This window comes from Globicephala melas, chromosome 11, assembly GCF_963455315.2.
Source record: "Globicephala melas chromosome 11, mGloMel1.2, whole genome shotgun sequence".
Classification (NCBI taxonomy): Eukaryota; Metazoa; Chordata; class Mammalia; order Artiodactyla; family Delphinidae; genus Globicephala; species Globicephala melas.
The window spans coordinates 48,599,567-48,876,335 of record NC_083324.2 but is presented as its reverse complement, the minus strand read 5'-3'; the positions used below and the strand labels follow the sequence as shown (position 1 = coordinate 48,876,335).

General features: G+C 41.0%; 3 protein-coding genes and 2 non-coding genes across 19 annotated transcripts; 4 read left to right on the top strand and 1 right to left on the bottom strand.

Moving 5' to 3' along the window:
- The first annotated feature begins 96,743 nt into the window (after positions 1-96,743).
- Positions 96,744-216,042, top strand: LRRFIP2 (LRR binding FLII interacting protein 2). Of its 15 annotated transcripts, XM_060308538.2 has the most exons (18): positions 96,745-97,017; positions 99,521-99,677; positions 117,512-117,654; positions 135,640-135,726; positions 150,960-151,025; positions 166,042-166,086; positions 167,497-167,613; positions 170,396-170,467; positions 175,332-175,502; positions 188,705-188,797; positions 191,604-191,696; positions 202,687-202,788; positions 203,067-203,199; positions 205,388-205,437; positions 210,371-210,491; positions 213,055-213,134; positions 213,701-213,805; positions 214,229-216,040. In XM_060308538.2, the coding sequence occupies exons 3-18, from the start codon at positions 117,565-117,567 to the stop codon at positions 214,337-214,339; spliced, it is 1,536 nt and encodes a 511-aa protein (XP_060164521.1). In that variant the 5' UTR covers positions 96,745-97,017; positions 99,521-99,677; positions 117,512-117,564; the 3' UTR covers positions 214,340-216,040. The 15 variants fall into 15 exon arrangements, with proteins under 15 accessions (XP_060164523.1, XP_060164521.1, XP_060164520.1 ...); XM_060308537.2 differs by lacking the exon at positions 99,521-99,677; XM_060308540.2 differs by lacking the exons at positions 99,521-99,677; positions 170,396-170,467 and having other exon boundaries at positions 96,744-97,017; positions 214,229-216,042.
- Positions 212,304-268,329, bottom strand: MLH1 (mutL homolog 1). Its single transcript, XM_030830114.3, has 19 exons — positions 268,048-268,329; positions 266,143-266,233; positions 263,891-263,989; positions 259,767-259,840; positions 258,077-258,149; positions 256,867-256,958; positions 255,385-255,427; positions 255,156-255,244; positions 253,085-253,197; positions 250,245-250,338; positions 249,166-249,319; positions 243,167-243,543; positions 240,942-241,090; positions 224,295-224,403; positions 223,370-223,433; positions 219,786-219,950; positions 219,129-219,221; positions 218,720-218,833; positions 212,304-217,142 (listed from the first exon to the last, which is right to left on the bottom strand). Exons 1-19 carry the CDS (start codon positions 268,161-268,163, stop codon positions 216,975-216,977), a joined length of 2,277 nt encoding a protein of 758 aa, XP_030685974.1. The 5' UTR covers positions 268,164-268,329; the 3' UTR covers positions 212,304-216,974.
- On the top strand, positions 232,793-232,865 carry TRNAG-UCC (transfer RNA glycine (anticodon UCC)). The gene has a single exon. It is a non-coding gene; the product is annotated as a tRNA-Gly (tRNA).
- Positions 251,954-252,026, top strand: TRNAG-CCC (transfer RNA glycine (anticodon CCC)). Its single transcript has one exon. It is a non-coding gene; the product is annotated as a tRNA-Gly (tRNA).
- Positions 268,330-268,514: 185 nt separating the features above from the next.
- On the top strand, positions 268,515-276,396 carry EPM2AIP1 (EPM2A interacting protein 1). Its single transcript, XM_060307776.1, has one exon. It carries the CDS (start codon positions 268,648-268,650, stop codon positions 270,472-270,474), a length of 1,827 nt encoding a protein of 608 aa, XP_060163759.1. The 5' UTR covers positions 268,515-268,647; the 3' UTR covers positions 270,475-276,396.
- The last annotated feature ends 373 nt before the right edge of the window (positions 276,397-276,769 follow it).

Here is a 276,769-nt window from a genome sequence, read left to right as displayed (position 1 = left end):
GATCTACATTTCTGTTTTTGTGCCAGTACCATATTGTCTTGATTACTATAGCTTTGTAGTGTAGTCTGAAGTCAGGGAGTCTGATTCCTCCAGCCCTGTTTCCCTCAAGATTGCTTTGGCTATTCAGGGTCTTTTCTGTCTCCATACAAATTTTAAGATTTCTTTGTTCTAGTTCTGTAAAAAATGCCATTGGTAATTTGATAGGGATTGCATTGAACCTGTAGATTGCTTTGGGTAGTATAGTCATTTTCACAACATTGATTCTTCCAATGTAAGAACATGGTATATCTCTCCATCTGTTTGTGCCATCTTCAATTTCTTTCATCAGTGTCTTATAGTTTTCTGCATACAGGTCTTTTACCTCCTTAGGTAGGTTTATTCCTAGGTTCTCTTTGTTGCAGTGGTGAATGGGATTGTTTCATTAATTTCTCTTTCTGATCTTTCATTGTTAGTGTATAGGAAAGCAAGAAATTTCTGTGCATTAATTTTGTATCCTGCTACTTTACCAAATTCATTGATTAGCGCTAGTAGTTTTCTGGTGGCATCTTTAGGACTCTCTATGTATAGTATCATGTCATTTGCAAACAGTGACAGTTTTACTTCTTTTTCCAATTTGTATTCCTTTTATTTCTTTTTCTTCTCTGATTGCCATGGTTAGGAATTCCAAAGCTATGTTGAATAATAGTGGCAAGAGTGGACATCCTTGTCTTCTTCCTGATCTTAGAGGAAATGCTTTCAGTTTTTTTCTTGATGAGTCTAGCTAATGGTTTATCAATTTTGTTTATCTTCTCAAAGAACCAGCTTTTAGTTTTATTGATCTTTGCTCTTGTTTTCTTTGTTTCTTTTTCATTTATTTCTGCTCTGATCTTTATGATTTCTTTCCTTCTGCTAACTTTGGGTTTTGTTTGTTCTTCTTTCTCTAGTTCCTTTAGGTGCAAGCTTAGATGGTTTACTTTAGATTGTTCTTGTTTCTTGAGGTAGGATTGTATTGCTATAAACTTCCTTCTTAGAATTGCTTTTGCTGAATCCCATAGGTTTTGGGTCATCGTATTTTCGCTATCATTTGTCTCTAGGTATTTTTTTTATCTCCTCTTTGATTTCTTCAGTGATGTCTTGGTTATTTAGTAATGTATTGTTTAGCCTCCATGTGTTTGTGGGTTTTATGGTTTTTTCCCTGTAATTTATTTCTAATCTCATAGTGTTGTGGTCAGAAAAGATGATTGATGTGATTTCAGTTTTCTTTGATTTACTGAGGCTTGATGTGTGCCCCAAGATGTGATCTATCCTGGAGAATGTTCCGTGTGCACTTGAGAAGAAAGTGTAATCTGCTGTTTTCAGAAGGAATGTCCTATAAATATCAATTAAATCTATCTGGTCTATTGTGTCATTTAAAGCTTGTGTTTCCTTATTTACTTTCATTTTGGATGATCTGTCCATTGGTGTAAGTGAGGTGTTAAAGTCCCCCACTATTATTGTGTTACTGTCGATTTCCTTTTTTATAGCTGTTAGCATTTGCCTTATATATTGAGGTGCTCCTATGTTGGGTGCATATATATGTATAATTGTTATATCTTCTTCTTGGATTGATCCCTTGATCATTATGTAGTGTCCTTCCTTGTCTCTTGTAAAATTCTTTATTTTAAAGTTCATTTTATCTGATATGAGAATTGCTACTCCAGCTTTCTTTTGATTTCCATTTGCATGGAATATCTTTTTCCATCCCCTCACTTTCAGTCTGTATGTGTCCCTAGGTCTGAAGTGGGTTTCTTGTAGACAGCATATATACGGGTCTTGTTTTTGTATCCATTAAGCAAGCCTGTGTCTTTCGGTTGGAGCATTTAATCCATTCACATTTAAGGTTGTTATCAATATGTATGTTCCTATTACCATTTTCTTAATTGTTTTGGGTTTATTTCTGTAGGTCCTTTTCTTCTCTAGTGTTTCCTACTTAAAGAAGTTCCTTTAGCATTTGTTGTAGAGCTGGTTTTGTGGTGCTGAATTCTCTTAGCTTTTGCTTGTCTGTAAGGCTTTTGATTTCTCTGTTGAATCTGAATGAGATCCTTACCGGGTACAGTAATCTTGGATGTAGTTTCTTTCCTTTCATCACTTTAAATATATCGTGCCTCTCCCTTCTGGCTTGTAGAGTTTCTGCTAAGAAATCAGCTCTTAACCTTATGGGAGTTCCCTTTTATGTTATTTGTCATTTTTCCCTTGTTTTAATAATTTTTCTTTGTCTTTAATTTTTGTCAGTTTGATTACTATGTGTCTTGGGGTGTTTCTCCTAGGGTTCATCCTGCCTGGGACTCTCTGCACTTCCTGGACTTGGGTGGCTATTTCCTCTCCCATGTTAGGGAAGTTTTCGACTATAATCTCTTCAAATATTTTCTCGGGTCCTTCCTCTCTCTCTTCTCCTTCTGGGACCCCTATAATGCGAATGTTGTTGCATTTAATGTCGTCCCAGAGGTGTCTTAGGCTGTCTTCATTTCTTTTCATTCTTTTTTCTTTATTGTGTCTCGCAGCAGTGAATTCCACCATTCTGTCTTCCAGGTCACTTATCCGTTCTTCTGCCTCAGTTATTCTGCTATTGATTCCTTCTAGTGTAGTTTTCATTTCAGTTATTGTATTGTTCATCTCTGTTTATTTGTTCTTTAATTCTTCTAGGTCTTTGTTAAACATTTCTTCCATCTTCTCGATCTTTGCCTCCATTCCTTTTCCAAGGTCCTGGATCATGTTCACTATCATTATTCTGAATTCTTTTTCTGGAAGATTGCCACTTCATTTAATTGATTTTCTGGGGTTTTATCTTGTTCCTTCATCTGGTACAGAGTCCTCTGCCTTTTCATTTTGTCTGTCTTCTTGTGAATGTGGTTTTTGTTCCCAGGCTGCAGGATTGTAGTTCTTCTTGCGTCTGCTGTCTGCCTTCTGTTGGGTGAGGGTATCTAAGAGGCTTGTGCAAGCTTCCTAATGGGAAGGGACTGGTGATGGATAGAGCTGGGTGTGCTCTGGTGGACAGAGCTCAGTAAAGCTTTAATCTGCTTGTCTGCTGATGGTTGGGGCTGAGTTCCCTCCCTGTTGGTTGTTTGGCCTGAGGCAACCCAGCACTGGAACCTACATGCTCTTCGGTGGGGCTAATGGCAGACTCTAGGAGGGATCACACCAAGGAGTACTTCCCAGAACATCTGCTGCCAGTGTCCTTGTCCCTATGGTGAGCCACAGCTGCCCTCTACCTCTGCAGGAGACCCTCCAACACTAGCAGGTAGGTCTGGTTCAGTCTTCTATGGGGGTCACTGCTCCTTCCCCTGGGTCCTGATGTGCACACTACTTTGTGTGTGCCCTCTAAGAATGGGGTCTCTGTTTCCCCCAGTCCTGTCAAAGTCCTGCAGTCAAATCCTGCTAGCCTTCAAAGTCTGATTCTCTGAGAATTCCTCCTTCTGTTGCCAGACCCCCAGGTTGGGAAGCCTGATGTGGGGCTCAGAACCTTCACTCCAGTGGGTGGACTTCTGTGGTATAAGTGTTCTCCAGTCTGTGAGTCACCCATCCAGTGGTTATGGGATTTGATTTTATTGTGATTGTGCCCTTCCTACCATCTGATTGCAGCTTCTCCTTTGTCTTTGGATGTGGGGTATCTTTTTTGGTGAGTTCCAGTGTCTTCCTGTCAATGATTGTTCAGCAGTTAGTTGTGATTCTGGTGCTGTCACAAGAGGGAGTAAGCACATGTCCTTCTACTCCACCATCCTGAACCAATCTCAACCTACCAAAGTCTTGAAGGTTTCCACAACTCAAGAAATGGCTGGAAGAATGACCACAGTTTTGGAATAGGGATGAGATGAAGACCTCAGGAGACAGACCCAGGTGAGGGGACAGGAAAGGAGGGGAAAGTGCTAATATGAAGAAGAAAAAGGGGGCCTGGAGATATTCACAGTGTGAGGGAAAAGCCTTGCATCCCCTTACCTCCCCCTGCCTCCAGCTAAGGGATGGCACACATCTAGGTAAACCACAGGCGCTGTGCCCAGCACTTCACCACCAGTGCTGTAGGATTGGATTCCATCGTGGTGAATTTGAAATGAAGAACTGATTGAACCTTCCTCAGGGCTCCAGGGGGTGAAGAATAGAACTTCTTTCACCCTCCCATCACTAGCAGACATCTGAGGCACCTCTAACGTGGGCAGTGGGGCTGCAAAGAAAGCCCATATGTAGATGTCCAGCTGGCTACCAGCAGGATTGATTTCACAGACTGCTCCCCCCCCACAGCTCTATACCACACACACACACACACACACACACACACACACACACACACACGCACTCCCATCAGGATGAAGAGTCCAGCATCTGTATTACATATTGAAAGCAACTAGTGAGATGGTAGAAACTTATTAGAGTTTGTCCTCTTTGCTATTAAAGAAAGAAAAATAAAATCAATGGGAAGATCACAACACATGTAAATAGCCTGCTGCCGAGTATTGCTTAAAGGCAAAAAAAGAAAAGAAGCACCATGGAAGTCCAAAAGCTGGTCCAGATCACTGGCTGCTCCAAGGACAAAAGAGCCAGGAAGGAAACCTGTCAGCCCCAGCCTACAGACAGACCCAGGTAGCTATGAAAAAGTGTTGTGTGCTCAAATAGAACTTAGGTTTAAATAAAGTGATCTAGAACTATGGAATACCTATTAGCATCAAGTAGAACATTCCAAGGAATATCGTTTGGAAAGTTCTTCAGTAGAGAATTCTTGTATAATATCGGGTCCACCTAATAGCCCCTTTCTTCCTACAATATCACTAAGATACCTATGAAGTATTGCAAAGGACAAAAGTGGGCAATCATAGTAAAAAATGAAGGCTGAAAGATAGTCTACTCTGGAATCTAAGTCAGCAGGGAGTAGAAGAAAGTGGGATCTGTGTACCCAAGGGATGAAAAACTCACAAGGAAGAGTGGCTTTTTCATGTTCCGATAACTTTAGCAAATACTGACCAGCAGGGCGTAGGCTGGTGGTATAAATCTGAGAATAAAAGAAAGTTCAGCATCACCCAAAATAGCATCCCCAGGAAACTGAATGAGCAGTTGCATTCCACAGATTTATCACAGAACAAAAACCCTTACAAACAACTCGGACAAAAAATGACATCCTGTAACGACAGTTTGATGACATCCTGTAACGATCTCTCAGATTTTTCTCAGTTGCCATTCTGTTGTGTGCTTTGTATAACACCTGGTGTTTTTGACCCTTGGAATATATTTTTTCCTTAGCTTCCAATAAGGAGTTTTAAATAGTCCTCAGTCTTCCTGTGGGTAATAGAAACTGTTAGTGGTACCTTGAAATTTTAACAAGTTAATAGCAATTTATTTTATAGTTCCTTTTTAAAAATGAGAAAGTGGCAGATCTTTTTTTATCATCTCATCATCAAGATTAAACAGCTATTAAACATCTTCCATGTCTTCATGGAAGTCAGGATATACTGAAGTACTGAACATACACCCTGGAAAAGGAAAATACCTATGTCCAAGAAAAATGGTCGGTCATCTTTAGATTTCCTACACTGGCCTCATTTACTCAGGTTCTCAGGTTACCCACCTGACCCCATGTTTTCTATGCATGGCAGTATTTTTGTTTGTCTACTACTCCTTTTTTTTTTTTTTTTTTGCGGTACACGGGCCCCTCACTGTTGTGGCCTCTCCCGTAGCGGAGCACAGGCTCGGGACGCGCAGGCTCAGCAGCCATGGCTCACGGGCCCAGCCGCTCTGCGGCATGTGGGATCTTCCCGCACCAGGGCACGAACCCATCTCCCCTGCATCAGCAGGCGGACTCTCAACCACTGCGCCACCAGGGAAGCCCTACTACTCCATTTAAACCAGCTCTTTGAAAATGTGCTTATTCATTTATTTTCATTCTTTATTAAGGTAAAAACTAATCCAGGGCAACAACTTTTCCTGAGTTCAGCTTTGACCATATTTTCATTCATTTTAAAATGCTCTGTAATTACAGTTTTGATTTTTCTCTCAAATTTTTTAGTGTGTGTGTGTGTGTGTGTGTGTGTGTGTGTGTGTATGTGTATGTGATTAAAACCATTTTCAGAAAATATGGTCCATCTGGTTCCTGCTTTGAGGAATTAATTGGATTTTTTTGTTGTTCTAATATGTGAATAATCTTACTAATGTTCAATGGATGCTGGCAAAAATGAAAAGCTATGTCTGCAGTCTGTAAATCTCAATATGTGTCTACTAAATAAATGCTTAAAGCATTCAGATCATCTATGTTCTCATTTATTTTTGCTAATGTGCTTTCTCAAAGACAAGGAAGTCAAGAGCAAGCAGCCGTGGGACTGAAATGAGAGACACTTTGCAAGGACCTCCAATCACTTCTTTAGTGCCGACCCTTGGAGGAAGGAAATGCCAACCAGGGCTCTCCACCACAGCTTCCCCCTCTACATTTAGGATGAATCACCAAAGTCATTTCCTAAGTAAATGTTCTCTTTAGCTCCCTGGAGAAAACTGTAAAGAAGCTAGTTTTTTGTTTGTTTGTTTGTTTTTTTCTTTAGTTTTTTGGCTGCGTCGGGTCTTAGCCGGGGCACACAGGCTTCTCTCTAGTTGTGGCATGTGGGCTCCAAGGCGTGTGGGCTCTGTAGTTTGCGGCACACAGGCTCTCTCGTTGAGGCACGCGAGCTCAGTAGTTGTGGCACGTGGGCTTAGTTGCCCCGCAGCATGTAGGATCTTAGTTCCCCAACCAGGGATGGAACCCGCATCCCCTGCATTGGAAGGTGGATTCTTTACCACTGGACCACCAGGGAAGTCCCAAGGAACCAGTTTTAAGAGAAGAGATTCTAAAAATATTCTTGGAAATTTTCAATATTGGTTCAGGGAGTTTTAAAAGAAAGAAAAATTACAGCAATCACTGTTGGATGAGAATCACATCACAGCTCCAGTTTGTGCCACCTACAAGACTAGTGGGTTTTTTTCAGAGTCAGCCCCAAAGCCAGAATCATCTTCCTACAGCATTGTTTTGATCCTGTTGCCTCCATGCTCAAAACCCTCTAGTGGCTTCCCAGGCTCTACAGAAGCAAGCCCAGCAAGTCCAGTTGCCCCAGACCAAGCTCAGCACCTCTGAAGTGGCATAACCCTGACCAGAACCACTTAGCTGGCATCTGTCACTTCTTGCTTGACTGGTGGTAATTTTTTTACATTTATTTCAGTGAATATACCCTAAACTCCTTGAGGGTAGAATGCCAGGCTGGATTGCCTTGGAGAAGGAAATCACTATCTTTGTGGTAAGTTCGGAGTACCATGAGTATTGACATCATCAGGAAAATCCCCAGCCCGATCTGTCATGACCAGCACACCATCTATTAGCACATCCGTGTCATGGCAATAGACGACCATGACGTCTGCCGGTAGCATGTTAAATCAGTCAGCAAAGCCCACCAGGTTAGAGATCAAATTCAGGACCTGGACTAGAGATTGGATTTTGTTCTGTCCTTGGCAGGGAATGCAGTTCCAGTCCCTGTCACAAAGTGAGGCAGATTCATCACCACCTCCAGAAAAACAACTTACAAAGCACTTGCTGACATGGCTCCACAAGGCCCTTTGTACACCTACCCCTTTCCATCTGTATTGCTTTTAGACACACCTCAGGTTGGGTGGGGGAATGGGGAAAAAGACTGGGAATTGTTTGCATTTTATTATTTTTAAATCTCAAGTTATGAGTGATGTTAAAAGTAAAATGTATTGAGTAAGCTCAGCTGACTGTTGATGTGAGTGAAATGCATGCTCATTTGCTTACCAATGTCTTCTTTCCATGCTGAACACAAAAGGATTTTTATTGTGTTTCTAATTTGAAATTTGGATAATTACAGCAAATAGACTACTTTTGCAAACTGACCTTTCCAACATACCGCAGACAAGAAGCAATGAGGGATTCTTGGTGATGATTTACTCTTGGAGAAATAGACATTACACTCCTGACCAAACAGCAGAAATGGAATGACCTGAAGTACCATGATTTTACCGCACAAGTAAGCTTTTTAAAATCATGCTTCTGGTTTCTCTTTAACATTTGTATTCTTCAGTTCCTTGGAGCTTCCTTCCCAGAACTGGATGTATTTGGCCTCCCCTTCACAAGGATTCAGCTGTTACTAGTTTTCCACTTAAACAAATCTTTTTTTTTTTTTCTTTTTGGCTGCGCTGCAAGGCTTACAGGATCTTAGTTCCCTAACCCGGGATTGAACCCTCACCCTCGGCGGTGAAAGCACGGAGTCCTAACCACTGGACTGCCAGGGAATCCCCACACAATCTTTCTTTCAAGGAGTATAATCTGTTTGACAAACACACAAGGATAGTGACATTATTTGCTTTTTTATAAGTCTAGGTATACTAATTTAATTATATTATACTAATATGGTTAATTAATATATTATGCCAATAAGAACTCATAATAATTGTGCACTCTAAAATATGATAGCTATAGTCCTTAAAAGATTGTTTTATCTTTACTTTACCTATATTACCATTTCACCACAAAAAGAGCATAGCAAGTGCTTAATAATATAGCTGTTCACCCAGAAGGCAACTATTGGTGTTTGATAATACAGTGAGAAGAGCATGGACTTTTTTAATACAACTTAGGTTAGAACCCTGATTTAGTTCCTTCCTAGCTTGTGGCCTTGGACAAATTACTAGACCTTTCTGAGCCTCAAAGATAATAATACCCACCTGGAAGAATTATTGAGAGAATTAAAGGAGATATTTATATGAGTGTATAGTGTAGTGGCCGGCACACAGAAGGCTCAACAATATTTACTGTTGTCCCCCAAGAGTGGTATTATCCTATTAAGAGGCTGTTGCCCAGTTGTAACCTGTTGACTCGAAGGATTCTATTCTACGGTAAATATTTTCGGACTATCTTTGTTCCGTATGTGAACAGTTAATAGTTAATAAACCGGCCTAGTATACACTGATCTTCTCTGATTCTCCACTTGTCTGGACACAGCTATAAACAGAACATGCCAAGGATTGGCCCACGCCCCTGTTGACTGACTGCAGCCTTCTTCAAGAGCTATGGGCAAAATTCTTTATGCTTATATGGTCCCTATGACTGAAACACAAAGCATTTTTCTGGAGATTAAATCAGGGCTTTCATATGACCCTGGTTAATAAATGTCAAGTCTCCAGTGTGAAACCTCAGAATATCCTTTTGAGGAAGGTGGTTGACAACCTTATCTTCCATACAAATAAACTGAGGCATGGAGGGGATACATCAGAGGGCTTTTTACAGATTCTTCACTCTTGTTTACTTTCAGTTCATACGTGAAGACCAGTCAGTGCTTCACGGGAGCGCTCGGAGTGTCAACAGGGCTCCACAGAGAGCATGGTTGGGGTCTCTTGGAGAAAGCCCACCATTCTCCTAACATTGTTAGGAGTCTTATGGGACAGCATGGGGAGGGGTGGGTGTTATTGAGGCAGATGGTGCTCTGATTGGGTAAACAGTCTGAGTTACTGACGTCACACAAGCAAGTAAGCCAAAACTCCAGAGGCTGAGGCACCAGTCGTGCAAAACACAGAGTTCCCCCTTCGAGCTGAGTTCCTCTGGCTACAGTCAGCCTCTTCTCAGAAGAAAAGGTGCTCAAGAAGGGCTAAGAAGGAAGGCCTTTGTGCATCAGGAGGGGGAGAGTGCTCTGATATGCCGCAAGATGATGGAGGTCCAACTTGCCAGCTGGGGACAGTGTCGGCAACTATGACATCAGGAAGCAGAAAGATTTCCACCTCGCAGAGTAACACCCTCCACCTCAAACGTGCACCTCCAGTGGATCCTTGGGGACCAACACCCTTCTTCCTGGTTTTCTCAGACCAGAAACCCTCTGCCTGTTTCTCCTCATAATTCAGCCACACCGATAATTAACATTTATTATCATACTACATGCCCAGTCTTTAACGCGCTGTGCGGGCTTTGTAGGCTTTGCACTGTGACCACATAGCTGAGCTGGAGCTACATCTCCCAGAATGCCCTTCTCTGAGTGGTTCCAGGTCAGTGTAGTCACAAGAGAAATTCTGCATGAGACTTGAAATGTGGAAGTGAAGCAGCCACCATATTTTTTACGCTTCAAAGGTCAGGATGAGGCACCAGGCACTATGGCAGCTGGCTCGTGTGGTCATGGTCACTTCCTCCAACTCTTGCTCTGTTTCCTCCTGCAGCTTCTCCACAGGCATCCATGATGTCTTGGTGAAGGGCACCAGCTTCTCCTGCATGTCAGCCATGGCACTGAGTTTTGCAGGTGGGGAGAGACAGACATGGGTCCCAGTTCACTCTCATGGGCTCCAGTTTGTCTTTGTTCTCAATCACACCCACTTTTCCTAGCTTACTGCTGACCTGCTTAACCTAAAGTTACTTTATAAACGAATACAACGTTACATGTCAATTGAATCTCAATAAAACTTGGGGAAAAAAATAAAGCTACTTAAAGCTTAACATTAGATGAAGAGACAACAGCCTGGCATAGATTCCTCCACCAGTTTCTACAATTGCAAAGTCCAATCCTTATAATAATTTTGTTTTCTATGTAACTTACAGCAGTTCTGCTTCTCTGATCGAACTCTGAGTGATACACATGTATTGTCACATTTAATCCTCACTAAAATCCTAGGAGATAGGCACTATTATTATTCCTATTTCACAGGTGAAGAACTTGAGAAACAAAGAGAACAGGAAGAGGCTCAGGTGTAGTTAGTCTGGCCTTATCCTGATCTACAGAGGGGCTACTTGTTTTTTTGTGTGTGTTTTTCTTTTCAACATCTTTATTGGAGTATAATTGCTTTACAATGGTGTGTTAGTTTCTGCTTTATAACAAAGTGAATCAGTTATACATATACACATGTGCCCATATCTCTTCTCTCTTGCGTCTCCCTCCCTCCCACCCTCCCTATCCCACCCCGCTAGGTGGTCACAAACCACCGACCTGATCTCCCTGTGCTATGCGGCTGCTTCCCACTAGCTATCCATTTTACATTTGGTAGTGTATATATGTCCATGCCACTCTCTCACTTTGTCATGTTAGTCACTTCCGTAGCTCTTCAGGCCAGGTATCTTCCCTCAGCCCAGGACAATTTTCCAGCTGTGAAACATTAGCAGCCAACATTCAGGGAAGCTGGGAAGCTGGTACACCAGCTCAATATAGGGGATCTAGGAGGGGCACCATGGTCCCTTTGCAGGGTACTATCTTGTTTGGCCTCATTTCTGTCCACCAAAACTCTGTAAGCAGCAATGCTGGCAAACCTTATTCCAGCATCTTCAGACTTCTGTAAGGCCCTTTGGGAAAAGTTAGCTCTTCTTCATGAAACTAGTCTCCAAAACCCCATTTCTGAAATGCATTCCAAAATAGAACATCAGTAATGCAGTAGTATAAATTATTGCTATCAGATCAATCTTCAGTGTACTAGAGGATCACACTAGGACTTGTCACTGAGCACTGGGGATTAGGAAAAGGGAATCCAAGGGAAAAAGGGACTGGAGGACAGACCCTGGCAATTCCAAAATGAGTCTGACTATTATCAGAAAAATCACGTCTTCTGGATTCAGACATATCCAGTTATATTCCAAAGCATGGAGAGTGTCTGATGCTCTCTGACTGACAGTCTCCCCATTGGTTAAAATGCAATAATAATATGTGCTTTGCATATCTGTTGGAGGGGAAAATGTTTCAAAAGGCCCTTAATGCAGTGCTCATTGTGCATATAGCTCAATAAATGGTATTTTATTGCAAAGACATATATCTATGCTCCCCACTCTTACTCACTGAACTTCTTCATTCCCCAATTCCAAACAGATGGATTGGATTTATCCCCTGCAGAACCCAAACAAAAACCACAAACAGGGAATTCCCTGGTGGTCCAGTGGTTAGGACTCAGTGCTTTCACTGTCAGGGGCCTGGGCTCGATCCCTGGTGGGGGAACTAAGATCCCACAAGCCTCGTGGCGTGGCCAAAAACAAACAAACAAACAAACAGAACTCAAATACTAACCAAAAAAGCCATGGTCTAGAGCACAGCTAAGAAAAGTAGAGTTGCATTTTTATTGAGCAATTTTCTCTGTCTGAAACATTACAAGACACCAAGCACTGGGGGAAGGGGCAGGAAGACAACCCATATCCTTTGAGCTGTTTTGTAGAGACTGAAACCCTCACCAGATGGAAGAAGTTAACCATTCAGTACGTGATGATGACCAGACTGTAGCCATGACTTAAGCTGCCACAGTTCTGAGAACTGGCCTCAAATAAATGGGAACAAACTAAGCCTCGAACTGAAAACTAACTGTAATTAAAACAATCAAGATGATGCTGATCAGACCACCGCATGATCAATTTCAAGATGCCTGTCAGAGCTGACTCTGCTGTTTCTGCATGTAGCCCTCTCCCTTCACCTATAAAAGCCCTTGCCCTATGCCTCTCCACTGCTGGGTTGCTAGCCTCTAACATAAAACAAACTTCCCTTTCCACCCACCTTGCCTCTTTATTGGCTTTTTTTTTTTTTTTTTTTTTTTGGTATGCGGGCCTCTCACTGTTGTGGCCTCTCCCGTTGCGGAGCACAGGCTCCAGACGCGCTGGCTCAGCGGCCATGGCTCACGGGCCCAGCCGCTCCGCGGCATGTGGGATCTTTCCGGACCGGGGCACAAACCCGTGTCCCCTGCATCAGCAGGGGGACTCTCAACCACTGCGCCACCAGGGAAGCCCTCTTTATTGGCTTTTGAGCAGTAAGCTACTGGACCCACTTTCGCTAACAGCTTTTCGGCTCCCAGCACGAGACTGGGCTCTCGCGATATCTGGCTCACAGTGGGTTGGGGGCGGTTCCTTCCCCACCGGCAGAGCCGCCGTCATGACGTCGCACCAGTATGGTTGCGAGGAGCTCGCTACTTCTGCGTCACTGGTCCCGGGAGGGGATTTGGGGGGACATTCCTAGCAGCTGCCCAAACCATTCGTTTTGGGAACCCGCCCTGTTTCTCCCCTGTTCGACACTGGCTGCCAACAAACGCTTTTCCTTGGTGCCACGGAAAGATGCCTCAGGACGAGCTGACGAGCTCCAAGACCGAGTAAGTCCACCGGTGCGCACATGGCAAACTTTTCTTTTGAGCATGAGGTGCTATCTGGGCATTTTGACCGTTGGTTCTGACGTGTGTCTGATGTTGAGGAGCATTTGTGTTGGGAAGTGTTTGGGACTCCATAACCGTCCTCCTCTCATTGCATTTGTGACAGTTCTGTCTTCTCGTGTGTGAGTATGTAGTCCATTTGTGTGATTGGTATTCTTGTTGCCTTTTGTAAAATGGTAAATTCAGGTTCAATTCATTAAGAAAAATTTTGGCTATGAAGCTATGGCTAAGAAGGGTTTTTTTTTTTAACATTGTGTGGTCAACAGTATTCTTCAGACTTCAGAGAAAACTGGTTATGATGTGTATCACTGCTGGCTTTAAGTTTTCTGCTTGAAGCACATGTACAATGTTTGTGTGACAACTGGGTATAATTGATAAAATATGTAGCCTATAAAATATTTCCCTGTCAGCATACCTCTGCACTTATTTGTTATGTCTGATTAGTTTTCCCCCAGTGTGAATGACTAAGCAAATATATAAACAAAAAGTAGGCCTAGCCCCGAGGGACATGAATGGACCCAGAGCAGGCAGGAATCAGCTCAGCTTTGTAGCCTGAGTACTGAAGAGTTTTGAGTAAAACAAGATGGTGCTAAGTTGTTGTCCTTTCCATTGTCTTCTGATAAGGATCACCAACTGCCAGCGGCCAACCCATTTACTCCTTGTCATCTAGTGTGAAGTAATCCTGGAGAATCTCTCCATCCCCCATCCAGACAGTCCACACGGGCAACCACCATCTGATGAGTAGGGTCCCTCATGAGTCTTGTTCAACCCCATCCCCAGCATGGACAGGGAGGGATGGCTACTGGAGACTATGAAGGCATGAATAGAAAATATGAAACACACTTCTCCCACATCTTCTGTCTTGCCTATTGTTGGCCCTTTTGAATTTTACATTTATCCAACAAGACTCTAAGAAGCATCAGATGGCTGTTTAAGGCTGCACAAGTCCACCACCCAGCAGGAACTTGGCCAAGGAGCCAATTCTATTCTGCCTCCAGAGTTGTTTGGGAGAAAAGCAGTGGATGTAATAATTTACATTTGGATTTTTCTTTTATTTGTTTAGAATTTGGTGTCCCTTCCATTTCTCCTCCCTCTCTTTTCATCCCAGCTCCAATTAGAAAATTCCATTGTACAAAATTCCACTCCACAGGAACCTATATCAAATTTAGGAAGCCATTGGTTTTTAAAGAACCCTCATTTCAGGAGGGTAGGACAGAGCGTGCCATGTAATCAAAGGCAATTAGAGACATTCACGCCATTGTGAATATACATTCTTTGCATACACAATTATGAAGAATTGTTCAGAGAGCTTACACACTGTGGTGCTGGATGGTTTCCAGAAACACTTAAGGCATAAGAAGCACTTATTTGGGGCTTGCAAACATGAGTTTTGTTTGTGCTCTTATGCGTGTTTGGCAAATACAATGCAGGCTCTGCTTTCAGAACATTTGGCCCTAAATAAAAAGAAATGTGTCAGCAAATCCACCAAGAAGTACACTAAACCCAAAACTTCTGTTGGATCCAGAAGGAGGCTGAGGTAGAGTTTGTTTTCCAGCTAAAGGCAACATCTGGATGCAATCACCAAGAGTTCCGGCCGCTTTGGCCACATCTACCAGAGATACAGAAAGCCTTACCAAAAGCCCAATGCATTCTTTGTGAAGCTTCCCAACACTTTTAGCACACCTGGGGTCAGATAGGAAGGCAGGATGTCCATGTGAGCAGGATGAGCTCACCTCGTGCCTTTCAATGATCTCAGACATTTGCCATCTACCCCAGGACATGCAAAGTACACCTACATGCGTATTGGATTTCTTGGATGCGGCGGGAGAAGGGGAGGAGAAGAACATGTTTCTGCCATCCTTATATAGAAAATAAGTAATAAATAAAGACTACAGTCCATCTACTAGGGTGAAGTACAACTCCACTTACTGTGTGACTAAGCAAGTTATATAATATCGGCCTCACTCTCCTTGTTGGTAAAACAAAAATAATAATAGTACCTGCCTCGTGAAGCTGTTGAAGACTGATAAGATGACAGATGTAAAATGGCCACACCAAGTAACTTCTCAAAGAATGTAGGCTAAAAGAATTAAATTATTTCATCATATTCTCTCTGTGTCTTCTCCAACTTCTTTTTTTTTTTTTCTAGTAAGTCTGTGTCTTTATTCCTGTTTCACCCCTAGGTTTTTCATGACATTTTTTTCCCTTAAATTCCATATATATGTGTTAGCATACGGTATTTGTCTCTCTCTTTCTGACTTACTTCACTCTGTGTGACAGACTCTAGGTCTATCCACCTCATTACAAATAGCTCAATTTCGTTTCTTTTTATGGCTGAGTAATATTCCATTGTATATATGTGCCACATCTTCTTTATCCATTCATCCGATGATGGACACTTAGGTTGTTTCCATAGAGCTGCAATGAACATTTTGGTACATGACTCTTTTTGAATTATGGTTTTCTCAGGGTATATGCCCAGTAGTGGGATTGCTGGGTCATATGGTAGTTCTATTTGTAGTTTTTTAAGGAACCTCCATACTGTTCTCCACAGTGGCTGTATCAATTTACATTCTCACCAACAGTGTAAGAGGGTTCCCTTTTCTCCACACCCTCTCCAGCATTTATTGTGTGTAGATTTTTTGATGATGGCCATTCTGACCAGTGTGAGATGATATCTCATTGTAGTTTTGATTTGCATTTCTCTAATGATTAGTGATGTTGAGCATTCTTTCATGTGTTTGTTGGCACTCTGTATATCTTCTTTGGAGAAATGTCTATTTATGTCTTCTGCCCATTTTTGGATTGGGTTGTTTGTTTTTTTGTTATTAAGCTGCATGAGCTGCATATAAATTTTGGAGATTAATCCTTTGTCAGTTGCTTCATTTGCAAATATTTTCTCCCATTCTGAGGGTTGTCTTCTGGTCTTCTTTATGGTTTCCTTTGCTGCGCAAAAGCTTTTAAGTTTCATTAGGTCCCATTTGTTTACTTTTGTTTTTATTTCCATTTCTCTAGGAGGTGGGTCAAAAAGGACCTTGCTGTGATTTATGTCATAGAGTGTCCTGCCTATGTTTTCCTCTAAGAGTTTGATAGTTTCTGGCCTTACATTTAGGTCTTTAATCCATTTTGAGCTTATTTTTGTGTATGGTGTTAGGAAGTGATCTAATCTCATACTTGTAAATGTAGCTGTCCAGTTTTCCCAGCACCACTTATTGAAGAGGCTGTCCTTTCTCCACTGTACATTCCTGCCTCCTTTGTCAAAGATAAGGTGACCATATGTGCGTGGGTTTCTCTCTGGGCTTTCTATCCCGTTCCATTGATCTATCTTTCTGTTTTTGTGCCAGTACCATACTATCTTGATTACTGTAGCTTTGTAGTATAGTCTGAAGTCAGGAAGCCTGATTCCTCCAGCTCCGTTTTTCGTTCTCAAGATTGCTTTGGCTATTCGGGGTCTTTTGTGTTTCCATACAAATTGTGTAATTTTTTGTTCTAGTTCTGTGAAAATGCCAGTGGTAGTTTGATAGGGATTGCATTGAATCTGTAGATTGCTTTGGGTAGTAGAGTCATTTTCACAATGTTGATTCTTCCAATCCAAGAACATGGTATATCTCTCCATCTATTTGTATCATCTTTAATTTCTTTCATCAGTGTCTTATAATTTTCTGCATACAGGTCTTTTGTCTCCTTAGGTAGGTTTATTCCTAGATATTTTATTCTTTTTGTTGCAGTGGTAAATGGGGGTGTTTTCTTGATTTCACTTTCAGATTTTTCATCCTTAGTGTATAGGAATGCCAGAGATTTCTGTGCATTAATTTTGTATCCTGCTACTTTACCAAATTCATTGATTAGCTCTAGTAGTTTTCTGGTAACATCTTTAGGATTCTCTATGTATAGTATCATGTCATCTGCAAAGGTGACAGCTTTACTTCTTCTTTTCCGATTTGGATTCCTTTTATTTCATTTTCTTCTCTGATTGCTGTGGCTAAAACTTCCAAAACTATGTTGAATAAGAGTGGTGAGAGTGGGCAACCTTGTCTTGTTCCTGATCATAGTGGAAATGCTTTCAGTTTTTCACCATTGAGGACGATGTTGGCTGTGGGTTTGTCATATATGGCCTTTATTATGTTGAGGAAAGTTCCCTCTATGCCTACTTTCTGCAGGGTTTTTATCATAAATGGGTGTTGAATTTTGCCAAAAGCTTTCTCTGCATCTATTGAGATGATCATATGGTTTTTCTCCTTCAATTTGTTAATATGGTGTATCACGTTGATTGATTTGCGTATATTGAAGAATCCTTGCATTCCTGGAATAAACCCCACTTGATCATGGTGTATGATCCGTTTAATGTGCTGTTGGATTCTGTTTGCTAATAGTTTGTTGAGGATTTTTGCATCTATGTTCATCAGTGATATTGGCCTGTAGCTTTCTTTCTTTGTGACATCCTTGTCTGGTTTTGGTATCAGGGTGATGGTGGCCTCGTAGAATGAGTTGGGGAGTGTTCCTCCCTCTGCTATATTTTGGAAGAGTTTGAGAAGGATAGGTGATAGCTCTTCTCTAAATGTTTGTTAGAATTCGCCTGTGAAGCCATTTGGTCCTGGGCTTTTGCTTGTTGGAAGATTTTTATTCACAGTTTCAATTTCAGTGATTGTGATTGGTCTGTTCATATTTTCTGTTTCTTCCTGATTCAGTCTTGGCAGGTTTTGCCTTTCTAAGAATTTGTCCATTTCTTCCAGGTTGTCCATTTTATTGGCATAGAGTTGCTTGTAGTAATTTCTCATGATCTTTTGTATTTCTGCAGTGTCAGTTGTTACTTCTCCTTTTTCATTTCTAATTCTATTGATTTGAGTCTTCTCCCTTTTTTTCTTGATGAGTCTGGCTAATGGTTTATCAATTTTGTTTATCCTTTCAAAGAACCAGCTTTTAGTTTTATTGCTCTTTGCTATCGTTTCCTTCATTTCTTTTTCATTTATTTCTGATCTGATTTTTATGATTTCTTTCCTTCTGCTAACTTTGGGGTTTTTTTGTTCTTCTTTCTCTAATTGCTTTAGGTGCAAGGTTAGGTTGTTTATTCGAGATGTTTCCTGTTTCTTAAGGTAGGATTGTATTGCTATAAAATTCCCTCTTAGAACTGCTTTTGCTGCATCCCATAGATTTTGAGTCGTCGTGTCTCCATTGTCATTTGTTTCTAGGTATTTTTTGATTTCCTCTTTGATTTCTTCAGTGATCACTTCGTTATTAAGTAGTGTATTGTTTAGCCTCCATGTGTTTGTATTTTTTACAGATCTTTTCCTGTAATTGATGTCTCATAGCATTGTGGTCGGAAAAGATACTTGATACAATTTCAATTTTCTTAAATTTACCAAGGCTTGATTTGTGACCCAAGATATGATCTATCCTGGAGAATGTTCCATGAGCACTTGAGAAAAATGTGTATTCTGTTGTTTTTGGATGGAATGTCCTATAAATATCAATTAAGTCCATCTCGTTTAATGTATCATTTAAAGCTTGTGTTTCCTTATTTATTTTCATTTTGGATGATCTGTCCATTGGTGAAAGTGGGATGTTAAAGTCCCCTACTATGAATGTGTTACTGTCGATTTCCCCTTTTATGGCTGTCAGTATTTGCCTTATGTATTGAGGTGCTCCTATGTTGGGTGCATAAATATTTACAATTGTTATATCTTCTTCTTGGATTGATCCCTTGATCATTATGTAGTGTCCTTCTTTGTCTCTTCTAATAGTCTTTGTTTTAAAGTCTATTTTGTCTGATATGAGAATTGCTACTCCAGCTTTCTTTTGGTTTCCATTTGCATGAAATACCTTTTTCCATCCCCTTACTTTCAGTCTGTATGTGTCTCTAGGTCTGAAGTGGGTCTCTTGTAGACGGCAAATATATGTGTCTTGTTTTTGCATCCATTCAGCCAATCTGTGTCTTTTGGTGGGAGCATTTAGTCCATTTACATTTAAGGTAATTATCGATATGTGTGTTCCCATTCCCATTTTCTTAATTGTTTTGGGTTTGTTATTGTAGGTCTTTTCCTTCTTTTGTGTTTCTTGCCTAGAGAAGTTCCTTTAGCAGTTGTTGTAGAGCTGGTTTGGTGGTGCTGAACTCTCTCAGCTTTTGCTTGTCTGTAAAGGTTTTAATTTCTCCATCAAATCTGAATGAGATCCTTGCTGGGTAGAGTAATCTTGGTTGTAGGTTTTTCTCCTTCAACACTTTCAATATGTCCCGCCACTCCCTTCTGTCTTGCAGAGTTTCTGGTGAAAGATCAGCTGTTACCCTTATGGGGATTCCCTTGTGTGTTATTTGTTGTTTTTCCCTTGCTGCTTTTAATATGTTTTCTTTGTATTTAAGTTTTGACCGTTTGATTAATATGTGTCTTGGCGTATTTCTCCTTGGATTTATCCTGTATGGGACTCTCTGTGCTTCCTGGACTTGATTAACTATTTCCTTTCCCATATTAGGGAAGTTTTCAACTCTAATCTCTTCAAATATTTTCTCAGTCCCTTTCTTTTTCTCTTCTTCTTCTGGAACCCCTATAATTCGAATGTTGGTGCGTTTAATGTTGTCCCAGAGGTGTCTGAGACTGTCCTCAGTTCTCTTCATTCTTTTTTTTTATTCTGCTCTGCAGTAGTTATTTCCACTATTTTATCTTCCAGGTCACTTATCCATTCTTCTGCCTCAATTATTCTGCTATTGATCCCATCTAGAGTATTTTTCATTTCATTTATTGTGTTGTTCATCATTGTTTGTTTCATCTTTAGTTCTTCTAGGTCCTTGTTAACTGATTCTTGCATTTTGTCTATTCTATTTCCAAGATTTTGGATCATCTTTACTATCATTATTCTGAATTCTTTCTCAGGTAGACTGCCTATTTCCTCTTCATTTGTTAGGTCTGGTGGGTTTTTATCTTGCTCCTTCATCTGCTGTGTGTTTTTCTGTCTTTTCATTTTGCTTATCTTACTGTGTTTGGGGTCTCCTTTTTGCAGGCTGAAGGTTCGTAGTTCCCATTGTTTTTTGTGTCTGTCCCCAGTGGCTAAGGTTGGTTCAGTGGGTTGTGTAGGCTTCCTGGTGGAGGGTACTAGTGCCTGTGTTCTGGTGGATGAGGCTGGATCTTGTCTTTCTGGTGGGCAGATCCACGTCTGGTGGTGTGTTTTAGGGTGTCTGTAGACTTATTATGATTTTGGGCAGCCTCTCTGCTAATGGTTGGGGTTGTGTTCCTGTCTTGCTAGTTGTTTGGCATAGGATGTCCAGCACTGTAGCTTGCTGGTCGTTGAGTGAAGCTGGGTGCTGGCGTTGAGATGGAGATCTCTGGGAGATTTTTGCCGTTTGATATTATGTGCAGCTGGGAGGCCTCTTGTGGACCAGTGTCCTGAAGTTGGCTCTCCCACCTCAGAGGCACAGCACTAACTCCTGGCTGCAGCACCAAGAGCCTTTCATCCACACCGCTCCTTAATTTGGGATGATTCGTTGTCTATTCATGTATTCCACAGATGCAGGGTACATCAAGTTGATTGTGGAGCTTTAATCGGCTGCTTCTGAGGCTGCTGGGAGAGATTTCCCTTTCTCTTCTTTGTTCTCACAGCTCCCAGGGGCTCAGCTTTGGATTGGCCCCGCCTGTGCGTGTAGATTGCCGGAGGGCGTCTGTTCTTTGCTCAGACAGGACAGGGGTTAAGGAGCCGCTGATTCGGAGGCTCTGGCTCACTCAGGCTGGGAGTAGGGAGGGTCACGGAGTGCGTGGCGGGCCTGCGGCGGCAGAGGCACGCCGTGTTCTCCCGGGGGAGTTGTCCCTGGATCCCGGGACCCTGGCAGTGGCGGGCTGCACAGGCTCCCCGGAAGGGCGTGTGGATAGTGACCTGTGTTCGCACACAGGCTTCTTGGTGGCGGCAGCAGCGGCCTTAGTGTCTCATGTCTGTCTCTGGGCTCCGCACTTTTAGCCGCGGCTCGCGCCCGTCTCTGGAGCTCCTTTAAGCAGCGTTCTCAATCCCCTCTCCTCGTGCACCAGGAAACAAAGAGGGAAGAAAAAGTCTCTTGCCTCTTCGGCAGGTCCAGACTTTTCCCCGGACTCCCTCCTGGCTAGCCGCGGTGCACTAACGCCCTGCAGGCTGTGTTCACGCTGCCAACCTCAGTCCTCTCCGGGCGCTCCGACAGAAGCCGGAGCCTCAGCTCCCAGCCCCGCCCGCCCCGTCAGGCGAGCAGACAAGCCTCTCGGCTGGTGAGTGCCGGTCGGCCCCGATCCTCTGCGCTGGAATCTCTCCGCTTTGTCCTCCGCACCCCTGTTGCTGTGCTCTCCTCCGCTGCTCCGAAGCTCCCCCACTCCGCCACCCACAGTCTCCGCCCGCGAAGGGGCTTCCTAGTGTGTGGACACTTTTCCTCCTTCACAGCTCCCTCCCGCTGGTGCAGGACCCGTCCCTATCCTTTTGTCTCTGTTTATTTTTTTTTTTGCCCTAACCAGGTACGTGGGGGGTTCCTTGCCTTTTGGGAGGTCTGAGGTCTTCTGCCAGCGTTCAGTAGGTGCTCCGTAGGAGTTGTTCCACGTGTAGATGTATTTCTGGTGTATCTGTGGGGAGGAACGTGATCTCCGAGTCTTACTCTTCCGCCATCTATCTTCTCCAACTTCTTTGCAGAAAAGTCTTCTCCATTAAAAAACTTAAAACTTGATCTACGATTCACCCTCACAACTGACCACATCTCCACTTCTTTATTTCTTTCTTTATTTATTTGATGTGGACCATTTTTAAAGTCTTTATTGAATGTGTTACAATATTGCTTCTGTTTTATGTTTTGATTTGTTTGGCCGTGAGGCACATGGGATCTTATCTCCCCAGCCAGGGATTGAACCCGCACCCCACTGCATTGGAAGGCGAAGTCTTAACCACTGGACTCCTGGGGAAGTCCCACCATCTCCACTTCTTTAAATGTCCAGTTCCTTGAAAGAGGAGTCTGCACGTGTGGTCCTGCCCTAAGTCCCATTCACGCTCTCCACCTGCTCCCTCCCACACAATAAGTGATGAAGATCATTCATCAACAGCCCTTGACACCTGACTTGGAGTGTTTCCCAGGCTCCCCCACTGACATGCTAGACACAGGACTGGAGTGGATCACTAGAATGTGGACAAACATGATATTTGCCACTTATGAGCAGAAATTTTGAATGTGCTCGTTTCCTTTACTTTGGCCTCTTGCATTCTTCTTCCATGAGAACAGCATGGAAAAGAAAGGCTACTGCTTTAGCCTGAGTCCTAGAATGAGAAGATGCCTTGAGCCCAGGAAAGCCCTCCAGAATCGCAGCCAATTCGCAGGCTTCATTTCATTTCAGAAGGCAATAAACGTTCTATTCTGTTGAGACCTGGGTTCTTTGTTACTACAGCAAAAGCTGACGAATGCCTAGTATCTGCTCTCCTGCCGGCCTAAGCATCCCTACTGTAATGATCAGTAAGGGATAATCTGCCCCTTCTTCATCAAACTCCCCCACTTCCTCCACCCACCACTCTGTATACATGAGCCTCCTGGGTTTGTCATGTTTGTAACTGCTGGCTCCCCTGGCCACCAATTATTGTCTCCTAGGTGGGTACCTGATCCAGTCTGCAGTGAGAGAAAAGCATGAAACGACCATACACACAGAAGCAGAATGAGAGGGAACCTCCAAGGGGACTTGAGCCAACGGTTAAAGTTGTTGTTTCTATGGCTAAATGTCCACATCCAGGAAAGACTTCCTGGCTTAAAGGGGTGAGGCCAAGAGGACTACACACACGGACAGGAAGCTGGAAAGGTCCTCTGTTCAGACAAGAGGGATTTACCATGAGCCTTGTGGAGGCAGGTGTACAGCAGGCTCAAGAGTCAGACAGAACAGGTTAGTGTTGAAGTGGTTTCGAGCCAAGACTTTCCATTCAGACATGGTATTGATCAAAAACTTGAGGGGCCATCCAGATTCCTTCGTACGATGAAGCTAAATCTAAAGGAAGAATTCAAGGGCCTGAGTAAAGCAGATGGGGAGGAGGATCAGCATGGGGGGACAGTGGTCAGGCAGATCTGGGACTTTGGAGGGGAGATCAGAACACCAGGTTTCTGACAAGTCATCCCAAGAGTGTGAATAAGAGACTTTTCCACCCCCAACGGCAGCTTCTTAGAGCCAGCCTGTGGCTCAGCCTTCAATTTTTTTCCAGCATAGCAAGTCTAATCACAATCGGATGTGCTGTGACCTCCCAGATGCCACTCTGGGAGCTCACAGGAAGAGATTCCACAACAAACAGGAGTGTTCTGGGCTTTAAGGGTAAAACAGCCCTTTACCCCACACCCCAACTGTGTATTATTGTTTTGGTTTTTTGTTTGTTTTTGTTTTAAGCATTTAAAATTTTTTTTCTTTTTTTTAAATTTATTTATTTTTTGGCTGTGTTGGGTCTTGTTGCTGTGCACGGGCTTCCTCTAGTTGCGGCGAGCAGGGGCTACTCTTCGTTGTGGTGTGTGGGCTTCTTATCGCGGTGGCTTCTCTTGTTGCAGAGCGTGGGCTCTAGGCACACGGGCTTCACTAGTTGTGGCGCACAGGCTTAGTTGCTCCATGGCATGTGGGATCTTCCCAGACCAGGGCTTGAACCCGTATCCCCTGCATTGGCAGGTGGATTCTTAACCACTGCGCCACCAGGGAAGTCCCCCAACTGTGTTTTAATTGTGGCAAGAAAGATCAGTCTGCACCAATGAAGAAAAGGTCTCCACAAACACACCATCTTTCTCCTTTTACAAAGAGAGAGAGGTTAAAGCCAGCAGAGTACCCACCAATGCATACCCTTCCCAGTATATCACATCCAGAAACCTGTGGGGTTTGGGGGTTGAGGACTGGGGTGTTCTCTTGTTGGCTCGGTCCCTGCAGACTTATATGAGGCTGTGGGGCACTCATGATGGTTACAACCCCCAGATCACCTCCTTAGGCTCCTAGAGACCTGGGCTTACTGGGACTTGCACAGGGCAGGCTATGTTTGTCATGTAGGGATGACCTGGTGGGAGGGTGGGGAACCCTGACCAGCATCTGAGGAGCCAGCGAATAAAGGCAACGGTGAGTACAGCTGGTTAGGTTACAAATTATAAAGTATGGCAATAAAATAATAATAGCCAACACCGCTTGGGTGCTAAGTGCTAGGCAGTGATCTGAACATGCACACAGAAGATTTATTTTATCCTCCTGGAGAATCAGGATGGCAGAGGAGTAGGACATGGAACTCAACTCCTCCCACAAATACATCAAAAATACATCTACAGGGAATTCCCTGGCAGTCCAGTGGTTAGGACTCAGCGTTTTCACTGCCAGGGCCCAGGTTCAGTTTCTGGTCGGGGACTAAGATCCTGCAAGGACGTGATGAGACCAAAAAAAAAAAAAATCTACAAGTGAAACAATTTTCACAAAACACCTGCTGAACACCAGCAAAAGACCTCAGGCATCTGAAAGGACAATCAAGATCTCCAATGTAACCCAGTAGGATGAAAGAAAAAAAAAAAAAAAAGAAGCAGGATGGGACCTGCACCCCTGGGAGGGAGCTGAAAAAGAGGAAACGTCCCTGCACCCTGGGAGGCCCCCTCACTGGCAGGGAGATAAGCCAGGACAGAAAGGGAGCTTCAGAGGAGAGTAAAACAACTGGTCTGTGGCATGCAGAGAGAGACCCGCACAGACAGCCATGCCACCACCCTGTGTGCCCTAGCCTGAGACGCCCATCCACTGGTGGGGGCGGGCGCCTGGGTGCTCGTGCCTTGGAGGCCCTGGGAGCAGATGCCAGTGGGTTGCCCACGTGCAGAGGTAGGGCTGAAAACACAGCTGAGCCTGGGGCCTCGCGACTTAGGAAGCAGGGCCGAAATCTCTCCCCGCAGCTGCGCAAGCTGCAGACTTATACCTCTGCTGCCTTTGGCTTTCCAAAGGGACAACGAGTGCTCCCACAGCTGGGACGGGTCTGGCCTTAGCAGCTGTGGGGTTTTGTGAGCACGTGCACATGGGGACCGGGCCGGGCCAGGGTCTGAGCTGCTTCCATAGCCCCCACAGTGGGTCCAGGGGCAGGAGGACCACGGTCCTGGGACCTGACTTTAGTGGATCTGTGCTGGTGGCCTTGTGAAAACAATGCCTCAGGGACACCAGGGCCGATTTCCGGCCTCCCCACGGTTGAGGCAGGGCTGAGGGCAGTGCCAACGACAGTGTGCTTTGTGAGCCCACACAACGGGTGACAGGTGACACCACAGAGCACACTCACCAGTGAACAGCTCTAGCAGAGGAATACTCAGTGGCTCCTCTCCCAGTGGGAGCAATCCTACCTAGCTCACGCCACAGCTCAGAAATGGATCTGGGGGCTTCCACTCCAACAACTAGGGAGCAGACCCAGCCCCTGACAGGGCTGTGACAACCACAGAGCAAGGAGGAGGCCCCGCTCAACATCCAGGGCAGGCTTTGGTCACCACAACACCAGTCACACCACCTAGCAAGCGGATAACGGCCAGCACACACTGAGGAAAGAGGCGGCAGGCATCCATAGTAAAAACGGGCCTCACACCAAAAATCTGAAACCCATGCAGGCTATGCAGGAACACTCCCACATATAAATATTCCTCCAAGACCACAGTAGATAATTGTTTCTCCTCAACTCATAGAGCAAAAGAAATATAAGTAAAAATGAAGAAGCAGAGGAACCACTTCCAATTAAAAGATCAAGAGAATTCCCCTGAAAGAACAAGCAATGAAACAGACCTCTTCAGTCTAATTGACTCCAAGTTCAAAAAGGAGATAATGAGAACACTGAAGAAATTAAGGACTATTGTTAGAAATGCAGATTACTATGAAAAGGAACTAGAAACTATAAAAAGGAACCAAGAAAAATTAGGAAGTTCATTTGCAGAGACAAGAGCTGAGCTAAAAGCAATGAATAGCAGAGTAAATAATGCAGAAGAACAAATAAGTGGACTGGAAGATAGAATAATGGAAATTACCCAATCAGAACAGCAGACAGAAAGCCAAATAAAAAAAAAAAAATGAAAGCAACATAAGAGACCTATGCGATAATATAGAGCATGCCAACCTACACATAATAGGGATTCCAGAAGGGGAAGAAAGAGAAAAGGGGATTGAAAATCTGTTTGAAGAAATTATGGCTGAAAATTTCCCAAACCTAAAGAAGGAAACAGATATCCAGATACAGGAAGCACAGAGGGTCCCAAACAAGATAAACCCAAACAGACCTACACCAAGATATATTATAATAAAAATGGAAAAGTTAAAGAGAGAATTATATAGGCAGCAAGAGAAAAACAAAGAGTTAATTACAAGGGAACCCCCATAATGCTATTAGCTGATTTCTCTACAAAAATGTTGCAGGCCAGAAGGGAGTGGCAAGATATTTTTAAAGTCCTGAAAGGGAAAAATCTGCAACCTAGGATACTCTACCCAGCAAGATTATCATTTAGAATAGGAGGAGAGATAAAGAATTTCTCAGACAAGCAAAAACTAAAAGAATACAGAAATGCTAAACCTATCCTAAAAGAAATATTAAAAGGTCTTCTCTAAATAGAAAAGAAGTAAGAATCCATAGGAAAGAGAAAATCACAATTGGAAAGTAAATCATTTAAATAAGCCAGTACAGATTTTAAAAAATAAAATAAAAAAATTTCTGTGAAAGAACGATAATCACAATGACAGGAAAAGGATGAACACGAAACATGATGTAAAAGAGGGCATCAGAATCATAAAATGTGGGGGATGAGGATAAGAAGATGTAGATTTTTTTCCCCTAGAGCCTATATGACTACCAGTCTAAGAGAAGTAAATGTAGAAAGGGGTTAATATACTTGAAAAACAGGGTAAGCACAAATCAAAAACATACAATAGATTCACAAAAAACAAAAAGGAGAACATAAATAATACAAAAGAAAATCATCAAACCACAAAAGGAAAAACAAAAAGAAAAAAAAAGGGACAGAAGAAATACAAAATCAATGGGAAAACAAGGTTTTAAATGGCAGTAAATACATATAATCAGTAATTACCTTAAAAATCAATGGACTAAATGCTCCAGTCAAAAGACATAGAGTGGCAGATTGGATTAAAAAAAAACAAGAGCCTACAATATGTTGCCTACAAGAGACCCGCTTTAGGGCAAAGGACACACATAGACTGAAAGTGAGGGGATGGAAAAAGATTTCATGAAATGGAAATGAAAAGAAAGCAGGGGTTGCAATACTCAGACAAAATAGACTTTAAAACAATGGCTATAAAGAAAGATAAAAAAGGACACTATATTTTATCCTCATAACATCCCCAAGAGATAGATGTTATTAAAAGTCCCATTTTACAGATGAGAAAACTGAAGCATGAGGCAGTTAAATTAACTTCTCTAAGATTAAGGGAGATTTGTTAAGGGAGATTTAAATTAAGGGAGACTTGTTAAGGGAGTATGTAAAGATTTAGACACAGGAATGTTCTTACAGCACTATTTTTAATAAGGGAAATGTTTGCATAGTAACACTGTAGGCAGATTTAAATGTCGATCATTAAGGAATGGATTGGGACTTCCCTGGTTATCCAGTGGTTGAGACTGCACGCTCCCAGTGCAGGGGGCCCGGGTTCGATCCCTGGTCAGAAAACTAGATCCCGCATGCCGCAACTAAGAACCCACATGCTGTAACTAAAAAGAGCCTGCATGCCGTAATGAAGATCTCACACGTGGCAATGAAGATCCCATGTGCCGCAACTAAGACTCGGTGCAGCCACCGAGCTAGCTAAATAAATAAATAAGGAATGGATTAAATAAATTACAATATACCTATACTACATTAAAAATGATCCTCTAAGTGTATGGTTTGGAAATGAAAATCTGTTTATTGTGTATTGTTCATTGAAAAATCAGGGCACAAAATAAATTAAGGCACAATCCCATATTTAGTAACTATAAATATATATGCATTTTTTTAAGTTTTGAAAGAATATGCATCCAGGTCTTATCAGTGATCTGCAGATTGTAAGGTTGTGGGTGCTTTTGGTCACTCCTTCATTTATGTAAATCTTCTAATAACAATACATTGCTTTTTTCATAAGAGAAGAGTTATATTAATTTTTTAAATAGTAAAGAAGAATGGAGGATTGTCTGAACATCAAGGTCAGGTCTGTGGAGGACAGCTAATTCCATGTACATCGACTGTAAATCCCCTGGCGCTAGTGGAATTAGTGTAATCCAGCATTTCCCAAAAGTGTGTTGCTTAAAAAAAAGAAAGGAGCCTCATGGTAAAATGAATTAGAAAACTCTGTCTACTTCTCTCAAAGATTCACAATGCATAAATTCTGTTAACAAAGAAAAGAAAGAAAGGAAAACCTATTTTACTTCGTGTAATCCAGCATTTTCCAGTCTTACTTCATCACAGAGCTCTTTTACACGTGATTCTTATTTTTGGTTCAGGAAATCCAAAAAAGAGGGGATATATGTATACGTATAGCTGATTCACTTTGCTGCACAGCAGAAACTAACACAACATTGTAAAGCAACTATACTCCAATAAAAATTAATTAAAAAAAAAAAGAAATGCTCTCACATCTTGGAGGTGGTGCTATTATTTCTCCCTCTGCCCAGTGCTAATACTCTCCCATCTTTACAGGTGTTGTACCCAAGAAAATCCCCCAGAAAACCTCCTACATTGAAATGACCACTTCAGAGTCTGTTTCAGACAATGACATTTGAAAGGATTAAATAAAAAGAAGAAAAGATAGGTATAGGCAAGTTAGAAAAAATAAGAATCATGCTCATTTATTATTTTCATGTGCTTTAAAAGTCAAAATTTTTAGCGAGATAACTAACTTTTAAAATGCTATGAGAATAAACAACATAGACTGATTACAAAAATAGATCAGGACTATTTTCTCAGTTTTCCCATAACCGAGGCTTTAGGTGATCTTACTGGGATTCATTGTATTTCCTGTATTTATCTTATTTGTAGCTTTCCAGCATCTTTTGAACACCCTTCCTATACTTTGTTGATTTTCCACATTGTGAGACCCACCAATGCAAGATGGAAACCAGGGAACTTGCTTTCCTGGCCTTCCTTGCAGTTAGGACACAGGAAGTAAAACAGACAGCCCTGCAGATTTCCATGAGGAAAACAAGACATGGAAGGATGCAGCACAGAGTCCATTTTATTGGAAAGGGAGAGGGAGCTTGGGAGAGAAATATCAATCTTTTAGAAACTGTAACATCAGAGGATTTCACAGCAGTGTCTCAGGTCACTGTCCTTTTTTTTTTTTTTTAAGGCTAATTTCAATTATTATTATTTTTTAATTTTATTGAAGTATAGTTGATTTACAATGTTGGGTTAATTTCTGCTGTACAGCAAAGTGACTCAGTTATACATATATACATTCTTTTCCATTCTGGTTTATCACAGGATATTGAATATAGTTCCCTGTGCTATGCCATAGGACCTTCTTGTTTATCCTATATATAGTAGTTTGCATCTGCTAATCCCAAACTCCCAATTCTTAGGGAGTCTTCCTCACCCTCGTCACCCTTGGCAACCACAAGTGCGTTCTCTTTGTCTTTGAGTCACTTTCTGTTTCATAGAGATGTTCATTTGCATCATATTTTAGATTTCACATATAGGTGATATGGTAGTTGTCTTTCTCTTTCTGACTTACTTCACTTAGTATGATAATCTCTAGTTGCATCCATGTTGCTGCAAATGGCATTATTTTGTTCCTTTTTATGGCTGAGTAGTATTCCATTGTATATATGCACCACATCTTCTTCATCCATTCATCTGTTGATGGACATTTAGGTTGCTTCCATGTCTTGGCTATTGTGAATAGTTCTGCTGTGAACATAGGGGTGCATGTATCTTTTCGAATTATAGTTTTCTCTGGGTATATGCCCAGGAGTGGGATTGCTGGATCATATGGCAACTCTATTTTCAGTTTTTTAAGGAACCTCCATACTATTTTCCATAGTGGCTGCACTAATTTACATTCCCACCAACAGGCAGGTCACTGTCCTTGATGAGAAGTGTGAGGTGGGTGTCCAGTCATCATGGGACTGTACATGTGAGGAGTCCTAGAGAATATAAGTTTGGTTTTCTTCCTGACTTCAGAGCCTCCACGCCTGATTCCGTGAGTATTCAATAACTTCTTTTTCTATTTAAGCTAGCTAGAATGGGTGAGCAATGCATGGTTCCAGAACCAGACATTCAGACACACTTTAAGTCTCTAAAACCATTATGCTACCCATCCTCACAGGAGGAATGAAGGATGCTAGAGAGTAGGCAGGTTATTTTTTTCTGATATTCCAAATGTTAACTAGATGGTTATTCACTTTATTCCATCCACTTCGTGTTCAACTTTATATTTGGCTGGCCGAAGTTTATTTTGACTGGCAAGTCTAGATTGTCTAAGTGGCTAATTTCATGCTACACCAAAACCAACAAGTGGCCTTAAGCACTTTCCTTTCTTGGATTCTGTAACATATCATGTCTTAGTTTTCCTCCTACATAATCGGTTTCTTCTTTGCTTCTTTTTGACTCTTCCTCCTCTATCCAAAATCTAAATGTTGGCATTCCTCAGGACTGGGTCTTTTCTTCTCTCCTTTTATCCTCATTTGATAAACTCGAGAGTCCTATAGTTTTAAATAAGACCCTTACATAGGTGACAACTACCTTTACCTCCACTGAGTTTTAAACCTAATATACCACCAGAGGATGATCTAGGAGATATCTCAGACTTCACCTGTCCAAAATGGAATATCCAAATGGCATGTCTTCTGCCTGGTTGCTCACACCAAACACCTGGGACCCACCTTTTATTCACCTCCCCTGCCCGCTACTTCGTACATGATTCAGCAAACATTGAAAGAAACTGCTATAAGATACAAAAGAAATTTTTATAACGAATCTAATTTATGATCTCACTAAAGTACAACGTATCAACTCTATTTTTTAAATGTACAGTAAACGAGAAAAGCAACAGGCTAAAGTGTGGACTCAGGATAACAACTCACTGGAAAAAATGAAGAAGTCATTGAGAAATCATGGCAAGGAATTAAAAACACAGGAATCAGAATTGAATTCTGTTTTGATGCTCATAAAAAAAAAAACCCAGAATCAAAGCTACAGATATGTAACATAAGGAAAAGTATTCAACAGTAATAATAGTCCAGATTTATAATCCCAAATTAGAGTATCAAAGATCAGGAAATGGTATGGCGAGGGGGGAAATATAATCAAATCTTAATCCCAAGAATGACATAAGGACCTTGAATTTAAAAATTGGAGAAAGAGATTAATGTTTCAGAAAAGTTGAACAATAAGAGCAAAACAAAGCTTGACATACACTTAGCAAGTGACTAAGAAAATAAAAAGGAAATAGGTAGACAAGCAAGCAGAAAAGTAAGTTGTCAAAGGCTAAATATTTCTATTAGAAAACAAATGACCTGAGGTAAATTCCCCTATCAAAAGGGGAGAATTCTCAGATTTGGTCAAAATGTAAACCCAGCTGCATCCTGCATAGACAGACTCCTAACTTAAAATGGTACAGAGATTTTAAAAGTGAAACTATGGGCCAGAAAAAAGAATTTAATAAAGAAAAAAAACCCATGGCAGTAATATAAATATCAAATTAAACAGAATTAAAGGCATGAAAAGACTCCTTTTATAGGGTACAGTCTGTAATGAAATTTTTTTAAATTGCGAAACGTTATTTGTTAATAGCCTCAAGATTTACAAAATAAAAACTTGTTTTGTTTTGTAAATTGCCATGCCGCCATTCTGGTGGCATGGCAATCGGGGTGCTGTACCAGCCACCCACATAACTCTCACCTTCCTCGGGATCTTTCTTTGTCATCTGATTGCATCCTGCAACCCCAAGAAAACAATCCTGGAAGAATAGAGGGGCACCAATAATCTGTTAGTCCCCAAAAAGGAAATCCCTGCATGCTGTAACAGCAGTAGATAATGGGCACTAGAGATTGTCACGAACTCCATTTATTTAAGAAAGAAAAAGGCAGTGGAGGGAATTCCGTGGTGGTCCAGTGGTTAGGACTCTGCACTTTCACTGCCAAAACCATGGGTTCAGTCCCTGGTTGGGGAACTAAGATCCCACAAGCCACGCTGCGTGGCCAAAAAAAAAAAAAAAAAAAAAAGACAGTGGATATTAAAAAAAAAAAAAATTCCATTTCCCCTGCCAAGAGACCCAGAATGAACTGGGCTAGGAATTATTCACCTCCACCTCCAAAGGGAATTCAGGCAGAAACTGCATGGATTTAGAGCAGGACCCAGGGCATCAAGTCCCACCCCTGACTAGTGGTAAAGACCAAATCAGAGACCCCCCCCCCTCTTATTCCAACAGCAAAAAGAAAAGGGGCAGTTTTTAAAAACTGGCATAAGTGAATGCTTACCAAAAACAAAAACAAAATCCCATGATGTCTCCTGAAAAGGAAAAAGAAAGAAAAGCATGTGTCTCTGTGTGTGTTTATTTATCCTGAAAAAAATTAGGTCCCAGACTCATTCTGCCAACACTGAAGCTTATCATCTTGGTATTCTTAAGATTCTGTGGATGGAACTAAATTAAAAAGACAGCCCTGGGAACTGAAACTCAGCTGTCTTTACTCTGATGAGCAAAAGGCAGTGGGTCAGATGATTTAAACACCATGATGTGATCCCTCCAATTTTCCCCTGGAGTGGGTGTCTCTTGGGAGCAGGACACAGGATATGAAATGAGAGATGAAAGAGACAATAAATGAATTAATAAAAGAGAGACTGTGCAGGGAATCAAGATAATCACGTGCTATAAACTGAGGAGTAGGTTTGTTCCGTCCAAGTCTCTATACCGAGGAGGAAAAAAATGCTTCATGGAAAGCCAGGATAACATCTCTTGTCATCCTTACGACACTCTGAGATACACACACGTTATCCTTATTTTACAAGGGAGCAAGACAAGTAATCTTAAGCCAGGCACCCAGTAGAGGTCAAGTTCACTCCGTGGACAAGAGGGATTGAAACCCACCCGTGTTTAAGTCCACAGCCATATCTCAACCACGACACACTTTCTATCTCTGACGTTTATGCTGGAATGTGTTCTGTTGATATTTCCTTGCTTTAGTTGTGCGAGACCATGGTTATGCTATAGTAAAGGGCTTTCTCACAGGCTGAATACATTCCTGTATCTTAGTTAAATTCCCTTCATTCTAGAAGCAGACTGCATAATATGTGTCTTTGGGAGCTAGAAGGTGCCTTTCTGGTTGAGACATTTTTGGTGGAGTCTGTGTAAAACTACAGAAAAAAATATAACTAAGACTCATCTCTCAAAAAAAAATCTAGATAATTTAAGAGACTGTGTTAAAACTTTTACATTCTGGGCTTCCCTGGTGGCACAGTGGTTGAGAGTCCACCTGCCGATGCAGGGGACACGGGTTCGTGCCCCGGTCCGAGAAGATCCCACATGCGGCAGAGCGGCTGGGCCCGTGAGCCATGGCCGCTGAGCCTGCGCGTCCGGAGCCTGTGCTCCGCAATGGGAGAGGCCACAACAGTGAGAGGCCCGCCTACTGCAAAAAAAAAAAAAAGGGAAAAAAAAACTTTTACATTCTACTTCATCTTGGTGTATAGAAACAGCTGCAGAAATCCTACATATAAAGCCTTTGTCAAAAATCTTTACTATGTCTTCTTTCAACTTACCGTGATTCTTCCAAGACATTTGAAAAGTCTTTGGGAGAGCCACAATGAGCAAATCCCACGTCTCTCATAAATCACGCTATTGTTTAGTGATGCACCATCAAGACGGGCCCCATTTATCTCCCCAGAGCAAGCCTGGCAAGAATATGTTCAGAAAATATTGGTCATATTATCTTTCCAAAAGATTAAGAGAAGGATTTGCTTACCTATAATGATTTATGGAACTGACAAGCAGGTGCACAAGTGTGGCCAGGGAATGCAGAAGAATAGACAGAACGGCTTAGAACAAAATTATGGCGTCAGGGCCGGAAGCTGATAGCTCCATTCTCTAATGGGACAAAAGAACTGGGATTCATAAATCACATTTGTCAAGAATAAATAAGAAGAGAACCAGACGAGGCCAGTGCCTCCTTGCTGTTTCTATCTTCATCATAATTTGTTGGCCTGCCCTGCCCTGCCTCTATCAGAGATAAGGGCTTCTATTGCTTTCTTGCTATTTCCAGATTAGGTCTAAACACCAGTAAATAAGACACACTGGCTTCTGTTAGTGTGTCCTGCTCCTATCTGACTTGCCTGGTGACTGTTAAATGATTTTCCGTGACTTGATGCTTTCAGCAGTGAACGAGAGTATCTGAGCAAGACCCCATGTCAACCCCATCCAGTGAACAAGCCTGAATTCCAGCTCCAACTCTGCCAGTACCTACCTGGGTGACTTCGGACAAGTTTTCTGTTTTCACTTCATTCATTTGCAACATAATTAAAAAATACATTACCCATTGGACTTCCCTGCTGGCGCAGTGGTTAAAAATCCACCTGCCAATGCAGGGGACATGGGTTCGAGCCCTGGTTCGGGAAGATCCCACATGCCGTGGAGCAAATAAGCCCATGTGCCACAACTGCTGAGCCCGCGTGCCACAACTACTGAAGCCCGTGTGCCTAGAGCCCATGCTCCGCAACAAGAGAAGCCACCACAGTAAGAAGCCCGCGCACGACAACGAAGAGTAGCCCCCCACTCGCCGTAACTAGAGCAAGCCTGTGCACAGCAACGAAGACCCAACGCAGCCAAAAAAAAAATAAGGATCACCCATCGGTTTGAAAAGCTGAGATAATAATCCAGTCGAACCAAAAGAAACCATATGAATTTATCCCAGTGCCCCAGATCCCACAACTGGTTCATTGCCAAGCACATAGGGGGCTTGGGGGGCAGAAGGCAAATGTTTATAAAATTGACTGAAAGATGTCTCATATCTCTAAATGAAGAAATGCAATAGAAGTCTACAGGATTTGTCAGTCTTCTTAATTCTCAAGTCGTATCTTTGAACTTGTAAAAAAGAATAGCTAACCATCTGCTGATTTAATTGACATTTTAGCACCAACTGAAACGTTCTGAAATAAAAATACTTTTTAACTTCCTAGTTTTTGCAGAACATTCCCTCCTTGTGTTTTATTGTGGCCCTAACTATAATTCAAAGACAAACAAACTTCGATACAATCCCCCTCCTACCCCCAGCAGTTCCTTGTGCTATTTCAAGCTCTAACTGCACCATGGGTAGCAGTTAGCATAAGCACCTCACCAGAAAACCTTTATTTTCATTCCCTAGAGAAGACAGCTAACCTCCAGGTGTTCTGTTCAATGGATAATGGGCATGCTGGGATTCGTATGCGCTTGTTTTTATCCATTTTGAAGCCTGAGCTTGGAACAACTACATTCTTAGACTGTTTGCAAGATTAAAATATGGGAGGTATAACTAGACCAGGTTCTTATCCCCGGCTTCCTCTCCCCAGCTCTTCTCCATTCATCGCCCACACCCCAATAAGGAGGCAGTACAGGGTGCCCCACTCCTCACCCTCAAACTTCACTGCCCCCAGCTCCACCCCTGCCCAGACCTGTCCTGGCTCCTGACTCGCTGGCTTCCTCTCTCATGTCCAGATCTGTGCTCACCTCCTAGGCATTTGCCATCTGCAATTGGATTGACAGCACTATTCACAGGAAATAAGGTATATCTAAGTGATTTCTGTGTTTTGTCTTAATAAGACTCACAGACTCATAGTAGAAAAATGAATCCCCCAGAAGTATGTTGACAGAAATGGAAGAAGAGGGTTTAAAGCAGTTTCCGCAAGCTCAGGATACTCATCTCCAATTTTTCATGTGGCCCTACCGGGCATGACAACTCTGTGGCTCACACCACATGCAACTCATCACGAAGTTCACCACCAGACTGGTCTACATTCCATTCAAAGACAAAGCCACTGGTCAGCACTTAGACGCAGCAGCAATGCCAAACTGCTGTCAGAACTCTAAACGTGTGCTAACTATTTCCATACTCAGTGTCCTCATGGACCAGGCACAAAGCGTTGTCTGACTGTCACAGTCCTCAGGCCATGTGTTGAGCAGCACTGGGTGCAGGACTGAAAACCCTGCCTCTTGGTACTCCATTCTGCAAAAACTCAAAGGAAACCTTTTTTATAAACATCAGAGTTTCACTCCAGGGCCTGCGAGATGTTGGTATGTTGGGGGCAATTCATTTAACCACCTAATGCCTCCAAAACCATGCAGATGGCAAAAACACTGACAGATGTCTGTGTCTTCAGTTTTAAAATTATGCCATTTCTATACAACATTAACTTTACATTCATTTATAAGGAGTATGTTTTTGTTTGGAATTCTTGTAAATAATAATAGTCATTTTACATTCATAATGAAAGCAGCTTCAGTCAGACAAATCCAATTAACATGAACACGCTGTGCTTTCAACAACAAAGAAAAGAGAAAGAAACCACAAGGACAAACTCCTGTGGCTCAGAGGAGGAACATGCCCCAGAGGAGGAACAGAGTGAATTCTAAGGACTCGTCTCAATTTACGCCCGAACTCCTGAAGCCAGACCCACGGCTGGAAAGCTCCAGCATTGTTGTGACGACCCAGCTGATCCGTGTGTGTGTGGACTCAGTCCACACATGCAACACAGCCTCCCACCCATAAGGCATCAGAGAAGCAAGAAGTGGAGGCCTTAACTTGGCCTGGGAATTGTTTGCAACCACTGACTCCTGTGAAAAAGGCTTTCATGGAAATATTTCACTCTTGCACCTCACTGAATGGTGCCCCACATGTCTCTAGTTCGACTCCCACGTTAGGGCTCTGCACATCTCTCTCCCTCCACATCTGTCTATGTGTCTATGTCCAAGGCTCTCAACCCCAGAGCCCCAGAAAATAGTTGCTGCACAAATAGACCCCCAACTGTTGGTCGTGCTTAAGATCTGCTCTTCCTTCAACAGGGGTACATTCCAAGCCAGTGTCAGCTGACACTCTGCACTGCAGAGCAAGGTAGAGGGGAGCGCAACTTGCTGGGAATAAGGTGAGGGCTCAGCAAGAAGTCAAACAGGACCCCAAGGAAGAACGTGACAATTGTGCCCCCCAGGTACATTGAGGAGTGTGGTCAGAACAGTAACTGTTTTGCTCAAACAGAAGCATCATTCTAAGGGGCAGACCAGTTGCCACTGAGGTGATGGACACTTTCGAAGGCAGCGTGAGACATTGTTATACAGTCATGGGATCATGCTGGAGAGGCTGCTGGCTTGCTAATGGCAGATCAATTCCTATGATCCCTCATACAGTGCTGCCCCAAATTCAAAGGGCTGCTTCACACACAAAAAGCTGAGACCCCTGCTCGCTACATTTCTCTTCCCACCTTCCAGAACAGTGTTTCTGAGGGTGGGAACCAGAGGTGATGGGAGGTCATGGAGAGGCTTTAAAATGTAAATTCTCAACTCGCACCCCAATCCAAAAGGTCAGAGTCTCCAAGAGTGACTCCCCCTCAAAAATGGGTGGTCTGGCTGGAATATGGAGGAAATCTCAGGCCCGAGTGAGACAGGCCACCCCTGCTGGCCTGGATCCCGAAGCCCAGCCTCGTAGAGCTGCTCTGCTGAGCCCCACCCCCAGCAACACAGGGAATGCATTTCAATAAAACACAGAGCTGTTGTAAGGGATCAGGACCACAGCTCATCCTCCCAGCACCTCTGTAATGGTGGTTTATTATCACCTGCCTTGTCAGTTGGAAGACACAGAGAGTCTGAAAGGTTAAGTGACTTGTCCAAGGTCATGCAGCTAGACCAAGGGCAGTGCAGATACAAACCCAACTCTATCCAATCGCAGTCCCTGAGCCAGTCCCTCTACACCACTCTAGCCTTCCCCTGATTATCACCCACGGCATGATCTGCACATCGCTGGCTGTTTTGGCTCATTTCAACACTTATTACTTGGTTGTTTTGCCATAATATAGAAGTTACGGAGTGCGTTCGTAACTGCTCCTACCAGCTTCCCCTCCCATGCCCCCGAGGAGCTCAGGCCAAGTTATAGACAGGGGAGCCTCACCCACATTAGAGGGAAAGCATGCAAATCAGCATCACGCAGAAGAAAGAAAAAGAAATTATTTATACTTTTTGCACAAGAAATTGTCAGTCATTACTTGGCAAATGAATGAACTCTGTGTAGCCTTTTAAACCTAAAACAAAATCACGTATTTCAAACTGCCATGCAAGAAATCTGCACACACACAAAATTATTTAAACTCTGAAATTTGACCCTTTTTATTGTTACAAATCAGGGAGTTGGCAAACTGAGATGTGAGTCAACTCTAGCCCACAGCTAGATTGTTTTTGTACAGCCAGCAAGCTAGGAATCATTTTTATATTTTTAAAGAGTCGTTCAGAAGGAAAGAGTATGTGAGAGACCAGAGACTGTATATGGCCTGCAAAGCCTAATATATGTACTCTCTAGCTCTTTATAGGAAAAAATTGCTGAGCCCCACTCTAGATGATATAAATAATTATTCTAAGACCATGCATTCTCAACACGAGTGATATCACAATAAATTTGATTTTTAGGAGGGTGAAAAAACATTTACTCATTTATGTGTAAACAAAGATATACAAATAGTACATAAACAGAGACACAGCATATCTGTGGTTCGAAATTTCATGGAGTAGAAGCAGTTAGGAAGAGATGCCTAAACAGGTTCCTTAAGGGACAATGATGAAGAGGAGTCTGGGAAACATCGGGCTAAACAATAGCTAAGAGTATAGAGGGCGTGGCTTCGTGTGTGAGATGCACAGTGTTCTCAGCCTTCATCTTCATGGCCCAGTGGAGAGGCTTTCCTCCAAGATCAGACAACCATTAGCACATGTACCTATTCAGAACTCCAACATCACTGCCCCAATCCTGCCAGGCAAGCCCATGTGTCTCACACATGGGCCATTTCTATTATTAAAAATAAAGTCAAGGGGACTTCCCTGGTGGTGCAGTAGTTAAGAATCGACCTGCCAATGCAGGGGACATGGGTTCGAGCCCTGCTCCAGGAAGATCCCATATGCCCCGGAGCAACTAAGCCCGTGTGCCACAACTACTGAGCCTGCGCTCTAGAGCCTGCAAGCCACAGCTACTGAGCCCGCATGCCACAACTACTGAAGCCCACGTGCCTAGAGCCCGTGCTCCACAACAAGAGAAGCCACTGCAATGAGAAGCCCTTGCATGCACCGCAACGAAGAGCAGCCCCCACTCGCTGAAACTAGAGAAAGCCCGCGTGCAGCAATGAAGACCCAACACAGCCAAAAATAAATAATTTTTTTAAAAATAAAAAAATAGGGCTTCCCTGGTGGCGCCATGGTTGAGAGTCCACCTGCCAGTGCAGGGGACACGGGTTCGTGCCCCGGTCCGGGAAGATCCCACATGCCGCGGAGCGGCTGGGCCCGTGAGCCATGGCCGCTGAGCCTGCGCGTCCGGAGCCTGTGCTCCACAGCGGGAGAGGCCACAGCAGTGAGAGGCTCATATACCGCAAAAATAAAATAAAATAATAAAAAAATAATGAAAAAATAAAGTCAAGAAATTCATTTCTTGAACTGAGAAGGTCACATGCATCACCCCCCCTCTGCCCCCACCACTTATAGGGTTAGAAGCATCTCACACCAAAGGCAAGCATCCTCAGGTCCTGTTATAACAAGTCCAAGGAGATCTAATGCCAAGCCAGAGAAGTAACTCGCAGCCAGGGAAGTAAAGCCTCAGAGTCCCTGTGTAGGTGACATTCACAAAAGGTGTTTTTGTTTTCTTTCACCTCACTCCAATCCACGCCCCTCCCAGAAAGCCGCTCTTGCTGTGGCCTTGGGAGAGCTCTATGCTGACAAATCTGGTGGATTTTTTCTTCTCATATTAATCACTCTGTATCTTGTAATCCTTTGAAATAGCCTCGCATTCTCAATTAACTCCTCTCTTCTTTCAGCAACTCCAAATTTGTTGATTTTCCTCTTACCTCTCTGGACGAGTCTTTCATATTTTCTTCCTTTTTATTTATTTATTTTATTTTATTGTTTATTTTTTTACTGTTTTGCCGCATTGCATGTGGGAATCTTAGTTCCACAACCAGGGATCAAACCCGTGTCCCCTGCATTGGAAGCGTGGAGTCATAACCACTGGACTGCCAGGGAAGTCCCAAGTCTTTCATATTTTCTTTCACAGATTCCTCCTCTTCCATTTGAATTTTGAGTGTCAAAATTCCCCAGGGCAGTCCTAGACCCTTTCTCTTCTTTCTTGTGTTTTCTCCCTCGGTTACATAATCCAGCCCTAGTTTTAACTGTCATCTATATGCTGAAGAGCCTCAAATTGGCATCTCTTCACCTCTCCCCTGAATTCTGGGTTCATGTCCAATCTCCTTCTCGACATACCCACTTTTTTGGGTGTGTGGAGGTTAGCTGCATTACATTTCTATAGTGTCAAGCTATAAACATGAACATATGGTTTGGCGGGGTTTTTTGCTATATTTCTAACTGATATAGTCAGTAAGTAGTAAAACAGGAAATGAATCTGTTTGTCTGGTTCCAAGACTCATGTTGACCCTTGTATGTCCTGATTTTCCTTGACAATTCTGAGTAGAACTGCTCAATATTATAATATGGCATATAATATGCTCAGTATTATAATTCTCCCATCAAGCAGTCACTTCTTGACATCTCCACTTTGATATCTAAAAGACTTCTCAAATTTCAGGAAACTATTTTCACCTCTCCTTCCAACCAGTGCTGTTCTAACCCAGGTGTATTAGTTAGAGTTCAATCAGGAAAACAGAGTCTCTCTAGGTCTTTCCAACAGAGAGGATTTAATACCAGGAGTTGACAACACAAGTGATGGAGACAGGAGATGGTGGAGCAGCCACAGATTAGCCACAGCAGGAAGTCACCATCATCTGATGAAGGGCTGGAAGGAAGGAGAGGTGGAGGTGTCATCAGAATCCGGAAGCCAGTGCTGTCCAGGGAGAGATGGGACCATGAAGACTGACAGAAGCTGGAGTCACAGAAGAGACAAAACCTCGGCTAGAGATACCTGATGCAGACAGAGAGGGAAGACACCTGGCTTCTCCCTTCCTCTTGCTAATCAGTCTTCTGCCATTGCCTCCATTGGCCGAACCAAAATCCATCTGACAATGAAGCCTGGGCAATAAGGAGTCTTATGGCATAGAGCATAACATGGGTATGATGGGGAAAGGATGTGAGGACAAACAGGAAGTGACCAATCTCTCCCTTCTCGGTTAATGGCACAATCTCCACTGAGTTACTAAAGCCAAATTATAGAAGCAAACTACCCGATAAAGAGTTCAAGGTAACGATCATAAAGATGCTCAATGTACTTGGAAGAAGAATGGATGAACACAGTAAGAATTTGAAGCATTGGGTTAGAAAATAGAGCTGAAGGGACTTCCCTGGTGGTCCAGTGGTTAAAAATTCACCTTCCAATGCAGGGGACACGGGTTTGATCCCTGATCAGGGAACTAAGATCCCACATGCCGCAGGGCAACTAAACCCATGCGCCACAACTGCTGAGCCCACGTGCTCCAGAGCCCACGCACCACAACTAGAGAGAAGTCCGTGTGCCTCAGCAAAGATCCCACATGCCACAACTAAGACCCAACACAGCCAAATTAATTAATTTTAAAACAAAGCAAATAGAGCTGAAGAATACAATAACTGAAATTTAAAATACACTAAAATCAACAAGAGATCAACATATGTTATCAAATTAAAACACCTATTGTGGTCAAGATGTCAATCCTCCCCAAATTATATATAAACTTAATACAATCAAATTAAAATTGCAACAAAATATTTTGGAAAAATTAACCAAACAATTCCCAGTTAGTCTGGAGAATATTCAAGAACTTTTTAAAAAGTAGAATAATGAAGGATGTTAAAATATCTATAAAACTACAAGAGTAGATAGACATAAATCACAACTCACATTTAAATACAGTTTGATGGTTTTCCAAATGCATTTACATCTATTATCTCATTTGATCCATCTCATCTGTAGAGATGGCTATAATCATTAATCAGCTATACTTTTGAAATCAGTCACAATTTTATATATAACAGAGCAGGTAAAATGGAGGTTGAAATGTGAGAAATGTCCTTGGTTTATTAAAAGATTGCTTTTCTTTGAATATAGAAATAGCAAGATGTTGACATGATGACAGTACAAGCAACAGTCTCACACAGAGTTCTCCCTTGGGTTTCTAAAATCTAATATTAATCAACTACTTAGCACAAGCTTTAAGAGTTGGTTTTTTCCCCATAATGCTGTAATCTTTCCTACTTGTCTTACAATCCCTGATTTTTGGTACATCTGTTGCTACTATGATTTTTGTTTGTTTGTTTATAGTGTCAGCATATGTTTAGAAAGCATTTGAGCTGGCTCAAGGCTTGTACCTTGTACCAGTCATGTTCTGCTTGGTGTACTTGCAGACTTGCCTGACTTTCATCTTCCCTGCAGTGATGGCAGCTACTTAAAGCTGACTTGGCGGCTGTGCAATACCTAACACAGTACTACATCCATATATAAACATATAAGAATGAATATATTTATATTTGTGAATCTGTCAAGTCTTTAAAATTATGATGATTGATGATGATGATGATGATGGTGCTGATGAAGCCTCTATCCACAGCATCAGAGTATAGCAAATTATTTTACCAGCTTCCTGTAGAAAGCATACATGGGAAACTCTACAATATGGACTTTCCTGGACAGTTCAGGAAGTATGCTTCCTATTCTCCAAACTTAAGCCATCCCTGAAGAGCTGGGATGAGATGTCTGTATAGCCAGTAGACATCTCTTGCAGAGGCTAGAGGGCTAGCTGTGCTTCAGGACCATCAAATATTTCCACTCAGTAGGTCCTATAAAGGTTCCAGTGTTCATCCTGGAATTAGCTGTTAGATTTCCAATGACTGGAAAATGAGAAATAAGAAGAGAATTATTCATTTAGACATTCTCAGTGAGCATTAAGAAACCTAGTTACATACAAATATTTTTCTCATGCTTGTCTCAAAAATATCCCATTTTTAACTAAATGAATCCTTTAAAAGATGTCTCGGTGAGGAATATAGTCCTTTTTATATAGTATTATACATATTTCTTGAATATGTATTTTATACCCCCTAAAAGTTACTTGTATGGTCAGTTTTATTATGTAAAATTGACAGATGCAGTTATGTGACTTCAAAGGAGTTTCATAAAGTCATAAATTCCTCAGCCTATGCCCACCTATCTCATGCAACCCATTTTAGTTGTCTAACTATGTTTCATTTTTATTTTATTTATTTTTTTAAGGAACATTTATTTATTTTCTGGCTGTGTTGGGTCTTCACTGCGGTGTGCGGGCTTTCTCTAGTTGCGGTGAGCAGGAGCTACTCTTTGTTGCAGTGCGTGGGATTCTCATTGCGGTGGCTTTTCTTGTTGCAGATCATGGGCCCTAGGCATGCGGGCTTCAGTAGTTGTGGCGCGTGGGCTCAGTAGTTGTGACTCGCAGGCTCTAGAGCTCAGGCTCAGTAGTTGTGGTGCACAGGCTTAGTTGCTCCGTGGCATGTGGGATCTTCCTGGGCCAGGGATCGAACCCTTGTCCCCTGCATTGGCAGGCGGGTTCTTAACCACTGCGCCACCAGGGACGTCCCTATGTTTCATTTTTCAAAATAATGACAGTGAGAGAAGGGAACCAGGCCTCCTGTACAAAAACAAATCCATATTTCTCTTCTCATAAAAAAAAAATGAGGAATTGTCTATCTCCTTGGGAGACCAAGACATTGTAGTGAATTATGAAGCTCTAAAAAAAATCCTGGACCTGTTTTCAACCTCAAGCTGATCGTCTGTGTGTGACTCATTCACAGTAAATCTATGCCCGAACATTTTTAGCCTTAACCAAATGTTGTCTCATTATCCCCAAGCTGAAACTACACAGAAAGCTCAGCCAACCTCTCGCTTTCCTTCGACAATTCATACTGCCAGGAATACAGTCAATTCTGAGTAATCCTTTTTTTACTCCTTGGCTAGTGATTATGCTCAAACCCCTCTGCCTTTGAGATTGTGTTCTTTTTTTAATATTTGTTCTCCTGTGCTCTTCTCCCCTTCTGCTGGTCCTCATTGGCCCTTGCACCCAGCAGCAGTCCGTGGTCTCAGTCCTAGTGTCATCCTTGATGCCTCCTCCTAAAACCAGTCAGGTCCAGGGGCTGCCAATGGAGGTGGGAGCCCATCTTCTCCAGTCTTCATTGTAAAGCAGGAAGCCCCTGATTTTAGGCAGAGCTGAACGGAATCCCCTCTCCCCTCAAAAGCCAGCCTACTCATCTGTCCCCCTCCCTCCCCCGCAAGGGTCTCTAAGTGCCTGTGTTTTTTTATCTTATGTAAGTGTCAGAAACCAAGAGAGAAATTCTCCTCTGGCCCCAAGTGCCTGACAGACTGAGCCCTGCTTTCCCACCTCCTCTAAGACAGCCCAGTATCTAGACTGGGTCCTCCTCCTCCTCATTCCAGCTGTGACTACAGCCAGAACAATGAGCTGATCCTCACGTTTTATCTGTGGTACACCTGCCTCATTGCCCGGAATCAGACGCTCTTCCTATGTGCATGCCTAGCTCTAAGGAGAGTGGCCGTGTTCCTGCTGAGACAAAGCTGCATAGGCTGATCATCTCCAGGACCAAGGTCATCTCCATGTCCAGGTTGTTGCCGTGCTTCTCCTGAGGGCTCCCCGCCACCTGCCCTCTTCATCTGCTCTTGGGTTCTCCCCTTTGCCCCCGACATGCTCCATAGCCAGCATTACTACCTCACTAAGAGTTACAACTGGCCCAGGGGCCATCAGTGCAGATATTTCTGAGATAGAGTGTCAGAGACTGTTTCTAATAAAGGCGACATTATACTCAGCTTCAGGCTTGAAACTGGGGTAACTGACCCTTGGCTTCTCAGAGCCCAGGATAAACATAGCACAGCTTCTTGGGGCATCAATGTTACTTAATAGCAATAGTGTCCAACTTCCTAACTATTAATATAAAGTATGGGTTATTGTAGAATAAAAAACAATGTATGTTAACTTTTAAAGATGAAGCCCAAGACTTCTAGGGCAATTTGAAATTCAGGTGGAAATATCAACATGATTCCCAACCCCTCACACCACCCCATCGCCTCCCAGGTGTGGCGGTTCCCTCTTGTCACTTGTTACCAAGAACATTGGAGAGACAGGGCGGTGTGATCGTTTCCCATTGTTTAAAGTGTTTCTGACAGGAGTAAATGTTTTAAATTTTTTATTGAAGTGTAGTTGAAAAAATGTTTTGCTTTTTTTTTTTTGGCCTTGCCATGCAGCTTGCGGGATCTTAGTTCCCTGACCAGGGATCGAACCCAGGTCCTCAGCAGTGAAAGCACAGAGTCCTAAGCACTGGACCGCCAGGGAATTCCCAGGAGTAAATTTTATGTTTTATAAATATGGCCCTTTCCCCTCTGGCCCTGCCACTGACCATTTTCCTGAGGCATTTCTAGATGTGCTCGAGAAGAGTTTAAAGGACTGAAGTGGCTTTAGAGGGTTTTCTTCTCGACTGACATTTGAAGTGGAATTATTTTTTGTGAAGGTTACAAACAAACTGATGTCTCAATAATTATGGATAATTAAAATGTTCTTTTTTTCTGCTGTTATAAACAGCTGCAATGAACATTCTTATAGACATATTTCTGCACATATCATAAATTATTTTTCTGAAGATACGGAGGTAGCGCTTTCTAAAAATATAAGTTGGCCTAATATTTCTATTTTTATAAACCCCAGGACTAGGTCGTGAGTATGAGACAATTCTCTCGTGCCCAAAGGAGGTGTATCTGTGAATACTGAGGTCATACTAAGGTTTGTAAAGTGTTATCTTCAGGTCACCTGGCCACATCTGATCACAGCCTAAATCACTCAAGCATCCCAAATATATGAGAAAAAAAATGTGGGTACGAGACAGACGTAGTGGAAATCTAGAACTGCATTCCAGTGCCAAGCCACTCCCCCTATGGATTCTGGCTACTCACAGAAAGCATTTTTAGCACATATACCTTAGCTCTAATACTAAAATCAAGCAGAATTGTATAGATAAAATGTGACTGCAGAGAGCAGTGCACTTGAGAGCCTTAACAGTAGCTGAAATTTAACAGGCAGAATTGTACCTTGCTTCTTCAAAATGTGGGGGTTTTTTTTAACATCTTTATTGGAGTATAATTGACTTACAGTGTTGTGTTCAAAATGTGGGTTTTAAAGAATATGGAATAACAAGGGGAAAAAAATGTGTATATAACCCCTGCAACAATGATGTGCAGCCAATACTTAGGTTCTCTTGAGGTTCACCTACAAGCTGACACTCATGGTTTGATCAGCTCTGGGCATCGCGCCACCCCCATTAAAGCTAAGAAAGCATGTATTTACACCCCAGCACTCTTTCCCTGCCCTGGGAGAACCCTGCCGAATATTTAATACTAGTGGGAGCAAGGCACTCAAACTGACATTGAGCATCATTGTGCTGGTGCTTCATACCTGGGACCATTTCATCCTCATGACCTGCGTAAACGTTAACAGTACTATCATCACCTTCCAGATGAAGACACCAAAGGTCATGGTAGGCCTGGATTTGCTAAATGTATATTAAATTTGACCTGCAGTCCCAAACCCAACACAGATACACGATTGAGGAGGTTGACATATGGGGCCTTTCTGAGGTGGTTATAAAGGAATAAATAGCTGTGAGCACAGTTAATGACCCATTGAAATATTGATCAGTGCAGCCAGAGTACAGAGAGGGGTTGCACTGCACTATGGAAAATGATGAGAAACCCAAAGTCCACAGAAATCTCACAGATGCTCTGTCTGCAGCCTTATTTAGGGCCAAATTATGGCTCTCGATTTATCTGATGAACTCAAGTAATTTTTCAAGGTCCATACCAGCAGCACACTCAATGTCACAGCTCTGTTGTCTCTTGAATTGCAACAGAAAAGAATCGCACCACATCCATAGCATCTTTGGAAAATAAAAAATTTATGATCAGCAAAACTGAGAAGAATGTTACCCCCTCTGCTCCCCAAATCCCTCAGAAAATGCTAAGGATCAGAGGAACACAGCACTGCACAGAACAGTAAAATAACTCAAAAGCATGATTTTTATATTCAGGTTGATTAAAGACATCACCTTTCTTCAACAAGCTTCAGGAACTGCCCAGATGGATCCTTTTTTTCTCATGACTCATAAATTACACAGTTTGCTGAATCCGTAATTCACAGAAACATATCATGGTGTCGGCCTTGTAAATGCCAATGCCAAGCCACCAGCCCCTTTCATTATATGCCATGATTATGGATTAAATGATTTCATAAACATATTGGTTGTTTCACATTTGGCATGAGGCTCTCTTAGAGCTCCTACAATCTGTCATCACTGTTAATGAGATCTTGACCTCCTTGTAACCCAAACAAAGAAAAGTTCCCCTTTGAATGTTAGCCAAGAAGAAAATCCAGTAGAACTTCTGCAAACTCTGCCAACCCCTCTCAAACACCATATCTGGGATGGCCTCAGGGGCAGGGCCAGCAGCGTGACCAGATGACAAGGGCCACATCTGTACAATGTGAAGCATAGGCATTAATGATGCCTGGGGTCCTTTCTCTCCCATGGCAACAAGGACCGCCAGAAACAGGGGAAACCCTAGAGCAGGTTTCTCAGACATTCACTGAACACTCCCTAATAGCAGAAAATGCTGAACTCAACGCCCAGTGGGTCCTGGAGGCACAGCTGCCGGCTCCTACCACAATTTCAAACCTTCCTGGAAGTCTTGTGTGATAGCTTTAAACTTTTATTGTATATCTTGCATCCTATTTCACAGTAGGTTCAGGCTTAGTTTATTTTATTTATTTTTTTTAAAACATCTTTATTGGAGTATAATTGCTTTACAATGGTATGTTAGTTTCAGCTTCACAACAAAATGAATCAGTTATATATATACATATGTTCCCATATCTCTTCCCGCTTGCGTCTCCCTCCCTCCCACCCTCCCTATCCCACCCCTCCAGGCGGTCACAAAGCACCGAGCTGATCTCCCTGTGCCATGCGGCTGCTTCCCACTAGCTATCTACCTTACGTTTGGTAGTGTATATATGTCCATGCCTCTTAATCGCTTTGTCACCGTTGGACTTGAGGCTATGGGGAGGGGGAAGGGTAAACGGTGACAAAGCGATTAAGAGGCATGGACAGGCTTAGTTTATTTATTTATTTTTTTGAACTTTATTTTTTTATACAGCAGGTTCTTATTAGTTATCCATTTTATACATATTAGTGTATATATGTCAATCCATTTTTTAAGTGAAACTGATATTTCAGGAAGTAGAGCCATGTCTCTCCTGGGCATTGAGTAGGCTGTGACCTTTACCCACACAAAAGCCCCAAGGATCCACATGCCCCACTTAATCCTCAGTCTTAGGGAGCTTTCTTTCCTCCCTCCCTCCCTCCCTCCCTCCCTCCCTTCCTCCTTCCTTCCTTCCTCCCTCCCTCCCTCCCTCCCTCCCTCCCTCCCTCCCTTCCTTCCTCCCTCCCTCCCTCCCTCCCTTCCTCCCTCCCTCCCTTCCTCCCTCCCTCCCTCCCTCCCTCCCTCCCTTCCTCCTTCCTTCCTCCCTCCCTCCCTTCCTTCCTTCCTCCCTTCCTCCCTCCCTCCCTCCCTCCCTCCCTTCCTTCCTTCCTTCCTTTCTTTTTTGGCTGCCTTGGGTCTTTGTTTGCTGCATGTGGGCTTTCTCTAGTTGCGGCGAGCAGGGGCTACCCTTCGTTACAGTTCGCGGGCTTCTCATTGCGGTGGCTTCTCTTTTTGTGGAGCATGGGCTCTAGGTACGCAGGCTTCAGTAGTTGTGGCACGTGGGCTCAGTAGTTGTGGCACACGGGAGCAGTAGTTGTTTCTCCGCAGCATGTGGGATCTTTCTAGACCAGGGCTCAAACTCGTGTCCCCTGCATTGACAGGCGGATTCTTAACCACTGAGCCACCAGGGAAGTCCCAGTCTTAGGGAGTTTTCTAAATGAGCTAGTCTCAGTTGAATATGGGGAAATTGATAAGATGGAACATAGTTTGCAGTTACAGAATATTCTAAGTGTTTCCTTTCTTAGGTGAATCAAGCCCATTCCCTTCTATTCGTGCCAGATTTCATAAGAAATGTTGCCTTTATGTTACTGTTAGTAGATCATGAGGCAAAGATATAGATAATTGGAAGATACATATACAAGTTGAGTGGACATCATGAAAGAAGCCCAGAAAGCAGATCAGATGCACTGACCCTCACATGTAGAACAATGCTTGGACTTCAGACTTCAGGGTCTTTAAGGGTCTGTACTAAAGGGTCTTTAAGATATCCTCCTGTTCTATCTATCTACGGTACAGTCTTCAGCCTTCTTATTCACATATACCCTAAGAGAAATTTGGAAAACAATGTACATAATCACACACTTTTCTTCATAAATTTAAAGAATTGCAAAGGATATAGTATTCAGCATGTAATAAGTATTGATATTTTTGAAATCAGACCATTATATCACTCATTTAAATAGTTCTAGAGGGCTTCCCTGGTGGCGCAGTGATTGAGAGTCTGCCTGCAGATGCAGGGGACACGGGTTCATGCCCCGGTCCGGGAAGGTCCCACTTTAAATAGTTCTAGACCTAGAGGCAGGACGGAAATAAAGACGCAGACCTACTAGAGAATGGACTTGAGGACACAGCGAGGGGGAAGGGTAAGCTGGGACGAAGCGAGAGAGTGGCATGGACATATATACACTACCAAATGTAAAATAGATAGCTAGTGGGAAGCAGCTGCATAGCACAGGGAGATCAGCTCGGTGCTTTGTGACCACCTAGAGGGGTGGGATAGGGAGGGTGGGAGGAAGGGTGACGCAAGAGGGAGGGGATATGGGGATATATGTATACGTACAGCTGATTCACTTCATTATAAAGCAGAAACTAACCCACCATTGTAAAGCAATTATACTCCAATAAAGATGTTAAAAAAATTTTTTTAATAAAAAAATAAATAGTTCTAGAGGAAATTATGTATCACGTGATTTGATAGCAACTATCATTTCATCTTTTAAAAAAATACATGAACAAGCTCTTGTATTTTGATGCCTTTTTTTATATAAATTTTTTTGTCGATTTACAGTGTTGTGTTAGTTTCAGGTGTACAGCAAAGTGATTCAATTATACATACACGTATATATCTATTCTTTCTCAGATTCTTTTCCCTTATAGGTTATTAAAAAATGTTGAGTATAGTTTCCTGTGCTATACAGTTGGTCCGTGTTGGTTATCTAATTTATATATAGTGTTGTGTATAGGTTAATCCCATACTCCTAATTTATCCCTCCCCCTTTCCCCTTTGGTAACCATAGGTTTCTTTTCTATGTCTGTGGATTGATTTCTGTTTTGTGAATAAGTTCACTTGTATCATATTTTTAGATTCCACATCTGAGAAATATCATATATTTGTCTTTCTCTATATGGCTTACTTCATTTAGTATGATAATCTCTAGGTCCATCCATGTTGCTGCAAATAGCATTATTTCATTCTTTTTTATGGCTGAGTAATATTTCATTGTGTGTGTGTGTGTGTGTGTGTGTATGTGTATATATATGTATATATATACCACTTCTGCTTTATCCATTTCTCTGTGGATGGACATTTAGGTTGCTTCCATGTCTTGGCTACTGTAAATAGTGCTGCTGTGAACATTGAGGTTCATGTATCTTTTTGAATTAGAGCTTTCTTTGGATATATGCCCAGGAGTGGGATTGCAGGATCATATAGCAACTCTATTTCTAATTTTTTGAGGAACTTCCATACTGTTTTCCATAGTGGCTGCACCAATTTACATTCCACCAACAATGTGGGAGGGTTCCCTTTTCTCGACACCCTCTCCAGCATTTGTTATTTGTAGACTTTTTAACGATGGGCATTCTGACTGATGTGAGGTAGTACCTCATTGTAGTTTTGATTTGCAGTTCTCTAATAACTAGCAATGTTGAGCATCTTTTCATGTGCCTGTTGCCAACCTGTATGTCTTCTTTGGAGAAATGACTGTTTAGGTCTTCTGCCCATTTTTCGATTGGGTCGTTTGTTTTTTGTTATTGAGTTGTATGAGCTGTGTATATTTTAGAAATTAAGGGGCAAAGGGACATGAATCAGAAATACTTAGAAAAGTTTAGCTCTATTCATTCAACGTGTCATGGTATGTTTTTGCTCTTTATATGAACCAAATTCAAACATGAAACATTGTGTTATACAGACACAGATCTCTGCTGGTAGTTTATAACTGGGTAGCTCTAGTAGAAGAGAGTTAAGACCAATGAAGATTAGAATGAAGATTTTGGAAGATTCTTCAATTTCACTGATAAATATCCTCTCCTCCACCTCTTAGGCACAGCTGTGGTTGCCTACATTGCGAGCCAGCAAACTCCGTATTGTTCTGTCGTTTCTGGATCTGGGAAGCTGGCACAGGGCTCCTTCCTTTTTTTTAAAATTTATTTTATTGAAGTATGGTTGATTTACAGTGTTGTGTTCATTTCTGGTGTACAGCAAAGTGATTCAGTTATACATATATATATATATTCTTTTTCATATTCTTGTTCATTATGGATTGTCACAGGATGGTGAATACCGTTTCCTATACTATACAGTAGAACCATGTTGTTTATCCATTTTATATGTAGTAGTTTGCATCTACTAACCCCATTACAAGTAAGTACAGTAGTAAATGTAAGACAGAGAAATTTAATTGGATTAGACATTTAACACAGATTTTAATAATGTGACATTGCTAACCTTATCTTCAAGCGAACAGAGACACTTACCACATCTTAACAGACACTCATTTAAACTGCCTTTTGAGAACTGCTTACTGGCAGAGTTTTGGCATGAGGTCTGATTTCGTAAAGTAGCAAAAAAAAAAAACCTCTTAAACTGCCCCATTTGTCCTAGACCCATCCTTAAGAGAATAGTCATTCTTTGCATTAGAATTGTGGCAAGATAACATACACATATGTTAACTTGTGTTTGCTTTAGCTACTGTTGGACACCTGATACATCCAGAATGGGGGGGATCAGGAAGCTGGAATACCACAAAGGAAGTGGCTACAAATGCATCACGGACTTAACTGTGCTGGAAAGTGTGAGGTCATCCCTCCCTCTCCCCCTCACTCCAGACAAGAAAGAGTCCCATGTCCACTGGCTTCAGCTACTAATTTTAGCTTCTAGAATCGATCGATAATGTGCCTTTGCTCTCATCATTCAAAATCAGTAAGAAACTTACTGATGACATCACTTCAAATTATGACTACTTTTAGGGAAATGTGTCCTGTTTAAATGAGTCACGTTAATGCAAACACCGTGTAGAAGGGGTCAACATACAATAATAACTCTTACTAACCAAGTTCATTTGAATGTTAGCCCATTTGAGTTTTAGCCTCTCTCTTTTCACCTCCCAGTCCCCTGAAGGATGTGATAATTAAAAGTAAAGTGGTATCAAACTGCATGGATAATCAAAAAACTAAATCATCACTTTCCAGTAAAAATATTTTTTGTAAATATATTTTGTATCTATTTCCAATAAATACAAAGATTTGGACACAAGAAATATGGTCATCTGCTACAATCTTGGGTTCTGACACAGTGAGAGGTGAGATGGGCAGCCCTATATTTCCTTGTAAATAAAAGGAAGCATTGGACTGGTGGTCTCTCTCCTGAGGAACCATGCAGATATAAGGTAAATGTGTCGGGCTTCCCTGGTGGCACAGTGGTTGAGAGTCCGCCTGCCGGTGCAGGGGACACGGGTTTGTGCCCCGGTACGGGAAGATCCCATGTGCCGCGGAGCGGCTGGGCCCATGAGCCATGGCCGCTGAGCCTGAGTGTCCGGAGCCTGTGCTCCGCAACGGGAGAGGCCACAACAGTGAGAGGCCCGCGTACTGCAAAAAATAAATAAATAAAGTAAATGTGTCTATCTTATAACAAGTATGGGGAGGAGAGGGACATAACCTCAGATCAGGAGAGAGAGAAGAAAATGGAAAGGACTGTCACGGTGGTGAGCCCTGCTCTAGCTGCCTCCAGTACCGTGCAGTCAATACAGGAGACTCCAAGGGGACATTTGCTGTCAGTGCTCCACCCAGATGCCCTGGTTGGTTATGCAGGCCCTGCTCCAGCCTCTGCACCCTCACTCCTAGTGGTTTACACATGCAGATCTCTTCAGAGAGCTTCTCTTAGGCTACTGGAGCTGCACTGCCACACATAAGTAGACAATCAGAGGCTCCCAGGAGTTTACATCCCCCATGTCGCCCATGGCCGTCACTGACAGGTGTAGGCGTATAAGAGCCTAGTTCCCTGCCTTGGAGGCTGGACGAGCTCTGCCATGGGGTTAACACTCCAGAGCCCCCCTCACAATTAAGCTTATTAGGCAGCGACTTGCCCTGAACTCACACCTTTGCTTGGCTTCCCACACTCCCTCTCCAGCTTCTCCTCGGAGAGTTTCCCTCACAAATCATTTGCACATGAATCCTTGTCTTGAAGTGTCTGTTTCTGGACATCCAAGACTCCATTCTAAACTTTTTTGGAGAAAGAAATCTAAAGGTAAATGTTGTAAACCTCAGTGGCATTTCTGATGAAAAGCTGAACTGATTGAATTTTGTGTGCAAAATTTGGGGCCTGAGAACACAGACATGGCCAATAAGCCAGTGTAAATTGTTGAGGGTACATTTACACTATGTTTTTTTTAAAACCACAATAAAAGAATTATTATTTCAGTGGAAATAGGCATGCAGTGGTGAAGAGGCAGAACTTCAAGAATTTTAGATTCATGAATTATTTTTCTGTAGATATTTTAAATGAGGTTTTCTTTATAGTTGCCATTGACTTTTTTTTTTAATTGAAGTATAGTTGATTTACACTGTTGTGTTAATTTCTGCTGTACAGCAAAGTGACTCAGTTATACACATATATACATTCTCTTTTTATATTCTTTTCCATTATGGTTTATCCCAGGACATTGAATATAGTTCCCTGGGCTATACAGTAGGACCTTGTTGTTTATCCCTTCTATATATAATTGCATCTGCTAATCCCAAACTCCCTGTCTGTCCCCCCTACATCTCCTCCCCCTTGGTAGCCACAAGTCTGTTCTCTATGCCTGTGAGTCTGTTTCTGTTTTGTAAATAGGTTTGTGTCGTATTTTATATTCCACATAGAGGTGATATTGTGTGGTATTTGTCTTTCTCTTTCTGAGTATGATCATCTCCAGTTGCATCCTTGTTGCTGCAAATGGCATTATTTAGTTCTTTTTTATGGCTGACTAGAATTCCACTGTATATATGTACCACATCTTCTTTATCCATTCATCTGTCAATGGACATTTCGGTGATTTCCGTGTCTTGGCTATTGTAAATAGTGTTGCTATGAACACAGGGGTGCGTGTATCTTTTTGAATTAGAGTTTTGTCTGGGTATATGCCCAGGAGGGGGATTGCTGGATCATGTGGCAATTCTATTTTTAGTTTTCTGAGGAACCTCCATACTGTTTTAGTGGCCTTTCACTCTTGAACAACACTGGTTTGAACTGCATGGGTCCACTTGTACGCAATTCTTTTCAGTGAATACGTGCTACAGTACTACACTATCCATGGCTGAGTGAGGTTGAGGGTGCAGGAACTGCAGATACGGAGGGCTGACTGTAAAATTATCCTTGGATTTCTGACTGCATGTGTGTTGGCACCCCTACCTCCCACTTTGCTCAAGGGTCAACTCTCTACCCAGTAGTTGCAAAATCAGACATCATTGAGCACATATAGGATTTTATTTCATGTGCAACTAATGCCAGTGTTTCCCTTTCACCAGCAGCACCTTCGTTAGCCCTGATATCCTCACACATTCTTATCACCTTTATCCTGCTTATAACCCGAGTGTGCTGGGTACTCCTCACCTTCTGCTCCCCTGCTCTTATCCATACTCCCCCACCCTGCCCAGGACCCCAGAAGACTGACCTTGGTGGAATGCATCATCTGGGCTCTTTTGCCTTCTAGCTTCTGGTTGGATTTGGCAGTGGAGGTACCATCGTGCAAGGGGAGGGGAGAGAAGTTAGGTGTCCCTGGTTCCCTCCCTGCTAGACGGCACGTTGACAGTGTCTGCATTATTCCACCTAACGTCACAGCTCCTTTCAGACAGTCCCTCTCTGACACCTATAGCTGCTACCAAGTCCCCACCTCTTGCCCATCACGGGAGGCGATGGCTTCTCACTGATTCTGGTCCTGCGGTGCCTTCCCATTCCTTGTTGGTGCTCTTCACCCTGTCCACACCTTTGCAAACACCTCACTAAACTCTCCTCAGCTGCATTTGCATGTGCCATCGGTTTCCTGCACGGCCCTGATCAATTCACTACCGATAAGCTAAACCAAGCACAGAGTCATTCCAACAACGTTTTGAATTGTGAGCAACAAATTTTTCCTATGTGCGTGGAGCAAGCACCGTGTCAGAATCAATATCTCTCTCCTCACTGTAAATCAGGCTTCCTAATTAAACTGCGTCATTTCCAACCCGCATTATGAAAGTTTGTGCTAAACAGAAATGTCTGTGTTGTGAAATTCTGCCACAGAGGGCTGAATCTTCATCAAGGAAGAAGTATCCCCACGTCAGAGGAGAACTGGGGGGCAGGGGTAGGGGGGCTTGCTGGAGGGAGCCAGCCTTTCAGCACCTGGTGTCAGGGTGGGTCAGAACCAATCGCAAAGGGTCAGTTCGGGTTGTTCTGAATGGCCATCCCAAGAAGACAGTTCAGGACAGGTGATGCCCACAAGCAGTGGAGCCACAGAGGGTCCTCATGGTGATTAATGAAAGTCTTGGCCTCTGACTTCCTTAAACTCACAGAGAAATGAAATTTCCCACTAGATCTCTTCCCCGCCTGGGGCCAGAGAAGCCTGATGTTCATCCCCCTCAGGATGCAGGAAGGGAAAAGACTTCTCTCAAGGAAATACAATTACCTGGATTTCCAGGGCGGCCTCATGCTTCTCTCCAACTGCCAAGGCTCAGCTAACCCACACCAGAGGCAAAGGGGGAGGGGGCCAACCTATGTGCAACCCCAGCCATGTGCTGGGCGCTCTGCACCCTCTGCCTCACTTACAGTGACTCTCCATCTAACCCTGCAGGATGACTGTAGAAGAGGAGCCCTCTGGCCTTCCTGATGACACAGAACTCAAGAGCCAAAGCCACTCTAATATTCCAGGGTCGTGGAATAGTATCTTGCCTTTCCTAATCCATTTATCAAAACAGAACAAGGGAGTTTGGAGGAGAGAGTGGGAGGCATAAACAGGTGAAGCAAAGGAGATGTTTAGGCTGGTGAAGTCTTTCTGTATGAAACCGTGATGGCAAATGTCTTTATGCATTTGTCACCCCATAGAACTGTATAGCACAAAGAGGGAACCTTATTGTAAACTACGGTTGTAGGGTAAAGGTATTCCAGGGGAGGGAGCAACAGGGAAAAAATCCTCCTGAGATGAGACCCATGGGATGGAACGACACTATGAGAAGACGGTTTTTCAACTCATAATGTACATTTCACTACCCATCACCTAATCAGCCCTGAGTGAACCAACAAAGGGAGCTCAGTGAGGCTGAGACTCAGGCACTGAATCAGAAGATGGATGGATCTGAGGTACCCAGGGTGGTGCGAGGACTTGAAATGAGCCCGTGACTTGCCCTGTCTCAGCCTCATCTTAACTACAGTGTGAGAACCGAGGGGACAGGGAGCCCTGATGGCTGCCTGAGGGGGAAGCCCTGGCCCTCCCCCACCCCCTAGCGTTTGGAAGACTGACTTTTCTTTGCTTTTTCATTCCCAGCTCCTGGCCAAAAACAATATATTTACTGAGCACACCTGCTGCATGCTGGGCACCATGCAGGCTGGATGATGGAGCTTCAGAGGTGCAGTTGATCTGTGCAACCCTCCAAGATCTCCAAACCCAGATCAGCAGCCAAGAAAGGCGAGTGATAATGTAAGTTCGGAGAGGCAGTCAGCCAGGGGTGGAGCTGCGTGGAAGAGGCAGACCCTGAATTCCACTGTGAAACTGGCTAGGGCTTAGAGGCAAACAAAAACTAGAGAGGGTTCCCCAGGCAACAGTGGACATGTTTTTTTGTTTGTTTGCTTGCTTTCAATTTTATTTATTTATTTATTTTTGGCTGCATTGGGTCTTCGTTGCTGTGTGCGGGCTTTCTCCAGTTGTGGCGAGCGGGGGCTACTCTTCGTTGCAGTGCGCGGGCTTCTCATTGCGGTGGCTTCTCGTTGTGGAGCACGGACTCTGGGCACGCAGGCTTCAGTAGTTGTGGCACACAGGCTCAGTAGTTGTGGCTCGCGGGCCCTAGAGCGCAGGCTCGGTAGTTGTGGCACACGGGCCTAGTTGCTCCGCGGCATGTGGGATCTTCCCAGAGCAGGGCTCGAACCCTGCATTGGCAGGTGGATTCTTAACCACTCTGCCACCAGGGAAGTCCCTGTGGACATGTTTAAGATGTGTTATCTGGGAGGCAGTAGGGGAGGGCTGTAAGAAGTTAGAGAGGATGGTGAAGGAAAGAGTCCCTTTAGACTTGAGTGCCAGGCTAAAGGTAACACAGAGCGTCCATGTTTTCTGAGCATTTCAGAGAAGTGTTTCATACACTGTGGTAGATTACATCAGGGCGCCAACTTTTTACCCCTCACTATTATCCATTTCCCTTCCCAAGTGACTTTGCAGGTCAACCATGTAAGCGTGAATAAGAGTACTTCCCCTGTCCCTTGACTTCAGGATCATCTATAAAACGTGCTTTGGCCAACAGGATCTTAGCAGATGTGACACAAAGTTGGCGTTTGCAGTGGGACCTTCCCTCTTGTACTTCTGCCACTGCCATAATAAAGACACGCCCTGGGCGGGTCGCTGGATGAGACACACTACCCAAGAAACCCTCAGCCTTGCAGGGAGAAGTGGAGCTTCCCCAAACACTGCAGTCAAAGCAGAAGGGCTCAGCCACACCCCACTTAGATCAGTCAGCCCCCAGCCAACTCAGGATGCATGAACTAGTTTAGCTGAGATCGAGAGGCGTATAGCTAGCCTGCACATGCAGGAACTAAATAACTGCTTTTTGTTGTATGCCATGGAGATTTTTTTGTGTGCTTGCTTGTTACACAGTAACAGCTGACCGATACACTCAGCACGTTTCTCTTCCCCCCCAAAAAATTCAGGGAATTTCATCAAGGAGACTGGTCAATTCGTGGACAGTCATGGACACTGAAGAAACTAAAGTTGGAGAATGTTTCTCTCTTCTCATGGAAGGAAGGGCAGGACAGTGCTGGGAACAACTGTGGAAAAGGCAGAGCTCTGGGTAAGATAATATGCACACATTCCTCCTATGTATTTGACCTGGCCTAACTCTCCCTAACCTTCTAGAAGAAGCAATACATTTTCCTGGAAGTTAGCAGCATTCTAGAGGTTCTAAGAGGCTTTCAGCTAATCCTGGCAAGCACACTGCTCTAGAAAACTACACATTGAAAGAAGTCCCAAAAATTTAGACTCTCTTATACAAACACAGATACACACACACACACACACACACACACACACACACATATACCCATATACCCCCATATACCTTCCAAACCTAAAGACTTCTCAGGCTTTGCAATATGCAGGGCTAAAAACACGTTTTCATTATATAAAGAGAATTTCTTTTATAACAAATTGACCGTCTTCAATATATGAAAACTCAAATTTGTGAAGCTATAACCAACAGTGTGTCTTGGGCACATTGAACACAATTTAACTCTTTGATTTTAAAATGTTGGCTGACCTTAACTATTTTAGTAGGGTAAAATGGTGTAGGCCTCACAACTGTCAGCAGCTCTGTTATTAGAAAAAAAAGTACGATTTGAACATTTCAGTCTGAGACCTTATCTCTTCTTCCTGACAGCTGGTTCAGGGCAAGCTTGGGCAAAGCAGCTCGAAGCATTTATTGCTTCTCTGAGTCAGGAATTTGGTCTGTTAGCTGTTGAGAAAGAGAGTTAGTTGTCCCCAGGACTGACATTCAAACCCTAACAAACTTTCTTTTTCTCACAGACTGAGATTTGGGCAGAAATGAACCCAGACTGCTTTGCACCCTCAAGTGTGCCCACAGGCCCCCAGCTGGCTCCAGGCCCCACCCACCATCCGTCAGAGATTCCATTCCTGCAGATGCCACTCAGCTCGCGTCCTGGTTCATCCTGGGAGAGATGTTCCCATAGGCAGAAGCCGCCCATCGGAGGAATCAGGACGTCTCAAAGCAGCAATCTGACAAGGTTCTTCTAATCATTAGGACATTTGTATCCAGTCTTTTATGGCATCTATAGCAACATGCACCTGTCAAAGTGTCAAAACACCTTTTCACAATTTGCAAAGTGTGCGCATAAGCCCCTCCCACAGCCTCGCCCCATCCTTCAACCCTGTCCTCTGACCACCCAACAGCCTCAGCTCGTCCCTCTCCTCAGCCCCTGTCTAAGCTCCAGCCCGTCCCTGGGCCTGGTCCATCCACTCTCCCTCCACCCTGACCTCTGGGATGGGACGAAGCCGAGTCAAGGAAGCTAGATGAGGGTCAGGGGCAGGGCTGCGCACTTTAGAGCTTATCCGTGAAGCTTTTCGTGGCCGTGAGCAAGAACATCTTGTTACAGTGACATAATTTTTGTCTTGTCTGACAGAAATATCCCATTTTGAGAGACTAAACCTAGCAGGGCAGAAAATGAGAAAGATACCAAACGCAGATTGTGGAGGAAAGCATTTATCGGAAGTCAATACAACTCTAATCCCTCGGGTACGGGGGTCAGGAAGCAGGCGCCAGACCCAGGCATTGCTGCATCTTGTGAAACTCAGGTCACTCCCTGATCAGAGCCAAGCTGGCTCCCCGGCCGGACCGCAGTGCCCTGGAGACAAGAACCGATTTCCCAGTAATCCTGCCTCACCGGGGGAGTCTCAAACGTGAGGTTGCTGGCAGCGCCACCTGGTGGCTCCTTTGTGATGTGCCGGGCTGTGGAGCCTGAAGACACAAGCAAAATCTCGCCCAAAAAGGTTCAAAAGAGTCAAAGCTTCACTCGGCCTTTAATTCTTTCTCCCACCTGCTAACTCTTGTTTAACTGTTAAGACTTTTCTCTTCCTGGTAATGAGCATGATGAGGAAAAACTCCACCAAACCTCAGTTCAATTTGAAGTAGAGCAATTTATTCCTTTCCATTGCCAGGGTGCATAAGACATCAAACCAGCCAGAACCAGTGCCGGAATGTGCCAGCTCATCATGGAAGGCAGCACTGTATGTGATCGCCCCCATCTTTCCTCTCTCCGATGACTTTGCAAGGACAGGAAATGAGGACGGGGAATGAGAGCCTTACCTGGATACCCCTGGGACTACAACATTGCCTCACCCTTCGAATGTGATCTCTCAGGGCCGTCCTCAGCCCAGAACAAATATCTACAACTGCCAGATTATTCCAGAGGCCCCTTCTTGCCTTTTCCAATCCTCTTTCCAGTACATCAGAGCAAACCTCTCCGTATAATTAATGCTCATCTCAGTGTTTAAACACCATAGGGAGGCCTTCCCTGGTGGCGCAGTGGTTAAGAATCCACCTGCCAATGCAGGGGACACGGGTTCGAGCCCTGGTCCGGGAAGATCCCACATGCCGCGGAGCAAGTAAGTGCATGCGCCACAACTACTGAGCCTGGGCTGTAGACCCCGCGAGCCACAGCTACTGAGCCTGCATGCCACAACTACTGAAGCCTGCACACCTAGAGCCCCTGCTTTGCAACAAGAGAAGGCACGGCAATGAGAAGCCCACGCACTGTAACGAAGAGTAGCCCCCGCTCGCCGCAACTAGAGATAGCCCGTGCGCAGCAATGAAGACCCACCACAGCCAAAAATAAATTAATTAATTAAAAAAAAAAAAAAACGTAGGGAGACAATATTCCAGCTCTCCCCAAAAATCTTACTGCTAGCATGAGAATAAGGGTGGGTAACTAAGCAACAATGCCTCTGAGGACAGCTGCCCCAGATACTATGGATGGTGTTGTGAGGTTGTGGTCTTCTGCTCAAACTAGTCCAGAAAGTGACTATTTCCAGGTAAAAATACTAACGAAGTCCCCGCTGTGATCATCCTGATCATGCCAGAGAAATCACAGCATACAAGAGGGACACAGAATGTTCTGGAAAGTGAGTGACAGAGAACTCTGAAACATCATAAGCAAAACAGGCCATTAGGGTATTGTAAACATTGGGCAGAATACTTTCTTTTTTTTGGAGATATTAACCCGTGTTTTACTAGATGCTGTTTGTATTCATCTTGGGTTTCATGCAAGTAGCCTTTGTAATTCTTTGCCTCAGGGTATTTTTTTTGCAAAGCAGATGCAGAAGCGACTTGAAGTCTGAAGCTTGGCCTTCTCCTGTTCCCTGCGATGGCTCACTGATGAGGAAATAGTAGGTGTCCCAGAGGCGGAGTCGAGAGAGGAGTGGCTATGCTGGCAAGGACAGAGTGCAGGACAGAGTTGGGAAGATCGGTGAGTCCATGAGTCTTGGGGACAGCTCTCCAGGGGGTCACAAGACCTCAAGGGGACACTGTGGTTGGGGGGCTAGACAAATGACCCAAAGCCCCCGGCCTCACCAAAGATTTTGGTGCTCCAAGCTGAACTTGAATAGGCCTGATGGGCTGGGACAATGGGTGGTCTCAGCATCAACCAATGTACAATAGACCCATGGCTCATGACTGGAGAGGCCTCCCCTTTGCTTTATCTCTATAAATGACCCCAGGACCTTTGCACGACCTCAGGGTAGAAAGGTGCCCACAGTAACACCCAAGGTAAAATTTCCTGTCAATCCAGCAGAGTGGGACTCCAGCATCAGGAAGTAAAGAAAGGTGATCCTCCCTGCCCACCCTCAATGACAGATTCAGATTCACACCACCCTAAACATATTGGCAGAAACAGACTTTGTAGAAACCTGCCACTAGAATAAGCGGGACACAGGAGGAAACATAAGATGGAGACTGATGACAAAGACTCAGAAATGAGGAACTAAAATTCAAGCATTTAAAGCCCGGAGCCACACAGAGTCCCCACAGTGGACCTAGACAGGCCTGGTGTTTGCTACGTTAGTGAAAGGTGACTCCCAGATCCTTAGTGAGGGCCCTGGGAGTACAAATCAGAGCCTGTGATTCACACACAGCTACAGCTCTTGCGTGTGGTCACCTTGTCTTTTGAGATCTCAATAAAATTGGCTTACGCATCTTCTCCCACAAGCTGTGGGAGGTCTGGGAGAAGCCCAGGAGAACTGACAGGGGCTCTGGGATGTCAGTGTTTCTCCCTTCCCAGACAGGCCTGAAGAGAGCAATTTGCTCTCCCTCAGATACAAATTGTGCTACTCCACCCCCCTTTAGACTTCATTTGTGTTCTCAGAAAGCAATTACTCGATTGTCAAAACTCATCACACTAAACACTTAAGATCAGTGCGTTTTGTTGTATGTTAAATAGCCCTTGACATTAAAAAAAAAAAAAACAATACTTGCTATGAGTGTCCCTAAAATCTGGAAGCATAGATAAATATATATGTCATCAAAGACATCTGCAAATTATAAAATGTAATATCCTATTGGCTATACTTCCACACTTTAGGACACCCCAGATTTGGGTTAGGTTAATGAAGACTGAATATATATAATATTCTCTTTCTAGAGTGTGGTCTCAATTGTTCTCAACACTAGAAATTACCTGGGCAGGACAGACCCAGGTGAGAAGCCCCGACACAGTGCTGGCCCAGCAGCGTGCGTAGCGTTGCAGCAGCAATGGGGGAAAATATCCATTACAGATTTTTTTAAACACTGCATTGGGAGAGAAAAGACCTGAGCACTCTACCTACCCATTGTGCTCCCTTGAGCAATTTTCTTTCTCCTCCCTGGGCATTAAACGTTCAGCTGAACAAGGTGATTGCTTAAATTTTACTATAGATTCTGTATTTTATCCGTCCTGAAGAACTCAGGGTGATTTTCCTTATATAAGTGAGGCATCCTGTAAGTGGCCATTCTTTACGAACATGCTGCTATTGCAAGTTACCGAACGGAAAACCAAGGCTTAGAGTGGTTGAGGCCACATACAAGTTGAAGATAAAATATCTTGTGATCTACACACGATTGAAGGTAATGCATGTTGCTAAGGGTAAAATTGCCACAGATGCCCTTTTAGATGCCCCTTAGACTGATGGAAGAGCAGAGCAGAAAGGACTGACACCCCTGCAGGTGCAGGGCTCTGGAGGAGACCAGCTTGGAGAAGCCGCCTGCCTGTGTCTAAGGAGGGTAGGAAGCCCGCGTTGCTAGGAAAAAAAAAATAGAACGTAGCCCAAGGACCAAACAGCAGCCCAGTCACCAGCCTGTGCTACATTGGGCTAAATTTGGCTGACTCAGTCCAGATAAGGTCGTGCAGAGGGGGTGTTTTAAAAAGATTTTAAAACGACAAACTCACTGCAATGCAACACCAGCAAACGGTATCCGAAACAGACCGATGCACTCAGTACTGAGGCCCCCCGTGTGGTTCTAAAGGTCATGAGCGCCACCTGCTGCCCAGACTGTGAAAAGTCTGGTTTGTCTCTTTGTCTTGAGCGACATCAACAGAAAGCTTTAATGCGGCGGGGCCCAAACTGGATGAGTAGGCTGAGGATTTGACATTCTCGTCAGGATTTCTGAACTCTTTGCACGTGTTTTTGTTTCTATGATAACCTTAAAAAGTTAATACATACATATGCCGGATCATCAGCCTGATAAATGAAGGGAAAATCATCAAACCACATTCCAGGCCTTTGTTTCACATTTGTTAGGATATTGCTTGGTTGTGTCCAGTACTACTGTTTTAATTGTTGCCTGTTAGTGAAACAGAACAGAGGTGGACTGACTTCCTAAGGAAGCAGTTATACTAAGAAGTAAAAGCCAAAGGACTCAGCTGCGAGCACCGTAGCGACTGTAGAGAAGGGCTGTGGGAATTCCATCATCGCAAGGCTCTGACACACCTGACCCAGAAGAATCTGAGACAGAACAGCAAGGAGCATAGGTGCAGTGCAAAGACAATTTAGTGGAAGCATTGTCCCTCCCACTGAGTTGATGAAGGTTATTGATGTAGCTTTATTTGAAGTTAACTTGTAATTTTGTTTTGCTTTTATGGTCGTGTATGAATTATACGAATAAGAAATGTATGCCTAGTATTGTTTGAAATATTTAAGTTTCGTTATATAAAATGATTTACTTCTTCTAACTGGTCTTCCTGTTACTATCCCTCTCCCCAGTATACACATATATACAGTATTATTTGTTGAAGGACTTACGTAAAGCATACAGAGGGTATGCTAGAAATTTCTTTCTCTAAAACGGATCCATATATGACTCAGTATTAGTCAGGTTTTGGCTGCAATAGTACTGTGCTGTGTACCAAACAACCCCCAATTTCCAGTGGCTTACAATGATCATTTGTTTTTCTCATCCACCGGTCTGCAGGTCAGTTGGAGCCACTCTGCTGTGGACTGCAGGCCGGGTTCCGGTCTGCTCCTGGTGTCTCTCGTCTTTGAGCCAGCTCATGCTCTTTTTGTGGCAGATGGCAGAAGCACAAGAGGCCAAGCTAAACAGGTAAGCACATTTAAAGCCTCTGCTCACATCATATTTGCTCACATCCTATTGGCCAAAGCAAGTCACATGGCCAATATCAACAGGGCCGGGATAGATATACCTCCCACGGAGGGTGAGGGAAGCCAGGACAAGGGCCAGGAGGGAAAGTAGAGTTGTGGACAAATCATACAACCTATCACAGACCCACATTTTAGAAATACTGCCTTTAAGGAAAGGGATCATTTATATTCCCATTATTCCCTTTAAAAAAGTATAGCATCTCCCATCCACGGGGTAATCAAGTCTGTGCATTTAATTCTCTTCTCCCATTTCTGAAGTCTCCATCAAAGTAACTAAATGAACTTAGGGTCAAAAATTCTAAATTGCAACAGGAAACCAGAAGGGGAGCAAACACATGCTTAAAACTTAAAAACTGGAAAATTACAGACAAAGGGGACCCTAGAAGTAGTGTCAGCCTTTTCACTGTCTGCTAAACAGGCTTCTAAGAAGGGTCCAACTGGAAGTTAAGTAACGTGATCCCAGGAACCTTGCTTTCACCCATCTTTTCACCTGTCTTTCAACTCTGAGCCAACGTGGCTAGAGATGGGGAAGGGGTACAGTCCTAGCAAAAGCAAGTCCTAGAAGAATGGCACCTTACCCTGCTGTCAGGGCCAGATGGAATGTGGTCCTTGGCAGGGTGACCTCACTCTCCCACAGCTCACCCGTGCACTGAACCTGTGGGGAGCAAGCTCAGGTGCTCGGGCCCTGCTGAGAATGGCTCCCGCATGGGCAGCTGGGCTGGTTGATGAGGGGACCGTGAGCCTGGCAGCTCTGGTCAGCTGAAGTGGGCATGGAGGGGAAACGCCCAACACAAAGCAGGCACTCCCATGGCAAAGGGCCTCACTCTGTGGAGAGGGGAACCTGCCCCAGGGTCCAGTCTCCTCTATGAGGATGAGCAATCAGAATAACCGTGGGATGTACAAAACAACTCCACGGTGTAAAAGAAGCAGCCTGTAGTCATTAAAGCATGGTGACTCTGGCACATGGGTTAACAGGTTAATGAAACAGAATACAGATGGTGCCTGGCTTACAATGCTTCAACATGATTTTTCGACTTTATGGTGGGGCATAGACATATGCATTCAGTAGAAACTTATTTTTTTACTTCACATTTTGAATTGTGATCTTTATCCGGGCTAGTGATGTGTGTGATGTGTGATAGATCCTCTCTCGTGATGCTGAGCAGAGGTAGCTCCCGGTCACCCACCTGATCATGAAGGTAGATACACTTATAGACATTCTGTACCCAGACAAGCATCCCACGTTTCACTTTCAGTACAGTACACTTTCCATAAATTCCATGAGATATTTGACACTTTATCATAAAATGGGCTTTGTTTTAGGTGAGTTTGCCCAACTGTAGGCTAATGTAAGTGTTCTGAGCACATATAAGCTAGGCTTGGTTAAGCTATGATGTTCAGTAGGGTAGGGGTATTAAATGCATTTTCAACTTATAATGGGTTTATTGGGACACAACCCCATCATAAGTTGAAGAAGATCTGTGTACTTTAGTTACAGACTTAAAGCATAAGGAAATTCAGTATGTAACTAATGAGGTACTCTTTAAAAGGAAAAAACAATGCATAAGTCAAAAAAAGTGTGTCAGGGCAGCTGGCTAGCCACCTGGGGGGAAGAATAAATCTGAATTTCCTACCTAAATCCTTGCATGAAAATTAATTCTGGATCGATGAAATATTTACTGTTTAAGTGTTTAATAAAGGTACACATAGGAAAAATTTTTAATATTTAATCGTGGTGTGGGAAAGGTCTCTCTAAGCAATACATCAGCCTCAGAACCCAAAACAGAGAAGACCAGGGAGGTGGACCATCAGAAGAGGATCATTTTTCCTTGAAAGGGGAGCTTACCAGGGGTGTGCCCCTGAGCCATGGACAGAAAGCAGGAAGTGGCATTTAGGGGTGGCAACAGAGAGACCCAGTATTTCCTGCCCAGCCCATACCCTCCTCTTCTTAGGAAACCCCACTGTCCTCCCAAAGGGGCAGCCCTTTACCCTGTGATCTTCCACCACCATCAGACACAGTGGCGGGGGCTAGATGTGAACCCCTGACCCACACTGGGCCGATCCAAGTCCTTTCCCAGGAGTTTGGAAATGGACCCCTGAGAGACTGGCCCTGCTGGCTCTGAGGAGACAAGCTACAGGGTAACGGGGACCCGGGAGCCAGAGTGGGCACCTTGACACCCACAGATGCCAGGCAGGGAGCCCCAGGAAGCTGGGGTGAAGCTAGCTGTACGTGGGAGGCTGGGGGGTGACACCCGGTTCAAGGCTGCTGGGCCTCAGAGAGTCAGCGAAGCTGGAGAGTCCGTACCGTGACCCCGGGTTTTCTCAGGAAAACCTCTTCTGTGAGCGCCCCCCATGACCTAGCAATGCACCCCCTTCTACCTGCTCACCTTACTTGCAACTTCGTGACATTGGTCAAAGATGCAGCTTCTATAGATAATTGTACACTTGAGTTAAGAAAAGTGCCTTGGGCTTTCCTGTTGGTGCAGTGGTTAAGAATCTGCCTGCCAATGCAGAGGACGTGGGTTCGAGCCCTGGTCCAGGAAGATCCCACATGCCGCGGAGCAACTAAGCCCGTGCACCACAACTACTTAGCCTGCGCTCTAGAGCCCGCGAGCCACAACTACTGAAGCCTGTGTGTCTAGAGCCCGTGCTCCGCAACAAGAGAAGCCACCGCAATGAGAAGCCCACGCACCACAATGAAGAGTAGCCCCCGCTCGCCGCAACTAGAGAAAGCCCACATGCAGCAACGAAGACCCAACACAGTCAAAATATAAAAGAAATAAATTAATTTAAAAAAATAGAATCAAACTTCGCTGATGGCATTTTGGGGAATGGAGACTCTTCAGGAAAAAGCAGTTTTGTTTTTGTTTTTTAATGAGTGCAAAAGTGCAGAGCGGCCCAGGGCCACAAGCAGAAAGTCAACAGATGAGCCTCAGAGAAAAGAGGAAATGGAAACTAAGAGGCATCCAACAGATCAGAGACCACTGTCATCTCTGCTGGGATGTTTCTAGCCAGCGAGCCTTTGTTGATTGGTGAAGAATCTGAGCTGAAAAGCAATTTTAATTGCTGCTGATGACTAAGGTGGGTGAGGGAACAGGTATCTCCCTTTCTGTACATCTGTCTATGAATCACCAACTGCCATCTCATCCTCTCCTCAGTATTAGAGGCACCAGGCGTGAGAGCTGGAAGGAGCCTTTGAGACAGAGCCCAGCCCTCTAGTTGTGTGTGGCCAGGTAGTATCCTGAGATATTAATTTATGATTCATCCGCCCTGCATGTCCCCTCCCTCTTTCCCTCAATTCAAACTGGTTTCAGGGTACACAGCAAGACAAAAAGAGATGCAAGCCATAGGGTCTCCTTCTGCTTTTGTTTCCAAAAACCATGGCCAGGATTAGGGTGAGGCAGTCTCTTCAGCTGCAAAATTTAAGGAGCCATCACAAAACTTAATAATCAAGATCAAATAACATTTTAATGCAATAGTTTTAAAAAATCAAAATAGGGCTTCCCTGGTGGCTCAGTGGTTGAGAGTCTGCCTGCCGATGCAGGGGACACAGGTTCGTGCCCCGGTCCGGGAGGATCCCACATGCCGCAGAGGGGCTGGGTCCGTGAGCCATGGCCGCTGAGCCTGCGCGTCCGGAGCCCGTGCTCCGCAAAGGGAGAGGCCACAACAGTGAGAGGCCTGCGTACCGCAAAAAAAAAAAATAATAATAAAAAAAATAATAAATACCCCCTAAAATCACAGTTTTTAAGGTTGTACTCATAAATTTAATGGCTGAGGAGAATACCTCATTCCCCTCACCTTAATCCCAGCCCTGCCTGAGGGAGAATTTGGAGGATCTACGGAGGTTATAGGGAAGGAGAAAGGAGTTTTCAGAGAGGGAAGGAGGAAGGAAGGGCTCCCTCAAGCCATACAAAGAGATTCTTCCTGGCTTGAGGAAACAGAATTCTATAGGCCTTGGGAGCCCCAGGCTTCCAAGTAGAGACATGGTAAAAGGTCAGGACTCCAAAGAAGAATAATCAGTTGACCATGGAGATAAGAATATGGACAGCTGTACAAAGGGTTCCCAGGCCCTAGAGTGGCAAGGGGGCAGCAGAGAAGTGGGCTTGGATGGTGGATGTGTCAGCAGTGACCCCATGGGAACTGGTCACTAAAGGACGCTCCCCGGGACTTGACTTCACAAGACCCTAGAACGGTGGTCCAGTGTGGAGCAGATGGCTGAGGTCACTGCCCACCAGCCAGTAGGATGGGGTACACACTCAAAACATAATTCAACTGACAGAAAATAAAAGTATGCAATAATTGTTGCACAACTGTGGTTCCAGACAAACGTTATTAATACCTGCCAGATCCAGACTGGGAATCCAAAGTCCAAAGGTTAATTAAGCAACTTGCATCAAGATTGGATTTTTTTTTTTTAAAGACCGGATGAATCTACATTTGTTGGAGAAACATCAATTTCAACATGTCAATTTAAAATGACATCCTTAGTTTTAGGAAGAATGTTTATTAAAATCATATTTTCTGTTTTCAGTTAACTCCGTGATGCTCCTGCATAAATCTTCTCTCTCTGTCAAATGCCTGGCAGCCTTTGGTGATGGCTGATGAGAAATCAGAGCAATCTGAGAACCATCTGTCTTCCCCTCCCCCCACCTCCCACCAAAAGTTCTTTTGGGAACTGAAAGTTTATACAGCATGCTTCCTTCTATCAGATCAGGAGAGAGCCCAAGATCTCGCAACTGAAATTTACTTTCAGATCATTATGAAGTTATTGGCTTTCTGTTGACATAAATTACATGGGTACCACAATACACGAAGCATCATTTTCTCTGTGCTGCATGGATTTTATAATAGCAGCTGGATTTCTCAATGTAATTTTTCTTAAGGTCAAATTTTCTCCTCCTCCAAGTATATTCAGTGATATGAAACTTGTCAGAACAAATCTAGATATATTTTTGTGTTCTTGTGTTATTCAATTCCCAGATCCTATCAGGAAGATAGACAAGGAGAAAAACAATATACCATTAACACCAAAATAAATATCTGATGCTGCTCTTTACAGTATCTGTGTTAAACAGAAAGAATACAACCCAAGGGAAAGAGAGAAATTTCCACCATTTATTCCAAGTACCACTGCTTTCTGGAAACCAATACAGAGTTTCCACTGCAATTTACTTCCAAATTCTAGGACATCATTACTGCAGGATACACCCTAGGTTTAATAAGAGCTTTCAAGAGGGAAAGGAAACTATGTTAAGTACTCATCAATTGTAAAATGCATTACAAGAATCAAGACGAACTACAGTCCTGCAGCCTGTGGAACAAAAACCACATTCACAGAAAGACAAGATGAAAAGGCATAGGGCTATGTACCAGATGAAGAAACAAGATAAAACCCCAGAAAAACAACCAAACAAAGTGGAGATAGGCAACCTTCCAGAAAAAGAATTCAGAATAATGATAGTGAAGATGATCCAGGACCTCAGAAAAAGAATGGAGGCAAAGATCGAGAAGATGCAAGAAATGTTTAACAAATGGGCTTCCCTGGTGGCGCAGTGGTTGAGAGTCCACCTGCCAATGCAGGGGACGCGGGTTCGTGCCCCGGTCTGGGAGGATCCCACATGCCACGGAGCGGCTGGGCCTGTGAGCCGTGGCCGCTGAGCCTGCGCATCCAGAGCCTGTGCTCCGCAGCGGGAGAGGCCACAGCGGTGAGAGGCCCGCGTACTGCAAAAAAAAAAAAAAGAAATGTTTAACAAAGACCTAGAAGCATTAAAGAACAAACAGAGATGAGCAATACAATAACTGAAATGAAAAATACACCAGAGGAATCAACAGCAGAATAACTGAGGCAGAAGAACAGATAAGTGACTTGGAAGACAGAATGGCGGAATTCACTGCTGTGGAACAGAATAAAGAAAAAAGAATGAAAAGAAATGAAGACAGCCTAAGAGACCTCTGGGACAACATTAAATGCAACAACATACTCATTATAGGGGTCCCAGAAGGAGAAGAGAGAGAGAAAGGACCCGAGAAAATATTTGAAGAGATTATAGTCGAAAACTTCCCCAACATGGGAAAGGAAATAGCCACCCAAGTCCGGGAAGCACAGAGAGTCCCATACAGGATAAACCCAAGGAAAAACATGCTGAGACACATAGTAATCAAATTGGCAAAAATTAAAGACAAAAATTACTGAAAGCAGCAAGGGAAAAATGACAAATAACATACAAGGGAACTCCCATAAGGTTAACAGCTGATTTCTCAGCAGAAACTCTACAAGCCAGAAGGGAGTGGCATGATATACTTAAAGTGATGAAAGGGAAGAACCTACAACCAAGATTACTCTACCCAGCAAGAATCTCATTCAGATTCAACGGAGAAATCAAAAGCTTTACAGACAAGCGAAAGCTAAGAGAATTCAGCACCACCAAACCAGCTCTACAACAAATGCTAAAGGAACTTCTTTAAGTAGGAAACACAAGAGAAGAAAAGGACCTACAAAAACAAACCCAAAATGGTAATAGGAACATATATATCGATAATTACCTTAAACATGAATGGATTAAGTGCTCCAGTCAAAAGACACAGGCTTGCTGAATGGATACAAAAACAAGACCCATATATATGCTGTCTACAAGAGACCCACTTCAGACCTAGAGACACATACAGACTGGAAGTGAGGGGATGGAAAAAGATATTCCATGCAAATGGAAATCAAAAGAAAGCTGGAGTAGCAATACTCATATCAGTTAAAATAGACTTTAAAATAAAGAATGTTACAAGAGACAAGGAAGGACACTACATAATGATCAAGGGATCGATCCAAGAAGAAGATATAACAATTATAAATATATATGCACCCAACATAGGAGCACCTCAATACATAAGGCAACTGCCAACAGCTGTAAAAGAGGAAATCGACAGTAACACAATAATAGTGGGGGACTTTAACACCTCACTTACACCAATGGACAGATCATCCAAACAGAAAATTAATAAGGAAACACAAGCTTTAAATGACACAATAGACCAGATAGATTTAATTGATATTTATAGGACATTCCATCCAAAAACAGCAGATTACACTTTCTTCTCAAGTGCACACAGAACATTCTCCAGGATAGATCACATCTTGGGTCACAAATCAAGCATCAATAAATTTAAGAAAATTTTTTTGAAAAAGCATTACAATTGGAGAAATGCTGAAATGGGAAAAAGTAGCCATCTTAGAATGAAGAAAAACAGCTAAGGAGATTCTATCTCATTGCAACTCAGCCATTAGTACTTGACCTAGAGGGATGGCCGTTGTGATCCCACATGGGAACCAAAGGCAAGGTCATAAAACTTGGGATCAAGAAACAGAAAACGGGACGGATATGCTTTTCCAGGTTCCCTAGGCAAAGTGACATGGAGAGAGGAGCCATGCCTTTGGTAATTATGGGGTCAGATCCCAGCTCTGCCATTCACTACCTGTGTAATATGGGTCCTTGGTCTCCTGGTCAGGGGAAATCAGGGACTTCTTCATTCATGCAACAAATATTTATTATGAGCTTAAAATGTTCCAGGCACTGTTCTAGACACTGATGATACCTAAAGGAACAAGACAGAGAAGGTCCCTGGCCTCCTGGAGCTTAGATTCTAGCAGTGGAAGCGGAGGGGGCAGGGCACACAGAGAAGTAGACAAATGAAATAAGATCACTCCACACAGTGCGACATGCACAGAAAGAGATTAAACGGGGATGGGACAGCATCTCAGAGAGGCAGCTTCTCTGAGGAGGGATGCTGGAGGGAAGTCATTCCAGAGAAAGAAAACAGCCAGTAAAGGCCCCAGAGATGCTCGGCATCACTAATTATTAGAGACATGCAAATCAAAACCACACCTCTCAGAATGGCTGTCATGAAAAAGACTACAGGTTACAAATGTTGGTGAAAATGTGGAGAAAAAGGAACCCTCTTACACTGTTGGTGGGAATGTTAACTTGGTATAGCTACTATGGAAAACAGTATGGAGGTTCCTCAAAAAACTAAAAACAGAACTACCATAGGATCCAGCAATCCCACTCCTAGGCATACATTCAGAAAAGACAAAAACTCTAATTCGAGAAGATACATGCACCCCAGTGATCACAGCAGCACTATTCACAGTAGCCAAGACACAGAGGCAACCTAGTGTCCATCGACAGATGAACAGATAAAGATGTGATACATATAGACAATGGAATATTCATCATAAAAAAAGAGGAATATTGCCATTTGCAGCAACATGGATGGACCTAGAGAGAGAGTATCATACTAAGTGAAGTAAATCAGACAGAGAAAGACAAATATATGATATCATTTATATGTGGAATCTAAAAAATAATACAAATGAACTTACTTACAAAACAGAAACAGACTCACAGACAGAAAACAAAGTTATGGTTACCAAAAGGGAAAGGGGTGGGGGGATAAATTAGAAGTTGGGGATTAACAGATACATATCACTATATATATAAAATAAACAATAAGGTCGTACTGTATAGCACAGGGAACTATATTCAATATCTTGTGATAATCTATAGTGGAAAAGAATCTGATATATATATATGAATCACTTTGCTGTATGCCTGAAACTAACACTATATTTAAATCAACCATAGTTCAATAAAAAAAAAATAGTCTTTCTTGTTGTAGCTTCTAGGAAAACAGACTCTGATTTATCTCCTAACTCTCCATCCATTCTTCTGCTGGTTTCTTGTCCTCTCCCTGACCCGCTGATATTAATGGGCCCAGATGCTTCCACCCTTTCTCCCTGCAATCTACTCCCAATACAGCAGCCAGAGTTAGTCTTAAAATGTGAGTCAGATCATGTTACTCCTTTGCTTGGGACCCTCCCATGGCTTACTATTTCACTCAGAGTAAGAGTTCTTACAGTCACCCTTGAGGCCCTTTGTGACCTGCCTTCCCTAATCTCTTTGACCCCAGCTGACTCTGCTGCAGCCACTGTCCTCTTTGCTGTTCCTCCCACACATTCAGAATGCTTCTGCCTCAGGGCCTTTGCACTGGCTCAGAATTCTGTCTGCCTGGAATCCTCTTTGTCCAGATATCTCGGGAGTCAGTCTCTGAACTTCAAGTCTTTGCTCAGATGTCACCTTTCAGAGAGACCTTCCCTGACCACTCCTTTTTTTTTTTACTTTTTTTTCCACTTTTTTCCCCAAAAGTTTTATTGGGGGAAAACTACAAAACATTTACAGTACAATGTTTACAGTCACAATTTGTACTGAACTGATTCCCCAAATATATTATAACTCAAGTTCACTTAACCTTGTTACATTTAAATACTTCTCTCAAAGTAGTCCAGAATACATACATACATAGTGCTCCAACTGTACCCACATACAAACAAACTAAAGCTACTGCTCACTCATCTGCTGTCCAGGAAAGCATTCCTGCCTTTCCACACAGAAAAAAAATATATATATAGTACAACTTTTGGAATTTTCTGTAATTAAACAAGGCATATTCATGTACTACATACCATTTTTGTACCATTCATGTACTACATACCTCCTCACTTTATTTCTATATAAAAAAATGTGATAAAAATCTTTTCCTTTTGTGCAGGTGAATCCATCCTACATTCAAATTCTCGCAAGCACTAATAGACAAAATACTTATTTGGTTGAGAAAGATTTAAGGCAAGTTCTGGCCCTTCCAAAGACACTGTGAGATTACCCTCCCCCCCCCCCCATTATTGCTACATGTCTTTATATGCAGAGTATGTCACAGTAGAACTGGTGGAATAAGCAAACAAAAAAACATTTTTTGCTGATTTATAAAGATGGAATGAGAAAAGCATGCCACATGTAAGCCTGATTGCAAAGTATGGCTGACCACTTCATTTTAAATTGCAACACTTCCCCCCATCCTGTTACCTTTTTTCATTCTTTCTTTTTTAGTAGCCCTTATTACCTCTTAATAATACTATATCATCTACTTACTTGTTACATTTATGCTTTACTGCTTTACTGTCTCTTTCTTCCACCAGAACATAAATTCCACAGAGATGGGGTTCTTTCTGCTTTGTTCACTGATATAATCACTGATATAATCTTTGGATGATTCTAGATACATCCTGGGGTTTTCCCTAAGGGCTCCCCTCTACCTGAAGGGGACTGTTCCCCAGACCCTGGGTGCAGAAGGTCCCTCAGAGTCTACATACCCTGCAGATGATAAGGCTATTTAGGATATAACCTTGGATTTGAAGCAGACAAGGTAGATGTGGGGCTGAGTGGCCCCTTCCCAGCTCTGTGATCTGGAGCAAGTCACTTCACCTCACTAAGATTCAGTTTCTTCATCTGTACAATGAGGTTAATACTTGTCCCTCCTGCCATGCGGGAGTGTGGTGGGAAGTGACCCAGGGAAATGGCCCACACGTTAGCAGGTGATGACCAAAGGTCTATGTCCATGTGTGCCAACTGACCTTTGGGAAAAAATATCGGTTCTGGGGGAGGACACATTGTGTTTAAAACTCAGAGATCCTGGGCTTCCCTGGTGGCGCAGTGGTTAAGAATCTGCCTGCCAATGCAGGGGACATGGGTTTGAGCCCTGGTCCAGGAAGATCCCACATGCTGCAGAGCAACTAAGCCCGTGAGCCACAACTGCTGAGCCTGTGCTCTAGAGACCACGAGCCACAACTACTGAAGCCAATGTGCCTAGAGCCCGTGCTCCGCAACAAGAGAAGCCACCACAACGAAGAGTAGCCCTCGCTCACCACAACTAGAGAAAGCCCGCGCGCAGCAACGAAGACCCAACACATCCAAAAATAAATAAATTAAAAAAAAAAAAGACAACTCAGAGATCCTGAGAGCATCTGGATGAGGTGGAGGAGGAGTGAGATTAGGGTGTTCCAGACAGAGCGGGCCATATTCACAAGGGTGGAGGAGGGCCATGCATGCCACGGTCATGGGATACTAACATGGGAAAGCCAGGCTTTGAGAGAGTGAATCCCTTCCAGAAGTCCTCATAGACCTTCTGGTGACTCCAGGACTTCTAACTCCCAGACCAGCACTTTCTCCATCACTCCCATCTTCCTGAAGAGTGATAAATGCAATTATTTTAGTAATACAGTTTACATTTTCAGGTCCAGTTCCTTGGGCTCACAGGATACATCACAGATCGTTGTGCTCCTGTTCAGCAGCATGGGCTGTGTCTGTATCTAGTTTCCAAGAATCTTACCAGAACAGGAAGTAATCCCAGGTTATTGTCCCAACTTTGCCACTCACCTGGGTCCCTGTCCGTCCCATAGCTCTGTGTCTCAGACCACATTTCCCTTTTAACACAGTGGTACAAGTTTATGCCCGTTGGATCTTCTATTTTTTGATACCTTATTGGCTTTGTCTCGGGTTTACTAGTCTGTAGTTTCAGGCTGGGCCCCAGGGGTATTTCTGAAATATAATTGTGTGTTTTGTATGTGGGTGGGTGTGCAGGCATGGTCTGTGGCTTTGAATCTGAAGTTTAATTGGTAATAATAATAATTGATAATTAACAATTTGGATTAATAGAATAACATTTTAGTGATAAAAATAATAACACTAGTCATCCTTTATTAAGTGATTGGTTTTTGCCAGCCACTAAATTAAATTGAGGTAGGGAGTATTTAGGGGTGAAAAAATTGATCACACGATGTCAGTGACAGAGCCAGGATTCAAGTGCAGGCAGACTGACTCAGGAGTCCTTTCTATTCTTTACAAGCAATCACTGCATTCTCATGTTCTCCCCTCCTCCATTGCTCTTACATCTCTTCAGTAATGGTTCCCAGAACTTCCCTGGAGACTCCGTTGGGAGACTCCACGCTCCCAATGCAGGGGGCCCAGGTTTGATCCCTGGTCCAGGAACTAGATCCCACATGCATGCAGCAACTAAGAGTTCACATGCCACAACTAAGGAGCCGGCGAGCGGCAACTAAGGAGCTGGCGAGCCACAACTAAGGAGCCCTTGAGCCGCAACTAAGGAGCCCGCCTGCTGCAACTAAGGAGCCCACCTGCTGCAACTAAGAAGCTGGTGAGCCGCAACTAAGGAGCCCATGAGCCACAGCTAAGGAACCTTCCTGCTGCAGCTAAGACCCGACACAACCAAATAAATACATATCTTTTTAAAAAATAAAAATAATGGTCACCAACTCTTTGCTGCCCCAACTCACCTGGTGGATGAGGCTTCCTACAGAACTCACTTCCTTGGTGAATCTCCAATTTCTAATGCATCCTGCCCAGTTCTCTGCTGCTCACTGATTACGTCTCAGGAGTGACTGCAACAACATCATGGGGACCTCTGCTCTGGGAGAAAGGCTATACTCTGCAGACAAGCAAGAAAGGATTCTCCCACTCTAGCCCCTTCCCCATATCTCCCCACACCCCGATTCCTCACACTTCCTCCCTTGAAGTTTCCCTTTGAGTCAGGCCAAGAAGAGTTCATGAGAGGCTCTGCTGAGAATGTGCCCCTCACCTGGAAGAAGCTATTCTTGCTGGCTCACATCCCACATCCTCCAGGAACCCTCTTGTACAAGGCAGGGTTCTCAGGCTGCCAGCAACAGAAACTGACCCTTAAAAGACCTTATTGGAATAATATGGGGAAGCTCAGAGAATTTACAGAATCTGACATGATAGGCCCCAGAAAGAAGAGGAATTAGGGTACCTAAGGAGTCCAGGTAGCAGGAGTTAGTGGGCAGTTCTTTAAGGATCCTCCATCAGGGTAGGTTTTCTACCCTTATCTTCCTGTGCTCAAGGTCCAAATTCCTTGAAGAAAGAGTGTGAATGGCCTGGTTTGGGTCATTTGGTCACACATACCCCTTGGCCATGGCACTTGAAACTCCAAGATTCTATGCAATGCGTTGGGGCAGTTTCCCAAGGGTAATCAAGGTGCTCCAACCGGAAGGAGAAGGAAGGGATGCTGAGCAGATGAGACCCTAGACCACAGCCTCCCCTCCTTTCTCTCTAACTTAGATCCACATTTCTGTCTTCCCTCACGATGGCCACTCACCCATCCGTCTTGCTTAGGGTTGTTATTTAAACTGCGTGCAATGAAATCATAGTCATAAGCCATCATTGGGCCTTACGTTGTGGCTTTCTCTCTTCTGAGAGGGAAATTTCCTCTCTTAATCTTCCTGTTTCTTCCTCAGAGAGCAGAATGTTTGCTTCTAGGGTACCAAACATAATCTTCCTTAATGGTTTTTGGGGGGGGTCACAGATTCAAGTGTACACTGAAGCCAAGCAGGAAATGTCAATTGTGGCAGACAATAGGGAGTGTTGGGGACTCTGATAAACTGGAGAGCCGAGCCCTGCGTGGCCCAAATCAGACTTTTAAAAAGTACCATGTGGGCCAAGCAAACCTCATCTGTGAGAGCTCTAAGACCAGTGGACCATCAGTTTATGGCCTCTACCAATCTTTAGGAACAAGCCAGAAAGATGTGTCAAATTTTCACCCTGCAGCATGGCTCCCCTGAGACCACATGACGGTCTGCTTAAGTGGAGGAAGGGGAGAGGAGGAGATGTCCACTGGAAAACAGGATGTAGGTTAATATCTTCAAATATTATCCACCCAAAAAAAAAATTATCCAGCTATATCCACATTTGTCTCAGGTAGAAACTTGTCTTGGGCTAGACTACATAAAATTGCTATAGAGGCACAATTACTGGCTCAAACAAAAGCTGCCTTTGACCATTGAGAGAGGAGAGTCTGGGTCAGAAGGATCAATTTTCTGATGAATCAGTGAACAATTCTGAGTGGAACTAATCAGGTTGGTGTTGTGTCGCCCTTTCTTTATAACCCATGGTTGAGTGATTTGAAATCCAACCACCCTCCTGCGATATCCCCACCTCCTCTTTTTGCTTTCCTAACATGTGTGCAAACACACTGCATATGTATGCACACACAGAGAGAATAAGAGGATGTAGAAAAGTACATGTTAGGGATAAGAAGGCTTAGAGAAATGCTAGAGGCTTCCTGCACAGGACTGGAAACAGAGATGCAAGAGAATGACGACCAGTGGAAGGAATTCAGCTCTCTGCCTCCAGGGAATCAAGGTCTCGGGGAAACATAGCCCTGGGTAACAAATTAACTCCTCAGCAAGGCAAATTCCTGGAGGATTAAAAGATGGGGAGCATTCCTAGCAAAACGTACAGTTACTGAAGCCAAGGGAATAGGAAGGGTAATCAATTTTTCCCTCAGGATTCCAACTGATGTTCTTCCACAAAGGATTGAGTCCTATCTCCAAAGCCATGTTAGGTCAGGCCTGGATTACCCATCATACTAGTTAAGGTTATATTGGTTTCAGGGAAGAGAAATGGACTTTGGCTGACTTGAACAGAAAGGGGGATTATCAGAAAGCTCCCGGGGTCTTTTATGAAACCAAAGGGAAGCTGAACAACCACAGCTCAGCAAGGGGAAGACCATGAGCTCCAGGAGTGCATGGCTGTGTTGACATTGATGGGGCCGTCTCAGTGTGCCTAGGCGCTCGGCTCTTTGGGGAAAGAGGATCTTATGGGCCCTATGACTTACCTTGGTTTCCCTAGAAGAGGAGGGATGCTGGTGCAAGTGATTTATTGGGGGAGTGCTCTCAGGAGAAACCTGATAGGCAGTGAGGGAAGCAGGATGGAGCAGGAGACAGAGCTGCACTTCTAGCCTCAGGCTGCTCCCACCCTGGAATCTGGAGAGTGTACAGCACTGCAGTTACCCCATCTCGAAGCATGGAGCCTGCTTTTGTACCCCCATACCCATCAGTTATTGACTGTGGGCTGCCTCTGGTGGGGGAGGGCATAGTTTCTCAAGCATTTCTGGGCAAGGCGATTCAAGAGAAAGGGCAGCTGTGAGCTGCTAGCAGCCAGCGTTCACAGCAGCTGGGGGATGGTGCACTGCCCAGGCAAGGGGATCGGGGCAGAGCCTCGACTGCGTCCACGGCGCCTGGTATGGGTAAGGTGCCCACTCACGAGCAGTCAGCCGTTGAGAGAGAGAGAGGCGGAACCTTGAGGTCTAGACGTGGTCATGGGGCTGTTTGAATTTGTGGCCCCAGGTCTAAACCCCTTAGGAAGATTTATGTTAGGTGTCTAGGTATGTACCTAGGTATGTACCCAGAAGTGGAATCTGTAGGTTATCGGGTATGAATGTGTTCAGCTTTAGTAGACATTGCCAAAGAGCTTCCCAGAATGATTGTACATTTGATACTGCTTTTAACAACGTGTGAAATTTCTTTGTGCCCCACATCCTTACCAGAACTTCATATTGTCTGTCTCTTTCTCCTTTTATTAAAATTTTTAAAAATTTTTTTGCTGCACCATGTGGCTTGTGGGATCTTAGTTCCCCAACCAGGGATTGAACACGGGCCCTCAACAGTGAGAGCGCGGAGTCTAACCACTGCACTGCCAGGGAATTCCCTGTCTTTCATTTTAGCTCTTCTGGTAGACATGTAGTATTCTCTCATAGTGGTTTTAATTTGCATCTCTCTGATGATTAAGGAAGTCAAGCACCATTTCATATGACTTTTTCTTATTGACTTATGGGAACTCTTTATATATTCTGTATATGTGTCCTTTGTCAGATATATACCTAACAAATGGTATATGTGTGTATATATATATATATAAATAAGATAGGTATAGATATAAATATAGATTTATAGATATACACACATATACACACACATACAAACATACACATATATAGAGTTGGAGGAGATACATGTGATTTATATACAAAAATATATTTGTTATATATTATAATTTTACATTTAATATAAACAACATATTTATATTAAATATATTTATTTAAATATTAATAAAATACATTTTTGTATTTATATAATTATATATTACATAGGTTTGATGAATTATATATATAAATCACATATATCTTCTCCCACTCTGTGGCTTGCTTGCAGTTCATTTTCATAAAGATATTTTTTAATGAATACGAACACTTAAATTTAATCTAGTTCAATTTATCAATTTTTTTCCTTTATATTTAGCATTTTCTGTGTCTTACTTAGGAAATCTTTATCCATATCATGGTCGAATAGATATTCTCCTATTTTTTTCCTAAAAGCTTTATTATTTTATCTTTTAAATTTAGAAACAAAGTTCATCTGGAATTTATTTTTTGTGTTATGAGTTAGAAATTGAGGTGTTTTTTTCTCCCTGTGGATAGCCAGTTATTCAGCACTATTTACAGAAAAGACCATCCTTTCCCAAATGGACTACTGTTGGGCCATATGTCAAAAGCCGATGATAAAATATGTATGAATCTATTTCTGGTCTCTCTGTTCTCTTTCATTGGTTTATATGTTTATACTTGAGCCAATATCACACCATGTTAATAACTATAGCTCTATACTAAGTCCTAGGGTGACTGACGTGTCTTGGTTTTCCCAGTACGTTTTGGTCCCCACCCAACATTTTTATTGAGATATCACTGACATATAACATTGCATTAGTTTAAGATGTACCACATAGTGATTTGATATATTTAACTTTCTAGGTTTTAAAACTGAAAGTATTGCATCTCAGAAAACTCCTCAGTCCCTGGCAAAGTAGGACAGTTGGCCATCCTAGTAGATGTGATATCTGGTGACCTAGATGCTCCAGCTTTGTTTTTCTTCTTCAAAATTGCCTCAGCTATTCTTCACCTTTTGCATTTCTTTATAAATTTTAGAGTCAGCTTATCAATTTCCACCAAAATAAAAAGTCTTCTGGGATTTTCGTTGGGATTGCGTTAACTTATAGCCAATTTGAGGAAATTGGCTCACATCTTTTGTTATATTTAGTCCTACATATTTAATGTTTTTTGATGCTATTGTAAATAGTACCATTTTTTAAATTTCATTTTATTTTTGTTGTTATTGTGTTGCTGGTACAGAAATAAGATGAAATTTATATTGACCCTCATCCAGTGACTTTGCTGAATTCACTATTAATTGTAATATTTAATAGATTTTTTGAATAGTATATGTATATAATCACACCTGTAAAAAAATGGTAACTTTTTTCTTTACAACCTTTATGCCTATTATTTCACTTTCTTATCTTACTGTGCTGGCTGAAAAGTTTAGTGCAATGTTGAATAGAAGTGGTGATAGTGGTTACACAATTATATTTTAATTTGATCCTCTAAAAGTTATTGTTCTTTAACTTAAAAAAATTTGTCCTGAGGGTGAGAATTTTAGGTACTGTGGCCAAGGAAGAGTTTTATGGCAGGTGGGCCTAATTATGCCCCTCCTTTTATACTAACATGAAATGGAAATACACCTAACTGACCCCCAATGAGATGACTTACTCACATTTACCCATTTGGTGCTGAAGTTGGGATTAAAGCCTGTGTTTCCTGAGAAGCTCCCTGTGAGCACATCTGCTGGTTTTTGTTTGCCTGGCATCCCATCCTCCTTCTTACCTCCTCTTTCTTCCTTCTTCATTCCAACCATGGAATTCCAGTGAGTTCCCACACACATCGCTCCGTTCCCTGGGCTCCAGGGCCATAAACTGGGCCCATCAATTTATTTCTCCCAAAAATTCAAATAGAAGCCTCCTGAAGTCTTGTGGAAATGCCCTGAGAGCAGATCCAGGGTCTCTTGCTGCTGGTGACCTGGAGCTTACCAGTCTGCTGTCCTTCCAAAGGTCATGATCTCTAGCTCTTCCCTCAATTTTGGAACTGCTCAAGAATCCTCTTTCCAACGAACTTCCTCTTTCCCTTACTAAAGTCGGTTTCTATTGTATGTTAGAGAATAAATATACTACTCCCAATTCTCTTTACTTTGCTACCAACATTGAGCAAAATGAGAACATATTTTTAAGGATTTAATTGCATTCCATTTATTTATATTTTACTTATTATATAACTTTTTCTTAATTGACTCAAAACCAGTCATTGTATATTAAAACCATAACTGTGGGTTTCTTTTGTTGCATATACATAATTTGAGTCCATATATCCCAGGTTTATTTATCCTGAGATAAAAAAATAACAAAATTTTTAAATTTCTGTCCCTTTGAACCTTCTATTCTGGCAATAGGCAAACTTTTCTGTAAAGAGCCAGATAGTAAATATTTTAGGCTTTGTGGACCATGTATGTGGTCCCTCTCACAGCTCCTCAACTGCCATTGTAGCCATAGACAGTAGGTAAATGAATGGGTGTGGCTGTGTTCCAATAAATAAATGGACACTGAAATTTGAATTTCATGTAATTTTCATGTGTCATAAAATATTCTTGTTTTGAATTTTTTTTTTTTTTAAATTTCAAAATGTCAAAACAGTTCTTAGTTTGCAGGCCATACAAAAATAGGTGGTGGCCAGATTTATGCCATGGGCCATAGTTTGCCAACCCTGTTCTTGTTCCCCAGTTGATTATATATTATTGAATAGAAGAAATATTGATTTATGAAATTGAGATTATAAAATAATAAGCATGATTTATGGAATATGTAGCAACTTATTTGTCTCCTAAATTGATGGGCATGTATTCAAGGATATAACTATAAAATATTAACTGGGCAAGATTTTCTTATTTCCAGGAATTCCTATGTAACATAGGAGAATGCAGAAAGATCATACTATACACTAAATTTCTCTGTAGTTGTTTCTTGACTATCTAGTTTTATAATGTACTAATTAAATATTTATTACTAGCATAGAATCAAAGAAATAAGAAGCTTTAAGATATAAATCAGCTAGGGGTTTCCCTCGTGGCGCAGTGGTTGAGAGTCCGCCTGCTGATGCAGGGGACACGGATTCATGCCCTGGTCTGGGAAGATCCCACATGCCGTGGAGCGGCTGGGCCCGTGAGCCATGGCCGCTGAGCCTGCGCGTCCAGAGGCTGTGCTCTGCAACGGGAGAGGCCACAGCAGTGAGAGGCCCGCGTACCGCAAAAAAAAAAAAAAAAGATATAAATCAGCTAGTCATTTAAGGTCAGAATATTTGACCTTTATATCAAATTACATATTTGAATAGCATTTTATAGTTCACAAAAATTATACTTCCATATATTATCTCTTAAGATCCTCACAACAGCCCTGGAGGTAGAAAGGCAAGGTATTATTATCCTAATTTAAAGAAGGGTGACCTGCCCAAGATTATGCAAGAGACAAGGAAGTGGGAGGAGCACTCTGGTCACACCACCAAATCATGGTCAGAGTCATTTCCATGTAATACAATGATAGAATCATGCAATTCGAGAACTGGGTAATGAGTAAATCCTGCTTCACCAGCTGACAAATGCACAGTGTCTCACCATAGGGATGTCTCTGGTTTGTCAATGCAAGCCCCATACGTCTAGATCAGTTGGGAAACCCAGACCCCCCCTTCTCTCCTTCTCACTCCACTCCTTCCCCTGTGTCTAGGAATCACAGCCATCACAACCAGGGCTGATTGCTCTGGAAGTTGTTACCCTAGTGCTGTAGCAGCTGGGAGCCTGGCGTCACTGCTGGCTCTGGAACATTCCATAGCTATGCCCTTGGAAAGCAATGATCTTGTCAACATCCACTGCTGCCCACAGGATTTGAGCACACTGTCCTTATACCTCTTACGTATGCCCCAGTCTAAGATAATCACACCACAACTCAGACCCCAGCCCCAGGTGTCAGGGAGGGCTTCAGCTACCACTCCTTTGATCACCTGTGGATACACAGGCCGTCCAAAAGAAATGATTTGGATTGAGCTTCTTGTCCTCACTGTGGCCGTTACTGGTGCATTTCCCCTCAGGGGTTCCACAAAAAAGAAAGGAAGATGCTCCTTTCCTCAGGATTATACATTTAGACAAGTGCACCCATACTAACTGGCTCAGGGATCCCAATATTATAGTTTTTTGGATTCATTCACTCAGTCTCTTCCCCAGGTAACAAGTCAGGTGCAGAAGTAAGCCGCCCTAAAGCCTTTATATATGTATGTATGTATGTATGTATTGATTTAAATTTTGACTTCCTATTATGGCAAATTTAAAACACACACATAAAATAGAGAATATAGTATTATATCCCATCTCCAGCATATGCGCATCACTCAGCTTTAACACCTATCAACCCTCGCCTAATCTTGTTTCATCTGTCCTGCCATTTCCCCCCTTCCCTCTAGAGTATCTTAATGGCAGTCCTGGAGATCATAGAATTTCACCCTTAAATTATTCATTATATGTCTATAATAGACAAAAGACTGTTTTCAAAAACATAACCACTGTATGCTGTGACACAATATCATTATGACACTGACAAAATTATTAACCTTTAATAATAATTCCTTAATATCATCTAATATCCAGTCTTTGGTCAAATTTCCCCATTGTCTCAAAAACGTCTGTTTATAATTGATTGGTCAAATCAGGATCCATATACTGTATTTGGTTGTTAGGTGTCTTAAATCTCTTTTAATTTATTAAGGTAATTTCTTTGTTGAAGAAATCCTCTCATTTGCCCAGTAGAACTTTCCACATTCTGGGGTTAACTGATTGCATCTTCTTGGTGTTGTTTGACACTTTCCTATATTGTTCATTCTCCCTTCTCTCCATAAATTGATAGTTACATTTACAGGCTTGACTGGATTCAAACTCAAAATATTTTGGGGAGTGGCAAAAATACCTCATAGGTGATTCACTATATTTTTGATTGCACCACCTTAGGACGTGTAGATGTATGGTTGTTCAATTCTTAGTGATGTTACAATTGATCAGTGGGTCCAGGTGTTATAAGCCCAATCCATCCATATAACTCTATCCATCAGTCTTTCACTTAATGGGTTTAGCAGCCATCGATGATTGTCATTTAAATCTGATATTTTTTTTTGAGTCTCCGAAATGATGAGTTTTTAAATCATTCCTTTTACATTTATTAGTTGGAAATATTTCATACAAAAGGACTTTTCCTTAACAACTCTTTGGCTACCCGAAAATACAATTTGTACAAGAAAGGCAGAATAAATGTTTTATTTACCGATTACCATTAATGTATAATTTAGCAACTTACTGTAACAACTTATAGGTAACTTGTAAGTTCTTTCTTTTCTTAATATTACTATAAACTGGTGGATGTTAACATCACTGATGTGATAAATGATTTAGAAAAGTTCTGTAGGCAATGGTGAACCACCAAAGGCAGTTCCCAACTTTCAAATGTAAAGCACACCTGCAAATGTATCTAACAATCAAATAATAAACTTCCTTGGTTTAGGAGGAATCCTTTCCTACAGAGCTAAAAAGTAAGATCGAAATCTCTAAACATAGCTTAACTTTTAGCTATGACATTGAACAATGAATATTTCCAAGATTCTGCTTGGTCTCTGATTTTCTTCTTTCCTTCACTGTCTACAGGCCTTCATTTCATGAATGTCTCATCGTCTGGTTGAGGCTAGACACTCACTGCTTCTGGCACACTTGAGGATTTCATCTTTACATCATTCACACTACACTTACAAGATCTACATTTCCTATAACTAGTATTTGTGCTTTCATTTTTACAAAATAAGAGCAAGTAAATACTCGAATAATTTTTTCTTTTTTTTTTAATTGAAGTATAGTTGATTTACTATGTTATATTAGTTTCAGCACAGTGATTCAGTTATATATATATATTCTTTTTCAGATTCTTTTCCCTTATAGGTTAATACAAAATATTGAGTATAGTTCCCTGTGCTATACACTAGGTCCTTGTTGGTTACCGATTTTATACATAGTAGTGTGTATATGTTAATCCCAGCCTCCTAATTTATCCCTCCTTTCCCTTTGGTAACCACAAGTTTGTTATCTATGTATGTGAATACTCAAATAATTGAACGCTGCTCTAATAATTGAAAACTAGCGTGCGGACAGCAATGGGGATGAGGCTCAGACTGAAGCATGGACCAGCAGTGAGTGGCACCATGGGAGAGTTCAACATGCTTGTCAGCTGATGTGCCAAGGCCAGAATTTATTCTGTAAAAGGAGGGTTGGGTATTTTGGTGGGAGTGCATGAAACTGCTGTTGAATATGACACACTGGGTTTGCTGTCAGCTTACTCATTATATCTCCACTAGACAGTCAGTTAGTTAGTTAGTTAGTTAGTTCTAGGAGGGCAGGAGCCGCACTTGTATTGTTCATTTACTCCCAAGCATCCAGGACATGCTTTTTTGTTTTAAATGAAAGAATAAATGATGTATGCCAAGCAAGAGAAAAATCTACAATGGTTTTGAGCAGTGAGAATCATAATTAGATCTATTTTTCAGTTGTATCTGTTGCATATTTTTGACTCTGGGGTATTGGTATTATAAACTCTTTTCTTTAAAAATTAATTTATCTGGGACTTCCCTGGCGGTCCAGTAGTTAAGACTTTACCTTCCAATGCAGGGGGTGCGGGTTTGATCCCTGGTCAGGGAGCTAAGATCCCACGTGCCTCTGGGCCAAAAAAACAAAAAAAACATAAAACAGGAGCAATATTGTAACAAACTCAATAAAGACTTTAAAAATGGTCCACATCAAGAAAAAATCTTTAAAAATTAATTTATTTGAGACAGATGTAGTACATTTCATCTAGGAATATTTTGAAAAGTAAACAATCAAGTCAAATCACTGATAATTTCATTTCTTAAGGTTAACATTTGGGTATCTCATCCTGTAATTCTCTATGTATAATATTAAGAATAATGGAATCATCCAGAACATATTGTTCAGTAACCTACTTTTAACATTTAAATACATGCTTAACACTATCCTATGTTACCTTTTCCTGCAATAGAAAATTTAAAAGTAACCAGACCTGGGCTTCCCTGGTGGCGCAGTGGTTAAGAATCGCCTGCCAATGCAGGGGATTGGCAGGGACACGGGTTCGAGCCCTGGTCCGGGAAGATCCCACATGCCGCGGAGCAACTAAGCCCGTGCGCCGCAACTATTGAGCCTGCACTCTAGAGCCCGCAAGCCACAACTCCTGAGCCCATGTGCTACAACTACTGAAGCCCATGCACCTAGAGCCCGTGCTCCGCAACAAGAGAAGTCACTGCAATGAGAAGCCCGCGCACCGCAACGAAGAGTAGCCCCCGCTCACCACAACCAGAGAAAGCCTGCACACAGAACGAAGACCCAACGCAGTCAAAAATAAATAAATAAATTTAAAAGTAACCAGACCCAAATCCAATTTCTAAACATGAAATTCTGATGAACAGGACCACAGAGCAGTGATTCTGATCAGAATTGTGCTTGTTAATAAAAGCAGGCTATTCCGTGGCACACACAGCTCCAGGATGTGAGATTAACTTCAACAACCATTCATTTAGATTTGGTTTGATTTTCGGCCAGTCTCATGACCAACTTGAAGCAGGTCCTAGGACAGAGAATGTTATGTTTGGTGTCCAGGGAAGCAGCAAAGTAGAGGAGCCACCCCAAATTCCAGACAAATAGATAGAGTCAACATTCTCTTTATAGCAAAGTTATCCATTTACTGCAGCAAAATTTAAACTAAAATGTTAAAAATGCCACATAAATTAGGTCAGACATCTTGTGGGGAAAGTAACCTGTTAGTATAGAAAGGAATGGAAACGGTGAACCTGAAAAGAAGCTGAAAAGACATATCTGTAGATACATTTTGCTTTCAAGATTCTACACTATGTAAATGTCCTTCTAGAAGATGAATTTAGGCTGATTCATTGTCACTTGCTTCTGCAGTGGTTTTCCAGGCACCTTAGCTAGCAGCCGCCCTGCCTGCAGGCTGTTGAGGGCAAAAAAATATGTTTCAGGCAGACTGACAATAGGAAATAATTGTAGGACAAGAAACTACCTGCAATACCTAGGTGGGAGTATCCTGGAAAGTGTTGTGCTGAAATATTGACCCTTCCAGCTGGTTAACTTTGAGGTTCCTGCATTTACTTTTGGTGAGGTTCACTCAGCAATAACAAGTGAATATATGACAGCCTAGTGATTCATGGCGAAATAAAGTATTGCATACAGAATCGGAAAAGATTCAACATGAGTGCATGGCATTACTGACTTCTTTTAAAAGCTTAAGGAAGGAACAATGTTTAGGCCTTTCGAGTTACCAGGTGTAGAATGCATTGTTTTTTGACATCACTATCCAGTTCCTTGTTTTGGTGACAGCAACCCATTTTTTTCCCCAGGGAACCACTCCTCTTCTATATTTCATGCTCTTTGGGTGAACCAGAGGTGAAGCATATGACTCATATTTGGCCAATCACAGCACAGAATTTTCCTAGCTCAGTAATTTGTTAAGGGATGGGCAGTTAACCAGGTTGGTTCAATTAGTGAATCCAGGACTACTGGGAAGGATCTCTTTCTTGCCGGACTTGGACTGGGGTGGAGGTACACTTTGAAGTTGTTGGGAACTGTCTTGCTATCACGTGAAGTTTGAGTATAAAGCTAATATGGAGGAGGGCTGAGCCTTTTTTTTTTTTTTTCTTTTCCCCAAGAAGGCTCTCTCTTATTCATCCAAAGTGATATGGGCGTGAGGGGCAAAAGACTGAAAATTCTAAGTCTACCCTTATTTTCGTTAAGTGTAAACTTATGAAGCTACAAGTGTCCAAATTAAATATTTGTAAGAAAATTGATGCTTTATGATAACAACAAACTCTACATTCCAATAATTTATTATATGAGCATTGTAAAATGTCTTTGTGATATGGCATTGTGGAGTGTGTAAAAGAAAATAGATCTTTTCTCAAGAAATGTATAATCTGTTTAGATAAGACCAACATTAAAACACAAAACCCTTTAGAATGCAAGTGAATAGCAGATAGTGATGCATATAAATATTCTGAATGGTAATATAATGTAACTGGTAACTACAGACAAAACTAGCCTAGAGGGCTTCCCTGGTGGCGCAGTGGTTGAGAGTCCGCCTGCCGATGCAGGGGACGCGGGTTCGTGCCCCAGTCCAGGAGGATCCCACATGCCGCGGAGCGGCTGGGACTGTGAGCCATGGCTGCTGGGCCTGCGCGTCTGGAGCCTGTGCTCCGCAACGGGAGAGGCCACAACAGTGAGAGGCCCGCGTACCGCAAAAAAAAAAAAAAAAACTAGCCTAGAACAAAAAGCATGACAGGCTTTAGGCTAAACTGAGTATCTCCATTTAATTCTCAAAGCACTGATCTTTATATCTTAGTCTTTAGGTGGATTCATACATTTGTATTTCCTACCTGGATGTTTCCTGTGAATTAGATTTGTATATTCAATTGCCTATTTGATGTCTCCACTTAGATGGCATCTAAGACAGGCATCACAAACTCACCTTGTCCAAAAAGTCTTTTCCTCCAAACCTGTTTGAATAGACTGCCTTTCAGATTTCAGTAGATGACAACCCCATCCTTCCAGTGGCTCAGGTCTAAATGTTAAGTGTTATCTTTTTTCTCACATCTGGCAGCCATTCTATAAGCAAAGCTTACTGGCTCTATCTTCAAAATATATTTGGAATCTAACCACTTCTTACTATCTTCACTACTATCTGAATTATTGCAATAGTGGTCTTCCTGATCTCATCCTTCCCCCCACTAAAGTCTGTTTACAATCCAGCAGCGGAAAGTCTTCTCATTTTATTAGGAAAAATTTAAAGGATACAGCAAAGTTGAAAAATTTTACAGTGATCCCTCTGTATACCAATAACAGAGCAGTCCTTTTCAAGATGACAGATTGTGTAGCTCCTCTGCTCAAAACTCCTCAACAGCTTACATCATTCAAAGAGGAAAAGCCAATTTCTTACTGTGGTCTACAAGACCCAGCACGCTCTGGTCCCTACTACCATTCCTCCCTCTTGTCCATTACTCTTCAGCCACACTGGCCTCCTCTTTGCTCCTCAAACATGGTAAGTACATTCTTGCTTTAGGGCCTTTGCGCTTGCTTTCCCTTAGCTTGGGATGCTCTCCCCACCACAAATTTGCACAGCTTGCCTCTTTCTTTGCATCACCTCATTAGGTCTTCTCTGACTCTACCAAATATTAGGTTGAACCGTATAACACTAATGTCATCCTGCCAGGCTGTACCACATAAACTTAATATCATCCTGAGGTTAAAAAGAAAAAAGATATAAAAAGATCAGTACTTTCATATAGTTCAAGCTAATAAAATAGCAACAGCACCCCACCCTCTTATTCTTACCTGGGTTCCAATACTCTTGATAGCACTTCCCACCATCTTATGTACCATTTATGTATTGTCTGTAAGATCCTCAGAGACAGGGAGTCTGTGCATTTTGTCCACCACTGTGTACTCAGTGTGCAGACCAGTGCTTGGCCTATAGTGCGCACCCAGGTCACATTTATTTAAAGAATGAATTCTTTACACTGAAGCTAGAGTGATCATTTAAAACCACAAAGTCTGATCATGTCATTCCTACTAAAACCTCTTCAATTCATTTGCATTGCTTTCAAAACAAAGATAAGAATCCTTAGGAAGCCTGTAAGGCCCTGCATGGTGGGCCTTTGGTTCTCTAGACTCATCTCACATTATCTCCCTCATTTCTTTATAGACCCTGAGACTGCTTGTCCCATCCTGAGGTCTTTATGTTCTTCCTTTCTCTTCCCTAACTTCTGCACTGAGTTCACTCTGAAGCAGTTTTAAATCTTGGCTCAGAGCATCTCTTGCTAGGAGAAGTCATTTCTGATACTTCTGATTAGGTTGAGTTCCACTTTGATGCCCTTGATTCCTGTGGTCAAAAGCTGGAAGAAGGACCTTTGTGTTTTCTTTGAAGAAATAATTCAGCCAAGAGACCAAGATTGTGTAAAAGATAAAAGCATTTATTAGAAACAAAGTACGTGTGGAAGGAACAAAGTATGTGTGAAAAAAGAAATATGTGTGGAACACACAGTGAGCTCAGAGTGAGTTGCCCCCAGTAGGGGCAGCTTAGATTGCTTATTAGGGGCAGTTTTCCAGCTTGTCTCTGGCCAGTCATCTCCATAGCTTGTCCTGGTGTGCGCACGCATCTCTCAGCCAAGACGGACTCCAGCTGGCATCTTCTCCCTCCTTTTGTCCTTCCCCTAGACTGAGGGCCTCTTCTGCACATGTGCTGGGCCGGGAAATCCACAAGAATGCACCCAGTCAGGGCCCAATGCTCCTGCTGGTTTCCCATCTCAAAGCATCAGCAGGAGACCAGTTACAGCTGCTCAGCCTGGGGCCTGTCTCTCCTACCTCACCCTCATGCACCACATACCTACCCTTAGTAATACCTATTAGGATTATAAAGTTAATTTTGTGTGATCGTTTATCTCCCTTACCAGACAGTAAGTTTCCTGAGAGAAGGAAACACAGCTTTTTAACTTCTCCTTGAATCCCTAGCATCTAGGAAGTATCTTGACACATAGTAAGAGCTTAATACTTAAAAAATAGATCCTGTTGGGCTTCCCTGGTGGCGCAGTGGTTGGGGGTCTGCCTGCCGATGCAGGGGACGCGGGTTCGTGCCCCGGCCCGGGTGGGGGGGTCCCGCATGTCGCGGGGCGGCTGGGCCCGTGGACCGTGCCTGCTGGGCCTGCGCGTCCGGAGCCTGTGCTCCGCGGCGGGAGGGGCCGCAGCGGTGAGAGGCCTGCGTACAGAAAAAAAAAAAAATCCTGTTGGGCTTCCCTGGTGGCACAGTGGTTGAGAGTCTGCCTGCCAATGCAGTGGACACAGGTTCGTGCCCCGGTCCGGGAAGATCCCACATGCCACGGAGCGGCTGGGCCCGTGAGCCATGGCCGCTGAGCCTGCACGTCCGGAGCCCGTGCTCCGCAACGGGAAAGGCCACAACAGTGAGAGGCCCGCGTGCCGTCAAAAAAAAAAAAAAAAAGATCCTGTTGTGTTCCTGTGTTACTAGTGCCTAACTGGGGGCCTGGTATACAGTAGATGAGTAAGTTTGCTAAATGAACTGTAATATGAAGAATGTTTGATTACTCATTTACAATGTATATACAATGCAGAGGAGCCATCACTTGATTATCTGTGATTAGGCATTTATACATAACTGATACCTACACGAATTTCCAAATTCTCCCTTCTCATCAAACTTTCCTCATCACTAAGTCTGAAGAAAGTAACTTACACTTCTCTTTCCTTCGTTTGCTCTCTGGTGGAGTAAAGGATGAGCTGCTCTGGCTAGGAGAATCCATATGGAGCTGGAATTAGCCATAAGTGAGATCTGGCTTCCAAACCAACAGACCACAGCATTCTCATTCGGATAGTTAGATGTTTACAAACTTTTTTCTTTCTTTTCCCAGTCAAATGAGGACCTTTGCATTCTTTGTTTGTTTGTTTTTGCGGTACGCGGGCCCCTCACCACTGTGGCCCCTCCCGTTGCGGAGCACAGGCTCCGGACGCGCAGGCTCAGCGGCCAGGGCTCACGGGCCCAGCCGCTCCACGGCATGTGGGATCTTCCTGGACCGGGGCACGAACCCATGTCCCTGCATCGGCAGGCGGACTCTCAACCACTGCGCCACCAGGGAAGCCCTGCATTCTTTTACTTTAATAGCAATCTCTTTGAAAACATTTCAGTGGTCAGAGGATGTATTAAAACACACACATACGCAGGTTGTATACATTTATAGGTTTATTAGGGCAGGAAGACATGGAACAATATAAGCAGAAAAAACAAAAATCTTACAAATAAATCACTTTTAAGTGTGTTGACCCACAGAATTTTTTAGTAAACTTGTAATTCCAGACGAGTATTGTGGCAAGCTTATTGATATTGTCGTCTGCTAATTAAGGAAAGGGAGAAGCGCCAGATATAACAGAAATGAATTGTTGCAAAGTGGTAATTTTCTGATATGATGAAACACAAAAAGAAACTAAAAGTCTAACGATAGCAAGATGTCAGTTTCTTAGTTTTAATAATGTATTATAGGTTATGTAAGATGCTGCCAATGGGGGAAACTGGGTAAAGAGTACACAGGACTTGTCTGTACTATTTTTGTAACTTCTTGTGAATCTATAGTTTTTCCCCTCCCCACCCCCAAAAATAGGAAAGCAAGAAAAAAATAGGAAATCTAGATAAGAAATAATGTTTGGAAAGAGAGCTTAAAGCAAATATACATAGTCAGCAGTCACAGACTGTTGCTTTGCTAGGTTTCCATAGGTTTGTAAGGAGTTAACCAAAATTTTAAAAATTCTTTCAAAGTATGCTACATATACACTTTACTAATAAAAATACTGGGCTCTGAAAAGTAGCATCCTATTTTTAATGTTTGAACTAATGTTTTCCAGAGATGTGTGTAGAGTGAAACATAGTGTTGTGTTTGCAAAAGTCAATTTTGTGAAAGCCACAAAAATGAGTGTTTGCTCTTGAGAAAGGAAAATTTGTATTTCTTGACATCATCAAAGAAAAATGTGAAGGATCTGATATGAAATGAACAAAAATGTACAGATCCTACCACCTCATTGCTCAAAACCATATAAACACTTTCAAAATTTTCCTTCATCTATTAATATGTCCCTAGAGCGGACAACCCACACAGACCTGGGGGCATTCACATGTCAGAATTATTCCATAAAGATTTGGGAACCCATATTTTTGGCAGAGAGAATGTGCAGGGAAAGACTGTTGTGAAACAGTTCAGAGTGATGCATTTAGTCAGGATCCCCTTGCAATGACAAAATGTTAGTGTCATACTTTATAACATTCTTGGGAGCCTTTAAAAGACACATGCCATCATGAACTTTTGTTTTGTTTTGTTTTCGGTACGAGGGCCTCTCACTGTTGTGGCCTCTCCTGTTGTGGAGCACAGGCTCCGGACGCGCAGGCTCAGTGGCCATGGCTCACGGGCCCAGCTGCTCCGCGGCATTTGGGGTCCTCCCGGACCGGGGCACGAACCCGTGTCCCCTGCATCGGCAGGCGGACTCTCAACCACTGCGCCACCAGGGAAGCCCTGAACTTCTTTTTAATATTTATTTATTTGGATGCGCCAGGTCTTAGTTGCGGCATGCAGGATCTTTAGTTGCTGCATATGGGATCTAGTTCCCTGACCAGGGATCGAACCCAGGTCCCCTGCATTGGGAGTGCGGAGTCTTAGCCACTGGACCACCAGGGAAGTCCCCATTGTGAACTTTAAAACAAGTGGAATAGTTTTTTTGGCAACAGATGGCAAATATCCTATAGTGGAAGAAGTAAAAATACAGAGAAGTTCCAAAATTGCCTCATACCACTCTACCTTAAAGTATACTCTTATAATAAAATTATAAGAGCAATATAGAAATTTGCTTGGCCGTACACTTCATTTATATTTCCTTTTTAAATATTAAAGTACAGCAATATAGCATAAAGTAAAAGGGGAATTAGGACCAGAAAGACTGGAGTTTCAAATTCTGACTCTCAGCTACTAGTTTTGTTACCTTAGGCAAGTCATAATTGCTCTGAATCTCAGTGTCTTTGTTACTAAAATGGGTATAATAATCTCCATATCTCAAGGCTGGTCCTAGTACTGAAAGGGATAATATATTTAATAGCTTAGTACAATGCTGTGCAAATAGTAGGTAGTCAATAAGTGTGAGCTTCCTCCCAGTTTTCCCAGAAGATATGGCAAAACCTTTCTTTCTCTGTTAGTTTGCTATGAGCCAAAACAAGTGGCTAAGGAGTAAAATTTTAAAAAGCAAGAGCATCTAATCCTAATATTACCCAATCTTTCCATTAATTATGCAGTTATATAAACTTAAATATTTAATAAACATTATTGGATTTATTGGTATTATTCAGGTACCTGAATAGGTTCTCTCTTGAAAGTCCTCTTTTTATTTTATCTTTAACTGATTTAGCAAAAATATGTCATTAATCCTTTTATTCAGATCATAACATAGTATGATCTTTTGGGAATATTAAGCCCCTATTGATCCCAGGTGAAAACCATAGTTTCAGTGTTTGCTCACAGGTCTGAGAAAAATAGTGACATGGAAAGAGAAAGTGCGAGGTTAGAGATTTTGTCTTTCAAGGCTGATGGTATGATAATTCTCCTGTGGTGAAGCCACCTGTTGAAGTCTCACTGCTTAGACACCAAAGTTCCCTAATTCATGCCTCCCTCGCAGTGCCATACTCCAGCCCTCATGAACTCTAAAGGGAGAGCAACCCTTCTGAAATCGCAGGGGTGGGCAGCAGAGAAACAGCCCTTGGAAGGCATTAGAGCCAGGTTCTTAACATGGAATTGTGGGCTTATTCAGGGGGGTCTGGAACCTACAGTCCCTGGATGTAAAGTGGTGTCGAAGTGTATTTCGTGCCTTCTTCCCAGGAGGTTGCTCAACTACCACTTCCCTCTAGAGGTCTTCTCCAACCATCCCATCCTGCCAGAGGTCTCGCCCACAAAATCTCTCATCACCTTTGTGTATTTCCTGCGGAGCCGCATCGCAATCTGTCATTGCCTTGTTTGCTTAAATCCGTCTACCCTACTAGAAGATGAGCTTCCCAAAGCGCAGGACCCGGTCTTTCTCCAGGGCCTTGAACCTGGTGGATCTCGAGAGATACTTCCGGAATGAAGGACAGGTCCGTGTCCATCAGATGTTTAACGGACTCTATATTCTTCCCCCCTCGCCCCCAGCATTCTTCTACGGAAATCATTTCAAAATCATTCATTTTGGAAATAAGGCTTTCAGCATTTCGACCACACCCACCCACCTTCGTTCCTACCGTTAGAACTGCCACCCGGGCCCACTCACCCAAGCCCACTAGGCCGGACAGTTTGGAGGTAACCAGGGCCGGGGCTGCCTCGAACGGGCACGCGCATCAATTCACATTCCCGGACCCGGTCCTGGGTCGGAGGGGTTGGGTGGGCCCCGCGGGCCCGGAGGAGCCACCTCGGGAGGCCACCCGGGCCTCCACCTTACCCGCGGTCCCAAACCTCTTCCCCACAGGCGGTGCGCAGCCGGTGGCTGGGGGACAAGCCAGTCCCGCAGCGCGCGCTACCGCGACCACAACTGCTTCCGGGTGAGCGGGTCGTAGACACTGTGGCCCCGCCCCTCCTCCGCCTCCGCCGCCCGCCGCTCGGGCTGCGGCTCCTCCTGGGGGCCGGTTCCCGCTGTCTCAGCCGCGGCGCCTAGGGACATCGGCGTGACTGACCGACCGGCTGCCGCGCCGGGAGCCGCCGCATCCAGCCCGGCCCGCCTGGCCGGGGACCCAGGACTCAGTCCGTCCCCCGCGCCCCTCGCCCTTCGCCCCGGCGAGCTCCCGGCCGGCGAGCTGCGCTCCGGCCCTTCCCGGGCGGCGTCGCAGCCATAGCCCGCGCCCGGAGACAGGTAAGGGCCGCTCCTCCCGCCGGCCTGGAGAGGAGCGAGGAGCGGGGCCACCTTCCCGGCCTCTGCAGCCTGGCGAGGTCCGCGCCGCCGCGGACTCCTGCTAGGGGCCGGGACCCCAGGCGGACCCCGGGGTCGAGGTTGCCCCCTGCCTGCGGCGTCCTCGGGCTTCACGCCGGGTCTCGAACGCGCAGCCTCGGTCCGCGAGCGGGGACGGCCTTATTCCCATTGTGGGAGAAATGAACTCGGGCCGCTGTCTCTCCGCTTCGAGTGCTCGGGGCTCCTTCTCCTGCACCCCGGACGCGGCACTCCCTCGGTTCTGTACCCGTCCGGCCACCCCGGGGAAGGGTGTCAGGCCGGTGGAGGGCGTAGCGCTTTTGTGGGATTTTTTTTCTTCCTCCTTGACCCGAGCTGAAGCGCGGGCATAACAGGCGCTTGTTAGGAGTGTCAGGGTTAATGCTTGACTAATGCGAGGTGTTATTCACACCCAGATTGTTAAGCTATATAGCTCCAGCCAGGCCTGCTTCTCGTGCTCGTGGATATCCCGCAGGAAGCCGGAGGACCTAAGGAAACCCGTGTCTTTTTCTTTCTTCGAGGGGACGGAAAAGTGCAAGTGTTTGCTCTACTTTTTCCACCGTGGGAGATACAAATATAAGGCTGCGGAGACCTGGCCAGGGAAATGTTGCATCCTAAACTGTAACTCTTTGTAGCGTATTTTCTTTGAGTTTCCACTTAATGACTCAGCATTTCTGCCCTAAAAAGAAAAGCTGCAGCGTAGGTTCATTGATTAAAAGATAATATGTAAGGATAACAGTGCCCGTTACTTTTTTATGGCATCACAATGGGAAGAGAATGTGGATACAGTAATGGAACCACAGAGATGGAGAGCAGGGTGTGGATGGATCAGTTCTTAATTAGTGTTTAAAATAACATTGTTTCAAGGTAAAATGTTTATTTGGGGGATGCTTCTGTATGAAGAGGTGCAATTGTTGGAAAAGGCAAAGTGTTGCAGGTAAGGGTTAGTTGGCAGGGACTTGGCGTTTGCTGTGGTTTGAAGGTCTTGCAGAATTAACCGTTTAACAAACATCATGCTCTGTTTAACACATGTAGAGATGATGACCCAGTATTATACTCATGTAGAATAAGAATTTCGGAAAGTGTGATTCATTTAGGAAGTTAGGTCACTCGCTTTGTGAATCATTGATATGCATATTAAACTTGGAATAGAGGAAAGCTAGAGGTTTGTTACTGCCTGTTTAATTAGATGCCCTTGCTCATAGGAAGTGTTGTATTGATGCTTTGTTAGGTTTGTTGCTGCATATTTATTGTCGTGAAGTATGGTAAGGAAATAAAAAGTGAACTTTTGCAGAAGCTTTGGATTTAGAATAGTTTGTTAGTTCCTAAGTGGATTGTTGTGATTTTACCCACTTTTCTTTTTTTGCCAAATGTGGGAAGATAAATAAAGGAAGGTAAGTGTCTAGAAACAAAATAAATATCGGTGAAAAGGAGAGCTACATCTTTAAGGCAGGAAAAACTTCACTGAAAGAACCTGCAGTACACAGAAGAGTCTTGAGTGAAAGGCCTTACCCATTTGGGGGAATCTGCCCTTAAAGATGTGCAATGAGACTATACTGAGCTCATACTTAAGTTCTGGTGGAGAAGAAAGTGTGTACTGAAGTGGTGATTCATTATTGGAATGAATTCATTTTAAATTAGAAATAACTTTTTATTGCAGAAATGTAATTTGATCATTTTGGCTTTTAACGTGTTACTAAGCAAAATGACTTTGAATCACAGCGTTCTTGATACTCTTAGCCTTCTTTTCTTTTTCTTCTTTTTGGAAGTCAGCTTATTTTACCTTGATTTTGATTTATAAGGAACTTTAGTTAGTTATCAGTTGTAAAGTAATGGTAAGTTTACCCTGTTGGTCTTGCTTACTAAATTCCTTTAATTCTTTGACTAAATTTCCGCATCTTATTTCCTTGGATATCCATTCTTATATTCAGAGCGTTCCCTAATGTTGCTTTTGATTTGTGTCCAGCTAATAGTGACTTAAGAGTTTCAGTTTCCAGTGAACAGCTATTCCCTTTTGGAAAATCCCTTGTGGAAACCGCCTGAACTGACAGTCCTGATAGGTAGATATGCAAGAGAAGCCTTCTTAGGTCAGGATTTAAGCATCTCCACAATGAAGGAAAAAAGTGATACGGGGAATATATTTGGCAAAGTAAAGTCTTTTTCTCTCAAAACAAAACCAAAAACTGATCTTTACTAGAAATGAGAGAGAGGGAGCAGTTTCTTGCAAAGCTGTTTGTGAATTGTTTACCCTGCTCCTAGTTGGAAGAGGAACAGAATTGATGATAATATATATATTTTAAAAAACTCCCTATAGCGTGTTGGGAATGTCGATGAGGATCATTTTAGAGGAAATACAGTTCTTCTGTCCTCAGCATAGAAGCACTTTCCATTGCACCTACCTAGAGACCATTTCATAGCCTTTTCCTTTTAGGTGGTTGCTTTCTCTCTGGAGAATCTGAACGGAGAGATGGTCCTTTAACAGGAAAACTGTACCACCTTATCCAGTTTGCAAATAAAGACTTTATGACCATCATTCAAAACTCAACTTTTAAAACTTCAGAAGGAAGGAATTGAGCAAAATTTACCCTGTGAGTAAAATAACTTTGGCTTTTTCTCCATTCTTTCCTTTAAGGTAATAGATAGGATACCATTAGAAATGATTTTTTGTGTGTTGCACATTGTGCTTTCACTTTAAAAACTTTTTGGCCTACAATAAATTAAGCCACACTTAAAAGGAATCAAACACTGGGCTAAAAACTGGGTTTATTATATGCTAATACTTTTTCATTTATTCTATTATATCTTTATTTTGGTTGGGGAATGGAGAGAGAATTCTGTTTCTTGTAGAAGCTCTGAGATTTGCTCCATATGTATGCTTCTGTTTTGGTCTAGTGGTGGGGAGAGCAGTAGATAAGAATACAGGTGGTTAAGAAGAGGGAAGGGACTTCCTTGGTGGTGCAGTGGTTAAGAATCTGCCTGCCAGTGCAGGGGACATGGGTTTGATCCCTGGTCCGGGAAGATCCCACATGCTGCAGAGCAAATAAGCCCATGTGCAAACCCAATGAAGCCATAAATTAATTAATTAATTTATTTATTTTTTAAAAAAAAAGAAGAGGGAAGAAATGGCATCCATGAAGGGGAGTGCTCACTTCATGGGTTCAGTAGATGTTTGTGGGACTTTTTAAAATTGCTAAACATTTGAAAAGAAAATGTTATATGGTGAAAAGGAAGTTTTCTTTCCACAATAAACTTCTAACCTTCTTCCCCCACCCCCTACGCTGACTACATAATCCAAACAACCACTCTTAATGGTTTCCTGTGTATCTCTCTCCAAATTTTCTCTTGCATATATAATCACCTATGTTTAGGAGGAATGTCCTATACCTTTCATTCTTACCTTTGATATGTCTTAGAGATCATTGTATATTAGCACATATGTCCATCTAATTTTTAAAAAGAATGGATGTCCTGCCTAGTGTAGATGAACCATAGCTTGTTCATTTTCCATAATTTATTTTAACATTCCCTATTGACAGACATTTAGGTTGTTTTTAGCTTTCCACTAACACTGCTGTAAGGAACAACTCGTATGTAAGTCTTCGCTCTAGTGCATAAGTGTGTATATGGAATTTATTTCTGAAAGTGTGAATGTAAGTTTGGGAATTAAATTGTGAAATTTTAAAAATTTATTTCAAGCTTATATTGGGATTTATTTTATAATAGAAGTTACCTTTTTCTTAACCTTGTAGGAGAAAAGAGTGCTTAATTGCTTTGTATTGTTTATCCTCACAATTTAAAAATATACTGTAAATGTATTTTATAAGGTAATTTTCAACATTTTAGAGTGACAGCTGGGTAATTTTATTTATACAGGTAAAGATAAAAGTACTGTACCTTGAAGACTGTGCTATTACAGACGAACTACTTCATTTATATTTGGTAATACTAGTTAAATGAGTGCCTTTTGTAGTAGCTTGATTGTTTTAGGATTTGATGACCAATATCAATTAAAAACATTGTATATAGTTTTATTTCTTGCCCTGCAGAAGTCTGCTGCCATATTATTAGTCACATGGGAAATAAATGGCCTACCTTCTCTCTTCCTTTATCTTCCATAGCCTAGTCTATTCCTAATAAAATAAACCTCTGTGGGGTTTGAGATCCAAAATCCTTTTGCAAACCAAAGTGCTATTGATGGATTAATTTCTCAAGGCAAAAGGTAGGTACAGATTTAGTCTTTATTCTTCAAAGTGTTTGTGAACAGAATAAGGGAGGTTTACATTTTTAATTTCAATGTTATACAGCTCACTCATGACCAGGAGGAGGTTCAGGAATCTTTGCCCTTTTAAAATGAGAGAGACTAGTGGGAAAAAAAAGTGCTGAGGGACTAACATATGAGGATGAAGTTGGAACTTGTGAGTGGCAGTTTCCCTGGCTGGTGCCCAGGGTCTATTCTGAGGCCTTGTCAAAGCTCGTCTGACAGAACCCACCACATAACCACAATCTATCCTGGCCCCACTGCAAGTCAGGAAGGCCTGCGGTTTAGGAAAAGTGGCAACAACAGAAGAGGGAGCTTATAAAGGACATTTGCCTTCAGAAGATTAAGGCTAAGTTTTGGGGTGAAAATGTGCTTAGCAGGCGTATCCTAGGATCCAGTTTTTTTTGGTCTTCCCTTTTTAGGGAATGAGCATGATTAAGGAGAACTAACGAGGCCAGCATTTTAGAAAAATGTGCACAAAGAGGAGCACAGGATTGTACCAGTATTGATGTCATGTCTGGTTCTGAGAGTGTTTGGCGGGGATCAGTCAAATGTTTTACAACAGGGGAAAGATATTACTGTTACCCACACAGGGAGGCCATGCCCCGAGTTGAAATGGTAGTCCAATTCAGAGACCTTCACACTTGTCCCTGGGATCAAAAGGACACTGGGAATGATGGGCTGTTTTACAGGATTATTTTGAGTTTATACAGAGAAATCAGCTTCTTCCCAAATTCTCATTCTCTTCTTCCCATAGAACTGTACAGTAGCATGTGTAATATCAGGAAGTTATCTCTTTAAACTCTTGCTTATTACCAGATGCTGTGTCCCAGCATAGCTGCCTTTCTGTACCAGGTGCTTTCTCATGAAAACCTTGGTCTTTCTGTACTAAGTGAATAAAGTACTTGGGTTTGAAGTTCTTTAACTGATCTCACTTCTTAGGCTAGAAAGCAGTTAAAGAGCTTAGTGTGCCAGTCTTTTGATCAAGGTTCATGTCACCGTATTTATCCGCAGCCTTGGATTAGAGTGGAGGTTGTTTGAAGAATTTGGCATACAGACTTCATTTATAGATGCAAAGCCCGCAGATAGTTTCCTTTCTTTTGCCTTAGGTTAGGTTGGCACTCCAGGAAATTGAGTTTTTCTTGCCCTCAGAAATTTGGATTGTTAGCATTTGATGATGATGATGTATTTAGTATTCAGTGTGAGGAGAAAAAATAATAGGAATATTTTTCTCTCTTCTCTATTCCTATTATTGGGTTTATTCCTCTTATCTTGTTATATCCGTTCCCTGTTTCGGCCTTCCCCTCCTCCTCCTAAAAGAGTGGGATTAGAACAGAGCAGAGGGGAGAGAGCGGAAAAGAGGTTGGGAAAACCTTGGAGTGCAGCGGCTTATCAGAGTGTTTTTATTTTCTCAGAAGTAGATTATTACTTTAAAATCATAGTCATCTTTTTCTAGTGCTTTCAATTTGAACCCTCTATATCTTAGTTTTCTTTCATTATGAACACCAAAATTTTAACTACTTTTGATACAAAATATCTTTACTGCTTTAGGAAACAAATTTAACTTTTAAGTTGCTTATTCTGATCACTTTGTTATTCTTTCTACATCTCCCACTTTCCTCAATAGAAACATTTTAACAGCTAGGAGCAGTTTTTTGGCTGTCTGGTTTCTGCCTTAAGTAGAGTATGCTGTGTGCAGAGGATTAGGATGTTAAAATGTTTATTTCTCTGTTAAATGGTTTAATCATTTATGATAACAAACAATATAATTATTGTATTTATTGTAATATTTATTGTATAATTACAATATAATTAGTAAGCATACATGTTGTTTCTATTAAAAAAAAAAGAGAAGTATTCCAGTTAAGTGATGCATAGATTATAGGACTAAAAATAGGGGGGGAAAATTCATTGTAGGTTTAGATTAGATGTTTTTCCCCTATCATGGTTATCACTATGTCTAAGTAGATAGTCAAGGAAATAAGAGGGTCGCTGTCCTCCTGTCTTACTACACTCATCTTTTGCTCTCTATCCAAAGTGGTTTTTTAGTTGTGGTAAAATACACATAACATAAAATTTACCATTTTCAGCATTTTAAAGTATACAATTCATTGGCATTAAGTACATTCACATTGTTGTGCAGCCATCACCAACATCCATCCCCAGAAATTTTTCATCCTCCCAAATGAAAACTCTATGCTCATTAAACAATAATCCTCATTCCCCCCAGCCTCTGGTAACCACTATTCTACCTTCTGTCCCTATGAATTTGACTACTGTAGGTACCTCATATAAGTGGACTCATGTGGTATTTGTCTTTTAAAAACTAGTTTATTTCCCTTAGCATAATGTCCTCAAGCTTCATCCATGTTGTAGCATGTATGAAAATTTCACTCCTTTTTGAGGCTGAATAATATTTCATCATATAGATATAGATATATAGCATATTTTGTTTATCCATTCACCTGTTAATGGACATTTGGGTTGCTTCCACCTTTTGACTATTGTGAATAATGCTGCTACGAACACAAGTGTATATCTGTTTGAGTCCATCCTTTCATTTCTTTTGGGTATATATCCATAAATGGAATTGCTGGATCATATAGTAATTCTGTGTTTAATTTTTTGAAGAATTGCCTTACCATTTTCCACAGCAGCTGCGCCATTTTACAGTGTACAGTGTTGTAATATCTCTGCATCCTTGACACACTTAATTATTCTCTCTCTTTCTTTCTATCTTTCTTTCTTTTTAAAAATAATAGCCATTCTAGTGGGTATGAGGTGCTATCTCATTGCGTTTTGACTTGCATTTCCCTAATGATTAGTGATGTTGAGCATCTTTTCACATGCTTTTTGGCCATTTGTATATCTTCTTTGGAGAAATATCTATTCAAGTCCTTTGCCCATCTTTGAATGGGTTGTTTTTGTTGTTGTTGTTGAGTTTTAGGGGTTCTTTATATATTCCAGTTATTAATCCCTTATCAGATATATGATTTGCAAATATTTTCTCCCATTCCATGGGTTGATTTTTTTTTTTACTCTTTTGATAGTGTACTTTGATGCACAAAAGTTTTAATTTTGAAATCCACTTCATCTAACTTTTCTCTTGTTGACTGTGCTTTTGGTGTCCTATCTAAGAAATTATTGCTATATCCGATGTCAGGAAGCTTTTTGTGTATGGACAGTTTAAGCTCTTACATTTATTTCTTTGACCTACTAAGGATTAATTTTTGTATATGGCATACACTAAGGGTCCAACTTTATTCTTCTTCATATGGATATCCAGTTTTACCAGCACCATTTTTTGAAAAGAGTGTCCATTCCCCATTGACTGATCTTGACACCCTTGTTGAAAATCATTTGACCACATGTGCCGGGTTTATTTTAGTGCTATCTATTATATTCTGTTGGTCTATATGTCTCTCTTTATGCCAATACCACACTGTTTTGGTTACTGTAGCTTTCTAGTAAGTTTTGAAATCAGGAAGTGTGATACCTTCAACTTTGTTCTTCTTTTTCAAGATTGTTTTGGCTATTCGGGGTCCCTTTAGATTCCACAGGAGTTTTAATGTTGGGATGGGTTTTTCTATTTTTGCAAAAACTGTCATTGGGATTTGATAGAGATTGCATTGAATCTGTAGATTTCTTTGGGTATTTGACATTTTAACAATATTAAGTTTTCCAATCCATGAACCTGAGGTGGCTTTCCATTTATTTATGAGTCCTTTAATTCCTTTCAGCAATGTTTTGTAGTTTTCAGTGAACATCTTTTGCCTTCTTGGTTAGGTTTATTCCTATTATTTTGTTCTTTTTTCTTATTGTAAATGGCATTGTTTTCTTAATTTCCTTTTTGGTTTGTTCACTGTTAGTGTATAGAAATGCAACTGATTTTTTTTGTGTTGATTTTGTATCCCTACAACTTTACTGAATTCATTCATCCACAGTTTTAAAAGCAGTTGTATTTGTTTTCTGTGTTGTATAACAAAGTACACAAATTTAGCAACTTAAAACAACACACATTTATTATCCTACAGTTTCTCTGGGGCAGGAGCCTGAGCGAGGTTGAACTGAGTCCTCTGCTTAGGGTCTGGTGAGGCTGCAATCAGATGTTGGCTGGGCTGAATTCTCACCTGAAAACTCAACTGGGGGAAAATTTGCTTCTAAGCTCACTTAGATTTTTGGCAGAATTAATTTTCTTGTGGTTTTATTACTGAGGCTTCTTGCTTACTAGAAGTTACTTCGTCATCTAGAGGCTATCTTCAAGCTCCTAAAGGCTTTTCTCAGCTTTTTTATTTATTTTTTTTCTGGGGAGGGGACTGCGTTGGGTCTTCATTGCTGTGCGTGGGCTTTCTCTAGTTGTGGTGAGTGGGGGCTACTCTTTGTTGTGGTGCTCAGGCTTCTCATTGCGGTGGCTTCTCTTGTTGCGAAGCATGGGCTCTAGGCGCACGGGCTTCAGTAGTTGCAGCACATGGGCTCAGTAGTTGTGGCGTGCAGGCTCAGTAGTTGTGGCGTGAGGGCTCTAGAACGCAGGCTTAGTAGTTGTGGCACACAGGCTTAGTTGCTCCATGGCATCTTCCCAGACCAGGGATCGAACCCGTGTCCCCTGCATTGGCAGGCGGATTCTTAACGACTGTGCCACCAGGGAAATCCCAGCTGCTCTCAGCTTATAGGGGCAACCTGAAGTTCTTGACCCTCTGGTGTTTCCCAGTCTCACCACTTCATCAGACCATCAGGGAGAGCCCAGAGCAAGTCTGCAGGCTAGACAGTCTTATGTAATGTGACATAATCATGGGAATGACATCTCATAAGCTTTGTCATATTCTGTTGGTAGAAGCAAGTCATAAGTTCTGTCCACATTCTTGGGGAGGTGTTTACACAAAGATGTGAACAGCAAGAGTTGGGGGTCATGGTGGGGTGGCCACCTTAGTGTCTGTCTGCCATAGCTGGTTACAAAATAGCACATATTTTATAAACCCATTTTGTGTAAAAAACATATATGTGCACTTAAAATATCTTCAAATGGTGGAAAACTGTTGTTTTTTATTGTTATTTTGTGGTATTTCTTCATTGTTTCCTCCTACTTCCTCTCCCTGCAACATTCCAGTTTTGGAATTTTAAATCTGTGTTTTCATTATAACTAAATATGTATTATTTACTAGTTAAGCCAAGAATTATATCATGATTGTTTCCTTTCTTGTTTAACTTTCTTTTTTTCCCTGGGGGTTAAGGCCTTTTTTTTTTTTTTGGCTTAGTTTTCTATTCACCTTATTTTTCCCAAATGCTCCAACAGATTTTTCAAGTGTCTACTACTCTTTCTAATTTATTTTGAGCAAAATAATTAGTGGTTTATTTGTGAAATACCTGTAGAGAAATAGAAAGCAAAAATACAGCTTCAGGAAGAATAATAAAATGAGCAGCTGCAGTCTTACTACCTAGGCCAAGAAATTGAACATTACAGTATCCTAGAAGTTTCCTGTAAATATCCTTAAATGTCACCTTTTCCCCCTCCAGGTAGTCATAATCCCATTTTACACGTTAATCACTCTTTTGGGACCATTCCCTGCCTAGCCCTGCAGTCCCATCCCTCCCTCCAAATATGTATTCCTAATCAATACATGGTTTAATTTTGAGAAACTGAATAGTTTGACCACCTTTCTGTGTCTGTTAGTCAAGTTAGGCTAACCTACTGTAACAAACAAACCCCCAAGTTTCAGTGGTTTAACATGTTAAAGCTTATTTCTCACTCACATCTCTGCTGTGAGTTGGGAAGCACTGGCAAAGGAGTAGTTGGTTCCACAGAGCCACCCAGGAACTCGAGCCCCTTTCATCTAGTGACTCTGCCATTCCCTGGGGCTCAAAGACTTTCACAGTTTCACTGAGCTGTCTGCGTCTGGCTGGCAGATTTGAGGGCAGAGAGGGAGAGTGGTAGATTCCATGGGAAGTTTGATGGGCCTGAACTAATACATACGTCACTTTTGTCCACATTCCATTGGCCAGAATTCAGTCAAATGGCTGTACTTAATGCAAGGAAGGTTGTGAAATGTAGCATAGCTGTGGGCAGAAAAGGGAAGTGACCTTGGTGAACAATAGGTCAGTTTCTACCATAGTATGTATCCCTAAGGAGTATCTTTTTTTGGACAGTTTTGAAAACCTGAATGGCAAGTATAAACCTAGCTATGAACAGAAAGGTCCATATTGCCACTATTAAATGAAGGCTTACAGGAGAAGATAAGCTGAACAGAGTCTTCCTTGAGTCCTTTCTGTAAGTCCTTGGGAAAGTTGGCTTATGAGTCTTGGGAAACCATAAGACTCATCACAATCAGGGCACCTGGCAGAGGTGAAGTTTTTACAAGGTACTAAATATCTAGAAGAAATATGGTTGGGGAAGTACAGTGCTATTTCTAAGCAGTTCCTGCTCTAGCCGTTAAGAATAGGTAAAAGCAAAATGTGTCCGTGGTGTGAAATAAGGCCTCAGCCAATCTAGGCACCTGGGGGTAGGACAGCGGGAACTTCATCAACATGGGGTCAAGACAAAGTAAATTCAGATACAAACCTGGGCCAGATCAGCTCATATTAAGAAGTCTTAAAGGCTGTGGGAATTTGGGTGGTGACAGCCCTCTACTATGTCTCTTGAATCTCATTGCTTCAATCTGTAGCTTTCTTCCTGGGATGTCTCACCCTCGCTGGGTATCAATTCCCTTTGCCTTTTCTGTGTTGGATTTATTTCCTGTATGCTAAATTTCCTCCCTTTTGATCTTCTCTTTTATTAGAGATGTATCTTCTAGTAACTTATTAACAAAGGGTGTAAAAGAGGTAAATTTTTGAGAACTTGTGTGTCTGACGTGTTTTTAATAATCAAGTATGAGAATAGAACAGTGTGGCTGGGCATAGGTTGTCTGTAATTTTCTTTCAGGAATTTGAAGGCATCACTCTATTGTCTTCTTGTTGCCAGAATTACTTTTTGTTTCCAGAAGACTGAAAATTCTAATTGTTAATCCTTTATATGTGACCTGGTTTTTCCACCCCTGGAAGCTTGTAAAATCATCCTTGCCCCCATGTTTGAAATTAACTATAATAATTCACTATGAAATACCTGTGGACTCAGGACTTGTGTTACACATTCTGTAGGCCCTTTGAATCTGGTGACTCATGTCCTGAATTTCTGGGAAGTTATTTTATTAATGATTTCTTTCTCTTTGTTTCTGTGTGTGTGTATGTGTTTCTGTGTGTGTGTGTCTTGTCTGTGTGTGTGTGTGTGTGTGTGTGTGTGTGTGTGTGTGTGTGTGTGTTGGGGGGATGGGGGTAGTGGGTGAACAGGTATGGGAGGGTCAGTTTCTCTTTATTTTTATAAAAAGGGGCCACCAACTGTTGGTATTGAGTCTTTTCTGAGCAGAAGTGATGTGTCTAGAGTGGACCTCATTGCCTGTGTCTTTAGATTGGAGTAGCACTTGGATTACCTACTGTCACAGCTGTGCTGTCAGCTCTGCTCTCTAATCATTCCCTCATGAACATTGTACTTATATCGCATTGTATCTTGTTGACTTCTTCCTTTTATGAGCCTAATCAGTATCTTGCCTACCATTTCAGGGCATTATTTTGTCTTACTATGTAAGACAGGTTTAAGCTACACAAACCTGACCAACGCAGCTCAAGAGAGGGAAAATGCTGGCATCTTCCTTTCTGCTATAAAAGTACCTCATGTCACCACTATTTTTTTTCCCTAGTGGGTGAGCTACATGGTGGAAGGAATCATACAGGTCTTCAGGGAAACCCAAAAATTTTCGAGAATTTTGCTCTGATAATAAAAACGTGTGGACTTAAACATTGATGTTTTCCCCAAGACTTTAGAGGACATTAATGGTTGCTTCTTTGTTCTAACTTTGACCTGTTGATTTGAGTCAGAGTTTTAAATTTATTACATTTTTAAGGTTAATATAATGGTGTTCATTCTTTTTAAAATTAGCAATGTGTTTTTCATTTACTTAGAATTTGATTATGTCCATAAGTGTATTGGTTGATGTGAAATCTGTTAGAAAATTATGGTTTTACCAGAGATGACCAATATAAATTTTTATAGTCATACTTTGCAGTTGGTCTGAGAGGCTAAATGAATCTTTCCCCCTTAAAAGCTTATTAATATAGTGTCAAAGTTGGTTATCCTTACAAGTTTTCATACTATGAAATAGCCACAGAATTGTAGCTTTTAGCTTAAATCAGTTTTTGGTAAGGTGATTATCAACAGTATATAAAGCTTAAGAAAAAAGAAAATTCTTTTTTTTTCTTTTTTACATGATTGCCTTTGCCATTTATTATTCATATGTACAAAATTTTACATATTTTCAATCAAACTTTACATGCCATTTTGTCATCTTTCTGTACCTTATGGGCATGATATCAAACTTGTCCCTGTCTTTGCTTGCTTCCCGTGAGTTTTCTAATGCCACAGTTTATTGCATCATGTTGACTGGCCTTGACTTAAAGCTGTTGTCAGTTTGGGTCATTTTCAGCTTAGTGTTTTGTTTTACCGTAGATTAAAAAGAAATTCAAATGATTGTCTTTATTCATGTATTTTTTTTCTTTTGTTGTATTATGTTCTAAGTTTTATTTTTGTTACTATTAGAATAGAGTTATTATGAGTATCGTCAGTAGAATTCATTCCCAATCAGAAGGAGAACCTAAGTTCTAAGGCTAATTCTTTTTCCCCCTTTGGGATTTAATTCTGGTCCCTTCTATTTTATTATTAGTGGCAGAGGTTAGTTACATGCTTCTATCATATTCTGATTTTCATTCCTTTTCATGGAAGAAGTATTTCAGTAATAATTCCATATACCTCAGAAAGAAAACACACCCTTGTACAGTTCAGTAAGAGATGTTGCTACATATCTAGTTAATTGGAAATAGTGAAAAGTGCCTTCCCACAAAGTATGTAGGTCTGATGTTGGATTAGATTTGTGTTTGAAAATGTACAGTTTCCCACCCACCTACCCACCCACCTGTGGCTCAACTAAAATTAACTTTAGCCAGGGGATTTACTTCTGAGTTTTGCTTTGCCACCTCTTTTGCTATTTTGATTTCAGATCTTTTGTGGGGGTTTTTTTTTTTTTTGGTGTCAGTTATACCTTATGTTTCTGAAGCATTTTACAGCTTATAGAAACGTTTATATCCATTTGATCTTTAAAACGACCCTTGTGATGTGAGAAGAAATTTAATAAGAGAAGTTCAAGACTTGTTCATTGAAAATCACAAAACATTGTAGAAAGAAATTAAAGAAAATCTAAATAAATGGCAAGATACCCCATGTTCATGGTTTGGAATCTTAATGTTGTTAAGATGGCAGTACTCCCCAAGTTGATCTATGATTCAGTATAATCCCTATCAAAATCCATGCTGCCCCACCCCCTTTTTTTTCCCTGCACCAGTTTTTGGTGCAGAAATAGTCATGCCCATCTTAAAATTTGTATGGAAAGATAAGGGACCCAGAATAGGCAATACAGTCTCAAAGAAGAACAACAAAGTTGGAGGGCTCATTCTTCCTAATTTTAAAACTTACTGTAAAGCTACAATAATCCAGACAGTGTAATGCTGGCATAAAGATATACATATCAATCAATGGAATGGAATTGAGGGTCTAGAAATAAACCCTTACTTTTATGGTCAGTTGATTTTTAACAAGGGTGCCAAGACAATTCAATGAGAGAAAAAAATTGTCTTTTTAACAAATGGTACTTGGAAAAGTAGATATCCACATGCAAAAGAATGAAGTTGGATATCTGCATCACAGCATATAAAAAGCTAACTCAGAATGGATCATATAAAACCTAAAACTGTAAAACTCTTAGAAGAAAACACAGGAGTAAATCTTTGTCACCTTGGGGTAGGCAGTGCTTTCTTAGCTATGCACCACCAAGGCCTTACAACAAAAGAAAAAAAAATTAGGTGACTTGACTTCCTCAAAGTAAAAACTTTTGTGCTTCAGAGAACACTGTTAAGAAAGGATATGCAGAAATAGTATAAGTACATTCTCTGACCTCTTTACCATTTTAATTTTCCCATTGTAGTCTTTTGCCTACTTAGAAGGCAGTGATTAGTGTGTACATAGTACCTTGCAAATTCTCAGTAGATATTTGTTGAAAAGGGAAAAATTAAAGGTATATGATTTATTTTATTAAAATTTCCTAATTTTACAATCTCCATATTAATTACATTAAAAAATCATATCCTTATTGCATGCTTTCATATTTCTCTCTCGTTTTTGGTTTTATCTTTGTTTTCGTCACCTGAGCTTCTGTTAACCCTAGTACTTCTGCTGTTTTCTTGTTTTCTGCTTTATTTCACACTTTTAAGTGTGACCTATCTTCAACAATATGTAATTTTCTCTCTCCCTTCCTTTCATTCTCTGAACATACGACCGTGTATTTCTGAGATACTTTAAAAGGCGTAGGGAAAGGAGGCCATTTGAGTGGTACTAGAACATGGTTTACTTTGTAGGGCAAACTGAGAATGCAATTGTTGGTAAGAGACATCTTCCTAATTTAGGTTGTGCACAGTTGATGAAGTAGTATTATAAATCATGTTGAACATACAGCCCATTAGAGTTCATTTATTGAATAACATTGTTGGCAAGGAAGGAAGTACATCACTGGCATGTCATTGTATGAAAAGAAGAATTGGAAAGATTGTCAGTTGTGTTGTGTATATGAGAATACTATGTATTCAAAATATGAAACTTTAGAAAACATTTGTGGTAATTCTTAGGACTTCTGAATGTGGAAGTAGGAGATGTGATTATACGAGTTCGCTTCGACCCTTTACAGGCATTATATTTTATAAAAGATGAGTTTAAATTAACCATTATAGGTTCTGATACTTTCCTGAGATTTAGTTTGTGCTTAGCATCTACCTTTCCTTGTTCTGCCAGGCCGTCCAGTGTTGACTCATGTATTTTTTGCCTCATATATATATTTTTTACTTTGCCTCAAGTTCTAGACGTTTTTTTTTTTGGTCAATTTTGTAGGTCCTGGTAATGATTTATTCATTTTGTGTAATGGTCTCATCTAGATATTTGCAGAATTGGTATTTTTAATTATAATCCCTACCTCCTTTTTCCTCCCTCCCTTCCTTCCTTTCTTTTTCCTTTTTTCCTTTCTCCCCACCCAACCCTTTGCCCTTCCCCCTCCTCCATTTTCTTCTTTCAGTCCAGGAATTCCTGTTCTCTCCTTTTCCTAATCTTTCTAAGGTATACATAGCTATTCGTATTCTTCTATCCTCTGGTTACCTCTGCCTTCTGTTTTTGTTTCAAATCAAGATTTTTTAATTGCAATTCCCAGTTCCCAGGCCTATTGTTCATTTAGTCATCTACCTTTCTCACCGGTTACTTTTTTTTTTAATAAATTTATTTATTTATTTGTTTTTATTTTTGGCTGTGTTGGGCTTTCGTTGCTGTGCGCAGGCTTTCTCCAGTTGCGGTGTGCGGGCGTCTCATTGCGATGGCTTCTCTTCTTGTGGAGCACGGGCTCCAGGCGCGCGGGCTTCAGTAGTTGCAGCATGCAGGCTCAGTTGTTGTGGCTCGCGGGCTCTCTAGAGTGCAGGCTCAGTAGTTGTGGCACACGGGCTTAGTTGCTCTGTGGCATGTAGGATCTTCCCGGACCCAGGCTTGATTCCGTGTCCCCTGCATTGGCAGGCAGATTCATAACCACTGCACCACCAGGGAAGCTCTCACTGGTTACTTTTTTCCTAATACTTTATTATAGAAAATTTCAAACATACAAAGAAGTTAAGGGAACTCCCTTGCCGTCCAGTGGGTTAGGAATCTGCACTTTTACTGCAGGGGTCCAGGTTCGATCCTGGTCCGGGAACTAAGATCTTGCAAGCCTCACAGCATGGCCAAAAAAAAAAAAAAAAAAAGGTTGACAGAGGTCTGTGAACACTCACGTACCTACCACCTAGATTCTACTATTAATATTTTATACTTTGTCACCTATATATTCCTTTATCCATTCTTCTATCTATCCATTATTCTATCTTTTTTTGTTTTTGTATGCATTTCAAAATAAGTAGCAGTTATAAGTACACTTCAACCCTAAATATTTCAACATGTGCATCATTGACTAGAGTTCAGTATTTGTTTAGAGGACTTTTTCTTTTGAGGTGGAATTTATATAGAATGATGTGCACAGATCTTAAGTGTACCATTTAATGACCTCTGTCTTTCCTTCTAAGTCAATTGTATTCTAATAAGAGGACTAACACTAACTAAGAGCATTATGAGGCCATACTAGCAAAACTTGTGTATTCATTTGGATTTTCCAGAAAAGACTATGAATACCACAGAGTACCTTAAAACTTTCTTCTTATTTTTGTTTTTATTATGTAAATGTGCTACAGTATAATGATTATAGTTAAAAGTGTTTTTATTTTTTCCATGTTGTTCCATGCTTCACCAAGAATTCTTAGTATGGCCAATGATATCACATGATGCATGCTGGAATAAATAACTTGAGGATACTTTTATTTAGTTAAAAATATGAAATTTTAAAGAAAGGCAAGGATGGCTCTTTTGTCAGCTTCATAAGCTAAATATGTAAAAGAGCTAGTTAATTCAAGACCCTTTGAACATTTCTGGAGTGCTTTGTGGTCTTTTAAGTGCTTGCATTTATCTTAACTCATTTGAGCCTCACATTAGCCGTATTAGGTAGTTGGGACAGTTGTTATTTCTGCTCTCTGGATGAAGAAAGCAAGGCATAGGCAGTGGGAAGGACAAAGCAGCAGTTGGTCATACAACCAATTGAACTCAGATCCTCTCACTTTAAATCTTGTCCAACGGCAACAACTACAATCACACTAATTCTTTAGTTCAGGTGCTATTCTGGATCCTTGGATTTGCTTATGAATAACTAACAAATGTCTTATTGTACAAACTAGGGTCAACTGTAATACCAATGCTGACGCGAAGACTTATGCCAATATTTTGAATTCTCTATGATGAAATATTTAGATATAAGGCAACCGCAACCATCAGGATCCAGACAGAACTATCTAAGTGTGCTATATTTAGAGTGTGGCACACTGATATTCTGTTCTCACGAGAGTGAACAATATCATGATTGAAATGCCACTTAATGTGGCAAAATGCCTATTTTTCAGAAATGTATTACATGAGAAGCTTATTGGAGAAGAGAAAGCCTAATTGATATACCTGTTTTGGAAGGTTTATATTCCACAACATCCTTTCTTTCCTTTAGGTAGACAAATACTTAATGACAAAACCATCTGGAGAAAATCAGCTTGATGTTGGGTAAAGGACTTAACAAAAACCAGTCAGTTTTGTTCTTGTCAGTGAATGTAAAGGTTTAGCTCTTGGTTTAGTTGATAGCACTAAGGAAGAGCTGGGAGAAATTAACATGGCTCCCGATGAAAAGTGTTCTTGAGAAAACCTCCTTGGAATAGAAACTTACTGAAAGTCCTTTAGAATCAGAAACCGGAACTAATTTATTCGCGGTCACCTTTGAGTCTGTACCTTTAATTTTGGTATTTTGTTGAAAAGTAGTTTTCTATCAACTGTGCCAGAAATCTTATTTCTTTTAAGGTTTCCTCCATCGCTGGTGTAGAATGTTCTGGAGTTGTTAGAAGATAGTTGCATAGGAGCTGAAAACCAGATTTTTCTGGTATTAGTAAGTGTGTCTGCTTACAGAATACAAATAATATAATTTTTTTCAAAAGCACTAGATTGAAATAGGTAATGGTCGATTTGCCTCATGTGCAAATGAAAAAGGTGACAGGACCTGGCCAGTCATGCACGTAAACACCTGGGTACCCTTGTAGATAGGACACGAAGGATAAGGAAGACAGAGAAGTTCCCATTTCCTGCTCATTAGCCTGTGCCTCTGTCCCTTTCACTGTTATCTTTCTCTCAGGGTGGGTTAGTCTGGAGCTTGTTGAAACAGTTTTGTTTTTTAGGCGTTTTTAAGAAAAGATAATTCTTTATATAAATCTGCGTGCTAGGAATATCCTGGCAGCTCTAAGGTCTAAGACAGTGTTGGTTGAGAAGGATGGAAATTGGATTACAGGGAAAGAGGAGAAAGAAATCTTACATTCAAAAGAGCACCACCAGCAGTGGCTTCACATTGCATGTCTCAGCTGCGTAGTATATTGAGCCTAATTTGGGTGTGATCCACTTTGGGGCCAGTTTATTCTTTGATACGAATGTTTTTATTTTTAAATGCATCTCTTTTTTCCTTTTTCTTTAAAATGCTATTGAAATTTTAAAGAATCAAGAAGAAAAAAATGCGTCCATAATCTCGTCCTCGTAACAAAACTGCTATTAAGCTTTTGCTACACTTCCAGCCAAATCTTTCTTCTGTAATTATTTTTGTGTGTCTGGAATTAGAAAATGGCTGTTTTTGTGAAATGCCTGCTTCTGTGAAATGTCTTTTAGTCAGTCCTTGGAAAGTTGGCTGAAGGACAAATACTGGATGATATCACAGCACATCAGCTAAATTGTCACTCCAGTCTGAAAAGGAACTTTGTGTTGCGTGCTGCATTTTTCTCAGTGGGTGACTAATATTTGTAGAGCATTACTATTAAACAAGTGAATGATTTTTAAAATGATGCTGACGATGAGGATGATGGGAGACTTCTGAAAAAACTCCTCTGTGGTTTCCAGAAATTGTCTTGATTTCTGGCTAGAAGTTATCCACTGCTGCTTTCACATATACATTCTTTTTTTTCTTCCATTTCCACTTAAATGAATCCTTTTCTTGTATCAGATATATTTTCTATGGCAGAATAATAAACTGTCTTCAGTCTTCATTCTGATTGACAGATATACAAGTCAGCTATGTGGGAATAAAAATGGTGTCAGCTAAGATGGGAATGGCCTGAATTTTCATTGGAGAGAACTTTTTTGGAAGAATGAAGTGGTTCTGTTTTATTTTGCTTGAATCAAGTAAATTACAATACATTAAAGTCACTTGTACTTTTCATATAGTTCATACTATTAGGATAAACTTACTTGAGATTTTCTTTGTGACTCACTGTGTAATGAAATTTCGCCAGTCTATTTTGATAAAGCTAGGGAAAAAAATTAAGTTAATGGATATTTCACTAAATGAGAAGGAGGTCGTATAAATTGGGATGCATTCTCAGGAGTATTTTTTTTTTTTTTTTGCTGTACGCGGGCCTCTCACTGTTGTGGCCTCTCCCGTTGCGGAGCACAGGCTCTGGACGCGCAGGCTCAGCGGCCATGGCTCACGGGCCCAGCCGCTCCACGGCATGTGGGATCTTCCCAGACCGGGGCACGAACCCGTGTCCCCCGCATCGGCAGGCAGATTCTCAACCACTGTGCCACCAGGGAAGCCCCTCTCAGGAGTATTTTTAATTTCATATACCATGTGTTAGAAAGCTTAGATGGTCTTTCTCTTCCTTGTTATTTAATCCTGGCAGATGAATTTTTCTTCTCTTTTGTAAAAATACATCTATCTTATAATAATAACAATAAAAATAGACCCATAGATATATTCTTAGTTGTTGGCCTGTGTCATCACTGTTTTGTTCATCGGAGTATCTTTGGCATCTCCCATAGTACCTACCTGGCAATAGCAGGCACTCAGAATTTGTTGCATAGAGGGTGTTGGTTATTGCTAATTGCAGAGTAATAAACCTTCATTTGTTTTTTATTGTGTGTTTTTTGATGTGGTAATGGTTTAAGTGGAATTGTTTCTTGAATTACATTAAAAGCCAACTTACCCTTGTAGCTTTAAGGCTCTATATTAAAATTTCTTAAATATGTGCTCTCAAAGTTTTAGGCTGAATGACTTTTCTGAAATGTTTTTGACTTTCAAATGGAAATAGATTTTAGAAATAGCTGTAGTAACTTTAACCTGTTAAGTAGAATTACTGCTCTTTGCAGTTTTCTGAGGCTAATATGGTAATACATTCTGTGTTTAGCATGGTAAAAAGAGTTAGGAGGTTTAGTAATTAGTATAAATTTAAATATTCTAAAATTTATTGAAATAAATTGATAGTGGAGGACAAAGTGTTTGGTGACTAATTTCTTTAATTTATACATAAATATATAAATATTATTTCTCTTTGTTAAAAGTGTAAATGAGCATTAAAAGTACATAAAGAGAAGCATCCTAAATTATTGTTTCTTTTTATTTCAAGGCTGAAAACAGTGAAGTCACTTTTCACAGTTAAAAGACTATTAAGAAGACAAGATGGGGACTCCTGGTTCTGGAAGGAAAAGGACACCTGTGAAAGACCGATTTTCTGCAGAAGATGAAGCTTTGAGTAGCATTGCCAGAGAGGTAATGTCTGGAAGACCCCTCTCAACACTGAGTTATACAGATGAGAATGCTATAAAAATTCTGGGTGGAGGGTTGGAGATATATACAGACATTCATTCATTAAGCTAGTTTCAGAATGTTTACTATAAATAAGATGTTAAATATGCCCTCTAAAATACTGTATTAGAGTAAAATACAGTTACTGTCTCTTTACTTGAATATTTATTTAACTCATTTAAAATTAATTTTTCATTTTATTTTTGTGGATTAGTTGACTTCCAGGTATTTGTCCTGATGTTTTGAAATTTATAATTAATCTTCATTATTGAAACTTAAGGTAATTAGAATGTTGAAGATGTGATAACTATATTACAAAAATGCTCATTGGGCTCTACAGTTAATATATTCCAGGAAGCACTGTATAAATGTTAACAGAAATAATCCTTATTTGGTGTCTGCTCAGATTCAGTGTCTTAGCTGTTTTTTGAATAATTGCAGTGGAATTTTTATGTCTAACTTTTAGCTAGTAATAGAGCTTCTGGAGCATTTTTGTTTTGGTTTGTTGACAACTCAAAAAAGGAAAGGGGTGTCACCTATCGAATCTCTGGCAGCATTTCCTGTTGCATATTGAAAATTTAAGATAACTCCCAGCTGTGATTTCTTAGTGAGGAGCCAACTTTGTTTCAGCCTCTTATCTGCAGCTGCAGACCTGACCATATACTAACCTGGTACAAGAATTGCTTAGAGCATTTTAAAATTGTATTCTTTGGGTGAGAATTATTCCCTCATCACTTCCTCTTTGTTATTCTTAGTAAATAACTCATTTAGGACTAGTGCTGTTTCCTTTTGACATATTACACAGTCTTTTTTTGGATCCAGCTCACTGTTACGTTTTTCCTTTTATAAGCTACTCAGCTTTTGAATTAGAAGTCAAATTTTGTAGGAGGATATTTGAAGCAGAGGAAAGTTATCTAAAAACTGATGACAAAACTGTGATAATACTTTAACAAAATTACTTTTAAAAAATCTGAGATATTTTTAGATAAAAAGGTAAAAGATATTTTAAAATGAAGTAGTGGATGACACTTTACAATGGTCTTAAGTATTTACCCGAATGAAGTATTTTGGAAGCCACGTAGTTTTAGTTGAAAATTGAAACTACTCAAAATGTTTGCTTCCAAAATTGGAGGAATTTACATACCCAGATTTCTGTAAGGGGGGAAAATGCCAGTATGTTTTAGGCTCTTTCTGTACCGTCACTGGGTGCTTGAACTCTTTTTTTGGATGTGATGCTTCATTTACAAAACTGGGTAGCATTCTAGCATCCAACACTGGAGTGCTTACTATGTGACAAATACTGTTTAAGCATTTTAAATGAATTAGTTTATTTACTCTCCACAAAATTGTGAAATGGGTTCTATTATATTCTCCATTTTACAGATGAAGAAATCATTGCATAGAAAAGATAAGTAACTTCCCTAAGGTCACACAGCTAAGAAATAGCTGAGCTTGGATTCAAGCACATAGTCTCACTGTGCTGGGCTGTTTTCAGTCTTCTCCATCTCCTCCATTAATATTTTGTTTTTCTATAGCTTTTCATGATTTTAAAAGCACTTTCACATCTTGATTCTCACAATAACCTTATGAGTTAGGTAGGATAGGCATTGTTATTAGCCTTATTTACAGATGAGGAAACAGATGAAGCTGAGAGATTAATGTCTGGAAGGTATCAGAACTGGGACTCACATTCAGCTTTTAAAGCCATTGTTTATTTTTCTGTATCATACTACTTCCAGAAGAGCTGGACTTTTGGAGAGTTATAAGCGTGGCTTTGAATTCTGGCTGTACTAGTTGCTGGTTGAGTAATCTTGTTAAGTAACTACTCTGGACTTCATTTTCCTCATCTGTAAAATGGGAATACTATGGGCCTCCTGTATTATAGGGCTGCTGTGACAATTAAAGTAAATAGTGCCTGTAAACTTTACCATAGTGTTAGGCTTCCAGTAGGCTATTTTGTTGCTTATTAATAAGTTGAAATAGAAAGTAAGAATAGAAGTAAAATATTCTTCTTTTACAAAAAATATATTTATTAAGATAGGTGTTCTAAAACGTGGTTGATCATCTGAATCTCCCAGGTTGCTTTTTCAATGTACAGATTCCCAGGTGTTACCCCATACTTGCTAAATCTGAATCTATGAGGTTGAGCTTATAAATCTGTATTTAAATACACACAAACACACACACACAATTAGGAGTAAAAACTAACAGAACCCCCATAACAATTAAAAAGGACAAATAGCTTAATCTTTCTTTTTTTTTAAGTTAAATCTAAGAGTTTAATTTGTCTTTTCCTCACTTCAAATTGTTTTTTGAGGTAGACAGGGTATACCATAAATAAAGAAAACTAGCCTCTTTTTCCTCCTGCTTACCGTCTGCTAAAGTATCCATGCTTCTCAGTTGGCCCCAAATGAGGCAACTAGAGGGAATGAAGAGCAAAAGAAACAAAAGGCATGAATATGTTCTGCAAACTGGATAATTTGCATGCTAAAATGTGGAACCGAGTGCACTTTAAAAATTGTTGTAAAATACTCATAAAATTTACCACTTTAGCCATTTTTAAGTGTACAGTTCTGTGGACTTAAGTACAGTCACATTGTTGTGCAACCATCATCACCATCCATCTCCAGAATTCTTCTTATCTTGTAAAACCTGTTGGCATTTTTAAAAGATGTTGAAATGTTTGAAGATTGCTCCATGAAGGCAGGAATGTGGATGGATCTAGAACTCCCGCCGTGTCTGTAATAGGCATGTTGCTGCTTTGCTGGGTGAGCATGTGTGTCACAACTCTGTGAAGATGTCATAAGAGCAGGTGTTGGAGGAGGTCAGCAGCAGGTTCTCTAGGGTATCAGAAGGCCAATCTGGATGCTTACCTTTCTCGCTTGTTTGACTTTGATTGTCCCACAGGTTTGGGGGGAAATGCAGTTGGAGAGTTGACTTTCAGTGAAAATTACCCGAAAGCACAGAGTGTATCAAATGGAGACCCTTAGGCAGCTAGCCTCGCAAAAGGAGAAAGATAGGGATGGATGAAAGCCAGTTATGCCGCCTTACCACGGTCAGTTTGGTGAGTGTTATGAAGAGTGTTCCTATGAGAAGTAGAAGCTTCTTGGAGGGTTTGCAAGCAGTCTTACTATGGCCTCACTGAAGCCTGGAATATTCCTCCTTTCCTTGTTGTAGAGCTGAAATTATGAAGAAAACATGTTTTCTGCACATCTCTTCAAATGGAAGTCATCAGAACGTTGCTTATTTTTGAAGCTGATGATTTGAAAGCCCTTGCAGTTCTAAAATTCTGTGATCTCTTTTGAGATTCAGGACCCAAAGAAAATTCATACTCATAACACACAACTCTCTTGAATCTAAAGAATCAATGACAGGCATAGAAAGCGATCGTCTTTTATAGGAGTTAGGGTCTAGTAAGTGGAATGTTTGGAGACTTTTACGTTGAGCAGAATTTACGTGTATACATATTTGGTGTGCAAACCTACTTGTAATAATAAGGAAGAAAAAGAAACTATGGCTGTTTAACATTTGTAGCTGCTAGAACTTGGATTTCATTTTTTTAAATAACTTTATTGAGATATAATTCACATAACATATAGTTCACTCATTTGAAGCATACCATTCAATGGTTTTTACATGATTCACTTTTAATTTGTGGTTAAAATATATATAAGAAAATTTGCCATTTTAACCATTTTTAAGTCTACAATTCATTGGCATTAATTACATTAACAGTGTTTTATAACCAGCACCACTGTCTATTTCAAAAATCTTTCATCACCCCAGACAGAAATTCTGTAACCATTAAGTAGTAACTCCATTGCCCCCTCTTTTAGCCCCTGGTAACCTCTAATCTACTTTATGTCCCTATGAATTTGTCTAATTCTAGATACTTCATATAACTGGAATTTTACAATATTTGTCCTTTTTGTGTCTGGTTTTTTTCACTTAGCATAATGTCTTCAAGATTCATCCGTGTTGTAGCATGTGTCAGAACTTCATTCCTCTTTTTTTTTCCTTGTAAATAACTTAATTCCTTCTTTTACAGCTGAATGATGTACCATTGTATGTATATATTATACTTTGTTTATCCATTTATCTGTTGATGGACCCTTGGTTGGATTTTATTATTTTGCTGCTTAAAGAGGTAAATTCCAGGCATCTGGAATGATGAGTAGTGAGAACCAGAAGTTTGTGGTTTTGATTATAGATTAGCAGCCTGAGAAGGATACAAAGGGAAGAATTGTGCTTAGTTTAAAAGATACTGTCCAGAGGGCTTCCCTGGTGGCGCAGTGGTTGAGAGTCCGCCTGCCGATGCAGGGGACACGGGTTCGTGCCCTGGTCTGGGAAGATCCCACATGCCACGGAGCGGCTGGGCCCGTGAGCCATGGCCACTGAGCCTGCGCGTCCGGAGCCTGTGCTCCGCAACGGGAGAGGCCACAACAGTGAGAGGCCCGTGTACCGTAAAAAAATAAATAAATAAAAAAGATACTGTCCAGTGTTATTGTTTTATGGAATAATAATCATAATAGCTTGATAGAGCTAATGATTTTCTCATAGTTATTTAGCTATTTTATTTGAGTATTCATTTTTAGGCCATGTCGAACTAAGGATAAAAAACTCTTGGCAAGGATAGCAGTTTTTTAAAATGCAAAGAATTACCATAATCAATAATAATTATGGGTAATACCATCTTTCATTTAAGAATAAAGTAGTCTTGGGGGCTTCCCCGGTGGTCCAGTGGTAAGGAATCTGCCTTCCAATGCAGGGGACATGGGTTCGATCCCTGGTGGAGGAACTAAGATCCCACATGCCGCGGTGCAACTAAGCCCACACGCCTCAACTAGAGAGCCTGCATGCCACAAACTACAGAGCCCATATGCCTTAGAGCCTGTGTGCCACAGCTAGAGAGAGGAAACCCGAACTCCACAACTAGAGAGAAGCCCGCGCACCACAGGGAAAAGATCCCGCATACCTCTATGAAGATACCGTGTGCTGCAACTAAGACCCAAAGCAGCCAAAAAAATAAAGAAAAAAAATTAAAAACTTAAAAAAAAGATTAAAAGAAAAGAATAAAGTGGGTTCCTTTTTTAAACGTGAATTTTGAATGTCATTCATTTAGTAAATGTTTATTGAGCATTTACTCTCTGTAGATGCTGTGTTAGGTAAGGAGGACAGGGAATGGACAGGTCTAACATGGTCATTTCCCTTTTTGGAGCTTAAGTTCTAGAGGGGAAAATTGACGCTAAAAAATCATTACATAATGGACCTGTTCTTTGATTTTCAGCTTCTTTTTTTTCTTCAAATTTAATGTCTACATTTAATATTGTAATTTCTGTCTTGAAAGCTGTGATTGTCAGTGTATATCACAACCAGTGGCATTCTTAGAATTGAGCAAATGTAATAATACATTTATTTACAACTGTGCTAAATGCTTTGAGTGAACAGTAAATGATTTCATTAAAGAGTGTGTGATGGGGGACTTGACATTTTGGGGGCTTTGGGAAGGCTTCCCTGAGGAAGCGCCTTTTCAATTGAGTTTGAAGGAGGAATGCAGTGATTTAGGGGAAGCAGTTGTCAGATGCGGGGAGGAGCTTTACAGTCAGAGGGAAGAATGTGTGACAAGCTTGGAGGCTGAAAGAGTGTGGAGAATTCAAGGAGTAACAACAGCACAGCTAACATTTGCTGAGCTCTTATTATGTACCAGGCACTATTCTAAGTTCTTTAAACAGATTTAATCCTCTTGATAACTCTATGGGGTGGTCTACTATTCTCATTTTATCCGTGATGAATCCAAGGCATGGAGAAGTGAGGTAACTTGCGCAAGGCCACATAGCTAGAAAAGGGTCGGGCTGAAATGTGCACTTTGGCTCCTACACTCTTAATATTTGCCTCCCGTGATATCACTGTTAACTCTGACACGTACAGCAAGGAGGAGAGTAGCCAGAGAGGTAGGCAGGAGCCAGGTCACACAGGCCGGTGGTTCTCAACTGAGAGTGATTTTGTCTAGCTGAGGGCAGTTGGCAGTGTATGAAGATATTTTTGCCTGTCATAACAGGGGGAGGGGCACGCTAGTGGCATGTGTGGGGAGAGGCCAGGGATGTTGCTAAAAATGCTACAGTGCACAGGACAGTCCCCACAGCAAATGTCAGTAGGGCTGAGGGTGAGAACCCTGATATAAGATTTTAGTCTGTGTCCTAAGAGCAAAGGAAAAAACATTGAAGGGTTTTGTGTAGGGGTATGACGTGAACAGATTTGTGCCTTCAGAGGATGACTTTCCTGCGGGTTGGAGATGATATCACAAGGAGACGTTAGTGGATGCGGAGAGATGAGTCATGAGACTTGCAGAGGCATTGGTGGCCTGGCCTAGAATGATGACAGTAGGGATGGGGAGAGGCGGTTGGAGTGCAGAGATAGGAGGAGGTGCCCAGCGAGTGGCGGTGCTTAGGTGGCAGAGAGGGGAGGTTTGGGGTTGTGCATCCTTGGGGTGGTAGGCAACGTTAGTGCGAGGAGGAGGTTTGGAGAGGGAAGACCATGAATTTATGTTAGGACGTGTGGTATTTAACGTGCCTGTGAGGCATCTAAGTGGAGATTTTGAAGAAGCAGTTTGGGGATTTGGATCAAGAGGTCAAAGGAGAAATCTGGGCTATACATACATATTTGAGACTTGTGCGCATGTAGGAAGTAATTGAAATCATGAGTTGTGGATGAGATTGTCTAGGGAGAAAGTGTAGAGTTGAGGATAATCACTCCTCAGGCTGAGCCCTAAAGAACTCTGTGATTTCAAGGTCATGTCTTAAGTCTTTCTTAATTTTGGCACTTTTTTGATCACCCTTTTGTGTTTGGTTCAGGTTGTTCTTTGCAAATTGGATTTGTCTGAAAAATTAACTGCACAGGAGGCAGAATTACGCTTATTTAAAATACCTTTCAAATGCCTTTAATACACTCAATGGTGGTACACAAAAATTTATAAAAGATTATGAAATATGAGTTAATTTTTCAAGGTTATGAAAAATGAATGTTTTTCTTTCCATTTCTGTCCAGTTAAAAGTTTTCTTTAAAAATTCTCCCCCTTTGTACTTACTGTTTTTAGTAGACAAATTCTTTGAAAGAGCAGACCTAAGTTGTCGTTTTTAGTCATTTAGGAATCTTTCCAGTGGCATTAGTACATGAATGCAGCCAATTCCTGTCAAGTGCAGACCTCTCTGTTTTTTCCCGCAAAACCCACTGGAACTGAGGCGAAGGAGGGTAGGCGATGTGGTTGGGCACTCCCTCCCGCCCCCCCCCCCGCCCCCGCAAATCCAGGGCTCTGTGATGGCCAGCGTTACTCTCGGTATCTCACTGTTCCTTGATTTATCCCTCTAACCAGAATTAAGGGAGGATTATTGAGCCCTATTACTTAGTTTTGTGTCAGCGTGACTAAAAAATACTTGGTGTAAAGTTCATTGTCACAATCTTCACCATTCCCATGAGTTACAGGTATTTGGAGAAAAAATTCAGATAGCGCAGTACCCTTATCCTAAATGTAAGGACGCTACTAGCAGCCCCACCGCCACCCCCAGCACACACACAGAGTATCTCTACCACAACTGTGGGTCACATTTCCCCTTCGGTTAGATGCGTCATTGCTGAGCCAGAGTTTCAGTCTTCCTGGGCTATCTATTTACTAGATTGTAGTCAAACCTCAGTAATAAAGTCTGTAATATTAAATTCCTTCTCTCATTCCAAAAGAATATTTTGCTGTCAGAAGTTTTCTAAATAAAAGGAAGATATAGTTGTTTGACATCAGAAGAAAATGGGTTAAAATCCCTAGATTTTATCTAATACATATTGGTGTTTATGCTCAGAAAAATTTATATAGTTGGTTTTCAACTACCAAAAGCTTTAAAAAAACGGTTAAACACAATTATATTGTAAGATCTAATTAAAGGGGTTTCCCTGGTGGTGCAGTGGTTAAGAATCCACCTGCCAATGCAGGGGACATGGGTTCGAGCCCTGGTCTGGGAAGATCCCACATGCTGCGGAGCGGCTGGGCCCGTGAGCCATGGCCGCTGGGCCCGTGAGCCATGGCCACTGAGCCTGCGCGTCCGGAGCCTGTGCTCCGCAACGGGAGAGTCCACAACAGTGAGAGGCCCGCGTACTGCAAAAAAAAAAAAAAAGAAAAAAAGAAATGCACCTCTTTAAAAAAAAAAGAATAATCGTTAAAAAAAATCTAATTAAGAAAAATGGTACCTAAGATTTTCTACTAAAGGGAAGTTGCTAGGAAATTGAGTAATGATTTTTATTTGTTAATTTGGAAACCATAGCAACACAATAAATATTATGTCTCTTAATTTGTCTTCCAGTGTTCTTTTGGCATGAATGTCACGGAAGAATAAACAAAATTAAACACAGTAAACTCTTGAGTCTTTAGCTACCTGAATTAGTCATTTGCCTTAAATGTTTCACTTTCTAGAATTTTGTATTTCAAATTTCTTGATATTAAAGTGTGGTCTGTAAAGGTCCAAATTATACCTTATTTTTCTTTCTTATGCCAGTTGCATGGATTTTATATTATGGATATACATGCAGGCTGGCAATTCCATGTTTGGCTCAGTTCAGTGCATTTCTGTCAAATCATGAAATTTTAATTTGCCTCCCTTTAAAGCTGTCACATGATCACAGCAGGACAAAAGTTTAAAAGCTAGAGGTTTCCCTTCCTTTAAAGGCATTTGAGTGTGTGTTATGTTCTATTCTTTTTGAAAAATGTTAAATGCAGAAAGGTTTTGATGATAATGTCAGTACCCATGAGTCTACATTAAATGATGCTAACATTTTGGGACAGTTATTGCAGACCTTTTCTTATAAAGATCAGAAGGAAGGGAGAAGACATTATAAACCAAGTTTAGGGCCCTTTATTTTACCCCCAGGCCTATTTTCCCTTTCCCCACCCCAACAGGGAACCACTATAATAAAATCATGAGGTATCCTTTCTGTTCCTGTTCTAAAGGTTCTAATACATATCACTATAAACAGTATTGTTTTATGGGTTTGTGTGTGTCACTTTCTAAGTGTTCTCAGGCACAGGGGTGTGAAACAACTAGAACATGTGGGAAGCTGCTAGAATAACAGCTCAGTTTGGCTGGAGAGATGGTGGGGGGAATGGGAGATGACGCTGGAGAGACCAGAGGGGCCGATCAGGAAGGGATTTGTGTGCTAAGGAGTTCATGTGTGATTTCGGCATCTGTGGGGGAGCCCTTGAAGGGTAAAACCTTCTTCAGATTTAGCCACCATGTAAAGAGTGACTGGTAAGGAGAAAACTAGTTAAGAAGCTTTGTTGTCATCTTGGTGACAGTTGATGAGAGCCTGAATTAAGGCAGTGATAGTGGGAATGGAGAGGGAAGTTTGGACTGAAGAAATAGTAGAGAGAGAGAATCTTGATGAGAACTATAGCTGAGATTTAGTGACAGGGTATGGACGGGGGGATATAAACGAGGGAGGAAGGAGCCTTACGGGGATCCTTCATTTCAGTTCTGGGTAATGGGACAGCTGATGGGGACATAAAGAGGAAGAGGAACTTTAAGGGAAAGATTATAAATTCCATTTGTGATATAGCAAATCCGAGGTTCCAGTGGGACAGCCCCAGTGTTTAATAGCCAGTTGGATCAGGACTGTGACAGAAAAGTCTGGGTTGGACACAAAGCTTTGCAGACTCTCAGTATCAACCAGGGAGGGAACATAGAGTGAAGAGAGTGAGATGAAGCCTGGAAGCTTTGGCTATATTAAAGTTTAAGGAGCTAGCAGAGAAAAATGAGCCCATGAAGGATTCTGAGGAAGAGAGGTCAGAGAGTCAAGAGGAAAACCAGGAGAGGCTAGTATTGCAGAAAGCCAAGAGAGGAGAGTTTTCAGAAGTTGCGTGGCAGTGATATGGGAAGCCAGAAAGGACAAGTGAGATAAGAAGAGAAAAATTCTATTGGGTTTGGTAGTCAGAGGTCATAAGTGACTTTGGCATGAGCAATTTCACTGAAATGATTTGGGCAGAAGCCAGAAAGCAGTCATTTGAAGGGAGTGGGGAGTGAGGAGGGAGGTGCTAGAAAAAGTTGGCTGTAAAGAGAAGACGAGGCAGAACTGAACCAGGATGGGACTGTTTGTTTGTTTGTTTGTTTAAAGATAAGACAGACTTTGAACCTACTTATGATGAGAAAGAACAAACCAGTAGAGGAAGAGAGTGTAGACAGAGGAGAGAGATCAGATAGTTGAGGCAAGGTCCCTAGGGAGGGTGGAGTTCACATCATAGCACAGAGGGTGTGTGTCTCTTTATATATGGACACGTCCATATATGTTTTATATGTATATTTTATATAACTTTACATTTGTGTTTTATGTGTATATACATATATTTTATATTTATATTGCCATGTAGCTTTATAATGAACTCTCTTGCCTTTGACTCTTAGGATGATGGATTCAAACTATTTTTTTTAAGTGGATATAACTTTGTTTCCCCCCAGAATATTCAGCCCCCCCAGAATAGTTCCAAATGAAGTTTGACATGTGGGTTATATTCCAAGGAAACAGAGGGCACTGTCCAGTGGATAGGATAGATCCTGCTTTACTTGTAGACCCACAGGACAGTTATAATAGGATTGGCCTTAGCTGAGTTTCTGATTTGGAAATTGATTTGGGCTGATTTGGTTTATTTTAGCCTGTTCAGTGTTTATTTGACCTAAGCAGTAACAGAATCTAAATTTAAAATTCTGAAAGTGTAAGGATGCTTTTGGGTATTGGGCATCATAAAGTATATTATGGCCAATCAACCACTTGTTCCTTGGTGCAGATTAATTTAACAGTGTGTAATGTGGAAATAACACAGATAGGAGGAGAGTTGGAATGGAGAAAGTGAAGTTAGAATTAGGAAATAAAGTATCCTAGGTGAAAGTGTAAGGGCCTGCTTGTAAGAGGGGGAGTCTGTAGGAATGGATATTAAAGGTTGCATTTAAGGGATATTGTAAAGAAGGTTTAGTTAGGAAGTAGGAGTCCCTGAGACTGAGTTTTCAACAGGGTTCCATTTCTGGAGATTGAAAAATAGGGAAGCAAAAGCGTATTCACTGAGGGAAGATGAGGTTGCTTTTATTCACTCTTAGTATATGACAAGAGATCCACTAGACAGTTAGAAATGTAGGCTTTGATTCTGGTCAGAGCTTGAGATGCTAGATTTGAATCATTCTCGTTGGCTGATAGTTGAAAATGTGGAGTAAACAGATGAGAGGAAAGTCTGTGTAGAGCAAAAGGAGATTCACTACATTTGGGGTAAAGTCATGGTCAAAGAAAAAAGGGAACCAGAATGGTACAGTTTCACAGAAAAGAGAGAATCTATGCTAAATTGAAAAATCACAGGTTAATTCATCCAAAGTAAACTTTTATTATTTGCCTAAGGATATGTTCTTACACTTGGGGTATAAAGATATAAGTTGTGGCAACATAGTTAAGAGCATTAACTGGAGTCAGATTCTAAGGATGTGGATCTCAGTTCCAATATTTGCTGGCCAGGAGATATTGGGCAGATTACTTAATCCTTCTGTACCTCAAGGTGTTACTTTGTGGATTAAAGGAAAATAAACACCTAGCTTTGCTAAGTGTTCAAATGATGGTAGTAATATTAATGAGGTCTCATCTTTTCTGTCATCTTGAAAGTTTGAGTTTTGATTCTATGAAGATCACTCTCAAAACATTGTTTAATTTTATAAATATTGAGAGCAAGGGTAAGCCCCCCCCCCCAACAGAATTAGAACAGTTTGAATTGGGTCCTGATATATTGCCAGAGCTTAATCATTATTTCCCACATGTGTTCCTTGGAGCATAATCCTTGAAGAATTACTTAGGGCTTATTTAGTAATGTGGTTAGGTAAGTCTGAGAAATGCTTTTTTATTTTACCTTTTTCTTGGCAATTCATAATGTGTATTATTAAAGATTTTTAAAAACTTAACCTGGCATTTTCCAGACTTACTAGATCATGAGTCCCTTTCTCCCATTTTATATACTGAGTTTTATGTGTTGGAGTTTTACATATTTTACTATTTATTTAATTTAGCATATTTTTTATTCACTGTGTCTCATTTATTTAAAAATTTTTAATTGAGATATAATTCACATACTGTAAAATTCACCATTTTAAAGTGTGCAGTTTTTAGTGGTGTTTAGTGTATTCAGAAGGATGCACAACCACTGCCACTTCCTAATTACAAATTAGAGACATCTCATCAGCACAGAAAGAAACCCCATACCAATTAGCAGTCACTCTCCATCTCCCCCTTACTCCAGCCCCTGGCAATCAGTAATCTACATGCGGTCTTTGGATTTTCCTATTCTGGACATATCATATAAGTGGAATTATACAATATGTGAACTTTTGTGTCTGGCTTCCTTCACTTAGCATAATGTTCTTAGGGTTCATCCATGTTGTAACCTATATCAGTACTTCATTCCTTTTTATGTCTGAATAATATTCCATTCTATGGATGATACCACATTTTGTTTATCCATTCATCAGTTGATGAATATCTGGGTTGTTTCCATTTGGGGGGCTATTATGAATAATACTGCTATGAATACTTAATGTACAAGTTTTTGTGTGAACACATGTGTTCGTTTCCCTTAGGTACATATCTAGAGGTGGATGCCAGGTCTTCTGGTCTATGTTTAATGTTTTGAGGAACTGCTAAACCATTTTCAGTAGCAGCTACACCGTTTAACATCTCCACCAGCAGTGTGTTCTGACTTCTCCACATCCTTGCCAACGCTATTTATTTTCCATTTAAAAATTTTTTTGTTATAGCCATCTTCATGGGTGTGAAATGGTATGTCAGTGTGGTTTTGATTTGCATTTCCCTAATGACCAATGATGTTGAGCATCTTTTTGTGCGCTAATTGGCTACTTGTATATCTTCTATAGAGAAATGTCTATTCAAATCCTTTGCCCATTCTAAAATGGAGTTACCGTTGACCGTTGAACAATGAGGAGGTTAGGGATGCCGACCCTCCCTGCAGTCAAAAATCCCCCTGTAACTTACAGTTGGCCCTTCATATCTGGGGTTCCTCTGATCTGTGGATAATGTAGTTCTGTAGTATTTACTATTGAAAAAAATCCGTGTGTAAGTGGACCCATACAATTCAAACCCATGTTGTTCAAGGGTCAACCGTATTTGTCTTTTTATTGCATCTCATGTATTTTTCTTTTTTTACATCCCCAAACAACATAATACAAGATTCTTATGGTAGAGGAAAAGTCCCTAATGTAGAAGCACTCAAACCATAGTACATGATTAGTCCTCATCTTTTCCATTGTATGGTTCCTAGTTATTAGTTGAGTGATAAAGTGAACATTCAACAAGTTTAGAAGGTTTATGATTTAACACAATCTAAAGCATTTATTCCAGGAGTGATCAAGGCCCATGGTTTTTGCTGTCATTTTGTTTTTCCACTTGCCCCAAGCATTTAGTGAGAAATAGATTTAGTTCTATCCAAACATATCTTTATTTTTTGTGTTTTCATTTTCACTGCTCTAGGAAGAATAAATTCCTATACCTATCCAATTACATATTTCCTTTAATCAGCTTTTATGTGCCAAATATTTGAAAGCATAATGATCAGAATAATGTTTAGAAACCTGGTCCAGTACTTACTGGATTTCACAGGTAACTTCTGAACCTGAATTTCCAGTTCCTGAATTTTCCTGTTAACTTGATTTAAAAGTTTGGGTCATGTCAGCCTAAAGACCATACAAATACTTAAATGATTTAGGCTCCTGAATACTTATGATTTCATTCATGTCTTATGCTAACTTTTAAGTTAACTAACCTTTTTTTTTTGAGGTAAAATAAACATAACATAAAATTTATCATTTTAATCATCTTTGAGTATACAGTTCAGTGGCACTAAGTACATTTAGATGCTGTGCAGTCATCACAACTATCCATCTTCAGAACTTTTTCATCATCCTTACTGAAACTCTGTACCCATTAAATAATAACTCCCCATTCCCTTGTCCCCACCAGCCCCTGGAAACCACTGTTCTACTTTCTATCTCCATGGTATTTGACTACTTTAGATCCTTGAGATAAGCAGAATCATTTAATATTTGTCCTTTTGTGTCTGGCTTATTTCACTTAATAATGTCTTCAACAACATTGTAAAACAACTATACTCCAGTAAAACTTTTTTTTTAAGACTCAACTTCCTCATATATTTTATTTATTTGTTTGTTTGTTTGTTTGTTTATGGCTGCATTGGGTCTTCATTGCTGTTGCACGGGCTTTCTCTAGTTGTGGCAAGCGGGGGCTACTCTTCATTGTGGTGCACCGGCTTCTCATTGTGGTGGGCTTCTCTTGTGGCTGAGCACGGGCTCTAGGTGTGTGGGCTTCAGTAGTTGTGGCATGCAGGCTCAGTAGTTGTGGCTCACAAGCTCTAGAGCCCAGGCTTAGAAGTTGTGGTGCACGGGCTTAGTTGCTCCGTGGCACGTGGGATCTTCCTGGACCAGTGCTCGAATCTGTGTCCCCTGTATTGGCAGGCAGATTCTTAACCACTGCGCCACCAGGGAAGTCCTCCAATAAAATTTAATTTAAAAAAAAGTCTTCAGAATTCATCCATGTTGTAGCCTGTGTCAAAATTTACTATTAAATTATTACTATTATGTAGCCTTTTAAAGGCTACATAATATTCCATTGTATGTACATAACACATTTTGTTTATCCATTCATCTGCTGATGGACATTTGGGTTGTTTCCACCTTTTGGCTATTATGGATAATGCTGCTATGACCATTGGTATACAAATACCTGTTTGGGTCTCTACTTTCAATTCTTTTTTGTATGTACCCAGAAGTGGAATTATTGGATCAAGTGGTGATTCCATGTTTATTTTTTTTTAACCAACTTTGTTTTGAACTCAGTTAAATCCTCATGGTCCTTTAGTTTTTTATCTTTTTTATTTTATATCTGTCAGGGTGGGTTAAAACGAATTTGCAGTAGCTCTTTTACGCAGTAGTATTCTGAGGGGAAAGTGCTAGTGTTGGTACTTAGAAGTATGCTTTGTGTACTTATAATTTGACTATTTCAAAATATGTCAGTATAAGAATAGAGTACACGTCTTGTCTTACCAGATTGGAATCACCGTTAGCTCCTTGCTACTCCTGTCAGGCACGTGGAAGCAATGTACAGAAAAAAAACAGATAAAGTAATTTTAAATCGTCTTTACCTTTTTAAAGCTTGCCTTATTTAATACCAACTCCAAGGGAGGTAGTATCTGAGTTTTGCATAAAATTGGCTAAGTAACAAAGAGAAGGATGTTTTTCTGGCTCTGAAGCCCATGTTCTTTCTGTTATACAGCAGTTAGGTCCCTTCCTTTTTTTTTTTTTAATTTTTAAATTTAATTTTTTATTTTGGGGTATAGTTGATTTACAGTGTTGTGTTAGTTTCAGGTGTACAGCTAAGTGATTCAGTTATACATATATTATACATATATCCATTCTTTTTCAGATTCTTTTCCCATATAGGTTATTACAGAATATTGAGTAGAGTTCTTTGTGCTATACAGTAGGTCCTTTTGTTGTGCAAGAAGTTGTATTAGAGAATAGATTTCAATTACCTATAATTTAGGTTTGGTGAGAGAAGTCCCGTTTTAGAATAGATTGTGCAGAATTGGCCACAGATCTCAGGAGGATGAAATTGGCATTCTCAATAAATTTCTAAGGGAAGCTACAAGTGCAAAGCTAATATAAGTGTAAATGAAAATTCCTACACATTGCTGTGGCTTTCTTAAGTTAAAAAGAGAGATTTGAAAATTTTTCCCAGAAAAATGATAATTTCTAATTTTAAAACGTATTTGTTATCTGCTGAAGCATAACTTAGCCTTGAAGTCTTTCTCTATAAAATATAAACTCTGGTAAGAAAATGGTGACCATTCATAGAGGGGTAAAGAAGGTGGGGAATGTAGGGTTTTTAATGATAGAGGCCAATGTAAAATTCATGTGAGAACACTAATTGCTCTGGTGATGACAGTGTGAGAGCTTTCGGTTGGCAGATTTCCGTTCACTTTGCAGCGTTTTTGCTACTTAAAGGTCAGTTAAACAGACTAGGAAATTGCCAAAATTGGGGTAGTTGAAAAAGTAGTAACCATTAAACTGTCTCCTCTTCTTAGAAGCCTGCTGTGACCTTGCCAGGCAAAACTGATTGCTCCTCCCTGCATGCTTCCTTCCCTTTAAACATTGTGTTTGTCTCCCTTGGCTAGTTTGTGAACGTCTTCAGGGCAGAGGTGGCATGTCTTAACTCTGTATTTTCAGTGCTCAGTATAATTGCTTACGCACAGAAGACCACTTTAAACATTGGCTGAGTCTCTTCCTAGTGTGAGACTTAGGCACAAATATAATAGCATGAGAAGAAGCAGCTACTGTCATTATCAGAAGAGAGGGGATCTGAATCAGAGTTGGGTTGTGGCCAAGAACTGAGGAAACCACCGCAAGGGAAACCAGAGAGATTTTTTTGTTTCATGTGGTACATCAAGCTGTTTCGTTGGCTCATTTCCTCGATACTTTGGCCCATGACCTGAAAATCTCTTGTTTATTTAGCAGGCACTGAGGCATGAAATTTGTGGGGTGACGGAAGTATGTAATTTTAATACCATATAATACCATGTAGTACATTTAATACAGGGTAATAAGCCACAGTAGGCACATGTCCATAGGGTATTACTCTGTGAAAGAGGGACTGGGGGAACCCTTCATAGAAGGTAGCACGGTAGCTGAAGAAGAGAGAAGGGAGAATACCTCCTGCCAGCAGTCTGTGAAGAGAGGCTTAACCTCCCAGCACAGTAGATAGAGTCCAGGAGTGGAGGAAGGTGGATGCGGCTGGCACAGGTGGGGCACATAATGGGAAATAAGGTGGAGAGATGACTGGGAGAAACCTTAATCTCTGCTTTTGCTTTTCGTCTCCTGTCTTCTCTTTGTGCTAGTCTATGGAATTTTTGCTTTAACCATGAGTAATGGGGAGCCACTGGAGTATTTTACACAGCAGAATGATTGACATGATCAGAAACAAAGGCAGACTGGCAATCATGTAACCACATAGAGGATGAATTGAAGGGCAGAATCTGGAGTTGGGTAGATGGATTTGGAGACTGTTGCAGTATCCAAACAAGAGATAAAGAGTTCCTATTGTATGATTTCATTTATATGCTATGTCCAGAAGAGGCAGATTCATAGAGACAGAAAGTAGATTAGTGGTTGCTAGGGTCTGGGTTTGGGTAACGGGGAGTGATGACTGATGGGTACAGGTTTTCCTTTTGGGGTGATGAAAGTATCCTGGAATTAGATAGTAGTGATAATTGTGCAACTTTGTGAATGTACTTGAAAACCCACTGAATTGTATGTTTTTAAGTTGTGGATTTGATGGTGTGTGAATTATATCTCAATGGAAAGAGAGAAAGAGAGGAAGAGTTCCTGAAACAAGCAGGAACAGTGAGCATAAAGAAACCTGAGATGGGTTGGAGAGAAACTCAGTGGTCCAGAATTGACAGGACTTGGAGAGGGAATACTGGCAAGGTTCAAAGTGAAATAGAGGCTGGCCCTGCAGTTTCTAATCTGTATGATTGAATTGATGGGGAAGAAAATTCTGGAAAAAGCAAGTGTGTAGAAACATATAATGAATTGTGTGAAATGTTTTGAATGTGTAATCAAGGCAAGCAGTTGACAGTAAAGGCCCAGATTTCAGGAGAGACTCTGGGACTAGGAAAAGAAGTGAGTACGGACGGGATGTTGATGGAGGAAGTCAGTCGGGCTGCTGGTGGATGACATCTTGCCCCCCACCCTCTTTGGGAAGTAATGTCCCATTGGCTCCTTGTCCTTCAAGCTGATGTACAGGTGTGGTGCTGGTGGTGGTGGTTTTTAAATAAAGCTGAATCTTTACATTACTTTTCAGGCAGAGGCAAGACTGGCAGCAAAACGGGCTGCCCGAGCAGAAGCAAGAGATATCCGCATGCGAGAACTGGAACGGCAACAAAAAGAGGTAATTTGGGTGGATAACCCTGATTTAGTGTTGGTCTCAAAAATATCAATACTTGGCTAGTTTCCGTCTGAAGTAAAACTGGTTTCTTCTGAAACACTGGGAATAGAATAACCTGATGTATATATTTTAACAAGCCATTTATGTCAGCAAGTTAAATGCAATATTTGTTTTAAATCATAACAGCAAACACATACATAGCTCTTACTCATTATAAGTTATTATTGTGTAATAAGTGCTTGCAACAGCTAAAGTAGGCTTAGCGATGACAAAGTTATTTCCTGTGGTCCTAAATGTCCTAGAATTTTGACTAATTATGTTATGATGTCTGCATAGTAAAACTGAAATCATACAACCTTACAGTTTGTAAGCATATTTAATAATAGAAGAAAATATTCATCTAAGAAAATGAAAAAAAAAGCACAACTGTAAGATGGGTGGAACTCCAGTTTTGTGTTACAAAAACTAGTATCTGTATATAGGTCAAAAACTACTGGAAAGAAGTGATTACTACCAGTACTTTGGTTTATCTATGGTGGAATTATGATTGGTTTTATGTTCTTATGCTTTTCTGTAGTTAATACATTTCAATATGTTTTAATTATCGGAAAGAAAAGCAAAAAAATTTTCTAAGTAGGCATATAGAAATTGGGTTGCTTTAAAATAAAACAAATACTCTTTTTTACTCTTTCCTTCTGACATTGACCTAGCTCTGAAAATTCCCATAAAAAATATTTCTGATGTTGTATTAGTACGAAGTGGGGTGTAAAACCTGCAGGGCAGTATTAAACACTTTAGAGGTTGGTGGTGGATCTTCTGTTAATGTGTTAAAGAGATGTGCATAGAGTCCATATTGTCACAGCTCAAAAACAAAACCAAAAGCAGTTAATATATTGCTAAATTTTTTAACCTCATAGCTTCAAATATGAATGCAATTCTTGGCTTGAAATGAAAATGTGACAATGTATTGTCTTTTATACTCCTAAAATTATAAGGATACAGTTATTAAGTATAAGTTTTATTTATAGTTCTCTAAACTACAGAGGACCATATATCTCTATTATTGAGCATATTTAGCTTAGTATGTTCTGTATTTTGAATGTGTAACAACTTTGAATTAACAATCATTGCTGTTCAGGGCAAATGTATGTGATTAATTTAAGACTTTTCATAGAATGCAGTATGTTGGATGCTTTAGTTTATGAAACTTTTGCATTTGTAGCACTCTTATCATTCCTTTGATCGGAAATGGGGACAGATTCAGAAGTGGCTGGTAGGCCAGGATTGCCTGCCCTGCATGTTGTGATCAGTTGCTGAAATATGCAGTCTCAAAGTAAAACATTGACTAATCGTTTGCCAAGTAGGAGTGTTTGTCATGTTTGAACCTAAAGGTCAGAGAGTGTCTCTTCTGCCTGTAGTGGACCAAGTGTGTGCTTGGAGTCCAGCCATTTCTGTTCTAGTTACAGCCTCACACTCATCTCATGAATGCTCCTGACCAAGAAAGATTGAGTAGATGAATGTGTTTTCTTTCTATGGGTTTGTTCTTCTGTCCCTCAGATTTGTCCCTCTACCCCTCTCATTCCTTCCACCGCCCTCCACCCCGCCTCTCCTTCCCTGTTCCCTTCTTCCTTTCTCTCTTTTTTTAAAAAAACTAAGTCAGCAGGGTTTTCATTGAGGGATGACCCAAGTCATTCTTTCATTTCCTCTGAAAATTACTTTTTTTGTTTTACCATCACTCCCAAATTTGTTAGCTACAAGAACAAACTGCAACCAGTAGAGTGTTAGTTACTGTGAATCATTCTTAAATTTGAACTTTTTTCAGTGTTGATAAGTCTCCCAGCTGCCTCCTGTTGCAGGGGTTGTTAGCTTGGTATGTGAATAGGCATGGGGGATGGGGCATGAAGCCTTAAAATCTCAGGCAAGGATTTGAGTATATGTATGTTTTCATGTGAAATGCCCACAGGCATTTTTATCATCAGATTCTCAGAGGAGTCTGTGATCCTAAGAGGTTAAGAACCACTATCTAATTGTTGCTAAACAAGCAACTTGCATAAACAAATCCCTTCTAGAATAGCATTCTAAGGTATACCCAGAATGAAAATAGTTATGACTGTATTGACCTACACATTTAAAACTTTATCATACTTCTCATTGTGATATTTTAGAAAAGAGAGAAAAAAGATGTTTGGTTGCTTAAAATTAAGCGAATCCTCATGTATGTGTTTGTTATTTTGGAGTGGAACCTGTCCTTTCTTGTTACTAAAGCTAGCTTAATGATTTTTATTTAGAGTGTCTTCTGCATGTAACTGGCTTAATATTACTGATGATGTCTTAAAAATGTTTGGTGTGAATATAAGAAATCGGTTTTATTTACAAAAATGGAAATACTAATTTCTTCTTTTAATTATGTATAATAGTTCTCAAATTAAATTGCCTAAGAGTTTAATGTCTTAGGGCAGACCAAAACATTAAATGAGAAGAAAAGTCTAAGTTAGAAGTTTAATATGTGATTCCTATGTTTAAAGGCCATGAAAATAAACATATTTTTTATCTCTGTGAAAGGTGTGCAGGTCAGGCAGTGAACATGCTAGATTTTCATGGAAGGGGGTTAGAGGCTTAAAATGCAGGTGGCAACTAACCCAAGTCTTCAGTAATAGGTAGGATTTGGACATGCAGGGAAGGTGGGGTTTAGTTTCGGATGGAAATAATTAACACTCTAACACCTTCTGACACTTGCTTTTACTGCTTTAAAACTGATTTTTCCTCTCACTTCTTACCTTATCCTTGTCTCTCTGGCTGCTTTCTGTCTATGAGCTTATAGTATAAGTTGGCATGTGATAGTCACAATATAAAATATAAATTACTAATAAATTTATAATGAAATAATGTATATACAAACAATTGGATTGTCAGTTATTAGAAGGGAGAATCTTCCTATATTAATAATTTCTCCTAATTTTATTACTTTTTCGTCTGGGGGTAGGCTGTTGGGATGTGAATAGGGAACCCAAGGGCGTGAGGCTCAGGAATGAAGCTATTGTTGAGTGCATATCTGTGTGCCAGCACTGTGCTCATGCTTTTTATATATGTGCTCGTTCCCCATTATAAGATAGGTACATTATCTCCATTTTATAGATAGGTGATAAAGGATTGGTGAAGTAAACAACTTGCTTCGTTGTGACAGACACAGAATTCTAAGGGATGAGAGGGTGCCCCATGTGCTAGTAATGGAGCGGGAGGTAGAAGGACCAAGAAGAAAAGGGCCTATGTCTCTCCGGGCTTCCAATTGGTCTTAGGTTAGCCAGTGCTTCTGTTTATAAACTGGATGTCTGAAGCAGTGGCGTGTTGGTGACCTGAAAGAGTAAATGCAGTTTCTCAAGTTTCCTAATTTAAAACTGAGGGAATGGCTGCAGCCTTGAATTAAGTATTTGTTGTCAGAGAAGATGGCCAGGTGTATTCACAGGGTTGTGGGCTTTTTTTTTTTTTTTTAATAAAACCACTTCATCCTCACTCCAAGTGAACTTTTAAAAACAGAATATGGGGTTTCCCTGGTGGTGCAGTGGTTGGGAGTCCTCCTGCCGATGCAGGGGACACGGGTCCGTGCCCCGGTCCAGGAGGGTCCCACGTGCCGCAGAGCGGCTGGGCCCGTGAGCCACGGCCGCTGGGCCTGCACGTCCGGAGCTTGTGCTCCGCAACGGGAGAGACCACGACAGTGAGATGCCCGCGTACCGCGAAAAAAAAAAAAAAACAATATGTTTTATTTCCATTAATTTAACTTGAATGTATCAAAACATAATTTTCCAGAAAGCTTTAACGATAAATATCCATCTTTAAAGGCATTGTCCTGTTCGTTCAGCTTTGGATCCTTTAAACTAATAAGGAGACTCACAGGACAATGAAAATGTTTTGTTTTCCTGATGTGGAAGAGAGGGATACTCTGCCTTGTAATTGGTACCTAAGAACACAGTTTGCTGAATTTTTTTCTATTGGCTTTCTGATGCTAGTAATTCAAGAAAAGCCAATTGGCAGTTTCAATACTATCCCAGAAATACCTGCAAAAGGAAGCTTTTTTTTTTTTTTCTTTTTTTGTATTCCAGAGGAGGAGAAAGCTCTGAGTAAAAACCGGGATACCTTGCCATTTTCTTCATGTTCTTTCTATGTAATCAGTCTGGATTTAGCCGGTATAGGTTCAATGGTCTGGTGAGTTAGAAGATATGAATGCTGATCCCAGCTTTCTGACTTTGTTGATTCCTAATCTTTTTGTGCTGCAGGGTTTTTTGTACTGTAAAATGAAGGGATCAGACTAGATGATCTTTTTTTTTTTTTTTTTTTGGTACGCGGGCCTCTCACTGTTGTGGCCTCTCCCATTGCGGAGCACAGGCTCCGGACGCGCAGGCTCAGCGGCCGTGGCTCACAGGCCCAGCCGCTCTGCCGCATGTGGGATCTTCCCGGACCCGGGCACGAACCCGTGTCCCCTGCATCGGCAGGCGGACTCTCAACCACTGTGCCACCAGGGAAGCCCAGACTAGATGATCTTTAAGAATCCTCTAGCTGTTAAAAATAATTCTAGAGTTGGTGCTAGGGTCTTTTCTTTTATACAAGGGTTTCCTTCTGTTTCTTCCTATTTGCCACTGCGCAAAAGTATTCCAGGTAGAGGGAGTAATTTAAGACTACCTGAATACCTGCCTTTCTGTAGAAGAGTAGCGCTCCATGGCAGACTCTTAGTAAAATGTGTGCTTTGAGTCTTTTTTGGTGTAATGAGAATTTGCTTTGAGCTTCCCTTACTGTTTGTATGGTTGCCACTAGCCATATGTGGATAATTAGATTTGGATTTAAATTGATTAAAGTAAAAAATTTCACTCCTCAGTTGTACTTCTAGCAGTTCAAGTGCTCAGTAGCCACATGTGGCTAGTGGCTACCATACTAGACAGCACAAACATAGAGCATTTCCATTGTCACAGAAAGTCCTGTTGGATAGTGGTTGTTTAAGGGGTCGTTTATGACTATGGAATAAACTGTATTCTCTCAGTTTAAATTAACCAGCTTGTATGGGTTTACATTTTATTCTGTAGTTCTTCTGAACTCCTTTTAGGCCATTTTTTTCAAATGGGGCTAAAAAGAAAGCTGTGTGAATCTAGGGGTATATCAATACTTAATAAGATATTGTTATTTAGGATTATTTTTATAATAGGTATAATTAAGAATAAATATGAATTCATCTGTCTGCTGCATCTTTAATGGGCTGTGCTCTTTAGAGGCAGGTTTTTAATTTCTTTTTAATTAATTTTTTATTGGAGTAAAATTGCTTTACAATGTTGTGTTAGTTTCTGCTGTACAATTAAGTGAATCAGTTATATGTATACCTATATCCCCTCCCTCTTGGACCTCCCTCTCCCCCTTCCCCCACCCATCCTACCCATCTAGGTCGTTGCAGAGCACCAAGCTGAGCTCCCTGAGCTATACAGCAGGTTCCCACTAGCTATCTGTTTTACACATGGTAGTGTATTTATGTCAAACCTAATCTCCCAATTTGTCCCACCCTCCCCTTCCCGCACTGTGTCCACATGTCCGTTCTCTACGTCTGCATTTCTATTCCTGCCCTGCAAATAGGTTCATCTGTACGATTTTTCTAGATTCCATATATATGCATTAATGTACGATATTTGTTTTTCTCTTTCTGGCTTACTTCACTCTGCATGACAGACTCTAGGTCCATCCACATCTCTACAAATGACCCCGTTTCTTTCCTTTTTATGGCTGGGTGATATTCCATTGTACCACATCTTTATCCATTCATCTGTCAATGGACATTTAGGTTGCTTCCATGTCCTGGCTGTTGTAAATACTGTAGCAGTGAACGCTGTGGTACATGTGTCCTTTTGAATTATGGTTTTCTCAGGGTATATCCCCAGTAGTGGGATTGCTGGGTAATGTGGTAGTTCTATTTTTAGTTTTTTAAGGAACTTCCATACTGTTCTCCATAGTGGCTGTATCAATTTACATTGGCACCAATAGTGCAAAAGGGTTTCCTTTTCTCCACACCCTCTCCAGCATTTATTGTTTGTAGATTTTTTGATGATGGCCATTCTGACTGATGTGAGGTGATACCTCATTGTAGTTTTGATTTGCATTTCTCTAATAATTAATGATGTTGAGTATCTTTTCATGTGTAGAGGCGGGTTTTTTAGAGTGCTCTTGTGTAGTAGGTGGAATGAAAAGAAAGGGTAGAATAAAGATTGAGCATTAAACCATGTATGTCACCCTAGTACCCCAAATAATACTGGGAGGGGGCATGTAGAATTAACTTGCCTGTGTAGCACAAGACTCTTTATACTAACCAAGCTAACTAGCCTAGAACTGGTTACCACTTAATAAGCTGTACCTACTCTGCTGGGCTAACACACATGCTCCCCAAACTTTTGTGGTATATCACCTGATAATCAAAGAAAGGGAAGAAATTTGCTTGGCTCCTTACAGATTACATGTGTCTATTACATAACAAAAATGTGAATCGGTGATGAATTCCTAAAAATCAGAACACCATATTGGATATTGAATTATTGAATCATACTGGTGCTTATAAACCGACTTCTGAACAGATTTGATCAAATGCATCAATGTACACAGCACATGACAACCAAGAGTTTTTTGGACTTGTATTCAAAGATCATGACCAAAATAAAATATTAAATTGTGGTGTTTCAGTTGAATTACTGTTTCTGGATTTGAGATGAATGGTCAGGCATAGCCGTCTGCTCTGCCTGCATGATGATAGTGCCGTATCGTCATGGGGTGTTGAAGGATTGATGCATTTTGGAAAAAGCAGTGTTGATTAGCTATGAACTCAGCTGGACAGTTTTGTGTAGATTCTTTGTCAATGCAAATTACTTTAACACTTGGGACTTTGAAATTCTGATCAGAAGTTTCTTACACTTGATTAGGTTCTAGGGACTAGTCATTTAATTTCACGACTCTACTTAATGCTCCAGTGCTAATAGCTGAATATGGAAAAGTTTAGAATTACGTTTAATTAGTCAACTGTTTGGAGGTTTTTTGTTTTTTTTAACAATCTTCATAAGGCATAACTTTGAGTAACTTTATCAATTCTGAAATATTTATTCGTTTTCTTCTAATTTTAAGTAGTTTTTCATATTAACAACACACAGTCAGGGGCTATTTCATTTAGTTGTTCTCTTCTTTTCCAGTTAGAGTGGTAAAAGAAAAAGAAAAAACTTTTTTTGCGATGAGCACAAAATTATAACCCAAATCTTTTTAAAGCAACACATTGTCACCTTAAACCACATCTGTAATAAAATAAACATTTCTTCCTGCCTTGGGTAAACATCATAATGAAAAAATAGATCACAGTCTGCTTTTAATGCTGACCTCAATTTCTGTTTAAGTATACTTGCTTATTTTTATCTTGGTACATTGAACTCCCTTGGTCATATATAGAGTACCTTCTATAAGTGGTCAGATCTATCTATCTATCTATCCATAGATAGATAGATAGATAGATAGATATAGATAGACAGACAGACAGACAGATACATGATAGATACACACACACACTTGTTCAAATAAAAACACTGCCAAGATTATTTCTACTTTCTTTCCAACTGAGGGACATGGCAGCCCCAAACCCAGCTTTTGAGGCTGAGCTGTCCCTACCGCCTGCTGTGGGGAAGGTGCTGCTGTGCTCAGCTGTTCTGACCAACAGCCGTCAGCTGAGTGATTAACTCTCCATGTACTTTCTCCTTTCCCAGGATGAGTTGGAAAGGGCCAAGTATTCCCACCGGTCCAGTCATCATCGTCCTTCTCTGGTTTGTAATAACCTACAAACTTGCCTCTAATACTTTTCCTCATCAACTTGCCATAGTCACTCACACACCTTTACTATGTTTGTTTTTATTTTTATCAGGGAGTTGAGGATGCGTTGTCCATTCGAAGTCTTGGCAGTCACAGGGTTGGTATTTTAAGTTGTTTACACCCCCATAGCAAAGCTATCCCTTTGCCTTTTTTTTTTTTTTTTTTTTGTGGTACACAGGCCTCTCACTGTTGTGGCCTCTCCCGTTGCGGAGCACAGGCTCCAGACGCGCAGGCTCAGCAGCCGTGGCTCACGGGCCCAGCCGCTCCGCGGCATGTGGGATCTTCCCAGACCAGGGCATGAACCCGTGTCCCCCGCATCGGCAGGCAGACTCTCAACCACTGCGCCACCAGGGAAGCCCCTGCCTTTCTTTAAAACACAGAAATATTGGCAAAGCTATTTCATTGGAAAATGATGCTTTCAAATTATTGCTGTAAGTAAATCAGTTCTAAAATCATGAATATTTTCATCTATTAACATATATATTCACTTTCTATAAAAGGACCTTTGATTTTGGAAAACCATCACAACATAATAAGGTTAATTTTATAGAATAACATCGGCATGGTTCTAGCTTTCAGATTTTTCCTACTTTCATATTTTTTAAAATGACAATTTATTAAATAAAATTTATTATTTTGGAGCTTGGGTGACTAATTATAGTTTTAGTCAGTGGGAAAATTGCGCTTCTGATTTTAAAAATGCCTGTCTTATCATACTTTTAGAAATTATCATGCTTCAACATTTTGATTAACATTTTGTAGTTTGTCTCAGGTTTTTAGCGTACATCATTGTAAATCAAGATAAATGAGAAATCGCTCATCAAAGGCTTGCATATTGTGCCAGGAAACTGAGTCTCTTCTTAAAGAATTGTGCTTTAAACCTTAGAGCAATGCTTTTTTAATTTACACATTGATAATATTGTATATGTACTTACATCTAGATTTTTCATCAGTAAAATTATCTTTCTTGCTAAGGTCTATATTTGTTAATTCTCCCCAGGTCTAGTTTTCTTCCTATCTTGTATAACGTATAAAAATACACTATATTAAACTGAGTGTGTTCTGGTATACTAATTATTGATGTGTTTGTATTCTTAAATAGTCTTTTACTCTGGTTATATTTCTTATTGGTGAATGTAATCTACTGTCTTTTTAGAATAAGTTAGTAAACTAATTCTTGAATCATAAGTATTTTGGTTAATTATAAAAATTTAGATTTATAAGAATATTAAAAAGCCTTTATAGAAATCTAATCAGTAGTTTAAGAATGATTTTGCAGGGGAAATACTTTTTTTTGTTTGTTTTTGTTTTGTTTTATTTTTTTTTAACATCTTTATTGGAGTGTAATTGCTTTACAGTGGTGTGTTAGTTTCTGCTTTATAACAAAGTGAATCAGGGCTTCCCTGGTGGCGCAGTGGTTGAGAGTCCGCCTGCCGATGCAGGGGACACAGGTTCATGCCCCAGTCCAGGAAGATCCCACATGCCGCGGAGCGGCTGAGCCTGTGAGCCATGGCCGCTGAGCCTGCGCGTCCGGAACCTGTGCTCCGCAGCGGGAGAGGCCACAACAGTGAGAGGCCCGTGTACCTCAAAACAAACAAAAAAAACCCCAAAGTGAATCAGCTATACATAAACATATATCCCCTTATCTCCTCCCTCTTACATCTCCCTCCCACCCCTCTAGGTGGTTACAAAGCACCAAGCTGATCTTGCTGAGAAATACTTTAAGAAAAACTTGTCATGCTCCTCCCTGGAGATATTGTTTTTTTTCTCACAGGGAGTTAGTCAACAGAAGCTTAAAAGTTGAGCCTTAAGGGCTTTGAAAATAATCCCATCTTTCCTCTTTTCAAAAAAACGTATGAGTTTTCCCTTTACTTTTCATTGTAATGTTCATAGTGTGAAGTTTCACACAGTTTTTATCAAGCAAATTATTTGTAAATTTGTATGGAAAACTTGATTATATATTAGTTTAACCTAATGGTAAAACCATCCAAGTTCAACCTAATTTAGGGGCCTTTAAAACATCTGTAAACAAACAGAAAAGAAATCTGCAATTAAATAAATAAGGAATTGTTTATCCAGGGTGTCTATAAAGTAATGAGGTTGATTTTCATTTCATGGAAATTATATCATTAAATAAATTTAAGATATAACTAGAACTCTCACAGTATTTTATTTCATTATGGTAATTATGAAAATTTGCTGTTATGGGAAAAAGAGTAAAGCTCCTAATTAAAAAAATCAGTATGCAAACTTAAAGATTAACAAAAAATTTTACCCTGTAGAGGAGACTTTGGAACTTTACTGTGTGTGAGTGTACATTTAGCACATTTAAAATATTTAGACTTTCCTGGAAATGTCTGATTTGAAATGAAAGCTCACTGATAACATAGTTTAAAAGAAATGTAATTGAGATAAGAGTTTTTTTCTTTTTTCTCTTAACTAGATAATATTGGGAGTTCTAAGTTTGCATCAGATTATTTGCTTTTTAAAGTAACTTTACCATCTACATTAAACTGAATAAATATGTAGACAACTTTTGTTCTCTGTAAAAATAATTGTGATGGTTTAAAACACTGACCTAAATTTTATTGGGATTTGCTATATTATTTGGGGGGGGGTTGGTATTTCTCCGCCAGTTTTTTTTTTTTAACTTATGAGCTGTATATTAAAATGTCTAAGACTTTTGGACCTTGTATTTGATATATGAACATTAGATATATGTACCTGGATATGAGGCAGATGTATTTATGGTTTTATGCCACATTCTTAGGACTTTGATCTTTCCTTTTGTCCAGTTAACTTGCAGGTACTGCTTTCTTGAAAGGTGTCCTGCCAGAAGCTATTTGGGCTGGAGATGGTAACAGTGTTATAGACATTCTCCATAAAAATAGAAAGAGCAAAGATAGTTCAAGACTGAATGGTGGGTTTGGGGAAGGAAGATTAAATCAAAGCCCTGAGTCTAGAACTGAAACAATCTGTTTCTTTAAAAAACATCTACCTTAAAAAAAAAAAATCTTACAAAGTGCTTGGTCACTGCTTTATACAGTGAAATACAAGAAGACTATAAGGAAGAGATCCAAAATTAGAAGATGAGGTGATCTTGAATCAGAGTGGTAGAGATACATTGCAGTTTTAATTGGTGGAGATTTTTACTGTTTTTTTTATCAGTTCCTATTTATATATCAGTTGCCTTAGTATAATTTTTATGAAGTTAATTTTAATATGCTTGCAATTTGTGTTTTGTCACTTACTCCTACACTGTTTAATTCCATGGAAGAACCCATCGAAGGACGTAATGGGGACACATTGGAGCAGAGCCAGTACACCCAAAAGGAAAGGCATCATGGTGTGTAGCCCAGAGAAATGTGCCGTGTTAGTATTGTGCGTTCACTGTTGACTCTCAGAGTCCTGGGGGCTTGAGAAATAGGTCCATTCTAACAGAAATGAACACCTGCTGAACTTTGTTTCTACAACCTGTTTTCTGTACTTTTTAAAAATTTAATTTCCAAATGAAAAGTTTGAGGTAACTTTTTCTGAGTGTTAAAAGAAACATTTTTGAATAGATTATAATAGCAAGTTTGGAAACATTTTATTTAGCTAGAGCCCTTAATATTTTCAGTTCTCCCTCCTTTGATGAATCATTTGTTTTTAAATAACATAAATACCAACTGGCACATATTGGAGGATTCTTTTTGTTTACTCAGTTGTTCTAGTAGCAAGTGGGTTGTCCAAGTTATGGATTTTTTCTACCAGATTCAGCAATTTTTAAAACTACCTGAGCGGTCCAGTGGTTAGGACTCCGCTCTTCCAATGCCAGGGCCTGGGTTCAATCCCTGGTTGGGGAATTAGGATCCCACAAGCGGTGTAGCATGGCCAAATAAATTAATTAATTAAACTATATGAGCTCTGCATTGTATTTTGGAAAAGGAAAATCAAAATAGGTCAATTTCAGTTCAACTTGTTAAATCTTAAGCTTTTGCAAAAGGCCATTCGTGTTACAGGGAGGATGAGAAGAACTAATAAGACATGACTGATCCCGTCAATGAACTTATCTGGTTGGGAGAATGGAATAGTTTATATGCAAGAATGTGTGACTTGAGAAATACATGTTTTGGTCATGGGGTTTTTTTTAAACAAAAAAGATATTTTGTTAACTGAGAAAAGACGTTAAGTGAAACTTCCATAGAGAAGGAACTTTATTTTCAGTGAAATGTTATTCACCACAGTGACATTTTACCATTACACATCATTTACCACCAAAGGCACACCCTTAGGCATTTTAGAAAATTCTGGATAAACAAGATTTTTTTTACACATGTAATAACACTCTTTATATTCTGTTTTCAAGATAATATAAGAAAAGCATGCAAATGCAGATATTTTGCTCCAGCACTTTCTAGTATTTATTGCAATATCATTTTCACTGAATTTACACTGGTGGTAAAATTATACCACTTAGCCTTATACTTATGAAGTATATTTTCGGGGGGTCCTGCAATATCTTTTGTACATGACCATCTCATTGGGCATGAAGGGAAGGCCTTTGTTCTATCTGAACTATTATTTTAGTGCTTTATTAGAACTACACTATATAATTTGATCTTCTAGTGTATTTTAAGCTTTTTAAAATTGCAACCTCTATAAAAGGAATGCATTTTACACCAAAATCCAGTATACATATGCAGACATATGCCTGTGTGTTTGTATGTATATAAGTATATAAAATATATTATAGAAACAGAAGTTTCACAAAATAGTATTTACTCTTACTGTACATGATAAACTCTAGTATTTTCTCTTCTATTTTATTTTTTTTTAATGCTGGTTGAACCCATAAATTGATTTTATGAACTACTAATGAGTTGCAGTCCACACTTAGGAAAACATTACTTTAGATCAGGTTCTTGAATAGTGTTCCCTAGAATCCTAAATGGGTATAAAAGTTGCCAAAGAAAGATATTTTTACCAAACTACCTGAGGAACTTGTTTATTGCTTTTGTTTTATGCATTGTTTTATTGTTTTGTACATTGCTCTTCTGGGTCAGATTGCTTAAAAAAATCTGAGCTAGAATGCTTAAAAAATAAAGTTAGGAAACCACAAATCTGAGTAGTTAGTTACTATTTAGTTCAGTTTCTTGGATTTGAAATGTGGTGTTACACATATTATTTTTGTAAAGACCCTACGTGAAATGTGGTTTTTCTGGTCTTGTCATAAATGTATGTAATCCACACTTTACTCTGGCCAAGTTTCTAGTTTTGTTCAGTTTTTCATAGAGAAAGTTCTTGAGGAAGGAAGTTTTTCAGGTGTGTGCACAAGCAGATATAAGAGAACTCTCCCCCTTTTGATGCCGCAATTGTTTTTTTGCTTGTTTGCTTTTTGTTTTTGTTTTTTTTGTAAGCTTTATTATACTAGTTATGTGATCCTGCTTCATTGCCTCTCCATGCCTTGCTTTTGCCATGTTTCAAATAATGGAAAACGATGGTGACAGACACAATAAGAAAAAGTAAAACATCTTTTGACTTCAGAATGCTTAATTCCTGCATTTAAAGGCTTCCTTGGGTGTTTTGTGCTATAGTGTACTGGGATGAATCATCTCACCATTACTGATTATAAATTCTGTTTCTGAAAGAGAACATGCAGTTTTTGCTGTACGTATAGTTTAGCAATCACCTATACTAGGAAAGAATGAGGGGGAAGAATATTCTTTAATTCAAATGTCACAGCCTTTGTGTTTAATAATTTTGGGCTTTTAAAATACTGCTGGATTTTTAATAATTTTATGAATGTTACTTTTTCCCCTCCTTATATTTCTGATTTTGGAAATACAACCAACTTTCACCTTTTCCTGAAATCCAGTATGATGCTTTCAAGGATACATCGTCAAGACTTTCATCATTAGTATGTAGTGCATAACTTCATGTTAAATGTAGAGTTTTACTTTATAAACACCTGATGATGCTAATCATAGATTATGACTTTTTCATAGGTTTGTTATGATGTTTGGGGGAAATGTATGACTAACAAAGCAAAATCTAGTGTTGTGCAATTGTGGCATAATTTAGCACTTGAATAACGTTGTCTTTTAGAATATCAGGATCAGATAAAAATTATTTGCTTCCCTATTCAGGACTAAGATTGGCAGTAGTATCTTTTCTTAAACTAATGAGCCACCCAGCTGACACATACTCATTGACCTGGAAGACATGTTTCCAGCAGTGTTTTTATACATACTGAACTAAGGCAGCACAGGCCCTACTGTGTTTCATGTTCTGTGTCACAAGCCAGCAGGTGTGAAAGCATCCAGCAGTGACAGATGACAACTGAAGCATCAGTTACATCCACTCATTTTTTGCTTGATTTGGTTTTTTTATGGTATGTCATTTTGGCCAAGGAAGTTTAGTTATCGCATGTTTTTCTTGGGTTAATATGTCAATAGATTGCCTGAGTTGCTAGACTATATCAGCAGCTCTTAAATGTTCAGGGTAATATATAAAAGGAAAGATATGCATATTCTAAAAAGAAAAATGAGTGTATAATTACTGATTCAGGATCTAGCTGTGCATGCTTCAGATGATTTGCGTAGAGCAGACTGTTAATAGCTAGGACCCTTCTAGCTGCACCTCCTCATTACAGGCCAACGGTGCATACCTAGATTGGACTTCTTGTCTACCAATGGACCAGTTTAGTAGTATTGCTGTCCTCTATCCCCTCACATACACTTGGCTCTGTACTCCTAGGAGAAATTATGTGTTGAGATGGTGCTATCTTCAAAGGACTCAGATGTCAGATTATTGTCTAATGATGCTGCTGCTACTCAAGAAAATCCATACATACCATGTTGGCTGCTTTCCTCTGAGCAGCACATGCTGTGGGACCACTAACTTGGGTTAAGAGGACTGACTGTCTTGGGCAGTACAATGTTATGTTTTCTGTTCTCAATCTTGTTTTGATTGATGAACGGGATTGCTTTTTGGCCTTTAGGTAAGGAGGACTGTGGAAGGAAGTAGACTCTCTTGTCACTCATACCTTTTTAAAGAAGATAGTCCCATGGGCAGGGGCTCAAATGAGGTGTGGGGTGAGGGTCCCCACAAATATCCTGCCTGGCTCTGAGTCCTAATTAAGTTTTTAGTTGACTAGACACTGAGCTGGATGGCACAGGGGAGGTGAGGGGGAATGCAGGTGTGTAGAGAGGCTGTGTGTCTTAGCCAGTCAAGGGCAGTGAATCATTTACTAACAGGTGGGAAATAGAGTGCCTGTAGGTTACTCTATCTCAGGTGGATCGTTCTGTGTATGATTTTAAGATGAATTTTATTAAATTATTTTTAAACTTCACTATATGATCCTTGTATTCAATATTTACTTCCAGAATCATTCTGACAGTCACTCTGATGGAATGAAGAAGAGATCTTCTGGTTCTCATAAAGACCCACTGGTTAGTTCTGTTGTGTCTCATATCACAGTATTTTGTGTGGCTGTAAAATTCACTGATTACTTTTACAGAACTGAAGAATTATGACTGCACTGGTGTGCTCTTAAGGCATTATTGAAACTTGATAATATACTGAAACATGACTTATCAGAACTTATTTAAAAATAATTTTGTTTTCATTTACAAGATTTAATATCAAGTTAATATATCTAACTCTAGTGGCTAGCATTAGGAAAGTGTCCCACGAAGTTCATTAACAATGTATTTTCATGTATGAACTGTCCTTTGGAGGACTATACCTTAAGAATAGGCTTAGTGAGATTCTTATACCTATTTTAGAAATTTGAATTGATTTAGTTGTGGTATTATAAGTAGTACCAAAGTCACATATAGGTTTCATTCTGAATGATTGTTTTTATAGATTTTATAATTTTGGGAACTTGAAATTAATTTTCTGGTAGAAACAATAAAGTACACAATGGCAGAGTTCCCATGCTGTCTTGCAGAAGACTCTTCAACCAATAACGTAATTAAACTATGGAACTAATAGTGCTCTCCATTCCAGCAGACCTTGCTAAACATTTCTGTGGAGGAAAAAATGTCTAGAATGCCCATTTGGGGTGCTAGGAACACCTCTTTCCTGTCAGGTTGCTACAGCACTGGCAGAGGAAGTACAGTCCTAAGCTCCCTGCTAACTCAAGGTTCCCATGGGCAGGGTTCTGACCATTGGTGGGGTGGAGAGAGGGTTGGGAGGCTTTGGCTGGTAGCAGTGAGGAAGGGGGAGAGAATGAAATGGAGAGGATATTAGTGAGATGCCCTGGTGGGGGCAGTGTTGGGAGCTCTGGGGAGAGGTGAGTCCTGGTGCCTCGGGCAGGGCCAGGAGTTTTGAAAAAATAACTTTAATGATTTCTGTGGCATTGCTAAATAGATTATAAAAGGTAATTATTCATTCATCCTGGGTTTTTCAAGGACATTCCTAAGTATGACATGAGAATAAATCATTTATTATTTCCATTCCATTTTGTCTGAGAGTTTATACTCTTGTTTTTAAAGTAAAAAAAAAAAAATTAGCAATGACTTGGTTTGAAAATAGTTAATATTTTAATATTAATATTTTTTAAATATTAATCTTTTTTGAGAGACCTGAAATAGTTGTTATTTTCACTTTCACCTAATATGATTCAATGCTTTAAAATCATTGTTTTGGAGCAGAAGGGTTTTGGCAATATCCGATTTTGCCTCTATGTTTTTAGGTTAACAGCATTTAACCTAAGAAAAATGTGTTTAATTTTGCTTTTTGCAGAGTGGCCTCTACTTTGACCAGAGAAACTATAGCAGTCTTAGACATAGCAAACCCACTTCTGCCTACTATACTCGGGTTTGTCACAAGTTTTTTGGCTTCGTGTGTTTTATCCGACTTCAACACATTTCTAATCCCCTGTTGCATTTTGACTAGTTAGAACTAATCTGTGAATGGCTGTGTATATACTAGTTTGTGGTAACTGAATTCACATAGTCTGTGTGAGTGTATCTTTAAATAATGGGAACTATTGAATCACCATATTTAAAATGAGTACCATTTTTTTCCAGTTTTTTTAATGAAAAATATTTAACATATAAAAAAAGTTCAAAGAATTTTATAGTAGCCACCTGCGTACCTACCACTCAGATTCTACAATTGATATTTTACTATATTTCCTTTATCATGTAATTATCTGTCCAGCTGTCCCTCTATCCATCCATCAGTCCATCTTTTTGGGGGGATGCATTTCAAAATAAGTTGTAGGCATCAGTACATATCACAGTGTATGCCCTTTTATTAAAAATATACATGTGAAAATTTAAACTGTACGTGGGATGAGAAGAATGTAATTATATTTAATGTTAGAATCTCTTGTTTTTACAAGGCATTTGGCACATCATACATTTAAAACACATGTTTAAATATATAGTGCATAGTGCATTTGAAATAATTCAGTTGTCAAAACATAACTTAGATATTTATGTATCTTATTTTCCATGTCTGATTGGGCTTGGTGAAAAAAACTGAAAATTGTGTCTTGAGATGACATCAGGAAAAAGATTTAATTCCTTTTTTAAAAATGCTGTGCCTTGTTAGTGTGTGGATTCATTGTGACCAGTACAATTTATCTAATTAAAGTAAGGCACTTGGTCCATGGCTTGTTGTGAAATACACGTTTTCTAATCTATTTGGGAGAGTGTTTATAGCAATAACTCAGAGCTCATTTACCTGGTTCCCCAATAATCAGGATAAGCCCATTAGATGTCGCAGGAGCTGCTGGGGACTGGGATGTGGACACTGTTTGCCACACTCCCTGTGCCATGGCCCTCTTTTCCTGAGTGTTTTCTTAGGTGCCCATCCCATCTCCTAACACTAATGTTCAAAGACCAGTAGGACTTACCCATTTATAGGAAACTATTCTGAGTGTTTTTCTTTCTTATCCCTTAAAATTGGTATTCAAAGAGATTTCTAATGATTAAGTTTTTCTCACATTGTGTGTCACTTAACTGCCTTAAACACTCAAGAATTACTAATGAATTATGGAGTATAAAATAAATTTGTCTTCTACTTGCATGATGGTGAGGCTGATTCTCCTTTTCTTTTTTCCTTTTTTTTTTTTTTTTTTTGCTTGTTTTGTTTTATTTTGTTTTGTTTCTTATCAGTCTTCTTCCCTATACAGTGACCCTCTGGCAACATCTAAGAGCTACAGGGTTAGTACTTCCTGGGGAGTATGGTGCCTTCATAGCTATCAGTTGCTTTTCTTTGGGTTAAATCATGTGCTTTCTCCATAGGCCTCCCCTACTGCAAATTCTGGTCTTCTGAGAAGTGCCAGTCTGGTGTGTATTTTCCTCTTCCAACGTGTGTACTCCTGGTGGGGCCATTGTCACGGTGCTGACTCTGGCTTGCCATCTTTCCTCCAGAATAGTCAAGGACACATGGCTTTAATGCTATGTGTACTGCAGACTGTGCTGCCTGTGCTTAAAATACAAAACTTTTGAGGAGCAAAAATGAGCATATCATAGCAGTAGATACTGCTTGGCTGTTGGTAGGCCCTTGCTTAGAATCGGCTTCCTGTAGAGGAGGTAGACTTGCATGGGTTGCACTACACTTGCATACTTTTGTGAGATGGCTGCCCATGCATGGGGTGTCATATTTTGGGGGGGAACAGCTGTGGCCTTGGCCATGTTAATACTAGACTCTAATGGAGCCAGCTGACTAGAAAGACAAAACAGTAGCTCTGTGTAATGTGCGAGTTGGAATTGGTTGCTTTCAAGCTGTTGTTTGTTGTCTTGTGGCCTGTTCTAGTGGACTGGGAACCTGAGGCTTTGTACTTAATTTTATCGTAACAGTGGGCAAAATGCTTTCTGTACCTCACTTTCTTTTCTGTACCTTACTTTCTTTTCTGTTTTATTTCCTCTTTTGAGAGAATAAAGTCGTAAATGTTCTCCTAATTTCATAACGTGATGATGAAAGGCAGTGCTGTAACCAGTGGTGCTTTTTAAATGAAGTGTGAGTTTGAAGTTTTAATGAGGCTAACGCAGGAATTTATGCATACATAAATGAGTGTTACCACCTCAGGAGGCTGTACACGTTAACACCATTCTTCAAAACTTTTGGAACTAGGTACTGCAAAGAAGTTATGTCATTTTCAAAATAACTTTGATGCTGAATAGATAAATGGCATTTCCTTTGTTCTTTAGGCGTCGTTGTATGATGGTGGATTATATAACCCTTATGGTTCTCGAACTGTAAGTCTAAGCAGGTGGAGGTGGTGAGGAGGGTGGTGTGTAGGTGGGCACAGTTTACTTACAGAGTCATTTAATCTGACCTATAATTACTCTACAAGCTGTGATCCATCAGCTTGACAATGGTGGCTCTCACCCAAGCTGCGAGAAGGCACCTGCTGGAAACTGTGGCTTAAAGCATGAAGGCAATACAAGTAGAGAAACCTCTTTTCTGGCTCATTAGTTCCTTAGGAAGAGGCTGGGAACAGCGCTTCTCAGGGCCTTTCTTCTCCCTCCTGCCATGGGCTGCTGGATGGTGAGGGTGGTGGGAGTGAAGAAGAGTTCAGGCCGGGGAGGAACAGTTATCTTCACCTGAGAGCCAGGGGCGAGTTAGGTCCAGGGGCACTGATGTATTCCCAGCAGGAAAAGGAGCTGATCGTTAATTGTAAAACCTTTCTTCTTGGAAACTTTATAGCCATCTGAATACAGTTTTCACTCATCAAGAACAAGTTCAGCCCGAAGCAGTCCTGTGGTGAGCTGTCTAGTCTCTTTGCATGCTTTATAGACACTTTTGATTGTTTCATTAATCTGTACTCACCATTCAGAATATTGAGGATGTGGTGTGTTTCACTCTGTTGTGCATGGATTATCATTTTGCTTCAGTACACAAACTCAAGAACTAATTTGTCCTAACGGGTGGTTTCTGTATGAACGTGACTTAAGCACGTAATTTCTTAAATGAGTCTGGAACCAGTGCCATTAGAATTTTTAAAAAATTTATATATAACTGTCATTTGTGTGGAAATTCTTGTCTTCTCAGTGGTGATAATTTAGACTATGAGTTGGTTGCCCTATCCTTTTCCTTCCTCCTTTTCATGTCTACTTCCTACATTGAACCATTTCACTTGCTTACCAGCCTGTCAATCAGTGGAGTGGGAGGAGAAGAAATCAAATAAGTCAGCTTTTAAAAATTGCTCCAGGGCTTCCCTGGTGGCGCAGTGGTTGGGAGTCCGCCTGCCGATGCAGGGGACACGGGTTCGTGCCCCAGTCCGGGAAGATCCCACATGCCGCGGAGCGGCTGGGCCCGTGAGCTATGGCCGCTGAGCCTGCGCGTCCGGAGCCTGTGCTCCGCAACGGGAGAGGCCACAACAGTGAGAGGCCCGCAAACTTTTTAAAAAATTTATAAATGTAATATTAGCTTAAGGAAAGTACAAAATAAAAGTTCTCTGACCCTTTCCTCCTATATCCATTCCCCAAATGCAACCTCTGTTCTTGTATATCCTTTCAGAGATATTTCATGTATATATGAGTGTCCTTTATTTGAACAGTAGGTAAATGACTTGTATACATACTGCTCTTCAACTTGTTTTCTTTACTCAAAGTATCTTTTCAAATCAGTATATAAAGATCTATTTCATTTTTTTGTCAGTCTTTTTTTTTTTTCATTCTTTTTTTGACATTTAAAAGATTTAAAAAAGTAAACCATGTCCGTTACTGTTTCCACTGAGTGCCTCTTGGAGATAGGTTTATGTCAGCACATTTTTTTTTAATGGCAATGGATCATTCCATTAGTGCCTGGGCTGTAAATTTGAAAAATTGCTCCTGTTTTGATGGACATTTAGGTTGTCAGAGTTTTGCTACTACAGACACTTGTACAATGAACATGCTTATGCAGGTATATTTTTGTGGACTTGTATGAGTAGATCTGCATGGTAAATTGCTAATTATGAAATGATGGGAATCAGAGTATTTACATTTAAATTATGCTATATATTGCCATATTACCCACCAAAAAACTCTAATAATTAACATTTTCAATAACAAATGATGACTTTAGGAACTACCTTGTTATTCTTGACAGTGTCAAAATTGGAGAAATTATTAAGCAGTTTCTTCATGGTCAACATAGGTTACTTTGTGGAGTGGAATAGGTGAGATATATGGACTTTCTTCTACATATATGTTTGGCTCATTTCTTCTGCCATTTCCAAGTGGCACTTATCAAGAATTCTACTCTAATAGCTAACAAAAAGTTATTACACGGATGTTTAAGGAGATAAAAGTTATTACAGGTACGTTTTCAGATAAGGAGGAAGTTTACTTTTAACCCACCGGGTAATAAAATTCCACTTGGCAGTTCTTGGGCCTGGTAGCATTTTTAGTGTCCCAACTGTGATGGTCCCTTGCAAACAAAATTATGGTAATATTTTCAGTCAAGTGTAGAATCTTGTCCGTGTGTGCTGGCTAAATGCTCTTTCATTTGCAAGGGGGCTCAGAGGTATTATCCCAGTGATGCCAGAATGGTTTCTTAGTGATGTCAGAATGGAGGCAACCTACATATATTGAAGATGAGTCTTCCACTGCTGGTGAAAGAGGAAGAAAACTGTGTGGTGATATTAGAAATATCTCCACCTGCTGCATAGGAATGAATAAAGGACAGTAAGAATCATCATTTCAGTGTCCTTGCCGGTAGGAAATTCTGTCTTTGACTTATATTATTTCACGTAAGAAGATTCTTTTATTTTCTCTCCCAAACTAAAACATTAAATGTATTTATTGACTCCTGATAGGACCCCAAAGAGCCTAGAGGTTTAAAAAGCATGAAGTCCCTGGCTGGTTTTGGCCAGTAGAGTCATGCCCCCCACTTTTCGTTCATTTAACTTAAATAAAAGATGAAGTACTATTTTATTCTTTGTGCTTTTTGGAAATATCTTTTGGTTTTTAATGATCGTTCATTATGCCTTGAAACAGCTTTTTGGTTTAATGGTGCACAATAGATGGTGCTAATTATTACGCTCATGGAGAGTGTTTGTGTGCTTCCCAAAGCCTTACCTCATGTGCCTTCAGTCAGGGAAGACCTGTAGTGAAATTGCATCTTTTTCATTATCTGCTTTTAATATCTATAGTTTATCGACGATGACACTGCAAGCATTGCTTCTTCTGGTCGTGCCAGCCGTGGGCGAAGGGAGAGTGTGGTGAGCGTGATTTGCATGCAAACACATACGATGAGTTTTAAAATTGCAACACTGTGTGATCATGTGAAATCTGTTGGAAAATGAAATTTGCACTTGACAAAATGAGTGTTTTCTTCAAATTCAGTTTATATGAATAATTTGCCTTCAGAAATGTATTCCTGAGAATACATTTTCTTAGTGGGCTATGTAAGCTTTCGTAGTGACACCTCTTATGTGCTAGTCATTGTGTACTTGACAGATTTTCACTTTTAATTTTTTGTTGCTATTTTATGCACGTGCATGTACGTGCACAATTCACCAAAACCAAAAAATTTCTCAAGCAAAATTAATGCCTCCACATTGTTTAAAACTCATTACTATGGATTAGAAATCATGCTGCCATTAATTAGTTGTTTTCTTCGCTGTGTATTTAAATTTAACCATAGTTTATACATCTTTTAAGACCCATGAATACTTTGAGTTGCTGATGGCAAAATTTAAAAATTTTGGTCTTAGAATTCAACTAGAGTTACAATTATAGAGGTAACAAATAGCTATGTTAGAATACAAATTATATAATTTCAGGTTATTCTTTTGATGAAGCAAGAAATTTTACAGAGGGCTGATGACATTTTTGCTATACTTAAAAATTGATTCAAAAATTACATTGGTGAGGATGGTGTGTCAGCTTAGAGCTAAAACAAAAGAGCCCAATAAGTAAGAGGCTATAATTCCTTTAAGAAAATAGAAGGTCATTTAATACAAGTCATGTTTTGTGAAAGATTGTAAACACAAAGTTTTCATAGAAAAGGGGAACAGCAAGAGTTTGTGAGCTTTGTTGCCAGAAATCCAGTGATCTAATTAAGACAGTTGTGGTCCATTGGCAAGCCAGTTAATGCTCATATTCAGAGCTGCAGGAGAAACAACAGTCCATGACACCTGAAAGTACCCCAGAAAGTGATGGAGTGGAAAGGGCAGGGGCTCTGAAATGATGATTCCTGGGCTTGAACCATTTCTCCAACCTGTTAGTTGTGTTAATGGCAATTTCTTTATTTGTACAATGGGCATGTAATGACTATCTTTGTAGGTAGGCTTAATATTATGGATTAAATGAATTACTATATAGAAAATAGCTATCAAAATTCTGAGATAGTGGGTACCGTTATATTATTATATCTAAATCTAAGTTGTATTATTGTGAACAAGAATACTATTGCTTGATTATCTCAGCTCTTAGCAAAACTTCATATTTGTAAGCCTTAAGGAAGGCATCTCTGTGGATGGGCTTCCAGATTCCTTTCTGGAAGAGAAGAGTTTTTGAGCAAGGGAATCAGACAGAGCTGAGGTAAAGAACAGCTGATGAGTGAGGTAAAAAATATTCATTATTTATTAATTCAACAAATGTGTATGGAGGGAGTACCTGTTATATGTGAGGGACCATGTTAAGTGCTGGGAATAATGTGGTAAGCCACATAGACCAGATTTCTGACTTCATGGAGCTTATATCCTGGTGAAAGAAATAGAAAATAAACTGATAAAGATAGGAACAAAAAAGAGAAAGTAAACCCGGGGACTGTGAAGAGAAAAAGCAGGTGATATTATAGAAGACATTGAGTGGTGTGTGTGTGTGTGTGTGTGCGCGCGCGTGTGTGTGCACGTGCGTGTGTGGCAGAGAGAGAGAGAGAGAGAGATCACCCTTGGATGGGGTGATCAGAGAAGGCTTCTCCGAGGGAGTTGACCTTTGAGCTGAGAGTTGAACTGCTTGAAGAGCTGCTTGAAGAGCTGGGAGGAGAGCTTCCTAGGCCAGTGCCAACGACGAAGGTGGGAAGACACTGGGTATGTTTGGGGAACCAGAAAGAGGCCAATGTAGTTTGTTCATTATTTTGTTCTACAGTTCTCGGTCCTGAGGAATATGAAAAAGAGGAAACTGTGGAAATTGGTAAAAGGCACAGTAAATATTCTACAGATAGTTCCACATTCAAGATATATGTGCTTAACAGAGCTGATAGCTATAATGCATTATACATTTGTGAAATATAGTAGAGGCTTTAGGTAAATGCTATCCTAGAATCCCTCATGGTGAGGGTGACGCTGGTTCTCAGGCAGTACATGGATGATCTCTATAGCATAGGACTCTAGCTAAGATGAATAAGAGCTTATTTTAGGGAGCTGTGATGTCATTTAGGAAACCTTTACACTTCTTTCTCACCTTCTTGAGTAGGTAAGTCACAGCAGTTTCCTCATTTCATTTCATGATACTTTATCACACACCAAAAAAAAAAAATTTCCCCCATATGCCAATGTTCTTATCTTTTTCTTCTCTCTCTTCTTAACTTTTAAAGCATCTCATTTTTTTCCTGACTGAAAGGTTTCTGCAGCTGATTATTTTAGTCGCTCCAATCGTAGGGGGAGCGTGGTCTCCGACATGGATGATGTCAGCATCCCAGATCTGACCAGCGTGAGTGCAGCGCATGGGGATTCACTGTCTCAGGCTTGTGACTAACAGCTAACAAAATAGCTATTTTTAAATGAGGCACTTAATTTACTGCCTAGGAAATATTTATTTCAGCACACTAGCATAAAATACAGTTATTTGTTTTGTTTTGAAATGTATATATTGATATGTTCCAATTTTTTACAACATTTTTCTTGTGGAAATTTTCCCCCATAGAACCCATCAGCAGCTCCAACAATTATCAATATTTTGCCAATTTTGTTTCATCTATTTCTTCCCCTTTCCCTCCTTTTTTTCCTGAAGTACTTTAAAGCAAATCCCATACATCGTGCCATTTCCCAATAAATAGTTCAGTATGCGTCTCTAGTTGAGAACTTTTTTCTTTATTTACTGTGCCATTATCATACCTAATGAAATGAAAAATAACTCCTTAAAACCATCTAATACCTAACCCATATTTAGATATTCCTGATGAGTCAAAAATTTTTTTCCCTTTTCATTTTGGAGAATCTATAAATTTTTTAGGTAAACTTTGAAGGTTGAACAATAAAATATCCTACTTAGCAAAGAGTCACTAACTTATAGTAACTGGGAAGAATCTGAATAGATTTTGAACATTTGGATTATGGCATTGTTTTGAAGAAATGCCTATCTATTGCTTTCACATTCATTGGGAACTGAATTTAGGAAAGACTGTCCAGTAGAAATGCCTTGAGGCATTTACCTTAATGAAGGAACCTAGACCAGCAGATGTCTACCTGCCTGATGTATGTAACAGCCTGATTTTCTGTCTGTGACGTCTCTCCGTAACTGGCATTAGTGTTGTTTGCCCTTGGACCAACGCTGTCCTAATTATCAAGCGCTTTGAAGCAGATGAGTCAGGGTTTCTTAACAAAAAATTAGACAGTTTTTTAATGAAGAGAGAATTATTTATATTTAGCATGTCACCAATTGTATTTAAATAGCTATTTCTGAATGACTAATCCTAGAAAACAATTTTGAGTGCTGTCCTTAAGTATTCCAGATTGTTGGCGCTCGAAGCTGGCTGGCTGAGCAACAGTCCCATCTTGACCTTGGTCACATCAACAGTCTCTCTGCACACAAAGTTAGAAGACTGGCTCCCAAGTCCTTCCCTTGAAATATTGCCCATTTTATTAATTTGCTTAGTAACCTGTTTTTTCATAGATATAAACAATTTAATTTATTGTATACACCTTTTCTCTTAAAAACTTTGAACTCTTTTAGCATCTAATGTGATGTCTGAATTACTGGCTATGTCCTCCTTACGTTTACTTCTTGGCAATTTATTTTAGTAACTACACAGGAGTGAAAAGGTTGATAGTTTTTTTTTAGTCTTCCACTGCCTCTACTAATTAAATAAAACTCTTTTCTTTTGCCAGGTAGTTATTTTGATCTGTCTACATATTTAAATAAAAAGTATACATATTTAAGGTATATAGCATGATGATTTGATATACATGTATATAGGCTGTGTATATGTGTATCGAGTCATGCTGTATACCTTGTAACATAAGCACAAGCTTCTCTAGAGCAATGGTTGGCAAATCTGGCCAGCCCCGTTATTTTATAGCCTACCAGCCAAAGTTTTCTTTGTTTTTTAATGGTTATCTAAGTACCTATATAATATCCTTAATTTTACCTCTTGGCAAAGCCTAAAATATATGTTGGACCCCTCTCTAGAGCAAAAAAAAATTGGAATAAAATACATCTTTGTTTCCAAACAGCTCTTTCAAATGATGATATTAAAATGTGTTCACGGGGCTTCCCTGGTGGCACAGTGGTTAAGAGTCTGCCTGCCAGTGCAGGGGACACGGGTTTGAGCCCTGGTCCGGGAAGATCCCACATGCCACGGAGCAACTAAGCCCGTGCGCCACAACTACTGAACCTGCACTCTAGAGCCCGCGAGCCACAGCTACTGAAGCCCGCGCACCTAGAGCCCATGCTGTGCATCAAGAGAAGCCACCGCAATGAGAAGCCCGCGCACCGCAACAAAGAGTAGCCCCCACCCACCACAGCTAGGGAAAGCCCGTGCGTAGCAACGAAGACCCAACACAGCCAAAAAAAAAAAAAAAAAAAAAATGTGTTCACAACTAGAATTCTGTTTCCACTCAAAAAGGTTCAAATTGTATTTTACCATTCTAGTAGGATAAAATTATCTGTCAAAGTAGCCATTTGCTGAAATGAAGGTCAAAGGGCCTCTTAATCAGAGAATAAGAAATATCTTTCTTTTAAGAAGAAACCAAGGGTTTCAAAGATTTGACAAGATATGTATTCTAAGAAATATTTCTCATGTACTAATTTCAACAAATAAGGAGTGTAGATTTAAAGAGAAACAATCTATACTCTGATGTCAAGAGCAAAGCATTTTCAGATTTCCCAGACATAAATAAGGCAAAGGCATTTATCACTGAAATATGGAAAAGATGATATTTAAGACTTTGTTTACGAGTTGATAATTTGAAATTCTTAAAAGAAGCAATAAAGTTTGCCATCATGTGCTCTTCTTTGTGCATTAATACAAATATGAAATATTATTGATACAAGCCTATCAGCTAACTTTCCATTTCTAGCTATCAAGGGGACCCTTTTCTTGATTGGAAAATTACCAATTTAATTATGTAGGAGTGTAATGGCATAATATTTACTTGAAAGTTTTTGAGAATAGTAGGCTGTAGTCAGTATTCATGAGCAAGTCCTGAGGGCTTTACTAAGGAAAAAAGCCTTGCTTTCTGTTTTGTTGTTGTTGTTTTATATTTTAGTCTACCATTTTGTTTAGCCACTTTTTTTTAAAGCAATTTGATGACTTATTTTCCGTATTTTTCTCTATCTCAGTTTACTTTGCTTGTTTTACAAAAGTGTGACTATATAGTACATATAGCCTTTGTTTTCTGGTTTTTCATATTATTGCATATTTATTTTTTCCATGTTATTCATATATAACAATTTTTTAAAATCAGCTGTAGTCACCATGTTTTACATTAGATCCTCAGACCTTATTGATCTTCTAGCTGAAAGTTTGTACCCTTTTACCAACATTTCCCTCTTTTATACCTTAGTATATTAAACATGATTATATCTTATTCCACTTAAGAGCCTTTTGAGGATCTGGCAGACTCTTTTGGTCATCATTTTGAACACTAGCTTGTCGTTGCAATGCAGCTATGTAGACCTCCCAGGGCTTTTAGAATACCAGGTTTCCACTAGCTTTTCGTCTAAACGGAAGGCTGCGTATAATGCAGCACAAGCCTGCAAAGTGAGCACTGAAGAGTCTCTGGCCAAGTCCCTGCAGTGGGGCGGCTCTAGGCATTTTTGCTACCTCCACAGTCCCTGAAGTTTGGCACACGATCAGCTTGGGCAGGTGCTGCAGTTGGGATCTGTCAGGAGATAGCGAAAGCAACAGAATCAGTCCTGCAGTGGACTGGGTCAGCGATGCAGCCTCTGAAATGTAAGATTATTCTCAGGTGACTGTCTATTAAAAACTGGGTGGGTTTGGGGGTCATTTGTGTGAGAGTGGGATAAGAGACAGGGTTTCAAATGGACCTGGAAGAATGTTTCTGAATGCTGCTTGTTTTTCTCTTTAACTCATTAGTAGAAGAGAGTTGGAAGATACTCTAAGGAAAATAAGTCAGTTTATTTAGATATGATATTTCTTTCACTCTGAGGAATAACACATTAAATATTAGGCAATATATCTTACTAGTATAGATGTGAGGAAGATAATTCCTTTCTATGGCAATAACTGCCAATATTAAAAACTGTTGTCATCGCCTGTTTTAAAACATTTCATATGTGGTTTAAAGAAGTCAAAATGAACTAAAATCAGTTCCTTTTTTTTAAGAGTATTACAGTAAGAAGTAGCAAAAAGAATTTGAAGTCTGAGATAGTATTTATATTCTGATTTGGTACTTATAATAAAAGGTGTTTACTGAGACAGAAAATGAACACAAATAAATGTGGGTAATAAAAAAACAGAAAAAACTGTCAAATATGAGGAAGTTAGAGTGAAGTGATCTGAACTGAGCCAGAAATAATGACATTTTGTGTTTTAATAATTAACTAAGGAAGGTTTTCAAATCTCTTCTCTAGATTGGGCTGGGAGGGTTGGTCTAGGAGTTGGAGTCTGGGTATATTTTCATTTAGTTAAATTTTTCTGTGACTTTTTTCCCCCAGTGGTAATTTGGACAGTATATACAGGTAAATAATACGAAAAATTCACAAAACTGAGGTCTGGATTCAGCTCTGACATTTAGCAGTTATGCATGCTTCAGCAAGATCTTTCACCTCTGAATTTCTCTTTCCTCAGCTATAAAATCAGGGTTTTAGACTAAACCTTTAAGGTACTTCCCTTCTTGAAACGCCAACTAAAACAACCGTAAGGCCTATCTGCAGAAGATAGGATAACTCAATTATGGTATGTCCAGATAATAGGGTACTATGCAGCTGTTAAAATAAATGAGGTAAGTCTATAAGTACATATGGGATATAATTCATTTATTCGTTCATCCGAGAAATTTTGAGTCCTGTATGCCAGGTGCTATTCTTTTTTTTTTTTTAATTTATTTATTTTTGGCTGTGTTGGGTCTTTATTGCTGCGCGCAGGCTTTCTTTATTTGCGGTGAGCGGGGACTACTCTTCGTTGCAGTGCACGTGCTTCTCATTGCGGTGGCTTCTCTTGTTGCAGAACACAGGCTCTAGGCACACAGCTTTCAGTAGTTTTGGCTCGCAGGCTCTAGAGCGCAGGCTCAGTAGTTGTGGCACACCGGCTTAGTTGCTCCGTGGCATGTGGGATCTTCCCGGACCAGAGCTCGAACCTCTGTCCCCTGCATTGGCAGGCAGATTCTTAACCACTGTACCACCAGGGAAACCCCAGGTGCTATTCTTGGTGTTAGGAATACAGAAAAGAACATACAGACATAGAGCTTACATTAAGAGAGAGAGATCAGACAATTAATAAATAAGTTTATTTATTAATAAATAAGTTAATAAATATCATGGGGTCAGGGAGTGACAAATGCCATGAAGAAAAATAAAGTACTTTCTCTGATCTCTGAAACATGGTAAGAGGAAAAAGAAGATATGGATTGTATTTGGGACACTACTGTTAGAATTTTTTTTGTTTTTTTTTTTTGTTTTTTTTTTTTTTGTTTTTTAATGTGTTAGAATTTTTTAAAGACTGGGTATAGGTTGCCCTTGAAGATCTGGGTATGGTGTACCTCTAGAGAGAGGCTTACTTTGCATACCCTTTGTGCTGTTTTTTTCTCTTTTTTTGGATACGTGAGCGTGTGTTACTTAAAAAGCAAAAACAAAAACCGGGCAACCAATTTCCTTAGTGCTGTGGGGAAATTTTTTTGATGATATATTTTACATGCTCTAGCCCAATCTGAACGTTTTTGTCGAAGTATGCTAGTCTTAATCTGTGTGTCCTGTGTCAGTAATGCTAAGATAAGAAAGTTTTTTGGCTTTTGGTTTTATCAGAATTTTCTTTTTGATGTATACACTTTTTTGTGTGTGTGCGTTAACTTTTACAATGATAAAATTTAAGTTTAACATATAGTTTTCTTTAATATGTTTCAAATACCATGAAAAGAAAATCTGTGTTAAAGTTCTAAATTTTTTCATAAGGACAGCTTGCTTACTCCATGTCTTCCTTAGATAAGAATTAAAGTTCTTAACATCTTGTTTTATGTGTCCCAACTTTTATTTCAGTTTTAGTATGTTTGCTTTTAGGTTCCAAATATCGATTGAACTTGGAGAACTCAAATGAGGTCACTTCTTTTTTTTCCCCATAAAAAAATCAAAATGCTAAGCATCTTTTCTGATTTTTATGTCTGTTCTTTTCTAGTTGGATGAAAAATCTGACAAACAGTATGCTGAAAATTACACAAGGGTGAGTATCTAAATTTCTAAGGAAATTAAGTTCTCAAGGTCAATAACTTACTGTCTACTACTATTTTATTCTTGATTTTACAACAGTTTAACTGATGGAGCTACTCTTCCTCTCTTCATCTACTTCCTGTCCTTGACCCCCGGATTCCTCTGTGGTTGAATCATGTGAAGCACTGGGAAGAGAAAAGACACTGCATTTTATTTCCTTGAATGTCACCTCTTAAACTTTTGGCTGCTCTTTTGATTTTCATTCCTCTAGAATTTAATCCTTAGAAGAAGCCATTAAACACTGAAAATGAAGAAGTGTCTTTAGGAATGGTGGTGACAAACTCTGAGGGTTTTGTTTTTTTCCTATTATAGATAAATTATTCTTCGAAATACAATAAAATAACTCCTTTCTAGGAGTTGCTTTGTGTTTAAAAAATCTCTAATTTTCTTCCAGAAATATTTTTAGAAAGTCATCTTAGGGAAATTATCAGGATTAATTTTGTGCTATGCCCCCAAAAGGTGTACCAGTTCTATCCAGCAGAAATACAGTGCAAGCCACAAATGTAAACCACATATGTAAGTTTAAATTTTCTAGCAGCCACGCTAAAATAGTAAAAAGAAACAGATAAAATTAATACAAATAATATATTTTATTTAACCCAAATGTCCAAAATATTTAAACATAATCAATATGAAAACTTATTAATGAAATATTTTACATTCTTTTTTCTACACTAAGCCTTCAAAATCTGGTGTGTATTTTATACCTAAAAAAAAAAATTCTCAGTTTGGACTAACCACATTCCAAGTGCTCAATCACTGCATGTGGCTAGTTGGCTGCTGTATTGAATAGCACAAATCCCTGCCATTTATTACTCCAGTAGCATGATGTCGCATTTAAACTCATTGTGGGAAGAGCAGTCTAAATTCATAGTGATACACGGTATTGTTGCTGTCAGCTGCAAATAGTATCGCCAACTTTATCAGCAAAGTATTAGGAAGAGAAAAGATTCTAAAGAAGCAGCTTCAGGAACTAAACAGGAGGACTGCTAACTAGCATACCAAGTATAACATTCTAAAACTGTTTAAAATCAAGCAGATGTACTCACCCCAGTGCTGTTTACAATACAGCAAAGATAAACTTAGAAAACAGACAACTCTCACACGAACCATTTCCTTCTTAGTTATTATGAATTCTAGATTCCAGGAAAGCGAGCGAACACAGTTGTGCTTAGTATGCCTGGGCCCGTCTCTGGGTACCCTCTCCCCAGAGCCAATCTAAATTGCCTGTGGATTGCATTCGGTAACTTCTTGTCACACTGTGTTAGATCTCTCCCCACCACCCTGGCCCACTTTTAGTTTCCACAGCAAATATATTTTTAAAGAAACAAGACTTAAAAGTGCCATATTTCTTTTTCTCTAGCCTTCATCTCGAAATTCTGCCTCAGCAACAACCCCTCTAAGTGGAAACTCATCCAGACGAGGAAGCGGGGACACGAGCAGCTTAATAGATCCAGACACCTCATTAAGTGAATTGCGGGTAAACCGCGATTTTTGGTTTGCTTTTTATAAACAATTTTTTGGCTTCTTTGTAGTCTAGTGGAACTATTTAACATTTAATGTGTCTTGGTAGGAAGAAAAAAGTATGGTATGAGTTCTTTAAAAAAAATTGTTAGTGCAGTTCAAGAATGTGACTAGGGTCTGAAGGGAAGGAGATAGTTAATTCTTCCATTCTCTTTCCTGAACATTTGATGATATTGGAATGACTTCTGCTAATTTACAAATGCCAAAAAATCTTTCTAATGTATATAAAAGTAATTCTCTCAAATAATTGGCCATATTTTAAATGGAAAATATGTGGATGTACAAGGAACCAGATTTGGGGAATTATTAGTCTTTTGAGCCGTTATGGTGTTATTTGGCTGCCTGAATACAGTTATCTCTCAGTGTTTCATGATAAGACAAGTATAATAATATTTGGGATGACAGAAATACCTGAGTAATGTAAGCTCATTTAAACCATTAGTTGAGTCTCCATTCTTATTAATAACACTTTCAAAATGTATTTGAATGTCTATTTGCTGGACATGCTCTTTTTGAGGAACGAGGGAAGGGCAGTAATAAAAATTGCATTTATTCATTCGTTCAACGTTGTTGAGCACTTGGCCCCACAGAGTCAGGCAGTAAAGCACACTTTGGACTTAAAGAGTTCACTGTTTCATAGGGAAGACAAATGGATATAAACCAGTAAAACCAGGTGGTGTGATGCCATGGCAGTAGTAAGAATAGGGCTGTTAAGGGAATTCAGAGAAGCATCATCTAAATTAGACTAGAAGAGATTTTAAAAAAGGTTTTTCGGTGGAGAGAGGGGGTGAAGGAAGAATAAAAATTAACCAGGCAAAGAAGCTGAAGGGTGAAGGCTTTCTCAGATAGTTAAATTCAGAGACCCACAAGATTATGTGTATAGCAAAGTTGCCAGAGGGTAGGATGAGAAGTGAGGATTCGTAGTGGGTGAGAGAGAAGGCTGGAGAAGTAGTGATGGGCCATATCACAAAGCACCTTGTGTGGCAGGAATTCAGGTTTACCCTGACAACTAGGGGATATTAAATAGCGGAGCAGTACTATCTGATTTGCATTCCTAAAGATTGACCACAGACTGGAAGAAGCATTGGAGGCAAGGAGAAGTGTTACCCTGTGGTTGAACAATGGGGATGAGATGAGCAAGTCGAAACTGTGATGGGAGAAAATGTAGGCAACTTGCTCTGAAGAGAGTATTGGAGAATGGAAGTTGTTTGGTCAGTACAGAGAGAGAGGAAGTTAAGAGGTTTTTGTGTTCTTTTAAAGGCAGCATTAGTTGTTGTTTTCATTGGTTGGATTGAGCCAGTAGAGAGAGACTATGAAGGTTAAGGAAGGAGAAGGGGTAGCTGACTGAGAAAGTGCCTGAGTGGGTGAGAGGAGTGTCCAGGGATCAGATGGATGGAAGGTGGCCGCCCCTTCCCACTGACACAGTAGAGGAGGAGGGAGGGACCGGTGGGGACTGAGTAAGATTGTGGGCAGGGTAGGAGCAGGAGTCTGGCTTGTGAAATGGGCAGCTCGTAAAAGTGGGCTGAAGGTTAGGAGAGGGTGAGGATTGGAACAGCGGCAGCGGCACTGCAGAAGGAGGCCCAGGTCAGCCTGGTTCTGACTTTGAAGGGGTCAGTGTTATTGAACTCTTCCTAAGTACCAGGCATAAGCACAAGGGTGCAACGTTGAATAAGCTTAACTCTTGCCTTTAGGTGCTATTTTCTAGTGGGACAAAAAGATGGGGCATTCCAGCCTCAGACTGAGCTTGTGCTCGCTGTTTACTTGTATTTCTTCTTTGAGAGAACAACCTCCTTGAAGGAAATGAGATTTTTGTATCCTAGCATTTGGCTCCTAATAGGCACTTGATAAATGTCTGTCGAATGAACGAATGAATAACAGACAAAACTACCAAGGAGGGAATGAAGGGGGCAGGGGAAATATAATATAGAAACTCTGTGTAATGGGCCTTTGATAATTGATCCTGCCTGTAATTGTACAGTTATGTTCAGGGCCCTGTATCAATTATTTCCCCCCTAAATCAACCATCCAGAATAGACCTCATGTAGCAAGGTCAGGTACAAGGGAAACAATATTTTCCATTTAAAATTTGGCCTGCTTCACTTTTCTTATAAGGATTATGGTAACGTTTGGAGCAAAGGCTTTTCTCATCATTTAAATGATGTCCTCAGGATAGACTCTCTCATTTGACACTGTGTTTAAAATATTTGTTTAATACCCCTCCCTTTACCTGTCTTCCCCAAAATTAATTGTGGTCAGTAACCAAGTCATTGAAAGACAACTTTGTTCATCTCTAGTTTTACATTTTTTAAAACTTCTGCATGACTCAGTAGAATCTTCAGCTTATAATTAATTTACTACATATTTTAGTAGCTATCGGTGGAGTGTTATGCTAAAAATTATTTGAATGATTGATACAGTTTTTTAAATTGTATTTTAAAAAATGTTATAACTTATATAGCTTTTGTACACAGCGCCAGCCCCATTTGCTAATGTTTTTTCCACAGGAGTTAATGTCAAGGAAGTATTTGTTATGTTAGAATGATTACTCCAGGCCTTCCCCAGCCCCACAATCACTTGCCTGTTTGCCCCTTTTAGCAGTTTGCAGTGGCAGTTACGTTTGTATACCTCAGTTTCTCTGCTTTTAGTCTGGAATATGCAAAAGTAATTCACATTTTCATCTGAATCCTTTGAGACTTTGTGTGTGGTTTTATGCAATGGTTCATTCCTATGTCCTGCAGGATATCTATGACCTTAAGGACCAGATACAGGATGTAGAAGGGAGATACATGCAGGGGCTTAAGGAACTAAAGGTATCAGGGCCCATTTTGCAGCCCAAGCATGTTCTCTGTATGCAGAAGTGTTGGTAATGGTGGTTTCACAAATTCTATTAACCCCACTGCACATAGCTTTACTAACAGTGTTTGTCTTTCAAGCATGTGCTTAACCTGCAATGCATAGGAAAGGCGAACTTCCAATCTCTGCTTATGTTTAAATGTGTACTGTAGTTTTTGGAATATTCAGGAAAAGATATTATGCCTTACAGTTTTTAAACCTTATAAAATACTTACGTATCCCTTGTGTCTTAGCCTTACAAAATTGAGTTGGGCAAAACCCTAAAAAGTGTTCTAAGAATATTTTTTTTTGAGAATTAGACCTTAAAATTCTTCCAAGCTAAATGAAAGAGCATTGCCTGTTTCTGCCACCAAATTCAGTCAGTATTAGGAGTAGAAGGAAGAAGCATCTAAGAGAAAGAGCATTACTATAAATATTCCTTCTGGAGGAAGGACCCTGAAGCATGAGGACTGGGTTTTCTTTTTGTTTTGATTGTTTTTCACATAGATCAAAAAGGGTTACACAGATTCGGTGCCTTGAAGCATTTGGAGGTAAATTTAAATGGGCCTTATTTCTTCCAGTCAAGGATGGCTACCAGTTTTCAGTAGAAGTGTCCATGTGAGGCAGACATTTACTTGTAAATGGCACTTGATTTTCATGCTCTTCCCTATGTTTTCTTATGAAGTTCAAACCTAGTATTATGAATTACTCTTAAGTTTCTCTGAATACATGTAGGTCCCTATTTGAAATAGAAATACACACCAGGCCTCTAAAAATGTGTAAGCAGGGCATTCAGAAAGGTGACTCAGGATATGCTCAAAGGACAGAGTGTAGACCTGATGGTCAAGGCTTTGCTCAGCCACCAAGCATGATTGGACTTAGCCCAGCTACCAGCCAGAAACTTCATGCAGGGGATTATGGTCCAGAAAGGGTGGGAAGGCCTATGGAGAGCGCCCCCAGGAAGCCTGGACACTGCTGACAGCAGTGTGTGGTTGTCGGTAAACATCAGGAAGATCCCAGAGTTAGTGAGCTGATGTGCTCAGTTAGTCTTACTGCTCTCATCTTCAGGATTTAATCCCCCTTTTAAGGTTTTAGAGATATGACTTGGAAATATCTTAGATCAATGGAACAAATCCAGTACATTCAATAAATACATTCATTTTAAAGTCTCGTACGTAACATAATGTATCAGGAAAGCAAGTGATTCAAAGGCATTCTTACTCGTTTTTTATTTTATCTTAAACATTTTCCCCTTACCTTTTAGATCTACCATTTATTTCATTTTTTGAAAGATACAAAAAACAGATTAACCTTATTTGAGACTCTGAACAGATAAGTCCCCTTTCCTTAATTCATGGTTAGTGTATAATTGAACTTGACTTCAAATTATGTTTATCCTTGAAATGACTCTTTTAAATGGAAAAAAATCTTTTAAAAAATTACCTGGTTGGTGGTCAAAGCATGGTGGTGTGATATATCTATATTCTATTAAAAAAGGATGCTCAGTCACTGCTTATGACATTATTCTTAAGTATGTCTGCCTTTGAGGTGTTTTTTCCCCCCTCTACCCTCCCTCCACAGTCACCTGGGTCTTGTTATCACAGATTGCTGGACTCTACTCCCAGATTTTCTCATTCAGTAGGTCTAGGACGGAGTGGTTGAAAATTTGTGTTTTTAACCAGGTCCCAGATAATGCTGTTGCTTCTAGTCCAGCACCTACACTGAACATCGCGGCCTTAGACACGTTTAAGTAAAACTCATTCCTTATGGGTATCACTGTGTGAGCTAGATTAAAATCATTAAAACTACCTTGAGGGAATTCACTGGCGGTCCAGTGGTAGGACTCCGATCTTTCACTGCTGAGGGTTCAGTCCCTGGTTGGGGAGCTAAGACCCTGCAAGCCGTGTGGCCAAAACAACAACAACAAACTACCTTGACACTTAAGTTTAAAATAGTCTTCTGTGGTCTTTTGTTTAAAGGAAAAAGTACACTCCATACATTTTATGTCAGTTTTATTATGTTATATATTGTGTCCTTGCAGCTACTGCTTGAACTGTCTTAGATTCTGGTGTTCATGCAGTCATGCCCCATTTTGTATGGGACTGAGTTGTGAGGAGGACTTTTTTTTTTGCTATTAGTCTCTGAGATGGATGAGAATCATTCTAAATTCTGCATTGTGTTAAGATACCTACTATATTTGAACCATTATACAGTTAACTGGGCTTATATTCTTTATTTTGGGTACATTTGTTCTCAATCATAATATAAATCTTACCTGTTAATACAGTCCTGGGTTGTGAAGAATTATTAAGTGTATGCATATGTGTTTGTGTGTATCTTTATTGAGATTTAAATCACATACCATAAAATTTACCCATTTAAAGTGTACAATTCAGTGGGGTTTTTTTGCATAGTCACAGAATTGTGCAACCATCACCAATTTTAGAACATTTTCACTACCCCAAGAAGAAACCCCATACTAATCAGCAGATGTTCCCCACTCCTGCACCTAGCCCTGGGTAACCACTAGTCTATGTTGTCTTTCGTGATTGGCTTTTTTTTTTTTTTTTTTTTTTTTTGCTGTACGCAGGCCTCTCACTGTTGTGGCCTCTCCCGTTGCAGAGCAGCACAGGCCATGGGCCCAGCCGCTCCGCGGCATGTGGGATCTTCCCAGACCGGGGCACAAACCCATGTCCCCTGTATCGGCAGTGGACTCTCAACCACTGTGCCACCAGGGAAGCCCGTGATTGGCTTTTTACTTAACATAATGTTTTCAAGATTCATCCGTGTTATAAAACACATCAGTGTGTGTGTGTATATACACGTATACACACATATGTATACATATGTGTGTATACATATATGTACATATATACACATACACACACACGTGTGTGTGTGTGTGTGTATAAAATGGCTGAGTAGTATTCCACTATATGGATTTACTACATTTTGTTTATCCATTTGTGAGTTGATAGGCATTTGGATTGTTTCCAGTTTAGGGCTATTATGAATAATGCTGCTGTAAACATTTGTGTACAGCTTTTTGTATAGACATATCTTTTCATTTCTCTTGGGTAGATTACCTAGCAATAGAATTGTTGGGTCATATGGTAACTCTATGTTTAACATTTTGAAGTACTGCCAACCTGTTTTCCAAAGTAGCTGCAGTATTTTACCTTCTTCCCAGCAATGTATGAGGAGTCTAGTTTTTTCATATCCTCACCAACACTTATCTTGTTTCTCATTTTTTGATTATAGATAATAACCATCCTAGTAGATCTGAAGTAGTATCTCATTATGGTTTTGATATGCATTTCCCTAATCACTAATTATATTAAGAAAGTTTCTGTATTCTTATTGTCCATTTGTACACCATCTTTGGAGGAATATCTGGTCATATCCTTACCCATTTTAAAATCGAATGATGTGTCTTTTAATTATTGATTTCCAAGTGTTCTTTATATATTCTGGATACAAGTTCCTTATCAGATAAAAGATTTACAAATATTTTCTCCCATTTTGTGGGTCGTCTTTTTACTTTCTTGGTGGTATTGTTTGTAGCATAAAAGATTTTGATAAAGTCTACTTTTTCTTTCATTGATAGTTTGGTATCGTATCTGAGAAACCATTGCCCACTCCAAAGTAATGAAGATTTACTCTGTGTTTTCTGGGAAGCGTTTTATAGTTTTAGCTTTTAATTTAGGTCTCTGATCCATTTTGAGTTAATTTTTGTGTTTGGTGTGAAGTAGGAGTCCAACTTTATTCGCTTGCATGTGGATCTCAGTTGTCCCAACACCATTTATTGAAAAAACTACTCTTTCCCCACTGAGTTGTCTGGGCACCCTTGTCAAATATCAGTTGATCATAAATGTAGGATTCTGGACTCTCAGTTCTATATCACTGATCTTTTGTTAAACATTTGCATTAATATTTTAAAATTTTATTTCCAGGGATTTCCCTGGCTGTCCAGTGGTTAAGACTCTGCACTTCCACTGCAGGGGTGTGGGTTCAATTCCTGGTTGGGGAACTGAGATCCTGCATGCCGCATGGCCAAAAATTTTTTTTAAATAAAATAAAAATTTACTTCCAGAAGTGATGACTTTTTCTATGTGAAATGTTTTTCTTTTTACTTTTAAAAATACTGCTAGGTAGTAGTAATCTACCAAAATAGATGTAGTTATTAAGAAACAGGCTGTAAGCTATTTTAGGCAGAAAACTTTGAAGTATATAAAAATTTAGGCATTGAGTGGTAGCTCTTTTTGCTTAAATAATAGTTTTTATATTGCTTACTTATTTAAAAATGGCTAATATTTGAAGTTGCTAGACAAAATGTTTATACATTTACATTAATGTTATGCAGACCAAGAAAGTACTGAAAACACAGGTCCAGGAAGTGGTGCAATTCAAATAAGTATGAAATTTACTTGAGTAAAGAGAGGCTGTCTTCTGTTGTATCTGTATTCTGTTGCAAATAGCTGTTGTTAAAAACTACAGGAGTAACATTTCTGAAACCATTAATGATTCTGTATTTTATGATTTTTACACTATGACTCTTATATGTTGTCTGCACACCTTTTCATCGTTCAGAGGCTGCACTGCTGCTTGAATTTATTTTGGATAGCAGAGAGCCCATAAAGTGCTTATAATGATGCGTCCTTGGCTTCTTGTCATCCTCATGTTTTATGTGCATGTTACTAAACAAAGGGTTCCCCAAACTGCTTTTATTTTGCAAAAATGCCTCTTCATGTGTTTGTGCCAGTGCTATAGTTTCCTGTTATATGGCATATAGGCAATGAACATATTTTAGATATTAGGCTGATGACTTTGACTTTCATTTAGGAGTCTTTGTCTGAAGTGGAAGAAAAATACAAGAAAGCCATGGTTTCCAATGCACAGTTAGACAATGAGAAGAACAATTTGATATACCAAGTAGATACCCTCAAGGATGTTATTGAAGAGCAGGAGGAACAGATGGCAGAATTTTATAGAGAAAATGAAGAAAAATCAAAGGTAATTGCTCATCTTACATCATGCCTTTCTCTGGGGTCAGAAAATTAAAACCTGCCATTTAAGAAGTACTGGGTTTGATGGGAGAGCACAGCATCCCCGGGAATGATATTTCCATCACAACTGATTGGTGCAAGGAAATTGACAGAACGTAAGATTGCAGGTCCTGAAATGTTTTCCTTTCTTAATTTTTATAAGATTTAACTTATTTTCATAAGGGGAAGCTTATGACCTCCTTTAGTTTCTGAAAATAGAATACAGCTCAAATTTTATCTTTATTTTCTATCTCTTAATTGGGACAATTACAGTGAATTACTTCTTCCTGCTATAACTGGCTGGAACTGCCCAAAGCTCCAGAGGCTTTCAGTGAGGTGGTTCATTTTATTCTCTTTTCTTTTCTTCTCTTTTCTTCTCCTCTCTTTTCGTTTCTTCTCTCATTTTTCAAGAGAACCTGTTTCCTAAATGGTTGGAGAGACGTCTTTAACCAGTTATTTAAAAACTGCAGTGTGGAGATGTGGGTCAAAAATCAACAGATGTTTTCTTTAGAGATTTGTAAGCTATATTGTTAAAATGTGCAGATGGAAAATAAAAGCCACTGCCCAAGGCCTGGATTTGCCTTTTGACAACTGCAGAAAACAAGTTGGGTTCTCTTAAAAGCTTACTGGATTTTTAAAAGCGTTTTAGTCAGTCCAAGCAGAGGACAAGTGGATATTACTGTCAAGAAATGCGTTGCCAGTACATTGCAAAAGTTTTAAAAATAATAATAATAATTTAGGAAATAAGCTTTGGTGAATTGTTAGAAACAACAACAATCTGTATCTGTACATAATAAAGGGAGAAAAGCTGTTAATATAACTTCTAAGGGACCAGCATTATTACTGTAGACACTGTAGGAATTTCTTTCCTTGAGGACCAAAAATGCTCATTCCAGCCTGTTTTGGTCACTTTTAAAGTATTAGGAAGTATTTGTAGTGGGTTTGGGGAAAGGAGGGATGAAGAGGCAGAGTGCAGGAGATTTTTAGGGCAGCAGTACTATTCTGTATCATAGTGTAATGGTAGATACATTATACATTTATCAAAACTCATAGAATGTACAGCACTGAGAGTGAACCCTAATGTAAACGGTGGGCTTTAGGTGACAGTGATGTGTCAATGTAGGTTCATTGATTGTAACAAATGTACCACTCTGGTTTGGGATGTTAATAGTGGGGGAAGGCTGTTACTGGGGGGCGGGGAGAGGAGTGGGAGTATATGGAAACACTACTTTCTGCTCCATTTTGCTGTAAATCTAAAACTCCTCGGAAAAAAATAGTGTCTATTAACAAAAATGTTAAAGTAAGAAAACTTGTGTCTAGATAAAGTGACAAAGAGGCCTCTGGGTATTTTCATATTGATGACAGTGGCTCATTGAAGATTTGGTGACAATAGATGTTTCCTCTTTGATTCTTCCTGTATCTCATAGGCCAATTGTGGAGTGTCTGAGCTGTCATACTTTTCTTAGTCCTTGGACTCCTTTTCTGCCTTCCCACACATTTTTCTTAGCTATTTCTGGCTCTTTGCTTCTAACAGATTAGAAGAAAATCTCATGCTAAGTATTTAATGATCAGTCCTAAAACGAGTTCTTATCTTTCCATCTCCTCAAATGTCCTTGAGCATTTTAAAAATAAAAAAAAGTCCTTATGATAAGCTATTTTAACCAACTTCATTTTTCCCTCCTATAATTTTCTAAGATGCAGAGATGTCTTAGTATACAGAGAGTTGTGGCTTTTCAGTTTGTTTTTGTTTTTAAATCATGTGCTTTGTGATTTTGAAAAATCTGTATGCTTTTTTTAATACCCTGGGGATCTGCTTCAGGTACTGTGATGCAGAAGACTTTGTGGTTGTGTCTCTCTCTGCTGTACCTTCACCCTGAGCTCTCTTCTCCTAAACAGATATTGCCTCGTGCAGTAGATGTTCCTGTTCAGAGTCATACAAAGAGGTCAGGCACTCTGGTATGTTTCATTATAGCAGCAGATTGTGAGGGTAGAGAATGATATTCATACCATTTTTCAAAATGTCTTTAGTGTTTCCTGCTGGAATTATGGTAACTGCATCTTAAATATTGTCTCTATACCTACTTCAGGGACAGAATGCCTGATTAGGAATGTCTCAGGTGTATTATTCTTTTCTTAATAGCTATTCATTATAGTGAGTAATTTTTTTCCTTTTTTTTTTTTAAGCTTATCTGAGATTTAATAAAATCTTTTATGGCAGATTTTAAACATACAAAAAAAAAAAAAAGAGTATAACAAACTCTCCTGAACCCATTACCTACCCCTAACAAACCATCAGTGTATGGCCAATTTTGCCCTGTCTACTTCCCCCACTCACATTATTTGAAGCAAGTCCTAAATACCCCATATTTTAATATGAATTTAATATGAATTTAAATGATATGGACTTTCTTTTTTTAAAATATAACAAGACCATTTCACATCTTAAAAATTAATAATAATTCTTTCATATTACATATCCTGTCATTGTTAAAATTTCAGTTGTCTCAATGTCATAAATGATTGTTCTTTTTCGCACTTAAAAAAACAATCAGGATCTAGATAAGTTCCACACATTGGAATTAGTTGTCATGTCTTATAAGTCTGTTTTTATTTATAGGTTTCCTATCATCTCTTTTTTTCCCTTGCAATTTATGTGTTGAAGAAACTGGATTGCTTTTCTTTTAACAGTTTCTGACAGTCTTGGGGATTTTGCTGTTTCATTACTGTCGTTCTTTACCATGCTCCTTTTTCCTCTGTATTTCCTGTAAATAGTTAGTTAGGTTTAGAGGTTTAATCAAATACAGGTTTAGTCTACTTCATAGAGAAGTAGACTAAACCCTTCAGGAGGCCCAGATGTATGGCTCCTCTCTCTGTGATGCTGTAGCTGGATACTTATATCCATTAGTTGATTAGGGGTTGCAAAATGAGATATTCTAATTTTATCATTACTGTTTTCTTTCATTTTCTTTTATTGTTTTAAAACAGCTTTATTGAGATATTATTCACATACCATACACTTCATCCATCTTAACTGTACAGTTCAGTGGCTTTTTGGTATCTTCACAGACAAATTCAACCATCACCACAATTTTAGAATATTTCATCACGTCAGAAAGCAATCCTGTACCCTTTAGCTGTCTCTCACTCCCCTCAGCCCTGAGTAACCACTATTCTACTTTCTGTCTCTATAGGTTTCCCTTTTCTAGACTTTCATATTAATGGAATCATATAATTTGTAGTCTTTTATAATTGGCTTCTTTCACTTTGGTTAATATTTTCAAGTTCACCTGTGTGATGCATGCATCAGTACTTCATTCCTATTTATGACCTAATAATAGTCCATTGTATAGGTATACCACATTTTGTTTATCCATTCATGTGTTGATGGACATCTGGTGTTTTTTCACTTTTTGTCTATGATGAATAATGCTGCTGTAAACATTTGTGTACAAGTTGTTGTGTGGACATAAGTCTTTCTTTCTTTTAAATATACACCTAGGAGTGGAATTGCTGGGTCATATGACAACTCTATGTTTAACCATTTGAGGAATAACCAGACCCTTTTCCAAAGCAGCTGCACCATTCCCTCCAGCAAGTGTGTGCAAGTGTAAGCAGGTTCTGATTTCTCCACATCCTCACCAACACTTGTTTTTATCTGAGTTTTTTCCTAGCCATTCTAGCAGGTGCGGTTTTGCTTTGCATCTCCCTGATGACTAATGATTTCAAGTATGTTTTGATATGCTTACTGATTCTTTGTACATCTTCTTTGGAGAAATGTCTGTTCAGATCCTTTGCGCATTTTTAAATTGTATTATCTTTGTGTTACTGCATTGTTAGAGTTTGTATATTCTAGATACAAGTTCCTTATCAGATACATGGTTGGCAAATATTTTCTGCCATTCCATGGGTTGTCTTTTCACTTTCCTATGCTTTATTTATTAGTGTAAGTCCATCTTTAAAGAGAAATTTCCCCTCATCTCTTATTACTCAATGAGACAGTTTACATAGGAAAGGCAGGATTAAAACTTGATTCTTTTCCTTTGTTTACAAGTTTTCAAAATAAGGAATTGGTTGTTTGGCATCTTCTCATAGTGCCCAATTATTTTTTAAAAAATCATGATGAAGGCAAGAATTCAAGCATTTGATGATTTCAATCCATTGTAGCTTTTATTCTTATTGATTTTCAGGTTATCCCACCTTTAACTAATGTGAACATCTTCAGGTTGATTCCCAAGTAATTTTGATCTGAGTCTAATTGGTTGTGATAGCTTCTTTGCTGTCTAGCACAAGAAAGTGTTCTGGACTCGTCTGGTACATTTCCTGCTCCAGACCTGAAATCAGCTGTTAGTACAAGGACCCCTGGTTCTCTTTTAGTGGAGCAGTGTGGGTGCTAAGGGTGTACTTGCCACCAAGATGGTAACTGTTTATAGACCTTTTTAGTGGTTATATCAGGGAAATATGTATATGGTGTATTTTTTTTTGTTTTTAAAGTCAAAATATGTTATGCTTATACTTCTAGTTTATATTCAGGATGTAGGGCTTTTACTTGACCTCCTTTCTCTTATATATGTGTATCTCCTTCTTCCCACACTACCACTCCCAGGTCTCAGAGTCACTAGGGACGCTAGTAATTATGTTATAGTCTATTTTCATTGCTTTATCCCACAATACCTAGAATAGCAATACCAACATTACCACCAACAGTATAATTACTGAAAATAGTTAAAAGTTTTTTTGTTTTTTTTCTTTTTGGTTGTTATTTTGCTTCTAGGTTATGTATAGTACAACCATTGTTTTTAAAAGTTACTTTAAGTAGTTTCTCTGTGCTTATACTACTAACTGGACGTATATAGCTAGGTTCGCTACGTTTTATTTTCAATACTTAGGAATTGCTTTTTAAATTTTTATTACGAAATTACTTTTAATTCTGGTAAAAGCATATAACAAAATCTACCACCTTACCCATTTTAAAGTGCACATTTCAGTAAAGTTTATTCACATCGTTGTCTAAGAGATCTCCAGAACTTTTCATCTTGCAAAACTGAAACTCTGTCCCCATTACACACCTCCCCATTCCTCCTCCTCCAGCTCCTCACAACCACCATTCTACTCTCTGGCTCTGTGAGTTTGACTCTTATAGGTACCTAATATAAGCAGAATCATATAATATTTATCTTTTTCTTACTGGTTTATGTAACTTACCATAATGTCCTCAGCGTTCATTCATGTTGTAGCATGTGTCAGAATTTCCTTCCTGAATACTATTCCACTGTATTTATGTACCACATTTTGTTTATCCATTCATCTGTTGATGGAAACTTGGGTTGCTTCCACAATGAATTGCTTTTAAATTTACTTTTGTTTTACAATTTTGTGAATTATTTACACAGATCTGAATCAAATCAATAAAGAAAATATATTCAAAGAAGTCAGTCTTTTGTCTCTTTCTCTTCATCCCGATTTCTTCCTTCCTTAAGGAAATTTTTTTAACATATTTATTGGAATATAATTGCTTTACAATGGTGTGGTAGTTTCTGCTTTATAACAAAGTGAATCAGCTATACGTATACATATATCCCCATATCCCCTCTCTCTTGCATCTCCCTCCCACCCTCCCTATCCCACCCCTCTAGGTGGTCACAAAGCACCGAGCTGATCTCCCTGTGCTATGTGGCTGCTTCCCACTAGCTATCTGTTTTACATTTGGTAGTGTATATATGTCCATGCCACTCTCTCACTTCGTCCCAGCTTACCCTTCCCCCTCCCCGTGTCCTCAAGTCCATGCTCTATGTCTGCATCTTTATTCCTGTCCTGCCCTTAGGTTCTTCAGAACTGATTTTTTTTTTTTTTTAGATTCCATATATATGTGTTAGCATACAGTATTTGTTTTTCTCTTTCTGACTGACTTCACTCTGTATGAAAGTCTCTAGGTCTATGCACCTCACTACAAATAACTCAATTTCATTTCTTTTTGTGGCTGAGTAATATTCCATTGTATATATGTGCCACATCTTTATGCATTCCTCTGTCGATGGACACTTAGGTTGCTTCCATGTCCTGGCTATTGTAAATAGAGCTGCAATGAACACTGTGGTACATGACTCTTTTTGAATTATGGTTTTCTTAGGGTATATGCCCAGTAGTGGGATTGCTGGGTCGTATAGTAGTTCTATTTTTAGTTTTTTAACTGGTCTCCATAGTGGCTGTATCAATTTACATTCCCACCAACAGTACAAGAGGGTTCCCTTTTTTCCACACCCTCTCCAGCATTTATTGTTCGTAGATTTTTTGATGATGGCCATTCTGACTGATGTGAGGTGATACCTCATTGTAGTTGGGTTTTTTTTTTTTTGGAATTTTATTTTATTTATTTTTTATACAGCAGGTTCTTACTAGTCATCACTTTTATACACATCAGTGTATACATGTCAATCCAATCTCCCAATTCATCACACCACCACCCCTACCCGCCCCCCTCCGCTTTCCCTGCTTGGTGTCCATACGTTTCTTCTCTACATCTGTGTCAATTTCTGCCCTGCAAACTGGTTCATCTGTACCATTTTTCTAGGTTCCATATATATGTGTTAATATACTATATTTGTTTTTCTGTTTCTGACTTACTTCACTCTGTATGACAGTCTCTAGATCCATCCACGTCTCTACAGATGACCCAATTTCGTTCCTTTTTGTGGCTGAGTGATATTCCATTGTATATATGTACCACGTCATTTTCCATTCGTCTGTCGATGGGCATTTACATTGCTTCCATGACCTGGCTATTGTAAATAGTGCTGCAGTGAACATTGGGGTGCATGTGTCTTTTTGAATTATGGTTTTCTCTGGGTATATGCCCAGTAGTGGGATTGCTGGATCATATGGTAATTCTATTTTTAGTTTTTTAAGGAACGTCCATACTGTTCTCCATAGTGGCTGTATCAGTTTACATTCCCACCAACAGTGCAAGAGGGTTCCCTTTTCTCCACACTCTCTCGAGCATTTGTTGTTTGTAGATTTTCTGATGATGCCCATTCTAACTGGTGTGAGGTGATACCTCATTGTTGTTTTGATTTACATTTCTCTAATAATTAGTGATGTTCAGCAGCTTTTCATGTGCCTCTTGGCCATCTGTATGTCTTTGGAGAAATGTCTATTTAGGTCTTCTGCCCAATTTTGGATTGGGTTGTTTGTTTTTTTAATATTGAGCCGCATGAGCTGTTTATGTATTTTGGAGATTAATCCTTTGTCCGTTGATTCGTTTGCAAATATTTTCTACCATTCTGAGAGTTGTCTTTTTGTCTTGTTTATGGTTTCCTTTGCTGTGCAAAAGCTTTGAAATTTCATTAGGTCCCATTTGTTTATTTTTGTTTTTATTTCCATTACTCTAGGAGGTGGGTCAAAAAAGATCTTGCTGTGATTTATGTCAAAGAGTGTTCTTCCTATGTTTTCCTCTAAGAGTTTTATAGTGTCTGGTCTTACATTTAGGTCTCTAATCCATTTGGAGTTTATTTTTGTGTATGGTTTTAGGGAGTGCTCTAATTTCATTCTTTTACATGTATCTGTCCAGTTTTCCCAGCACCACTAATTGAAGACACTGTCTTTTCTCCATTGTATATCCTTGACTCCTTTGTCATAGATTAGTTAACCATAGGTGCGTGGGTTTATCTCTGGGCTTTCTCTCCTGTTCCATTGATCTGTATTTCTGTTTTTGTGCCAGTACCTTATTGTCTTGATTACTGTAGCTTCGTAGTATAGTCTGAAGTCAGGGGGTCTGATTCCTCCAGCTCCGTTTTTTTCCCTCAAGACTACTTTGGCTATTCGGGGTCTTTTGTGTCTCCATACAAATTTTAAGATTTTTTGTTCTAGTTCCGTAAAAAACTGCCATTGGTAATTTGGTAGGGATTGCATTGAATCTCTAGATTGTTTTGGGTAGTATAGTCATTTTCACAATATTGATTCTTCCAATCCAAGAACATGGTATATCTCTCCATCTGTTGGTATCATCTTTAATTTCTTTCATCAGTGTCTTATAGTTTTCTGCATACAGGTCTTTTGTCTCCCTAGGTAGGTTTATTCCTAGGTATTTTATTCTTTTTGTTGCAGTGGTAAATGGGAGTGTTTCCTTAATTTCTCTTTCAGGTTTTTCGTCATTAGTATATAGGAATGCAAGAGATTTCTGTGCATTAATTTTGTATCCTGCAACTTTACCCAATTCATTGATTAGCTCTAATAGTTTTCTGGTGGCATTTTTAGGATTCTCTATGTATAGTATCATGTCATCTGCAAACAGTGACAGTTTTACTTCTTTTTTTCCAATTTGTATTCCTTTTATTTCTTTATCTTCTCTGATTGCCATGGCTAGGACTCCAAAACTATGTTGAATAATAGTGGTGAGAGTAGACATCCTTGTTTTGTTCCTGATCTTAGAGGAAATGCTTTCAGTTTTTCACCATTGAGAATGATGTTTGCTGTGGGTTTTTCATATATGGCCTTTATTATGTTGAGGTAGGTTCCCTCTTTGCCCACTTTCTGGAGAGTTTTTATCATAAATGGGTGTTGAATTTTGTCAAAAGCTTTTTCTGCATCTATTGAGATGGTCATATGGTTTTTATTCTTCAGTTTGTTAATATGGTGTATCACATTGATTGATTTGCGTATATTGAAGAATCCTTGCATCCTGGAATAAATCCCACTTGATCATGGTGTATGATCCTTTTAATGTGTTGTTGGATTCTGTTTGCTAGTATTTTGTTGAGAATTTTTGCATCTATATTCATCAGTGATATTGGTCTGTAATTTTCTTCTTTAGCAGTATCTTTATTTGGTTTTGGTATCAGGGTGATGGTGGCCTCATAGAATGAGTTTGGGAGTTTTCCTTCCTCTGCAATTTTTTGGAAGAGTTTGAGAAGGATGGGTGTTAGCTCTTCTTAAATGTTTGATAGAATCCACCTGTGAAGCCATCTGGTCCTGGACTTTTGTTTGTTGGAAGATTTTTAATCACAGTTTCAATTTCATTTCTTGTGATTGGTCTGTTCATATTTTCTATTTCTTCCTGGTTCAGTCTTGGAAGGTTATACCTTTCTAAGAATTTGTCCGTTTCTTCCAGGTTGTCCATTTTATAGGCATTGAATTGCTTGTAGTAGTCTCTTAGGATGCTTTGTATTTCTGCGGTGTCGTAACTTCTCCTTTTTCATTTCTAATTTTATGGATTTGAGTCCTCTCCCTCTTTTTCTTGATGAGTATGGTTAATGGTTTATCAATTTTGTTTATCTTCTCAAAGAACCAGCTTTTAGTTTTATTGATCTTTGCTATTGTTTTCTTTGTTTCTATTTCATTTATTTCTGCTCTGATCTTTATGATTTCTTTCCTTCCACTAACTTTGGGTTTTGTTTTTTCTTCTTTCTCTAATTGCTTTAGGTGTAAGGTTAGGTCGTTTATTTGAGATGTTTCTTGTTTCTTGAGGTAGGCTTGTATAGCTATAAACTTCCCTCTTAGAACTGCTTTTGCTGCATCCCATAGGTTTTGGGTCATCGTGTTTTCATTGTCATTTGTTTCTAGGTATTTTTCGATTCCCTTTTTGATTTCTTCAGTGTCTCTTGGTTATTTAGTAGTGTATTGTTTAACCTCCATGTGTTTGTATTTTTTACATATTTTTTTTTGTAATTGATATCTAGTCTCATAACGTTGTGGTCAGAAAAGATACTTGATATGATTTCAATTTTCTTAAATTTACCAAGGCTTGATTTATGACCCAAGATACGATCTATCCTGGAGAATGTTCCATGAGCACTTGAGAAGAAAGCGTATTCTGTTGTTTTTGGATGGAATGTCTATAAATATCAAGTCCATCTTGTTTAATGTATCATTTAAAGCTTGTGTTTCCTTATTTATTTTCATTTTGGATGATCTGTCCAATGGTGTAAGTGGGGTGTTAACGTCCCCTACTATGATTGTGTTACTCTCGATTTCCCCTTTTATGGCTGTTAGCATTTGCCTTATGTATTGAGGTGTTCCTATGTTGGGTGCGTAAATATTTACAATTATTGTATTTTCTTCTTGGATTGATCCCTTGATCATTATGTAGTGTCCTTCTCTGTCTCTTGTAATAGTCTATTTTAAAGTCTATTTTGTCTGATATGAGAATTGCTACTCCAGCTTTCTTTTGGTTTCCATTTGCATGGAATATCTTTTTCCATCCCCTCACTTTCAGTCTGTATGTGTCCCTGGGTCTGAAGTGGGTCTCTTGTAGACAGCATATATATGGGTCTTGTTTTTGTATCCATTCAGCCAGTCTATGTCTTTTGGTTGGAGCATTTAATCCATTTACATTTAAGGTAGTTATCGACATGTATGTTCCTATTACCATTTTCTTAATTGTTTTGGGTTTGTTTTTGTAGGTCTTTTACTCCTCTTGTGTTTCCTGCCTAGAGAAGTTCCTTTAGCTTTTGTCATAAGCTGGTTTGGTGGTGCTGAATTCTCTTAGCTTTTGCTTGTCTATAAAGGTTTTCATTTTCCATCAAATCTGAATGAGATTCTTGCTGGACAGAGTAATCTTGGTTGTAGCTTTTTCCCTTTCATCACTTTAAATATGTCCCGCCACTCCCTTCTGGCTTGCAGTTTCTGCTGAAAGATCAGCTGATAGCCTTATGGGGATTCCCTTGTATATTATTTGTTGCTTTTCCCTTACTGCTTTTAATATTTTTTCTTTGTATTTAATTTTTGATAGTTTGATTAATATGTGTCTTGGCATGTTTCTCCTTGGATTTATCCTGTATGGGACTCTCTGTGCTTCCTGGACTTGACTATTTCCTTTCCCATGTTAGGGAAGTTTTCAACTGTAATCTGTTCAAATATTTTCTCAGTCCCTTTTTCTCTTCTTCTTCTGGGACCCCTATAATTCAAATGTTGGTGCATTTAATGTTGTCCCAGAGGTCTCTGAGACTGTCTGAATTCTTTTCATTCTTTTTCCTTTATTCACTCTGCAGTAGTTATTTCCACTGTTTTATCTTCCAGGTCACTTATTTGTTCTTCTGCCTCAGTTATTCTGTGATTGATTCCTTCTAGAGAATTTTTAATTTCACTTATTGTGTTGTTCATCATTGTTTGTTTGCTCTTTAGTTCTTCTAGGTCCTTGTGAAACGTTTCTTGTATTTTCTCCATTCTGTTTCCAAGATTTTGGATCATCTTTACTATCATTACTCTGAATACTTTTTCAGGTAGACTGCCTAAGGAAATTTTTTTAATTAAATGGTTTATCCTTCCATTTTTTTTGAATCTTAAGAAGACATTTTTTTGCCATTCAAAAATATGTATGTGTGTGTGTATATATATATGTGTGTATATACACACACACACACACACATATTTGTATCCCTCCATTCTTAGCATATTATATTGTTCTGCATCTGGGTTTCATCACCTGATGATTGTAGTATAGAGAGCTCTTCCTCGTTCTTTTCTTATAACTGTACACTTATTCCATTGTACTATAGTTTATTCCACCAGTTCCCTGTTAATGGACGTTGGAGTTGTTTGCAGTCTCTTGCTGTTAAAAATAGTCCTACAAAGACGAATGTACTGCATAGGTCTTTCTGTGTTTTTGCTGGTGTCTATGGGAGTCAGAAAAGTAAGTTTGCCGGGTCAAAAGGTGTGGTAATCCTGCTATATGTAACAAATTCTCCTTTGTAGGGATTATACAATTTTGCATTCCCACAAATGAGAGGGTCTGTTTCCTTCTCCACACTACTTTTCCCTGAGTATATTGTCAAGTTTTTGGACTCTTACTGGTGTTTCAGTGAGAAATACAGTTTTAATTTACATTTCCCTTAGTATGGGCATCTTTTCATATTCAAAGCAATTTGTTTCTCTGTGAACTGTCCATTTTTTTAGCCTACTGTTCTACATAATAGTGGGTTTTTTCCTCTTTATTTCTAATTTTAGAGGCTCTCTATATGGAAAGAAAGTAAATATAAATTGTAAAAATTTTTTATAGTCATTTGTCTTTTTGCCTTGCTTATCGTGTTTTTTGCCATTCAAAAGTTTTCATTTCTATGTAGTCTTATTTGTTACCCCTTTCCCCTTCTTGCTTGTGGATTTTTGAGTCATTTTTGGGTAATTTTTACCTGCTCCTTGGTTATAGCAGTTCACTCATCTTTTCTCTAGTAACTGTATGTTCTTACTTCCTTTCTTCTCTCTCTGTCTCTCTCTCTGCCTGTCTTTCTCTCTCTCTTTCCCTTCTGTGCATTTGTTCTGGTGTATGGTACAAAATTTGGTTCCAATTTTCTTTTTCCATGTGTATATCCAGTTATGCCAACATTTCATTTAAAAGTCTATCTTTTCTCATTGATTTTAGCTGCTCTTTTTGTTTTTTTTTTGTTGTTTAATGTACTTGTATATGTAATTGGGTCTATTTATGGATTTTCTATTCTACTCCATTGGTCTGTATTCATGAGCCATTACAACATTGTTTTAATTGTATAAGCCTTATGTTTTAATATCTAGTAAGATTAGCTTTCTTCGTTTTCGTTTTGTGTTTTTCTAGCTTTTTCTTTTCTTGTTTTTCTTCCAAATAAACTTTATAATCAACTTGTCTTACTCTGATGAGAAAAAAACCTGATGGTATTTTTATTTGGACTGCATTAAATATATAGATTAATTTAGGGCATAACATGTATTTTTGTGATGCTGAGTCTTTTCATCCAAGAAGATGCCTTTCCTTTTGTTCAGTCCTACTTCCCTGTCTTCCAGGAATGTTTTATATAATTTTCCTCATATTGATTTTGGGTATATCTTGTAATTTTACATGTATGTATTTACTTTATTTTTTGATATTGTGTTTATTATATCTTCTCTCTAGGTTTTATTTTGATCTGTGATGATTATTGAATTTTGTATGTTAATTTTATAACCTGTTACTTTACCAAGTCATTTCATTGTTCATAGTAATTTTGCCATTGATTAGTTTGGGTTGTCTAGATGTATAATCGTATGAGATGAAAATTGAGAATTTTCTGAGCCTTTCCAAAGAATACAGAATTTTTCTAAGTTAACAATACATGGGCAGTGCAGGTGTGTTTCTGGAGATAACACTTAGCTGCTTAATGGTATATTGTAGATGTTCCAGTCTGTCATGTGCCATGATCTTTGTTAACTGTATCATTTGTTTAATAACAGGAGTTAGAAAGGCAGAAACATATGTGTAGTGTGCTACAGCATAAGATGGATGAACTTAAAGAAGGCCTCCGACAAAGAGATGAGCTTATTGAGGTATGTACATGAACTGTGGAAATACTTAATTTTGGAAAAAAATGCACTGAATTGGATGAGGGCATGTGTGTTGGGAGGGAAGGGAGTTAAAATGCCACAAACTTGTCTCTTCACATTTGGCTGTACCCTAAAATCTTACAAACGTGAAACATGAAGGCAGGCTTAAAAAATTAATACTGTGAACCCTATAAATATTTCGCCTTTTAATAGCAGAAGCTTTTATAATTGTCTTTTATTCCTAAGCACATTGTTTCCTAAAGATATCTTAGGAAATGGGCAAAAGTACCATGATTCTTTGGAATGTAGTGAATGCTATATTTGGGGACATGATTCTTGGGGAATAAGAATTTTGATCGTCACTCAGGTAGGTGCATTTCTGAGATGGCTAAATGAAAAGAAGAAATTGTGTCAAGACGCCTGGTAGTAGACAAGAGGTGAAGGTTGCCCGGGGCTGTGACTCAGGTTCCTGGGGTGGAGGAGCTCTGAGGGCCACAGCAATATCCTAGGAGGGAAGGAGGAGTGTGGGCCTCCAAGGAATCTTTGAAAGCATGTATCATCCTTTTGTGCCTGCCAGCTTGCATGCATCTCTGTTTTTCTTTAAATGTGGTTTTCCTCTTGAGGTTGTCATTTTTTATAAATATGGGGTGAGGTTTGTTGGGAAGGGGTCATGCTCACTTTCTTGGTGAGGTTATCAAGCACGTCTAATGTTAACTTAGTGTTGATCCCGTGGTGATATCAGGAAGGCAGCTTTTTTTAAAAAAAAATAATTTATTTGTTTCATTTTTTAAATTATTTTTTATTTTTTGGCTGCATCAGGTCTTCACTGCGGCACACAGGCTCTTTGTTGTGGCGCGTGGGCTTCTCTCTAGTTGTGGCACGCAGGTTTTCTCTCTCTAGTGTGGCACGCGGGCTCCAGGGTGCATGGGCTCAGTAGTTGTGGCACGTGGGCTTAGTTGCCCCAGGCATGTGGGATCTTAGTATCCTGACCAGGGATCGAATCCATGTCCCCTGCATTAGAAGGCGGATTCTTTACCACTGGACCACCAGGGAAGTCCCAGAAAGGCCAGCTCTTGACAACCCCGGAGATGCCACATGCATCACAGTCAACTCAGCCAGGCCCCTCGTCCTTCAGAACCACCCCCCCTTCCCTCCCTCTTTTTCTCTTCCCCCATGGGCCTGCCTCACTTAATCTCTCCCCCTATAAATGACTTTAAAAACCATTTAATAGAAGAAAAGAAGTGACTCTTTTTGTGGATTTGTGTTACTTTTTTTGTCATTCTTGAGAATAATTGAATTGAACATAGCCTGCTGAAAGCAGATAGAATTTGTGAATTCTAAATGCAAACACAGAACCCTTTGAAAATATCAGATTACATGTGAAGTTAATTGCCTTAGTTTTTCCATATATGGCAAGAAGCATATTATCCAAACTCTGTATCCTGCTGGCAGTTAAAAATCACGTGAATTCTTCTCCCTTTTTGTCCTCTTTTTTATGTGTGTCAATATGCCAGCCACTTGTTATTTCTTTTTCTAATTAAAATATGTACTTTTCCCCATATGGTTTCCAAAGAATAATAAAACTACTTTGGGAGCTGCTTCTCAAATTCAGTAACTTATGTTAGAATTGGTTAAGTGTTCTAGTTTTTAGTTTGTTGATTGCATTTAAGAGCTATTTTAATGCTTGATTTTTACAATTTGTCAGTATGGTTTCCAATTTAAAAGCCCAGGGTGCAGGGTATACAAACTTTAAAAACCTTAGTTTTAAGAGTTTTTTTTTTTTTTTTTTTTTTTTTGCGGTACGCGTGCCTCTCACTGTTGTGGCCTCTCCCATTGCGGAGCACAGGCTCCGGACGCGCAGGCTCAGCGGCCATGGCTCACAGGCCCAGCCGGTCCACAGCATGTGGGATCTTCCCTGACCGGGGCACGAACCTGTGTCTCCTGCATCGGCAGGCGGACTCTCAACCACTGCGCCACCAGGGAAGCCCTTAAGTACTTTTTATGTTTAGAATTAACATCCTTCAGATGTTAATATGCACATTTACTTATAACTGAAGAATCCTGACTTTGCCAAAATAATGTTTTTTGGTCTTTAGAATGGAGAACCACGTGGTAAAGTAGATGAGAAATGTATGAGTAGGGAACGTGGAAGATGATAATTTACCAATAATGCATAAAAGAACCTGCTAAATATAAGAGAGTATAAATTGAGCATCAGTGCCTAGTCAGAAGAGTTAAGAATTGCTAAATGCTAGAAATCTAGTTTTTCTAAAAACTGATGTGAAATGTGTAATTTATGATGTTCTTGCTATCATAGATTCTGCTAACAGGAATTCAAAATGATTGAGCTATGTCCCTCTTGTAGTTTTTTAGTTCTTCTTAAAAAAATAGGGTTCAAAACTACTGCTTGTTGTCTGTGATAAGGATCATTTGTTCATAAGAAAATCTGAATTTCCCTCTCTAAAAGTGTAAGTTGTCCCATGTTTGGGGGAAAGGCACTTATGAGAGGAAGAGTACATGTGTGGAGCTGGGTGTACACAGAAGCCCCAGCTGGCTTGCTGCCTCATAGCTGTGGCTGGAGCAGCTGCCCCCAGTCCTCTCACTTGCTGTCATACCGACACAGCGCCAAGACGCTGGATGTCATCTTTCCTTCTAAGACACTGGATGCCATCTTTCCTGTTGATCACAGACTTTCTGCTTTTGTTAAGTTTCTTTATTGGCTTTATTTTTGTTCTGTTTTCCTCCCTCTAACCCCGTCCCCTTTTTCTTTGTGCTCTTTTATTACTTCTCTTCCCCTCTTCCTCTGCAGGAGAATCAGCGTATGCAGCAGAGAGTAGACACCATGACAAAAGAGGTGTTTGAACTCCAGGAGACACTGCTTTGGAAAGATAAAAACATTAGGGTATGAGATCAAATTGGGCATTGGCCCAAAGCTCATTGATGAGGAATAGACCAATGTAAATTTAACGTAGAGATTCCTAAAATTCTGTCCTTTGACTATTTTTAGAGCATTTATACAGAGTGAAATATGAATAAGCAGAAGACAGAAACTTCCATGGGAAAACCTAATCCTATGCCTGGAAAGAACTCTTCTCTCCAGCTGACTCTGGGCTTGTAAAACCTACAAGTAGGAACTTTCTAAGGAAGTTGTTCTTTATTTCCCCAGGATTTTTATGCAGAAACAGCCACAGGCATTTAATTCAAACTCTGTGGGTAATTTGATATCCTTACATTGTAAGAATTTGGATAAGAAGCAAAAGGATAGGGGGTGGGGGAAAAGTTATTAGCATCCCATAAATCTTTGGTGAATAAAATAGGAAGAGATTAAAATCATTTTAATTACGGAAGTGGATAGGAATGTAAGATTTGCTGGAGCTGCCAGACTATGATGTCACCTCTAATCATATCCTTGCAACTCCCTAAAGCAGGGGCCCAGATAAGGAAAAAGTCTTCAGTGCCTTTTTGCTAAACCCTTCAGGTAGATTCCAAGGACACTGGAGCTGACAAAATCCCTGCCAGTTCATCCCATGTGGCCTTTTGACTGGCAGCCACGTACACCTCATGGCATATGAGCTCTCTGTTCCACAGAGGCTTAACTTGTCAGGGAAGGGCAGCGTGGAGGGAAAAGAGAGAAGGAAACCCTTGGCCTGAAGACATAGTTAGGAAGCCTCCGTTCTACCAGAGGTTAGGTGGGGTAGGGAAAAGCTGGCCAAAATCCCCAAGAGCACCTGTGGTGGACAGGCGTGGATGTGAAGCCCTCCGGATCACACCCTCCATAGTTAGGGGCATTCTGGTATCCAGGTCATTTCACACCTCCAAGGACCCTATCCTCTCAATAGACACTTGGGAAACAAAATTACTTGTTAAAGTGTGGTAGACCAAGCAGTTTTAAAGAAAGCAAGCTACCTTTTAGAGTTTCTGCTGCTAAAATACCAAGTTCCTGTAATTCTGTCTAAAGCTGGAAAAACCTTCTGAGGTATTAATTAACAACTCGGTTAAGAGTTTTGAATTGTGACTGTGAACTACTGATTCTATTTAAATTTTTTACTTGGGAAATTTAAAATGAGACGTGAAAACTGTATAGCAAAAGCAGGTAGTTTGTAAAGTTAAGTTGAAATCTGGTCACTATTTAGAATGGGCTTCTTTTAGGATTTTACATAATTTTCTTTAGCACAGATCTGCAGCTCCATGATTTCTATTTTGTATAATTATCTTAGCATATTAAACTGATTATTTTGGACCAGCCATAGAAAACCCCCAAATCTCTCAGTCCAATAGCTATTCAAAATAAAACAAAAATTTTTTTCTACCCAAAAGATGTACTGATGGTTACAGTATAAATAATTTGACTTTTAAATTTTCCTGCTATTATTGAGTGAATGAGTGGGTATCTTCTTTCTGTGTAGCATATAATAACATGTTCTTTTGGCTTTTGTTGTTGTTGTTGGCACCATTTTTCCAACAGCATTTGCTTATTACTTAGTGTCTGTGTCACATTTATTTTAATTTTTTTTATTTTTTTATACAGCAGGTTCTTATTACTCATGAATTTTATACACATCAGTGTATACATGTCAATCCCAATCGCCCAATTCATCACACCACCACCACCACCACCCTGCTTTCCCCGATTGGTGTCCATACGTTTCTTTTCTACATCTGTGTCTCAATTCTGCCCTGCAAACTGGTTCATCTGTACCATTTTTCTAGGTTCCACATATATGTGTTAATATACTATATTTGTTTTTCTCTTTCTGACTTACTTCACTCTATATGACAGTCTCTAGATCCATCCATGTCTCTACAAATGACCCAATTTTGTTCCTTTTTATGGCTGAGTAATATTCCATTGTATATATGTACCACATCTTTATTCATTCGTCTGTTGATGGGCATTTACGTTGCTTCCGTGACCTGGCTATTGTAAATAGTGCTGCAGTGAACATTGGGGTGCATGTGTCTTTTTGAATTATGGTTTTCTCTGGGTATATGCCCAGTAGTGGGATTGCTGGATCATATGGTAATTCTATTTTTAGTTTTTTAAGGAACCTCCATACTGTTCTCCATAGTGGCTGTATCAGTTTACATTGCCACCAGCAGTGTAAGAGGCTTCCATTTTCTCCACACCCTCTCCAGCATTTATTGTTTGTAGATTTTCTGTTGATGCCCATTGTAACTGGTGTGAGGTCTCACCTCATTGTAGTTTTGATTTGCATTTCTCTAATAATTAGTGATGTTGAGCTGCTTTTCATGTGCTTCTTAGCCATCTGTATGTCTTCTTTGGAGAAATGTCTATTTAGGTCTTCTGCCCATTTTTGGATTGGGTTGTTTGTTTTTTAAATATTGAGCTTCATGAGCTGTTTATATATTTTGGAGATTAATCCTTTGTCCGTTGATTCGTTTGCAAATATTTTCTACCATTCTGAGGGTTGTCTTTTTGTCTTGTTTATGGTTTCCTTTGCTGTGCAAAAGCTTTGAAATTTCATTAGGTCCCATTTGTTTATGTTTGTTTTTATTTCCATTACTCTAGGAGGTGGGTCAAAAAAGATCTTGCTGTGATTTATGTCAAAGAGTGTTCTTCCTATGTTTTCCTCTAAGAGTTTTATAGTGTCTGGTCTTACATTTAGGTCTCAAATCCATTTGGAGTTTATTTTTGTGTATGGTGTTAGGGAGTGTCCTAATTTCATTCTTTTACATGTAGCTGTCCAGTTTTCCCAGCACCACTTATTGAAGAAGCTGTCTTTTCTCCACTGTATATCCTTGACTCCTTTGTCATAGATTAGTTGACCATAGGTGCATGGGTTTATCTCTGGGCTTTCTCTCCTGTTCCATTGATCTACATTTCTGTGTTTGTGCCAGTACCATATTGTCTTGATTACTGTAGCTTATAGTATAGTCTGAAGACAGGGAGTCTGATTCCTCCAGCTCCATTTTTTTCCCTCAAGACTGCTTTGACTATTTGACACACACTATTTTGTGTCTCCATACAAATTTTAAGATTTTTTGTTCTAGTTCCGTAAAACATGCCATTGATAATTTGATAGGGATTGCATTAAATCTCTAGATTGCTTTGGGTAGTATAGTCATTTTCACAATATTGATTCTTCAGTCCCAGAACATGGTATGTCTCTCCATCTGTTGGTATCATCTTTAATTTCTTTCATCAGTGTCTTATAGTTTTCTGCATACAGGTCTTTTGTCTCCCTACGTAGGTTTATTCCTAGGTATTTTATTCTTTTTGTTGCAGTGGTAAATGGGAGTGTTTCCTTAATTTCTTTCAGATGTTTCATCATTAGTATATAGGAATGCAAGAGATTTCTGTGCATTAATTTTGTATCCTGCAACTTTACCCAATTCATTGATTAGCTCTAATAGTTTTCTGGTGGCATCTTTAGGATTCTCTGTGTAGTGTTTCATATCATCTGCAAACAGTGTCAGTTTTACTTCTTTTTTTCCAATTTGTATTCCTTTTATTTCTTTATCTTCTCTGATTGCCATGGCTAGGACTTCCAAAACTATGTTGAATAATGATGGCGAGGGTGGACATCCTTGTCTTGTTCCTGATCTTAGAGGAAATGCTTTCAGTTTTTAACCATTGAGAATGATGTTTGCTGTGGGTTTGTCATATATGGCCTTTATTATGTTGAGGTAGGTTCCCTCTATGCCTACTTTCTGGAGAGTTTTTATCATAAATGGGTGTTGAATTTTGTGAAAAACGTTTTCTGCATGTATTGAGATGGTCATATGGTTTTTATTCTTCAGTTTGTTAATATGATGTATCACATTGATTGATTTGTGTATATTGAGGAATCCTTGCATCCCTGGGATAAGTCCCACTTGATCATGGTGTATGATCCTTTTAATGTGTTGTTGGATTCTGTTTGCTAGTATTTTGTTGAGAATTTTTGCATCTATATTCATCAGTGATATTGGTCTGTAATTTTCTTTTTTTGTAGTATCTTTATCTGGTTTTGGTATCACAGTGATGGTGGCCTCATAGAATGAGTTTGGGAGTGTTCCCTCCTCTGCAAGTTTTTGGAAGAGTTTGAAAAGGATAGGTGTTAGCTCTTCTCTAAATGTTTGATAGAATTCACCTGTGAAGCCATCTGGTCCTGGACTTTTGTTTGTTGGAAGATTTTTAATCACAGTTTCAATTTCATTACTTGTGATTGGTCTGTTCATATTTTCTATTTCTTCCTGGTTCAGTCTTGGAAGGTTATACCTTTCTAAGAATTTGTCCATTTCTTCCAGGTTGTCCATTTTATTGGCATAGAGTTGCTTGTAGTAGTCTCTTAGGATGCTTCGTATTTCTGTGGTGTCGTAACTTCTCCGTTTTCATTTCTAATTTTATGAATTTCAGTCCTCTCCCTCTTTTTCTTGATGAGTCTGGCTAATGGCTTATCAATTTTGTTTATCTTCTCAAAGAACCAGCTTTTAGTTTTATTGATCTTTGCTATTGTTTTCTTTGTTTCTATTTCATTTATTTCTGCTCTGATCTTTATGATTTCTTTCCTTCCGCTAACTTTGGGTTTTGTTTTTTCTTCTTTCTCTAATTGCTTTAGGTGTAAAGTTAGGTCGTTTATTTGAAATGTTTCTTGGTTCTTGAGGTAGGATTGTATAGCTATAAACTTCCCTCTTAGAACTGCTTTTGCTGCATCCCGTAGGTTTTGGATCGTCATGTTTTCATTGTCATTTGTCTCTAGGTATTTTTTGATTTCCTCTTTGATTTCTTCAGTGATCTCTTGGTTATTTAGTAACGTATTGTTTAGCCTCCATGTGTTTGTGTTTTTTACATTTTTTTCCCTGTAATTCATTTCTAATCTCATAGCGTTGTCGTCAGAAAAGATGCTTGATATGATTTCAGTTTTCTTAAATTTACTGAGGCTTGATTTGTGACCCAAGATGTGATCTATCCTAGAGAATGTTCTGTGCGCACTTGAGAAGAATGTGTAATCTGTTTTGGGATGGAATTCTTATAAATATTAATTAAATCTGTCTAGTCTATTGTATCATTTAAAGCTTGTGTTTCCATATTTATTTTCATTTTGGATGATCTGTCCATTGGTGTAAGTGAGGTGTTAAAGTCCCCCACTATTATTGTGTTACTGTCGATTTCCTCTTTTATCGCTGTTAGCAGTTGCCTTATGTATTGAGGTGCTCCTATGTTGGGTGCATATATATTTATAATTGTTATATCTTCTTCTTGGATTGATTTCTTGATCATTAGGTAGTGGCCTTCCTTGTTTCTTCATTTTAAAGTCTATTTTATCTGATATGAGTATTGCTACTCCAGCTTTCTTTTGATTTCCATTTGCATGGAATATCTTTTTCCATCCCCTCACTTTCATTCTGTATGTGTCCCTAGGTCTGAAGTGGGTCTCTTGTAGACAGCATATATATGGGTCTTGTTTTTGTATCCATTCAGCAAGCCTGTGTCTTTTGGTTGGAGCATTTAATCCATTCACATTTAAGGTTGTTATCAATATGTATGTTCCTATGACCATTTCCTTAATTGTTTTGGGTTTGTTTTTGTAGGTCCTTTTCTTCTCTTGTGTTTCCCACTTAGAGAAGTTCCTTTAGAATTTGTTGTAGAGCTGTTGTGGTGGTGCTGAATTCTCTTAGCTTTTGCTTGTCTGTAAAGCTTTTGATTTCTCCATCGAATCTGAATGAGATCCTTGCTGGGTAGAGTAATCTTGGTTGTAGGTTCTTCCCTTTGATCACTTTAAGTATATCGTGCCACTCCCTTTTGGCTTGTAGAGTTTCTGCTGAGAAATCAGCTGTTAACCTTATGGGAGTTCCCTTGTATGTTATTTGTCATTTTTTCCTTGCTGCTTTTAATAATTTTTCTTTGTCTTTAATTCTTGCCAATTTGATTACTATGTGTCTCGGCGTGTTTCTCCTTGGGTTTATCCTGTATGGGACTCTCTGCGCTTCCTGGACTTGGGTGGCTATTTCCTTTCCCATGTTAGGGAAGTTTTCAACTATAATCCCCTCAAATATTTTCTCTTGTCCTTTCTCTCTCTCTTCTCCTTCTGGGACCCCTATAATGTGAATGTTGTTGCATTTAATGTTGTCCCAGAGGTCTCTTTGGCTGTCTTCATTTCTTTTCATTCTTTTTTCTTTATTCTGTTCCGCAGCAGTGAATTCCACCATTCTGTCTTCCAGGTCACTTATCCGTTCTTCTCCCTCAGTTATTCTGCTATTGATTCCTTCTAGTGTATTTTTCATTTCAGTTATTGTATTGCTCATCTCTGTTTGTTCTTTAATTCTTCTAGGTCTTTGTTAAACATTTCTTGCATCTTCTCGATCTTTGCCTCCATTGTTTTTAAGGTCCTGGATCACCTTCACTATCATTATTCTGAATTCTTTTTCTGGAAGGTTGCCTATCTCCACTTCATTTAGTTGTTTTTCTGGGGGTTTATCTTGCTCCTTCATCTGATACATAGTCCTCTGCCTTTTCATCTTGTCTACCTTTCTGTGAATGTGGTTTTTGTTCCACAGGCTGCAGGATTGTAGTTCTTCTCTCTTCTGCTGTCTGCCCTTGGTGGATGAGGCTATCTACTTGGCTTTTTTTTTTTTTTTTTTTTTTTTTTTTTTTTGCGGTACGCGGGCCTCTCACTGTTGTGGCCTCTCCCGTTGTGGAGCCTCTCCCGTGTCTCTCCAGACACGCAGGCTCAGCAGCGACAGCTCACGGGCCTAGCTGCTCCACGGCATGTGGGATCTTCCTGGACCAGAGCACAAACCCGTGTCCCCTGCATCGGCAGGCAGACTCTCAACCACTGCGCCACCAGGGAAGCCCTAGGCTTTTTTTTAAAATTAAACTTTTTAAAAATGTTTGAGGTCATTGTAGGTTCACATGCAATTGTAAGAAATAATACAGAGATCTTGTATGCCCTTTATCCAGTTTTCCCAAAATGTAACATCTTGTAAAACTATAGTACAACAGGTGTATTGACCTTGATATAATCAAGATGCAGAACCTTTTCATCACCATAAGGGGTCCCTCCTGTTGCCCTTTTACAGCCATATCTACTGCCTCCCCTTCACCATCCCAGGTGCTGGCAACTGCTAATCTGTTCTCCATTGCTATAATTTTGTCATCTTAAGAATGTTGTATATGGGATCATACAGTATGCAGCCCTTTGGAGTTACATTTTTTTCACTCAGAATAATTCCCCTTAAGATTCATCCAAGTTGTTTCATGCATCAGTAGTTTGTCCCTCCTTTGACTTAAAAGAAATTTTTTTAATTGTGGTAAAGTCCAAAAAAATAACAGAAAATTGACCATTTAAATTTAAATGTAGAGTTTGGTGGTATTAAGTCCATTGACATCCTTGTGCTACCTCACCATCATCCATCCATAGAAACCTTTGCATCTTGCAGAACTGAAACTGCCCATTAAATAGCAACTCCCCAATTTCCCCTCCTCCAGCCCCTGGCAGCCACCCTTCCACTTTCATTTCTATGAATTTGACTACTCTTGGTACCTCATAAAGTGGAATCATACAGTATTTGTCTTTTTGTGACTAGCTTATTTCACTTAGCATATATCCTCAGGGTTCAGACATGTTGTAGCATGTGTCAGAAGTCCTTCCTTTTTAAGAATGAATAATATTCCAATGTATGCTTGTACCGCATTTTGTTTATCCGTTCATCTGGACGCTTGGTTGCTTCCACCTTTTTACTATTGTGAGTAATGCTGCCGTGAACATGAGTTTGCAAAACTCTCTTGGTGATTTCTTTTGGGTATGTACCCAGGAGGGGAATTGCTATATTATATGGTAATTCTATGTTTAATTTTTTGAAGAACAGCCATACCGTGTTCCATAGCAGCTGCACCATTTTATCTTTCCACCAGCACTGTTCAAGGATTCAAGTTTCTCTACATCCTTGACAACGCTTGTTTCCTCTTTTTTTCTTTCTTTTTTTTTTTTTTTGATAGTAGCCATCCTAATGTGTGTGAGGTGGTCCTCCCTTGACTTTTAGAAGACACATTTTTAAATATGATCTGTGACTACCTAATATATCACTTGTCTCTAGGAGCTTCATTATCAAGATTTAAATTTAGTAACTCCATGAAGGAACATGGCCATTATTCTCATATTAAAGTTCAGTTTTCTTTAGTTCTTTCATTGATCCTCGTGGTCGTACCTCTAGTGTAGTTCTGAGCACCCAGTGGTCATGCGTATAATCAATACATATGAAGGGCTTGTATATCCCTATAGCCCAGAACAAGGCTCACTCCCATTCTGACTAAAGATATTTGTGCCTGTATGTAATTATAACCTGTTGTCCAAAAGTTCAGCCTTTAGGCTTCTTGACACTAGAATTTGAGGTTAGGTCAGGGGTAAAGAATTACTTAGATCTCCACAAGCATGTACTTTTTACCCTAAAAAAAAAAATCTCTAGGAACAATTATGGAATACAAACACAAGGGTAGTGATTATATGGTCAGGTAATACAGAGGATTTCAGATCCAGTGTGAATACATTTGGTCCAATTATAAGATACTTCAGTAGTCCTCAAACTTTGTGGTGAAATGGAAGGATTTGCAGGATGTATTTTATTTTCCCATCCATAATTATGGGAAGATGAAATTTAAAAGTCCAAAAGTAAAGATAAAATCTGCTATTAGATTGGGAAGAGGAGCAAATGGCATGTACTAGCATTTGATAGAATTCTGGGTTTCAAATTGGTCTGTTCCTAACGGGTCTTTTATCTCCAGTGGTGTTTCTACAGAGCATGTTGTGACAGTGGTTGCTGACCCAGTTACGTGTGGTGACGCATGGCACGACTATGCACACAGATACCATAACCCAAAATAGCCAACGCAGCAGAGATGAGAGTGGCTGTCAGTAGATGGGAGAGTATTGCTTGGGCTTTGCTGTCCTAATGTTACACTTGCTAGTAATGTAATGGAGTGTTAATACTAGCTTGGAGTGGTAGAGTAAATGCCTTATGGTGCTAGAAACGCAGATTGTTAACTTACACACAGACTGTAGACACACAGTATGAATGTAAATTGTTGAAAGGAAGTTAGATGTTCATGTTGCAGTTTGGGCAGGTAAGGAATAGGACTTGCCCTGTGAACTACTTTTCCAGTACTATCTGGGATGACAATAAGGGAACATAATTGTGGCCTTCATGGGGCGACGATAGATAAAGAGTACGCAAGGGCTTTGGAACCAAAAAGAACTGGATTCATTTTCTGGCTTTACCAGTTACTGTGACTTTGGGTGAAAACGTAGCCTCTCTGAACCTCAGTTTTCTGATCTGTGAAATGGGCATAAGGAAAGTACAGGGTATATAAGGGAGAAATTAAGTTAAAAATATATTGAGAGAAATTATATGTATATTTAACACCTGGAGCTACACAAATGACAGTTGCTATCATCCATTATTTACTTATTGGTTGGAAAATAGGATTATAATGATTTAAAAAGTTGTCCAGCTATTCAGCAGTCAGTAACGAAGCAGTTAGCCCACTTCTAAACTCTGTAAACCAAGAGGAAAGTTACCTGTTGTAGTTTAACTTCTTAGATTAATGGGAATGCTGGTAGAAAACATTAAATATAGGAACAAATGTGCAGAGAAAGGCTTTTTCAAATAGCGCAGCTGTCAGATACCTGCACAGACTGCTTATCCTGGGTGGGTTCTGAAGTATGGGGTATTTTATTACACAGAGTAACAGTATGTCATTGTTGACCAAACGTGTGTTCCTGCTTCTGCACCACTGTCCTGAGCTCTTGACAGTGTGAGATTTAGGCAATGGTGGGAAAAATGGAACCCAGTCTGGCTTTTCCTGAGCCTTGCTTGCATCTTACACACTGCAGGCAGGGTGCTTGACACTGAGTACTCCTTTCAGCCTGTGCCCGTAGGATGCTGCTGTTATTTATCCCCTTTTCCAGTGAGGAAACTGAGGCATAGGTCAGTTAATAGGTGCCAGGACTCAACGTCCTGTTTCCAAACCCATATTCTGCTACCTGCCATAGGTGGACTATATTTATTTTGTCAGTATTTTTTTTTGGTTTTTCACATTTTGAAGGTATATCAGAAAACCAAATAACCGTTACTTAGTTATTATTTTGTTAATTAAATTAACAAAAACAGATCCTTGAGAATTTTGGGGGGGGGGAGATTAGCTTTTTTTTTTTTTTTTTTGCGGTACACGGGCCTCTCACTGTTGTGGCCTCTCCCGTTGCGGAGCACAGGCTCTGGACGCGCAGGCTCAGCGGCCATGGCTCACGGGCCCAGCCGCTCCGCGGCATGTGGGATCTTCCCAGACCGGGGCACGAACCCGTGTCCCCTGCATCGGCAGGCGGACTCTCAACCACTGTGCCACCAGGGAAGCCTGAGATTAGCTATTTTTAATTAAGCGGTATCTGAGGGATATTTTACCATACTCCTGGAGAACTATTACTACGGCCAGTGTTTAATTAAAATACCTGTATATATACTGGTTGTTTTCCTCCAGAACTAATTTTTATTTTTTAAAAAATCAGGTATATTCTTGAATATACTTTAGTTTAACATGAAACGTGGGTTTTTTGGTCTACCAAACAAACGTACTTAGGAGGTTTGTAAGGAAGACTTTATTTTAGTATTACTAAATGACTGAAAAAGAAAGATTTGTTTTCTTGCCTGATGTGATAAGCATGTTTTGCCAAATTTATGCACGATTAACCACTTACTATTAAAACTTTCTTCTGGAGATAGATACCCGTATAACTGTGTATTTCCTCCCATATCTAACTGCTTGTTTCCAAAGCTTTTAATGCTTCCTTGTCTCCTATGCCTTTATCTTTTTTGAATTTGAATTAGGTACTTCTCTGCTACCTTTCACTTGCTCTTTTTCTGTGCCATTCTTTCTCTTGCTACCCTGTCTAAACCAGGCCCTAGAGAAACAGAAAGAATACATTGGCTGCCTTAGGAGTGAGCGGGACTCGCTCAGAGAGGAGCTGGCCGAGCTGAAGGCAGCAGTGGAGACGGGAGAGGTACGTGAGCTCCCCCGCGCGCCAGGCCCTCACTGCTTTGTTCCTCCTTCCTTCCGTCCTGTCCTCTTTCCAGCCTGAATACAAAGCACAGTGTTCACTCCTCAGCCCAGATTTGGTAGGTGTGAGTCCTGTCTCTGCAGAGCTAGATTCCGTGTAGCTAGTGCTGACCAGGTGTTCCCGTGGCAGGCATGTGTTGTCACAGGGTCAGTCGCCTCACTGCCATGTCCTCCTTCCCTGGGGGCCGTTTTTTGTGATGGTGGGTTTCTTCCTCTCTGCAGAAACATGGCTTAGTCATCATCCCCGATGGCACTCCCAACGGCGACGTCCACCAGGAGCCAGTGGTCGGAGCCATCACTGTTGTGTCTCAGGAAGCCGCTCAGGTCTTGGAGTCGGCAGGAGAAGGGCCACTGGGTAAGACACCGCCACTGTATTGACTTGGATTAATGCTGTCCTCTTGGACTTCCAGCTTGTTCACATCCTCTTTTGGAAAACAAAAACACACCAGGTCTGTCTGAGCCTTATCTAGATCCCTAACGGGAAGAAATCTGGGCATGCTGTCTTCAGACATCCTTGACCTTGGGAAACCAGCATTGGGGTCATTGACAGGCAGTAAGTGTAACTGTAAGGCCCCTGGTTGGAAGCACTGTGGGTGTATACATGTTGCTTTTTCACTTAAATACAACCTTCTGCAAAGAGATAATCTAGCACATCCGTCCGGGGGAACCAGTGGGCTGGTCGGCAGCTTCCAGAGTACGTGTAAGTTTCTTCTTCCTGGAGCATCTGGTTTTCTGTCCTGCTACTCATGCCAGGATTCTGTAGCTCTTTGCCACTGCATTTCTTAAGGCAACAAACAGACGACCAAGAAGATATCAGAGGAGTGTTATTCCAGAGCAGGGCTTCTGAGCCTCTTAAGGGCTAAGCCTCTTAAATTTGACCCCTTGAGAACCTAATGACACCTGTCTCAGGAAACCACTCAGATGCCCATCTATTGCCTCCACTAAGATTCCTATTCTAGAGAAGAAGAATGGCACAAGTAGATACTGTATCATCAGCTCACTTTTGTATTAAAAAATGATCGTTTTTTCTTCTTTGTCTTATTTTCATATATATGTAGGTTTCCTAGAAGAATAGATATAATATAAAGGGGGGCGGGCAGCCAAAAAACGTTTTAAAGGGCACATTCTCTAACGTACAGAATTCTGGAAGTGTAACTGTCGAGAACTTTGATAAAGCAGAGGATGCCGGCGAGGTGAGTGAGAGCTGCCGTGGGGAATAGACTGAGTGTACAGCCACGGGCAGCTCAGATGGTTTTCTCTGCCTGATGGGAGGTGCCGAAACATTTGGCCATGACCTTGGTGGATTGTGGGGAGTGCTGGCTCGGTGTCAGGTGCTTTTGTAAAAAACTCATCTGTAGGTGTCCCCTCAGTCCAAGGGGCCTTTTTTTTTTTTTTTGGCGGTACACGGGCCCCTCACCGCTGTGGCCCCTCCTGTTGCGGAGCACAGGCTCCGGACACGCAGCCTCAGCAGCCATGGCTCACGGGCCCAGGCGCTCCGCGGCATGTGGGATCCTCCCGGACCGGGGCACGAACCCGCATCCCCTGCATCGGCAGGCGGACTCTCAACCACTGCGCCACCAGGGAAGCCCCAAGGGGCCTATTTTAATGCATGTTGGGAAGAAGCAGCCCTCCCCTCCGGCCAGGAGCAAGCCCTAGCAGTCCTGCTACCAAGCCTCAAATGGCTCTTTTGGGGTTTTTTTTTGGTTTGTTTGTCTTTTTAAGATGTTGGGGATAGGAGTTTATTAATTAGTTAATTTATCTTTGCTGTGTTGGGTCTTCGTTTCTGTGCGAGGGCTTTCTCTAGTTGCGGCAAGCGGAGGCCACTCTTCATCGCGATGTGCGGGCCTCTCACTATCGCAGCCCCTCCTGCCACAGAGCACAGGCTCCAGACGCGCCGGCTCAGTAGTTGTGGCGCACGGGCCTAGTTGCTCCGCGGCATGTGGTATCCTCCCAGACCAGGGCTCGAACCCATGTCCCCCGCATTAGCAGGCAGACTCTCAACCACTGCGCCACCAGGGAAGCCCCTCAGATGGCTCTTGACGGCACACATCTTAGAGTTGGTCCCCTTCCCTCCCCCAACTAGCTTCGTGGGCCTCTGCTTCTTCCATCATTGTGTTCCTCTGTTTTCTTTGCTCTAGCACCCCTCTCAGGCCCATTCTTAGTCCCTGCCTTCTCTCCCATAGTTTGTTTTCTCCTGCTAAGGGCTTAAGAGCCTGTGGGAGTACCCTTGGCTTTGAGTTGTCTATCTACTGGTAAAACTTGGAAATTTTTGAAACAAGGAAATGATCTTTGTACTTCATTTTGTCTTCAGATGGAAAATCACTGCTCTTGGGAGCAAATGTTGTATTTAGTGCCCTGATAAATATCAGTTGTGTGGAAATATGTGTTGAATAATTAAGTACTTTTCCTTTCACCATTAAAGCCTTCATGTCTTGATATTCAGAGCTATGAACTGTTTATCAGATGTTTGCCATTTGTGAATTTGAAGAATTATTTTAAATTGTTTATGTACTACAACATTACAAATTTTTCATTTGTTTTAGATGTAAGGCTACGAAAACTTGCTGGAGAAAAGGAAGAGCTACTATCACAGGTAAAGGTATTCTTCTCATTGGAAGGGGATGTTAATTGTAACTGACTAAATCATATGGTAAAATGTTAGCAAACTAAAATGTACACTAGAAAGAAATGTGCTTGTTTCAAACATCATTACTCAAGTAAGAGTTGAAGGATAAAAAGATAATTCATCTTTGTTGTCTCCTGTTCTTTAAAAAAAAAATTAAAGGACACGAAGTTTAAGGAGTCAAATAGTTTTAAAAGCCTGTTCTGAAGACAGAAGTGCCCTGCCCTGCCCTCTCCCCACCTCCAGCCCCAACCATCCCTTTTGCTTCCTTTAGCTGATTCTTGTGGTGTGTACCGCCCTTGTATGCTTCTATATAACATGCTTATGTTGCTTCTTGATTGTTCTGTTTAAGGCTACTCTGTTGACATCCCTCTATGGGACGTAAGGATTTATCTTTCCTTCATCCCCTCTCCCTACCACACGCATGTATACTTTCCATTCCCACATCCTCCTAATAAAGGAGCAGTGAGATTCCAGTCTGTTTACGTTATCAGGACTCTGTAAACACTGCTCACAGTGGAGCCATGGAACATTCTAGGATTCATCTCCTTCACAACTCCTTAGTTCGCCTGAAGTTAGTATTGTGGTTTTTCTTGTCATTTGCTTGGTTTCCTATGTATTTGTTACTAATCTAGCTGCAGACTCTCCAATAGTCGTTTCAGTCCACTCTTGGTGTTTTCAGATGCATCAGGTATTCCCTCAGTTCCATCTCTTTTGGTTCTTGGTGCATCTGACTCGCCCCTTGTGAACTTAGAGGCTCGCTCCCCCGGGACAGAGACGTGACCACCTTTCACCATCATCTAGAGTTTCCTTTGCCTGTGCTTCAGGCTGGAGCAGCATCTTATGCCTCCCTCCTTCTGTGTCCATTCTCTTATTCTGGTACAACCCCCAGTAGCTTCCTGAGGAAAGAGTTTTGGGGATGTAAATTTTTCTTAACTTTGCAGGACTGAAATGTCTTCATTTTGTCCTCTTACTTGATTAACAGTTTGATGGGGGTATAGAATTCCTCATTGTAATCATTTTCATTCTTTTTTTTTTAACTTCTTTATTGGAGTTAATTGCTTTACAATGGTGTGTTAGTTTCTGCTTTATAACAAAGTGAATCAGCTATACATATACATATGTCCCCATATCCCCTCCCTCTTGTGTCTCCCTCCCACCCTCCCTTATTCCACCCCTCTAGGTGGTCACAAAGCACTGAGCTGATCTCCCTGTGCTATGCGGCTGGTTCCCACTAGCTATCTGTTTTACATTTGGTAGTGTATATATGTCCATGCCACTCTCTTACTTCGTCCCAGCTTACCCTTCCCCCTCCCCATGTCCTCAAGTCCATTCTCTACATCTGCATCTTTATTCCTATCCTGGCCCTAGGTTCTTCAGAACTTTTTTTTTTTTTTTTAATAAATTGCTTCGTTGTCTTCTGGCCTCCTGCACGGCTATTGAGAATTTCAAGGACATATTGATTTTTGATCTTTTGTCTATGACCCGTTTTTCCCTCTCTGGCAGCTTGTACCATACTCTCCTTTCTCCCTAGGGTTCTCAGATTTCAGTGATGTGGTTTGGAGTTTTGCGTGAATGCATTTATTGTGTGTGCTTCTCCAGGCACATGTAGCTGCATAGATACATAGGCATGGAGTGGGTAGAGAGATTTTACCAGGTGAGCATAATAGGGCAGAGGAGGTGAGGGCTTGTGCGAGAGAGTGATGATGACGGACCTGGAGATTAAACTGGGTAAGGAGGTTTGAGGGAAATCCAGGAAGATATCAAGGCACAGCAGAGAGAAGATGGAAACAGTGGACTATAGGTGCCAGTGGGGTTGAAGGATTTTTGGAGTTGGGTCCAGAGGGAATGAGCTGGAAAGATCAAGAGTAGTGGTTAGAGAGAAGATACATGGAACTGAATTCAGTAGGGACTGCTGTTGTCTAGTGGTGAGATCTAGTATATGACGGTGGGAGTGAGAGGCTGAGGGCAAGGTGGGATACGTGGCAAGATCCTTGCTCCAGAAACTAGAGATCCGTTGTAGGAGAGATCACACTTAGATGTATTTTGAATTTGCCAACAATTAAGGCAGGAGTAGCCTGGAGATCATGTGAGTTAGGAGCTAAAATGGTGACGAAAGAGTGGGGAGATGGCAATGATGAGGTGGGGTTAGTACTTATAATCTGAAGCGATGTGATTAGGAACTGCATTAGGAATTCAGGGAGGCTAGAGGGAGAAGAGTTTGTGACAGCAAGGAACGCAAGAAGACACCTGATCCATTCTCAGGCTCAGGGAGAGGTGGGCTGAAAGGACAGCCAGGCTGCAGAGGAAGCAGGCCCCTCAGGGGAGGGCAGGTCTCTATTAGAGCACCGATGGGGTAATGGGGATGCACAGAGAGGGTGGAGGATAGTCCAGAGGGTGCAGTGCAAGAGTGTCAGGCTTTGGGAAAGGTTAGGAGATGAAGACAGAGTAGGGCTTGTACCGGGCCTTTTGGGAAGGAGTGCAGGAAAAGGGACGACAAGCCTTTTCGAGATGGACATTGAACAGGAATGATTGAACAGGAATGATGGGGATGATGAGATGAGTCCCGGTTGACCCGAGGCAGATAGTGATGTCATGGTTGAAAGGGCAGAGTTGTCTGGGAAGCACAGATTTAGTCCCAGTGCTGAGCTCACCCTTTCTCCATCAGGGGAGGGGCAGACCTGGTCGGAGTGCTGAGCTTTCCCTTTGACCCCTGTGGATGGAGCCGAGGACAGCTGGGGAAGCCACCTGGAACTCTGAGCACGCAGACTCACCTTTGACCCCTGATGATGAAGGACGCAGGAGGCGTGGGGACGCTTGGTCTTGGTCCGGAGGTGGCCCGCTGTAGGAGAGGGCAGACTTGCTCTGATTTGTGCTCCTTCCTCGATCTCTGATGATAAGAGTTGTAGGCATTTGGAGAAACACGACTTTGATTTGATTTGGGAGTGGCGAGGGGGATCAGACCTCGGGACAGATATTGTTTCTCTCCTGTTTTTCCATCCCTTTTCGTCTCATTTGTTCTGCTTTCTAAAAGATATTCTCACCGTTATCTTCTCATTTTTATTGAGTTTCTATTTCTGCAGTCATTTCAAGGATGCAGATATTTTCCCTTATCTCAGAGGGTATTGATAGGCTGGTTGGTTTGCTTCCTGATTCTTTTTTTCTATCTGCATAGTTTGTTTCCTTCCAGATGTTCTTTTATGTACATTTAGTTGGTCTTCAGTTTAAAAGTAGAGGACTAAAAAGCTGGTGGGCAGCTCTGAGGCTGTGGGTAGGGCTCGTCCAAGTTTCTGTGAAGCCTGGTGTGGCTGGGTGTCTTATTGGGAACCTTAGGTGTGGTTATGTTGGTCTTTTATTTTAGGCTAGTCAGAGAGTTCTAAAGAGAGAGATCCCGTCCTGTGCCTGAGCTACAGTCCTAGCTGGGTGTGCAGTTTGGGAACTGAGGGTGGACCAGAGGCCTCAGCATGCAGTTCATTTCTGTCTGTCTAATCTTATTTTTCACATGTGAGACTCTTGTCTCCACCTGGGCCTTCTTTTCTCCCAACCCAAAGTCCCTCCTAATTTTATTTTTTAGTTTATTTTGTAAATTAAAAAAAAACCTTTATTAGGTTATAACTGGCATAAAGTAAGCTGCACATACTTAAAGTGTACAGATGTACATACCTATATTAGTTTCCAAGGGCCGCCATAACAAAACACCACAAACCGGGTGGCGTAGAATAACAGAATGTCCTCTCACCTCACAGTCTGGAGGTGAGAAGCTCTGTGTCAGCAGTGTGGGTTCCTTCTGAGGCCTGTGATGGGAAGTCAGTTCCAGGCCTCTCTTCTAGCTTCTGGCATTTTGCTGCCCATCTCTGGGGTCCCTTGGCTTGTAGATGACATTCTCTGTCTTAGCACATCTTCCCTCTGTGCCTGTCTGTCTCTTCATGTGGCATTCTTCTTATAAGGACACCAGTCATATTGGACTAGGGGACTAGGGGCCCACCCTATTCCAGTGTAACTTCATCTCAACTAAGTGCCTCTGCCGTGACTGTTTCCAAATAAGGTCACATTCTGAGGTACTGGGGCTTAGGACTGCAAAATACGAATTTGGGGGGACAGTTTAACTCACAGCAATACCTGTGAAACCATCACCACCATCAAGATGGTGAAAATATCCATAACTTCGCCAAAGTTCCTGTGTCCCTTTGTAAACCTTCCTTCCCCTCCCACCTCCCTCCCTCTCTCCAGGCAACCACTGACCTGCTTTTTGTCCCTTCAGTTTGCATTTTCTGGAGTTTTTCACGCAGCATATACTCAGTTTGAGATTCACCTTGTTGCTGCACGTATTAGTAGTATGTTCCCTTCTTTGGCTGAGTAGTAATTCCATTGTATAAATCGACCGCAATTTACTTACCCTTCTCTTGATGGACATTTCAGTTGTTTCTTGTTTGGGGCTATTAATGAATAAGCTGCTATGAATGTCCTTTATTTTGGGTAAAATAAGGTAGATTATGTAGCTGAACTCAAAAATATATTTCCAATTATTTCTGTATACAGTTTTTCTAAATAAGAATATTTAACCTAACTCTAAACAAGAAACCTCTAACTGCCCATGAATTTTCCATTTTTAATAAAAAATAACAAAAAGAAACTCCTAAGATGTACTTTTCCACAGACCTGCACAAATAATAAAATATGGCTGTTTTAACTGGGACACCTGGTCCTGGAGCTTGCTCCTTTTGATAATTAGCTCGTAGCTGATCTCCAGCACCTGAGCACAGCGTGCCCCATGGCAGGCACTCCAGGAAACAGTTTCTGAATGAATGATTTGTGGCCTTATTCTAAGATATGGACACCAGGCCAAGCATCTGTTTCATTTGAGAGACTGGATCTCACGCATAAGCCTTTACTTCCTCTTCAGATTAGAAAACTGAAGCTGCAGTTGGAGGAGGAACAGCAGAAGTGCTCCAGGAACGATGGCACAGCAGGTGACCTGGCGGGACTGCAGAATGGCTCGGACCTGCAGCTCATCGAAATGCAGAGTAAGGCTGGGGCCGGGCCTCCACTGACCCGCGTGGGGCTGTGTCCGGGACGTGGTTGTGAGCAGGCTGTTAGAGCCTGCAGTTCTGAAGACTGGTTAGTTCTCAGCTGGACTAGAAAAGCCATCCTGGTCAGTCATGGAACTGAAGAGGTTTCTACTAGGCTGTGTGCTTCCTGGGGTGACAAGGCCTGAGAGGTAATGCTCTCCCCACTTCCTGGCAAAGTGATTTCTAGAACATTTTGCAAATAGTGACATCATGACACTATCCTTTTCCACATCCCCGGGTCATCTGTAAGCACCCTTCCTAATGACATGTTTTTCTATGGAATTTATCTTAGATAACTGGAGGGGAATATATTTGGAACTAACTCACACTACTCTGGAGTAGTTTCAGAATTTTCCCAGAAGTAGTCTTGTTAACCCAAATTAATCTTTATTAGATGGAATTTAAACCAAGGCCACAAAGTAAGCCTACTCAGTTTACCCAAATTATTTCAGTTGTTCTGCCTTTCTACTTTTGACCCCATATTATTTTAAAGTGCCTACTGTATTCACAGTAATCCCCACAGCGGGGAGATTTTAGCAGCCATTCATATACAGTTAGATAATGTATAATCACACAGGGGAGACACTTATTTTTCCAATTTGAATAAGGCTTTTCTGATAACTTATTTTAAAATAGTGGTTATTCCATGGCCCTTTTATCTAAATATTCTGAGTTAGGGCAAATAGACAAGCTTTTTGAACCAGGCTTATTAAAACTAACTTACTGCTATTAACTTTTGAGGTTAGTATCATTTCCTCTATTAGATGTCAGTTGGAACCCTTGTGATATAGTTCAAATATTTTGTTCTAGAAATACCGATTTGGAGTGGAGGGTAGATGAAAAGAGGGGCATAACAAAAGGTAGGTTGACTAGTTAGGAGGTTGTGATAGTGACCAAAACAGTCCAGTGGCCGCCAACAGTCTTAGAAAGAGGGCAGTGCACAGATTTGTAAGAGTTTGACCTAAAACAGCAAATTCAAAAGGAATCATATTGAGGAGGAATGGGTGTGCATTGATGTGTGACATCTTCCCAGAGCAGGCACCACGACAGGGCTGGCGTCTGTGGCAAGCAGGGCAAGTGACCGGGGTGGGGCTGTGACCCAGGTGAGCAGAGCAGGGCCGGGCAGGGCTGGGCTGGGCCGGGCCTGGCATGTAGCGACAGAAGCAGGCAGCTCCCCTGCACCGGAGGCCGGGACAGGAACCTGGTGACTCTCAGTTCTGGACAGCTGCCTTGTCTGTAAGCATGGTGTTTGGGGATGGAATTTCAGAACACGCATGAAATAAATGGCTGAGACCAGGGATTTATACTTTTGAAAACAGGAAGGAATGAGTGGTTTGGTGAGAAGGAAGCAGCACATTTTGATAATAAGTTGCTGGAGTTAAGAATTAAAAAACAGTATCCTAAAGCTTCAGTTCTAGGCCCAGAAATGGGAGTAGTTCTCTTTCGCTACCAGAGATGGCTTTTGGGGAGAGGCTTTTATAACCACATTAATTTTAGGGTGACAGTAATTATCCAATTAGAAAAACCTTTTGCATTAAAGATTATGTAGGTAGTTTTAACCTTAGTTTTATGGAAAAGTAGAAAAGTTCTTAAGTAGGGTAGATTTGGTTTATCTCCTGCAAACCTTATGATTCCTATTACAATGTAATTAGTTCAGAGTGATTTTTGTTAAATTTGGATTGCTGGAAGTTTTCTCCCCCAGCATTTCTAAGCTTCTCATTTTAAATGGTTTGCTTCTTAGGTCAGATATACAGCTAATGATTTATAGCTCTATCCTTAACACATTATCACAACATATTACTGAAAAGCATTTATTTTCAGTAAATATTAAGCATACATTACGTGCAAAGCACTTGGCTAGAAACAGAGGTAGATTCAAGAAGCCAAAACAGGGCCCCTGTCCTTACATATCTATATAATGTTAGGAAAGCATGATGTCATAAAAGAGAGTCCAAAAAAATGCAACAAAGGAAGGAGAAGCTCTAGTTAACTAAGGAGAGTCATGAAGGAGGTGAAAATTCAGCAGGACCTTGAGCAGGACCTTAAAGGTTGGTTAGACTTAGATCAGAGGTGGGGAGAAAAGGGCACTTGGGCTGTGGCGGGGAGCAGGATACCTGGGGAGATGGGAAGGTGTAGGGCTGGGGGCAGGGAAACTGGAGCGGGGTTGGGGGTGGCCTGGTCCCGTGGGCACAGAGGCTCCCTGGGCCCTGGGGCTGCAGGTAAGGTTGGCAGGGGCCCTGCTGCGCTGACAGGGCTCCTTGCTTCAACCTCTACCTGCACACATCATGGTGTGAAGAGAGAATTTTCTTCTAAAATGCTGTTGCAACACAAGTGCTAGAGCTTCTCATAGCATAGATGCGCCAGAACCTGTGCTGCAGGAGATACCGCAGTTGCCTGTGTGCATGTGTGCTTTGTCTTCTTCCTCTGCACAGTCCTCTCCTGTACTGCAGGGGGCCTCACTACCTCACGTTCACACCTTCACCTCTGTGAGATGGTTTATTATTCTCTTCTGTTCTAGGAGATGCCAACAGACAAATTAGTGAGTACAAGTTTAAGCTTTCAAAAGCAGAACAGGATATAACCACCTTGGAGCAAAGTGTAAGTCCTTCTTGTGTACGGTACCAACACATCTGCTTCCTGCATCTCAGTGATTAACCCCATGAATGCCTAGGTTTTTTGAGCTGCCTTTGCAGTTGAATCTCTATAAAAGCTCTAATGTGGAAAAGCCAGCGGAGAACACCTGATAGGGCATTTCAGCCTTTTCTATGAAGGAATGAGACTGAAGCTATAATTCTGTTTCTTGTAGCTATTTCAAGAGCCTTCAAGAAGATTGTAGTTTATAACATAATCCCTTATTGTATATTTCAGAAAGTCTATCGGGGAGTCTCCTCCTGCGATGTTACTATGGCTTTTAAACAATATGGTTGTCGTAAAACTTAACGTGGGAAATTGGCCCTATTATGACACTACAGCTGTCATCCTCTCTAGGGACAGTTCTAGATGTATAAATAGCAGTCGAGTTCTGAGAGGACCTCTGACTCCCCGAGGGGACTTGTTAGTGTTAGATTCTTGGAATCTGTCATGACATTGTATTTCCATCTTGGCTGCAAAAAAGTGGTGGTTCCTAGTGCCAGCACCAGAGGCCTGTGTTCTCATATTTACAGATCAGCCGCCTGGAGGGGCAGGTGCTGAGATATAAAACCGCTGCTGAGAATGCGGAGAAAGTCGAGGATGAACTGAAAGCAGAAAAGAGGAAGCTACAACGGGAGGTACTTGCTTTTATTATGCTTCTTGGAATACTTTCCTAAAAAGAAAAAATCCTTTGGAGATAAATTCTTTGCTGCATAAGGAATTTAATCCTGGCTCCAATCTTAGTGAAACAGCAGTGGAATCACTGTTCTGTGTTGGTTTCTGACCTACACAGTGACTGCCATTTACTTTTATGTTTTGGTCAGTTAGGTAATAAGAAAAAGGAGAGTTTTTATTTTTGTTTTAGATGAGGTCTGTTTCTCCAGCTTCTCTATGTCCTGTGATTAATGTTCAGCACCGTTGGTTAACACCTCTGGCTGCCTGAAAAACAACGCAACTGCAGGATCGCATGCAGTGCTTCCACTTCCCAGAAACTGGAGAGGAAAGTAGCGCTGGGTTTCGTTTTTGACCATGTGAAGTGACCAAGGTCTTCCTGTCTCCAGTTACGAACAGCACTGGACAAGATCGAGGAGATGGAGATGACCAACAGCCATCTGGCGAAGCGGCTGGAGAAGATGAAGGCCAACAGGACAGCACTGCTGGCCCAGCAATAGGGAGGCCGCCCTGCTGCCCGGGCCCCGCCTGGAAGGACTGATCTTTCGTCCACTCAAACCCCTTTCAGGACTGTTTGAGCTTTGTCATTAAAATAGCCACCTTTGTATTTTATAATTTATGAGAGAATGAAACAGGTTTGAATCTTCATGAATGAACACTTTGGATTTTGTTGGTAGTTTGATTCTAGACTAAGAATTGGTCCATGCCGTTATTATTTTTTATTTCCATAATTTTAGAATCAAGTTTACTCACCATTTTTCCCCAGCTGCCTCAGTGACTGGGCACTCGGAGGCTTTGGCACGGGTTCTGGAGGACAGCGATTCAGCGCTCACCGAGGTACTTCCTGGAGACCTCAGAAAACACAAGTGCCTTCTCCACAGTGCAATTCAGACTTCAGTGATCTCCAGTGGTCAAAAGACATTTACCCTTAATATCAGGTAGCATTTATATTTTAGTGAAGAAACAAGTTCACAGGTGGGGAATATATGTTTCACTCAAATTTATATGTTTGGAGGAAAAAGCCTTTTTTTGTAAGATATTTAAATTTATATAAGAAAATGTTAGAAAAAGATATGGGGAGTGTATATAAAACTTGCTTTATTGCATGGGGCAGGGGAAGTCCAAGGCCTGTACTCTTAAAGTAAGAGTAGGGTCCTTAGTCTTCACATCAACTGTGCTGTATCTTGAAAAGTATTTCATCTGCTGCTCATCTGTGGAATGAAACCTCAGACCAGCCCGATGAGGGAGGGAGGGAGGGCAGGCCAGGCCAGGCAGGTGGGAAGTCAGCCTGAAGATTCTATTAAATATACCCTTTTGCTGACTACAGTTGGCTACTGACACATTCATTTTCTTAGAGGAGCCTTTAAAACTAGTCATTGGCAATCATGCCTGCCTAGCTCACCCCTCTTTTCTCTCCTTAAGGAAAAATAATCTGGAATATAGAATTTCTTTTAAGAACTTCAGTTTCATCTTTAAAGGCACCCAGTTTGAGGATTTTATCATCGAGTCGTAGCCATGTTACAGTATTTGTGATTCTCTTTTGCGCTCAGAATTGAGGTGGTTTTATGGAAATGATTATTGTATCTTCAATGTGTTTACACGGAAAAAATATGGGGGAAAGTCTAATGAATTAAGGCCACATAAGATAAAATTAGACTTGAAACTAGGTAATAAAGTTAACTTAAATATGAATAAAATCTCTAATAATTATTCCCTTCTTTAGAATAATTAATTAGCTCTTTGTGTTTAAAACATGGAAACCAGGGGCTTCCCTGGTGGTGCAGTGCTTAAGAATCCACCTGCCAATGCAGGGGACACAGGTTCGAGCCCTGGTCCAGGAAGATCCCACATACCGCAGGGCACCTAAGCCCATGCGCCAGAACTACTGAAGCCCACGCACCTAGAGTCCATGCTCCGCAACAAGAGAAGCCACCGCAAGGAGAAGCCCACGCACCGCAACGAAGAGGAGCCCCAGCTCGCTGCAACTAGCAAAAGCCCACAAGCAGCAACGAAGACCCAACACAGCCAAAAATAAATAAATTTTAAAAAATAAAGTAATTCAGGAAATTGGTTTCCATATTTTGAGATGATTTCCTGTAAGTTTTCTTTCAGTTGATGTGTGGGAGTGGGCAGTGACGAGGCATGTTCTGAAATGCAGATTTATCCTAGAATCCCATACATACCTGGAATTGAAACATCGTGTAGTCCACCTCTTGAGGCCTTGGAAATCCCTCTTCCTCTCCACCCACGGTCACTCAGCCTGTGCTCCTCCTGGAGCTGTTTTGTTGTCAGTCTTTTCCAAATGGAATGGTTCCACTTCTCGTAAAATAGACTCTTCTCTTCTTTTCCACAGAACTTTCTTCACTGAGCCTTGTAATCTGGACTTTACCTCAAAACTATAGGCATTCTTCCTCCCTGTGCTGACTGCACATTTCTATTAATGCAGGCTAATATTAAGGTAGCTTATTTTAATGGTACTTACAGTTTCAGTTTGTATTTTTACAACACCCTTCAAACAAGAATACCTAGAAATTCCTTTATCTTAAGCTGGTAGTATTGATAGCCATTAACAAAGTGAGCTAACTTAAAAACTCATGCCTGTTTTGGACTGGATAAGAACTATTTTCTTCAAATTTTTAAATTAAGAATAAATTAATTAGCTTTGGTTACTGAAGGTACTAATAGAGTGACTACGCAGAAAGCTGAATTGACAATGTCATCAGCACCTCTTATAGGTTCAGGACCTCTTTTTTAAAAAGGCACCTGAACCAACATAATATTTATCACCTGATATTAGAAATTCACCAGAACACAGAAAGAATCGAATCAATGCATGATCTATAAAGTCTTTAAGGCCCTTTTAGAATTCTTATCAGACATCCAGGAGGCTTTCAAACTACTTTTGGGATTCTTCAACACAATCAGTATACACTAGGTGAAAATGGATCTAGGAAAATTTCAAGTGTAATGAAATTAAATAAAAAACCATGTTAGGACAAATTTGACTATTTATTTATAGTCAATCCACCATGCATGAAGGAGTGCTACTAGTTAAAATGCAGGTGTGAGTTCAACCTACCAATGTCGGGATACAGAGGAAGAACGACCCATCCCAGAGGCCATAGACGACCATAGTTAACACCTCTCGAAGACTTTATATAGATCGGGCAGGTTAGCAAGCTGCAGGATGTTTCCATCTTCTGTGAAATGTTTCGGAGGCAGAAGGTGTGAGCGGAAGGCTTTATAGACGACATGCTCCACAGTCCACTTCCAGGGGTTTGGAGTAGAGCTGGGCACTTCACTCTGAAAGAGACATGTTAGATGTTCACATCCCAGTCTACACTGGTTTCCTGGCTGATGTGCACTGGGCCTGGAGAGTCTTGGTGGCTTATAATAGGCTGTGTGACCTAATGCTTGTGAAGTATCTTTTCTAGGCCAGCCTCTCAGGGATCCTACAGGCCTGAGCAGAGAGATGAGATGGAAGAAAAGAATCAGTCGTGGCTTTCATGATGCTTCCTCCCATAGAAACTGTTACCATTCAGGGAGAGTGTGTTTACTGTAGCAGGATCTAACATAATGTTTGGATGGCAGTAGTAGGAAGTACATTCTGTAATTACCACTAAATTTGGAGTCTCAATGTAGTTCTATTTCCCAAAAAGCTCCACAGGTAAGAAATGAAAAAATAAATGAGGATTATTTTACTCCACCCTTCCCCTCCTACATCTAAGCCTTAGGCTGCCTCATGTAAAAGAAGATGTTCTTTCCCATCCATCCTTCCTCACCTTGAAGTCAGTGTTTCCAATCAGACGGGATACTCTCAGCACAGTTTGGTAAGTGTGCTATCTTGCCACCTCCATTGGAATGAGATGGTTCCAGGGGCTCTGGCCAACACGACCTGGGACTGGATCTCCGCTCCACCACCCACAGGCTCTGGGAACCCTTGAGCACCCGCTGAAACTGTCCCTTAGCTTCCTCACCCATGAAGCTGGAGCAACAGCATGTCATCTCAGAGGAGGACTAGGAGCAATCACCGAGCCAGTTACGTGTATCAAGTACCCACCCTTCCATTCTTACACTGCAGGCAGGCCTAGTTTACTGCACTTTGCAGACTGTTGCGGGTTTTTTTTTTTTTTCTTTTCTTTTTAAACACAAATTGAACGTTTGTGGCAACCCTGCATTGAGCAAGCCTACTGGCTCCATTTTTCTAACAGCATTTTTTAATTTAGGTATATACACTGGCTTTTTAGAGACAGTGCTATATACTGTACACTTAACAGACTACAGTATATAGTATAAACATAACTTTTATATGCACTGGGAAACAAAAAAAATTGCGCAACTAGCTTTACTGCAGTGGTCTGAAACGGAACCAGTAAAATCTCTGAGGTACTCCTGTATTTCAAAGTCCCCTCTCCCCCACCCAGCCAAACCCTCCGAAATAGTTGTGGATTGAAAGAGCACTGTCATCTGACACAGAAACATGAGGAACCCAGGCTGACCTTCCGTAAGAGCTGGGGCCCTGACCCAAGTACAGCCGTGTCCTCCTGGCACAGCAGTGGTCAGAGGCAGAGTGAGGCACAAGCCGAAAGAGACTGGGGAGACTGACCCAGAACCTGAAGGCTAAGGCTACACGCTTCTGGGCTCACAATGGGAGATACAGTCCACCCACTAGCCCTGAAACTTCCCATTTCTCACTGCGATGGCTTGTGCTTGTACATCTGACAGTGAGGTCACTCTGGAGGCACCTTCTATATTTCAGAAGGAAATAAAACTCGTAAGAGCTGACCACTGTGTTTGAAGCTTACATGCAGCGGATCCTAGGAATTTAGAGAGGGCAAGATTGTGCCCCCAGTCCCGGGCACCAGTGCGCACCCTCATACCTGCTGGCCTGAGAGGGTCGACTCCTCAGACACATACTGCTTCCGGATGGAGTAAAACATCGCACATTCTTTACCAAGGCTTTCAAAACATTCCTTTTCGTCATCCCAGTTCACCTGCTCCAAAGAGAGAATTCAATACCTCAACATAGGTACGTGCTTTAAACACATTTCATTTCTAAATGGAGATAACAGACAACTTAAAAACTAAACGTGACTTTTTAGGCATTAAAGCTGTAAGTTGGAACTACTGAGTATTGCTGGGGTGGGCAGGGATGAGAGGGACCTTAGCCATGCTACCCTTTTCCTCTTCATCATTACAGACGACGGCAGGGCCATGTGCCCTCCCTGCCCCACACACACACACTCACACACCCACAGGACTGTCATCAGGATTGGCTCCATCACTTGCCTCAGTGGCCAGTCGGAGAATGAAGATAGGCAGACCCTCCAAGGGGGGCACGTAGTTGTCGATCAGAAGGGGTAATCCAACCAGGTTCCCTTCCTGCTTGTGGAAAAAGGCCAGGACAGGGGATAAGAAATCATGCCGTTACAGTTTAAACAAATTCTCCCTGGTGCTTCCTCCAGGTCTTGTCCTCAGACCAACCGTTCTGGGCAACCAGGTGCTTGACCAGGCTGGGCACTGGGGGCAGCAGAACTAAGCACTTAGAGCTTTCTGTCCTGACATGTAGCAGAGCCACCTTCTCTTTGGATCTGCTCACCAACCAAAGAACACATCAAGGAAAGCCCCAGAAATCAAGGGGTAAGAGGAAGAAAGCTCTTAGGAGAGCAAGTGGCAAAGCATCATTTCCTTCACTGGGGCCTGCAGGGACTGTGGGATTCAGCTCTCCCTCCTGCCTGGGTCCTGCACCCTGGGGACAGGAATGGGCACGAATGGATGATAAAAGTTGTGGAACTTAGAAATGCAAATAGGGAGTGAAGATGTCACAGAGGTCACAGGCTGCTTCTGAGAGGGGGCCCAGCCTTCTTGTCCTGATCCTGGACCAACTACAGAACTTGACTCTTATCTGAAGAATACAATGGAGGTATAAAAATGACCGTCGCCCACCTCATCAATCTCCAAAGAGAAGTAGTCTGCAAGCATCTCAGCCTTCTTTTTCAGAAACTCAACAATGTATTCGGCAAGTCCTTCTTTGGGACCATCTTCCTCTGTCCAGCCGCTCTCAGGACTATCTAAGGCAAGCATGGCGAGGTCAAAGAGTGGCGCTGGCTCCTAGGAAGGATCAAAAACATTAGGGATGAGCATAACAGGGCATCCAACGCAGCCTGAATTCCCACAAAACCATCTTCACAACAGCAGGTGAGAAGCGACAAATCTAACACTCATTCTGCAGTTCCCCCAAAGAAAACACCTGAAAATCCACAACAGAAGCTCATCCTCCTCCTCACCAATGGCCATTGCAACAGAGAAGGTGTGACCAACAAAAACACCTGCTGAACAGGTGGGAAAGGCGAGGCCGTGAGGCGGCACTTTCCTTCTGTGTAGCTTTAAGGACCCCAATTTCGTATTTCTAGAAAATCACAAGGCAGACACGAAGCAGATCATTCATTTCTTCCTACTGCCTTACCCATAACTAAAGCAAGGGGGAGGGAGAGTGAGTTAAATCGAATGACATTTCAGGTAAATCATCTGATTAGGAAGAAGACTGTAATCTGTTGTGAAAAATAAGATGCCTAAATTTTCTTCCATTTCTCTCCTTCAGACATTGTAACTGTTGTCATACATTTTACATATTATAAACCCACAATACACTGTTCTTACTTTTTCATAACAACAGAGGAGTCAATTAACAAAAAGACCTAACAATCCTAAATGTTTATGCACTCAATAACAGAGCTTTAAAATATATGAAGGATAAAACAGAACTGTGAAGAGAAATAGACACAACTACATGGAGGCTTCAATATCCTTTCCCCAATAATTGACAGAACAAGTAGACAGAAAATCAGGATACAGGAGATTTGAGCATCATTATCAACTTGATACACCTGCCATTTATAGAATATTCTACTCAACAAGCCCATTTTCAAGTGCACATAAAGTATTTACCAACATAGACTATATTCTGGGCCACAAAACAGGTCTCAATAAGTGTAAAAGGATTCCAATATGTTCTCCGCAAAAGTGGAATTAAGGGGTTCCCTGGTGGCGCAGTGGTTGAGAATCCGCCTACCAACACAGGGGACATGGGTTCGAGTCCTGGTCTGGGAAGATCCCACATGCCAAGGAGCAACTAAGACCGTGCGCCACAACTACTGAGCCTGCGCTCTAGAGCCCGCAAGCCACAACTACTGAAGCCCGCGCACCTAGAGCCCGTGCTCCACAACAAGAAAAGCAACCGCAATGAGAAGCCCACACACCACAACGAAGAGTGGCCCCTGCTTGCAGCAACTACAGAAAGCCCACGTTCAGCAACGAAGCCTCAATGCAGCCAAAAAATAAAATGAAATAACTTTTTTTAAATGGAATTAAATTAGAAATCAATACCAGATCTCTGGAAAATCCCCAAGTAATTAGAAACTAAGTAATATACTTCTAAATAATGTGAGGGTCAAAGAAAAAAATCAAAAGGGTATTTAGAAAGTATTCTGAACTGAATGAAAATGAAAACAACTTATCAAAATGTGTGGGAAGCTGCTAAAGCAGCACTTGAGAAATTTATAGTACTTAACACCTATACTAGAAAAGAAAGATCTCAAATCAGTGACCTCAGCTTCTGAAACAGAAAAACAAATTAAACTTAAAGTAAGTAGAGGAAAGGAAATATAAAGATCAGAGCAGGTAGCAATGAAATAGAAATCAGAAAATTAACAGAAAAATCAATGAAACAAAAAATCAGTTGAGATCAAACCCTCAGCCAGACTGATCAAGTTAAAAAGATATAAATTACCAATATTAGGAATGACAGAGTACAGTACATCAGTACAGATCTACAGACATTAAAAGAATAAAAAATATTCTGAACTTTATGGCAATAAATTTGAAAACTTAAACGGACAAATTCCTTGAAAGAAACCAAATACCAAGGCTCACTCAAGAAAAAGCTAACATGAATAGCTCTATATCTATGAAAGAAATTGAATTTTTAGTTAAAAATCTTCCTGTGAGGAAATCTCCAGGCCCAGATGGCTTCACTGATGAATTTTACCAAACATTTAAGGAATAAACAATTCTACACAAACTCTTTTGGAAGATGGAAAAGGAAAAAGTATTTCCCAACTCATTCTATGAGGCCAGCATTACCCCATACCAAAACCAGAGAAAGACAATACAAGAAAACTACACACCAATATCATTCGTGAATGCAGATGTTACGAGTTGTAAACAAGGGACTTCCCTGGTGGTCCAGTGGTTAGGACTCCACACTTTCACTGTCGGGGCCCGGGTTTAATCCCTGATCAGGGAACTAAGATCCCACAAGACGCGCAGCCCAGCCAAAAAAAAAAGTTGTAAGCGAAATTTTGACAAATCAATTCCAGTAATATATAAAAAGGATAATACATCATGTACAAGCAGGGTTCGCCCCAGGAATGCAAGACTGGTTTAAAATATGAAAATCAATCAATGTAATTCACTATAGTAACAAACTAAAAAAAGGAAAACCATACAATTATCTAAACAGATACAGAGGAAGCATCTGAAAAAATTCAGCATCCATTCCTGAGTAAAAACTCTGAGCAAACAAGGAATAGAAGGGAACTTCCTCAACCGCCTAAGGGTCATCTACAAAAAACCTACCGATGGCAGAAAGCATACTTCATAGTCAAAAACTGAATGCTTCCCCCAAGATCAGGAATAAGAGAAGGATTTCCATTCTCACCACTACTGTTCAACCTTGTACTAAGCTTCTTGCCAGTGTAATCAAGCAAGAGAAAGTAAGAAAAGGCATCCAGATTGGAAAGGAAGGAATAAAACTGTCTTTACTCACAGATGCTATGATCATCTACGTAGAAAATCTGCTGGAGTCAATAAAAAAGCTACTAGAACTACTAAGTGAGTTTAACTAGGTCACAAGATATAAGATTAATGTACCAAAACACTTGTATTTCTAGATACTAGCAACAAATGATTGACAATTTATAAAAATGTCACAATAGTATCCAAAAAATATGAAATATTAAGGGATAAATTAACAAAAGATTTTCTCCCCAAATTGATCCATAGATTCAACACAATCCCAATAAAAATTTCAGAGGGTTTTTTGTAGAGTATGTCAGATGTAAAAAGAAGACATGAAACTACATAGATAGTATGATTTTTAACTCTAAATTAAAATTAGGCAATGACAAGGTCTTGAAAGAAATGGACTAAACTTGTTAGCTGGAGTTGTGTTTGGGTCATGGACTTTAAAGAATGTTTACTTCTATTTTTATCTCTTTCCAAGTTTTCTTAAATAGATATGTATTAATTTCTATAATAATAATAATAAACATTTAAGTTGGCTACCAAATGACTGTTCTGCTTTGTATAAAACTATATGAAGATACCTCCATATGCAAATCATACAATAAACTATTCTAAGCATATTTAGAAAAATTTAATATACTACAAATAAGATAATAAGGCAGAGCTATTTTCAGGAATGACCAGTTGTTGAAGTTTCAGAAATGAGAACCAGGAAATAAACTTACCGATAACCTCAGAACACCCAAATTGGCAAAATCATAAATGAGAATCTGGTAGAACAGTTCTTCACTGAAAATAAAAATGAAGTGACATTAAGAGCCATGCTTCAGAGCCAAGCAGTAGGGACAAAATGGGAGAGATAACCCGAGACGGGCAGGACAGAGATGTGCTGCTTCGCGGTGGCCTTTCTAACAGTCCTGGGATCTCCTGCTCCACCAGGGCTTTGGTGGCCGGCCTCTGCACACAGGTCAGACCACTAAGACCATCTGCCTTGTCATCACCCGTGCTCTGTCCCCACCCCTCTGGTGCTGTAAAAGGTTCTAACACTCAGTAGTGATAAAGTTAAGGAGTTTTTGTTTGCTCACCTTTTCCCCACTTGCAAAGAATCCTATAAATCACTTCTTTTACAACTCACCATTTAAAAAATATGGGCTGTATAGGGAGGGCAGGGACGTGACCCCGGTTTTAAATCCAATCAGTTGGATTTAAAGGGCTGAGAGTGGGCGGTGCAGCAGACGTCCGCCAGAGCATCTCCCACAGTACCCTGCTGTACACAGCACACGCTGCGATGCTCCACCAGCACTAAGCCCTTAGCACCCAGTTCACAGCAGCCAACTTTTATTGAGCACTGGGCATCTACCTAACCCAGGCATCTCATGTAATTTTACCTTCACAAAACCCTGCAAGTTAAGTAGTAATAACCCAAATTTCTCATCTTACAGATGAGAAATCCGAGACACAGATTAGGAAAGTGACTTGTCCATGGTCACATAAATGGTAAATGGTTGAGCCCAGATGTGAAACGACATGTGACTCTAAAGCCAGGGCCCTTTCCAACTATGTCATCCTGCTCTCCCCGGCTTTTCCTGCCTCTGCCTCCAGGACTACTCTTCTAGCAGCTCTGCTTTTTTCACATTCGCACCGATTTACCTAAGTTTGGTGGTGTTGAGAAGGTATAACTTGGTCTGATGCTGTGCCAAGGCCCACTGAGGATTCACACAGCCCACAAATGAGTGGTTACGCAGCACCTCCCGGAGAGCTGGAAAACAAGACACAGGTCAGTAACTGCACCCCACCAACACCTCTGCAGCCCAAAGCACCAGAACTAGAGACAACAAACAGGTACCTGAATGGAACCTCTTGCTGAAAGTACACACAAAGAATGAATAAGACAGAACTAATCTTTCAAAATGCAACGAGGAATTGCCAAAAGATTTAGGAATACTCAAAGATCACCATCCAAGACAAAGCAGGAAGCCAGAGAAGTAACAAGAGCTCTGAAACCAGCTTTATCCAAAGACACTGGAGGAACTGCAGGTATCAAGAACTTCAGTTTTTGCAGGCTCTGAGGTGTAGAGAAAGAAAAACAGAAGCCTAGGAATGTTGCGAAATGTGGACTGTAACAGGAGGCCACTTCCCCTCTTTTGCAGCCAGGATTCACACTAAGCAGGTTGCTTGACAACTTAAAGTGGAGATTTTAGTTTAAACTGATTCCAGGGCTGACTGTTCCTCCAGGTTCCTGATAGAATCAAATGCAAATTCTCTCTGGAGAAATTCATCTTCAACCCAGACTTCAAATAATTCCTCACAGATAAAGTACCAGAACTTAGTGGTCAAAAAGTTACAAAATACACAAAGAAACTAGGCACCAAGAATTAGAATCCAGAAGAAATCACAGAATCACATCTGCCAAGTTTTAGAGGCTGGAAATATTGGCAAAGATGATAAAATAATAAGCATGTTCAGTATGCTTAAGAGGTATTAAAACATTGAGTGACAGGAGACTATCAAAACTGATCAAGGAAAGACAAATATATGATATCACTTACATGTGGAATCTAAAAAATAATACAAATAAACTTATTTACAAAACAGAAACAGACTCACACACAAAGAAAACAAATTTATGGTTACCAAAGAGGAAAGCAGGTGGGGATTAATTAGGATTATGGGATTAACAGATATACACTACTATATATAAAACAAGGACCTACTGCATACCACAGCGAACTATATTCAACATCTTGTAATAACCTAGAATGGAAAAGAATCTGAAAAAGAATATATGTGTGTGTGTGTGTGTAACTGAATGACTGCTGTATATCTGAAACTAACAATATTGTAAATCAACTATAGTGCAATTTAAAAAATAAATAGAAAAAGGAAACAGAAATAACACCAATCTTACATAAACTCTTTCAAAAAATAAAGGAAGAATAATTCCTACCTCACAAGGTTAGCATAACCCTAATACCAAACCTGAGAAGACATTGAAAAAAGGAAAATTTTAGACCAATATCCTTTACAGTCATAGGTGCAAAAATCCTAAACAAAACATCAGCAAATTAAATCCAGCAATATTTTAAAAAAAATAATAAGAATAATACAATCAAGAAGAGATAAGCCCAGGAAAGCAAGGTGATTTAGCGTCTGGAAAATCTCACCATATTAACAGAATAAATGAGAAACACGTGATCATTTTAGATATAGAAAGAGTATTAGACAACAACAATTTATAATTAAAAACTCTCAACAAACTAGGAACAGAAAATAACTTCCTTAATCTGAAAAGGGCATCTATGAAAAACCTCCAGCTAACATCATGTTTAATGGTGAAATACTGAATGTGTTCTTTCCACAATGGAGAACAAGATAATTAACACCCATGCTCACTCATCCTATTTGACGTTGTACTGGGGGTCCTAACCACTGTAGTGAGGCAAGGAAACAGTATAAAAATATGAAAGGAAAAAAGTAGAACTGTCTCTATCTGCACCTTTGGCAAGGTCACGTGATACAACATCTTTTGTATTTTAATATGCTAACAGGTGGGGGTCAAAATACCATGGTAAACAATGGGGAAAATGATTTTATTCTGACTCAATCTTAAAAATTTAAACCAAAGTTAATAAAAATAAGTTTATATTAAAAATGATCAAGGAGATTTCAAAAAAAACAAATAAAATTTCTAAAAATAAAAAATATAATAACTGAAATTAAAAATCAAGATAGACTGGGGCTTCCCTGGTGGCGCAGTGGTTGAGAATCTGCCTGCTAATGCAGGGGACACGGGTTCGAGCCCTGGCCTGGGAGGATCCCACATGCCGCGGAGCAACTAGGCCCGTGAGCCACAACTACTGAGCCTGTGTGTCTGGAGCCTGTGCTCCGCAACAAGAGACGCCGCGATAGTGAGAGGCCCGCGCACCGCAATGAAGAGTGGCCCCCGCACCGCGATGAAGAGTGGCCCCCGCTTGCCACAACTAGAGAAAGCCCTCGCACAGAAACGAAGACCCAACACAGCCAAAATTAAATAAATTGTCTAAAAAAAAAAAATGGCATGAACATTACCACAATAAAGGGGGAAAATACTCTTTAAAAAAAAAAATCAAGATAGACTGAACAGAGTGGACAAAGTTGGCAAGGTAATTAATGGTAAGGTAGATCTAAAAAAATTATCCGAAGTGCAGCACAGAGAGACAAAGAAATGGAAAATATGAAAGACAGCTTATGCAATATGGAGAAGAATAAATATGTAAGTAAGTCCCGGAAGGGGCGGGGGACAGGGAGAGACAGTAACTGGAGACTCTCAAGACAAAAGATCAGAGAATATCCCAGAAGTGATGAAAGACACCAAACCTCAGCTCCAGGAAGTCCAACAAAATCCACACCTGAGATAAGCAGGACACTAAAGAGATCTTAAAAGCTCTCAGAGAGAAAAGAGAGAATACCCACAAAGTATTAAAATATAAGACTGACAGCTGAATTTTCAACAGCAACAATAGAAGCCAACGACTGATAAAATAACACCTTCAATGCACTGAGAAAAAAATAATTGCCAATCTGGAATTTTAAACCCAGCAAAGAAACTTATCAAAATAAAGATGGATTAGACAAAGCAAAACTCAGCTTGCCATCTCAGGCCCCACAGAAGGAGGTGCTAAGGGCAGACCATGAAAGGTCTGAGGAAAAGAATTATGAGAAGAAAATATTGGCTAAACCCAAACAAACTGACAGTAACAACATAATATGGAACAATGAGATATACACATGGAAACTGTGACTATAACACCATATACCAAAAATTAATTCCAGGTGGACTAGAGATTTAAGTATAAGCATTTTAGGAGATAATATAAGAATATAGATTTAATTATCCCAGAGATAGAAAGAATTTCCTAAATAAGATTAAAAGGCCAATGTGTGGTAGAGGAGTGATCAAGATGGCAGAGTACTAGGACATGAAGCTCACCTCCTCCCACAAATACAACAAAAATACATCTACATGTGAACAATTCTCACAGGATACCTACTGAACACTGGCAGAAGACCTTAGACCTCTGAAAGGGCAAGAAAATCTCCAAGTAACCAAGTGGGGCAAAAAATAAATAAATAAATAAGAAAGCGAGAAAGGAATCGGGACAGGACCTGCATCCCTGGGATGAAGCTGTAAAAGAGGAAAGGTTCCTGTACCCTGGGAAGTCCCGTCACCAGTGGGGAATCAACCAGGACAGAGGGGGAGGTTCAGAACCTCAGAGAACACAGCAACCAGTTTGCAGCAGTTAGAACAGAAAAAGACATGCACAGACAGTCAGTACCACAGCTCTGCACTTCTGAGCCTGAGACACCTATCTGCCGATACAGGCGGGGGCTGGGTGCGGAAGCTTGAGCTTCAGAGATCAGACCCAGAGAGAGGACTGGGATGGACTGCACGGAAACAGCCTGAAGGGGCTGGAGCCTGGTGCAACCACACCTGATGGTGTATGCAGAGGAAGCCTGGGCTGCCTTAGAGGCCAGGTGCCATTGTGTCAGTAGTGCGTGAGGGGAGGGGCGGGAACCACCACTATAGCCTTTCTACCCGCAAGAGCTCTAAGGCAGCAAGACACTGCCTACACGAGCTCCAGGAGCAGTCACGAGTCGCTGCTGTTCCCTGGACTTCAGGAGCAGTCTCGAGCTGCGCACCTTGCCCTCCCAGACTCCAGGAGCAGTCCCGAGCCACCTCCATTCTAATCACGCGCTCTGGGGGCACACGTGAGCTGCCACTGCCACTGAGAACTCCACGACCAGGCACCAGCCACAATATCTGCACATCCACTATCAAGAGGTAACAGCCAGCACACACTAAGGAAAGAGGTAGCAGACATCCAGACTAAAAACAGCCCTCACACCAAAAACTCTTAAACCCACACAAGCTACACAGGGAGGCTTCCACATATAAATAGCCCTCCAAGACCACAGCAGATAATTGTTTCTCCTAAACTCATAGAGCAAGAGAACTATAAGTAAAATGAAGAAGCAGAGGAACCACTCCCAATTAAAAGACCAAGAGAATTCCCCTGAAATAACAAACAATGAAACAGACCTCTTCAGTCTAAGAGACACTGAGTTCAAAAAGGAGATAATGAAAATACTGAAGGAATTTAGAAAGGCTATTGACAGAAATGCAGAGTACTGTAAAAAGGAACTAGAAGCTATAAAGAGGGACCAAGAAAAATTAGAAAACTCATTTGCTGAGATGAAAACTGAACCAAAGACAATGAATAGCAGAATAAATAATGCAGAAGAATGAATAAGTAACCAGGAAGATAGAATAATGGAAATGACCCAATCAGAACAGCAGACAGAAAGCCAAATGAAAAAAAAATGAAAGCAACATAAGAGACCTATGGGATAATATAAATTGTGCAAATGTATGCATAATAAGGATTCCAGAAGGGGAAGAAAGAGAAAAGGGGATCAAAAATGTATTTGAAGAAATTATGGCTGAAAACTTCCCAAACCTAAAGAAGGAAACAGATATCCAGGTACAGGAAGCACAGAGGATCCCAAACAAGGTAAACCCAAACAGACCTACACCAAGACATATTATAATAAAAATGGCAAAAGTTAAAGAGAGGATTCTAAAGGCAGCAGGAGAAAAACAAAGGAGGCAAGGGAACCCCCATAAGGCTATCAGCTGATTTCTCTACAGAAACACTGCAGGACAGAAGGGAGTGGAAAGATATACCCAAAGTCCTAAAAGGGAAACATCTGCAACCTAGGATACTCTACCCAGGAAGATTATCATTTAGAATAGAAGGAGGGATAAAGAATTTCTCAGACAAGCAAAAACTAAAAGAATACAGCAATACTAAACCTATCCTAAAGGAAATATTGAAAGGTTTTCTCTAAATAGAAAAGAATCCATAGGAAAGAGAAAATCACAATCAGAAAGCAAATCACCTAAATAAGCCAGTACACAGATTAAAAAAAAAAAATTCTGTGAAACTAATAATAACCACAATGAAACAGCAAAAGGATGAACATGAAGATGTAAATAAGGAGATCAAAATCATAAAATGTGGAGGAGAAAAGTAAGAAAATGTAGATTTTTTTTTTCATTCCCTAGAATGTGTTTGAGCCTAAATGACTACCAGTCTAAGACAAGCAGATATAGGAAGGGGTTAATATACTTGAAAAATGGTAACCACAAATCAAAAACACAATAGATTCACAAAAACCAAAAAGAAGAGAACATAAGCATAATACAAAAGAAAATCATCAAATCACAAAAGGAAAAACAAAAAAGGGACAAAGAAGAAATATAAAATCAAAGGGAAAACAAAGTTTAAAATGGCAATAAATACATATCTATCAATAATTACCTTAAATGTCAATGGACTAAACACTCCAATCAAAAGACAGAGTGGGAGATTGGATAAAAAAGCAAGAGCCTATAATATGCTGCCTACAAAAGACCCACTTTAGAGGAAAGGACACACATAGATTGAAAGTGAGGAGATGGAAATAGGTATTTCATGCAAACTGAAATGAAAAGAAAGCAGGGGTTGTAATATTCATATCAGACAAGATAGACTTTAAAACAAAAGCCACGAAGAAAGATCTAAGGACACTATGTAATAATAAAAGAATTAATACAAGAAGAGGATTATTACATTCATATATGCACCTAATACAGGTCAACATATATGCAACTAATACAGGAGCACCCAAATACATAAGATAAATACTAAAAGACATAAAGGGAGAAATTGACAAAAATACAATAACAGTAGGAAACTTTAATGTCCCACTCACATCAATGGACAGATATTCTGGACAGAAAATCAGTGAGGCAACAGAGATCCTAAATAATACAATAGAACAGTTAATTAGACTTAATTGATATTTTCAGGACATTACATCCAAAAAAAAAGAAATTCTTTCCAAGTGCATATGGAACATTTTCTAGGATTGGCCACATACTAGGGCACAAAACAAGCCTCAACAAATTTAAGGATATAGAAATTGTCTCGAGCATCTTTTCTGACCACAACAGCATGAAACTAGAAATCAACCACAGAAATATGTGGAAAAAATGATTACAGGTAGGGCTTCCCTGGTGGCACAGTGGTTGAGAGTTCGCCTGCCGATGCAGGGGACACGGGTTCGTGCCCCAGTCCGGGAAGATCCCACATGCCATGGAGCGGCTAGGCCTGTGAGCCATGGCCACTGAGGCTGTGCGTCCGGAGCCTGTGCTCCGCAACGGGAGAGGCCACAACAGTGAGAGAAAAAAAAAAACAATTACATGGAGACTAAACAACATGCTACTAAAAAAACCCAGCAGGTCAATAATGAAATCAAAGAAAATTTAAAAATACCTTGATATGAATGACAATAAAAATACAACCATACAAAATCGATGAGATGCAGCAAAACCCTTTCTTAGAGGGAGGTTCACAGCCATATAGACCTTCCTCAAAAAACAAGAAAAATCTCAAACAACATAATATACCACTTAAAAGAATTAGAAAAAGAAGAACAAAACCTAGTCAGCAGAAGGAAAGAAATACTCAAGATCAGAGAGGAAATAAATAAAATAGAGATTAAAAAAAAATAGAAAAAAATCAATAAACCAAGAGCTGGTTCTTTAAAAGGTTAAACAATATCGACAAACCTCTGGCCAGGCTCACCAAGAAGAAAAGAGAGAGAACCCAAATAAACAAGATAAGAAATGAAAAAGGAGACATAACAACCAACACCACAGAAGTACAAAAAACCATATGGGAATACTATGAACATGCCAACAAATTCAACAACCTAGAAGAAATAGACAGTTTCTAGAAACATACAGCCCACCAAAACTGAATCAAGAAGAAACAAATAATTTGAACAGACCAATCACTACTAATGAAAGTCCACGACCAGATGGCTTCACAGGCAAATTCTACCAAACCTACAAAGAAGAACTTATACTGATCCTTCTCAAACTCTTCCAAAACATTGATGAGAACACTCCCAAAGACATTCTATGAAGCCACCATCACCCATGACACTAAAACCAAAGACACCACCAAAAAAGAAAATTAGAGGCCAATATCTTTGATGAATATAGATGTAAAAGTTCTCAAAAAAATATTAGCAAACCAAATCCAACAACACATAAAAAAGATCATACACCACAGTCAAGTGGGATTCATCCCAAGTTCACAAGAATGGTTCAACATTTGCAAATCAATCAATGTGATACACCACAGAAACAAAAGAAAAGACAAAAACCACATGATCATTTCAATAGATGCAAAGAAAGCATTTGACAAAATTCTACATCCATTCATGATAAAAAAAACTCTTACAAAAGTGGGCATAGAGGAAACATATCTCAACATAATAAAAGCTATTTATGACAAATCCACAGCCCATATAATATTAAAAACAATGAAAAGCTGAAAGTCTTCCCACTAAAATCTGGAAAAAGACAAGGATGCCCACTCTCGCCTCTTCTATTCAACATACTATTGCAAGACCTAGTCACTGCAATCAGATAAGAAAAAGAAATAAAAGGTATCCAATCTGGAAGGGAAGAGGTAAAATTGTCATTATATGCAGATAACATGATTCTATATACAGAAAACCCTAAAGACTCCACACAAAAACTACTAAAACTGATAAATGAATTCAACAAGCTAGCAGGATACAAGATTAACACACAGAAATTGGTTGCATTTCTTTACACTAACAATGAAATATCAGAAAGAGAATGTAAAAAAACAATACCTTTCAAAATCACACCCCCCAAAATAAAACATTTAGGAATAAACCTGACCAAGGAGGTGAAAAACCTATACACTGAGAACTATAAAACATTAATAAAGGAAACTGAAGATTCAAAGAAGTGGAAACATATCCCATGCTCTTGGATTGGAAGAATTAATATTGTTAAAATAGCCATACTTCCCATAACAATCTACAGATTTAATGCAATCCCTATCAAATTACCCATGATATTTTTCACAGAACTAAAAAAATAATCGTAAAATTCATATGGAACCGTAAAAGTCCCAGAATTGCCAAAGCAATCCTGAAGAAAAAGAACAAAGCAGGAGCCATGCCCTCCCAGACTTCAGACATACTACAAAGTGACAGTAATCAAAAGAGCGTGGTATGGGACTTCCCTGGTGGTCCAGTGGTTAAGACTCTGTGCTTCCAATGCAGGGGGCCCAGGTTCAATCCCTGGTCAGGGAATTAGATCCTGCATGCCGCAACCAAGAGCCCACATGCCACAACTAAAGATCCCACATGTCGCAGTGAAGATCCCACATGCTGCAACAAACACCCAGTGCAGCCAAATAAATAAATAAACACAGAACAACAGCAACAAAAGAAAACAGCGTGGTATTGGGACAAAAACAGACATATGGATCAATGGATCAGAATAGAGAGCCCAGAAATAAACCCATACACCTATGGCCAATTAATCTTTGACAAAAAAAGCAAGCATATACTATGGGGAAAAGACAGTCTCTTCAGCAAGTGGTGCTGGGAAAACTGGACAGCTGCATGTAAATCGATGAAGTTAGAACACTCCCTCTCACCATACACAAAAATAAACTCAAAATGGCTTAAAGGCTTAAGCATTAAGACATGACACCATAAAACTCCTAGAAGAGCTCTAAGGCAAAACACTCTGACATACATTGTACCAATGTTTTCTTAGGTCAGTGTCCCAAGGCAATAGAGATAAAAACAAAAATAAACAAATGGGACCTAATCAAACTTACAAGTTTTTGCACAGCAAAGGAAACCATAAACAGAAGAAAGGTAAGCTACAAACAAGGAGAAAATATTTGCAAACAATGCAACCAACAGGCCTAGTATCCAAAATATACAAACAGCTCATACAGTTCAATAACAAAAAAACTAAACAACCCAATCAAAAAATGGGCAGAAGGGCTTCCCTGGTGGCGCAGTGGTTGAGAGTCCGCCTGCCAATGCAGGGGACACAGGTTCGTGCCCCAGTCCGGGAGGATCCCACATGCCGCAGAGTGGCTTGGCCCGTGAGCCCGTGGCCGCTGAGCCTGCGCGTCCAGAGCCTGTGCTCCGCAACGGGAGAGGCCACAACAGTAAGAGGCCTGCGTACCGAAAAAAAAAAAGGGGCAGAAAACCTAAATAGACATTTCGCCAAAGAAGACATATATTTAGGTCTTTAACCCATTTTGAGTAAGACCGGATACTATAAAACTCTTAAAGGAAAACATAGGCAGAACACTCTGACATAAATCACAGCAATATCTTTTTTGATACATCTTCTAGAATAATGGAAATAAAAACAAAAATAAACTCAAAGCCTTTTGCACAGCAAAGAAAACTATAAACAAAACGAGAAGACAACCCACAGAATGGGAGAAAATATCTGCAAACAATGCGACTGACAAGGGATTAATCTCCAAAATTTACAAACAGCTCATGCGGCTCAATATCAAAAAAAACCCAAACAACCCAATCAAAAAATGGGCAGAAGACCAAAATAGACATTTTTTTAAAGAAGACACACAGATGGGCAACAGGCACATGAAAAGATGCTCAACATCACTAATTATTAAAGAAATGCAAATCAAAACTACAATGAGATATCACCTCACACCAGTCAGAATAGACATCATCAAAAAGTCTACAAATACCAAATGCTGGAGAGGGTGTGGAGAAAAAGGAACCCTCCTATACTGCTGGTGGGAATGTAAATTGGTACAGCCACTATGGAGAACAGTATGGAGATTCGTTAAGAAACCAAAAACAGAGCTACCATATGATCTAGCTATCCCACTCCTGGGCATATATCTGGAAAAAAACATAGTTCAAAAGGATACATGCACCCCAATGTTTATAGCATCACTATTCACAATAGTCAAAACATGCAAGCAACCTAAATGTCCATCGAGAGATGAATGCAAAAAGAAGATGTGGCACATACATACAGCGGAATATTACTCAGCCATTATAAAGAATGAAATAATGCCATTTGCAGCAACATGGATGCAACTAGAGATTATCATACTAAGTGAAGGAAGTTAGAGAAAAACAAATATCATATCACTTATATACAGAATCTAAAAAAAAAATGATACAAATGAACTTATTTACAAAATAGAAACAGACTCACAGGCTTAGAGAACAAACTTGGCAGGGAGGGATAGATTGGGAGTTTGGGATTGACATGCCCACACTGCTATATTTAAAATAAATAACTAATAAGGACCTACTGTATAGCACAGGGAACTCTGCTGAATACTCTGTAATAACCTAAATGGGAAAAAATTTTGAAAAAGACTAGATAAATATATCTATTCTTTAGATAGATATATATAACTGAATCACTTTGCTGTACACCTGAAACTAACATAACATTGTTAATCAACTATACTCCAATATAAAATAAAATGTTAAAAAATAATATTAAAAAGTTTAAAAAATATATATGGGGGGAGCATTCATAAAAAAATACCACATGAGCCCCAAACTGAGGGAAGATATTTTCACGTAACTGATTACTGTCTAGAATAAACATATAAAGAACTTCTAAAATCAGTTAGAAAAGACCAAGCACCCAACAGAAACATGAGCAGAAAACTAGAACAGGCACTTAAGAGGAAATACACCTACTCAGCTTTATCAGTGATCAGGGAAACACGAATGAAAACCACCATTAGACACCTTTTCACTAACACCAAACTGGTAAAAAGTCTGACAATATCAAACACCGGAGAAACAGTGGAGCAAAGCAACTCTCCACACTGCTGGTGGGACCACACACTTAGCGACCCGTTTGGAAAACAAGCTGTCACTTTACAAGCCAGCAGTAACTCTAAGTGTGTCTCTACTCTGCACAGAGCTTCCCGGCCAGTGTGCCAAGCTCCTGATCTGCTCAGGTCCAGGAAAGGGGCTGGGGGCTGAGAGGCAGAGGTGACACCCCTGGAGTCCTCCACATGTCCTTCCATAGCAGAATGAATGACTAAACATGTGGCAAAGTCAGGAAGTGGAATCTATTACAAGCAGAAAAAGTAAACCAGAACGTAGCAAGATGGATGAATTTTAGGAATATGTGTACACTTATATACACTGCAGAAAAACAATATAATTCCCTTTATACAAAGTTTAAAATTTGTACAAGTAAACAATGAATTTTGTAGGGCTACAAATATGGGTGGTAAAACTATAATAAAAGAAAGGAAATAATAATCACAAAATGTAGGGTCACAGTTACCCTAAGGGAGGAGGGAAGGGGCTGGACAGGGAAAGAGCACACAGGGCTGCACAGGTGATGGCAACGAGCTGTTCCTTTTTTTTTTTTTTTTTTTTGCGGTACGCGGGCCTCTCACTGTTGCGGCCTCTCCCGTTGCGGAACACAGGCTCCGGACGCGCAGGCTCAGCGGCCATGGCTCACGGGCCCAGCCGCTCCGCGGCATGTGGGATCTTCCCGGACCGGGGCACGAACCCGCGTCCCCTGCATCGGCAGGCGGACTCTCAACCACTGCGCCACCAGGGAAGTCCCGAGCTGTTCCTTTAAGTTAGCGTTCATTTGTTTTCTCCTGTAGATCCTACTTATGTTTCATAAGCATGATTTTGCATCTACTAATTTATCTGAGTGTGTGTGTGTGTATGTGTACATATATATATATTTAATGGAAGAAATAAACATACCACCACAAAGGGGGACAGGGAAGGGGGTGGAGACAGCAGGGCAAGGGTCTGGGGACAGCCATAAGCCTGTACATCACATTTTTACTGTACTTTTTTTTTAAGCTTGGACACCACACATGAGTTCTCACATTGTTACGTAAGTTCTGCAACACTCTGCTCCCCCCGCAGAAAGAGGCTTATTTTCCTCATTTTTAGAATAAGTGTTCCCCTCTGTTCCCACTGGAAACTCAAAGTCTCTACAGGATGTTCTGCGTAGGTGGAAAATGATTATTTTAAAAGCTGGAGAACATCAAATAATCCTGAATAATGAGGCACTGGAGGAAAGAGAAGCAGTGTAATTTACTAAAAAAGGGTCAGAGATTTTTCCATACAGATTTTTCATCAATGCTCTGACGCATCCACAGGCCACCAAAGGCTCAGCCTGGGCAGGGGGCCGCGAGGGAGCGTTGGCTCCCTGCAGGGGGTTCAAGCCAGGCAGGAGGTCGACAAGGAGGACAGGCAGGGCTTCTCCTCCCTGGGCTCCATGAGGCTGCTTGCACCCATTCCGGCCTCCTATCAGGACCTCTAGAACCTGTGCTTTATTCCTCTCCTAGTTACGCCCACAGCACTGGAGGTCTGCGGGCGTTTCCCTGCCATTCTGCCAGCAGCAAAATAGGACCAAATGCTCTGTGCTTCAAAGCCAAACCACACATCCGAGTTCACAACGGCAGCCTAGGGTCTCAGCACGTTCTCTGAGAAGCAAGTAAAGCCACCTGAAGGAAGGGTGAGCTGTCCTCTGGTTCCTAAGGGCCACATGTGGAACTTGCTTCCTGGCAGCCCCCGGGCGCCAAGGCCTCTGGCTGCTGCCTGAGCTGATCAAGCAGCCCTTCCAGGCAGATGTCACCCTGTCACCCTGGTGACGCGGCCTCTTTCTCTGTTCCAGAACGTCCCTCATTCTACCTTATGTCACAGCCGGTGATTTACCAAACACCCGCCCCCCAACAGCGTAGACTCCTTTAAGACAGGGGTTTGAGTGCATTCAATGCATTTTCTGCCTCAGGGCTCAGCGGGGTGCAATGTCTGCTGAACTGACTTCTGTGGGGGGGGGGGGGTTTAAGATTTTTTTAATATTTATTTTTATTAATTATCATTTATTTTTGGCTGCGTTGGGTCTTCGTTGCTGCACATGGGCTTTTTCTAGTTGCGGTGAGCGGGGGCTACTCTTCGTTGCGGTGCGTGGGCTTCTCATCGCGGTGGCTTCTCTTGTTGCAGAGCACAGGCTCTAGGCACGGGGGCTTCAGTAGTTGCAGCACACAGGCTCTAGAGCACGCGCTCAGTAGTTGTGGCGCACGGGCTTAGTTGCTCCGCGGCATGTGGGACCTTCCTGGACCAGGGCTCAAACCTGTGTCCCCTGAATTGGCAGGCGGATTCTGAACCAATGTGCCACCAGGGAAGCCCCCTGAACTGACTTCTTGAACTAAAAGAAGCTGTTACATGGTGACAAACCATAGAAGAGTGTGTACACTTAAACCCAGGACTGTTCACCAAACATCAAGAAAATAAAGTTGTGGATGAAATGCTAAGCACATTTTCAGATTCAAGCGATAGCAAGTAACTTATGACATTCCTCATCCTCCTTAACAGATCAAAATTATGTGACTGGCAATAAGTAACTTAGTCATTATTAATCCAGGATAAGCCTAATTCCACGGAACACGTGACGGGATACCAGGCCAGAAATTAACCTCGTTGGTTGCTCGAAAGTGTACCCAGGAGGACTGGGTAAATCCAAAGACTCCAGAGTTGTCTGATGGAGCATTCAACTCTGACGTCCCTCAAAAATAGATTCCAGGGCTTCCCCTCTGAGGCAGCTCCTCCCAATCCCTCCTTCAGCAAAGATCTCCTGAGTCCCTGAGCCAGGCACTCTGCCAGGTACCGCGATGAAATAATCACACAAATAAGTGCAACTAAGAACATCGTTAAAGGAAAGCATCTTCCTTCCTTCCTGGGCCAGGGTCACAGCTCTGTGGGGGCACAGCCAGGCTCTGGCCTGCCTCCCCAGATCTGAGCTTCAGAGAAATCCCCGTAGGCATTCAACTCAGAGACAAGCAGCACCCGCGCCTGGGGCCACATCAACAGATACAGTGAGCAGGGCCCGAGGCAGCGGCACCCCACCCCCACCTTTGCACATGGCGTCTCAGGTGTTCACCACAACAGCCCGGTAAGGGCTGTAGCAGGAACACCATTTCACAGAGCAGGGAAAGGCCCCACAAAGGTGAACAGACTTCTGAGTGGCTACGGAATGATGTAGCTGGCAGGGGCTTCAGCAGAGTCCTCCTGGCTCCAAAGTGCTCACCCCACTCCCCACACCAGGACTGGGACTCACTCTGTAGACCCTACCCTGCATGTCTGAAAATAGCCTCAAGTCTGAGGGATCAGGGATCACATGCTGTGCTCATCCCAACATGTGATCTAGAGCAGCTGATCTAGTTTTGCACCTAAATACTGGGCTAGCATCTCTGATGCAAGCCACACCAGTAACGACCCACCCTCCACAAGGCAGGCACCCAGGCCAGTTTTGCCTTGTAGGGATGTTCCAACTAATCTGTCCTCTCCATCTTCCATTTCCTTATCTTTAAAACAGAGATAACAGCATCTGCTCTGCCTCCCTCACAAGACTATTCTAGAATTAAATGAGGTAACACTCATGAACATACAATTTCAGAACATTTAGATTCATCAGCATTTCATCAATGAACTCCAAACCTGACCAAACCTGGCGCAGGTTAGCTTTGTACTGCACTGAAAACAGTTTTCAACTATTCAGAAATTTATTGAAATTATAACTTTAGATAGCCTGCTTTGCATAAGGAATACAAATCCTTAAAGAAAACTCAGTAAATTCCAAATCTGAGGGAGTCTGTCAATTAAGCAACTGTGAGGAAGGCTGCTAAATAAATCAAGTCATGGCCCAACCTCCTCTTAATTATTTAAAATGGTTTTAAAAGCTCCCAGCTTGAAGGCCAATAACAGAGGGAAAGAGCAATGGGAGAAAATCTTAACGGAAACAGAAATCAGAAGCCAACTGGCAGCGCCGTCTACAGGTTGCAAGGCCTTAGTCACAGGAAGCATACAGCCTTCCAAGGGAACAGGCCCCCTATGCCTTTCCCCACATGCAGACACACAAAGGCCCAGAGTGCGAAGGAAAGAAAGAACGGGCAAGGAAAGGCAAATTGAGGCCTTCCTGCATTCATTCAAACAAGCAGTAACTGAGAGAGAAGATGTAAGGGGCCTCTGAGTCAGAGCAGCTGTTTAGGAGGCTAACAGTCAGTGGGAAAGGCACTAAATTCCTCCTTGGCCACGCCGCACAGCTTGTGGGATCTCAGGTCCCTGACCAGGGATCAAACCTGGGCCCTCAGCAGTGAAAGCGCAGAGTCCTAACCACTGGACTGACAGGGGATTCCTCACTCATTTCTTTTAGAAGTCCAGGTTGTCATATTTTAAGATAACTTTCAACACTGCTATAAAATGTTAACTTGTTTAATCAAGAAATGGGTAGTAGGGCTTCCCTGGTGGCGCAGTGGTTAAGAGTCTGCCTGCCGATGCAGGGGACACAGGTTCGTGCCCCGGTCCGGGAGGATCCCACATGCCGCGGAGCGGCTGGGCCCGTGAGCCATGGCCGCTGAGCCTGCACGTCCGGAGCCTGTGCTCCGCAACGGGAGAGGCCACAGCAGTGAGAGGCCCGTGTACTGCACAAAAAAAAAAAAAAAAAAGAAAGAAAGAAATGTGTAGTAGATGAAAAATGGCAAGGCCAGGGCTAAACTGTGTAGACTCAAGTGCAGAGCCGCCCAATGGAGCCCAGCAATGATGGCTCCACCTGGAGCACGACTGTAACTCATAACGTGGGGTCAGGACTGCTATTAGGGCCAAGTCACTATCACACACCTCAGTCCCTGTGGCAGTTCATCCCTGAGAGGTGACGAGCCCCCTTCCATTACTAAAACCATAAAGTTAGTTTTGGAGTAATGGGGACTCAAATGGAGTTTTATACTCAGGTGTTCTGAAAGCTATTTCTGAGGGATTTTTCACTTTATCTTTAGGATATAAAAATATCTATTGACTCCTTACTCTGTACCAAGTGTTTTACTTACATTTTCTCTCTAACCAGCAAAATAATCTTCAAGCATGAAATTAATCTCATTTTACAGATGAGGAAAAACTGAGTCACAGAAAAGTTAGGTCATGAGTCTAAGGTCACACAACAGAAGCAGTAGTGCCCAGATACAAACTAGGGCCCCCCAGAGCCTGTGCACTTTCAGCAACAGCACACCCAGGGCAGGCCGTGCTGCTTTTAGCTAAGACAGAAATCAAACTGAAGATTATTTAAATGACCACTTTACTCTGACTCCTCTGGTTTAACGAGAGTACCAATTAATTCTAACTAAAACCAGAGACTACTTTTTCCCTTCTCTCCCAGTTGAAAATTATTTTTCAGCTGCTGCTGCTGTGGGTTACTAAAGGAAGCGAGGTTTGTTCAGCACACTGCAGAGGCTGTCCCAACACAAACGCTTCCTGAACTTCCCAAACCTTCACATTAGCAGTTCTGGCCCTGGGAGTCGCAGGCAGCCCTCAGCACTTACGTACTCTCATGTCCCCGCTCACTGATTTCTTCCTGGAGACTCAGAATGCTGGTAAGGTTAATGATCCTTCTCCGGGGGGTACAAGCTGCTGTCATTTCCTTTTGGGATGCATCCTCCACCATTTCCAAATCAGAGCCTTCCCGATGTCTCTTTCTGCAAAGTAAACGAGGAACTGGCAGCTCATAACTATCTTAAAAAAACTGTTTCAAACTCAGTCAAATTTTGTGCCTTGCATTTTGGAGAAGGGAGCAGCTTCTCTGTGCCAGCTCTCCACATCTGGGGAGGGCTCCCTGTGCTGGAGGCGGCCAGCCAGATCAGAATGTCCTCCCAGATACTGCTTCTCTGACACCCCTCAAGCCTTATTAGTGGCCACTGCAGGCAGCAGGGTTTTGGAGTCTGGCTCAGCCCGGAGACGTGCAGGGTCTCGATCAAGTGCGCTGACCTCACCACATCTCATTCATTCAGCCCTCCATCCATCCGTCCATCGGGCACTGTTATAGTACCAACCTCACACAGCCATGACAAAGTGCCTGCCCTCACCATGCTACCTTTCTAGTGGGAGAGTCAAACAGCAACCGAAGAAAGATCATTTTAAGTAGCAACAAATACTGTGAGGAAAATAAAACAAGGTAACAGAATGAAGGGGAAGCAAGAGAACTTTAGATTAAATGGACAAAGAAGGTCTCTGGTAAGAGGCGACATCCGAGTTGAGACCTGGGTGACAAGAAGCCGGAGAGTTCCTGCACCGAGGCACCAGCAAGAGCAAAGGGGTGAGAGCTCAGGGAGGTCGGGTCGGCACTGGAGCAGCGTGGCCAAAGCGCCACGAAGGGGAGGAGAGTGATGAGCTGGGGGCGGGCAGGCTGGTTTCACCCCAAGTGCCGCGGGAAGCACTGGTTTTCAGCAAGGAGTGAGACACCCTGGTTCCTGGTTCAGAAAGATTCCTCTGCTGTGTGGTAAACGGCTCGCAGCATTAAGTCCCCAAGTGATAAACAGAAATGTCACACTTCCCAGCAGGGCTGTTAAGAGCATTAACTGAGATAATGCATATTAAGTATCTGGCACACAGTGGATGCTCAGTGAACGTTAGCATCCTTTATTATTCTCTGAAAACAAATCCTTAGAAGCCATCTCCCTAGACTGACTTGGAAGTGAGCAAACCAGAGTTAAAAAACTCACCCAAGTTCCACTAGGCAATCAGAGCCAGGGTTTCAGTGGTCAGACACCAGGGGGATGTGCGGCCTCAGGCAAAGGACTTCACCCTGAGCTCCAGGGTCAGTACCCGTACACACTGAATAAGGAACATCCACCTTACAGATGTCAGTGAGATGTCCTTGAAGCACCCACAGAGTGTACACTGAAGATGCTCAAAATTAACTGACAGTCATTAGTACGGCTGTTCCTGCCCCCTCTCTCTAGCTCTCGTTCACCACTAGCTCATGCACTTCAGGGAGTTTCATAATTTGAACTGAGAAACTGTTCTTCTGAAAGGAGTGAAAGCAGCTTGCAGTAGGATGGAAGAATCCTCCAGATATTTTAGGCCCCACTTTCCAGCCACCTCTGCTGTTGAGGCTTTATCAAAATTCAATACTAAAATTAAAGGATAGATCTTCTGATTTTTTTTTTCTGATGTGTTTTTAAATAATGTTTGGAATCACGGACATTTAAGATATTTCAAAGGCCACTGTGATGGGTGACTCTAAAGCCATGGTCAAAGGCCAACAGTAGACCAGGCCAAAGCACCAACCCATTGGAGGGAGAGGGCAAATCAGGGAGAGAAGATGCAAGGGGTTTGTGACAGTCCAAGTTAGAAGGTAGTTTCATTAAAGAACGAAGGAGGACTTCCCTGGTGGCGCAGTGGTTAAGAATCCACCTGCCAACACAGGGGACACGGGTTTGAGCCCTGGTCTGGGAAGATCCCACATGCCACGGAGCAACTAAGCCCGTGCGCCTCAACTACTGAGCCTGTGCTCTAGAGCCCGCGTGCCACAACTACTGAAGCCTGCATGCCTAGAGCCCATGCTCCACAACAAGAGAAGCCACCGCAATAAGAAGCCCGCGCACCGCAACAAAGAGTAGCCCCCGCTCACAGTAACTAGAGAAAGCCTGCGCGCAGCAACAAAGACCCAATGCAGCCAAAAATAAAGTAAATAAAATAAATTTTTAAAAATAGTTTAAAATAATAATGATAATAACGAAGGAGGCAAGCTGTGCTTTCCCACAAGGCCATACCTGGGGTTCTCAGGGCTGGAAGAGGGCCCTCTCTTCTCTGACGAGTCTGCAGTCCTCTTTGCTGCATCCTCCTCCAAGCCCTGATTCTTGGCAGCCACTTCAGCAGGAGCTGAGAGTTCAAGCATTTCCTCATCCTGCTGCCTGGCCCCGCTACTAGAAGCAGCTGTCCTGTCCTCTACGACAACAGCCTGGGGCTGACTGGATAGGGCCTTGCTCACAGGCTGCACGAAGGCATCGAGTTTCTGTTCCCGGCAATCTGTGCGGACCATCTGGTGGGCATACACCTTGTCGCCACTTCCAGCAGTAGATGAGAGGGTCACACCTGTTGTGGATTTAACCACTTCCCCAGAGGGGCCAGTAAGACCTGGTAGTAAAGTCTGTGTCAAAAAAGACGACAGTGGGAAGAGTCAGTGTATGAAGGACAGAAGCACAGGTCCCAAAATGGAGTAAAAGCTAGAACCAGGTATATCATTACAGAATTATTATAGAAGCAATTCTGACCAAAACTTGAAGTATGAAATTAAAAATACACAAATATAAAATTCAGCTAAATCCTTATAATTTAAAAACTGGTTTGAGGGCTTTCCTGGTGACGGAGTGGTTAAGAATCCACCTGCCAATGCAGGGGACACGGGTTTGGGTCCTGGTCCGGGAAGATCCCACAAGCAACGGAGCAACTAAGCCCATGCACTGCAACTACTGAGCCTGCGCTCTAGAGCCCATTAGCCACAAGTATTGAGCCCACGTGCCACAACTACTGAAGTCCGCGTGCCTAGAGCCCATGCTCCACAACAAGAGAAGCCACTGCAATGAGAAGCCTGTGCACCGCAACAAAGAATAGCCCCCGCTCACCGCAACTAGAGAAAGCCCGCACGCAGCAATGAAGACCCAATGCAGCCAAAAATAAAATAAATTTATCAAAATAACCCTTAAAAAATAAAATAAAAACTGGTTTGATATAAAAATACTAGTGTAAAACTCTCATATTTTTGTCTACTTTTTATTTTTTTGCTGCCATAAGAGATTTTTTTTATTGTGGTAAAGTATACATAACATAAAATTTATCATTTAACCATTTTCAAGTGTACAGTCCTGTGGCATTAAGTACATTCACACTGTCGTGCAACCATCACCAACATCCACCCTCCCAAACGGAAACTCTCTACCCATTAAACAGTAACTCCCCATTCTCCCCTCCCCTCTAGCTCTGGCAACTACCTTCCTACTGACTATTTTTAAATATACATATTTCCTAGGTCTGTCCACTGGAAAGGCCTGAAAGCAATGACCACCCAGTAGCAATGAGGTCCCCCAATCCCAGATTATAGTGTCTAAATGCCATTCCCCACTAAAATAAACCAGAGTTCCTTGGAAAAGTGGCCAATTCCAGGGCATGGGCTGGGAAAGTACAGAGTGAGCCTACAAACATCCTGTCTCACCAGGCACAAGGAAACTATCAAAAACTCATGGAATTGGGTCAAAAGGACAAGAGCCCCAGCCTGAATGGGCTTCTGCTGGCCAAAGATGGAATAATTTGACTACAACTGATTGAATTATGATGCTTGTTAACAACTATGACAAAATACTAAAAGAGAAAGAGAGAAAAATGGAGAAGCGAAAGAGGGAGGGAGAAAGGGAGAGACAGAAAAAAGTCATTAAATGTTACTGGACATTGCTAGGACACCAACCCATTTCCCTGCAAATTGATCATCAAAGGCATAGAACTCAGCATTTATCCTTACTTTCTGGTATGAACTGTATTTCAGGATAACCTGTTAGCTCTAACAAATGAGTGAAAATTATTCTGTACAGAAAATTATAGCTTATTAATAAAGAAGAAATGATAAAATCAGAAAATCATAATCTTGCAATCCTAATGAAATAACTGATGCAGGCAATGGTCATCAATGAATGGTGAAACCTTTAAGCTAATCACTAATAGTGAACTTCATGGTGAAGGAATCAGGCTGTCACCAGCTAAGCCTGCTGAGAAATCCTAACACCAGGATGATAGAACAAGCCATCACACGCCTCCTGCTGGGATTCGATAGAAAGTACATGGCAGGGGCTTCCCTGGTGGCGCAGTGGTTAAGTATCTGCCTGCCAATGCAGGGGACACGGGTTCGAGCCCTAGTCCGGGAAGATCCCACATGCCACGGAGCAACTAAGTCCGTGCACCACAACGACTGAGCCTGTGCTCTAGAGCCCGCAAGCCACAACTGAGCCCACGTGCCACAACTACTGAGCCTCTGTGCCACAACTACTGAGCCTGCGCACCTAGAGGCCGTGCTCCACAACAAGAGAAGCCACCACGATGAGAAGGCTGCGCGCTGCAACAGAGTAGCCCCCGCTCGCTGCAACTAGAGAAAGCCCATGTGCAGCAACGAAGACTCAATGCAGCCATAATAAATATTTTTTTTAAAGTACATGGCATCATCTATCACAAATTCTTGCAAACATTTTTTTAATCTGAATATAATCATACCTCTAGATCTAATTTTCAGTTTATAGGAAATATGGAGGATTGAAACAAATTAAAGGACACTAAGAAGAAGCAATCGGCTAACCCAAAATGTGCATTTTTCTACAGGACACCTTCAAAATAAGCTAAAAAGAACTATAACCAAAAAAGGTAGGGTGATCTTTCTAGTTTCAAAGAGACATAACCAAATATAATGAGTGGAACTTGACTGGATACAGATTTGAACAAAGCTATTTTTTTTTTTTTAGCCGTGCCACATGGCTTGCAGGATCTTAGTTCTGTGACCAGGGATCGAACCTGGGCCCATGGCAGTGAAAGCACCGAGTCCTAACCACTGGAGCACCAGGGAATTCCGGAACAAAGCTACTTTTATAAAAAGATCTTTTTTTGAGCAATTAGGGTATTTGAACACAGACTGGATGTGAAATGGTATTATTACTATTAATTATATTAGGTGTAAAAGGACATTGTGATTGTATAAGGAAAAAAAATGTTTTTAGATGCATAATGCAGTACTAGGGGAAAAATAAGTGCCTGGAATCTGCTTTAAAATACTCCTCCCCAGGGACTTTCCCAGTGGTCCGGTGGTAAAGAATCCGCCTTCCAATGCAGGGGACTCGGGTTTGATCCCCACTCGGGGAACTAAGATCCCACATGCCATGGGCAACTAAGCCCACGCGCCACAACTACTGAGCCCGTGCACTTCAACTAGAGAGAGAAAACCCACATGCCACAACTAGAGAGAAGCCCGAGTACTGCAATGAAGATCCCGGGTGTCGCAACTAAGACCCAACGCAGCCAAATAAATAAATAATAAAAATTAAGAATTAATTAAAAAACACTCCTCCTCATCCCCCACCCTCAAGTGGGAGAGGGAGAGAGAAAACAAGATGGCCAAGTGTTGACGATCTGTTGAAACTGGGTGATAGGTACATGGAGATTTGCTGTATTACCTGCTTTTCTGTGTGTTTAGAAAGATTCAGTAATAAAGAGTTAAATAATAAAAAGTTACAGTAGCAACTCTGCTCAAAAAGGAAAAAGTCTCCTGGCACAGTTTAAAAAGGCCTTGCGATGCACTTACTTCATCTGCCTGTGCAATTTCCACAGGTGGATTTTGGAAGGCAGAAAGTAACATAACTACTCAGTAATTTTAAAGTCCTGAAAAGTGAAATACCTTGTCCAATATGACAGAGTCGGAACAAACTGCAAGAGCCGCCAGGGTTCCCGATTTCCATACCAAATGGCCTCACAGCAAACCAGGGCTCTTGCTGTACTGGCCCCTGGAGTAGAGTGCAAGGCACAAGCTGGGGAGCAGGACAAAGGCGACCCACAGCCAGAAGGTCAGGAGCCAGGGCAACCTGCTGTTGGCAGGGCAAGAAGGTGTTCTGATGACCCCACAGGAGCAGGGGCAATCTGAGTTTGGAGCCCTCCACGCAGAGCAATGCACCAACAGAGGGAGGCCCTCTGATCCAGAAACCCACCTTCCTTCTAAAGACACACTGGTCAGGACCATGCAGAGTTCTTTTGGGAAATAAAATGTAATCTAACTAAATGAATCTGCCTCATGCAAGATGAGACAAAGAGGGAAACTGAGAGGTTCTTTTCCCAGTGGAGCGACAGACTCCTCCTGGATCTCTGGTGAACCCCCTTCCTCTGGGTCTCTCCCCCAACTCCCCACCAGCCAACCTATGTCCAGGTGCTGGCAATTCCAGATTTTTAACTATTAGTGAATGGAGCCACGTCCTCTGCTCAGACCCCCTCCCCACTTGTCCCAAGTCGCTGTGGATTTCCATCCACTCTCCAGGCCACAGCCAGAGAGCTCTTCATAAAATGCAAACCAGATCCCGTCAATTCCCATCAAGTCAAGGTCTAAACTCCTTAACTTACTGATAAAAACCTCTCGATCTGGCCTGAATTCTGCGGTGAGCGTAGGCCTTCAACACGCAGACTCCGCGTTGCTTAACCCCGGCTGCACGTGCCAGCACCCAGCAAAGCTTTTAAAAACTACTGATGCCCAGTCCCCACCCCCTGAGATTGATTTATTGGTTTGGGGAGGGCCCAGGTATTATCTAAACGGTTCCCAGGTGATTCTAATGGCAGCCAGCATAGAGAACACTGACTCAGCACGCTGAGCATTCAGATCCTTAACACCTGTTCTCTTGCACCGCACCCCACCCCTCCCCGAGGCCTGTTATCCTCATCCTTTCCTCGGCCAGAAACGCCCTGTGCACTCCTCGTCCCCTTCTGCCCACCTAATTCCTTCTCAGCCTTGGGGGCCCAGGCTCCACATCCCTTCTTTCACATCTCTGAGGCCCAAGCCCAGGACGGGAGCCCCCTCCTCCCTCCTCCCAAGTCTCTGTTTTTCTCTCTTGTGGGATGGGGACTCGAGGAGAGGAGACCGTACCCAGCAGCACCTTGCCCATGGGGGAGCCTCAGCACATATTTGGGGAGGGAGCAGTAAAGGGTGCTGAGCAACAACGACGGATGAAAACCACCTGCCAGTTATGGAGCCCCCCCCCCGTGCAGCTCCTGTTCCAACGGCTCACACACACCCCACCCTCAGCTCCAGCAACCTCTAGGCGTGCGGGCCCCAGGGCTGCCCCAAGTGTGTTCATTTCACTGCTGGTCTCCCACCTAGGTTCTTTCCAGGTGGTAACTGTGAATACTCTTATGGGAAGCACTCATCTGCTTGGTCACTCTGAAAGTTTTCTGAGAAGCAGGGCTCACAGAAGCCTGCTCTCTGCTTGCAGGACCCAGTGTAATTTAACAGGGAAAACGTTTCCATTTCTGTAGTTTTGGTGTCTGCTGTGCTTCTGATGAACCCATCAGAACCCATCCTCACTATGAATACAGTACAGGACTGCCCAGAAATGATGTCATCTCAGAACTGGGACAGGACACTAGAGATCATATTACCAACCCACTATTTTACAGATGGGAAAACTAAGGCCCCAGAGAGGGCGAGCAGTTTATAATCAAAGCACTTAGAACCTGGATAATTGTAATAAGATGAACGGCTGGACATTTTCCATCTGCTGTTCACCAACCACTTGTAAACTTCCTTGAAAGTGGGGGTGACCACTTCCACCTTTACTGAGGGCGACATGGAGGCCAGGGAAGGTTAGTCACACAGCAGTAACCCAGGTCTGACACGAGAGGCCCCGTCCTTCCCCTGCCTCTCCAGAGCCTGGCCCCTGCACTCTGCCCTAGGTATGTGGAATCAGCCTCCTCTGAACGTCTCCAGTGGAGAACGCAGGGGAGCGGCGCCCTACTCTGTTTCAGACAGCTCATTTTCCTAGGAAGGCAGTCTAAGGTCAGAAGGAGGCAGAGAGAAGAACTCAGGGCTTGACTCCAGGCCCAGGAATAACACCACAAAACCTTTACAGTTGGGTTCAAAGAAGGAAATGCTGCTGAAGGAAAGTCCTAAAGCAACCGTCAAAAACCTGGGCTCTCGTGTGACAGGGCACATTTAAGGTGGCAAAAGCACCAGAGAAAGAGCTGGGTGAAGCGCCCCCACCTGGGTGAAATAGGTCCTGGAGGCGTTGGAGCCCAGGAGCCTGCTCTCAACGTGCTGCTGCACCCGCTCCAGGATGCTGTCCTCGTGCAGGAAGTGAACTTCGTGCTTCGTGGGGTGCACGTTGACATCCACATTCTGGGGGCTGATTTCTAAACTGGCAGGAAAAAAGAGAACAGTTGCCTCACATGGTGAAGAATGGGGGCGGGCAGTTCACTCACGGTGTATGTGGTGGGTGGAAGACTTGAGGCCGAATGACACAGCGGTTAAGACTTCAAGGTCAAGTCTGAGTGACCTGGGTTCAAATGCTGACTCTGCTACTTGAGAGCTGAGTGGCTGTGGGTAAGTTACAGCATCTTTCTATGCCTGTTTCCTCACTTGTGAACTGGACATAACACATGGTGGGGATTAAACTCGTGTAAAGCACTTGGCATGTACATGGCATGTTTATCATACGTCAGCTGTTATTATCACCTCTCCAGAACTAGTGGAATTTCTCATTACATAACCCAGGGCCAAGGCACTTAACTTCTCTGGACTGGTTCCCCCATCTGTAACCATGAACCTGTCCCTATTTAGTGCTCAGTATTACATGGAGATCAAAACAGTATATGTGAGAGAACTTTCTAACATTAAAATGTAATACAAAAGTCAGTTTAGAGGCTGTGCCAGCTATCACCTTATTGCCTCAGGCCAAATTCACCACTAACTGCTGGCTCTGATAATGGGGCGTTGTAGTGTGGATCTTTGTAGGTAGAGGGCACTGGACAGACCCTGGAGAAGGAAGCGTTTCTCTGCCAGGTTCGGGCAGGTTCCTCCTGGGGCAGGGGCAAGACCTTATTCACCTTTGTTTCACTAACACACTGCCTGGCACAAGGGAGCCTCTCAGTGGGATTCTGCAGGAGTGAATAAAGGAAAACTGTGCCCTTTACCTGTGAAAAGGGAAAGAACAACCTGTGCCACTGGGGTATGGGATTCACTCTGACCAGGCTAATTAGCAAGTCCACCTCTTTCAAAGAGGACCGCTGGACAGAATTACTCTTCCTTGTGAGTCTTGGGTAAGGAGTTCAGAGCTGCATTACCTGAGGTACAGGAACGGGTGTGTGTTTTTGGGCAAATATGCTGCATACACCGTTTCTATGGCTTTTCTTAAGGAAGTTGACTCTACCAGACGATCTAGAAAATAAAAGTAATTAGCTCAAATCTGTCCCAAGGGGTGAGGTGACAGGTGCACACCTATACTATGCCATGACATCAGCTCAGGAAGAACACCTCTGGGGTGACATCCACATCAGCCCCCTTTACCATTATGACTCCTCAGCATCTCACTGTGGGATTGGGGCTCTCCTCTCACCCGAGTAGCAGGAATACGACGGGGCAGTCAATTCTGCCTCCCCACTCCCTTCCCCCTGCCAGTCCAGGTGGACCACATGCCCTTGCTCAGAATTTCATTCTGCAAATACATCGTGGGGACCTACCACACGTGCCACAAGTTGGGAAACAAACTCTGGTAAATAAACCTAATTCCAACTCCCAGCGGTAAGGGCCACAGGGGAGGGAGTGGCTACCTCTGCTCAGGGACCTCCAACAGTGGGGGAGCCAAAAGGAGTACTTAAGGTTAAGACTGTGTTTTCCAGACATTTCAGGTGGTAGAAATATCTGAATGCACGTTGGAGGTAATTTAGGAAATGAGGCAGGCTTGAGGGGGTGGAAAACAATAAAAGCTGGGAGAGATAAGACTAAAATCAGGAGAGATAAGACTAAAATCAGGGCATTGGCAGGTGGATTCTTAACCACTGCACCACCAGGGGACACACGTTCGAGCCCTGGTCCCGGAAGATCCCACATGCCATGGAGCAACTAAGCCAGTGCTCCAAAACTACTGAGCCTGCGCTCTAGAGCCCGTGCGCCACAAATAACTGAGCCCACATGCCACAACAACTGAAGCCCATGCGCCTAGAGTCCGTGCTCCACAACAAGAGAAGCCACCACAATGAGAAGCCTGCATGCCGCAACTACAGAAAGCCCATGTGCAACAACAAAGGCCCAGTGCAGCCAAAGATAGAATAAATTTTTTTTAAAAAGGAGCTGCTTTCAAAAAAAAGACTAAAATCAGAGGAAGATCTTCATACAACACAGCTCTCTTTTCTCCTCAGACCGATGACCTGCTGATGACCTGCTGTCCTGCGTTGGTGGAGCCAAGGATATGCCACATCTTTTTATTTCCAATGAGAAGACCGGTCCTGATCTTAGCAATGAGGAGACTATTATTCTGAGTGCTCGCTACATCACCCACAGCTGCCTCAATAATGCTGCTGTACTGTGTAATCTGACAAAAGGACAGCTGGAGCCCCTCAGCTGAGATTTCTGATCTTGAGATATGCCTAAGGCGTGTTCTTTGTCCCTGCCACCTGAGCGAGCCTGTCCAGTGTGTAGATAAGTGAATGACACACATAAGAGTCTGAACTAACCTCTAAAAAGTCTACAAATAACAAATGCTGGAGAGGGTGTGGCGAAAAGGGAACCCTCCTACACTGTTGGTGAGAATGTAAATTGATACAGCCACTATGGAGAACAGTATGGAGGTTTCTTAAAAAACTAAAAATAGAATTACCATATGATCCAACAATCCCACTCCTGGGTATATATCCGGAAAAGAAGAAAACTCTAACTCAAAAAGGTATATGCACCCCAACATTCACAGCAGCACTATTTATAACAGCAAAGACATGGAAGCAACCTAAATGTCCATCAACAGATGAGTGAATTAAGAAAATGTGGTTTAGGGACTTCCCTGGTGGTCCAGCGGCTAAGACTCTGCACTCCCAATGCAGGGGGCCCAGGTTCAATCCCTGGTCAGGGAACTAGATCCCACATGCTGCAACTAAGACCCAGCACAGCCAAATAAATAAATATTTTTTTTAAAAAAAAAGAAAATGTGGTGTATATATGTATATACACAATATTACTCAATCATAAAAAAGAATGAAATACTGCCATTCGCAGCAACACAGATGGACCTAGAAATTACCGTACTAAGTGAAGTCAGAGAAAGACAAATATTATATGATATCACTTGCACGTGGAATCTAAAAAATAATACAAATGCACTTATTTACAAAACAGAAAGACTCACAGACAGAAAACAAACTTATGGTTACCAATGGGGAAAGTGGGAAGAAGAATAGGAGCATGGGATTAACCAATACACACCACTATATATAAAATAAACAACAAGGATTTACTGTATAGCACAGGGAACTATATTCAGTATCTTGTAATAACCTATAATGAAAAAGAATCTGAAAATATATATATAGACGTGTAACTGATTCACTTTGCTGTGTACCTAAAACTAATACAATACTGTAAACCAACTATACTACTTCTTTTTTTGGGGGGCAGCTACACGCAGCTTGCAGGATCTTAGTTCCCCAACCAGGGACTGAACCCAGGCCATGGCAGTGAAAGCACTGAGTCCTAACCACTAGACTGCCAGGGAACTCCCAATCAACTATAATTCAATTAAAAAAAACAAATACTGCCTGCACCTGAGATACCCCCTCCCTGTATCCTGCTGTGCAATTTCCAGTGGTGGGCCTTGATATAAGGAGAGAACAAAGATCTGCCCAGGGCCTGCTGGTAAAGGCTCTGAGGCCAGCAGGCGAGCAGGCTGAACTGGCTCCCAGGGGCCTAGGATGCCGTCTCCTGGGCGCCCTCTCACAGGCAAGAACCAGACTCCCCAACTGTCAGCCAACAATGAGCACATGTGAGAGGGCTGAGCAGACTAAGGGCAGAAATTAAACCACATTTCGGCATGAGGTTTTCCTGGGTGTAATCAAACCTGTCCACGAGGAATTTTTCCATGGCCCCCTAAGGTTCCCTGTGGATAGATTTCCCCACGTGGCTCTTTCTCACTTACGATTGATGAAGAGTAAGAAGATGCACTTCTTCACCGAGTAGTTTGCATTGGATATGTAGCCATTCATTTTGAAGGCGAGGGTTTTATCCTCACACCCAACTTCTATCAATTCTCTGATTGGAAAAGAGAAATTTTGAGGCTTTGGAAAAAAAATGGAAAATTCAAACTTTCTAAAGAATCAGAGTTGGAAAAATCAGGGCCCCTTCCCATAAATTGACTGCCAAATGTGGACCCCTGTGACTTGGTTCATTGAGATCCCCGGGGCCCGCCCATTCATCCATCTGTCCACCCATCCACCCACCTACCCACCTAGCTAGTGTTTTCAAGCACTTATAATATGTTACGTGCCAAGCGTCACCGTCACTGCTAGGACACAGCAAGTCCAGGCTCTGAGAACTTATTTTGCCGAAACTTTTATGTATCTTAGTAACTAAGTCCCAAAGATGAGATTCCAAAGAACTCATCTCTGCTGAATCCCTCACTCTGCTGATGGGCACCACGACGGGGCTCCTGTGTGGTGCTCCCCAGAGTGTGTTTATGGGGAGGGGAGGCTAATAGGTGAAAAGAGGTTCTCCCACAAGCCACACTCATTTCTGCCTGAGGGCCTCGCAAGTGCTGGTCCCTCTGCCTGGAAAGCTCCCACTGCTAGCTAATTAATTCCTCCTTATCCCCTGTAACTCGGGGACCACTTCCTCAAAGAGCCTTCTATGACAATCCCTCTCCCCAACCACAGGAGATTCCCCCACCTTATACTTTTCCTTTGAGGCATATAGCACAGTCACTAATGAATGGAATAATTATTTCCTGTGTCTTTCCAACTAGAATATGAGTCCTCTGAGGGCAAGAATCCTTTCTGCTTTATTCCCTACTGAATATCTCTACCACACAGCACAGCACCCAGCAAGGAGCACTTGCTCATTAAGCACTTGCTGGATGGATGGAGGATGCTTTGCAGGCAGTGGTGTGTGCTCCCAATCTGAATAGAGGGCACAGCTCGCCTTTCTTCCACCACACGGTGAACCATCAAATCCTCTCTTCCCCAAAAAAGAGGCTGGTGCTCTGGAACCATATTTTGGGAACTGCTGCTCTCTTACAGCCCCTAGGAATTTCATAACAACTAATTCTGAGTCTTAAAATTTGGTCAATGAGCTCTTAAAAGTTTCACTGTACAACACAGCTCTCTTTTTGCTCTGGGAGCACAGCTGAAAAAACAATTCCTTAATACTTAATTAGTAAGAAAAGGGTAGTTAAAAGCAAATTGACTGTTCCGTAGCTAGGAACGTGGTTTTATTCCAAGAGTGAGTAATTTGTCCTTCAAAGTAGAAAACTGAGTTCTAGGACTATTGCTCCTGCTTTTAAGATTATTGGAAAAAGTGAAGTCAGGGGCTATCTAGTTCATCTGTGTACCCCCAGCATCTGGTGCACACCTGGCATATAGAAGGCTCTTAGTATTTTTCCCCTCAGATTATGACACAGGCACTTTGGGCTTTGCAAAGTCCTGAGATTTAGCTATGGATCTGTGATGGAAACAGTGGTTTTCACCCACAGAAGGGAGTGCCGTGGAAAATCTATAATAATACAAGCAATTTTCCTGCTTAGGCTTTCCGTGACAAGATTTGGTGACACAAAACTGCTTGCCCCCAGACAGGCAAGTGTTTAAGGGCAGAAACATTTTATTTGTCTTTATATCCTTAACTTCTGACACAAAGACTTGGAATATGGGAGGCAATTAATAAATGCTGAATGATAATAAATGCAATCCTAAAGTGATGATAATGAAAATACAAGGACAAGAGGGAGCACTGGAAGATGACAGAATTCTCCTATACTGGAGATATTTTGAAGACAGAGACCTAGAGAGAACACACTGATTCATAGCCAGAGCATCTAGGAGATGTCATGTACCCAAGAAGGGTTGATTCCATGAAATAATCTGAAACATGACACTAAGCCTGAAGCATGAAAACAAGCCTGCATATTTGGTTAAAGCAAACTCTTAAGGCAGGTGTTAACAGATTCCAAAATAATGTGACGGAACGCAGATTTTTAAAAATATAAATTATCAACGTACCGGCTAACAGCATTTCCAAAAATGGAGCGAATGTTGTCCACAGTTGTGGCATTGGGCAGTGTCCTGACGTCGGCTACCGTCTCACCTTGCTGATAAACAGAACAGAAGATCCAACTTACTGTCTCACAGGGCTGACTGAAACACCATAACCTCGTCTCCACGGGCAACTATAAAAAAATCCTTTCTTCTTTTACAATACATAACCATCCCCTATAAATCAAGAACTTACTTTTTTAACCGAGAAACTAATGCCTGAATTGTGTACGGAATACCTGGCAGAGAAAAAAACAAAACAGTAAAAAAAGAGTGGCCAAATGCAGAGTACATGCCCCCTTTCAGTTAAACAAACTGGTGGAGTTAAGTAATCTAAACAAAGATATATACAAACAAAAATATCTTTAAATGTCATATTTTACCCATAGGAGAATAAGCCAACAGAGACGACATGAAGATATCAATGCTAAATGTGGCAGAATCGAATAAAAAACAAAAAACTTTGCTTCTATACGTTGCTGACTAGACTCAAGGATATTTCAATACAATCTCCTCCTTGCCTACAGTTTTATTTTCACAAACTCAAAAGATCTGGGTTGCCTCAAAGACATCTTGAGAATGTAGCCTGAACACCCCCTGCACTCTGTTGTTCTGTCTCAGAGTCCCCAACACACGCCCTCCCCACCCGCTTCTTCCCCCTGAGGTCCTGTCCTAGTATCTCCCAGCCTTTTCTCGGTTGGCTATCATTTACTACTCCTCCCACCATGGGCCCCAGGACCTGGAGGATTGTGTCTAGCCAAACGCACTTATTCAGTAACAATTAGTTCACTTATCACACCTAGAACTAAAACAGCCAACCAGAACTCCTCTATTTCCAGGAGCTAATTGATATTGTGATACTGATTCATACGATTCCAGGGGAAAAAAAGCAAAAAAACTTCATGTGTCTGTTTCACTTTAATAGAGGTAAATGTTTTACTGATTTTAATTTTTGTAGCAATACTGAGAAATAGTTAACACACCTCTGTTACAATTCAAGGACATGCAGGCTCAGAGAGCCATGCTGGGGCCACTGTACTAGCGGGTTAAGTCAATCCTGGACATAACGCTGTTTTCACCTGCCCTGAGTCCCTTCTCACTCTGTTAACAGGCCCTAGTCTTCCTTTGGGACACTACCTCTTCCCCATTTCACTTGATATATCCTTAGACTGCCAGTCAAGAAATCTGCTCCCCACAAATGTGGGCACACGATGGGGGGACCCAGGCTATGCCAATAAGATGCACTCTCCTGGGAGACAGGCTCTTGAGCAGAGTCAGGAAAGGAATGAAAACAGTTGGAGCAGGGCCACTATATTAAATCCCTGAAGCCACCCTGCTTCTTGTTCTCCCCAAGGAGCAGCCGTCCACACACTTCTTTCCACTTGCTGAGTCACTCCTCGCCTTTCAATAAACGTCTTTTGGGCTCAGGTTAGTACAGTCAGTTTGTTTTGCCTGCCACCAAAGGACCCTCACTGATACAGAGACCAACTCCTGCTCTCTCCTGGGGACATGAAAGACAACCCAGAATTGGTGACTAAACCTTGACCAGAAACAATCTGTAGGCTAGTACTGCTGCTTACCATCTAGCTCAGCAACTGTTCTCAATTTCTAAGCAGCAGAACACATTCCTTTGGTGAGAGAGTGGTTCAGAGACACCCGCCCAGATTTTGGACTGTACCTGCCGACAACTTCCAGAATTTTCCCATACTCTTCACTTGGATTTTTTAAAGCTTTCCTCCTCGTGGATATGTTGTAGAAAAGGTCCTCTACCTGAATAGAAGATTGATTTTTCTTGTAAACTTACAGAAATAGATGGAAATAAAGCTGGGTCTTAAGGCAGAGAATCCAACTACATTTATCACCAGCACAGTTCTAAGCATTAGGAGAGGCGGCAAGAGATGGGGCAGTCTTAACAAAAGAAAGAAGGGATATTTCACCTGCCTCCCACTTTACTCACTGATTTCTCAGATAGGTACTGGGGGCTACCTCCATGTCAGGCTCTTTGCCTTGTGCTGGGAATAAGAAGACAAATGAAGCACAGTACTGCCCAGAGTAGCACAAGATTTAGTGGGGCAAACATAAACTTATAAACAATTACAATACCACATGGCATTCAAACCTATTTTGCAGACTAAGAATAATTATCAGATCTTTTAGGGGTTATTGGAAATTACACTGTGGTCCCAGTTACAGGATTCCCCCTTAACACGCACTACGAAGTACACGTTCATTTCAGCCCCCACCCCCCACTCCACCTGCCTCATCAAGCCCAGGGCTTGGAACCTTCGAGGAGATGTGCTCTGGCTGGGGCTGAGGGTGGAGGGGGTGGGATGTGTAACATGACAGTGGGGTGCTTTATGGGATCTCGGAACGGGAAGAGACCAAATGTGGCACCACAGAAATAAGGCAGTGTAACACTTTCTCCTAATTAATGATACAATCTGTTACTCAGAGCCCTTTGAGTGAGTGGCAGATATTCTTCGTTACATCCTTCCTTGATAGATGAGCAAAGTGACGTTAAGGGACATTAAACGACTTGCCTCTGGACACACAACCACTGAGTGGCAAGGCTAAGACTCTGATTCCTCAACTGGAGCCAAGCTTAAGGTTCTTTCAATGCCAGCTACCCTGCCACAGAGTTCTGTGGTCTCAACAAAAGAAACTCCCAGCCTCTTAAAAAAAAAAAAGGAGGCGGTGGGCAGCCTGCCATGCCACAAAAGTCAATAATTATTTCTCTTTCTTAGAGTGTGGTATCTTGGGGCTCCCATTAACTAGTAAATATTCATTTTTTTTAATCCTTTGAGAACTCAAAGACAATTTTGTTTTTTACTTCAATATTTATATAAAGCTCCCTTTCAAAACTTTCCCCTCCCGTGCACCATTCTTACCGTGATCTGGGTCCCTTGATTGCCTGCACATGGTTTAGGTGGAGCTTTCAGCTTTCCATCTGAGTAATGTGCTCTAGCAGAAAATATAAGAGATTACTGAGAGCTAACAAAAAAAAGAACAGACACTTACCCAAAGAGTAAAAAGGTAAATTACACAACAATAGATTAAAATATAGCCATGTTATAAATTGTCTTAGTTACCTGTTTCCTCTCTTTTTCCACTTCCATAACCATTCTAATTTGATACCAAAGGAGGGGGGAAAAATCCATTTTTTGGTTTGTTTGTTTTTTTTGGCAAATATTGCTTTTTAGTTCCTGAGTTCTGGGCTACAAACAATAGTTTTGCCATTGCCTAAGATGACTGTAAAATTTTTTCCAATGATTCTGCAATCATTTATTTGAGGGGCTACCATGTTATCAGGCCTGTAAACGCCCTGTAATAAAGGCAGGCCTTTGGAGGTTCTTGATTTAGTGAGGGGACAGACTTTTCCCTTAAGTGTAGAACAAGGTGCTAAGTGATCCAGAGTAGGAAAACATTTAGCCTGGGGTGGGAGTGGGGGAAGTGTCACAGAAGAGATGACAATTCACCTGGACTCTGAAGCAGTATAATCTCAGGTGGAGAGAACAGGGAAGACCATCCAGGAGGGGGAAAACATAAACAAAAGCAAAGAAGCTTTAGAATATGCAGCAGCTGAGGATGTGTGGAGGGGAGAGGCTGGAAAGATGGACTGAGTGCATTGGGAGGATGCTAGTTGCTATGACAATGACTCGATTTCATCCTCCCACAGAAGGAGGGCTACTAGAGGTCCCAAGCAGGGGCATAACACCCCAGAGGCAAAGAAATGGAACCTGTGTCCCAGACTATTTCAGAAGATATTCACTCACAAGTGGCTCCCCAGTTTGTCAGAAGGGATTCTAATCATATCAGCCCAGCTAGGTCCTAGGGCTGTTACAATTTGCATCGAGTAAACCCGCTCTAACACCAGTGCTGCAGACTCTGAAATGTTCCATCTTCCATTACTGCACACACTCAACTGTTAAAGAGGGCTGAGAAACAGGCAGAACTGCCCTTTGTTGAAGCTATTTTCTATATAAACTAACAATCTGTATGATAAAAAAAAAAATCTGTTTTTTGGCGTGAATTAGACACTCAATACCCATCTTTCACTAGGGAATGGCCAGTGCTTATGAAAACAAAGGTGTGATTTTGATTCCCTGAATCCCCTTTCTGTTCTGTTCCAAGGTCATTCAACAGCCTCTGAAAACTGTGCCAACATAAAAGTGGCCACCTGTGGGAAGGTGCAGCAGGGGGCTCAGAGCAGCTAAGGAACCAGGATCCTTCAGCACCCCAGCCATGGCCCCATAATCAGGCCAAAGGGACATCCTGCCAAAGGGCAAAGGGGCAGAATGACATCACAGCTCCCACGGACTCAGAATTCCTCTGTGTAACAGACACCTTGCTAGGCACTTGTAATCTGTTACCTCGTAGCTTTCACGAGTCCATAAAGTAAGATTATTACCTATGATGATCCCTGTGGATTATCAACTAATCCAAAGGCAGGAAAGAAAAGTTACCCAAGATCTAGGCCAAAAAAGATAACACTGGTGTTCAGATAGGATTACTTTGAGATGCAGACAAAAAGCACATTTCAGGATGAATTTATACACATAGCAGAGGACAGCACTATACCTGTATGCACACTTCCCGTCAGCTGTTTTGGTTGTAATGCTGACGTGAGCCACATGGCTTATGCTGGCCAAAGCCTAAGGAAAAAAAGGAAATGAAATGAAAGAAAAACCCACTGCTGGGTCACCCCATCTCATCATTAATGGAGAAGTTATCTCAATTGCCTCTTCTGTTTTGTATTAACAAATGGCAACAATGAGCACTCTGCTCACTCGCTTTGATGATGCTTTTTTTTTTAAAAAAAAAAGAAAGCTATTGAGTTGAATCTGTAGCATAATTACTAGAACAAGGGAAAAATATATATATAAAAGTCCAAAAGGAAACACACCCAAGCATTTTTTTTTTTTTTTTTTGGCCACACCGCACAGCTAGTAGGATTTTAATTCCCCAACCAGGGATTGAACCTGGGCCCTCGGCAGTGAGAGCACTGAGTCCTAACCACCGGACTACCAGGGAATTCCCCACCCCCAAGCATTAACGTTAACCTTAATAGCAACTGTGTTCAGGTGTAGCATTATAGGTGTATTTAATAGTCTCAATGATTTGTCTTCTAACAAGTTTAAAGCCTGCCTTCAGAAATGGATAATGGAAACACTGCAAATAGATAGTGCTGTATACTATTATTCAAAACTGTTTTCTATAAGCAATTTTATGTTTAGAAATATAAATTTAGGGACTTCCCTGGTAGCGTGGTGGTTAAGAATCCGCCTGCCAGTGCAGGGGACATGGTTTCGAGCCCTGGTCAGGCAGGATTCCACGTGCCGCCAAGCAACTAAACCCGTGCGCCACAACTACTGAGCCCGTGAGCCACAACTACTGAAGCCCGCATGCCTGGACCCCGTGCTCTGCAACAAGAGAAGCCCCCGCAACAGGAAGCCGAAGCACCGCAACGAAGAGCAGCCTCCGCTTGCTGCAACTAGAGAAAGCCTGCGCTCAGCAACGAGGACCCAACATAGCCAAAAATAAATAAAGTTAAAAAAAAAACGAAATATAAATTTAAAATTATGCAGGGACTTCCCTGGTGGTCCAGTGGTTAAGACTCCGTGCTCCCAATGCAAGGGGCCCGGGTTCGACCCCTGGTCAGGGAACTAGATTCCACATGCTGCAACTGAGATCTCACACCGGGCAACGCAACTAATACCCAGCCCAGCCAAATAAATAAATAAATATTTTTTTAATTATGAAATTAAGACTAAACAAATTAAAAGAAAACAAAAGACCATTTTTTCCCCCTTAAAATCAGGATTGGTTTGCTAGCCCTTTGGAATCTGTATCTCCTTTCCCAAGGACACCATAGCATAAAAAAATGCAACCCAGGCACTGTGATGGGGTCTGTGTGACAGCATCTCAGGAGACAGTGAATACAGCTGTGGCAGACTCAGTTCATTAACAAGGACCATGGCTCAGGCTCAGAGATTACCAGGTCCTAGCTGGATTTCCCTGGTGTATGTAATTGAGCTAATGTTCATCATTAAAAATGTAAATGATTTTGCAACCTGTGGTAAGGAAGGACATTAAATACATCAAAAACTACAATGCTACCCAACACCAGGAAAAGAAAGGGCCACTGGCAGATGCTCCTGCTTCTTCAGGGGCCTTTGTACCGGCACCGGAGCAAGAGGACAGGAACACAGACTCTGGAGTCAAACTGCCAGGGCTCAATTCCCCATTCTGCCACTTCCTAGCTGTGTGCCCTGGTCATGTTTCTTAAAGTCTGTCAGTTTCCTCGTATATACGTAAAACATGGTAATAATAATAATAGAACCTACTCTATGGAGTTGTTAAGAGTGAAAGGGTTAATACACACAAAGGGCTGAGAACCATGGATGGCACACAGCAAACCTTCAATAAATCTTCCCTATTTAATTACAACCCTAAAGATACCCTACAGCTGGGCTAAGGCTCCAGGAGGCCATGCGCTTAGGAACTGACTCAGGAAGTTGCAGAGCCAGAATGAAACTGCTTTGCTAGGGTTGACCTGAGGCCTACTTAAAGTCAAGGGGGCCTCAGGGTACACAGTCTGATGTTGCCCCTACCTGGAACAACCTGGGGCTCACTGTGAGCCAGAGGGTGCTTGAGACTACCCGGATTTGATCTAAATTGCAGTGACTGGGTCACAGCTGCCTTTTAATTTAAAAAAATCAAATAGGGAATTCCCTGGTGGTCCAGTGGTTAGGACTCAGACGCTTTCACTGCCGGGACCCAGGTTTGATCCCGGTTGGGGAACTAAGATCCCGCAAGGCGCTCAGAGAGGCCAAAAAATAAAAGAGAATAAAATAAACAGATAAGTCAAATAAAAGTAAACTACATTCACATGATAAAAAATCCAAAAACTACAGAAAGGCCTAAAACGAAAAGTAATTTGCCCCATTCCCCTCCCCGACACTGGCTCTCATTTCCCCCAAATAACTACTCCAAACAGTTTCTCTGGTACCTCAGAATGTGCGGAAAGGAATACAGCCCTGCCAACACCTGGATTTTAGCACAGTGAGACCCAGTGACACCTATTTCCCCTAACCTCCAGAACTGTAAGATTACAAATTTGTGTTGCTTTAAACCACGAAGGTTGTGGTCATTTTGGGGGGCAGCAATAAGAAACTAATACAAACTACTTGAAAAGGATACATATTTTTACTCACGAATGCTATTTCTATAAATTTATCCTAAGGAAATAACTGAACAAAACACATTGTATGTACATGAATATTCACCAGAGCATTAAACACGAAAAAAATGGCAAAGAGCATAAATGTTCAACAGGAAATTATATAAATAGACTGCAGTATGTACAAGTAATAGAACAGGGACTTCCCTGGTGGCGCAGTGGTTAAGAATCCGCCTGCCAATGCAGGGGACACGGGTTCGATCCCTGGTCCAGGAAGATTCCACATGCCGTGGAGCAACTAAGCCCGTGTACCACAACTACTGAGCCTGTGCTCTAGAGCCTGTAAGCCACAACTACTGAGCCCACGTGCCACAACTACTGAAGCCCATGCGTCTACAGCCCATGCTCCACAACAAGAGAAGCCACTGCAATGAGAAGCCTGCGCACTGCAACGAAGAGCAGCCCCCACTCGCCGCAACAAAGACCCAATGCAGCCAAAAATAAATAAGTTTATAAAAAAAAAGAACAGTATGTAGCCATTACAATTTATGTTGCCCTACATATATTGAATAATATCTTTATATCCAGAGTATTGTCATAAAAATATGATACTATTTTTATCCATTTTCTATTTAATATATCCCTATGATACATCATATAATTTCATTCACAGCTATTTCAGAATATAACTTAAAAGGACTCAAAAAAAAAACCGATGAAACTATTTTTATACCAAGAAAATTAACAGTAATTTCTCCTTAATACCATCAAATAACCAATCTGTGTTCAAATATCTGTCTCAAAAAGATTTTAGTTTGTGCAAATCAGGATCCAAGTAAGATCAATACATTGGAGCTGGTTCACATGCCTCTTAAATCCCTTCTAATCTATGCTTCTTCCTCCTTTCTTTACCTTTTTTCCCCCATACAGTTTACTTTACAGGAAACAAGTCTTTTATCATGTGATTTCCAGTCTCAGTACCATTTACCATGCTCCCTTGCTCCTTGTATTTTTCTGTATATGGGTACTTGGATCTAAGTATTGGTAAGATTCACATTTGATTTTGGACAAGAAACCTTGGTAGATAGTGCTATCTTCTTCCATCAAGAGAACTGGGGGGTCTCTGTAGATACAGTTTATGGTGTATTAAGTATTTATGGATAGGGAGGGTGGGAGGGAGGGAGATGCAAGAGGGACAAGATATGGGGATAAATGTATATGTATAGCTGATTCACTCTGTTATAAAGCAGAAATTAACACACCATTGTAAGGCAGTTATACTCCAATAAAGATGTTAAAAAATAATTAAATAAAATAAAATAATTAATTATTTATTTTTAAAAAGTATTTATGAACAATTCTCAGTTTTGGAAAATTGAATCTAAGTTTGTTTAGATTCGCATATATTTTAACAAGTAAAAAGTATCATGTCTTATTGACCTGCTGAGAAACATATGCTGACAAATGGCAGAAATATCATCACAGGAGGATGTTTTACACATTTCTTCCAACCTCAGCTTACCTCACCCCGAAAGCCATAGGTAGAAATATGAGCTAAATCCTCAAAGGACTGCAGTTTACTTGTGGTGAACCTCTCACACACAATCTCCAGATCTTCTTTCTAGAAGGTGCAAAAAAAATCAGTGAATAATTATGTTACTCATTTTTCCAAATCTTTTTTAATTTCCCTCTTCTTGATTGAATCCAGGAAGACATTCCTCTTGGGAGAAGAGTTCTAAATCAGCAGGAGTCTCCTCTCTGGACGTCCAGAACTCCACTCGGTCCTGCTGCTCCTTCTTCCTCTCTCGCCTCATTCCTCGGCCTCATTTGCTGCTTCTGTCTCATCTCCCCTGAGAGTGGATAATTCACAGTTCCATCCCTGGACCTCTGCTCTGTCTACGCTCACTGTCTTGATGATATCACCCAGGCTCACAGATTTTACAAAAATCATTACTGTATTAGAAAACTTCTTTATTAAAAATCTATAGGTACATTTAATTGTAGTAAAATATACATGACAAGATTTACCATTTTAACCCTCTTTAAGTGTACAGTTCTGTGGCATGAAATACATTCACATTGTTGTGCAACCATCACCAACATCCATGTCCAGAACTCTTTCATCTCCACAAACAAACTGTACCCATTAAACAAAACCTCTCAGGACTTCCCTGGTGGTCCAGTGGTTAGGGTTTCATGCTTCCATTGCAGGGGGCAAGGGTTCAATCCCTGGTCGGGGAACTAAGATGATTCCGCAGGCCATGTGGCGCAGGCCCCCAACCCCCTGGAAACCACCATTCTACTTTCTGATTCTATGCATTTAGCTACCCTAGGTACCTCATACAAGTGGAATCATATAGTATTTGTCCTTTTGTGACTGGCTAATTTCACTTAGCATACTGTCTTCAAGGTTCATCCACGTAGTAGCACTTGTCAAAATCTCACTCCTTTGTAAGGCTGAATAACATTTCATTGTATGTATCACATTTTGTTTATCCATTCATCTGTTGATACTTGGGTTGCCTCCACCTTTTGGTTATCATGAATATGTTGCTATGAACATGAGTGTGCAAATCTCTTCAAGGCCCTGCTTTCAACTCTTTTGGGTATATACCCAGAAGTGGAATTGCTGGGTCATATGGCAATTGTTTAATTGTTTTAAGGAACCACCATACCATTTTCCACAATGGCTGTACTATTTTATATTCCCACCAGCAACATACAAGAGTTCCAATTTCTCAACATCCTTGTCAATATTTTTAATTTTTATTGTAGTTGAAATATTTGGTTTTTATTAATTACTTAATTAATTATAACAGCCATCCTAGTGAATGTCAAGTGGTATCTCACTGCAATTTTTATTTGTAGTTCCCTAGTTACCAGTCATGTTGAGCTTCTCTTTATGTGAGTCTCATGGCTTTTAATACCATCAAAATGGAATACACCAAATTTTTATCTCCAGACTCATACATGTATCCAACTAACAGGCATCTTAAGTTGAACATACCCCAAAATGAATTTCTGATCTTCCCCCAAACCTGCTTGTTCCACAGCCTTCTCAAGAGTAAATGGCAACTCTTTTTTTTCTATTTGCACAGGCCAAAACCTTGAAGTCATTCTTGACTCCTCTTTTTCTTACTCCCTGGACAAGCAAATTCTGAGAGCTTTGGTCTTCATCATCAACCCAGAATCTCACTGCTTCTTACATCTCTGTCACAACCAAACCGGTCCTGTCCGGTCCTTCTATCCTGTCCTGCTACAGTCTATTTTCTGCATTGCAGACAAAAGAGTTCTTATAAAATTTGCCAAAGCATGTCACCTCTTTGCTCAAAACCCTCTAAAGAATATCCCACCTCATCCAGAGTAAAAGCCAAATATTTTACAACATCCTACAAGGTCCTACATGCTCAGCCTGGTTATCCTTCAGACCTCATTTCCTTTTAGGCTTCCACTCCCTCCACCACCCATTCTAGACATACCAACCCCCTTGCTAGTCCTTAAGCGTGTCATGCAAGCTTCCATTTCGTGGTTTTTGTGTGTATTGTTCTCTTTGCTCAGGACACTCAACCTTTAAAGTTTCATGACTCGCTCCTTGACCTCCTTATTCTCCTGAACAGTACCCAGCATGGAGTAGGTACTCAATAAATATTTATTTTTCAAACAATCCCATCCATAAAAGCCTAAAGTTTCCAGAACAGGAAGAAGTCCCACCACTTCCTGCAGATGTAGCACACAAAGCACACAAACATCCTGCCGCTCTGAGGTTTTCCTTACCCTGATGCCGGTGCCATTGTCTTGGATCTGAATCAACTTCAGGCCTCCCTCTTTAATAACCACTTGAATACTTGTGGATTTTGCATCTAAACTGGCAAATCAAACAAAAAAATAATAATTTATTAGTCTGCAACTACTCTAATGCACATATTTTAATACGAGTCAGGGGATAAGAACAAATTCCAGACAAATATAAGACTCAGTGTGTTTTCCTTTGTCTCACAGGCTCTGTGACTACATTGTTATCAGTTTACATGCTGTGTGAGAGAGAGGGAAGGAAGAGAGGGACGGAGTGAGGAACCATCATTTCCAATAGGACATTCAGCAACTTTTCTGTTCCTCTAGGAAAAAAAGAAAGGGAAGTTAGAAGTGGGACCTTTTAGTACATGCCTCTTTCTTACCTACTTTTCAACTAATTCTACCATCTGTTACTCAAACTTTATTCAGCCTCACGCTCCTAAATGACCCTTATAAAATGTCATTAAAAAAATTCTAAATGTTTTTCTCTACTATTTTCTTTATGCAAATATATTTATGTTGGGGGAAAGAAAAAATGGCAGTGCAGAAAGCTCTTTAAGAAGTCAATACATCTTTTTATTCCTTCAAAGAGTAACCTACAAGCATAGAGCACCTACAGAGCTACAGAAAATAAATCCAGACTGAGGCTGCATGAGAAAGAAAAGTTTCCTCCTCCTCACACAGAAAATTCTTTATTCAAAAATAAGATATTAAGTTACTTAAATATTAAAGATCTTTCTCAGGAGCCCCTAAATTGAAGTTGTACTTAGCCGTCTTGACTTACGTATTAAAAAGAGCATAACTGGACTCCATACAAAATCTCTGCTTAGAGAATTCTAATCCACTGATCTAACATGTGTAGTGTTGCCGTAGTCTTCTGGCACAGTACAGTAACAGGCCTAAATCGTTCTGTCAGTTAATTCTAACACTGCAGAAACAAAAGCCAGCCTTTGTGAATTTAAAGTCAAAAGGAGAAACCATCCCCAGTTTCCCCGCTCCTTCTTTTGTCTACCTTCTAATTCTCTTCCTTTCTCTCAGTGGTCCTTTAAGACCCACTGTTCTTTCAGTCCCATTACCCACGATGGTTGTTTGTGTTTTCACAACAATCCCTTTACAAACCTACCAATCTTCGCTGGGACATTTTTTTCCTTTTAACGTATAGATTTTATTAACATCAATGCATTTTAACACAAAGGATCTGACATAACGTTTAGGTACACTATGAGCCTCTGTCCTTTTTAAAGTTTACAGTTTACACCCAACTTTCTTTCCACGTTTTTAATCTCCTCCTTCCACAAGGTTTGTGTGACAGTTCTAAACTTCAGAATCCATAAAATCAGATATCTTCAAAGTGACCCCGCAAAAAGTAAAGGGCAGGAAAATCCTAAGTGGGGTCAATCACTTGGCAATAGGGAAATCACAAGTTAAACCCCAAGTCCATCGAACTCTCCTAAAATCTCAGCAATTTATTTAGAATAAAACTCAAAATGAATCGTACTTCTGAATGTAGATGGATGACTTCCGGAATAAGCAAGAAACTGATAACACATAGTAACCTCTGAAGGATGAAGGAAGTTTTTTTCCTTTTAAATTATAAAATTTTTATACATTTAAAAATTTGCACCTTCCGCATATATAATTTTTAAAGGACTTCTCTTAATGACAACATGAAAATATTGTGTAACCCTCTCCTTGCCCCGCAACAACCCTGAAGTCTCGCGAGGACGCTCGAGGACCCGTGAGGAGCGAAGGCAAGACCCCCGGCCTCCGCCGCCGCGGCCCTGCGCCGCACACGCCTTGGCTCCGGGCAGGGAGGCGTGTCCGCCCTATCCTGAGCATCGGCCCGTTAAGTCGTAGCCTCTAAGGAAGGCTTGACTCCCTTCGTACCAGTTCTCTATCATCTCCTTGATGGCATTAGCCGGACGCTGGATAACTTCCCCTGCCGCGATGCGGTTCACCACTGTCTCGTCCAGCCGCCGGATAACCCCCGCTACCAGCGACATTTTGGCGCCAGAGGAGCCCGAGTCACGGAGAGAAGCTAACTGCAAGTGCCTTCAGCCAATCCCCTTAGAGCTTCGTGCCCACATCTTTCCATCAACTCCGCTGACGCCGTCCTGCCCCACCCTCTAGCGGCAGCGCCGCTTCCGGGGCCGTGAGCTATTGATTGGGCAGCGTGAATGCCAGTCAAATACGTGAGTTCCGGTTCTCTTAGTCCCGCCCTAAAGCGCCTTCAGTCCACTTTGCAGCTAGAAGGATGTGCGCCTGCGCACTAAAAACCGCTGTCCACTCTTCCTATTGGCTCATGTCTGGGGCAGAGGAATACGAAATCTCCAGCCAATAGGAACAGAGGTGTCGGAGCCGCAGGTTGGTGTCCCCAGCTGGGGTGATCTGGCGCAGAGTGGAGGAGGCGCTTGCGGCTTGCTCCTGCTCCTCCCCTCTCCTTGCGGCCTCCCGGAGGTCTGCCCAGCTCCTGTGGCCTCCCGTGAAATGTGGATGACGCCCAAGAGGAGCAAAATGGAAATCGACGAGTCTCGGGGGTTCCGGGCCGAGTGGACACAGCGGTACCTAGTGGTGGAGGCTCCGGAGGGCGAGGGCGCCCTGTGCCTGGTGTGTCGCCGCCTGGTCGTAGCCACCGGCGAACCCGACGTCAGGCACCACTACGAGGCCGAGCACGACTATTACGAGCGGTATGTGGCGGAGGGCGAGCGCGCGGCCCTGGTGGAGCGTCTGCGTCAGGGCGACTTGCCCGAGGCCGCCCCGCTCACTCCGGAGGAGAGAGCTGCTCGTGCAGGTCTCGGGCTCGCCCGCCTCTTGGCCTTGAAGGGTTGCGGCTGGGGCGAGGGGGACTTTGTGCACCGGTGCATGGAGGTGATGCTGAGAGATGTGCTGCCCGATCACGTAAGCGTTCTGGATGGCATTGATCTATCTCCGGAGATCACGCGGCAGAGGGTCCTGGACATTAACCAAAATCTACGCAGTCAGCTTTTTAACCGAGCCAAGGACTTTAAAGCCTATTCCCTTGCCTTGGATGACCAGGCTTTTGTGGCCTATGAGAACTACCTCCTGGTCTTTGTCCGCGGCGTAGGCCACGATTTGGAGGTGCAAGAAGAGCTTCTGACCATAATCAACCTGACTCATCACTTCAGTGTTGGTGCCCTCATGGCGGCAATCCTTGAGGCCCTACAGACGGCAGGGCTTAGCCTGCAGCGGATGGTTGGACTGACCACGACCCACACTCTGAGGATGATTGGTGAGAACTCAGGACTGGTGTCATACATGAGAGAAAAGGCTGTAAGCCCCAACTGTTGGAATGTGATCCATTATTCAGGATTTCTTCACTTGGAACTGTTGAGCTCCTACGATGTAGATGTTAATCAAATCGTAAATGCCATATCTGAATGGATAGTTTTAATTAAGACCAGAGGCGTTAGGCGGCCGGAATTTCAGGCTTTACTAACTGAATCTGAATCAGAGCACGGTGAAAGGGTTAATGGACGCTGTCTGAACAATTGGCTTAGAAAAGGGAAGACTTTAAAACTAATATTTTCCTTAAGAAAAGAGATAAAAACATTCTTGGTTTCGATAGGGGCAACAACGGTCCATTTCACAGACCACGAATGGCTTTGTGACTTTGGCTTCTTGGTGGATATTATGGACCACCTTCGAGAACTCAGCGAACTATTGAGAGTGAGTAAAGTCTTTGCTGCTGCTGCCTTTGACCATATTTGTGCGTTTGAAGTGAAGCTGAATTTACTTCAGAGACATATTGAGGAAAAAAATCTAACACACTTTGCCGCCTTGAGCCAAGTTGTTGATGAGCTTAAAGGGCATCTTCAAGAAGACGAAAAAATACTCGATCCTGATAGGTATCGAGTGGTGATCTGTCGCCTACAAAAAGAGTTTGAGAGACATTTCAAGGACCTCAAGTTCATTAAAAAGGACTTAGAACTTTTTGCAAATCCATTTAGCTTTAAACCTGAATATGCACCTATTTCAGTAAGGGTGGAGCTAACAAAACTTCAGGCAAATACTAACCTTTGGAACGAATACAGAACCAAAGACTTAGGGCAGTTCTATGCCGGATTGTCTGCTGAATCTTACCCGATTATCAAAGGGGTTGCCTGTAAGGTGGCATCCTTGTTTGATAGTAGCAAAATCTGTGAAAAGGCTTTTTCATATTTGACTCGGAACCAACACACTTTAAGCCAGCCATTGACAGACGAACACCTCCATGCCCTGTTTCGGATTGCCACCACTGAAATAGAGCCGCATTGGGATGATCTTGTGAGACGAAGAAATGAATCAAATCCATAAACTTTTGTAGTACAACATTGAAACACTCAACAAGAGTCCAATTCTAAAAGCAAACATCTGTTTGATTTTCAAGTTTACTAATTTGGATTGTGGGAAAGCACCACATTATTCATCCAAATTGATCACAATTCAAATTCTTCAGACATATTTTTTTTTCCATATCAAGAGGCAGCATGGGACTGAAACATGCAGACACCTTTTTTTAAAACTTAATTTGATGGCAAAGTCATTATCTTTTGCTTTTATGATACAACTGTTTTTAAAGACATTTAGTACTAATAATGTGAGTTGAATTAGAAGTCTGTTTTTAAGGTGTTTCAAAGAAACTTTAGCTCTTATTTTAACAAAGTGTTAAAATTCTGATGCATATAGTCTGAAATTATCAACTGCTTAAATATATGTTTGAGCCAATTTGCAGAAACTCACATAGCAAGTGCAGAAGTTTCTGAAAAGGAGGAACGTACATACAGTGGAGGTATTTTGTCAAACTGTCAGAATGTTTGAGACTATTTTTTTAGACATATTTCTGAGTCTGAAGTAAATATTGACATATTTCCTCCCTCTCACCTCCCTCCCACCCGCCCTAGCGATAATGATATTACTAATACAGAAAATAAGCACGTAAAATTTTAGTCAGAGGAGCAAGAATTTTTTTTTAATTGCTAGTTTAGGAGGCTTCCTGCAGTCTGGAGATCAGACTAACCAATTTTTGGAAGTTTCCCCTGAATTTTTCACAATTGGGTGCTGTTTTATGAGCTTGCCTACTAAAGGACTACGGTAAGTATAGACTCTTAGGGGTTGCCCGCTAGTAATTCTTTTTTCTACTCTAGACAGTTTGGCCCTGTCAAAAAAGGATGAGGAAAAAAAGATGTTTGCATCCCAGGATCAGGAGGTGTGAGATATTTTAGCTAATTTGTCCTATCTGCATGAGTGTTGCAGCTTTATAAAGAAATCCTGCTTAGAGGAAACCCTTTATTTTAAAGTGATATAATATCAAATGTTGTTTGTTGCTGGAAATGGATTTATTATAAATTTGACACTATCCCACACATTGTGTATTTAAGACAGTGCACAAGTGGAAATATTTAACTCTCAAGAAGCAGCTTTATTTACAGATTGTAGCACTTCTGTATTTCTAAGTGAGACATCTGCTTTGTGCTAAAACAGTAATTTTCAAACTTATGTTAACCATGAAAAGGAAATCTTACAGTAAAGCCAAATATGTGAAATGATTTAAGAAGAGGACCCAACTTAGAGATCCTCTCAAGTACAATTTGAAAACTTGTGTTCAAGTCCTGTCTTAACTATTGTAATGCATTTTTCTGTGGCCACTAATTCAGCAAATTCAAGGAACCAGAATACAAACAAGAATTTAGAAGGAACTGAAGGCTGAGCTATCAAAATAGATGCCATAAACAGCCCAAGAACCAAAATTCTGCCAGTGGTTCTCAACCAGAGACGGTATGCCCTCTTTCCAGAGGATGTTGGGAGACATAAAGGGGACTGTTTTAATTGTCACACTTATTGAGGAAGTTCTGCTGGCATGTCAGCATGAATGACACCCCATCCCCCACAGTGCATAGGACAGCACAGCACAATAAAGACTTATTCCTCCCAAAGTGCCAGTAGACCCCCTGTGTAGATTCTCTTATATTTCGAGGGACAGGGCAAATTACCGGTAGAAGCAGAATTAGAAGGGCAAGTTGGGAAGACTGATAATACTTGATAAGGGACACTAATTCCAGCATTCCAGGTTTGGCTGGTAAGATGCAATCAAGGCCTTGCTAGGTTCTGGTAGCTCACAATAGCATTTATAACTCAGTAATTGGTATTGAACCAGATTAAAGGGCTCTGTTCTATTATACATAATTGGTTTAGGGCAGAAAAGAACGTGTAATGTATTACTAAGATACTTAGCAAGAAGGGTCAAGTTAAGATTTGGGTTAACAGGAAGTAAACTTAAATATCTGGAAAAACAACATAGTGAAAAACCAAACAACAACAACAAAAATCTACCGGTAGTTTCCCAATAGTTTGGCGTATTCTCTTTCATGCAGGTGCTTTATTGAAAGGATAATTGGAACACCTGAAAGCTGCTTCTGCTTTCTAACCCCAGTTCCTTAAATATTGAACTCTTGTACATTTTGTGAAGTTCCACTATATATTTTGCTTAAGGTAATAATAAGATTAGTTATATAGTCAGTGAATGTGGGGGAGGCATAAGCTAAGAATTTTAAATGCACCCTGAACAATAGAGAATTGCCATAAACTAGTCTTTGTAAAACAGAAAAAAAAAGTGTGTATTTTACTGTTTTCTGTACTAAGTAATTCTGTAACTGCATGGCAGTCTTTAAAAATTTCTTTTTATAAAATAGTTGTTAACTAGTCCTGTTGTATCAGTAAATATAGTTAAAATAAGTACTATTTTTAAAAAACTCTGTGTCCCCATATCTCCCATTCCTACTAGTTTTCTTAAAAGATTTGTCTGTGTTTCCACTGTCCCGTATCGCTGCTCAGACTGCTCTACCAAGCTTACTAAGTCCTTGTCAATATTCCTACCCTCTTTACCCCACTGGCCACCCTTCATTAAATACTTGTTTAGTTTGGCTTCAGGGAGATACCATCTCCAAGTATGCTTTCTCAGTCTTCTTTGCAGGTACCTCTTTCCCTTAAACATCTGTGTCCTTGGGATTTTTAAATTTGGTTTTAAGCTGTCTTATTCTATATCATCTCCGTAGCTGATCTCTTTTTTCTTTCATGGCTTCACTTACCAACTTTATGCAAATGACTCCCAAATTCATATCTCCTTTCTAGACCTTTCCTGATTCCTATATCTAATTGCTAACTTAAGTCCACTTTGCTGTCTCATAGGCACCACAACATGTCCTTGACCTTGCCCCCCAAACCTGCTCCTCCTTTCCTGGTCCCTCTCTCAGTAAATGGCACCACCACTGCCAACCATTCAGTTGCCCTGACCCAAGGCCCAAACCCAGTTAGCCATGACTTTTCCCTCTTCATCACATCCACTCACACACACCTTTCTGTTAAGCCTGTTGCCTAAACTTTCCTTGATTCTACAGTGCTACTATCCTGATCAAGGCCATCAACCTACCTATATTATAGCACGGGCCTTCTCAGGCTCCATTTCTCTGGTTGTGATCCCTTTCACAGTGCAGCCAGATTTTTCCAAAAGACGTATCTGGTCATATCACTCCTCTGCTTTCACCACTGCTCTTAGGATACGGCTGTTCAAGTTTCAGTTTATATGCCACTTCCTCTAGGAAGCCTTCATCAATACCCTCTAGACTAGGTGCCCCTACTGTGCACTCCCTAAATACCCTGTTCTTCACCAGCCATATACTTAGCACACTTTGTTGTTCCTTCTTATTGATCAGTGCTAGACTGTAAGCTTCACAAGGGCTGGGACCATATATATGCCTGCACACTGCTGTATCTAGTGCTTAGCACAATGCCTGACATTTCAATAAATGTTTGGATGAATAAATACTTGTATAGTGCTTTATGATCTTTGCAGCCCTTTCATAGTCTCCTTTGACCTTCACAGTGGTCCTGCTGTACCTGCTTGCTGGGTAATTGTTATCTACATATTACAAATCAAGAAATGAAACTAAGTTCTTTGTGACTAGGGAATTGTATTCCTAGAATTTAGTTTAGTGCTTGGCACATGGCTCAAATATTTACTATGTGAATGTTGTTGAGGAAACAAACTTAGATTGCAGTTTGCCCTAGTAAACGTAAGTAGTAAAGCTGAGTATACTCACATAAATCCACCATGTAATATTGTCTTTACCTCCTTGATGTAGAAGTCTTAATTTTTTTTTTTTTAATTTCTAAAGGGAGGCTTGCAAAGGAACCTGGATGAGAAAGACTGGACAACTATTTAGTGGACTAAAACAATATCTCAGTAATTAAAAAGTTGCATTCAGTATTGGAAAAAGATAATGCTGCTTAAGAGTTAATATCCATTTTCCTTCTGTAAGCATCAACCCTAGGAGAAAATGGCATCTTATTTACTTGCTCTTTTCCTTTACAGATAATTTCTGGCTCTTCTGGGATTTTAAAGTAAGTAAATTTAACAAAATGTTAGAAGAATGACTCAGTCAGCCCTTCTGGTCACTAGATATTCAGTTCACTTGCTTTCCTACCTGCAGAATGTCCTCATCACCTCCCCAAGGAAGGTAATCCGAAAGTGACATCTGGTCAATATGTACTTCTTAGATTTGCTACATTTCTTTGCTTTCTTGTTCGCATGCCTCTCTGAACTTACTTTCTGGGTAACTTGGGCTTTCAGGCTTTGTGGGAGAGCCATACCCTTAGTCTCTTTTTCCCTGAGCCATTTTTTTCCAGTTTAAGGGATTAACCAGTGTTACACTCTTAGTTGGACTTTTAATCTGAGGCCCATTAACTAATTCAGAGGTTTTAACAGTAGGTGTGATAGTCATCCAGTGATTTGATCCTTGCTGCGAAAGTGGGTTTTAGTCAACCTTTGGCGTATAGGATTTCTCGCTTTTATCTCTTTGTAATTGAGAAGTAGCTTCTTCCTACCCAGTAAGTACTTGAGTTTGTGAACTCTCTTTATTCCCTTGCTTTTTTGCTTGCAAACTGATTAATTCTTTTCTGAGTTCATCTCTTTCCTGTCTATTTTGTCAAATGGGGCCAACAGCAACCATAACATATTTTGTTTTCTTGTCTTTTTTTTTTTTTTCTTGAGTAAAGTATAGATTCTCTGCCTTCCAGGTTCTCTCCAGACAGTTTCATCACTCCATTAATATGCATCGCCCCTGCATAAGTTATTTCTTCCATCTTCCACTAGCAATTTCCTGAATGCCTGCCAACTAAGCCAATGTTCAGTATGCTAGGTTTTTCAAAAACAGAACCAGTTTCTGTATCAGAATGGCCTAGGTTGCTGTGCGGTAACAACCCCAAAATCCCAGCTTTTCTCTTGTAGTTTGGCTAGGGGCTTTGCTCTAAGTCAGGAATTGAAGAACTATGGCCATGGGCAAAATCTGTCCTGCTGCCTGTTACTGTAAATAAAGTTTTATTGGAAAATAGCCTTGCCCGTTTGTTTATGTATTGTCTGGCTGCTTTTTGCTCTACGGTGGCAGAGTCGCGTAGTTGTGGAAGAAAGTGTCTGGCCCACAAAGGCTAAAATATTTACTGTGTGACCCTTTACAGAAAATGTTCACTGATCCCTGCTCTAAGTGGTCCTCATTCTAGGACTCAGGCTGACCAAGCAGATATCATGTATGGTGTGGCTGCTCATTTTGGGAAATGAAAAAGTCTGACAAATCACTCATAGGCCGGCCCTTAAAGCACTTTCACTGGCCAAAGGAAATCACATGGCCACACCAGAGTTCAAGGAGGAGTGTAATCCTTCCTCGAGCCTTGGAAGAGAACCCGAAATACTTGGAAGACAAAACTACAGACTACACATATAGTTATATCTCCCTATTTATAAAATTTCTTTGAAAATATTTTTTCTTTTTAATTGAGGTGAAATTACATTCAGTAAAATGCAAATATTTCATGTACACCTCAGTGGATTTTTATATACATCCTTGAACCCATCACCCAAATCAAGATATTGAACATTTCTCGTACCCCGGTCAGTGCCCTGTGCCCCCCCACACACACACAAATAACTGCTATTCTGACCTTTATCACCATGGATTACTTTTGTCTGTTTTAAAGCTTCATGTAAATGTAATAATTATATGTACTCTTGTTCAACATTGTGTCTGTGAGTCATCCATGTTGCGTGTAGCAGCAATTCGTTTTTTACTTCTGTGTAGTATACCATTGTATGACTTATACCACAATTTATGAATCCATTCTACTGTTGATGGAAATTTTAATTGTTTCCAGTTTGTGGTTATTATGAATAAAGTTGCTATGAACATTTTTGTGTCTGTCTTTCAGTGAACGTGAGCACCCATTTTTCTTGGTATTCTCCTTGGTATATACCCTGCTTCCATACTTCCCTCATAATTATTTGCACAGCAACTAAACTGACGCTTAATTTTTAAATATAAATCAGCATGCCAGTCCTCTGTTCAGAATCCTCCAGTGGCTTACTATCACAATTAGAATAAGATCCAAGGTCTATCGTGGTCTGCAAGATCTGTACCCACACACACCCTTTTTCTTCCTACCCCATCTTATATCATAACCGTTATCCCTTCCCTTCCCCCAACTTGCTCTGCTGTGTACTAGACACTGCTGGTAAGTTGGGGATTGAAGATAAATGGCTTGACCCTGTCCTTAAAGTTGTTGT

Coding starts and splice junctions, on each gene's coding strand:
- LRRFIP2 (XM_060308537.2), top strand. CDS start 117,565: ATGGGGACTCCTGGTTCTGGAAGGAAAAGGACACCTGTGAAAGACCGA. Junction 117,655..135,639: donor TGAGTAGCATTGCCAGAGAG/GTAATGTCTGGA, acceptor ATTACTTTTCAG/GCAGAGGCAAGACTGGCAGC. Junction 191,697..202,686: donor GGAAAGATAAAAACATTAGG/GTATGAGATCAA, acceptor TGTCTAAACCAG/GCCCTAGAGAAACAGAAAGA.
- MLH1 (XM_030830114.3), bottom strand. CDS start 268,163: ATGTCGCTGGTAGCGGGGGTTATCCGGCGGCTGGACGAGACAGTGGTG. Junction 249,320..250,244: donor CACCCGTTCCTGTACCTCAG/GTAATGCAGCTC, acceptor TTTTCCTGCCAG/TTTAGAAATCAGCCCCCAGA. Junction 243,544..249,165: donor CCAGGACCTATTTCACCCAG/GTGGGGGCGCTT, acceptor TTTTTGACACAG/ACTTTACTACCAGGTCTTAC.
- EPM2AIP1 (XM_060307776.1), top strand. CDS start 268,648: ATGTGGATGACGCCCAAGAGGAGCAAAATGGAAATCGACGAGTCTCGG.